The 288,358-nt window shown below is 46.3% G+C and overlaps 6 protein-coding genes and 2 long non-coding RNA genes across 16 annotated transcripts; 3 read left to right on the forward strand and 5 right to left on the reverse strand.

Annotated features, from left to right (window-relative positions):
* The first annotated feature begins 3,276 nt into the window (after positions 1–3,276).
* Positions 3,277–5,651, forward strand: LOC142193541 (leucine-rich repeats and immunoglobulin-like domains protein 1). Its single transcript, XM_075262513.1, has 5 exons — positions 3,277–3,318; positions 3,883–4,215; positions 4,330–4,593; positions 5,423–5,490; positions 5,595–5,651. Exons 1-5 carry the CDS (start codon positions 3,282–3,284, stop codon positions 5,649–5,651), a joined length of 759 nt encoding a protein of 252 aa, XP_075118614.1. The 5' UTR covers positions 3,277–3,281.
* A 6,844-nt stretch (positions 5,652–12,495) lies between these two features.
* LOC142193543 (uncharacterized) lies at positions 12,496–20,409 on the forward strand. The gene is made up of 6 exons (XM_075262514.1): positions 12,496–12,531; positions 13,865–13,925; positions 16,186–16,518; positions 16,633–16,896; positions 18,356–18,431; positions 20,379–20,409. The coding sequence occupies exons 2-6, from the start codon at positions 13,865–13,867 to the stop codon at positions 20,407–20,409; spliced, it is 765 nt and encodes a 254-aa protein (XP_075118615.1). The 5' UTR covers positions 12,496–12,531.
* Positions 20,410–28,575: 8,166 nt separating this feature from the next.
* Positions 28,576–37,053, reverse strand: FBXO40 (F-box protein 40). Its single transcript, XM_075263336.1, has 4 exons — positions 36,972–37,053; positions 34,779–34,828; positions 32,593–34,488; positions 28,576–29,176 (listed from the first exon to the last, which is right to left on the reverse strand). Exons 2-4 carry the CDS (start codon positions 34,779–34,781, stop codon positions 28,967–28,969), a joined length of 2,109 nt encoding a protein of 702 aa, XP_075119437.1. The 5' UTR covers positions 34,782–34,828; positions 36,972–37,053; the 3' UTR covers positions 28,576–28,966.
* Positions 37,054–37,994: 941 nt separating this feature from the next.
* Positions 37,995–40,414, reverse strand: LOC142194296 (uncharacterized). The gene is made up of 9 exons (XM_075263337.1): positions 40,301–40,414; positions 40,107–40,209; positions 39,476–39,553; positions 39,204–39,291; positions 39,049–39,122; positions 38,831–38,975; positions 38,552–38,712; positions 38,358–38,468; positions 37,995–38,091 (listed from the first exon to the last, which is right to left on the reverse strand). Exons 1-9 carry the CDS (start codon positions 40,357–40,359, stop codon positions 38,005–38,007), a joined length of 906 nt encoding a protein of 301 aa, XP_075119438.1. The 5' UTR covers positions 40,360–40,414; the 3' UTR covers positions 37,995–38,004.
* A 3,278-nt stretch (positions 40,415–43,692) lies between these two features.
* POLQ (DNA polymerase theta) lies at positions 43,693–72,789 on the forward strand. The gene is made up of 30 exons (XM_075263335.1): positions 43,693–44,173; positions 44,261–44,443; positions 44,857–44,987; positions 45,502–45,658; positions 45,749–45,857; positions 45,955–46,171; positions 46,330–46,489; positions 46,916–47,062; positions 47,147–47,359; positions 47,460–47,602; positions 48,287–48,482; positions 48,639–48,781; positions 48,863–49,056; positions 49,236–49,360; positions 49,541–49,784; positions 62,848–65,363; positions 65,512–65,655; positions 65,761–65,951; positions 67,847–68,087; positions 68,164–68,357; positions 68,603–68,740; positions 68,833–69,007; positions 69,095–69,209; positions 69,498–69,604; positions 69,689–69,873; positions 70,190–70,301; positions 70,705–70,829; positions 71,156–71,303; positions 72,457–72,566; positions 72,646–72,789. Exons 1-30 carry the CDS (start codon positions 43,693–43,695, stop codon positions 72,757–72,759), a joined length of 7,458 nt encoding a protein of 2,485 aa, XP_075119436.1. The 3' UTR covers positions 72,760–72,789.
* Positions 72,790–76,284: 3,495 nt separating this feature from the next.
* STXBP5L (syntaxin binding protein 5L) lies at positions 76,285–237,045 on the reverse strand. 9 transcript variants are annotated; one of them, XM_075263338.1, is made up of 30 exons: positions 236,778–237,045; positions 235,743–236,556; positions 213,461–213,558; positions 166,979–167,060; positions 165,303–165,403; positions 152,859–152,993; positions 149,614–149,677; positions 146,902–146,985; positions 146,697–146,820; positions 146,362–146,440; positions 141,463–141,611; positions 140,616–140,688; positions 135,096–135,243; positions 132,175–132,242; positions 131,525–131,565; positions 128,685–128,902; positions 125,515–125,693; positions 124,242–124,367; positions 122,313–122,464; positions 112,640–112,711; positions 105,778–105,843; positions 97,703–97,753; positions 86,095–86,265; positions 79,876–79,980; positions 79,142–79,381; positions 78,705–79,065; positions 78,439–78,604; positions 78,195–78,306; positions 77,560–77,780; positions 76,285–77,139 (listed from the first exon to the last, which is right to left on the reverse strand). In XM_075263338.1, exons 2-30 carry the CDS (start codon positions 235,923–235,925, stop codon positions 77,098–77,100), a joined length of 3,711 nt encoding a protein of 1,236 aa, XP_075119439.1. In that variant the 5' UTR covers positions 235,926–236,556; positions 236,778–237,045; the 3' UTR covers positions 76,285–77,097. The 9 variants fall into 9 exon arrangements, with proteins under 9 accessions (XP_075119439.1, XP_075119443.1, XP_075119444.1 ...); XM_075263342.1 differs by lacking the exon at positions 112,640–112,711; XM_075263343.1 differs by lacking the exon at positions 79,876–79,980.
* On the reverse strand, positions 80,234–81,004 carry LOC142194298 (uncharacterized). Its single transcript, XR_012715019.1, has 5 exons — positions 80,952–81,004; positions 80,796–80,848; positions 80,562–80,617; positions 80,441–80,469; positions 80,234–80,326 (listed from the first exon to the last, which is right to left on the reverse strand). It is a non-coding gene; the product is annotated as an uncharacterized LOC142194298 (long non-coding RNA).
* On the reverse strand, positions 81,220–81,703 carry LOC142194299 (uncharacterized). The gene is made up of 3 exons (XR_012715020.1): positions 81,626–81,703; positions 81,342–81,397; positions 81,220–81,238 (listed from the first exon to the last, which is right to left on the reverse strand). It is a non-coding gene; the product is annotated as an uncharacterized LOC142194299 (long non-coding RNA).
* Positions 237,046–288,358: the final 51,313 nt, after the last annotated feature.

Below are 288,358 nucleotides of genomic sequence, written 5' to 3' on the forward strand. Positions count from 1 at the left end.
GGTGGTTTGAGGTGGTACAGTTGTCTTCTGATGGCGTAGAAGGTTCTGCAGGCTTTTGCTTTCAGGATTTCTATTGCTGCTTTGAAGCTTCCTGATTGGCTGAGCTCCAGCCCCAGGTAGGTGTAGTTGTTGGTTTTCTCCAGTGTGGAGCCGTTCAGTGTGAATTGTGGGGTGGTGGAGGCTTTATTGTGTTTACTGTGTGCAGGGGCTACTATGGGCATACCTCCCAGCTTTTGAAGAACTGAAAGAGGGACAAAATGTGCGGCATGCGTAGCGCGCCGTGGCAAATTTAGCCCCTCCACTTTTGTGTTGACTCCGCCCACTCATTAATTTTTAATGTGCCCGCACACAGTATAATCCTCCTACAGTCACCCGTACATTATATGTCCCCCCTCTATCTCTCCCCCAGTTTCATATACACCCTTCATCTGCCCCCAGTTTCATGTCCCCCTTCCATCTCTGCCCCCAGATTCATGTCCCCACATCTCTGCCCCCAGTTTCATGTTCCCTCCATCTCTGCCCCCAGATTCATGTCCCTCCATCTCTGCCACCAGATTCATGTCCCCCCATCTCTGCCCCCAGATTCATGGCCCCCCATCTCTGCCCCCAGTTTCATGTCCCCTCCATCTCTGCCCTCAGATTCATGTCCCCTCCATCTCTGCCCCCAGATTCATGTCCCCCCATCTCTGCCCCCAGATTCATGTCCCCTCCATCTCTGCCCTCAGATTCATGTCACCCATCTCTGCTCCCAGATTCATGTCCCCACATCTCTGCCCCCAGATTCATGTCCCCCCATCTCTGCCCCCAGATTCATGTCCCCCCATCTCTGCCCCCAGATTCATGTCCCCCCATCTCTGCCCCCAGATTCATGTCCCCCCATCTCTGCCCCCAGATTCATGTCCCCCCTCCATCTCTGCCCTCAGATTCATGTCCCCCATCTCTGCCCCCAGATTCATGTCCCTCCATCTCTGCCCCAGATTCATGTCCCCCATCTCTTCCCCCAGATTCATGTCCTCTCCATCTCTGCCCCCAGATTCATGTCCTCTCCATCTCTGCCCCCAGATTCATGTCCCCCCATCTCTGCCCCCAGATTCATGTCCCCCCATCTCTGCCCCCAGATTCATGTCCCCCCATCTCTGCCCCCAGATTCATGTCCCCCCATCTCTGCCCCCAGATTCATGTCCCCCCTCCATCTCTGCCCTCAGATTCATGTCCCCCATCTCTGCCCCCAGATTCATGTCCCTCCATCTCTGCCCCAGATTCATGTCCCCCATCTCTGCCCCCAGATTCATGTCCTCTCCATCTCTGCCCCCAGATTCATGTCCCCCCATCTCTGCCCCCAGATTCATGTCCCCCCATCTCTGCCCCCAGATTCATGTCCCCCCTCCATCTCTGCCCTCAGATTCATGTCCCCCATCTCTGCCCCAGATTCATGTCCCTCCATCTCTGCCCCAGATTCATGTCCCCCATCTCTGCCCCCAGATTCATGTCCTCTCCATCTCTGCCCCCAGATTCATGTCCTCTCCATCTCTGCCCCCAGATTCATGTCCCCACATCTCTGCCCCCAGTGTCATGCTGTCCTCTCCATCTCTGCCCCCAGTGTCATGCCGTCCTCTCCATCTCTGCCCCCAGTGTCATGCTGTCCTCTCCATCTCTGCCCCCAGTGTCATGCCGTCCTCTCCTTCATCTGCCCCCAGTTTCACGTTCCACCTCCGCATTACACTTACCTTCTCCTCCGCTCCCTCGCAGCTCTCAGCACGCCTCTCTCACTGACACATATGCGGCTGAAGCGAGGAGCTGACCTGTGTCAGCTCCTCGCTTCGCCGCTGCCGCCGGCTACTGGCTTGTAGACGCGATCATCACTTCGCGCGCCGCACATTTTGTCCCTCTTTCGGTTCTTCAAAAGTTGGGAGGTATGCAGTATGGGACATAATACTGTATGCAGGGGCCACTATGGGGCATAATACTGTGTGCAGGGGCCACCATGGGACATAATACTGTGTGCAGGGGACACTATGGGACATAATACTGTGTACAGGGGCCACTATGGGACATAATACTATATACAGGGGCCATTATGGGGGATAATACAGTGTGCAGGGGCCACTATGGAGCATAATACTGTGTGCAGGGGACACTATGGGGCATAATACTGTGTGCAGGGGCCACTATGGGACATAATACTGTATACAGGGGCCACTATGGGGCATAATACTGTGTGCAGGGGCCACTATGGGGCATAATACTGTGTGCAGGGGCCACTATGGGGGATAATAGAAAGCACAGGAATGCGCGGGGGAGGGGGGGGGCATGTCAAAAGTTCACCACGGGGGCCCGCTGTTCCTAGTTATGCCACTGCCCTGTATACTCTGCCCTGTATCCTCTCCTATATACTCTTCCACACCCTCCCTGTATATTGTGACTTATCCTCTCCTGTATCCTCTGCGGTACCCTTCCTTGTATACTCTGCCATACTCTCCCTGGTATATCTTGCCCTCCCCTCCCCTGTATACTCTTTGCTGTGGCAGATTATTTTCGTTTTCTGTATCTGATATGAATACAATAATGTAATTAAACAACAAACACAATAACGTATTAATAAATCCTGTAAAATCTTTTCCATCATCATATTTCATTAGCTGTAACTTTCTCCTGTTCCTGCCTCTACGTCTCCCTGGCAGGGCAGAGAACTTGTATTTGTTATTCAAAAATAGAAAAAGTTTTTCGCTCACCTTTATATGTAGGAATATCGACTTATAACAATGAGTTCGGGGTGCACGGCACGCTCTATTCCATGAGCGTAGCAGGATCAGATAGAAAAAGAGAATTACGCCGGCAGCTCTCCGTGGATAAAATATAACTTTTATTGACAACACATCTTAAAATGACGAAAAATAGATGCAAGTCATGAATTGAAAAAAGAAGAAAAGAATCCCCCTAAAAAACGCAGACGCGTTTCGGAACGTCTGTTCCTTCCTCAGAGCAGACGTTCCGAAACGCGTCTGCGTTTTTTAGGGGGATTCTTTTCTTCTTTTTTCAATTCATGACTTGCATCTATTTTTCGTCATTTTAAGATGTGTTGTCAATAAACGTTATATTTTATCCACGGAGAGCTGCCGGCGTAATTCTCTTTTTCTATCTGAACTTGTATTTGTTGTGTGATCTTATTGTCCTTTCATTAAGCTTACATATTATACTTCTATATTCTGACTCCGATCACTTATGTATTATGAGTTCTTATTATTTTCTGGCACAGATGACCTTTTTTGCGCAGCCGGAGGATGAAGGCGACCGAGCCCCCGAGCAGGACTTACCCAGGTAACCTCATCTTCTGCTCTGTACATAACACTATAGAGAAGGGATAGAAAATATACAACAATAACGTCCTCTCCGGTATAATAAGATTGTATTAGCTGCTCCTTGTAGTGTCTTATCTCACTGGACACATAAGAAGTGATGCTTGTTACATTGTATTGGGGGAATTTGTGTTTGTTCTGCCCTCCCATGTGACTGTTACATCTGGTTCCCATAAGGATGACTGGTATGATGAATGGAGGTGACAGAGCAGGACAGACAATCCAGTAAGTGCGGGAGTAGGATGAAGGACGGGAGCATCTGCACGGTCATGGCAATGGCACTTGTAGCTTTGAGTCCATGATGTGTGGGCTCTGCTCCGAGGCTGAGGGTCTATGTCCCCAAACTCTTGTGGTGATTTCTCAACGTTCTTGGTTGTTCGTAAAATCCTATATGCTTTACCAGTCCATGGGGCAGAACAAAGCTCCAGCAATTTGGTGTGTCGTTTTGCTGCCCTGTTCTCCAGCTTCAATGTGTGATCCGTCTTATCCATTATTAACCCGTCATCCTCCTCTTATGTCTCCACAGGTGTCCTCATCCTCCTGACCGCACTATCACTCCCATCAGGCGCAGTCTATGTGCGGAGAGGATCAGACATCACTGACTGCAGCATGAAATGTCCTCATACACAAAGTGTCCTCACACTGTACAGAGTCTGTGGGGATGATGAGCGTCCCCTACTGGAGCTGTGGTGTGATAGTAAATATAATACCACATATTATCAGCCCAGACTGCACCTGAACACAAGCAGCGGGTGCTGGACCCTGACAGATGCCGGGAAGAACGACTCCTGTGTGTATAATACTGTGTATCACAGTAATGGAGGAAATTCCCGGCGCTCCATACACATCACTGTACTAGGTAAGAGCTGATGATACTGACAGCAGAGCTAGCACTCTATCCCCAGCCCCAGGATTCATGTCCATACTGATGTCACATGACTGATGGTGACCGATCTTCTCCTGATACTTCCAGATCCAGTTTTCGCCTCCAACATCACCAGTAACTCCAGCCGGCTGGGTCAGGACATTGCTGTGAGCGTCCAGTTCTCTGGAGAGGAGGCGGCTGTGACCTGGGAGGTGGACGGGGGGCCTGTCCCTGACCGATACCGGCTGATAGATGACAATAGGACCATGATCATCCCAAGTGTCCAGATAGACGATGCCGGGAGGAGACTCCATGTCCGTATCACAAACCCAATCAGTGAGGAGACCCGAGAATACCAGCTGGAGATTACAGGTAAGAGGGGTATTACTGGGGTATTATACACACCTCACACCTTCTATATCCCATGTACTGGAGATTACAGGTAAGAGGGGTATTACTGGGGTATTATACACCCCTCACACCTTCTATACCCCATGTACTGTAAATTACAGGTAAAAGGGGTATTATACACACCTCACACCTTCTATACCCCATGTACTGGAGATTACAGGTAAGAGGGGTATTACTGGGGTATTATACACCCCTCACACCTTCAACACCCCATGTACTGGAGATTACAGGTAAGAGGGGTATTACTGAGGTAATATACACTCCTCACACCTTCTATACCCCATGTACTGTAAATTACAGGTAAGAGGGGTATTATACACACCTCACACCTTCTATACCCCGTGTACTGGAGATTACAGGTAAGAGGGGTATTACTGGGGTATTATACACACCTCACACCTTCTATACCTTATGTACTGAAGATTACAGGTAAGAGGGGTATTATACACACCTTACTCCTGACCGCTGCCCCCTAGAACTTTTATTATGACAGCATCCTGGAAAAACCTTCATCTTTTGTCCCCAAACCTGACCTTTTGCCCTAGTAGCATCAGGATTCAGTTTGGGCGCTGTAGATGAAGTTTTTTCCTGGATGCTGTTAATGTTAGTTATGTGTTTATGTACCAACATGTAATTATACTGTGGGAGGGGGCTTAGTAATAGGACATTTTCTTGATTGCGGTCCCCGGTCAGTTTACGAAATATAGTTGAGTACCCCTGTGCTAAAGATGGGGTCACTGACTTCTTCAGGCCTTGCTCTCTTTGGCATGTGATTTTTGTCTTCTGACAGCTCCTCACAGATCTCGGGTTCTTCTCGTTGCTTCTCTGCTTGTGGTTCTCTCTGTTGGGATCTCTCTGGTAAGTTCTGATTTTGTGGGGGATCTAAATATAAGGAAAACTCCATGATAGATAACTCTGGGAGACGTGTGATCTACTCGATCTGTAATCTGTTATCTTATTAGTACTGGAAGCTGAAGAAGCCACAGCCTAACAATAAGGATAACACTGCGGGAAAATAATGAACCACAAGACATCCCCTGAGGAGTTGAACATTGAGGTTCATTCAGGACTTTACTGTGACGTATAGGAAAAAACTGTGTAATAGATTGTGTTTCACCAGTTTTACAGATCTCCTCGGCCATCGTCAAGTGTCCTGCAGAGTATCCTGGAGAAAAGACGGAGGTGATTTATGTGGTGCACACAGTGGCGGGTGTATAATATTCTGTGGCTCCAGAACATGGAGTGTAATTGTATAGAACTGAATCGGAATAGGCTGATTTATATAGAAATATAAAAGCTAAGGCAGCCATGGGGGGTGACATGGCTGCCTGGCTCCGGTGTTGGGTAAACTGGAAGTGCAAAATTCTGTTTTCTGTCCACAGTGGATGATCCATTGGCTTTAGGGTGCCTTCACATGGAGTTACGCTCCGTGCTTTTTGTCCATTTTACACGTGTAAAATGTAGTTAGCCATTGAGTTCAATGGCTTTTTTTTTAACGCGCGTCTTTTTGCGCGCGCAAAAAGACGTGCATTAAAAAAAAGCCATTGAACTCAATGGCTAACTACATTTCACACGTGTAAAATTGACAAAAAGCACGGAGCGTAACTCCATGTGAAGGTACCCTTAGAGGAGAACATCACCCTGGTTGTTTTGGTCTTTATCCACAATGGAACGCTCTGCATTGCTGATTTCAACCTCTGCTGACACCTGGACAGTTGTGTTAGTCGTGTATATGTCTGCTTGTGTGTCTACATATCTATCTATCTATCTATCTATCTATCTATCTATCTATCTATCTATCTATCATATATATGTGTGTATATGTATCTGTGTGGGTCTTTATATATGTATAATTCGCATTGCATATTGAGTTACAGCTTCAGTAACATAATTCAGCAGAGGTAAAGACTAGACCAGAGCCCGCCGTGCAGAGTTGTCCTGTAACATGGATTAGAACATAACTTAATATGTGATATTGTTCTTCATAGGTTGTGATGTTTAGTGTGTTTGTTACCGGCAATGTATGAAACGATTTGTCATTTCACACATTGCCTAGGCATTCTATACAATGCCGAATGAGAAGCCGGCAAAGTATGAAATAATAGGCAAGCTACCTTCATTCTCGCTTCGCTTCTAGCATACGAAGCCGCTGCCGCGCAATACAATCGACGGTCTCTCTCTCTCTGCCTCAGGCGCTTACACTTTGTTCAGTAGCAGCATCTCCGATGATCTTTCTGTCTCACTCTCTCTCGCGCGCACTTTGCGATACCCGACAGTCCTCTCTGCTCAGGTGTTTTAGTTCGGTCGGTTTTGTTTGTGAAGGAAAATGTGGGAACGGGAGGAGGAGGAGGAGCAAGCTGGAGGGTCAGAGAAAGACATGAAACAACAATTCGACGAGTGGCAGTGGCCAAGGATTTGTGAAATGTATGTGTAAAACAAAGTGCCCAAACTTGAGACGTCTTTGCATGAAAAATGCCATGAAATGTAATTCAAAATGTCATTCAAGCCGACCATGGTGCAACAAGTAGGTTCATTTCAATTTCTTGGTTTTTTTGGTGGAAAGTTTAGTTTCCCTTAATAAGAAAGGCAACAATTTGGCCCTTAATAAATTTTTGGTTTTGTACAACTTTCATTGTCATTTGAAGAAATGTTTTTGGAAATGGCTTTCTGATTCTATTTCGCCTTCTCCTACTTTGCCTAAATAGCATTCGGCATCCTATGGCATGTCTAGGCCGAGTACGTAGCGATTCTCTCATTCCATACATTGCCTAGAAATGCCGGGTATTCTATAGAACGCCTGCATTTCATACATTGCCTGTAACATGTATACGGTGCTATGATGACATTGGTACACGAGAGACGATTATGTCTCATATACCTAATTCTGAGCACCTTATTGATGTGGTTAATGCTTTCCTTCTGTCTATCCGGTGACAGGGACGTAACCTCAGGGGCTGAAAGCAAAGAATTCACCAAGGAATATAATCCTGCCACAGCCCAAGTGTTACATGCGTGTGCCCCATAAGTGGCAACCAACTGCTCAGAACGAGGAGATTTTATACTTTGCTTAGATGATGGTCCTAAGTATTATCTGATTGTGGAAACTTATTCTCAGGATTGTATTTCCCATCAGCCTTTACATTATTGGTTTGGTACTTTCTTTATGCAACCTTATTGAACAAGCAGCCATATTCTTTTCTTTGATACAGAGGTTTTTACTCAGTTACATGAGGAACCAATACAGTAGATTCACAAGAGGGTCCGAAAAGAGGAGGAGAAGATGTTGGTATGAAAAATGGGATTTATTCAATAGGCCGTTGTATCAATCCCATTACTGTAATGTGTATGTCTCGTGTAAGTGACGATGGTGGACAACTGTTATGTAAAAGGTTCAATCATGTCGATTTGCTGATGTTATAGTTCTGGGACTTGTAGTACCTTGCACTAGTTATACAGCTGCTAATGGTAGTGATGAGTGTGTGTATCTGTTGTTGTAAAGGGGAATCATCGCACTATATATACGACCCCATACATATATATTCAGCCTCTATTGTTAATGAAGACTGTGTTTGTTTTTTATGTTTTTTTACATATATGCACACAAACTGAGGGGAAGAAGAGCAGACCAGTCCTATCCTCCATGTCGACACAGGAGGTGGAGTTGAAGGCAGAAGGTACTGTAGGATGGTGCAGGCACCGGACCCCCTTTAGGGAGGGGACTGGCTGGTATAGTTGGTATAACGTCCCTGTTTCCTCCCCTCCCCCTCCTGTTTTCTTATCCCCTGGTATGTCTCCTCAGTGCTGCTAATAAAGTTGGCTCAATAAAGGTTTCTTCCAGCATCATCCAACCCCCCAGGTTTAGGGGCATTACCAGTCTTGGTACGTTCCTCCCCTTTATAGTCCGCTGTGACGGCAGCCATAGTCGTTTCGGCTGCCATCATTATTAGTGTTTTCTGCCCTTTTAACAGAGATCTTGTTCCTATTTAAAATAAATACCGTATATACTCGAGTATAAGCCGACCCGAATATAAGCCGAGGCCCCTAATTTTACCACAAAAAACTGGGAAAACTTATTGATTCGAGTATAAGCCGAGGGGGGAAATGCAGCAGCTACTGGAAAATATCAAAAATTAAAATGGTCAGAGTTTTTGGGTCCTGGGGATGGGGAGGGGGTGTTTTGGTTGTCTATCTGCCCCTTCCCCCTGGGCTGCCCCTGGGCTTAAACCTCCAGTTTGTGTTAATTTTGTTGAAGTTATGCATTGACGTCAGAATTAATAAAAGCTGTGGCCGACCTACCGCCCACATAAAACATTAAATTTGTGTCTGTTCCTTAATTTTGGGAAAGGGGGGGAATTTAGTCTTTAAGTTCCATGCATATATATCCAGACAGTCTCTAGGGACTGTGGGTGCGGTGATGTGAGGGGTCTGGGCTTACTAACACCTCCTGATGGCTACATCCTATAGACCAGAGGTCCCAACCACCAGGCCACAGCCCAATACTGGGTCATGAATCACCTAGTACTGGGCCGCAGGTTCCCTCAGACAATCTTCCCCGTGCTATGCAATGTACTGTTATTGTATTTACAGAGTAGTGATGGGGTGGCAGGGCCTCGTCTTGCACAAGGCTAGTGCACATTTTCTATTTTCTTCCCAGTGGTACCATAGAATATGAGTCAAAGTTTGGGAGGAAAGTAGAAGATATGCACAAGTTGTGTGCAGGAGGAGTCCCCGCCGCACCATCACTGCTATGTAAGTGCACTATAACTTGGTGGCATAAGTGCCATGATAGCAGCTGTAGTGGGTATCACAGGGCCCTGGACCTCAGGGGCCCTGATGTTTTTTTTTTTTTTTTTATAGGCCATTACCTGCTGCAGTAACCCCAGCAGATTACAGGCCCTATTTACTTACTGATCCGGACACACATAAGCACACCTCCCAACTGTCCCGATTTCCGCGGGACATTCACGATTTCGGTGACGTGTCCCGCGGTCCCGGTTGGAGGGAGGCATGTCCCAATTTAAACTCTGAGTTGAATACATACGCGACTAAAGCAAGGAGCTGTCACAGCTCAGCACCTTGCTTTGCCGCTGCATTCTGGCTAGTGGCTGTGTATACGCGATGTGATGATGTCACATCGCGCCTACAACAGTATTAGCGAGACTGCGGAGAGAGCGGCGGGGGAGCGAGGAAAAGGTGAGTTTAATGTATGTACACACTGAGGTGGAACATGAAACTGGGGCAGATGAAGGAGAGGATGGCATGACACTGGGGGCAGAGATGGCGGGGACATAAATCTGGGGGCAGAGATGGTGGACATGAATCTGGGGGTAGAGATGAGGGACATGAATCTGGGGGCAGAGATGGAGGGGACATGAATCTGGGGGCAGAGATGGGGGACATGAATCTGGGGGAAGAGATGGGGGACATGAATCTGGGGGAAGAGATGGGGGGACATGAATCTGGGGGCAGAGATGGGGGACATGAAACTGGGGGCAGAGATGTGGGGACATGAATCTGGGGGCAGAGATGGGGGGGACATGAATCTGGGGGCAGAGATGGGGGGGACATGAATCTGGGGGCAGAGTTGGAGGGGGAACATGAAACTGGGGGAGAGATAGAGGGGGGACATATAATTTACGAGTGACTGTAGGAGGATTTTACTGTGTGGGAGCACGTGAAAAATGAATGAGAATGGGCGGAGTCAACATAAAAGTGGGCGGAGCCAAATTTGCCGCGGTGTGCGCAGCGCGCCACACATTTTGTCCCTCTTTCTACTTTTCAAAAGTTGGGAGGTATGCATAAGCTGAGAAGAGAAGATATACTAGGAGTCCATAGCTGCTGAGGAACAGAAGAAGAAAGAAGGAAGACTTCATAGTCATAATCATTAGTTTTCTGTGCGGAGTGTCTTCGCTTGGTCTGATGTAGATTATACAGCCTGGTCGTGGTTGGAAGGAAGGACCTGCGATAGCTCCTTCTCACACTTGCGGTGAAGCAGACGGTCACTTACAGTGCTGCCAAGTCCCATCAGGGTCCCATACATGGGGTGGGATTTGTTCTCACGCATGGAGGTCACCATGGACAGTATCCTTCTGTCACCCACCACCTGTACTGGGTCCAGGGGGCTCCCCAGGACAGAGCTGGCCCTTCTGATCAGCCGGTCAAGTCTATTTCTGTCCCTGGTTGATATACTGCTGCCCCAGCAGGCCACACCGAAAAAGATGGCTGAGGCAACCAAAGAGTTGAAGAAGGCCCTAAGAAGTGGCCCCTGGACTCCGAAGGCCCTCAGCCTCCTGAGCAGGTAGAGTCTGCTGTGACCCTTTCTGTGCAGCGCCTCCAGGTGATCAGCCCAGTCTAGTTTATTATTGAGGATCACGCCCAGGTACTTATAGGTCCTGACTATCTCAATACATGTCCCTTGGATCTCCAGCGGGGTCGGAGCTCCTCTCCGTTTACTAAAGTCCATCACCATCTCCTTGGTCTTCCCAGCATTAATCCTGAGCTGGTTCTGCTGGCACCATTCAACAAAGTCCCGGTTTAAGTCTCTGTATTCTCTATGGTCACCACCAGTGATAAGGCCGACTATAGGAGAGTCATCGGAGGACTTCTGTAAGTAACAGCTGGAGGAGTTGTGCCTAAAGTCAGCAGTGTACAGTGTGAAGAGAAATGGGGCAAGAACTAGACCTTGTGGTGCCCCCGTACTACAGATCACAGTGTCAGACACACAGTCCTGGGCTCTCACATACTGAGGGCGGGTTGTCAGGTAGTCTAAGATCCAGTAGGACAGGTGATGGAACATTACAGTATACTGCAGGGGTCAGCAACCTTTGGCTCTCCAGCTGCTGTGAAACTACAACTCCCAACATGCTCCATTCACTTCCATAGGTGTTCCAAGAACAGCCGAGTAAGTATGCATGCTGGGAGTTGTAGTTTTACAATAGCTAGAGTGTTGAAAGGTTGCCTGCCCCTGTTATGCTGTGTGGAGGGGCTGCTATGGGACATTATATAGTGAGAAGTGGCCACTATGGGACATTATAGTGTGTGTAAGTGGGGTGTTATACTGTGTGGGAGCAAGGAAAAGGGGCGCTATGTTTTGGGGACGCCATATCAAAAGTTTGCTGGGAGGCAACAGAACATTAAATGGTATGTGGGGGAGGGGGACTATCATCTATTAGGGGGCATTCTCCCAGCTCATCTCTCCTTCTCGCCCTATAACCGGCACTAGTGACCCCATTCCATCACACCTCGTACGGTCTCTCCCTGGTTGTCACCCGTCTATTCCCTCTGGTATTTTTGTCCTCTCTTTTATGCTGTCATTTCCTTCCTTCCTGTTTATATTGAGTACAAAAAACAACATGGTGGTATCGTATAATCGCACTCAAGTTATAGGCACGGTATACAGGTTATTGCTCCTCTTCACTTCTTGCTGTTGAGGTTCCTCAGACAAAATTCTACCTTGTGGCACAGGGGGAAAGGTAAGCATAAGATATATCTAGAGGTGAGTGTTCGGTAAGTGTACCTCTAGTCTTATCTTATGCTCACCTCTCCCCCATGTCACATAGTTTCAGTTCAGTTCATGGTTCGGTAACCTGACGCGGTTACAGAGAGGCCCAGGCACGGCCGCCATACATTCATATGCAGCATCTTTTGAATCTGGAGAACATTGTATGTCACTAATAAAATTGCTTGAGGAAGTGAAGCAAGATTACAAGAGAAGGTGAGCAGGTCGGCGGCCGCACCTCCACCTGAGGGTGTTACCTGAGTAAGAGTAGAGCACATTCAGTCATACACGTATAGTGGGAGCGGCGTCTATTGGATACTCGTGTATGTGCGGGTGGGGTTAGTAATACAAATGTAAGAGCGGGTAACAGGTATTATAGACATCGTGTCTGCAGCGTGCAGGTTGGTGTATACTCTGCTGTATCCTCTCCTATATACTCTGCTGTATCCTCTGCAGTACCCCCCCTGTATACTCTGCCGTACGCTCTCCTGTATACTCTGCCGTATCCTCCCCTTGTATATTCTGCTTAGGTCTCGTTCACATCTGCGTTCTCCTCTCCGTACTGCAGGTTTCCGTTTCTTGCATAAAACAGAGCAGGAGACGGAAACCTGCAGGACTCTTTCATTTGAATGTGTGAGAAATCTGTCCGGCCGTGAGCGGCGGTGACCGTTTTATGCTCTCTGCCGCGAAACCGGGTTTTTTAATCCGGACACAGAGTCGGACATGCAGTACTCTGTGTCCGGATTTTAAAAAAACGGTTTCGCGGCGGAGAGCATAAAACGCTCACCGCTGCTCATGGCCGGACCCGATCTGTGCTTTCCGTCTTCTTCCACGCAGAAGACGGAAAGCACAGAACGGAGTGCTGAACGCAGGTGTGAACCTAGCGTTAGTGTGTGCATCAGCCTGTTTTAAAGTCTCAAACTGAATTCAAACAGATTGATGGCATACTGATGTGTGAACCAAGCATTATATGGTTGAGTTCATCTTTGCACAGCGCCTGTTATCCTCACAATGTTCTGTGCACTGCGCCAGATCATCTCTCTGGTGCGATGGATTATTTTTATTTTGTGCATATCTGAGATCTTTATAAAAGTTATTAAAATTATTCCTGATTGACTGAAAACCTGCAAAAGAAGAAACACAATTATTTATTTATTTATTAAATCTCGCTTAGGGCTCGTTCACATCTGCGCCCGGTCTCCATTCTGCAGGTTTCCGTTTCCTGCACAAAACAGGGGCAGGAGATGGAAACCTGCAGGGCTCTTTCATTTGAATGGGTTTGAAAGATGTACAGCCGTGAGTGGCAGTGAGCGTTTTATGCTCTCCACCGCGAAACCGGTTTTTAAAATCGGACACAGAGTCGGACATGCAGTACTCTGTGTCTGATTTAAAAAAAAACGGTTTCGCGGTGGAGAGCATAACACGCTCACCACCGCTCACGGCCGGACCCGGTCTGACAGCTTTCCGTCTTCTGCATGCAGAAGATGTTAACCTTAGAACGGAGATCGAACGCTAGTGTGAACCCAGCGTAAATGTCACAAGGTTTTCCCTTTTCCATCACCGTATTTCAAGAAACATATCCTTTGATTTTCCTGCTTACCTAGGGGGGCTTTGTGTTATTTTATTTAACGTTTATTACAGTTTTTGTGAAAGGAAAAAAACAAACAAACATTACATTCTGACTCCGATCACTTACGTGTTGTGAATTTTTATTGCTATTATTTTCTGGCACAGATGACTTTTTTGCGCAGCCGGAGGATGAAGGCGACCGAGCCCCCGAGCAGGACTTACCCAGGTAACTTCATCTTCTGCTCTGTACATAACACTATAGAGAAGGGATAGAAAATATACAACAATAATGTCATCTCTGGTAGGATAAGATCTGTATTAGCTGCTCCTCGTAGTGTCTTATCTCATTGTAGATCCTGGTTCAAAGTTCACAACTGTGAGCATGAATATTCTCCTTGTTCCCTTGTATTGGGGTAATTTGTGTTTGTTCTGCCCTCCCTGCCGCCTGCTGTCCTAGTGTTATGCAGAATACAGGACTGTTCAGGAATGACTGGTATATATATATATATATACAGATCACCAGGGTTTCAGATATACAGGTGGTACGGAAAGTATTTAAAGGAAGACCCCTTTAAATCTTTCACTCTTTGTTTCATTGCAGCCATTTGCTAAAATCAAAAAAAGTTCTTTTTATTTCTCATTAATAGACACTCAGCCACATATTGACAGAAAAAAAAAAACTGAAATGTAGATATTTTTGCAAATTTATTAAAAAAAGAAAAGCTGAAATCTCCCCCGGTCTTAAGTATTCGGAGCCTTTGCTGTGAAACTCATATATAACTCACATGCTGTCCATTTCCTTCTGATCCTCCTTGAGATGCTTCTTCTCCTTCATTGGACTCCGGCTGTGTTTAATTAAACTGATTGGACTTGATTAGTAAAGGCGCAGACCTGTCTATATAAGACCTCACAGCTCACAGCGCAGGTCACAGCAAAGGAGAATCAGGAGGTCAAAGGAACTGCCCAAGGAGCTCAGAGACAGGATTGTGGCAAGACACAGATCTGGCCAAGGGTATAAAAGAATTTCTGCAGCACTCAAGGTTCCTAAAAGCACAGCGGCCTCCATGTTCCTTACATGGAAGAAGTTTGGGACGACCAGAACTCTTCCTAGACCTGGCCGTCCACCCAAACTGAGCAATCATGGGAGAAGAGCCTTGGTGAGAGAGGTAAAGAAGAAACCAAAGATGACTGTGGCCGAGCTCCAGAGATACAGTATGGAGATGGGAGAGAGTCCCACAAAGTCACTATCACTGCGGCCTCCACCAGTTGGGGCTTTATGGCAGAGGGGTCCGAAGGAAACCGCTCCTCAGTGCAAGACATAGGAAAGCCAAAAGACAGAAGAAGAACTCCCAGACTATGAGAAATAAGATTCTCTGGTCTGATGAGACAAAGATTGAACTTTTTGGTGTTAATTCTAAGTGGTATGTGCGGAGAAAACCAGGCCCTGCTCATCACCTGCCCAATACAACCCAAGAGTGAGACATGGCGGTGGCAGCATCAGGCTATGGGACAGGGACAGGACGACTGGTTGTAATGGAAGGAAAGATGAATGTGGCCAAGTACAGAGATCTCCTGGAAGAAAACCTCTCCCAGAGCGCTCTGGACCTCAGACTGGGCCGAAGGTTCACCTTCTAACAAGACGATGACCCTCAGCACACAGCTAAAATAACAAAGGAGCCGCTTCAGAACAACTCTGTGACCATTCCTGACTGGCCCAGCCGGAGCCCCGACCTCAACCCAATGGAGCATCTCTGGAGAGACCTGAAAATGGCTCCACCAACATTCACCATCCAACCTGACGGAACTGGAGAAGATCTGCAAAGAAGAATGGCCGAGGATCCCCAAATCTTGTTACATCAAGAAGACTCCGGGCTGTACTAACTCAAAAGGGGCAAATACTCAAAACTGAGCAAAGGGGCAGAATGCTTATGGCCGGGGAAGATTTCAGCTTTTCTTTTTTAGAAATTTGCAAAAATATCTACATTTCTGGGTGGGTTTTCTGTCAAGATGGGGCTGAGTGCACATTAATGAGAAATACAATGAACTTTTTTGATTTTAGCAAATGGCTGCAATGAAACAAAGAGTGAAAAATTTAAAGGGGTCTGAATACCTTCTGTACCCACTGTAATGAATGACTGGTATGATGAATGGAGGTGACGGAGCAGGACGGACAATCCAGTAAGTGCGGGAGTAGGATGAAGGACAGGAGCACCTGCACGGTCATGGCAATGGCACTTGTAAGTTTCGAGTCCATGATGTGTGAGCTCTGCTCCACTACATACTGAACGGGAGGCCGAGGGTTCATGTCCCCAAACTCATGTGGTGATTTTAGTTCTTTCTTGGTTGTCCATAAAACTTATATGTCCATGTGGCAGAACGAAGCTCCAGCAATTTGGTGTGTAGTTTTGCTGCACTGTTTTCCAGCTTCAATGTGTGATCCGTCTTATCCATTATTAACCCATCATCCTCCTCTTATGTCTCCACAGGTCTCCTCATCCTCCTGACCGCACTATCACTCTCATCAGGCGCAGACTATGTACAGAGAGGATCAGACATCACTGACTGCAGCATGAAATGTCCTCATACAGAAAGTGTCCTGGAGGTGTACAGAGTCTGTGGGGGTGATGAGAGTAATCTCCTGGAGCTGTGGTGTGATAGTATGTGGTATCGTAACCACTTAGAGTCCAGACTGCACCTGAACACAAGCAGCGGGTGCTGGACCCTGACAGATGCCGGGAAGGACGACTCCTGTGTGTATAATACTGTGTATCACAGTAATGGAGGAAGTTCCCGGCGCTCCGTACACATCACTGTACTAGGTAAGAGCTGATGATAGTGACAGCAGAGCTAGCACTCTATCCCCAGCCCCTAGATTCATGTCCATACTGATGTCACATGACTGATGGTGACCGACCTTCTCCTGATATTTCCAGATCCAGTTCTCGTCTCCAACATCACCAGTAACTCCAGCAGGCTGGGTCAGGACATTGCTGTGAGCGTCCAGTTCTCTGGAGAGGAGGCGGCTGTGACCTGGGAGGTGGACGAGGGGCCTGTCCCTGACCGATACCGGCTGATAGATGACAATAGGACCATGATCATCCCAAGTGCCTGGATAGACGATGCCAGGAGGAGACTCCATGTCCGTATCACAAACCCAGTCAGTGAGGAGACCCGAAAATACCAGCTGAAGATTACAGGTAAGAGGGGTATTACTGGGGTATTATATACACCTCACACCTACTATACCCCGTGTACTGGAGATTACAGGTAAGAGGGGTATTACTGGGGTATTATATACACCTCACACCTACTATACCCTGTGTACTGGAGATTACAGGTAAGAGGGGTATTACTGGGGTATTATACACCCCTCACACCTTCTATACCCCGTGTACTGGAGATTACAGGTAAGAGGGGTATTACTGGGGTATTATACACCCCTCACACCTTCTATACCCCGTGTACTGGAGATTACAGGTAGGAGGGGTATTACTGGGGTATTATACACCCCTCACACCTTCTATACCCCGTGTACTGGAGATTACAGGTAAGAGGGGTATTACTGGTGTATTATACACCCCTCATACCTTCTATACCCCGTGTACTGGAGATTACAGGTAAGAGGGGTATTCTACACCCCTCACACCTTCTATACCCCATGTCCTGGAGATTACAGGTAAGAGGGGTATTACTGGGGTATTATACACCCCTCACACCTTCTATACCCCATGTACTAGAGATTAGAGGTAAGAGGGGTATTACTGGGGTATTATACACCCCTCATACCTTCTATACCCCGTGTACTGGAGATTACAGGTAAGAGGGGTATTATACACCCCTCACACCTTCTATACCCCGTGTACTGGAGATTACAGGTAAGAGGGGTATTACTGGAGTATTATACACCCCTCACACCTTCTCTACCCCGTATACTGGAGATTACAGGTGAGATGGGTATTACTGGGGTATTATACACCCCTCACACTTTCTATACCCCATGTACTGAGATTACAGGTAAGAGGGGTATTATTGGGGTATTATACACCCCTCACACCTTCTATACCCCGTGTACTGGAGATTACAGGTGAGATGGGTATTACTGGGGTATTATACACACCTCACACCTTCTATACAACATGTACTGGGGATTACAGGTAAGAGGAGTATTACTGGGGTATTATAGGGGTATTATAGCTGTTTATAGCCTTCTCTGTATCATTGTGTGATGTCACCCAGTTTATAACATGATGTCATTTCTCCACATGCTGTCACGTACAGATGTAATACAGGTCAGTATTTTCCTTTCTGGACGTCTCCGTTATCACATGGTTAGCTCATGAAACTCACACACGTTATTATATAGATTGTATATTATGGAATAATCATGTCTATCTATGTAAATACACACATATATGCTAGAGATGGGGTCACTGACATCTCCAGGCCTCGCTTTCTCTGATATGTGACTTTTCTCCTCTGTCAGATCTCGGGTTCCTCTCGTTGCTCCTCCGCTTGTGGTTCTCTCTGTTGGGATTTTTCTGGTAAGTTCTGGTTCTGTGATGGATTTTCGCTTCTACATCTAAATATAAGGTAAATCCATGACAGAGAACTGAGAGATGTGCGATCTACTAGATCTGTAATCTGTTGTCTTATTAGTACCGGACGATGACTGTCAGAGAGAATGGGTGAAGGAAATGAACAACAGACGTCCCCTGAGGAGTCGATCATTGAGGTTCTGTATTACTAGGGGCTTTACTGTGACGTATAGTGCGGGGCTATGACTAATAGATAATGTGTGTCACCAGTTTTACAGATCTCTTCGGCCAAGGTACGCTGCAGAGTATCCAGGAGAGAAGACAGAGGTGATATCTGTGGTGTACACTCTGGCGGGTGTATAATGTATTGGTAGAGGTCACCGGAGTTATGAGGGCCCTGCTCTTCAAACTAGATGAAACCTAGAAGAACGCCCTCTCTGGTAGATACTGTATGTCATGTAACACATTATATGATCAGCAGATATTCTGCTCAGTTATCTTCATATTGGGCTCGGTAACGTAGAATGGGTTATACATTCGGGGTCTCTTTAAGGACAGTGAGGGTCGGTGATATCTGGTGTTGGGTCAGTGTTTAGGGACAGATACAGGGAGATAGGGTCGGATCAATTGTTTCTTTGTTTCTGACCATCTGTTTGCTCTATTCCTGGACTATTACCACCATCATCCATTGGAGGCACCATCTGTTATCCTTTCCATTCGGTCTAATGATGAGAGCCAATTTTCTGTTGTTCCTTGTTACTTACTGTTCTGATACTTGCTTTGTATTTGTCCTCTCTTGTCTTTCCTGCTGTTGCTCCATTTGGCCATTCTGTAAATCATGGGGGTATCTGCGTACCGGAAGATGCAGTGTACATGGGAAAGCAACTACTATGGGTGAAGTCCAGTGATGTCATAACTGTAGTAACCACAATCTCAGTATAGACCTAACTGTGATGTCAGCATAGACCTGGCCGTGATGTCAGAGTAGACCTGGCCGTGATCTCAGCGTAGACCTGGCTGTGATCTCAGCGTAGACCTGGCTGTGATCTCAGCGTAGACCTGGCTGTGATGTCAGCGTAGACCTGACTGTGATGTCAGCGTAGACCTGGCTGTGATGTCAGCGTAGACCTGGCTGTGATGTCAGCGTAGACCTGGCTGTGATGTCAGCGTAGACCTGGCTGTGATCTCAGCGTAGACCTGGCTGTGATCTCAGCATAGACCTGGCTGTGATCTCAGCGTAGACCTGGCTGTGATCTCAGCGTAGACCTGGCTGTGATCTCAGCGTAGACCTGGCTGTGATCTCAGCGTAGACCTGGCTGTGATCTCAGCGTAGACCTGGCTGTGATCTCAGCGTAGACCTGGCTGTGATGTCAGCGTAGACCTGGCTGTGATGTCAGTGTAGACCCAACTGTGATGTCAGCGTAGACCTGGCCGTGATGTCAGAGTAGACCTGGCTGTGATCTCAGCGTAGACCTGGCTGTGATCTCAGCGTAGACCTGGCTGTGATGTCAGTGTAGACCCAACTGTGATGTCAGGGTAGACCCGGCTGTGATGTCAGGGTAGATCCGGCTGTGATGTCAGTGTAGACCCAACTGTGATGTCAGGGTAGACCCGGCTGTGATGTGATGTCAATGTAGACCTGACTGTGATGTCAGCATAGACCTGGCTGTGATGTGATGTCAGCGTAGACCTGGCTGTGATGTCAGCATAGACCTGGCTGTGATGTGATGTCAGCGTAGACCTGGCTGTGATGTCAGCATAGACCTGGCTGCCCCCCCCCCCCCCCAGCCTGGATTGTAAAAGAAATATTTTACTTTTAGGGATTGTATCATTAGAAAGGCTATTCTTCTCTTACCTTCCTTATTCTGATCCGCCCCACCATTCCTTAGAAATATCCTCTTTCTTCTTCATGTAAATGAGTTTTCTCGCAGCTTTGGGGGCCTCCTCAGTGCTACTTGAAAACTCTCCAGCGTAGCCTCTGTCTTTTTTCCGCCTTCTCTTCGCGTGATCCTCTTCTCTGGGTCCAAAAGCGCCGACTTCGCAAGTCCATCGGCCATTTTCCTGTGGGCCGAACAGGACTGATGATCAGTGTGGATCTGATAAGGCTTTCTCAGGATATTTGTGGTGTGTTTTTTGCCTTTCAGTGAGTGCGGCCAGCTGAGGACGACGTTCTAGGTTCAATAGGATCGCAAACAGGTTAAAGAGGACCAGGAGGAGAATCTGTGTGGTTCACTGGACGGCATCTGGGCTACAAGAGGTAAATACTGCTTTACTAAATCATATAAACTCCAGCAGGCTTGGTCCGGTCCGTCCTGGTGCGGTGGACAGTTTATGGTCGTGTGTAGTCTGGTAGTTTGGAGTTGTCTCCATTTCCATGCGGTTGATGGAGCGTAGACCGCCGGAATTACTTATTCTGATGAGCCCAAAGAACTCAAATTTGTCCGTGCTGATGTCCGGCTGCCGCACGTCCTATAGTTCACAGACATGTTCAGCAGAATTATAGGCCCTCTGAAAATAATGGAGAAGGTCTCAGGAGCTGGTACAAAAAATGTGAGGGGCAGAAATCTATCAAAAGCAGGGAGTCGATAAAGTGGAAAAGTCCAGAAAATCTATCATGACCCTAGAAGACCCTAAATCCAACATAGGATATAGCGCCCATAGCAGGTAGCAGGAAAAGTCAAAGTTGTGTTTTGCATATGGGGAAGACAGGTGAGTATGATTTTTTTTGTTTTTTTTTTTTTTTGTTAATGTTTTACCTTCCCAGACTTCTGAAATTCCTCTTTGAAGGGGATGTCCAGGATAAACTGTTTTTGGCAAGGTGAAAAAAACCAGTTGCAGAAGGAGAACTTTATGTAGGTGAGGACAATGTGGATCAGGTGCCTGAAAAAGTGAAGAGTCAAATATATCTGTGCTATACAGAGACAAGTCACAGCTGGTCATGGCGGTCCAGAGGGAAGAGACGAGACATGTGAAGGATTAGTCAGAAACATCACATGTAAGTCACAAAATGTAACTGCCCTGTATTCACCTAAATGGTCTGTAGAGCTGATGTATACCACTACATGGTCACTGTGATAATATCGGTATAACTGCTTTTGAGGCCTACTTGGATATGTTCCCCCCCCCCCCCTTCGCCTTTTGCCGAACTCCCAGCTACGCCTCTGTGAGGTAGAGAAGGTTTGTGATATTTGTGGAAATGATGTGTGCGTCCTGGATATGGGGTTGATCTTCATATATCTTCTAGATGGAGCATCGTGAGCGCTAGTAATGGGGCAGGACACCATCCATGATGTGACATGAACCTTAGAAGGATTCAACGATGGCTATGAGGAGGACATCACACAAAGGATCAAAGGACCCTGAAGACTCTGCGACCGTGAAGACTCTGCGACCCTGAAGACTCGCTGGCCATGTGGACAATATGATGATGGACATATTCTTTCTTTTTGTGTTTTTGTTCTTACGTTTTTCTCTCTATGGTTAGGAGGTTTTTTCCTACTGTGCGCCCAGAACACAGGAGGTTTTTTTCATCTCCTCCATAGACTGAGAGTTAGGCCTTATGCTGGGTTCACACCAGCGTCTGGACACTGTTTTCAGGTTTCCGTCTTCTGCATGCAGAAACCTGTCTTGCCGAGTCCGGCCGTGAGCGCCGGTGAGTGTTTTGAGCTCTCCGCGGCAAAACCGTTTTTTAAAACCGGACACAGAGTACTGCATATCCGACTCTGTGTCCGGTTTAAAAAAAACGGTTTCGCCGTGGAGAGCATAAAACGCTCACTGGCGCTCACGGCCGGATGAAAGAGTCCTGCAGGTTTCCGTCTCCTGCCTCTGTTTTGTGCAGGAAACGGAAACCTACAGAACGGAGACCGGCGCAGATGTGAACGAGCCCTTATTCAGACGACGGTTCTCTCCAGCACTCACCTGCCCTATATTTATTTATTTGTTTGTTTGTCTATGGCAAAAAAAATAATTATGTACGTATTGTATCTCATTGTGGTTAATGAAGATGTATTTTATATGTTACCTGTGAGGGATGCCTTGTCTGTGCAGTCTCCCGGTGGACGCTGCTTATATGTTTTTATTTTATTTTCTGTTGTTCTGTGTCACTGCTTGTGTATATTGTTTTGTAATTATATTTTATGTGTTTTCCACTATATCTTGTGTGTTTGCAGCTTCCCTTATGTTATGTTCTCCATGGTATAACCCACTTTTTGGCTAACCCTTGGTGTGAGAAGGCTTGGTACAGCCCTGGTCTATCACAAGCCACTAGCTGGGGGCAGAGACTCCAGAGGTCTCCGGGTCTGTCCAGTGTGAGCTGCCATTGTGACTGGACCTCTGATTGAGTCCTCGGCAGCCCCTGAGGGAGAAGTAACCGCTGACAGCCATGATCTACCCAAGACAGCCCCAAGACAGGACAGACATAGCTGTCGACACCAAAGAGACAACAAGTGTGCCGGAGAGGAGTCATGCTTCTCAAGAAGCCATTACCCTATTTACATCCACGTATCTGGGCCCCTGGGACTTTGGTTTATTCAGCCCCCACACTTAACAGTGGGTGAGGCGGAGGGTCAAATATTATTTGGAGTGGAGTAAAGGCAGCATATTATCACCATACATTGGGCGTTCCACATCCCAAGCCTCGGAATAGTCAAACATGTGGTCTGTGATAGAGTGGACCCCTGTCCAACTAGAATTGCCCCAGGGAACATCTACCACCGCCATCAGGTACCATACAGGCCCCCCTCATCAGTGTCCAGCCTGGGAGGTGGGCTGGAGGAGTTTGGTTGAGAAGTACTTGGCCTACCCTGTGACATCTCCACTGCCACTACTACTCCCATCCATAGTGTATCAGGGTATAAACTACGGTCAGAGGATCGTCTGCTCCTGGACTGTCCTCATTGTCCTCCCACAATGGGTGAAGTAAGAATGGTGACCAAAATTTACAATGGTCTCTCATCTATGAGAGATTCTTACTTATTGCTTACAATATTCGTGTCACTGTCTTCATCCCTGAACCATCTAGTCCTGGGTGTCTGTACTTACGAATATTCACAAGGATTGTCCGAAAGATTTGTATGGTCTGAACCGTAAATGCTGTTATTGTACCCTGGAGTCTGTTTGGACCCCGTAGTATAATAATCAGAGGTCCCGGGAAGATGCAGAGAAGAAATACAGTCATATTCACCTCTCCTGGGTTCTGTCCCGGGTTTGGTGTGATTTTTGTTTGGCGTGTTCTGTTATGATTTTGATCACGGAGTCTCAATCACACGTATCAATGGTGACCTTAAGCTGGAGATGTCAGTGAGAAGGTCAGAAGACTCCAGGAATAGAAGAGTGGATGCCATGCAGGAGCTCAAGAAAGGTTAGTCTAAGGTTAGTCTTAAGTATTTCTTCTTCTTCTTCGGAAGATGAAGGGGGTGGGGAGAGAACGGCATGAAACTGGGGACAGAGATGGAGGGGGCCCAATGAAACTGGGGGGGCAAATGAAGGGGAGGGGGGGGACGGCATGACACTGGGGCAGATGGGGGGGGTGGAACAGCATGACACTGGGGCAAAGAAGGGGGAAATGAAACTGTGGGCAGATGAAGGGGGAGAGCGTGATGAAACTGGGGACAGAGGAAGGGTGTATATGAAACTGGGGGAGAGATGGAGGGGGGTATATAATTTACGGGTGACTGTAGGAGGATTATACTGTGTGGGAGCACATGATAAATTAATGAGAATGGGCGGAGTCAACATAAAAGTGGGTGGAGCCAAACTTGCCCCTCTTTCTACTCTTTAAAAATTGGGAGGTATGGCGTTGGTGACGCCACATTCCTGCATGACGTCACTCGCTTCATCTGCGACACAGTGTCTCGACTCCCCCGCCTCCTTTACAAGGGGGCCCACTGAGGCTCTGTCGCCCAAGGGCCCATAAAAACCTGGAGCCGGCCCTGACTGGGGCCACTAGGGGGATAATACTGTGTGCAGGGGCCACTAGGGGGATAATACTGTGTGCAGGAGCCACTATGGGGATATAATACTGTGTGCAGGGGCCACTAGGGGGATAATACTGTGTGCAGGGGCCACTATGGGGATAATACTGTGTGCAGGGGCCACTATGGGGATATAATACTGTGTGCAGGGGCCACTAGGGGGATAATACTGTGTGCAGGGGCCACTATGGGGATATAATACTGTGTGCAGGGGCCACTAGGGGGATAATACTGTGTGCAGGGGCCACTAGGGGGATAATACTGTGTGCAGGGGCCACTATGGGGATATAATACTGTGTGCAGGGGCCACTAGGGGGATAATACTGTGTGCAGGGGCCACTATGGGGATATAATACTGTGTGCAGGGGCCACTAGGGGGATAATACTGTGTGCAGGGGCCACTAGGGGGATAATACTGTGTACTGGGGCCACTATGCGGTATTGATTTCATTGGTGATGTGATGTTGTAACTACATTGCCCTCTGGTGGTTAAAAGAATTATTGGCTCATTGAAATCAGCAATTGCTGTGAGATTAATGGACAAGATCTCTGCATACCTTTATTCATTCATAATCTTTCTTTATGTATCCATCTAATAGAATATATTTCATATACATTAATAACATTTGAATGTATCATCCACCTTTGTGTCGATCCTTTGGGAAATTTATTTATGTGTACCCATGCTTTTTAATGTATTTCAATATTTATTTATTTTCTTATATTTTTCTATATATATATATATATATATATATATATATATATATATATATATATGTTGAGTGCTGTGTTTTCCTCATTCTTTGCGCTTTCTATTTGCGGTTCTTCATGGAGGTAACGGCACGAACCTGAAAGGGGTATAGGCTGTGTACATGGGGGACCATTCACTTTTTGTAGGTATTTCCCCCAGCCGTGCTATGTTTTTGCTTTTCATATACGTTGTATTCTTTAGTACCTTCTCTCTTCCTTTGTACTTGTGCCTAGTAATTCCTGACACAGACAATACACTAAAAGACTAGAGGGTATTACACAGTAATTGCATAACAGAACTTCCATGTAGCAGTAACTTGGCCTCTTTATAAGGCCAGAGCCACATGGTCCATGATCGCAGCCGGTTAGTAGCCGTAGTCGCCTGTGGCGAGACCATTACATACGTTCCAGTAGTAGCGTGCGGGTGACATGTGCTCATATCTCATCCACATGAAAAATGATCTGTGCAAAGTGACCTGCACGGAGGGTTTGTAACGCTAGGTTCACACTAGTGTTTGGCTTTCCTTCTTTCATAACATGGTGACCTGAAAGACGGAAACCCTGTCCGCTTAAAAAGCATCTACAAGCGGAAACCTGTGGACCCCATAGACTATAATGGAGTCCGCCCAGTTTCTGCCTATTTGATACTGAAACCGTAATCTTCCTTACAGGACTTCTCTCTGCTGATTTGAAGTGGAATCTGCGGCAAAGTCTCGTCCGGAGACTTCAATGCAGTCCCAATACATGAGTCCCCCTGCGAACTTCCGGTTGACGCATGTGCAATGGAAGGGCGGCAAGAAAACTTCCGGTTCCTTAGTGAATTAACCAGGGTTGGGTATGTACTTCAGGGTATGGTCCTCGGGTTACGACGAGCCTGCTGCAGAACCTCATTTTCTGAATGCTATACAGTGTATAGCATTCGGCAAATGAAGGCTGATTGTGTAGCAGGCTCGTCCTTGCTACGAGCAGGTAAGTATGCTGTTAGCAGTTGACTTTTTCTCATTGAAATGAATAGACCAGCGTTGATTGGCCAGTGGCCAGTGATTTGGCCAATCAACGCTGGTTCTGCCAGAGGCTCGTCTGAGGAGGCGGAGTCTAACATCGGACTATTCATTCCAATGAGAAAAACTCTTGCCTGCCCGTAGCAAGGACGTGCCTGCTGCAGAATCAGTGTTCATTTGCCGAATGCTATACATATATATATAGCATTTGGCAAATGAATATATATACTGTATAGCATTCAGCAAATGAGGTTCTGCAGCAGGCTCGTCGTAACCACGAAACAGTATGCCTATACCCCTGCTAGACATGGCAAACTCTCAAAACCGGAAAGAGATCTTTGACCGGAAATAGGAAGGGCGGGACATAATCCTTTGTTATTGTTGTCAAAGGGGGACTCATGTATATGGCAGAGTTATCTTCAACCATAAGGATTCCTGTATACATATGTGCCCAGCAGTGGCGTAACTACCACCATAGCAGCGGTAGCAGCTGCCACAGGGCCCGGGACATTAGGGGCCCGGTGACAGCTGCTACCGCTGCTATCATTATTCTCGGAGGTCTTTTCGGACCCCCGAGTATAATGATCGGGGCCCCCTGTTGGTGGAATACTTTCCACCAACAGGGGGCCCCGAAGCTGCAGCAACGGCTGAGACACAGGAGCTGCAGCTCTGGCTCCTGTCAGCTCTTCAGGACGCTCCCCCTCTCCCCCCCCTCCCTTTCTCTGCTGTCCTCTGCCCACCAATGAGAGGAGGAGGCGGGGCTTATCCCTGCCGTCCAGCACAGAAGAGAAGAGGAAGAAGCTGCTCCAGGAAAATGAAACTGAAGCTACACAGGTACGTACTGGGGTTACTTATTAATGTCAGGCATTTGGGGGGATTACTTGTGTTTTAGTAACTCCATGTGCCTCATAGTAATAGCAGTTAACCCCATCATCTCCCTGACATTAACCCCTGTTTGCCTCACCATAAGAGTTACTGATATGTGAGACATTTGGGGGTAATAGTAATGAAGATACTTTATTATTACCTCCATGTCTCTCACATATCAGTAACTCTTATGGTGAGGCACACAGGGGTTAATGTGAGGGAGATGATGGGGTTAACTGCTATTAATATGAGGCACATGGAGTTACTAAATTGTAATGCACAGGACCAGATTTTTTTTTATCCACAATTTGTCCTGGTATAGCGGTCAGTGGGTGACAGTATTTAGTCCTGTAGGGGCCACTAAGGGACATAATACTGTGTGCAGGGGGCCACTATTGGGTATAATACTGTGTGCAGGGGCCACTAAGGGACATAATACTGTGTGCAGGGGCCACTATGGGACATAATACTGTGTGCAGGGGCCACTATTGGGTATAATACTGTGTGCAGGGGCCACTAAGGGACATAATACTGTGTGCAGGGGCCACTATGGGACATAATACTGTGTGCAGGGGCCACTATGGGACATAATACTGTGTGCAGGGGCCACTATTGGGTATAATACTGTGTGCAGGGGCCACTAAGGGACATAATACTGTGTGCAGGGGGCCACTATTGGGTATAATACTGTGTGCAGGGGCCACTAAGGGACATAATACTGTGTGCAGGGGCCACTATGGGACATAATAGAGCGCGCAGGAATGCGTAGGAGGGACTCGGTCGAGATCTTCGGTGTCGGGGGGGCCCCATGTCAAAAGTTCGCCACGGGGCCCCGCCATTCCTAGTTACGCCACTGGTGCCCAGGCTACAGATTACACATCTACTTGGCATCTATTCACACAACTAGTAGAGGTGCAGCCTGGCAATGAGTGGTATTGTACATGCGATTACTGTGACACAGGCGCAATGTATACAGGTATCACTGAATAATAATTATTATTACAATTGCTCAGAAACAAGGGAATCTTGATGATATTTGGGAAGTGCAAAAGGACTCACAATGGAGGAGCATATACATTGGGCAGCCTCCTGTATACCCCCTTCTGGCTGACTAAGACTAAGACCCCATAAAACTTAGTGCATTGCGTTTTTTTTCCACAACATTTTTCTTTGCATGTTTGCAGACTTTTCCTCTGCAGACTTTAAGCCCTTATTTCAACTATACAGAAAATGCCGCTATACCGCTATAAATGACATGTTGGGTTTTTGAACACACGGCTCTTCTGCTGCAGATTTCTTCTGCAATGTGTAAATGGGTTTAACCATAATCTCATTCAATTTGCAGATGATGCATTTTTGCAATGTAGAACTTCAGCCTAAATGTGACTTTTTAGCTTTGGTGTAATAACTCACTATTTGGGGTTCCACTTTCAATTTTCAGTAGGGCCACATATTGTCTAAAACCGGCCCTGACTTCAGTCACTGATTTTGACTCCTCTCTGTGACATCTACTTTCTGACTGTTTCCGTCCTCTCTGTTATTCTGCACCCTGATTCTCACTGGAGTCCGGGGGGGCTCTTGTGTAATGCAGGGAAGCTGAGGCTGGAGGTCACTCCGAGCACTTATATCTCAGGCATTATGACAGAAGTTCTGGTGTCATCTCTCTAATAATGACGGTATCAGTATGACTGTCCAGTAAGAGCTAACAGAGGACTGATGTTCATGTGTACGACAATCACTGAGGTCACATATTAGAGATTTCACGCTGTGATTTTATTCATGTTACATAAGAGCTCCAGACCAGAGATCATATAATAGCAGCAGAGCAATGGAGCGACCTCCTGGAATATAAGACATTATTCACACGGCCAAGTGTGCAGTCTGAGGGGGTTCCGATTCTCCGTTCTATTCCAAGGATTATGGAGCATTACAAGATCCGTGACAATAGTACAGAACAGATTGGAACTGGCCATTGAAGTCGGTATAAGATGGAAGACACCGGGATCTCATCTGCCTTCCATTATAAATCAGAACCCCCTCGAGCTGCACACTTAGCCTTAGCCCATATTACACAAGGTGCAGGTGAATATGGCGGTTGCGTTCTTTTTTGCCTTGCAGTGGGGGTGAGGCCTGTGCCGCCATTCACGGTCGCAGCTTCTTCTTAAGGTTTAGTAGACTCTCCTTCTTCTTCTTCTCCTCCTTCTCAGGACCATACAGGCTGGGGAGCTGGAATCGGTCCTTCTTCTTCTCCTGGGTGTTAAAGGGACAAACCTTCAGGTGTTCAGACATGGAGGAGATGTCGTTGAGCGTCCACTGCTGCACCGGAGAGAAGAGGCTGCTGAAGTTCCAGACCTGGAAGACGAGGAGGGAAACAACGTCATGGCGGCTTCTACATGTGGAGAACAGCAGGGTGGATACAGGAGATAATGTCACTGCTCATTAGGGGGTGCTCCTAAAAATTCTAACCACCAACTCTTGGCAACTTTAGACTCTCGCCCCTCCATTCCTGAGTAATCAGTGCTGTTGGATTCAGCACCCAATGTTATAAATAGGCTCTATATAGTCAACTAATGGCAGAGCCGGAGCCGGTGCAACTCTGCAGCAAGGAGCCACTGCCCAGCGATCCCCTAATAATAAGTCAGGGCTGGGGCCCACTGAAAGATCCTCCAAGGGCCCGTTCTGACACTGCTGGAGGGTCAGGCTTGCAGGACTTTTTCATTTGGTGATTTTCCAACAATCAACAAATGTGAACAAAGCCTTAGCTGAAAGGTGGGCCCTAAGAATGACTTCCTCTAGTGGGCCCTTGGTATTCTAGTCTGACCCTGGACAGGGGACCAGTGGGTCAGGGGGGCCTATAACTGCTCCTGCACGAGGGGCCCTCAGCTGTCTGTGTCCTGTCCTAGCAGAACACAAAGTGAGACCAGAGTCTGAGTCAGATGGTGATAAGTCTTTATTATACGGTAATATATGAAGTTATTACATGTTATTATCTTCCAGTAGAATGTGGAGCTGTCATATAGGTATAAGGTTAGAATACTGAAAGTGAAAGTAGAAGCTCTGACAAGTCTGCTGGGAAAATCTAATGTCAGATTCTGAAGATCAACCGGTGGAATTTACAAAATCAAATCCAGTTATAGATTTGGCAGCTGACACTGTATATGAACGGTTATGTGCAAAGGTTTTAGGCCGGTGTGTGAAAAATGCTGCAAATTATATTCAATGTTCTATTGAGTATTTTGCGCCTTCTCATCGGTTTTCTATGGTCTATTGTGTAGAAAATCTGGCTATAGGTGATTTCCAGATCATCCCATTCTTGTTTTCTTTAAATTATACAGAAAATTTTGGGGAATTGTGTGATGACCTGAATTGTAACCGCTGCTTTTTTTATTGCAAGTTACTAACATATCTGACTATAATCCATATAATGCTGCAATTATAGTGAAAACACCCAGTACTGATACTGCCATACAGTCCCAACAAGTATGTGTCCCGGGCACTATCCTGGGCACTGCAGGTGTTTTTTTTTTCCGTTGTTTCTTCCAATAGATAGCAGCCAATATTTTGCTCACCAGTCCACAATCCTGCACAGAGCGTCTCCCCAATCCTCCAGCGGACTCACATTACTTGCAGATGCTGGACAGTATTACAACCTCTCACCCTGCTGTTGTGCAGCATCAGGGTGTGATGTGTGGTGGCAGGATGGGAGACCAATGAGAAGAGGCCATTCATTATTGGCATAATCGTATAGGTAATGGCCTACTGTTACTGTGAGGGGGCTGGGAAAGGGAGCATTATACTGTCTGGGAGTTGGTAAAGGAAGCATTTTACTAAGGGGGCATTATACTTTATGAGCAGGGAATGCTAGGACAGCATTATCCTACAGTCCCTGACAAAAGTTCTGTCGCTTCTCCATGCTGTGGAATCAAAAGCTTGCAACCTGACTTTAAATTCATCTATTGGTTTAAGAAATATGAAAGCTTTAACCCTCTGGCGAAATATTGATCATTTAATGAACACAGAAAGGTCAGATTTTGGCAAGACAAAAGTTTTGTCGCCTTGTCAAATAATGCCCCCAATCCTAGTGTACAGCCTCGCCAGTGCTCACTAATTGATCGGTTAATTAGTGGGGGTGTATAAAAAGAACTCCAGCACCCCAAACCTTCACTTGAACTGCAACTTCACCTCTGACAACATGCCAAAAATCAACCCTGCGACCAAAGCCTTGATTATCAAGAGGCTGAAGACCAGATCCACTGCAGAGGTGGCTGCACCTTTAATGTGTCTCAACGTCAAGTACAAAGAATTAAAAAAAATATTTGACCAGACTGGAGATGTTTTTGACAAGCCCAGGTCCGGCAGACCCCGCAAGACAACTGCTCAGGAGGAACGTTCTTCGCTATTCCTGATGACTTCATCAATAAATTGAATGAATCATTGTCGAAACGCATGGATGCCGTCCTGTAAGCTCATGGAAGTCACACAAAATATTAACTATGGCTCTAATAGCACCACAACGTCATTCACCAATGTTATGAAACATATCTTTGTATTTGAACTGAATTATTGGTTTGATTTTCACATTACTTTATGTGAGCGACAACACTTTTGTCTTGCCAAAATCTGACCTTTCTGTGTTCATTAAATGATCAATATTTCGCCAGTGAAGCCAATTTATTTTCTTAATAGCAAACACATTTGGGAGGTTTCCGCTTTCATAGGAGTCATTTCTAAAACCAATAGATGAATTTAAAGTCCGGTTATAAGCTTTTGATTCCACAACATGGAGAAGCGACAGAACTTTTGTCAGGGACTGTACGTGGAGGCCTTTAAAGGTGGCATTATCCTATGTGGGAAGCCAGTAAAAGAGGCATTATACTTTGTGGGACTGGTAAAGTGAGCATTATATTGTGTGGGGGCATTATACAGATCTTTTGACCTGTCATCTACCTAAAAATTTTTGAGGTCCACTATATGATACTGATCCTTCCTTTCATGAAAATTGCATGGTAGCTCAGGGGTTAGCACTGTTGGGGGCTCAGGAGTTAGCACTGTCGGGGGCTCAGGGGTTAACACTTGGTGGCTCAGGCATTTGTAGTGTTGGGGACTCAGGGGTTAGCACTGTTGGTGGCTCAGGGGTGAGCACTGTTGGTGGTCCAGGGGTTAGCACTGTCGGTGGCTCAGGGGTTAGCACTGTTGGATTCTCAGGGGTTAGCACTGTTGGTGGCTCAGGGGTTAGCACTGTTGGTGGTCCAGCGGTTAGCACTGTCGGTGGCTCAGGGGTTAGCACTGTTGGATTCTCAGGGGTTAGCACTGTTGGTGGCTCAGGGGTTAGCACTGTTGGTGGTCCAAGGGTTAGCACTGTTGGTGGCTCAGGGGTTAGCACTGTCGGAGGCTCAGGGGTTAACACTTGGTGGCTCAGGGTTTAGCACTGTTGGTGGCTCAGGGGTTAACACTTGGTGGCTCAGTGGTTAGCACTGTTGGTGGCTCGGGGTTAGCACTGTTGGTGGCTCAGGCATTTGCAGTGTTGGGGGCTCAGGGGTTAGCACTGTTGGGAGCTAGGGAATTTACACTGTGAGACCTACTGGGGACAGTGATAGACAATATCTGTAACGTGCTGCGGAATATATTATAAAATAAATAAATACATTGGATATTCTGGGAGGCCACACCCACATTCCCTTAAAACTATTTTCAGATCTTGTCAACTATGTATTATCTATGGATATATCTAGATTCACCCCCAAACCCATAACTAAGGACATGCCAACCTTTTTCCGACATCTCCATGAAGATCCACCATGTGAATAAGTCTTCTTCTCCCAGTACAGGTGAACCATCCCCCTCTCCTGTAACAATGAGGCACAGATGTCTCTCATGAGGGAAGACACCTGTGAGAACTGACACAGGCTGAAGCTGTCAAGGAATCCGGCGATATGTTGAAGGACCTCCAACGGCAGGTTGCTCAGAGAGTCCTTGCTCTTCCCTCGATGGCTTCTAGACAGATTAGGTCTTACACCTTCATATAAAGTCTCATCAACCAGTGGTTTTATTGCAAATGTCTTCATGTGTTTGTTGTAGATGACCTGTGACCTTTGTCCCGCAGTCCCAAACCTTGTTTGAAGAAAGGTGCAACCCAAGTAGGAAAGTGGGCAACGCTGCTGGAACCAACCACTAAGGCAGGACTGTATGTCAGAGTGGACGTTCCTAAAATGTGAAGCAAACTCATCCCGGCGAAAGAAGAGGTCACAGGAGAACGTGAAGGAGGAGTTAGACTTGTTGTGCTTACTGCTCACACACTCACTCTCTACGTCCAAGCACAGGCCTAAACGCCTCATGTTCTTCTCGGCAAGAAGGTCTTGTAAAACTGTCTTGTTGGTGAATGGATCTACCCCAAAATCAAAGGTCTGGGTTCCAAACTCAATGAGCAAGCCATCAATGGCTTTCATCTGAGATACAACATGACCCCTCAGCTCCCTCTCGAGGGCCACCAGTAAAGTAGAGTAAATGGTATCAGTCAGCGGCAGCTTGTCTACTGGGACTCCAAGGTCAGACGTGTCCACCAGTTTCTGAGCTTTCTCTTTCTTGTGGCTCTCATCCGCAAGTCTGGCTCTCCTTCCGCCATAGCTTGTTGGTATTTTGAAGGTGTGCACAGTCTTCAGAGTCTGGGGCTCCAGCTGACCATAAACAAAGTCTTTATCTTTAGGGGTACAGGCAGCCATCTGTCCAAATCGTATCAGCATGCTGCCATGGTGCACCAGGTACATGTTGTAACTGCCACAATCCACCTCAGACTTCAGTCTTTCCAGAACGCCCTCTTGCCAAGGAGCAAACCCAGTCTTCTCCAGATTCACCATATCCAACTTTGCAATTTCTTCAGATTTTTTCCCATCAACTGGTCCTTGATTTTTCCCTTCTTCTTCTTTGGGTTTGTTGTCAGGTTGTTTGCTGGTGTCAGGTGGCTTGCTGCCACTGGCCTGTTCCGTAGCAGACTGAAGGACCTCGGCCGCTTTCATCTCTTTGCTAAACATAGCGTCCCACGATTTGAATTTATCACAATCTAAGCCATACAGTCCCCGAGCCAGGGCCTCTCGCTCAAACTGGGTCAGTCCACCAGGCTCCTCTTTGCGCACGTCTACGTTCGCAGGATCTGAGCCCCCTGTGGCACCACTATCCTGCTCCGCCTCTGATAGACCTGAGGTTATCGTGTCTTTTGGATCCTCTGAGAGCTCTGGATAAAGAGGAGCCATTTTCAAGGAGTTAAAGAGAATCTTCTGGTCTCTGAGTGTTAGAGCCACGTCCAGACTTTCAGCTTCTTCCTGCAGGAGGTTCTTATAAAGCGTCTTGTCTTTGTCGATGGTGGGCCACCGGTTCCAGTCCATGGAGCAGCAGACCACACTAGCTGGACAGACCTTCAGGTGCTTCGCCTGCTTGCATCGAGCCATGGAGAAGGGGCAGCCAAAGACAGAGTTCAGGCAGGGCACCCACTCATTGGGGCACAGAAGGTGATGTTCCTCCTCTTTGCACATGTGGAAGGTGGCGCCACAGTGGAGTTTGCAGCTGATCATTACACAGGAGGTGCCCGTGTTGACAGGGGCATTGCAGCGCTTGTTGAAGCAGTTCTGGCAGTGCCTGTGCTGCCCTGCGGGAGGCCGCTGGGTCCTTCCCTAAGGTCCATAAGAAAAAATATGATCAAAATTTGTAAAAAACATAATTTCCTATCACTATATAACACTAGGAGCTCATAAGATCCATTGACCTCTCCATTGTCTGCTCATCAGGTCATTTTTCTCCTCCATTCATTTCTGGAGCTGCATTATGTAAATACTGCAATGCATTATGGGAGCTCAGAAGACTAGGCGATCAGCTGCCACTAACCAGACTGCCCCCTAGAGGCCACCGGCATGATGGCAGTGTCATAGTGATAAGATGTAGGAGTGATCATCATGTTACTCACCATGGTCGTCGATCTGTCCTCTCTGTCAGAAATTATTCAGATGTCATCAGCTGTGAAGAGAGAAGTTTACAAGAACTGCTCAAGATCAGGGAAATGCCAAATACCCTGGCCAAGGACACAGCACAGAGGGATATACACTAGGAGGGGCACTGGGGTAATAAGACAGAGGGATATACACTATGAGGAGTACAGGGGGCATCAGGGTAATAACACAGAGGGATATACAGTATGAGGGGTACAGGGGCACCGGGGTAATAAGACAGAGGGATATACACTATGAGGGGTATAGGGGCACCAGGGTAATAACACAGAGGGATATACAGTATGAGGGGTACAGAGGCACCGGGGTAATAAGACAGAGGGATATACACTAGGAGGGGTACAGGGGCACCAGGGTAATAACACAGAGGGATATACACTATGAGGGGTATAGGGGCACCAGGGTAATAACAGAGGGATATACACTATGAGGGGTATAGGGGCACCAGGGTAATAACAGAGGGATATACACTATGAGGAGTACAGGGGGCATCAGGGTAATAACACAGAGGGATATACAGTATGAGGGGTACAGGGGCACCGGGGTAATAAGACAGAGGGATATACACTAGGAGGGGTACAGGGGTACTGGGGTAATAAGACAGAGGGATATACACTATGAGGGGTACAGGGGGCATCCGGGTAATAATACAGAGGGATATACACTAATGAGGAGTATAGGGGGCACTGGGGTAATAACACAGAGGGATATACACTATGAGGGGTACAGGGGCACCGGGGTAATAAGACCGAGGGATATACACTATGAGGGGTACAGGGGCACCAGGGTAATAACACAGAGGGATATACACTATGAGGGGTATAGGTGGCACTGGGGTTATAAGACAGAGGGATACACACTATGAGGAGTACAGGGGGCAGCGGGGTAATAAGACCGAGGGATATACACTATGAGGGGTACAGGGGCACCAGGGTAATAACACAGAGGGATATACACTATGAGGGGTATAGGGGCACCAGGGTAATAACAGAGGGATATACACTATGAGGGGTACAGGGGCACCAGGGTAATAACACAGAGAGATATACACTATGAGGGGTATAGGGGCACCAGGGTAATAACAGAGGGATATACACTATGAAGGGTGCAGGGGCACCGGGGTAATAACACAGAAATATACACTATGAGGGGTACAGGGGCACTGAGGTAATAACACAGAGGGATATACACTATGAGGGGTACAGGGGGCATTGGGGTAATAACACAGAGGGAAATACACTATGAGGGGTATAGGGGGCACCAGGGTAATAACAGAGTGATATACACTATGAGGGGTACAGGGGCACCAGGGTAATAACAGAGTGATATACACTATGAGGGGTACAGGGGCACCAGGGTAATAACAGAGGGATATACACTATGAAGGGTGCAGGGGCACTAGGGTAATAATCAGCCCATATTACCCACAGCCTAGGACTGTCTTACTGGTTCCAGAATGGGTGGGAGGTATGGATCATAGTATAGGAGGGGTCATGGTATAGGATGGGTCATAACATTGGAGGGGTCATGATATAGGATAGGGTCATAGTTTAAAAGTTTACTCACACTATAAGAGGGGTCATACTATAGGGGGCTCAGTATTGGAGAGGTTGCAGCAGTAAATACTGTGCACTTTAAGCAGTATATATTGCAGATTAGTATATATAGTGTATGTAATGTATATAATGCATTGTGTATATAGGGTATATAATGTAACTATTGAGCAGAAGTGCACAAGTCAGTGACTATACCTCCCTATGTAACATGACCCCAGCACCCGCTGTATACCTTCTACAATGTATATAATCACTGCTTTCTGCCTGTGTTGCCCCCTCCTAAATCTGTACTGTGCACCCACACCCCACGTGGATCTCACATTAGTCTCTATGCGGTGCGCCCTGTACCCCTCACAGTGTGTATAGCTCTGAGCCATGACCCTGGTGCCCCTGTATACCTTCTGTAGTATATATGGCTCAGGGACAGTGTGGCCCGCACCTCTTTTTGTCCTGTGTATCAGTCTTTATACTATGACCTCTGCGTCCCCCTCCTTTCCTGTCCTTGTATCTCTGCACCCTCAGACACTCTCTGTCCCCTCCCATCCTGGTATCTCTGCACCCCTCACCCTTTATAAGTCACTCTCGGGGTCTTCTCACCTGCAGATGGGGCCCGGTCACTTTTCTGCCTCTTTTGCCCTCATTGTCCTGGCTTGTGCAGCCGCTGGGTCATGTGGACATTTATAAATAGCTGTCCCTGGTCAGCATGTGCTCCTCGCCGATCTCCGCTTACACGGCTGCTGCCCCATTAACCCTCTCCTGACAGCGAGCTGATATCTCACAGGAGGGGCCACCAATGTGTCAGGGGTAGACTGGGCTTTATAACCCATGGAGCAGGAGTGTAATGTGGGGCCCCAGGGGATAGGTGTGTGGCCCTCAGCTCTGAGCGGTGGAGTCCAGGGGGATAGTCACATGGTGGCCACAGGGGGCGCTGCACCTCAGAACATGATCCATCAGGTGCAGGCTCAGAGAGGGAATCCTATGAATAGGAGTGTATACCACCATAGTGTCTGGATGCTTCAGTTCTGATGAAGATACATATGGGCGATATGAGTGACATGTGTGAACACTGCCCTTTATTTTCTTGTGTAGGTTTCAGCCACTGTTGGGTCAGACTTTTAGTCCCAAACATGGATTCTTATGCCTATTGTTTTGGTTTTTTTGCCCATTACACTTCTGTGGGCGCCTTCCTGCAACTTTGGAGTGAAGGACTGATGAATGAATGAATTAAGACTGATGTTAAGAATGGAGCGTCTTAAGGCCCCCCCCCCCCCCCTTGTGTTTACCCCAACGTTCTTTTGTTTCCCCCTCCATATGGAGCCACCACTAGGGGGAGCTCAGTGCGCAGTGTTTATACAGCTCCTGCTGATCTCTAGGCTACAAATCCTTGTGGTACGAGTCTCCCCCTAGAGGCAGAACTTATCACAACAAGGTAATTCCTGCCCCTGAGGGGCCGCCGCAGCTGCTGCTCACATCTTTAGTGCATTAACCCCCAAAATGGTTGGTGAGAAACTCCAGAACGAGATTTATGCGGTTAATAAATAACTTTATTACATATAACAATTACATTTGGAGATTCTCTTTTTATCTCAGAATACAGAAGAGATGATGATGATGGCGCTCCGAGTCCTCGCTATCTTGTACTTTGGCGCTGCTTTGATGTAAACTTGATGTCGCTCTCCATTTGGTTAATTTGCCGTGTTATTTGTTGTATGAGAACCTGGAGAGGAAATATGTGAAAGATCTCAGGTGGCAAATCCTAGAGACCTGGTTGCTGGAGGACTACAAGTCACAGCAGTACTCAAGAAAAACCTGTGAGGGTCTTCAGCCCACCAAGTGCCATTCACTGGCAGAAAGCAGAGATCTAATAAATTCCAAGACGTCAGAATAAAGATCACTGCGACAGTCTCCGGTCCTTTACTTATGTTTTATAGTAAATTGCACTGGCCCGTACCTTGCGCCGCCCCCCCCCCGCCGCATACTCACACTGACATGGCGCTGACAGGTCTGTAGCTCCTCCCTCTGGTGGACACCGACGCCACCTGCTGGATACTCACTGGCACTGCTGCGGACAGTTTCATTTGTTCTGTAAGATTCCTGAAGGGATGAGAAGATCTAAAGTGTAAGCGGTTCTGACCCAATATAGTTCAGGCCTATGCCAAGTTTATGGGTCTACATACAGGATGCTCGCTCCTCCCCGCCCGCCTGCTCTGCTGCCATGCTTCCCGCAGAATATCCTCATAATCCTCCAAGTCTTCAGCATCAGGACAAGAGGAGATCTGCTGGTCCACCAGAGTCTTCAGGGTAACGCTTCCTTGTTTAATGGCTTCTAGCTCCAGATCTGTGTCATAGAAGAACAATCATAAGACCAAGGTACGAGTAGTGGAGATATCAGACCTAGAGATGTATAGGACAGACAAAGGATGATGGGAGCGTAGTGCATGGTCGCCCTCACTTACTGGCTCTCTCCAGGTGTCTGGTGACATCTCGTGCCCGACGCTCCAGGCCGCTCAGTCGGGTCCCCATAGCCCGGAGATAGAGCTGATGAGTCTCCAAATCCTTCTTCAGAGAATTCTTCAGCTGCTGGATTGAGCCCAGAAGACCCTGGTGAGGGTAAAAGTGTCTGTTAGCACTCTGGACATCAGTGGGGTAGATGGGCAGTGCTGCTGCCACTCACCGGTTTCTGTCTCTGGTCAAATCGCTCTTCCTTCTCTGATAGGTCGCCAGTCTGCTCCAGATCACATACACAGTCTGCTGGAGACAGAACAGATCACTGCTGGGACCCCTGTATTCCTGACAAGGAGACCCCCAAGGTATCAGGCATATCCTCACCATGTAGGTCTATAGAGTGTCTGCGCTCCTCCAACCTCCGACGCACCGCCCGACGACTGCTGCATTTCTGCCTTTTGTCTGGAGACACCTGAGAAGGAACCAGGACATTTCAGCTTCAAATTTGGGGCATTAGAACAATAAATCTCAGATCCCATTATCTGGGCCCAGATTGGAGAAGAGGCTTCATACTGGGACACAGCCCAAAATGTACAATGAGGTGTCAGAACTATTAAAGAGCAAGCAACGCCAGTACAGAAGTGACCCCCACTGACCTCCGACTCCACCGCCTGGCACCCTCTGCAGGACAGGCACATGCTCTGCGGCCTCGGGACCAACACACTAGAGCACACCTGCAAGGGAAACTGTCAGTAAGGAGAGATTTCACCAGACATAAGAGGGTGCTGACCAGAGTGCTGATATTGGATTAACAGGAGCCTGGCACTGAGATCGTCAAGGGATTTTCTGAGAATAACGAAGGAAAAAAAAAAAAAACAAAACAAAACAACACACAAATTGGCCATCTGATGGGGACCTGTGATGCATCGGCAGTGACGTCACCTGAGACTCTGCACTGTGGCCCAGCCAGTGTTGAAGGCGGAAGGGGGGGGGGGTAGATGTGTGGCATTTAACTTTGTGACTCACCTGGAGCCCCTCCCCCTCCTCCCAGAAATCCCCTTTAATGCCCGCTAAACCCAACCCTCTCCAATGTAAAAAGAAAAGCAGAGTCAGACTGACGGATACCAACATGCTGATTTTTCTGGTCTTAGAAGTCCTACTGGTCCGAAGAGTCAGAAAACATGGCCGCTCAGCTGACAGCCAGGAGCAGTGTATGGACAGATTTGGGCTTTCCCTAGGGCAGCAGTCATGTGCCCATCATCTTTTTCCTTTGTAAAACACATTCACCTCTAGGAGATCCTGGAGCCGCGGCAGCACCGTCACCAACTTATTCCAGCAACGCATCATATCCAGCTGCAGGAACAGACCTCGTAACAGCTGGAAGGGAGATCTGTGTATGGGAAGATCAAGGTTAGCGAGATAATGGGGGCCACAAACTTAGTCGCATGATGAAGTACTACAGTGTTATCCATTATACTCACTCCAGGGCTGCTCTGTGCCTTTGCTCCTCCTCGTGACACCTGGCAAGTATCTGGAACATCGGGGAGAAAACCAGAGCCAGAGAGCAGGAATCCTGCAGAGAAGACGCCTGACATCTACAGGACAAGGGAGCCGCCCGCGCAGAGCCACAATCTGTAAGAAGCTGAGATACGGGATGTGGATGAACATGACATATACTGAAGGATCTGCAGCGTACAGGGAAGGAAATAAATATTTGATCCCTTGCTGATTTTGATGAGAAAACTTGAGCTCTTTGGCATTAACTCAACTCATTGTGTTTGGAAGAAGAGAAATGCTGCCTATGACCCAAAGAACACCGACCCCACTACCAAGCATGGAGGGGGGAAACATTAGGTTTTGGGGGTTTCTCTGCTAAGGGCACAGGACTACTTCACTGCATCAATGGGGAAATGGATAAGGCCATGTACCGTAAAATCCTGAGTGACAACCTCCTTAGCTCCGCCAGGACATTAAATATGGGCCATGGCTGGGTCTTCCAACAGGACAATGACCCAAAACATACAGCCAAGGCAACAAGGGAGTGGCTCAAAACGAAGCCCAGTAAGGTCATGGAGGGGCCTAGCCGGTGTCCAGACCCTAATCCCATAGAAAACTTATGGAGTTGCCAAGTGACAACCTCAAAATCTTAATGATTTAGGGATGATCTGCAAAGAGGAGCGGACCAAAATTCCTCCTGACGTGTCTGACATGTGCGCAAACCTCATCATCAACTACAAGAAACGTCTGACTGCTGAGCGCCAACAAGGGTTTTACCAACAAGAATTAAGTTTTGTTCGCCGGAGGGGTCACATACTTATTTCTCTCCGAAAAATGATAATAAATTTACAAAAAAAAAAAAAAAAAAAAAAACTTATACAATGTGATTTTCTGGATTTTATTTTTGATATTCTATCTCTCACTGTTAAAATTAACCTCCCCTTAAAATTATAAACTGTTCATGTCTTTGTCAGTGGGCAAATGTACAAAACTGGCATGGGAGCAAATACTTATTTCCTTCACTATAAATAAGTGGTCGCAAGGCCTCACCTCTTCCAGCAGCTTCACACAGTCATGGACGGGCGTTCTGTATGGAGAGTGGCCCAGTACCCGCTGCCTGGACATCCCCATCAGGTCACAGCAGTCGTGTCTGCAGAGAGGAGAACAGGGGTAAATCACTGCATACTAGTGCCTGGCAGAAAGATAAGATGGACACAGCAGCAGGGTGCGTTACTATACACCTGCATTGCACCAAGCCCTACAGCTGTGAGGCCAGAACACGACCAATCCACTGGGAGGAAACAAGGAAAGATCTTATAGTGTGACAGCAGAGATATATAGAGATCCTCCTATATGGAGCCGGAATATTCCTCTAGTTACCTGTAGTGCACCTTCTTTCTGTTGTCTTTGGGACTGGAGGGAAACCAAAAGTTCTCGTAGAATTTCTGCTCCATTGTTTATGCAGAAGGGACCGAACCTAAAGAGACTGGAAACCATCACCTTTATGAGAACTTCTGTACAGAATTAAGGAATATTAACAGAGGAGGGCTCAGTATACATTGTGTACCATCCTGAATTATACTCCAGAGCTGCACTCACTATGTACATACAGTAAAGGATAAGTAATGTATGTACACAGTGACTGCACCAGCAGAATAGTGAGCGCAGCTCTGGAGTATAATACAGGATAAGTAATGTAATGTATGTACACAGTGACTGTACCAGCAGAATAGTGAGCGCAGCTCTGGAGTATAATACAGGATAGGTAATGTAATGTATGTATACAGTGACTGTACCAGCAGAATAGTGAGCGCAGCTCTGGAGTATAATACAGGATAAGTAATGTATGTACACAGTAACTGTACCAGCAGAATAGTGAGCGCAGCTCTGGGGTATAATACAGGATAAGTAATGTAATGTATGTACACAGTGACTGTACCAGCAGAATAGTGAGCGCAGCTCTGGAGTATAATACAGGATAAGTAATGTAATGTATGTATACAGTGACTGTACCAGCAGAATAGTGAGCGCAGCTCTGGAGTATAATACAGGATAAGTAATGTAATATATGTACACAGTGACTGTACCAGCAGAATAGTGAGCGCAGCTCTGGAGTATAACCCAGATACTGCTGATGATCAGCTAATAGGTCACACTGCCGATAGGGGAACAGACAAGTACAGGACATAACCACAGACAGCCCACAGTTCAAAGGGGAGGGAACCGCTGACATACAAGAAGACACAGATGGCCTATACCCCTCAAACATGGACAAGATGCCAAGTCTCTCTCCATAGTGATAAGACTATACAGACACAATACCTATAATATCAGAGGGTGCCGGTTATGTTTTTGTCGTGTTGCTCCCCACATATAGGACAGATGTGCCAGGTTTTTTTCCCCCCTCCAATGTTTTGGTTCAGCCTCCACCCCAACCATAGGAAGGCCATCCATACTGACTGACTGACTGACTGACTGACAACTCTGCAGCCACCAGACCGCACACACTATCCGGTTGTCAGTGACCCCCTACCACTCACCTGAGCCCAGAACAGCTGACTGCTCCCTCACTCCCTACTGCCTGGTTATAACATAGGGATCAGCTGACCTCATTACAGGTTAACCCTTTGCAGGCTGATGAAGATTTAGTTAGTTCCCCCCTCCCCCCCTTTCTCCCGTTTTGTAGTTATTTCCCACATATTATGCCACATAAGGGATATACAATGACTATCAGAGGAGGTCTCATTAACCCTGTAGCTGCTGAGAAGGAAAACTCTCATGGAATGGGTTAATCAACCCACTGTATGAAGTTGCTGCCCACAACAAAGATGGCGGCGGCGCGGTCAGCGGGTCGCAGCGGTGATGACGTGTACCGGCGCGCGTAGTTCAAACCTGTCAGGGCTGCGGTTCCGGCCCGAGGAGTCTGATGCGGGGAAACGGGGAGAGGAGGAGGAAGAGGGGGTAAGAACCGGGGCAGACCATTGTATGCGGGAGGTGGAGGGAGCTGACTCAGTGAAGGTGGTTCAGTCCACTGATGACGTCACTACTACAGCAGTGGTAATACTACAAGTCCCAGCATGCCCTGACAGCCAGAGCCTGGGAGTTGTAGTTCTGCCACAGTTGGAGACCCCCAGGCTGCAGACCATTGCTATAGCGACTTGTCACTCCAAGATGGCGGCTATTCGCTCCGTATTCTCAAATCTTCTTGTGTTCTCCGCAGGTTCGGCCATGTCGGGGGTCGTGCGTCCTGATATTACGTCCTCCTCACACAAGGGGACTGAGTCTGAAGATGCGGCTTATAAACTGCAGTTTCCACAGTGATGTGAGAAGTAACCGCCCGCCATACGCTGCGCTAAGTGGATAATAAACCGTCACGATGCAGAAACCGCACCAAGCACCGACTACAAAGGCCAGCCTGGCCACCATCTTGTTTGGGGGAGTAACAGCTAAGGAAAATGATCCTAAGATGGCGGCGGCGGCGAGCACTAAAGGCGTCCTGGGACCCCACAACAGGCGCAAACGTGTCCGGCCGCGCTCCCTGTCCAGCCCGGGCTCCGAGGATTCTGCAAGTCCCTCGAGATCTAAGAAAGTCGCTCTCCATACACACCGCAAGCCCCGACCGCCGAACAGCAGGACTTCACCACGACTCCGGGGTACGGGGGGGTTGGCGGATACCAGCGCCGCCATGTCCAGCTCTAACAAGGACTACATCCTGTTCAGCCCCGGGCAGCAGGCGTCCATCCTGGAGAAGCGCAGCAGGCAGCAGCAAAGCGCCAGCGCCAACCTCTCCGTGTCAGTGCTGGCGCCCCCCTCTGGTCTGGAGCGCTCGCTGCTGGACGGCAGTCTGTCTGCCACAGGTGAATATGGTGGGACATTGATGGGGGAGGGGGTCACTTATTATAGATGATGTAAATGGACTTCTCACGTGTCTGACGTCCTCACAGGACAAGGACTCCACATGGCGGCGCCGGCTGAGCTGGCGGACAAGCTGCTGCTGGAGAGCTGGGGGCTGCCCAGGGCCGTCCTGGACAAGTACGCCAGCCTGGGGGTGCTGCAGATGTTTGAGTGGCAGGCGGAGTGTCTGATGCAGGGCCGGGTGCTGGGAGGGAAGAACCTGGTGTATTCTGGTAAGTGTAGTCCGCCATGTTGTAGGGGATTGTTCTGGATGTGGCGGCCATGTTATAGGGGATTGTTCTGGATGTGGCGGCCATGTTATAGGGGATTGTTCTGGATGTGGCGGCCATGTTATAGGGGATTGTTCTGGATGTGGCGGCCATGTTATAGGGGATTGTTCTGGATGTGGCGGCCATGTTATAGGGGATTGTTCTGGATGTGGCGGCCATGTTATAGGGGATTGTTCTGGATGTGGCGGCCATGTTATAGGGGATTGTTCTGGATGTGGCGGCCATGTTATAGGGGATTGTTCTGGATGTGGCGGCCATGTTATAGGGGATTGTTCTGGATGTGGCGGCCATGTTATAGGGGATTGCTATGTATGTGGCGGTCCCGCACAGGCCATTGACCTCACATTTCTCCTCAGCTCCAACAAGTGCCGGGAAGACTCTGGTGGCTGAATTGCTCATCCTGAAGAGAGTCCTGGAGACGCGCAAGAAAGCCATATTCATCCTGCCATTTGTCTCTGTAGCCAAAGAAAAGACCTTCTACCTGCAGGTAACAGGAGCAGACCATCGTCCTAAAGCCAGTATGCCCTCATAATACGAGGGTGTACTGCCCCCTAGAGGTTATAAGCAGCTGTACTGGGCCCCTAGAGATCAGGACGTGCCGGGTTATGCTGGGCCTCTACAGATCAGAAGGTGCTGTGCTATGCCGGATGCCAAAAAATCAGGAGGCGCCGGGCTATGCTGGATCCATAGAGATCAGGAAGTGTTGGGCTATGTCTGGGCCCCTACAGATCAGGAGGTGCTGGGCCCCTGAAGATGCCAAGCTATGTGCTGAGCCCCTACAGATCAGAAGATGCCAAGCTATGTGCTGGGCCCCTACAGATCAGAAGATGCCAAGCTATGTGCTGGGCCCCTACAGATCAGGAGGTGCTGGGCCCCTGAAGATCAGAAGGTGCCAGGCTATGTGGGCCCCTACAGATCAGGAGGTGCCAGGCTATGTGCTGGACCCCTACAGATCAGGAGGTGCTTTACTTCATGACTTTCTGTAACTTCTTGTCTTCCAGAACCTGTTCCAGGAGGTCGGTGTTCGGGTCGGCGGGTACATGGGCAGCTCCGCTCCGGCCGGGGGCTTCACCTCTCTGGATGTCGCTGTCTGCACCATCGAGAAAGCAAATGGTCTGGTGAACCGACTGATCGAAGAGAACAGGATCGATTTGCTTGGTGTGTACTGAGCTCTGCTACCTGAGGGGAAGGGGAATCTCACCTTGTACAGATGATGATGATGATGGGTGTTGTGGCCTCTTCCTGCAGGCATGATGGTGGTAGACGAGCTGCACATGTTGGGGGATTCGCACCGCGGTTATCTGCTGGAGCTTCTCCTCACCAAGATCCAGTATGTGACTCAGAAAACTGCGGCCAAGTGAGTGGTTTATTATCAGATGATCCCGGGGCGGAGAGCGCCTCCATGTTCTGTGTGGTCACTGCTGGTATTGAATACCATTCTAATCAATTTGTAGGAAGAAAGACTCCAGCGCCTCCCGGCACGAGGTGCAGATTGTGGGGATGAGCGCCACCCTGCCCAATCTCAGCCTGCTGGCATCTTGGCTCAGTGCTGAGCTCTACCACACCGACTTCCGTCCTGTCCCCCTCAAGGAACAAGTCAAAATCAGCAAAACTTTCTACGATTCCTCCATGACCCCGGTGCGGGAGTTTGAGCCCTTACTACATGTGAAGGTCAGAAATGGGGTGTAATATTGGGGAGTGGGTGACACATATTGTGTGGTGGGGGGTGTATATAATGTCGGGGAGGGGTGACACATGATGTGCACACTGTGCAGGGGGTGTTGGGGTGATCTTACATTGATTCTCACTCATGTCTCCTCTTCTGACAGGGGGATGACGACCATATTGTCAGCCTGTGCTATGAGACGGTCCAGGGCGGCCATTCCATCCTAATCTTCTGTCCATCCAAGAACTGGTGTGAGAAGTTGGCAGATACCATCGCCCGCGAGTTCTACAACCTGTATCAGCGGGCGATGCAGGAGGCAGCGGGTAAGACGAGGAGGTTCTCATCATAAATGGGGCACATATGAGGGCTGTTCTGTCTCACGTGGCATTACCCGCAGGTTATGTTACATTGTACCAGTCTACAGACTGATCTTCATAAAGGATTGTCTAGCCTGGATATATTGTAGCAAATCCTCAGCTGTGAGAAGTATTAGCTCAGGATGTTTACTGACAGCAGGCAAAGATGCGGTGCAGGAGGCTGAGTCCTTGGAGCTGTCATTCACAAAGTGTCCATTAGGTGGCACCATAATCCCATTCTTCAGAATTTAAATTGTGAAATTTAAGACGATTCTTTTTCTGAAATTTTCACCTATAAATCTACCAGTAATAAATGTTCCCTGTTGCCGTGCATTACTCTGTGTCCTGACTTATAGTTGTCAGTGTGTTCCTGAGTTGTCAGTGTTTCCTTAGATGGCAGATTGGATCCGAGCGTCGCCCCCGTGGTCCTGGACAAGGATGGCATACAGGACGTGATGGGTCAGCTGAAGCGATGTCCGGCTGGCCTGGACTCCATACTTGGGCGCACCGTTCCCTGGGGTGTGGCCTTTCATCATGCCGGTACTTCCCGTTGTTACTCCTGATTGGTTCTGGTCTTGCCCGTTTTCCTTCTTTCCTGTATATACGTCCTTTGTGTGTCTGCAGGGCTGACCTTTGATGAGCGCGATGTGATAGAAGGCGCCTTCCGGCAGGGCATTGTCCGTGTCCTCGCTGCAACCTCCACCTTGTCATCCGGGGTCAACCTCCCAGCTCGACGGGTCATCATTAGGACCCCTCTATTTAATGGCCGCCTCCTGGATATCCTGACCTATAAACAGATGGCGGGGAGAGCCGGCCGCAAAGGGGTCGACACGGAAGGTGAGTGACGGAAATAACAGAAGGATGTAATAATCTGCAGAGCGTCTCATTGCACACAGATAAGACAGGAAGGGCCGGTCTCCGCTTCTGTCCTCTGCAGGGGAAAGTATCCTCGTATGTAAGGCGGTGGAGAGGTCAAAGGGCATCAGTTTACTGCAGGGGTCTCTGAAGCCGGTGCAGAGCTGTCTCCTGCAAAAAGAAGGGGCCGGAGTGACGGGCAGCATGATCCGGGCGATACTGGAGGTGAGAAGTGATAATGTGGTGTGTACTGGGTAAAGTGTGACCCCCCCCCTATATTTACATGACCCTACATTACAGCCCGAAATTAATGCAGACCCCAGAAGTCTCCTAAATTAAAGGATTTCCCATCTGGCCAAGTGTTCCCTTGTTTGGGGAGTTTTGGTGCCCCGTACTAAATAGTGATTGGGCAGTGTGGACGTAGCTGAGCACTGCACCTTGGCTAAATGAATGGAGTGGAGCGAACTCTGCCCAATCGCCATTCACTCTGCCCAATCTCTGCGCTATTCACAACTGGGAACAAAAATCCCTGGCTCTCATGAGTGGTGGCACTGAGTGGTCGGACCCCCACTGATCTCCATGTCATACTCTATGATATATGGATTGGGGATAACTTGGCCAACCACCCATTAATTCAGACCCCAGAGCAGCCCCTGGATCAGCTTTTCGGGGGGACGTCTGGTCTGTGTACTATGCAGTGCAGGGCATTGGGGCAGGTGACTCCTGGCCCCGTATAATGCCTGAGCACCACTATTAGACACTAGTCTGCACCAGGATCCTGTGTGCCGGTCACCTTCTAGGCTCTGATATCCAGGATGATACACCCTATGGGCACCATATCGGACATTACCCCCAGAATGACAGGACAGAGAGGACGATGAGTAACGGCTGATTCTGGTTTGTACTTAGATCATAGTTGGCGGGGTGGCAGACACGCCCAGTGATGTCCAGATTTACGCCTCATGTACCCTGTTGGCTGCATCTCTGAGAGAAGACGATGGGGATCCGGAGCGGAGGGACCACGGGGCCATTGAGGCGTGTGTGGACTGGCTGCTGAGGAACGAGTTCATACAGATGGTGGAGGAGGAGCGGGACGAATGCAAAGGTAATGACTGTGGGGCCCCTGCTGGGGTGGGCACAGGACTTGATATGGACCAGGCTTTAGGGGTAAATGCCCTGCATGGAATCATTTTGGACCAGTGTGATAACACCAAAGCCCAGGTTCAGCTGATGGTTTCCTTTCTGTCGTCTCTCTTGACAGTCGAGGTTTATCGCCCCACAAAGCTCGGCTCCGCCACCCTGTCCTCCTCGCTGTCGCCCTCCGAGGCTCTGGGGATATTTGCAGATCTCCAGAGGGCGATGAAGGGCTTTGTCCTGGAGAACGACCTGCACATCCTTTATCTGGTAAGTGATCACATGACCCTGCAGAGAGCGTCCTGTCCATCCGCCATCTATTATTGACTCTGTGGTCTTGCGTCGGCTCAGGTCACCCCAGTATATGAGGAGTGGGCCACCATCGACTGGTACCAGTTCTTCTGTCTGTGGGAGAAGCTCTCTGTGTCCATGAAACGTGTGGCCGAGCTGGTGGGGATTGAGGAAGGTTTCCTGGCCCGGTCTGTAAAGGGGAAAATCATCGCTAGGAATGACCGACAGCATCGGCAGATCGCCATCCATAAGAGGTGAGGCTTCATTACAGACACACTGACTATCTGCTGTGCGGGAGCTGACTGGCACTGAGGACACCGCCGCTCCCTGGACGTGACAGTGTGTGGTGCGGCCCTCTCCTCCTCCTGCACGTTACCTGTCTTACTCTCTTCTAGACTCCTCCTTAGTTTGTTTGTGTGTTTTTTCCCCCCAGGTTCTACACCAGTCTGGTGCTGTTGGATTTAATCAGTGAAGTCCCATTGTCAGAATTATCCAAAAAGTATGGCTGCAGCCGCGGCCAGCTCCAGTCCCTGCAGCAGTCCGCCGCTACCTACGCAGGTGAGCTAGGAGCGAAAGAGACTGTCAGCGGTATAGTAAAGCAATTGTCATAGTGTACCATGTAGCAGAGCTGAATTTGTCCTGTTTGGGGCTGTCTGTATAGCATCCTATAAAATACTGTGATAATACTTATGACAGCTGTGCTTTGTTACAATGTGTCACCTGCATTGTGTCTTTCAGGTATGGTGACGGTTTTCAGTAATCGCTTGGGTTGGCACAATATGGAGCTTCTTCTATCTCAGTTCCAGAGCCGACTGACATTTGGTGTACAGCGAGAGCTGTGTGACCTGGTCCGCCTGGATCTGCTGAATGCTCAGAGGGCGAGAGCGCTGTACAATGCCGGATTCATTACTGTCAGCGAGCTAGCAAGAGGAAATGTCAGTGATGTGGAGACAGCCCTGAAGAACGCAGTGCCCTTTAAGAGGTGATAAACCCATCTGCTGAGTCAGTAGATAATCCTGGATACTATGTCATGTTCTATGTAACATTCTTCCCTGTATAGAAGAATATAACTACTATAATACTACTCCTATGTACAAGAATATAACTACAATAATACTACTCCTATGTACAAGAATATAACTACTATAATACTACTCCTATGTACAAGAATATAACTACTATAATACTACTCCTATGTACAAGAATATAACTACTATAATACTGCTCCTATGTACAAGAATATAACTATTATAATACTGCTCCTATGTACAAGAATATAACTACTATAATACTACCTCCTATGTATAAGAATATAACTACTATAATACTGCTCCTATGTACAAGAATATAACTACTATAATACTACTCCTATGTACAAGAATATAACTACTATAATACTACTCCTATCAGGGGTGAACCTTCCCCTTTCGCCGCCCGAGGCGAACGACAGAAAGCCACCAACCCCCGGGAGGAGGGGGCGGGGCTAAGTGAAGGGTGCGGGTTTAGCGGCGTTCGCAGGCAGAGAGCAGGCACGGAGATGACCTGCTCTCTGCCTCAGCGTGAGGGGAGGCTGCTGGAGCAGCGCTGCTCCAGTGGCCTCCCCAATCCACCGCTCGGTGCTAAGCCAGTCCAGGACAGCTTGTCCTGGACTGGATTAGGTAAGCAAAAATGCCGCCCTCCCTGGAGCCCTGACATAGCGCCGCCTGAAGCAGTCGCTTCATGGGAGGTGCGGCGCTGACTCCTATGTACAAGAATATAACTACTATAATACTACCTCCTATGTACAAGAGTATAACTACTATAATACTACCTCCTATGTACAAGAATATAACTTCTATAATACTACCTCCTATATACAAGAATATAACTACTATAATACTACCTCCTATATACAAGAATATAACTACTATAATACTGCTCCTATGTACAAGAATATAACTACTATAATACTACCTCCTATGTACAAGAATATAACTACTATACTGCTCCTATGTACAAGAATACTATAATACTGCTCCTATGTACAAGAATATAACTACTATAATACTACTCCTATGTACAAGAATATAACTACTATAATACTGCTCCTATGTACAAGAATATAACTACTATAATACTGCTCCTATGTACAAGAATATAACTACTATAATACTACCTCCTATGTACAAGAATATAACTACTATAATACTACCTCCTATGTACAAGAATATAACTACTATAATACTACCTCCTATGTACAAGAATATAACTACTATAATACTGCTCCTATGTACAAGAATATAACTACTATAATACTACCTCCTATGTACAAGAATATAACTACTATACTGCTCCTATGTACAAGAATACTATAATACTGCTCCTATGTACAAGAATATAACTACTATAATACTGCTCCTATGTACAAGAATATAACTACTATAATACTGCTCCTATGTACAAGAATATAACTACTATAATACTACCTCCTAGCTGTGAGGACGTGTTTTTGTAGCTCTCCTGAGGCTCCTGATGTCTGGAGATAGCCCAGGGCGGGGCCGCCCTGGGTGGGGAAGTTCCCCTGCCAAGGCCCAGGCTCCAAGGCCTTCTCTGGGAAGCAATTCCCAGACAACTAAAAAAATGGATGGAAATCCTAAAGTCCCCAGTAATGGGAATCGTGTCCAGTGTGTCAGCAGTCCTAGTGCAGCAAGCCAAGATGGGAAGAAAGTTGTAAAGGAAGAAGTAACGGAAGCAAGCAGTAGTACGGTGCAACAACCAAGCAAAATGGTTGAATGTAAGGAGCAAACTTTGCAGCCTGTGCAGACTCCATTGCAGGTTGCAGGTGTCCAGTCCACCCCACCCTCCTGCAGACAGAGGAGAACATCCCTGGAGAAGCAGACCATGCAGGAGAACATGCAGCAGTCTGTATTGGTACGGTCTGAGCGGACAAGATCTGGAAGCGGTAACTACAAAAATGTAGTGAAGGCAGTGGAGGAGATCAAAGGGAGACCAGCGGGGAAGCTTCAAGGTACCAGCAGTACAGTCACTGGAAATAAACTGGGACATAGTCCCCAGTCTGGACATTGTGGGCCCATGGCAGTGACAACAGCCGTAGCATGTCAGAAATCACAGGCTACACCAACCAGAAGCCATACTGGGGGTAACCAACCTGCAAAGCTTTCCAACAATGCACAGACTGTCACAGCTACTGAGCGAGCACCAGAACTGCGCCTGGCAGATGAGATACCAGCACTGGTCAAGCGACTGGAGACATTGAAGGCCAGTAAAATATATCTGCAGAGACAGATTGAATGTGCGTATAATCTAAAAAAGTCTGCCTGCCCTGAGAAACTGGTGTTACTGGACAGGAAGCTGAGCGCACTGGCGAAAGAGCTCGCCGAGAACGTACGGGAGACCGAGACTGTACTGGAGCAAATGGGACCGGTGGGAGAATCATACAGAAACCAGCAGCGGTTCCAGGAATACCAGAAGTCACCATCACCTTGTGCCAAAGCTGGGTCTGAACCCTCTCAAGGTGGCAGCCAGCAGTCCCATGTAAAACCAGTTCTGCAGCCAGCAAGTTTCCCTTTTAAGGAAGGGAATTTGTACGGGAAAGCGACCAGTGTTCAGCAACAGCAAAAACCTGCAGCAGTTCTCAGCAAGGCACCACAAGTCCCAGCAACCAGCACTTTGCAACCAGGTCATGGACCCCTGCCTAATGGTAATGAAGTAGCAGCTGTGCAGACACCACAAGTCCCAGGAGACAAGTCATTGCAGCAGGACTATGGACTCTTACCTGAAGGTACTGGGGGAGTAACATATTTGGGGTTACAGGTTGTGGACTCTGTTGTGCAGGACTCTGCTGCCGCTGACTGTAGTGGTAATATGGACTCTGCTGTGCAGGACTCTGCTGCCGCTGATTGTCTGACTAATGTGCCTGATATTATGGATATTCCTGTATGTGATAACGGCCCAGCAGGGGAAGGTGTTTCTGGGGGGGTTCCTTCACTATCTATGGCGTCAGACCCCTCTGCAGTCCAGTCTCTGGAGTCTGGTGATATTGCAGACATAGAGGTTGATGGTGGGGCGGACACAGGACAGTCCAGTGTGCAGGACTTTCCCCCTCTGGATACTCGCACAGTAGCAGAACCACATGGTACAGGTGCTCAGCAGCCCACACAGCGCCCACAAACATGCCAAGATGGCGGATCCGGCCGTACCTCCTCAGGGAATGCCTGGAGCCGCGGTGCTCCATCTTTTGCATCAAACTCCAATTATACAGGCCAGGCTTTCAGGAGGAGGAATGTAGTCAGGTTTAGGCACGGAGGTGCCAAGGAGGATCTGCCGGATAGGAGGTTTGTGGTCCGAGAGCTCCTATGTACCCAGATGGGCTTTGTGCCGACTGATATCCTGGCCGTCATAAACCTTCCTGACCGCCAGGGGTATGATGTTAGTTTTAAGCTGATGTCTGATCTGGACCGGTTCTGGGCCAATCTCACCAGGTTGAGAGATACGGAAGGTTGGGATAAGTTCAGTTTCATCCCCATCTCTAGGCCAGATACAGCCTCTGTCACAATTGTATTTTGGAATGAAGCCGTTCCCCCTCAGGACATAGTCATCTGGCTCAGGAGGCATTGTGACCTCATGTCCGATCTTAGTAAGAACAGGGATGAAGACGGGGTCTGGACCGGTGGGTGGAGGGTCCTGGTGAAGTTGCGTCAGCAGAACAACATAACCCAACATCTGCCCAATTCGTTCTTTATAGGCCGAGAAAAAGGGATCTGCTTCTATGCGGGTCAGCCTCGCCGGTGCTTCAAGTGTGGGAAGGCCGGCCATGTGGCCAGTGTATGCTCCATGGTAAAGTGTAGCCTATGTAATGAAATGGGCCACGTGAGTGCCACATGCCAAAACATTAGGTGTAACCTGTGCGGTCGGATCGGTCACCCCCACAGAGATTGTCCTGATGCCTGGCATAACATCTGTAAGGATAGCCCTGATGAGGACTTGCTGGCAGCGGATGATGACATACAGGAGGAGGAGGAGGCGCTATTGTCAGGGTCAGTAGTCACGGAGGCGGAGCCTCAACCACATACAGGTGATACCACCCAAGACCAGGCCGAGTCAGGTCCCATTGAGACGACCATGGAGGTTGTCGAGCAGGTTGTACAACCCTCAGTGGTCGTCTCTTCTCCTGCCCGATCATCCAACAATAATAAAAGGAGGAAGAAGGATAAAGCCAGCCGTAAGCCTGAGGGTGAGTGGACCACGGTAGAAAAGCCTACAAAGATGAGAGTAAGTAGTGCAGGCGAGGTCACTGCAACGGGGAATAGATTTAGTGTCCTATCAGAGTCAGACGGAGAAGCAGAACTAGACAGAGAACTCTCACGAATGATGGCGGAGTATGAGGAGGAGCCAGAGGGCGATCCTCCCAATAAGAGGAGACCCCACCGAGATGAGGGGCAGTCCGAATCAGACATGGAAACAGCTGGTCACCAGGACACCTCTGACTCTGATCTATGACAATGGGGCCCATCTCTCTGTTTCTCATATTCCTAGTTGTTCTGATGGCAGGTTTCTATCTTAAAGTTATCTCTAGTAATGTGAATAGCATCCGAGCAAGGAGGACAAGACACGCAGTGTATGAACATCTGAGATATCTTGATGCCGATGTCTATTTCTTACAAGAAACCCGTTTAAATACTTTAGGACTAATACGAGAAGCAGAGAGAGAATGGAAATCTGGCCCGTCCTTCTGGTCTCTGGCTGTGGAACCTTATGCCGGGGTTTCTATACTGTTTAACACCCCTGATGTCACCATACACAGATTCACTGAGGTTCTGATGGGGAGGTGCCTGGTTTTAGAAGTTACCATCCGAGGCAGAAGGCTCCGACTCATTAATATCTATGGTCCACCGCAGTCGGTGATGGAAAGGGCACGTCTGTTTGATGAAGTCAAGCAGTACTTGTTTACATCTGTTCCGGTAGTCATGGCAGGGGACTTCAATGCCACCATGTCATCCAGTGACAGACCTACTGGTCGGCCTCTCACCAGGGACTGCAAGGTCTTAAGCAGAATTATTTCACAGGCTGGTCTGTCTGATGTGTTTACTGAGGGTGGTAGGAAACCAAAATTCACTTACTCCTGCGCTGGTAGATGCAGTCGGATAGACTTAGCTCTGGTCAGTCCCGCTGAGCATGTTAGTGAGAAAAGTGAAAAGACAGTCCCTTATTCTGACCATCTGGCTTTGTATTTTTGCTTGGGCTCCACAAAACGCCCTGATATTGGGAGAGGCCTATGGAAGCTCAATTCCAGCCTCTTGGACGATGACTGTGTCCGGAGTTGTGTCCACTCTCTATTTCAGAACCAGCTTGAGAGAGTGGTGTTTTATGACAACATGGCAGACTGGTGGGAGGATGTCAAGGAGGAGATCAGATCCCTCTTAAGGAGACTGTCAGTTAAGAAGGGGAAGAGTAAGTATAGCCAGTATCTCAGGCTGCGGAAAGAATTAGAGTCACTCTATTCGGCGGGCGGGGATAACCAACAGAAGATTGACCGGCTGAAATCTGAGATCAGTCAGTATCAGTACCGCAGGTATACATCCCTGGTTCTTGAACGGGATTATGGGTCCTTAGGGGCTCCGGATCCTTTTGAGAATTGCAGGGAGCGGGTGGCAAATAAATCGGTCACAGGTCTCACTGACTCCCAGGGTGTGTTACAGGAGTCTCGGGAGGGTATCCTGGGGGTGGTGAGAACTTACTATGCTGACTTGTTTCAGAAGAAGGTTTTGGATAGAGAGAAGGTGGCTCAATTCTTGGAGGCAACTCCAGGTCCTGATACTAATGATTTGGACTTTTCTCCTTTGACAGCAGAGTTAACAGTGGAGGAGGTGAAAGAGGCCATAGATAAGTTACATCTGAAGAAGGCACCAGGTCCAGATGGGATTACAGCTGAGTTCTATAAGAAATTCCGAGACCTCTTGGCACCAATTCTCGTGGATGTATACAAAACTAGTGTAGAAAACCACCTGATGCCTCCATCCATGAGAGTGTCCTCCCTGATCCTGCTGTCTAAAGGTAAAGAGCCTAGTGACATCAAGAACTGGAGGCCGATTGCCCTCTTGAATGTCGATAGGAAGATTCTTGCAAAAATTCTGTTCTCTAGATTAGTTTGTTTGTCCCCGGCACTGTTGGCAGGCTCACAGTTTGGCACAGTTAAAGGGCGGAACATCTCTGGAGCAGTTATCTCGATAAGGGAGATGTTTGAGAGATGTAAAGCTCTGAGGTGTGGGAGATATGTTGTGAGTCTTGACCAGGCTAAGGCCTTTGACAGAGTAGACCATGAGTATCTATGGGCGACTTTGACAAAGTACGGTATTCCGGGACAATTTGTGGATTGGCTGAGAACTTTGTACCGTGAGGCGGAGAGCTTTCCTCTGATTAATGGTTGGCAGGGTGATGCTTTCAGGGTTGAGGCAGGGGTGAGACAAGGTTGCCCACTGAGTCCATTACTGTATGTGTTTGCCATAGACCCGTTTCTTAGGTCACTGCAGGAGTGTGATTTTCAGGGGGCGCCGGTCCCCCACTGCTTGCCCCTGAGAGTTGTTGCCTACGCGGATGATGTGACTGTGGTGATATCTGAGCCTCGTGAGGTGGAGATGTTGTCTGCAGCCATCAGAAGTTACTCAGAGGCCTCCGGGTCTCTTGTCAACCTTGAGAAGAGTCAAGCTCTCTGGACGGGTCATACTGGTCCTACATTTGATCTGCCGCAGTTTGCCCAGGCCTCCTCCTATATTAAGATCCTTGGGGTGAAATTCGGGAGGGATGATAATTGCAGACTAAATTGGGAAGAAAAGTTGGAATCCGGAAATGCAAAGGTTCAGCGATGGAAGAACTGGAGGCTGACCTATAGAGAAAGGGTTAAAATGTTGAAGACTTACCTGGTCCCTGTCTTCTTGTACGTCTCTGTTGTCTTTCCTTTGCCAGAATCTTTCTCCGCTAGGCTCTTTAGCCTGTTCTTCCAACTTTTGTGGGGGAACAGGTTGAACCCAGTAAAAAGAGGGATAACCTACCTACAGAGGAGAGAGGGTGGGCTGGATATGTTAAATCCAAGGGTGTTTTTTGACTCCATGTTTCTAAAAGTAAATTTTGGTTGCCTGGACTCAGATAACAGCTCCCTGTGGGTAAATAGTATCAGGAATTGGATATTGCCTTTTGCAGAATCCTGGGTGCGAGGCGGCAGCCTTAAGAGGGGTCGATCGACTCGTGACTACCTCCCCCAGTATCTGGACTATGGCATAAGGTGCCTGAAAAAATGGGGAATTGAAAAGACCTATCTGGTGAGTAAGACCAGGAGAGATCTATACACCAGGGTATGTAAGACCTTCTATTGTCTCCAGCCGGCATTGAGGGACTGTACATCTATAACCCTGCAGGATAGTCTGAGGCTCCTCACTGGTCTGAGGCTCCCTGCAAAGTTCTTTGACATTGCCTGGCTATCTCTGCATGGGAAACTTTTTGTAAGAGGCAACTTAAAGCATCTCAGTGTGACAGATCGGGCATGTCCATTAGGTTGTCAGCAGGAGGAGACCATGGCACATTTTATATCAGAGTGCGGGGGAGGGCGAAAGATCTGGCAGGAAATATCCCGGAGGCTGAAAATTCCCCGATTACAATCACTCAAATACCCCGAAATCATATATGGCATCCCAACTAATATAGGTGACATTAACCGGGAGACCCTGTATATTATTATTACTGTCATCAAATATTATCACTGGCATACGAGGACCCAGGTGTCCCTACACAGAGAGCCCTTCCGTCATATGACCGCTGTCACATATATCATGTCTGAACTGAGGTGGATAAAGTCTCTGGAGGTCAGAAAAAAGTCTGATAATGTAAAATTGTGGAGAAATGTATATATCGATTGCTGAATACTCTGATCACACTGCAAATAAGTCTGTTCATTTATTTATGGATTTTTTTTTTTTTCCCCCTCTTTATCCTGCCAGCAATGGACTCTTAAGTTAAAGTGATTCTCATTTTTGTTATCTGACAGACATGTCTGATTTATGTTATATTATTATTATTATTATTAATTAGTTATTAATTCTGCTGGAATGTAATGTATTTTTGTTTTGTTTTTACTAATAAAAATTACCTCCTATGTACAAGAATATAACTACTATAATACTACCTCCTATGTACAAGAATATAACTACTATAATACTGCCCCTATGTACAAGAATATAACTACTATAATACTACTCCTATGTACAAGAATATAACTACTATAATACTACCTCCTATGTACAAGAATATAACTACTATAATACTGCTCTATGTATAAGAATATAACTACTATAATACTACTCCTATGTACAAGAATATAACTACTATAATACGACCTCCTATGTACAAGAATATAACTACTATAATACTGCTCCTATATACAAGAATATAACTACTATAATACTGCACCTATGTACAAGAATATAACTACTATAATACTACTCCTATGTACAAGAATATAACTACTATAATACTACTCCTATGTACAAGAATATAACTACTATAATACTACCTCCTATGTATAAGAATATAACTACTATAATACTGCTCCTATGTACAAGAATATAACTACTATAATACTGCCCCTATGTACAAGAATATAACTACTATAATACTACTCCTATGTACAAGAATATAACTACTATAATACTACTCCTATCAGGGGTGAACCTTCCCCTTTCGCCGCCCGAGGCGAACGACAGAAAGCCACCACCCCCCAACCCCCGGGAGGAGGGGGCGGGGCTAAGTGAAGGGTGCGGGTTTAGCGGCGTTCGCAGGCAGAGAGCAGGCACGGAGATGACCTGCTCTCTGCCTCAGCGTGAGGGGAGGCTGCTGGAGCAGCGCTGCTCCAGTGGCCTCCCCAATCCACCGCTCGGTGCCAAGCCAGTCCAGGACAGCTTGTCCTGGACTGGATTAGGTAAGCAAAAATGCCGCCCTCCCTGGAGCCCTGACATAGCGCTGCCTGAAGCAGTCGCTTCATGGGAGGTGCGGCGCTGACTCCTATGTACAAGAATATAACTACTATAATACTACCTCCTATGTACAAGAGTATAACTACTATAATACTACCTCCTATGTACAAGAATATAACTTCTATAATACTACCTCCTATATACAAGAATATAACTACTATAATACTACCTCCTATATACAAGAATATAACTACTATAATACTGCTCCTATGTACAAGAATATAACTACTATAATACTACCTCCTATGTACAAGAATATAACTACTATACTGCTCCTATGTACAAGAATACTATAATACTGCTCCTATGTACAAGAATATAACTACTATAATACTACTCCTATGTACAAGAATATAACTACTATAATACTGCTCCTATGTACAAGAATATAACTACTATAATACTGCTCCTATGTACAAGAATATAACTACTATAATACTACTCTTATGTACAAGAATATAACTACTATAATACTGCTCCTATGTTCAAGAATATAACTACTATAATACTGCTCCTATGTACAAGAATATAACTACTATAATACTACTCTTATGTACAAGAATATAACTACTATAATACTGCTCCTATGTTCAAGAATATAACTACTATAATACTGCTCCTATGTACAAGAATATAACTACTATAATACTACTCCTATGTTCAAGAATATAACTACTATAATACTGCTCCTATGTACAAGAATATAACTACTATAATACTACCTCCTATGTACAAGAATATAACTACTATAATACTGCCCCTATGTACAAGAATATAACTACTATAATACTACCTCCTATGTACAAGAATATAACTACTATAATACTGCCCCTATGTACAAGAATATAACTACTATAATACTACTCCTATGTACAAGAATATAACTACTATAATACTACTCCTATGTACAAGAATATAACTACTATAATACTACTCCTATGTACAAGAATATAACTACTATAATACTACTCCTATGTACAAGAATATAACTACTATAATACTACTCCTATGTACAAGAATATAACTACTATAATACTACTCCTATGTACAAGAATATAACTACTATAATACTGCTCCTATGTACAAGAATATAACTACTATAATACTGCTCCTATGTACAAGAATATAACTACTATAATACTGCCCCTATGTACAAGAATATAACTACTATAATACTACCTCCTATGTACAAGGATATAACTACTATAATACTGCCTCCTATGTACAAGAATATAACTACTATAATACTACTCCTATGTACAAGAATATAACTACTATAATACTACCTCCTATGTACAAGAATATAACTACTATAATACTACCTCCTATGTACAAGAATATAACTACTATAATACTACCTCCTATGTACAAGAATATAACTACTATAATACTACCTCCTATGTACAAGAATATAACTACTATAATACTACCTCCTATGTACAAGAATATAACTACTATAATACTGCCTCCTATGTACAAGAATATAACTACTATAATACTACTCCTATGTACAAGAATATAACTACTATAATACTACCTCCTATGTACAAGAATATAACTACTATAATACTACCTCCTATGTACAAGAATATAACTACTATAATACTACTCCTATGTACAAGGATATAACTACTATAATACATTTTACTCCATCTGCAGAGTTGGGGTTTTATCTCCCCTATGATAAGACTTTTGGTTTCCTCTTGTCCTGTCTATGTCGGGGGCCGTTGATAATGTTCCGCCCTCCTCTCGCCCTCCCTGTTCTCTGCGCTCTGTCTCTCCGGAGTCCTCCAGCTGCTGTTCCTGGCAGTGTTAATTACAGTGACAGGGATGTGTATGGCGACAGCTTTATAATGGAGATAGTTTTGATGTGATTTGGTCTCTGTAGTTGATGCTACAGATGGTCAGCTGTAATAAAATCTTCCGATCCTGCGTCTCCGGTGACAGGGGCAGCTCCACGGCTCGGCTGGTAATTGTCAGGGGACTGCGGTTTGTACATTTCTGCACGTGCGGAATTATCCTCTAATCCAGATTAATCACAGAATTTCATTTTCATATTTTACAAAACACTTATGGGCTGGTGACATGAATTAGAAGCTGAACCGCCATATTGTTCCCTGTAGGTCAGCGCACCGCCTGCGCTTCTGCTTGGATCTGCTGAATAACCTTGTGAATCTCAGTTTAGTTCCTGTTTTATACTCCAGTCACCTACAAAGCTGCATTCTTGTGTGCATTCACTACATCTCCCACAATGCATCACAGCTGAGGATGTTTGTCTTGTCCAGAACATGGTTATATTTAGATTTTTCACAGTCGCCCCCTGGCGCTTGGGTGACAGCTTTACACACTCTTGGCACTCTCTCTGTCACCTTCATGAGGTTGTCACCTGTAATGGTTCTCCAACAGTCTTGAAGGAATTCCTTGAGGTGCTGAGACCTTGTGTGTGCTGACACCTAGTATAATGCTCCCCCATATGTCCTCACACCATGTAATGCTCCCCAGTGGCCTCCACATTAGTATATTGCTCCCCAGTGACCCGCCCCACACATGCATGGTATAATGTCCATCAGTGGCTTATTACACACAGTATAATGCTTTGTAGTGGCCCCATACACAATATAATGCCCCCCTATAGCTCACACATAGTATCATGCTCCCTGTTGGCTCTCACACAGTATAATGCTCCCCACTGGTGCTCACACAGTATAATGCTCCCCACTGGTGCTCACACAGTATAATGCTCCCCACTGGTGCTCATACAGTATAATGCTCCCCACTAGTGCTCACACAGTATAATGCTCCCCACTGGTGCTCACACAGTATAATGCTCCCCACTGGTGCGCACACAGTATAGTGCTCCTCACTGGTGCTTACACAATATAATGCTCCCCACTGGTGCATACACAATATAATGCTCCCCACTGGTGCTCACACAGTATAATGCTCCCCACTGGTGCGCACACAGTATAATGCTCCCCACTGGTGCGCACACAGTATAATGCTCCCCACTGGTGCATACACAATATAATGCTCCCCACTGGTGCTCACACAGTATAATGCTCCCCACTGGTGCTCACACAGTATAATACTACCCACTGGTGCTCACACAGTATAATGCTCCCCACTGGTGCTCACACAGTATAATACTACCCACTGGTGCTCACACAGTATAATGCTCCCCACTGGTGCTCACACAGTATAATGCTCCCCACTGGTGCTCACACAATATGGTTCTCACACAGTATAATGCTCTTCACTGGTGGTCACACAGTATAATGCTCCCCACTGGTTCTCACACAGTATAATGCTTCCCAATGGCTCACACAATATAATGTCACACACTGTATGACGCACCCGTCCGACCTCTGTATAAGTGATTATTAAGAAAGAAATCCCACAAAGTAACTCTTGACAAGGCCACAGATGTTAAATGGAAACCATTCCTGGTGACCACCTCATAAAGCTGATGGAGAGAAAGCCAAGAGGTGCAAAAGGGGGAAGAATCTAAAATATGAAAACCCCTTCTGGGTCCCATATTTGTGTCCTTCATAGTGGCCCCATATATTAGACCATTAGTCTCACCCAGGTGTCAGATTTTTAACCAGCTCTAAGAAAGGAGGACTTCTTTAACAGGAGGCCAGCAGGATTGTGAATGCAGCTTCGGGTGTGGCTAGAGTACAATTTGTGATTTTACAGTATTTCAGAGCTGTAACTACAGCTTTGGATGTGACTCCATATAGGACATTATATAACAGTGAGATTGTGAGTGCAGCTTTGGATGTGACTACAATATAATTCACAATGTAACAACAGAATTGTGACTGCAGCTTTGGATGTTAATGGAGTATAAGACAGGACGTAACTCAGCACCATAAATATAACAGATTGATTTGTAATTGTGAATAGTATTTCTCTATAGAGCGATGATCGGATGATAAACCAGCAGAAACTTATAGAATTTGGCAATTTTTGGATTGTATGCTTCTTGTCTTCCTCATCCTTTTCCTTCCCGTATTTCCTCAGTTCCCGCAGAGCTGTAGATGAAGACGAGGAGGCCGCGCAGGAGCGCCGAGCCGCACGATGCATCTGGATTTCTGGGAAGAAAGGACTGACTGAGCGGGAGGCGGCCGAGCTAATAGTGGAGGAGGCGCGGAGGCTGCTGAAGGAGGACCTGGCCATGATGGGGATCCGCTGGAATCCGGATACAAGTCTAGAGCCCAGCTCTCCTCTCGACACCAGCTCTGAATCCACGTCTGAGCCGCGAGAGAAGTCGGGGACCTCTGCTGCGAAATGCTCACAGATTAACCCTTTACCCAACGCAGAGGATGAAGGGCGTGAAAATTTACCAAAGATTGATAGCAATGCAAAATCCCAGAGTAAAGGGGCAGCGGCACAGGCCTTGGGTTCAACGTGCGTCAGGCATCCGGAGCCGAGTACAGAAAGCATTGCACCAAAGGGTAAAGAGAATATTCTAGAAAACTCTTCTGATCGGGCTCCTGGGGCTGGAGAGGCCACCAGTAGTAATGGTAAGATTAGTCTGGACACCTCTGACAGCGGAGTATTGACCACGGGCAGTAAAAGGCAAGATGGCGGCCACCTTTCTGATGCTGCTTTTGGCGCTAATCAGCTGAAGTCTGACCAAGAAACGGGGGATGCTCAAGATGGCCCGCTCCTCACTGTAGAAGATCCACCATCCAAAGCCAAGACAACTGGAGCACCTGCCCCAAAAACAAAAGTGGTGCCCAGTAATGTACGGGGGGAAGGCTCTGACACGCACCTATTTAGAGCTCCAACCCTGCTGCCATCTCCCCGTGCCCTGGTGGTCGATCTCTCTCCAAAACGTGGTGATGACAATCCCTCAGCAGAGAGGAGCGATAGTCCCGAGGCGACTCATCTCAACACTACGACAAATCCCAAAAACACAGAAGCCTCTGCAGCAAGTCCCGACCCCACTGTGTGCACCCCGACCTCTCCCAGCGGCTGCCACTCTCCAGACTTGTATGTGGGGTCGAGGACTTTCGAGGACAGTTTCCAACTGGATACTCAGACTGAGAAGTTAATTCTCCAGCAGGTGACATGTGGACAGCAGAAAGTCTCAGATACAACAATGGCAGCTGCTTTATCCATCGATGGGCAGAACCCAACCACGACTGGACTTATCGGAGATGTGAAGACTGAGGACCAAGCACATCGGGAGATGGAAAACTCTGGAAAGGAATCTTTGGATCCACCCAACGAGAACCCAGAGACTAAAGGGACCCCAGAACGTCCATGGCTGAAGGGAAGTGACATGTCCCTCACCGACACACAACTCCAGGTCTTGTTCCAGTCCTGCCACACACAGGTGAAGAATGAAGAGAACAGTCCAGATCCGAACACTAATGTAGCATCTCCTCCGAAACAAGACCCCTCCGAAGCCAATGATCAGGGACATAATGAGGAGAGAGACACCAGTCTGAACATGAGCGACAGCTTCCTATTCGACAGCTTTAATGATGACCTTGGCTTTTGCTCGAAACTAGAAGAGCCCGATCCTCCTCCCCCTCCATCCGATGGCCTGAAGGAAGAAATGGAGCCTCCTCAGGAGAAGCCACCTGATTCCTTAAATATAATCCCAGATCCTCAGATCCAGCCTGTAAAATATGATGAAGGGTCGATCCTGTTCTCACAGCTGGATTCCTTCCAGATGGTTGAAGTTCTAGATCACGTAGAACAACCTCCCATATTGGAAGAACACACAAGTCCACACTCTCCAGGTCCAGACGTCAAGAACCAGGACAGTAAGGAAATGGTAGACAATGCAGAGATGGAGAAGATTGGGTCAGACTGGTGTGACCTCTCCTTTAGCTTGACCCAAGGAATGGAAGATCTCCTTGATCAGTGGCCAGATGTCACAAGAAATGTCAAATCTAGCGGTGACTCCCGAGCTGCCGATTCGAGGAGTACTGAGCAAGATATAAAACAACTATGCACAGAAAGACCATCTTGTCCACATCCTGAAGACGTTCTTCACACTCCTTCAGCCGACTGTCATGTAGATATGACCAACCGTAATTCTACCCCGATCCCTGCCTTGGAAAGTGACCGTCAACCTGGCTCCAGACCTGAGAGCAGAAGTGACCTCGTGCCCCCCACACCACCAAGTGCCAGCTCCTCAAGGATGTCCTCCATGAGATCTGCCATCAAGAAGCCAAGACTGGAATCTATGAGCAGCCTGAGTTTCTTGTCCCAGGATGCAGACGACTTATTTGGGTCACAAAGTGAAATTCCTGACGATAAGGAGGTGGCGGTGGTGGAAGATATGAGAGACGCCTCTATTATAGCCAAGGACTTCTCTTTGCAGTTGTCTCAGGAGTCCTCCTTACCTCCATCCAGCTCACAAGACTTCACTATCATCGATGTGGCCAGTGACCTGACCCTGTTCCAGACGTTTCTGAAGGAATGGAAGAACCAGAAGAAGTTCTCCCTGTCCTTGGCGTGTGAGCGGAGAACCCGGGCGTCGTCCTCCAGGTCCTGCATCGGTGGGAGGTTTAAGCAAGGTGAACGTTCCTAGTAGACGTTTAGTTTTTGAGGGTCTCCAATGAGTTTGTAATTGGGGCAGTCACAACTTGTACCAATGGGGAGAGGGGATTACTGCCTTGTGGTGTCCCGAATACCCATCTACTACCATCACCTTTCTCTCTTTAGTGCGGTCACCACAAGGACAAGCCAAGGACAATGACGGCCTCTCCATTCCCGGCTGGGACGACGTGCTGCTGGTGGGCCTGGCTGTGTGCTGGGGAGGGAAGGATGCCTATTACCTGTCCCTACAGCGAGAGCAGGACCAGTCAGGTATCGCCCATCACTTCTCGTGGCCGTGGTGCAGGCAGCCATATTGTTTATTGCACTGATGATGACAGTTTTCTCACAATAAACCTCTTGGTCTTCTCATTGCAGACATAAGCTCCAGCCTGGCCCCTCCACCGCTGGACCAGAACCTGTCCGTCAAGGAGCGTCTGTGGTATCTGCAGTCCACGCTCCAGCAGATGCCCCCCCTGGAGATCATCATGTATAACTTCATTGAGCAGTACAAGGCTCTGGTCCTGGGCTGTGGAGCCTCCATCACTGGGCACTTCCAGGACCCGAAGGTAACAGATGTGAATTGTCCATGATGTAATTGGCCTCTGGGTCTGCATCCTAGAACGGCCTCAGGGACTGCGCCAGGGACGGAGGCGGAGGGGACTGCGCCAGGGACGGAGGCGGAGGGGACTGCGCCAGGGACGGAGGCGGAGGGGACTGCGCCAGGGACGGAGGCGGAGGGGACTGCGCCAGGGACGGAGGCGGAGGGGACTGCGCCAGGGACGGAGGCGGAGGGGACTGCGCCAGGGACGGAGGCGGAGGGGACTGCGCCAGGGACGGAGGCGGAGGGGACTGCGCCAGGGACGGAGGCGGAGGGGACTGCGCCAGGGACGGAGGCGGAGGGGACTGCGCCAGGGACGGAGGCGGAGGGGACTGCGCCAGGGACGGAGGCGGAGGGGACGGCGCCAGGGACGGAGGCGGAGGGGACGGCGCCAGGGACGGAGGCGGAGGGGACTGCGCCAGGGACGGAGGCGGAGGGGACTGCGCCAGGGACGGAGGCGGAGGGGACTGCGCCAGGGACGGAGGCGGAGGGGACTGCGCCAGGGACGGAGGCGGAGGGGACGGCGCCAGGGACGGAGGCGGAGGGGACGGCGCCAGGGACGGAGGCGGAGGGGACTGCGCCAGGGACGGAGGCGGAGGGGAGTGCGCCAGGGACGGAGGCGGAGGGGACGGCGCCAGGGACGGAGGCGGAGGGGACGGCGCCAGGGACGGAGGCGGAGGGGACGGCGCCAGGGACGGAGGCGGAGGGGACTGCGCCAGGGACGGAGGCGGAGGGGACGGCGCCAGGGACGGAGGCGGAGGGGACTGCGCCAGGGACGGAGGTGGAGGGGACTGCGCCATGTCCCATAGGGGGACTATGCAGGAACTTCCCCGTGTCCTGGTCCCGCTCATTTCTGGGTATATTCTCGGCCTCTGTCATGTGACTGCCTTGTCCTCTTACTATGGACGCTGTGACATGATTGGCTGCCATTTATCTGACCTCTATTAGGTGTCACAGTCCCCACTACAACAGCGCCCCCTGCTGCCCCGGCCTTCCCGTATACGACAATACCTCGTATAAATTCTGTCTAGTCCCCGATCCAGCGCCGGCTTCTGTGACGTCTCCTGTAACCGCAGCGCCGGATTATCAGACCTTCTGGATTATTAGATTCCGATTTCTCTGCAGATCTTCCCGTGTTTGTGGCATCCTCGCCATCTTTGCTCTCTTACGGTTTCCGTATATTTCGTTGCTCCTTTTCCTCCTTTTCTTGCACCCATCACTATTCAGGGGTGTCGATACTTTTACATCCCCCTACTTTATAGCCCTGCTGATTCCTCGGCGCTGTGACCTCGCCCTGCCCCCGGGATTCCTGAGGACGAGCGGCGCCATCTCTACGGCTTCCTTTCAGGATTAGGCCTGAGCCACTTATCTGATTGGATTATCATTAGAGCCGCTGATCTGCCTGTAATTAACCGGCAGGACGATTAACTGGAAGCCGCGGCAGGTGGTGCGAATACCGGATATCAGTCTACTGGGGGTGAGAGGGTTAATCATCGGCCGCCATGATAGGGAGATCAGTGTCCTCTGGGGGGAGGGGCAGTTACAGCTAAGTGTTAATAATCTCTCAATATCCACAATGGATTCACAGCACAACTTTTTGAATAACTTCTACTCTAGTCACACCCAGAGCTGCATCAAAATCCTGCTGGTTGATCCAGGAAACAGACAGAGGATTACCTCCACCTCACTGTATAGTGAGAATGCAGCTCTGGATGTGATTGGAGTGTAACACAAGGTTATGTTAACCATTGATGACACGCCTTGGCTCTGATGGGGGCGCTGTCTGATGGGGGCGCTGTCTGATGGGGGCGCTGTCTGTTTGATCAGGTCACTATGTAATGACGGCACGGTTTCGTCTTACAGGTCGCTTGCTGGTTACTGGATCCAAGCTCCAAGGAGCGGACGCTGCACAACATGGTGGCCAACTTCCTCCCGCAAGAGCTCCCCCTGCTGGACGGGATTAGTAGCGGTCAGGGGGTGCAGAGCCTGGGCCTCAGCACCAGTAGTGACCAGTCTGGACGCTTTCGGGCAGCCATAGAGTCCGTCCTGGTCTTCAGTGTCATGGCCTCACTGCAGCGATTACTGGAGACCGAGAATCTGCAAGGTAAATGTGCGAGGTAGCGAGCGCTGCGACCACTGAGGGCGAGGGCCGACCGCCATCATATCCGCTCTGTCCACAGGGGTCTTCAGCGCGGTGGAGATGCCCACACATTACTGCCTGGCCCTGCTGGAGCTGAACGGCATCGGTTTCAGTACAGAAGAGTGCGAAACGCAGAAACACGTCATGGAGGCCAAGCTGAGCGAGATCGAGGCCCAGGCGTACCAGCTGGCCGGACACCGCTTCTCCCTCACCAGCCCGGACGATGTCGCCCAGGTAAAGTGACCGATGAACTGCAACCCATCCTGATCCTGATACACATCATATATTGTCCTCCAGTCACAGCCAGAGCTGCATTTACAATTCTGCTTCTAACCCTCCTGCTGCAGACACTTCCCCTCTCCTCTAGTTCTCTCCTTGCACTGCTGTGGTCATCAGAATTGTGATTGCAGCTCTGGAGGTGTCTGGAGTATAAGCCTTGTTGTAAGATTGGGTGATGTTCCGGTTTTCTCGCCCCTCAGGTTCTGTTCATTGAGCTTAAGCTGCCCCCTAATGGCGACCTGAAGGCTCCTGGAAACAAGAAGACCCTGGGCTACACCAGGAGGCCGGCGCTGAATGGGAACCGAGTCCGACTCAGCAAGCAGTTCAGCACCACAAAGGTATCGTCACCCTCCTCATCCTCGGTGTCTGGGTCACCCTGTACCCCATAATGTCTCATTCTGGCGGCCATCTTGTATCTGACTGTCCGCAGGATGTTCTGGAGAAGTTGAAGTCGTTGCACCCGCTGCCGGGGCTGATCCTGGAGTGGAAACGAATCACCAACGCCATGACCAAGGTGGTGTACCCGCTGCAGAGGGAGAAGGACTACAGCCCGCGCCTGGGCATGGAGCGCATCTACCCCGTGTCCCAGACCCACACCGCCACAGGTATCATGTAATGGGGGTGCTAGTAGTTCTGGGGGAGTCATAGTGCTGACCCCCCGGATGTGACCTCTCTCCATCTCCTCGCCCCAGGCAGGGTGAGCTTCACAGAGCCGAATATCCAGAATGTCCCCAAAGACTTTGAGATTGAAATGCCGCGCCTGGTGGTAGAGCGCCCCCCGTCAGAGGCAGCGAGCGCCAAGCAGCGGTGAGTGACAACTCATCATCCACACTGATACCTGGCCCTGCTCACACAGCTGAAGACTTGTTACAGTGTATCTGTCTGTACCGACACATTGTAACAAGCCCATCAGCTGTGTCAGCGCTCCCAGGCTTGGCTGGATTACGAGGTCACATGACCTATTTGGGGTGACCCTTCACTTCTCGGAGTCCTATCATCCTCTGCAGCTGGATGATGAGGGTGATAATCCTTTCCCAGTGCAGCTGTGTCCTGGGGTCCGGGATTTTGGGATCTAACTGGACGTTGCTGTTTTAGGGGTCAGAAGCCTCTCCCGCGAGCGTTGGTGCCGCTCGATCAGATCCCGCAGGATCGGGGGACCTCGTTCTTCGTCAGTATGCGTCACGCCTTCATCCCATTCTCAGGTAAATCTCATCAGCTGACCGGGGGGGGGGGGGATGGGTGAAGGGTCGGGGGTCGCTCTTACTGACCACACCTCACACTCGCAGGGGGGTTGATCCTGGCGGCGGACTACTCTCAGCTGGAGCTGCGGATTCTCGCTCACTTGTCCCGGGATCGGCGTCTCATCCAAGTATTAAACAGCGGCTCAGACGTCTTCAGGAGCATCGCAGCCGAGTGGAAGATGATGGAGCCAGACGCAGTGACGGACAGTATGAGGCAGCAAGCCAAGCAGGTGGGCGAGGGGGCGGAGCATGCAGGTCAGAGGTCAAGTGGATATCACTTCAGTGCGGGTGAAGGTTTGTTACAGTGTATCAGTGCACATAATCCTCTGAAGTCTCTAACAAACCCTCTGCTGTGTGAACAAGATGGAGGAGGGTCTTCAGCGTCTTGATGTAAACGATAGACAGCGAAGAGAAGTGAAGCCCAACGTAACGTCCCAGACCAGACCGTAGCGCTGCCACCGGAGGGCGCTGTGTCAGAATTGCGCAGGTTTGGTTTTATTTTCACCCCGTTCTGTCGTTGCTTATTTTTCTCTTTTCGTCCTTTAGATTTGTTATGGAATCATTTACGGGATGGGGGCGAAGTCCCTGGGGGAGCAGATGGGGGTGGAGGAGGAGGACGCCGCCTGCTACATCCAGTCCTTCAAGGCGCGCTACACAGGTGAGGCGGAGATCAGCGGTGCAGATGTGACACTTATCTCTATCCTTAGGGCAGTGACATGAGATTGTGGGGATCAGCCCTGGTTATAGAGGCCACAGAGGTTGGGGCGACACCACGAACTGTCCTCAGGAAGTGACATCACGTTCATTGGTCACATGGTACAGCGGCTGCTCAGTCCTATGCAAGGGAATGAGACTGACCTGCAATACCAAGAACAGCCACTATATAATGTACGGCACTGCAGTGATGACCTGAATGCGGCATCGTGGGGGTGTCAGTTGTCAGACCCCACCTATCTGATACCAGTGATCATGAGCTGTACATGAAGGCGGAGCCTGCTGGGTGTTTGGGGCTGTAGGTTCGGCTGATCGCTCTTATATGAGGTCGCGTTTCGTATTTCCAGGTATTCAGCGCTTTTTGAAGGAGACGGTAAAGAATTGCGCCGCCAACGGCTTTGTACAGACGCTCCTGGGGCGGCGCCGCTACCTGCCGGCCATCAAGGACACGAATCACCACGCGAAGGCTCATGTAAGTGTATGGAGTGCGCGGACAGCTGGGGCGTTACAATGTATCAGGGAAAACCCAGCAACAAAGATATGTCCTGCCCTAGACTGCAGGCGGACATTGTAGCTGTGTCTATCCAATCCCTGACAGCAAGCAGAGGTGTGAACAGTGACGAGGCATTAATATCGCCGCCTGTTCGGAGCCTCGTGCCGCTCTCCGCTCTTCCATTGCCGCAGCCGCTGATTTGCGGGTTTTGCTGCGTATCTCGTAAGGAGAAGCAAGAAGTGTTTGACTCTGCGGCACTGTAGTGTCAGGTGCCGGGTGTAACATGTCGCTATTCCTGTTGTCAGGCAGAACGCCAGGCCGTGAACACAACCGTGCAGGGATCGGCCGCCGACATCGTCAAAACTGCGACTGTGAACATCCAGAGACGGCTGGAGGACGCCTTCCCCTCCGCGCCCAAGTCCCACAGACACCGACTGCTGCCCCAGCGTACAGGTGAGTGATATTACACACTGATGTAGTGCTGGTTGCGTCTGCTCCATCTGCACACTGGGAAACTATAGATGTAGCAGAGCAGAGGCAGCACAGTGCGGTGCAGTCATATAACACACTGATGTAGTGCTGGTTGCGTCTGCTCCACCTGTGCACTGGGCAACTATAGATGTAGCAGAGGCGAGGCGGCGCAGTCATATAACACACTGATGTAGTGCTGGTTGCGTCTGCTCCACCTGTGCACTGGGCAACTATAGATGTAGCAGAGGCGAGGCGGCGCAGTCATATTAAACACTGATGTAGTGCTGGTTGCGTCTGCTCCGCCTGTGCACTGGACTCCAGTAGATGTAGCAGAGCAGAGGCGGCGCAGTCATATTAAACACTGATGTAGTGCTGGTTGCGTCTGCTCCACCTGCGCACTGGGCTCCTGTAGATGTAGCAGAGGCGAGGCGGCAGCAGTCAGATTACACACTGATGGAGCAGATGCAACCAGCACTAACTACGTCTGCACACTGGGCTGATGACTATGCTATAGATGTAGCAGAGCTGAGGCGGTGCAGTCATATTACACACTGATGTAGTGCTGGTTGCGTCTGCTCCACCTGTGCACTGGGCTGATGACTCTCCCATAGATGTAGCAGAGGCGAGGTGGCACAGTCCTATTACACACTGATGTAGTGCTGGTTGCGTCTGCTCCACTCTGCACTGTTGTCGTTTTTGCTGCTGGATTTAATGGGTTAAACCCTGGAGACAATGGGAATGACCTTGAGTGGTGACCTTGGGGGCGGGTCAGAGGGGGTCACATGTTTAGGGGCGGGGTCATTGCACGCTGTGTGTTTGCTGTCAGCACCAGCCACTATATTCATCACTGTCACCAATCCAGAGACCCCAAATATCTCTCCCCCCTTCCCCCCTAAATACCCCAGGACACAGATCATATTCTGGGTTCACAGTGTTTAGTCATCCTGAGCCTTCTGGTTCATGATTAGAATGCCAGAGCAGCAGTGAAGACTGTCACACAGCAGTAGGCTGGGGGCAGATATATACACCCCACTAGCTGACAACCTTTATTGTGCAATGGGAAAAAGGAGTCGGGGGAGGGGGTGTCAGGGATTTCTGGTGTGTGTTTTTTCTTTAACCCATTCCTGACTTCTAGGACATTGTGTAAGAAAGGCAAACCCTTCCCCTCCGAAGCGCGGGGCCTTCTTCATTCTGCAGCTGCACGACGAGCTCCTGTACGAGGTGGCGGAGGACGACGTCATTCAGGTACTGCTGCACTACATCCCGCTCCATATGTCCACCCGTCCTCGGAGGATCAATGTGCAATTCTTTGTTCCTCCTGCAGGTGGCGCAGATTATAAAGCGGGAGATGGAGAGCGCCGTGTCACTGTCTGTTACTCTGAAGGTCAAAGTGAAGTTTGGCCCCAGCTGGGGGGACCTGCAGGACTGTGACCTATAGACGAGACCCCCAAAGACCCCGAGCCGAGTCCTGGAAGGAAAATACTTGAAGAGTTTTTAAGATTTATAATATGAACTTTTTTGTGATTTTTGCACATGTGGGAGGAGCCAGAGATGGAATAGGAGGCGGAGCTATTCCCGATCTTCCTTCTTTTTTTTATTCCCCTGGAATTCCCTGTATGAAATAATAATAATAATTAATATTCTAATAGTGTGGTGATGACATCATCAGCCTGTCCGATTCACACCAGCAGCACAGAGTATTTCAGGAGAGCAGTGTGCTGATCTTATAGGGAGGTCACAGGGTGAGAGTTACATAGTGAAAGGAGCAGGGTCCCCAGCAGCACAGAGTATTTCAGGAGAGCAGTGTGCTGATCTTATAGAGGAGGGCACAGGGTGAGAGTTACATAGTGGAGGAGCAGGGTCCCCAGCAGCGCAGAGGGTTTCAGGAGAGATGTTTGTACTTGCTCTCAGCCCCTCATTATCTTTCCTCCTGCGGCTCCTCCTGTCACATCCAGTAATGACAGCGCCAGGACGGTGATATTAATAATCTGCCTATAAATAGTCTGCCCGATGCCAGCGGTGCGATGCTCTGCGTCTTCCTCCCCATCATCCTCTATTAGATGTGCTGTGAGTAATGTCATGAGCACCGGCAGCGCCTCGGCCCCGGACGCGTCTTGCTGTCACTATCATTACGGGGCTGCGTCTTGTGCGCTCCTGGCAGGGGCTCCTGATGAGGGTTACAATACGACATAATGAGCCTCATGGCTGACAGCAGAGAGCGCAGCAGATCTCACACCGCCCCGCCACCGTATGTGACCGCTCCTGATGAAGCCGCCATCCTGGTGGTGTCAGGACGAGGCGCTGCCAGCCCCATGGACGCCATTTCTGAGAACACGGGGTCGGGCAGTGTTCACATACCGCAGTGTTACCAACTTATACCAAAAACACAAAATGCTGCAGTTTTTTATGCAATGTTTGAATTTACACGTGAAATGTAAAATCAGAAAACCTCCTCCCAAAACTGCACCATGTGAATTCACCCTCACATGGTAAATTATATATATTCTCCCCAGTGAACCCGACACGTAGTATAACGCTCCCCAGTGCCTCCCACACACAGTATAACGCTCCCCAGTGACCCCCACATGTAGTATAATGCTCCCCAGTGACCCCCACATGTAGTATAATGCTCCCCACTGACTCCCACGCACAGTATAATGCTCTCCAGTGCCTCCCACACACAGTATAATGCTCCCCAGTGACTCCCACGCACAGTATAATGCTCCCCAGTGACTCCCACGCACATTATAATGCTCCCCAGTGACTCCCACGCACAGTATAACGCTCCCCAGTGCCTCCCATGCACAGTATAATGTTCCCCAGTGACTCCCACGCACAGTATAATGCTCCCCAGTGACTCCCACGCACAGTATAACGCTCCCCAGTGACTCCCACGCACAGTATAACGCTCCCCAGTGCCTCCCATGCACAGTATAATGTTCCCCAGTGACTCCCACGCACAGTATAATGCTCCCCAGTGACTCCCACGCACAGTATAATGCTCCCCAGTGACTCCCACGCACATTATAATGCTCCCCAGTGACTCCCACACACAGTTTAATGCTCCCCAGTGCCTCCCACGCACATTATAATGCTCCCCAGTGACTCCCACACACAGTTTAATGCTCCCCAGTGCCTCCCACGCACATTATAATGCTTCCCAGTGACTCCCACGCACATTATAATGCTCCCCAGTGACTCCCACACACAGTTTAATGCTCCCCAGTGCCTCCCACGCACATTATAATGCTTCCCAGTGACTCCCACGCACAGTATAATGCTCCCCAGTGCCTCCCACGCACAGTATAATGCTCCCCAGTGCCTCCCACGCACAGTATAATGCTCCCCAGTGCCTCCCACGCACATTATAATGCTCCCCAGTGACCCCCACGCACAGTATAATGCTCCCCAGTGACTCCCACGCACAGTATAATGCTCCCCAGTGACTCCCACGCACAGTATAATGCTCTCCAGTGACTCCCACGCACAGTATAATGCTCCCCAGTGACTCCCACGCACATTATAATGCTCCCCAGTGACTCCCACACACAGTATAACGCTCCCCAGTGACTCCCACGCACAGTATAACGCTCCCCAGTGCCTCCCATGCACAGTATAACGTTCCCCAGTGACTCCCACGCACAGTATAACGCTCCCCAGTGACTCCCACGCACAGTATAATGCTCCCCAGTGCCTCCCACGCACATTATAATGCTCCCCAGTGACTCCCACACACAGTTTAATGCTCCCCAGTGCCTCCCACGCACATTATAATGCTCCCCAGTGACTCCTACACACAGTATAACGCTCCCCAGTGACTCCCACACACAGTTTAATGCTCCCCAGTGCCTCCTACGCACATTATAATGCTTCCCAGTGACTCCCACGCACAGTATAATGCTCCCCAGTGACTCCCACGCACAGTATAATGCTCCCCAGTGACCCCCACGCACAGTATAATGCTCCCCAGTGACTCCCACGCACAGTATAATGCTCCCCAGTGACTCCCACGCACAGTATAATGCTCCCCAGTGACTCACACACAGTATAATGCTCCCCAGTAGATTCCACACGCTTTATAATGCTCTCCAATGGCCTCACACATTATTATGCTCTCTGTAGCCTCCACGCACACAGTATAACGCTCCCCAGTGCCTCCCATGCACAGTATAATGTTCCCCAGTGACTCCCACGCACAGTATAATGTTCCCCAGTGACTCCCACGCACAGTATAATGCTCCCCAGTGCCTCCCACGCACATTATAATGCTCCCCAGTGACTCCCACACACAGTATAACGCTCCCCAGTGACTCCCACACACATTATAATGCTCCCCAGTGACTCCCACACACAGTATAACGCTCCCCAGTGCCTCCCACGCACATTATAATGCTCCCCAGTGACTCCCACGCACAGTATAATGCTCCCCAGTGACCCCCACGCACAGTATAATGCTCCCCAGTGACTCCCACCCACAGTATAACGCTCCCCAGTGACCTCCACACACAGTATAATGCTTCCCAGTGACTCCCACACACTGTATAATGCTCTCCAATGGCCTCACACATTATTATGCTCTCTGTAGCCTCCACCCACATTATAATGCATTAATTTTTATAATAGAAAAAAAAAACTGTGATACTTACCAAGCCCTGTTCACATGGCACTCTTTGCTGCTCTCCTCAGATGTGTCAGGTCTGCACGGAGTTGCAGACATCACTAGCAGAGGCCTGAATGGTGGAGCAGGAAACTGAAGTCTTCCTGCTTCACCATTGTATTCCAGAGTACACAGATATGAGTGTAGACATGAGATGTATGTGGGGTTTGCTTATCTGGGTGGACATGACATACCTGGGAGGAAGAGCTGCAGAGATTACACGCATGTTACTGCTACATCCATGACCTCTGTGTAAGTGTCTACAACGAGTGAAATGAGGCACACGGCAGGCCGCCAGGATCGGGATGTCAAATTACACTTTAATTCAAACACATAACATTTTGCTTTCCAGTTGTAGAACTACTCTACTGAAAGAACTGGGGGCGCGCGACACCTTCCGCCTGTCCACCGCAGCCACTCACAGAAAACATTGGCCCCCAGGGGCCCCCAATCATTTACATAGGAAGTGTTTGGGTAGAGGATAGTGCAGCCCAGCGACACATAAGATAATTTCTCTCTTTATACATCTGTACAGCTCTGTGCACTGCTGCCGCTGATCCGCACTCGTGTCGTCCTCAGCCGGGGGAACATGGCAATTCTAAGTGCAGCGAAGACAAAGCTCTAAAATAAACAGCGAGAACGAGGCGCGCACGTGAAAAGACTCCGCCCTCTACGCCCCGGGTAACGTCCTTCTCCTTCCTGCTGCTCTATGATAAAACCCCTTTAGGATCCACGGCATGCGTCTCTTGTCATGCAATTTCGGATTGTACGTGTTCTGCGCAGAGTCGTCACCAGGAGTGCGGGGAATTACAGCCGAGATTTTACAGGACACAGATGTTTTTGTGTTTTTTTGTTTGTTTTTTTTGTTTTCAGAAAACACTTTAAAAAAAAAAATATTAGTCATGCCCTCTGGAGAATCTAGGAAGAGAAGTCTTTGTAGAGAGCTCCCCCATGTCCGCAAGGCGGCAGGAGAGGGAGGGGTGTCACTAAGGTATGGGTGCAGTCCCATGTGTCCGTTCAGTGGTCCCCCCACCACCAGAGTGCTGCACGCTGTGTTGCTGGAGAATGCTGGAGTTTAACCATCGATTGACTGTCCCGGATCGGCTGACGGCGCCGGCTCTAGAACTGGTACCACTTCTTATCCCTGTATTTCAGCATCAGCTGTAAAGAGACAGAACAGAGTCTGGGTCAGACAAGAGTATCCTGTAGGTATCACCTGGGTCAGGGATGTAGCAGAGCTGGATTGCTGCACAGCAAACAGCGCCCCACTTGCCAATGGGTTGTACCTGGTAGTGCGGTTTGTAGGGCTGAGCTGCAATACCACTCACAACCTTATATGTTGATCATGGACGTCATCACTCCACGCACTGACCTCCGGCTGAGCTTGTGCTTATACACAGCAGCCAATCAGACAAGCAGAGCTGCAGTGTAAAGCATGGGGCGGGACAGGGCAGTAACCTCTCTCTTATGTAATTAATCTAGGTGAAGGAGCAATGCAGTAGTGTAAAGCATAGTGACCTGTGATGAGACAGCAGGAGGTGCTGGATGCCCCCGAGGGCCCTGCCTGAGCTCAGTCCTTACCTCGTGTGCATGTTTAGAGAAAGCTTCAGCACTTGTCATCATGCGTTCCGTCTTATCTTCCAGCTCGCCCAGTCTTTGTCCTCTCTCATCCAGAGCTTGGCGGGCTCTGCTCAGATCTGCGGCCACTCCGGTGGCGGCTCCTTTAACCCCTTCCACGCTCCTCTGCCCCGGGATGTGTTCTGCAAGGTACTTGGATCCTATTCCTGCTGTTGCTTGGCCAACTGAAACCGAAAAAAGAGGATTCTATTAGTACATGGAGGACGGAGGAGAAGTCTCATGACTCCAGTCACAGCGAGAGCTGCACTCAGTGGTCACAGACTTAAGTCACAATGTAGCCTGCTGAACAGCATTGTGGGACATGTAGTTCTTTACTACATTAAATACCTGCAACAACTCATCACCACCATGCAAAACGCTCAGGAGGGAGCCGTGAGCCCAGGAATCCCGAGTAATAATGAGATTTTTTTTACATCTAAAAATGGGACATAGACCATAGTTGGCCCCTGAGCTTGCACCAGGATGACACTGGGCCCCCTTGTCTGGGAGACTCTGTATAGTCCGTGGTCCCTTGGCTGCTCCAGTTATTATGTTTGGCTGGCGCTATGATGGGGGCCCTGTCCCCTGACGATACCTACACAACTCCTCTCGGTCCAGAGTCTGTCCACTCCCCCCGAACAGTCCTTTCAGGAATCCTCTGTTCTGGGCCTCAGGAGTCTCCACCAGCGAGAAGAGGTCTCCGAGCATATCCTGGACGAAAGAGGCAGAAGAGAGATGAGACCCTGAGCTATGAGAGACCCCTACAAATCTAACTTGATATAATTTGGGCACTGCTAGTAGCCGTAGCTCCCAGATATCCTGTATAGATCAGGCCGTACTCACCTGCAGGTTCTCACACATCTCCTGACTGTACGTGATCCTCTGGATCTCACTCGGAGAACATAAGTACAGCGCCTGGCCATGGTGGGTGAAGCAGAACGTCCGCGCTATTCTCATGTCTGTAAGTGGCAGGTAGTTGATATCGAGCAGTGGCCGCAGGCTGGGGAGACTGCAACGACAAACCAGTGCATTAAGGATAGGATCCATAGAGCAGGAGAAGAGCGGTCTGACTGGAGGACTGTGCCCGCATCGGCTCCACCATCTCTTACCTTATGGTCATGATGTGACCGTTGGCACAGAAGCACGCCAGCAGGACGGTGTTGCACATGGTGACCACATCCGCCCGCAGCAGGAAGGAGGTCTCGGTGATGTTGTGCACATACAGACAGGTCTGGGACGGCAGCGAGAACACTTTGGCTTGCTTCTCTGAGCAGACGACAGCGTACTGGTGATCTCCCATGTCCTGCGAGGAGGACGGAGAGAAGGTCACCAGTTTCCTTTTCCTCGTCTTCTCGTTCTCCTCTCCACTGTTCAGGTCCCTCCAGACTTCATACGAGGGGTGAATTAGGGAGCCCATGCAATCCAGGCAGGAGAAGGTCAGCACTGCGCCTTTCATAGTCAGTACGGTGCCTGCAGACAAAGATCAGAGGTAACATATGGGCCTAATATGGCACTCATAGTGGGGCGCTCCAGTTGACTCACTCACCACTGGGTGACACCTGCACTGGCTCGCTCTGCCTCTGTTCTTCAGTGGTAGGTACATTCAGGGATATGATCAGCACCATGCCCAGACTGGTGCCCACCCAAAGACACGGTGAAGGAGCTAGGTCATTCTTCCGGGCAAAGGTCTCCATGAAGTACAAAGCAGTGATGGCCTCTTTAGACTCCTTATCGATGCTGGACACACTAGAACTGCGCGAGCGGCTGAACGAGCTCTCCCGACTTTCTATAGGTAGAGAGAGAACTGGAGCATTAGTGGAAAAACCTGGAGACATCGAGAACCCTATCACATGCCCTACAAGCAGTATCCGCCTGTGACATCGGATCACTCTGCATACTAACCTAACACAGGGAGCTGAGATATAGGGCGCTGTTAGTCATCGTCCATACAAAGCACCCTAAAGGGGAAGAAGACATCGGGGGCCACTAGCTATTTGTAGGGAGGACCCCCACTGGATAATCCCCTATTTTTCCAAAAATGTATTTGGGAATGAGGATCGAGAAGTTGAGATTATTCACCATGATCCTACTCGAATGTACAGGTTTGGACCTAACACTTATAGAGAACTGTGTAGATCAATCCCACAGTGATATGGCAGCATTATACCATATAGCACATCCTTGGCCTGGTACATACAATACATGTACTACGCTACTACACAGTGGACAGACATGACTAGGACAGCGCACAGGACGCACAGTGCTACACACGGGTCTTACCTTTCTCTGCCCACGAGTTGGATGAATAGTGGTATTCGTCATTGGAGTATGTACTGACTCCGTGTAACTGCTGGAGCATTGCCCGTCTGGATATGTAACCTACTGCTACAGGAGCCGTGTGGTGCAAGAGGACAGCGACAATTGAAGCAACGAATATATGACACAGGCAAAAACAAAGCACCAAGTATATCCCCATCTCCCACTTTACACCAAAGACTCAACTCCCATCAGCTCATCAACAAGTACTCCAAATGTAATCACTACATAGACGGCAAAACGTTCCTACAAGACATGTCCACCAACCTCTCACTACTGAATAACCTTACAATCCATTACAACCGAGCAACATACCCCAGAAGTACAGCCGGCACCTCCTGTGAAATCCCTCACAAACACAGACAACATCTTAACTACAGCTATCATCAAACTACAACTACCATCAAACTACAGCCTCCCTACAACTAACAAACTACAACCATTCTACAATTACCAAACTACAACTGCCCTACAACTAACAAAATACAACCATCCTACAACTACCAAACTACAACCGCCCTACAACTACCAAACTACAACCGTCCTACAACTACCAAACTACAACCGCCCTACAACTACCACACAACTACAACCGCCCTACAACTACCAAACTACAACTGCCACACAACTACAAACGCCCTACAACTAACAAACTACAACCATCCTACAACTACCATCAAACTACAACCGCCCTACAACTACCGAACTACAACCGCCCTACAACTACCACCAAACTACAACCGCCCTACAACTACCAAACTACAACTGCCCTACAACTACCCTCAAACTACAGCCGCCCTACAACTAACAAACTACAACCATCCTACAATTATCAAACTACAACCGCCCTACAACTACCAAGCTACAACCACCCTACAACTAACAAAATACAACCGTCCTACAACTACCAAACTACAACCGTCCTACAACTACCAAACTACAACCGCCCTACAACTACCACACAACTACAACCGCCCTACAACTACCAAACTACAACCGCCCTACAACTGCCACACAACTACAAACGCCCTACAACTAACAAACTACAACCATCCTACAACTACCATCAAACTACAACCGCCCTACAACTACCGAACTACAACCGCCCTACAACTACCACCAAACTACAACCGCCCTACAACTACCAAACTACAACTGCCCTACAACTACCCTCAAACTACAGCCGCCCTACAACTAACAAACTACAACCATCCTACAATTATCAAACTACAACCGCCCTACAACTACCAAGCTACAACCACCCTACAACTAACAAAATACAACCGTCCTACAACTACCAAACTACAACCGTCCTACAACTACCAAACTACAACCGCCCTACAACTACCACACAACTACAACCGCCCTACAACTACCAAACTACAACCGCCCTACAACTGCCACACAACTACAAACGCCCTACAACTAACAAACTACAACCATCCTACAACTACCATCAAACTACAACCGCCCTACAACTACCGAACTACAACCGCCCTACAACTACCACCAAACTACAACCGCCCTACAACTACCAAACTACAACTGCCCTACAACTACCCTCAAACTACAGCCGCCCTACAACTAACAAACTACAACCATCCTACAATTATCAAACTACAACCGCCCTACAACTACCAAGCTACAACCACCCTACAACTAACAAAATACAACCATCCTACAATTACCAAACTACAACCACCCTACAACTAACAAACTACAACCATCCTACAACTACCATCAAACTACAACCGCCCTACAACTACCAAACTACAACCGCCCTACAACTACCACCAAACTATAACTGCCCTGAAACTAACAAACTACAACCATCCTACTATTACCAAACTACAACCATCCTACAACTACCATCAAACTACAACCACCCTACAACTACCACACAACTACAACTGCCCTACAACTACCAAACTACAACCGCCCTACAACTACCATCAAACTACAGGCGCCCTACAACTACCACCAAACTACAGCCGCCCTACAACTACCAAACTACAACCGCCCTACAACTACCATTACAGTACTATCTCAAGTGTCTTCGATTACTGCCCAACAACTACAGCCCTACATTTACAGTCCTACATCTACCCTCCTGTCCCACATCCACCAACCTACAATATTTGTGCTATAACTTCTATGTCTGACATGTCCTCTGTGTATTAGGCCGAGCCTCCAGTCCAATCTCCCTGACTACCCATTGCTTCCGCCTGTGCCCCCTCTTCTAACTCCGCCGCTCTCTCGTCCTTCCTGAATTATTTCATCACCTTGTACAATTCCCACCACCATGCAGATAACTAGACTATGGCAGGAGACCTCAGAGAAGATCTGCATACAAACTCCATCCGTGTTTATAAAATGTGACGAGACGTGTCCACATGACAACACTTCCTGTACTCAGAGAACACGCTTGATTTTTTTCACATTTATAAACCACCACAGAAGGTCTTTTATATGGATCTCCTGGGGGCCTCCTTTGAAGCAAAGATTAGGAACCCACATTTGATCTGTACTGGGCATAGTTTGGGCACAGCAAGTGAAATGTGCTCCATCCCATGTGGCGTGTCCATTCTGCGTGTGCCGTGTAGTGGTCATTCCTCAGCAGGACATTTCCAGTCCATTAGTGGTCACTGCGGGGTCACTGTCTGCCAAGCAGGATGATCTATGTGACCTCCGTCTATGGCACTCACTTCCGTATAAAGATAATTCTCTCTTTTAGGATCACTGCTTGCTGTCAGTGAAGGGAAATATCCCTGTTTATAGCGATTGACATCTCCATGTAAAATACTGGGCCATTATTATGGGGTGCGGGCAGCACACGGCCCTGTGACTGGGGTAGATTAATGGGATTTAGAGGCCGCGGCTTGTAGATTGGATGAAACTTCTCAGTTATCTAATCCAGTACGTGCCGGCCATCCGGATACAGCCCAGAGGACATGGAGGGGTAGAGTCCTGCAGAAGGAGGTGACCAGTACAAGACATGAGCGGAGAACCGGCCCATTTACCATCAGATGAGGAGGACGGAACGTCACCAAAGGAGGAAGGTGGGGAACACTACAGGGGGTGAGGGTCACTACAGGGGGATTGTACGGGGACTACAGGGGAATGGTGGGGGACACTACAGGGGGTGAGGGTCACTACAGGGGGATTGTATGGGGACTACAGGGGAATGGTGGGGGACACTACAGAGGCTGAGGGTCACTACAGGGGGATTGTACGCGGACTACATGGGGATGGTGGGGGACACTACAGAAGGGGAGGGTCACTACAGAGGGTGAGGGTCACTGCAGGGGGATGGTGGGGGACACTACATAGGCTGAGGGTCACTACAGGGGCTGAGGGTCACTACAAGGGCTGAGGATCACTAAAGGGAGATTGTATGGGGACTACAGGGGAATGGTGGGGGCTACTACACAGGGTGAGGGTCACTGCAGGGGGATGGTGGGGGATACTACAGAGGGTGAGGGTCACTACAGGGGAATGGTGGGGGACACTACAGAAGGTGAGGGTCACTACAGGGGGATCGTGGGGGACACTACACAGGGTGAGGGTCACTGCAGGGGGATGGTGGGGGCTACTACACAGGGTGAGGGTCACTACAGGGGGATGGTGGAGGTCACTATTACTGGTACTACAGTACACTATGGGATAACAAGTTCTAGTCACAGACAGCACAGAACCTGGCAGCTGGGGCCCCGGGGTAGTAATGATTTACTGGGCCCCTCAATAAAGTCTCCATGAATTGTGAATGCAGCTCTGGGTGTTACTAGAGTATAGTGTATGAGATAGCAGCTGGTTCGATGTTGGGGGAAATCAGAATCGGACAGGGTTGTGGCTCTGACAATGGTGAGGGGACTGGTGTCACAGTCAGATGTTGGCTAGGCCTGAGGCTGCACTTTGACTATGGTCGGGCTCAGAATTAGGTGTCGGATGGGTATAAATACAGACTCTGGGGAATAAGCCAAGCACACACTGTGGAGCGCTGCCTGCGGCTGGTCTCACATGTGTAATGCAGCTCTGGCTGTAACTGGAGCATTAGATAGAAAGTGAACCTATATACACGGAAAAGTAACGTGACTGAAGTACAGTGGGGCAAAAAAGTATTTAGTCAGTCACCAGTAGTGCAAGTTCCACCACTTAAAAAGATGAGAGGCGTCTGTAATTTACATCATAGGTAGACCTCAACTATGAGAGACAAAATGAGAAAACAAATCCAGAAAATCACATTGTCTGATTTTGTAAGAATTTATTTGCAAATTATGGTGGAAAATAAGTATTTGGTCATCTACAAAATCAAGATTTCTGTCTCTCACAGACCTGTAACTTCTTCTTTAAGAGTCTCCTCTTTCCTCCACTCATTACCTGTAGTAATGGCACCTGTTTAAACTTGTTATCACTATAAAAAGACACCTGTGCACACCCTCAAACAGTCAGACTCCAAACTCCACTATGGTGAAGACCAAAAAGCTGTCAAAGGACACCAGAAACAAAATTGTAGCCCTGCACCAGGCTCGGAAGACTGAATCTGCAATAGGCAACCAGCTTGGATTGAAGAAATCAACTGTGGGAGCAATAATTAGAAAATGGAAGACATACAAGACCACTGATAATCTCCCTCGCTCTGGGGCTCCACGCAAAATCTCACCCCGTGGGGTCAAAATGATCACAAGAACGGTGAGCAAAAATCCCAGAACCACGCGGGGGGACCTAGTGAATGAACTGCAGAGAGCTGGGACCAATGTAACAAAGCCTACCATCAGTAACACACTACGCCGCCAGGGACTCAGATCCTGCAGTGCCAGACGTGTCCCACTGCTTAAGCCAGTACATGTCCGGGCCCGTCTGAAGTTTGCTAGAGAGCATTTGGATGATCCAGAAGAGTATTGGGAGAATGTCCTATGGTCTGATGAAACCAAACTAGAACTGTTTGGTAGAAACACAACTTTACGTGTTTGGAGGAAAAAGAATACTGAGTTGCATCCATCAAACACCATACCTACTGTAAAGCATGGGGGTGGAAACATCATGCTTTGGGGCTGTTTCTCTGCAAAGGGGCCAGGACGACTGATCCGGGTACATGAAAGAATGAATGGGGCCATGTATCGTGAGATTTCGAGTGCAAACCTCCTTCCATCAGCAAGGGCATTGAAGATGAAACGTGGCTGGGTCTTTCAACATGACAATGATCCAAAGCACACCGCCAGGGCAACGAAGGAGTGGCTTTGTAAGAAGCATTTCAAGGTCCTGGAGTGGCCTAGCCAGTCTCCAGATCTCAACCCTATAGAAAACCTTTGGAGGGAGTTGAAAGTCCGTGTTGCCAAACGACAGCCCCAAAACATCACTGCTGTAGAGGAGATCTGCATGGAGGAATGGGCCGACATACCAACAACAGTGTGTGCCAACCTTGTGAAGACTTACAGAAAACGTTTGACCTCTGTCATTGCCAACAAAGGATATATAACAAAGTATTTAGATGACATTTTGTTACTGACCAAATACTTATTTTCCACCACAATTTGCAAATAAATTCTTACAAAATCAGACAATGTGATTTTCTGGATTTGTTTTCTCATTTTGTCTCTCATAGTTGAGGTCTACCTATGATGTAAATTACAGACGCCTCTCATCTTTGTAAGTGGTGGAACTTGCACTATTGGTGACTGACTAAATACTTTTTTGCCCCACTGTATGTGCTAATCCCTAGAAACCTCGCCCAGGTTCTGGATCTGTCTTAGGGCTACGTGCACACTGTACTTGGCTAGATCCTGGGGCAGGGAAGGGCCACCAGTAGTGGGTTTGGTAGTGCCCACTGGATGACTCTACACCCATGTCCTGGGTACGCTCTTCAGACAAGTCTCTACAGGATTTAGCAGAGGCGACAACCATTGCTGCACAGATAATACCAGTGTGCACACAGCCCTACATAGAAGTGACTGTGTACATGGTGATGCGGGTCATGCCACTACTGTGTACCCACCACACGGGTCATGCCATCTATCTCTAGGCACTGGTAACACGGGGGTCATGCCAGCTACGTATAGACACCACTAGACCCCAGGAGCCATTGTCATGGAAAGGGATGGATACAGATGTGACTGGTGACCCTGCAGTCTGGGCACAGGCCACCTCTGTATGAAGGCTTACTGGGGGACAGCCATGCAGACTCACCTTCAGTAGTGACGGGCAGGGAGATCTCCATACACGCGGCGGACTGGGCTTTTCTGAACGGCGGTCTGCCCGGACCTCTCCTGTTGGACTTGGTGCCGTCAGCACTGGAAAGCCGCTTTCCTGAGCTGCAGGACTGTGACGTGGGACTGGTACAGTGACCATTCACATGATCTACAAGACAGATGAAGCCGTCAGTGAGCTGTGTCATAGGGCAGAGCTATAATTCAATACCATACAGATACATAGCACCAGTGCCTACGCCCCCTACTGGTCTGAGATGTGACATAATGCATGAAGAGAGGCGCAGACGTCACCGGTTTGCAGCTATTAGGGTACCGCTTATGCAGCCACAGCTTAGTGACCCGGGCGGTGGTAGTTCTCGATCACACTCCCCCTGGTGGTCACTCTTGCTCATACTCCCCCTGGTGGTCGCTCTCGATCACACTCCCCCTGTTGGTCACTCCCTCATTCACGTTGGTGATCATACACAAGAAATGCACCATTTATCCTACCATGGACCACCAGACAACCGAGCCTCAGTGCCAGTGGTGTCCGTCAGGGATCTGCCCAGTACATGTGGCTCTGTCTGTAATTCTCAGTTTTCCCTGACCTGGTGTCTGGAGACTGTATTGCTATGATGTCCACCACAGACTGCACACAGAGGAGAGATCCTACTCCCCTCACACAACAGTACGGAGCATTACAGAGCAGCTGTGAGTCAGCAGTGGGGGGGCGCAGAACACTTACTAGGAGCTGCAGCAGCGTCTCAGTGTGTCTGGGTCTCTCTTGACGAGGCTGCTCCCACCTTTTACCCCAATCTATAACCTGATCTCTCAAGAAAGATTTCAGCAGTGAACTAAGAGAAGTTTATTGCTGGCATCTGTTCCCCTCTTAGCACCATGTTACTGTTCACACACAGAACTAATCTACATAAGCAGAGTCAGTCTAACAGATCACCTCTCTATTACCCGGCCTGATAGGGCAATTATCAGGAATGGGCAATGCCAGGGGCACTCCTTCTCAAAGACTGCCCTGTAATAGTCTGTGTCCTAATACTGCGGCTTATGGACAATACCCCATGGCATGTAAAGCAGAAGGACAACCTAAGGATTTCTGCAACTACTGCCACATGCACCAGCCACGTCAGAGAACACAGACTATTTCTATACTCTTCTAGTATTATTCTGTACTATTTCTCCTGTACTGATCCTGAGTTACATCCTGTATTATACTCCAGAGCTGCGCTCACTATTCTGCTGGTACAGTCACTGTGTACATACATTACATCACTTATCCTGTATTATACTCCAGAGCTGCGCTCACTATTCTGCTGGTACAGTCACTGTGTACATACATTACATTACTTATCCTATATTATACTCCAGAGCTGTGCTCACTATTCTGCTGGTGCAGTCACTGTGTACATACATTACATTACTTATCCTGTATTATACTCCAGAGCTGCGCTCACTATTCTGCTGGTGCAGTCACTGTGTACATACATTACATCACTTATCCTGTATTATACTCCAGAGCTGCGCTCTCTATTCTGCTGGTACAGTCACTGTGTACATACATTACATTACTTATCCTGTATTGTACTCCAGAGCTGCGCTCACTATTCTGCTGGTGCAGTCACTGTGTACATACATTACATTACTTATCCTGTATTGTACTCCAGAGCTGCGCTCACTATTCTGCTGGTGCAGTCACTATATACATACATTACATTACTTATCCTGTATTATACTCCAGAGCTGCACTCACTATTCTGCTGGTACAGTCACTGTGTACATACATTACATCACTTATCCTGTATTATACTCCAGAGCTGCGCTCACTATTCTGCTGGTACAGTCACTGTGTACGTACATTACATCACTTATCCTGTATTATACTCCAGAGCTGCGCTCTCTATTCTGCTGGTACAGTCACTGTGTACATACATTACATTACTTATCCTGTATTGTACTCCAGAGCTGCGCTCACTATTCTGCTGGTGCAGTCACTGTGTACATACATTACATTACTTATCCTGTATTGTACTCCAGAGCTGCGCTCACTATTCTGCTGGTGCAGTCACAGTGTACGTACATTACATTACTTATCCTGTATTATACTCCAGAGCTGCGCTCACTATTCTGCTGGTACAGTCACTGTGTACATACATTACATTACTTATCCTGTATTATACTCCAGAGCTGCGCTCACTATTCTGCTGGTGCAGTCACTGTGTACATACATTACAGTACTTATCCTGTATTATACTCCAGAGCTGCACTCACTATTCTGCTGGTACAGTCACTCACTGTGTACATACATTACAGTACTTATCCTGTATTATACCCCAGAGCTGCACTCACTATTCTGCTGGTGCAGTCACTATGTACATACATTACATTACTTATCCTGTATTATACTCCAGAGCTGCACTCACTATTCTGCTGGTGCAGTCACTGTGTACATACATTACATTACTTATCCTGTATTATACCCCAGAGCTGCACTCACTATTCTGCTGGTGCAGTCACTGTGTACATACATTACATTACTTATCCTGTATTATACTCCAGAGCTGCGCTCACTATTCTGCTGGTACAGTCACTGTGTCCATACATTACATTACTTATCCTGTACTATACTCCAGAGCTGCACTCACTATTCTGCTGGTGCAGTCACTGTGTACATACATTACATTACTTATCCTGTATTATACTCCAGAGCTGCACTCACTATTCTGCTGGTGCAGTCACTGTGTACATACATTACATTACTTATCCTGTATTATACTCCAGAGCTGCACTCACTATTCTGCTGGTACAGTCACGGTGTACATACATTACATTACTTATCCTGAATTATAATCTAGAGCTGCACTCACTATTCTGCTGGTACAGTCACTGTGTACATACATTACATTACTTATCCGGTATTATACTCCAGAGCTGCGCTCACTATTCTGCTGGTGTAGTCACTGTACATACATTACATTACTTATCCTGTACTCATCCTGAGATACATCCTGTATTATACTCCAGAGCTGTGCTCACTATTCTGCTGGTGCAGTCATTGTGTACATACATTACATTGATTATCCTGTATTATACTCCAGAGCTGCGCTCACAATTCTGCTGGTACAGTCACTGTGTACATACATTACATTACTTATCCTGTATTATACTCCAGAGCTGCACTCACTATTCTGCTGGTGCAGTCACTGTGTACATACATTACATTACTTATCCTGTATTATACTCCAGAGCTGTGCTCACTATTCTGCTGGTGCAGTCACTGTGTACATACATTACATTACTTATCCTGTATTGTACTCCAGAGCTGCGCTCTCTATTCTGCTGGTACAGTCACTGTGTACATACATTACATTACTTATTCTGTATTCTACTCCAGAGCTGCGCTCACTATTCTGCTGGTACAGTCACTGTGTACATACATTACATTACTTATTCTGTATTCTACTCCAGAGCTGCGCTCACTATTCTGCTGGTGCAGTCACTGTGTACATACATTACATTACTTATCCTGTATTGTACTCCAGAGCTGCGCTCTCTATTCTGCTGGTACAGTCACTGTGTACATACATTACATTACTTATTCTGTATTCTACTCCAGAGCTGCGCTCACTATTCTGCTGGTACAGTCACTGTGTACATACATTACATTACTTATTCTGTATTCTACTCCAGAGCTGCGCTCACTATTCTGCTGGTGCAGTCACTGTGTACATACATTACATTACTTATCCTGTATTATACTCCAGAGCTGCGCTCTCTATTCTGCTGGTACAGTCACTGTGTACATACATTACATTACTTATCCTGTATTGTACTCCAGAGCTGCGCTCACTATTCTGCTGGTGCAGTCACTGTGTACATACATTACATTACTTATCCTGTATTATACTCCAGAGCTGCGCTCTCTATTCTGCTGGTACAGTCACTGTGTACATACATTACTTATCCTGTATTATACTCCAGAGCTGCGCTCACTATTCTGCTGGTACAGTCACTGTGTACATACATTACTTATCCTGTATTATACTCCAGAGCTGCACTCACTATTCTGCTGGTGCAGTCACTGTGTACATACATTACATTACTTATCCTGTATTATACCCCAGAGCTGCACTCACTATTCTGCTGGTGCAGTCACTGTGTACATACATTACATTACTTATCCTGTATTATACCCCAGAGCTGCACTCACTATTCTGCTGGTGCAGGCACTGTGTACATACATTACATTACTTATCCTGTATTATATCCCAGAGCTGCACTCACTATTCTGCTGGTACAGTCACTGTGTACATACATTACATTACTTATCCTGTATTATACCCCAGAGCTGCACTCACTATTCTGCTGGTACAGTCACTGTGTACATACATTACAGTACTTACCCTGTATTATACCCCAGAGATGCGCTCACTATTCTGCTGGTGCAGTCACTGTGTACATACATTACATTACTTATCCTGTATTATACCCCAGAGCTGCACTCACTATTCTGCTGGTACAGTCACTGTGTACATACATTACATTACTTATCCTGTATTATACCCCAGAGCTGCACTCACTATTCTGCTGGTGCAGTCACTGTGTACATACATTACATTACTTATCCTGAATTATACTCCAGAGCTGCACTCACTATTCTGCTGGTACAGTCACTGTGTACATACATACATTACTTATCCTGTATTATACTCCAGAGCTGCGCTCACTATTCTGCTGGTACAGTCACTGTGTACATACATTACATTACTTATTCTGTATTATACTCCAGAGCTGCACTCACTATTCTGCTGGTGCAGTCACTGTGTACATACATTACATTACTTATCCTGTATTCTACTCCAGAGCTGCACTCACTATTCTGCTGGTACAGTCACTGTGTACATACATTACATTACTTATCCTGTATTATACCCCAGAGCTGCGCTCACTATTCTGCTGGTACAGTCACTGTGTACATACATTACATTACTTATCCTGAATTATACTCCAGAGCTGCACTCACTATTCTGCTGGTGTAGTCACTATGTACATACATTATATTACTTATCCCGAATTATACCGCAGAGCTGCGTTCACTATTCTGCTGGTACAGTCACTGTGTACATACATTACATTACTTATCCTGTATTATACCCCAGAGCTGCGCTCACTATTCTGCTGGTACAGTCACTGTGTACATACATTACATTACTTATCCTGCATTATACTCCAGAGCTGCGCTCACTATTCTGCTGGTACAGTCACTGTGTACATACATTACAGTACTTACCCTGTATTATACTCCAGAGCTGTGCTCACTATTCTGCTGGTGCAGTCACTGTGTACATACATTACATTACTTATCCTGTATTGTACTCCAGAGCTGCGCTCACTATTCTGCTGGTGCAGTCACTGTGTACGTACATTACATTACTTATCCTGTATTATACTCCAGAGCTGCGCTCACTATTCTGCTGGTACAGTCACTGTGTACATACATTACATTACTTATCCTGTATTATACTCCAGAGCTGTGCTCACTATTCTGCTGGTGCAGTCACTGTGTACATACATTACATTACTTATCCTGTATTGTACTCCAGAGCTGCGCTCACTATTCTGCTGGTGCAGTCACTGTGTACGTACATTACATTACTTATCCTGTATTATACTCCAGAGCTGCGCTCACTATTCTGCTGGTACAGTCACTGTGTACATACATTACATTACTTATCCTGTATTATACTCCAGAGCTGCGCTCATTATTCTGCTGGTGCAGTCACTGTGTACATACATTACATTACTTATCCTGTATTGTACTCCAGAGCTGCGCTCACTATTCTGCTGGTGCAGTCACTGTGTACATACATTACATTACTTATCCTGTATTATACCCCAGAGCTGCACTCACTATTCTGCTGGTGCAGTCACTGTGTACATACATTACATTACTTATCCTGTATTATATCCCAGAGCTGCACTCACTATTCTGCTGGTACAGTCACTGTGTACATACATTACATTACTTATCCTGTATTATACCCCAGAGCTGCACTCACTATTCTGCTGGTACAGTCACTGTGTACATACATTACAGTACTTACCCTGTATTATACCCCAGAGATGCGCTCACTATTCTGCTGGTGCAGTCACTGTGTACATACATTACATTACTTATCCTGTATTATACCCCAGAGCTGCACTCACTATTCTGCTGGTACAGTCACTGTGTACATACATTACATTACTTATCCTGTATTATACCCCAGAGCTGCACTCACTATTCTGCTGGTACAGTCACTGTGTACATACATTACAGTACTTACCCTGTATTATACTCCAGAGATGCGCTCACTATTCTGCTGGTGCAGTCACTGTGTACATACATTACATTACTTATCCTGTATTATACTCCAGAGCAGCGCTCACTATTCTGCTGGTGCAGTCACTGTGTACATACATTACATTACTTATCCTGTATTATACTCCAGAGCTGCACTCACTGTTCTGCTGGTACAGTCACGGTGTACATACATTACATTACTTATCCTGTACTATACTCCAGAGCTGCACTCACTATTCTGCTGGTGCAGTCACTGTGTACATACATTACATTACTTATCCTGAATTATACTCCAGAGCTGCACTCACTATTCTGCTGGTACAGTCACTGTGTACATACATACATTACTTATCCTGTATTATACTCCAGAGCTGCACTCACTATTCTGCTGGTGCAGTCACTGTGTACATACATTACATTACTTATCCTGTATTCTACTCCAGAGCTGCACTCACTATTCTGCTGGTACAGTCACTGTGTACATACATTACATTACTTATCCTGTATTATACCCCAGAGCTGCGCTCACTATTCTGCTGGTACAGTCACTGTGTACATACATTACATTACTTATCCTGAATTATACTCCAGAGCTGCACTCACTATTCTGCTGGTGCAGTCACTATGTACATACATTATATTACTTATCCCGAATTATACCGCAGAGCTGCGTTCACTATTCTGCTGGTACAGTCACTGTGTACATACATTACATTACTTATCCTGTATTATACCCCAGAGCTGCGCTCACTATTCTGCTGGTACAGTCACTGTGTACATACATTACATTACTTATCCTGCATTATACTCCAGAGCTGCGCTCACTATTCTGCTGGTACAGTCACTGTGTACATACATTACAGTACTTACCCTGTATTATACTCCAGAGCTGTGCTCACTATTCTGCTGGTGCAGTCACTGTGTACATACATTACATTACTTATCCTGTATTGTACTCCAGAGCTGCGCTCACTATTCTGCTGGTGCAGTCACTGTGTACGTACATTACATTACTTATCCTGTATTATACTCCAGAGCTGCGCTCACTATTCTGCTGGTACAGTCACTGTGTACATACATTACATTACTTATCCTGTATTATACTCCAGAGCTGTGCTCACTATTCTGCTGGTGCAGTCACTGTGTACATACATTACATTACTTATCCTGTATTGTACTCCAGAGCTGCGCTCACTATTCTGCTGGTGCAGTCACTGTGTACGTACATTACATTACTTATCCTGTATTATACTCCAGAGCTGCGCTCACTATTCTGCTGGTACAGTCACTGTGTACATACATTACATTACTTATCCTGTATTATACTCCAGAGCTGCGCTCATTATTCTGCTGGTGCAGTCACTGTGTACATACATTACATTACTTATCCTGTATTGTACTCCAGAGCTGCGCTCACTATTCTGCTGGTGCAGTCACTGTGTACATACATTACATTACTTATCCTGTATTATACTCCAGAGCTGCGCTCTCTATTCTGCTGGTACAGTCACTGTGTACATACATTACATTACTTATTCTGTATTCTACTCCAGAGCTGTGCTCACTATTCTGCTGGTACAGTCACTGTGTACATACATTACTTATCCTGTATTATACTCCAGAGATGCGCTCACTATACTGCTGGTACAGTCACTCACTGTGTACATACATTACAGTACTTATCCTGTATTATACTCCAGAGCTGCACTCACTATTCTGCTGGTACAGTCACTCACTGTGTACATACATTACAGTACTTATCCTGTATTATACCCCAGAGCTGCACTCACTATTCTGCTGGTGCAGTCACTGTGTACATACATTACATTACTTATCCTGTATTATACCCCAGAGCTGCACTCACTATTCTGCTGGTGCAGTCACTGTGTACATACATTACATTACTTATCCTGTATTATACTCCAGAGCTGCACTCACTATTCTGCTGGTACAGTCACTCACTGTGTACATACATTACAGTACTTATCCTGTATTATACCCCAGAGCTGCACTCACTATTCTGCTGGTGCAGTCACTGTGTACATACATTACATTACTTATCCTGTATTATACCCCAGAGCTGCACTCACTATTCTGCTGGTGCAGTCACTGTGTACATACATTACATTACTTATCCTGTATTATACTCCAGGGCTGCACTCACTATTCTGCTGGTACAGTCACGGTGTACATACATTACATTACTTATCCTGTACTTTACTCTAGAGCTGCACTCACTATTCTGCTGGTGCAGTCACTGTGTACATACATTACATTACTTATCCTGAATTATACTCCAGAGCTGCACTCACTATTCTGCTGGTACAGTCACTGTGTACATACATACATTACTTTTCCTGTATTATACTCCAGAGCTGCGCTCACTATTCTGCTGGTACAGTCACTGTGTACATACATTACATTACTTATTCTGTATTATACTCCAGAGCTGCACTCACTATTCTGCTGGTGCAGTCACTGTGTACATACATTACATTACTTATCCTGTATTCTACTCCAGAGCTGCACTCACTATTCTGCTGGTGCAGTCACTGTGTACATACATTACATTACTTATCCTGTATTATACTCCAGAGCTGCGCTCACTATTCTGCTGGTGCAGTCACTGTGTACATACATTACATTACTTATCCTGTATTGTACTCCAGAGCTGCGCTCACTATTCTGCTGGTGCAGTCACTGTGTACATACATTACATTACTTATCCTGTATTATACTCCAGAGCTGCGCTCTCTATTCTGCTGGTACAGTCACTGTGTACATACATTACATTACTTATTCTGTATTCTACTCCAGAGCTGTGCTCACTATTCTGCTGGTACAGTCACTGTGTACATACATTACTTATCCTGTATTATACTCCAGAGATGCGCTCACTATACTGCTGGTACAGTCACTCACTGTGTACATACATTACAGTACTTATCCTGTATTATACTCCAGAGCTGCACTCACTATTCTGCTGGTACAGTCACTCACTGTGTACATACATTACAGTACTTATCCTGTATTATACCCCAGAGCTGCACTCACTATTCTCCTGGTGCAGTCACTGTGTACATACATTACATTACTTATCCTGTATTATACCCCAGAGCTGCACTCACTATTCTGCTGGTGCAGTCACTGTGTACATACATTACATTACTTATCCTGTATTATACTCCAGAGCTGCACTCACTATTCTGCTGGTACAGTCACGGTGTACATACATTACATTACTTATCCTGTACTTTACTCCAGAGCTGCACTCACTATTCTGCTGGTGCAGTCACTGTGTACATACATTACATTACTTATCCTGAATTATACTCCAGAGCTGCACTCACTATTCTGCTGGTACAGTCACTGTGTACATACATACATTACTTTTCCTGTATTATACTCCAGAGCTGCGCTCACTATTCTGCTGGTACAGTCACTGTGTACATACATTACATTACTTATTCTGTATTATACTCCAGAGCTGCACTCACTATTCTGCTGGTGCAGTCACTGTGTACATACATTACATTACTTATCCTGTATTCTACTCCAGAGCTGCACTCACTATTCTCCTGGTGCAGTCACTGTGTACATACATTACATTACTTATCCTGAATTATACTCCAGAGCTGCACTCACTATTCTGCTGGTACAGTCACTGTGTACATACATACATTACTTATTCTGTATTATACTCCAGAGCTGCACTCACTATTCTGCTGGTGCAGTCACTATGTACATACATTATATTACTTATCCCGAATTATACCGCAGAGCTGCGTTCACTATTCTGCTGGTACAGTCACTGTGTACATACATTACATTACTTATCCTGTATTATACCCCAGAGCTGCGCTCACTATTCTGCTGGTACAGTCACTGTGTCCATACATTACATTACTTATCCTGTATTATACTCCAGAGCTGTGCTCACTATTCTGCTGGTACAGTCACTGTGTACATACATTACATTACTTATCCTGTATTATACTCCAGAGCTGCGCTCACTATTCTGCTGGTACAGTCACTGTGTACATACATTACATTACTTATCCTGTATTAGGCTCTATTCACACAGAGTAACGCCAGGTGTCATTTGTGTGTAATTTGTGTTTCTTTTACGGCCGTCTTTTCCTATAGAACTCTATGTAAACGTTTTATGATGGCCGTAAAAGACACACAAATTACACACAAATGACGCCTGGAGTTACTCTGTGTGAATAGAGCCTTATACTCCAGAGCTGCGCTCACTATTCTGCTGGGCAGTCACTGTGTACATACATTACATTACTTATCCTGTATTATACTCCAGAGCTGCGCTCACTATTCTGCTGGGCAGTCACTGTGTACATACATTACATTACTTATCCTGTATTATACTCCAGAGCTGCGCTCACTATTCTGCTGGGCAGTCACTGTGTACATACATTACATTACTTATCCTGTATTATACTCCAGAGCTGTACTCGCTATTCTGCTGGTACAGTCACTGTGTACATACATTACATTACTTATCCTATACTGATCCAGAGCTGCGCTCACTATTCTGCCATCGCAGGATCTGCGCAAAGACTGTCATGTGATCAGACTAATAAAACATTTGTATGTAGAGCTTTTAAACCCCTTCATACCTATGACACAATGTTCATACACTTGATACTTTCCTCTATTGTAGCGCCCCCTACAGTGCATCAGCAAGAGGACAAAGGACCCTACAGCTGCAGCTACAATCCCCTGGATGAGGCTGGATAGGACTTGATAGTATATGGTGGTACACCGTGATGCCCATAGTAACTACTTGGACTCTACCCGCCCTGCTGAGTGTCCAGGATATTTCCAGAACAAACAGAATGAAGCAAGGTCAGACATTGATAGTGCAGTGGATCCTGTATACACTGTATAGATTATAGCACCACTATATATTCTCACATATGACATCTTGTGGGGTTACGGGGTTAGTCGGTGAAGAGCGTTTACTGAGATGGTGATGAGCATGTGGCCATCGGACTGGTTTCTCCCAATGTGTGTCTGCTCGGAAATGGTTTACAGAATGTGGGCACAGAAATGAGGGTTATAGAGAAGCGGGAATGCTGAAGATGCTGCCAACAGGAGGACTGCATGGATAGGGAGAGAAGCCTCGGCCAAGCCAAGCATTGAAGGAAGACCTTGAGATCTCATGAGACTGGTTGGTTTGCCAAATGAGAGTGAGGAAGCTTTAAAAACTGTTGGCTTTCGCCTACCGTACCAAGATCAGTCTTAAGATCTGTTGGCAGACTTAACTTTCTCGATCCTTTAACTGAAACAACAGAAAAAGGAGAAAGGTCGTTATTAAATGGCAAACCAAAAAGAACAAAAAGATGTCAATGTGTGGAGGAAGGGTGGCACGACACACAGAGGGGCAACCAGGACCAAGAAGATGGCTACCAAGGAGCAGAGAACAACAGATGGGCAATTAGCTTCCTATATGGAGGGCCTATTGAGTTCATGGTTATGGGGGACACTTACTTACTCCATGGGTGTATGGTCACCCCACTCCACGGTGATCACAAAAGGTAGGAATAATGGGATGGGATTGGTGCTGACTAGGATGAAGGGCTTTGGTGGCCTCTAACTATGGACTGGATGAATGATGATACAGTGATGATACAGATGTGTCCACCCTTACCTTATCTCCAAGCTGGCGAAGGACTCGTGAAACCAATTTAATACAATAACACAGGCTGCAACGTACAACATAAGCCATGGTGGCCACAAACAGACACATATAGGAGAGACACCTTGTGGAATTGTGTGTTTTCTAAAAGCTGGTCATCTTTCATCACATCTTGGAAACGTAAGGAAGGACACATCTGTACTCTCCCCAACATGACACACTCTCCTTGTCGCTCCGTTGTATTTTCCATCTTGGTCAGAAGGAAATGATGATAGACCACCAATGGCCGCTTCTGTGTATATTGTCTGCTCGAGACTTGGACAAATTACAGAGATGTGACTCTATGCGAGTCTCTTAGGTTATGGCTAGGGTTGAGCCGATCTTGAGATTTCAGGATCGTTTTTAAAATCAATTTTTTGATCATTTTCCAGCCGATCCCGATCGTGAAATTTACTCGATTGCTGATCGGGATCTGATCTTTCCCGATCCCGTTCGCTCAACCCTATTAATGATATATACATCAATGGGGTTGAGCTGATCTTGAGATTTCAGGATCGTTTTTAAAATCTGATTTTTGATCATTTTCCAGCCTATCTCGATCGCGAACGTGAAATTTGCTTGATCACCGATTAGGATCCGATCTTTCCCGATCGCTTAACCCTAGTTATAACACCATTACTTGCCTCATTAGATACGTCAAGTTTCATAGTGAAAACCGTGGACAGTAAGGGTGCATTCACACGATGTAACGTGCAGCGTGATCTGGCACGTATACGGCATGTCAGAGTTTGCGCACCATAAAAGCTCCCATTCATTTCAATGGGAGTTAGGATCGTATACGCCGCGTTATTTTGCGGCCGTAAAATGCACCCTAACATGGAGTAGGGAAATAGAGGCAGGAGGGAATGGGGCAATTAATGGGGAGATGTCGTCATGTGAGTCCTTGTACTGTCCCATAAAGCAACTACTATGTCACAGGGAAGCAGAGGCCTAGTCCATAAGTGCGGTGCGGAGCGTTACCTATAGACCAGGAGTGATCCCCGGCTGGCTCATATAAGGTCTAGGTCTACCTATGATCTAAATCAGTTGTTTTGCTTCTGGTAAAATAGAACATTTGGTGATTTTCTTCCTGACACGACTCCATTGTCCCACCAGAGGTTCTGGTCAGCAGGTCTACAGCCAGCCAGTATACGACACCATTACCTTATAGCCATGGGCCCCCTAAGCAGAGAGGACACATTCGCTAGGCGCCCGTTACTCTCTACGCCCACATGTCTACGGCTCGCTGGTGGTGAAGGCCTCTCTATAAGTTCATGTTGAGTATTTCTAACCCAGATTTGTAGGGGATTTGAGCAGATTCCTTTATCGTAGTCACTGGAGAGGCTTTTCCCTCCCGCCGTGTAGATAGTGCGTCTCCTGGATATGATAAATACGTTTTCATCCGGTCTTATCTGGCGGTAATATGGCCTATCTGCTCTTCTGCATGCACGGCTCCTCGCTCAGATTATCTACCTTAGCAGTTTCCCGGCATTTCCTTTCATCTGTCATTTAGCATTTACCGCCTCGACCTTCTGCGCTCATTACATTTGCTGAGGCGTACCGCGCTGCCTCCCACATATCTGTTTCCGCCATCGTTCTGCGCCCTCATCAATAATTTTTTTTCGTCTATAATTCTGCATTCAATTAACCAGCGCGTTTCTGGGAACTCAATGGCGTGGGAGCATTTCGGAAGGTAAATCAATCGGAGAAAATATATGTTAATTGTGTTAATAAATTCCTGTCATAAGGCAGCGGATGGCGAGCACGGGATGTATGGAGGGCGTCTAATGACTTGGAGCGCGCTCTGTTTACATTAGTGACACGAGGAGCTCATTAGCCGACCTACAAGTGGCCTGACCACCAGGACCGGAATTAATGGTCAGCACTTCAGACTCGCCATCCTGTACGTTGGTCGGAGTAATAATATTAATTATGGCTGAAAATTGCTCTTCCCATTAATGTGACGTGGAGAGGCCAAACACTTCATCGGGGGATGATTAACGACGCTCAGACGCTGCCCCCGGGTGGGGAGACGTCTCATGGACGAGAGGAATTTACAGCATTGGATGGAGGATTAAAGTAATGGTAATGGATCCGGCGGAGACCACAGCGACTCATTAAATAAAGACATCCCCCCGGGGTGATAGACAGCATGCACAATGGTGTAAGGCTCCGCACGTCACACACGGCAGTCTATATACCTCCATGCACCCTCATCCAGGAACACGAGTCTGACCACTAAAGCTTTAGCACTCCTCTGTGACTCAGGCCTTGGCCCCTGCCTTAGGGGAGTCTAATATTCTTACATGAGGGGTCTATGGGCATAACAGCACCACTATCCCTCCCAATGTTAGTTTATGCACTCTAATCCCATTGCATAACCCATAAAGACAAGAATACTCCTTTAAGTGACAAGCAGTCTAGCCACCACGAATCCTGGCATGGCAACTACCTTTTCTAAAGTCCTAGAAACCAAAATATGCAGACACGAAACAAGCAGGGTATGCCGGGACATGTGAGCATGCTCTATGCAGACACTAAACAAGCAGGGTATGCCGGGACATGTGAGCATGCTCTGTGCAGACACTAAAAAAGCAGGGTATGTCGGGACATGTGAGCATGCTCTGTGCAGACACTAAACAAGCAGGGTATGCCGGGACATGTGAGCATGCTCTGTGCAGACACTGAACAAGCAGGGTGTGCCGGGACATGTGAGCATGCTCTATGCAGACACTAAAAAAGCAGGGTATGTCGGGACATGTGAGCATGCTCTGTGCAGACACTAAACAAGCAGGGTATGCCGGGACATGTGAGCATGCTCTATGCAGACACTAAACAAGCAGGGTATGTCGGGACATGTGAGCATGCTCTGTGCAGACACTAAACAAGCAGGGTATGCTGGGACATGTGAGCATGCTCTGTGCAGACACTAAACAAGCAGGGTATGCTGGGACATGTGAGCATGCTCTGTGCAGACACTAAACAAGCAGGGTATGCCAGGACATGTGAGCATGCTCTGTGCAGACACTACACAAGCAAGGTATGCTGGTAAATGTGAGCATGCTCTGTGCAGACACTGAACAAGCAGGGTATGCCAGGACATGTGAATAGGGGCTGTACAGACAGTAAGTAAACAGAAAATTCCGGGAGATGTGAGCATGCTCTGTGCAGACTCTAAAGAAGCAGGGTATGCTTGTGAGCATGATCTATAAAGACAATAAACAAGCAGGGGACACCAGGAGATATGAGCAGGCTCTGTGCAGTCACTATACACGCAGGGGACACCGGGAGATATGAGCAGGCTCTGTGCAGGCGCTATACACACAGGGGACACCAGGAGATATGAGCAGGCTCTGTGCAGGCGCTATACACGCAGGGGACACCAGGAGATATGAGCAGGCTCTGTGCAGTCACTATACACGCAGGGGACACCAGGAGATATGAGCAGGCTCTGTGCAGTCACTATACACGCAGGGGACACCGGGAGATATGAGCAGGCTCTGTGCAGTCACTATACACGCAGGGGACACCGGGAGATATGAGCAGGCTCTGTGCAGGCGCTATACACGCAGGGGACACCAGGAGATATGAGCAGGCTCTGTGCAGGCGCTAAACAAGCAGGAGATGATGGGAGATGTGAATTTGTGCAGTAAAACTTGCAGAAATTGTGGCTGCAGCTCTGTGTGTTACAGTATGTGGAGGTTTTTCCTATTAAACTCCATAGTACGTTGCAGAGCGCAGTTTCCACTGTTTCCAGGTCATGTCACTGACCTTATATAGGGAATACAACCCCTGCACATGGAACATACACAGAGATCACAACCCCCATCATTGGCATTATTCCACCTAGAAGGGGGAACGCACAGGCAGCCTCCGCCAAACAGCAACCTAGATAAACCTAATATATGTAAGGAATCCAACCGCCAGCTATCACCCCCCCTCCTTCCCAGGCACCCCTATATATGTATAATTCCTGCATAAATGTATATTAACTTGCAGAAAATAAATGCAGGTGCAGTCCCCTTTAAGGCAGACTGCTCACTTCTGTAGATTGCTATCCCCAGTATCTCCCACCGCCAGGTACATAGCTAGTTCACACCTAAGTGGTCGCTGATCTCCCCGGAGTGCGGTGTGCAGGACGCAGGGTCTCAGTAATTGCCGACCTCACCCTCTTGTTGGCCTCATATTGATCTGCCAGAATCTGACCCTCCTCCACATGTCTGCACTGGCAATGGGACTGATGAGTGCAGGACCTGGAGCTGTCGTATCTCAGCTCCCCAGGCAGGACTGTGATGTCCCATGTGTACACAGACGCCACCTGCGATTCATGTCTCTCACTTTCCTTATGACAGAGATGAGCGGCGTCACTTCATGTTCTCAGAGATCATCCCTGACAAGTAGTTTCCACTGATCCCGGAGCCTTGTCACTGACTGATGGCAGAATAAATGGCAGTGGTGACAAATACAACAAGGAATCGCCCTGAGGCCAGAGAAGATCACAAAAGACCTTCATGTATTTACAGAAGAAAAGTGATGTCACTCCTGATCTCCATTATGCAGTGCAGATATATACAGATAAATCCTACATACATCATATTATTTATCCTGTATTACACTCCAGAGCTGCACTCACTATTCTGCTAATCTCACTTATCCTGTACTGAGCCTGAGTTACATCCTGTATTATACTCCAGAGCTGCGCTCACTATTCTGCTGGTGCAGTCACTGTGTACATACATTACATTACTCATCCTGTATTATACTCCAGAGCTGCGCTCACTATTCTGCTGGTGCAGTCACTATGTACAAACATTACATTACTTATCCTGTATTATACTCCAGAGCTGCGCTCACTATTCTGCTGGTACAGTCACTGTGTACATACATTACATTACTTATCCTGTATTATACTCCAGAGCTGCGCTCACTATTCTGCTGGTGCAGTCACTATGTACAAACATTACATTACTTATCCTGTATTATTCTCCAGAGCTGCGCTCACTATTCTGCTGGTACAGTCACTGTGTACATACATTACATTACTTATCCTGTATTATACTCCAGAGCTGCGCTCACTATTCTGCTGGTGCAGTCACTATGTACAAACATTACATTACTTATCCTGTATTATACTCCAGAGCTGCGCTCACTATTCTGCTGGTACAGTCACTGTGTACATACATTACATTACTTATCCTTTACTGATCCAGAGCTGCGCTCACTATTCTGCTGGTACAGTCACTGTGTACATACATTAGATGACTTATCCTGTATTATACTCCAGAGCTGCGCTCACTATTCTGCTGGTGCAGTCACTGTGTACATACATTATATTACTTATCCTGTATTATACTTCAGAGCTGCGCTCACTATTCTGCTGGTACAGTCACTGTGTACATACATTACATTACTTATCCTGTATTATACTCCAGAGCTGCGCTCACTATTCTGCTGGTGCAGTCACTATGTACAAACATTACATTACTTATCCTGTATTATTCTCCAGAGCTGCGCTCACTATTCTGCTGGTACAGTCACTGTGTACATACATTACATTACTTATCCTGTATTATACTCCAGAGCTGCGCTCACTATTCTGCTGGTGCAGTCACTATGTACAAACATTACATTACTTATCCTGTATTATTCTCCAGAGCTGCGCTCACTATTCTGCTGGTACAGTCACTGTGTACATACATTACATTACTTATCCTGTATTATACTCCAGAGCTGCGCTCACTATTCTGCTGGTGCAGTCACTATGTACAAACATTACATTACTTATCCTGTATTATACTCCAGAGCTGCGCTCACTATTCTGCTGGTGCAGTCACTGTGTACATACATTACATTACTTATCCTGTATTATACTCCAGAGCTGCGCTTACTATTCTGCTGGTGCAGTCACTGCGTACATACATTACATTACTTATCCTGTATTATACTCCAGAGCTGCACTCACTATTCTGCTGGTGCAGTTACTGTGTACATACATTACATTACTTATCCTGTATTATACTCCAGAGCTGCGCTCACTATTCTGCTGGTGCAGTTACTGTGTACATACAGTACATTACATTACTTATCCTGTATTATACTCCAGAGCTGCGCTTACTATTCTGCTGGTGCAGTCACTGCGTACATACATTACATTACTTATCCTGTATTATACTCCAGAGCTGCACTCACTATTCTGCTGGTGCAGTTACTGTGTACATACAGTACATTACATTACTTATCCTGTATTATACTCCAGAGCTGCACTCACTATTCTGCTGGTGCAGTTACTGTGTACATACATTACATTACTTATCCTGTATTATACTCCAGAGCTGCGCTCACTATTCTGCTGGTGCAGTCACTGTGTACATACATTACATTACTTATCCTGTATTATACTCCAGAGCTGCGCTCACTATTCTGCTGGTACAGTCACTGTGTACATACATTACATTACTTATCCTGTATTATACTCCAGAGCTGCGCTCACTATTCTGCTGGTGCAGTCACTGTGTACATACATTACATTACGTATCCTGTATTATACTCCAGAGCTGCGCTCACTATTCTGCTGGTGCAGTCACTGTGTACATACATTACATTACTTATCCTGTATTATACTCCAGAGCTGTGCTCACTATTCTGCTGGTGCAGTCACTGTGTACATACATTACATTACGTATCCTGTATTATACTCCAGAGCTGCGCTCACTATTCTGCTGGTGCAGTCACTGTGTACATACATTACATTACTTATCCTGTATTATACTCCAGAGCTGTGCTCACTATTCTGCTGGTGCAGTCACTGTGTACATACATTACATTACGTATCCTGTACTATACTCCAGAGCTGCGCTCTCTATTCTGCTGGTGCAGTCACTGTGTACATACATTACGTATCCTGTATTATACTCCAGAGCTGCACTCACTATTCTGCTGGTGCAGTCACTGTGTACATACATTACATTACGTATCCTGTATTATACTCCAGAGCTGCGCTCACTATTCTGCTGGTGCAGTCACTGTGTACATACATTACATTACTTATCCTGTATTATACTCCAGAGCTGCGCTCACTATTCTGCTGGTGCAGTCACTGTGTACATACATTACATTACTTATCCCTTATTATACTCCGGAGCTGCGCTCACTATTCTGCTGGTACAGTCACTGTGTACATACATTACATTACTTATCCTGTATTATACTCCAGAGCTGCGCTCACTATTTTGATGGTACAGTCACTGTGCACAAAGATTACATTACCACTGCAACCTTTAAAGCTACATGACTACCTAGTCACTCAGCCATGCATACATCATCACTATATCCAACATAAAACTTACATATTATCAGTATATCCTTCATTACATCAACACACAACATCATTATATTCAACATAATATCCACACACATCATCAATATAATATCTGCACAAATCATCAGTGTAGCCTACATAATATGCACTCACATGATCTCTATATCCTACATAATATCCACATACATCATCAATATATCTTACATAATATTCACACACATCAATATTTCCTCCATAACATATGCACACATCTTCTCTATATCCTCCAGCTTAGACCAGATACCTATTGTAGGGAGCTTATACCCCGTACCTGATGTGGGAGACTTGCAGCGATCCAGCTCCAGGGATACGGGACTGTCGGTGAGTTCTGTCAGACCTACAAGGAAAACACTAACATTAATGTAATGACAATGAGTATCAGAACTGTGAGGAGCCCCCTGAGGACCCTCCTACATAGAGAGCTCTTATCACTCACCTCTCCCCTGAGGACCCTCCTACATAGAGAGCTCTTATCACTCACCTCTCCCCTGAGGACCCTCCTACATAGAGAGCTCTTATCACTCACCTCTCCCCTGAGGACCCTCCTACATAGAGAGCTCTTATAACTCATCTCTCCCCTGAGGAACCTCCTGCAGAGAGAGTTCTTATAACTCACCTCTCCCCTGAGGACCCTCCTACATAGAGAGCTCTTATCACTCACCTCTCCCCTGAGGACCCTCCTACATAGAGAGCTCTTATAACTCACCTCTCCCCTGAGGAACCTCCTACATAGAGAGCTCTTATAACTCACCTCTCCCCTGAGGAACCTCCTGCAGAGAGAGCTCTTATAACTCACCTCTCCCCTGAGGACCCTCCTACATAGAGAGCTCTTATAACTCACCTCTCCCCTGAGGAACCTCCTACATAGAGAGCTCTTATCACTCACCTCTCCCCTGAGGAACCTCCTGCAGAGAGAGTTCTTATAACTCACCTCTCCCCTGAGGACCCTCCTACATAGAGAGCTCTTATCACTCACCTCTCCCCTGAGGACCCTCCTACATAGAGAGCTCTTATAACTCACCTCTCCCCTGAGGACCCTCCTACATAGAGAGCTCTTATAACTCACCTCTCCCCTGAGGAACCTCCTGCAGAGAGAGCTCTTATAACTCAACTCTCCCCGAGGACCCCCCCTGTATAGAGAGCTCTTATATTTTACCTTTCCCATGAACCCTCCTGCATACAGAGCTCTTATAATTCTCCTCTCCCCCGAGGACCCTCCTTCATAGAGAGTTCTTATAATTCTCCCCCCTCCCCCAAGTAGGACCCTTCTACATAGAGAGCTCTTATAACTCACCTCTCCCCTGAGGACCCTCCTGCACAAAAATTCACCTCTCCCCAAGGACCTTCCTACATAGAGAGCTCTTATATTTCACCTCTCCCCCGAGGACCCCCCTGTATAGAGAGCTCTTATAGGTCACCTTTGCCCCGAGGACCCCCCTGTATAGAGAGCTCTTATAGGTCACCTTTGCCCCGAGGACCCCCCTGTATAGAGAGCTCTTATAGGTCACCTCTCTAACTTCATGTGAACACAAACCATTCCCAGCTTTATAAACGTTTGCAGGACATAAAGCAATGTTCGGGACCTGATCACAATCTATGGCCAGCAGGCGGTGCAGGATCTCTGCTGCTGGAACTTACGACACAGAGGAAGCAAAAGAACTGACCATGGGGCAGCACTATGGCAGTAATGAAATGGCAGCAACACCGCAGCTTATCTATCAATCTGCTGACTACAAAAAATCCACCAGTATACAGGTATATATGACAAATACAACCAGTGCACCCCAAAATACCGCTGGGACAGTGACGCTGTAGTATGTGTACCTGCAGAGAGACAGACGGGAAAGCAGTACCTGCACCAGACATAAATGTGCCTACATCACTGACAAAGACTGGGGGGCAGATATGGAGAAAAAGAAAGGTAGAACAACCCCTGTTAGTAGTTACTGGAAGAGACAGGGAGGCAGTACTATCTGCGCTTACACCATTCACAAAGCAAGACTGGGAGCCAAGGAGGCAGTACTATAATAATAATAATAATAATAATAATAAAATTTCTATAGCGCCACCATATTCCGCAGCGCTGTACAGTGTGTACGGTTCAAGTGCAGACAGAAAGATACATTACAGGAAATAGTCATTTCACACAATAGGACTGAGGGCCCTGCTCGCAAGAGCTTACAATCTCTGAGGTAGAGGGGGTGACACAAGAGGTAGCAGGGGCGGCATTACTTATACAGTGTACTATCTTTACTTATATGTAATTGGAGAGACAGGGAGGCAGTACTATCTTTACTTATATCGACTGGAAAGCCAGGGAGGCAGTACTATCTTTACTTATATGTAATGGAGAGACATGGAGGCAGTACTATCTTTACTTATATGTAATGGAGAGACAGGGACGCAGTACTACCTTTACTTATATGGAATGGAGAGACAGGGAGGCAGTACTACCTTTACTTATATGTAATGGAGAAACAGGGAGGCAGTACTATCTTTACTTCTATAGAATGCAGAGACAGGGAGGCAGTATTATCTTTACTTATATGTAATAAAGAGACAGGGAGGCAGTACTATCTTTGCTTATATGTAATGAAGAGACAGGGAGGCAGTACTATCTTTACTTATATGTAATGGAGAGACAGGGAGGCAGTACTATCTTTACTTATATGGAATGCAGAGACAGGGAGGCAGTACTATCTTTACTTATATGTAATGGAGAAACAGGGAGGCAGTACTATCTTTACTTATATGGAATGCAGAGAAAGGGAGGCAGTACTATCTTTACTTATATGTAATGGAGAGCCAGGGAGGCAGTACTATCTTTACTTATATGGAATGCAGAGACAGGGAGGCAGTACTATCTTTACTTATATGTAATGGAGAAACAGGGAGGCAGTACTATCTTTACTTATATGGAATGCAGAGACAGGGAGGCAGTACTATCTTTACTTATATGTAATGGAGAGACAGGGAGACAGTATTACCTTTACTTATATGGAATGGAGACACAGGGAGGTAGTACTATCTTTACTTATATCGACTGGAGAGCCAGGGAGGCAGTACTATATTTACTTATATGTAATGAAAAGACAGGGAGACAGTATTACCTTTACTTATATGGAATGCACAGACAGGGAGGCAGTACTATCTTTACTTATATCAACTGGAGAGCCAGGGAGACAGTATTACCTTTACTTATGGAATGCAGAGACAGGGAGGCAGTACTATCTTTACTTATATGGAATGCAGAGGCAGGGAGGCAGTACTATCTTTACTTATATCAACTGGAGAGCCAGGGAGACAGTACTATCTTTACTTATATGGAATGCAGAGTCAGGGAGGCAGTACTATCTTTACTTATATGTAATGGAGAGACAGGGAGGCAGTACTATCTTTACTTATATGTAATGGAGAGACAGGGAGGCAGTACTATCTTTACTTATATGTAATGGAGAGCCAGGGAAGCAGTACTATCTTTACTTATATCAATTGGAGAGCTAGGGAGACAGTACTATCTTTACTTATATGGAATTCAGAGACAGGGAGGCAGTACTATCTTTACTTATATGGAATTCAGAGACAGGGAAGCAGTACTATCTTCACTTATATGTAATGGAGAGCCAGGGAGGCAGTACTATCTTCACTTACTTGTAATGGAGAGACAGGGAGGCAGTACTATCTTTGCTTATATGTAATGAAGAGACAGGGAGACAGTACTATCTTTACTTATATGGAATGGAGAGACAAGGAAGCAGTACTATCTTTACTTATATGTAATGGAGAGACAGGGAGGCAGTACTATCTTTACTTACTTGTAATGGAGAGACAGGGAGGCAGTACTATCTTTTCTTATATGTAATGAAGAGACAGGGAGGCAGTACTATCTTTACTTATATGGAATGGAGAGACAGGGAAGCAGTACTAACTTTCCTTATATATAATGGAGAGACAGGGAGGCAGTACTATCTTTACCTATATCATTGGAAGAGACCATGAGGCAGTAATGACTGTACTTACATCATTTACAAGGAAAGAAAGGAAGGTAGTATTATCTGTATCACTTACAAGGAGAAACAGGGAGGCAGTACTATCCTACTATACAAGAAAACTCAATCAAAAGTCATTGAAAATGTTTTTCCAATGACTTTTTATTGTTTTGTTTTTTTTGCTGTCTTTTGTGATAAGATATCTCGCTGCAGCAGTTTATCCAATTTCAGGAGTTGAGGTTAACTCTGCTACGTCTGTATAGCTCCATAACTAACAGGAGGTGTAGTGGTGAGCAGCACAGGCCGGGGGCGCTATCTTGTGTTATACTGGATGAGGTTCAGATGAAGCTGATTCTCTGTGACCTCACCACATGTTCACCCGCAGAATTTCTCTTCCTATCTGGATACATAACAATCATAGAGCGCCCCCAGCAGTACAGGACACTGCTCTGACACAGATCCCTGCTAAAGACGGAGGTTACATTAATACTATGTGAAGCCTTCATGTACAAAGTATAGGAAGAATAGAAGAGACGGGATCCCCAAAATAACACAAGAACATCCAGTAGAAACAGAGCACAGAAAGTGGATAATCTGACAACTCCAAACTATAATCCAACAACTCCAAACTATAATCTGACAGATCTACACCATAATCTGACCAGCGGCTCTCACACGCTGGAACTTCCCAGACCTGTAGATGAGTAATGGCTGTGATATGACAAGGGCAGGCACATTACAGTTCTCTCCATAAGACCCCATGCACATGACTGAGTGTACATCTAATGTGGGGCCGAGTGTGCAGCAGAATGATAAATTATATAGGTACAGATAGTGCTGACTCCCTGTCTCTACTTTTAAATGACATAGGTACAGCTTGTACTACCTCACCTTCTCCCTGTAAAAGTGATGTATGTACAGATAGTGCTGGCTCCCTGTAAATCATGTAGGTACAGACAATACTGCTCCTCGTAACTCATAAAGGCACAGATAGTACTGCCTCCTGTAACTGATATATTTACAGATAGTACTGCCTCCATGTCTCTCATGTAGATAAAGACAGTGCTACTTCTCTGTCTATCCCAGCAAATGATATAGGTAGAGTAGTACTGCCTTTCTGAAAATAATGTAGGTACTGTCTCTCCTGCTAAATGATATAGGTACAGATAGTATCAATTCCCTGTCTCTGTCTGTAAATGATGTAGGTAAAGACTGTACTGCCTCTCTGTCTATCCCTACAAATGAAATAAATATAGATAGTACTGCCTCCTTGTAGATAATATAGGTTTAGTCAGTACTGCATTCCTGTCACTCCCTCTAAATGATATAGGAACAGATAGTACTGCCTCCTTGTAGATAATATAGGTTTAGTCAGTACTGCATTCCTGTCTCTCCCTTTAGATTATATAGGTACAGATAGTACTGCTTCCCTGTCTCTCCCTTTAGATTATATAGGTACAGATAGTTCTGCTTCCCTGTCTCTCCCTTTAGATTATATAGGTACAGATAGTACTACTTCCCTGTCTCTCCCTTTAGATTATATAGGTACAGATAGTACTACTTCCCTGTCTCTCCCTTTAGATTATATAGGTACAGATAGTTCTGCTTCCCCGTCTCTCCCTTTAGATTATATAGGTACAGATAGTTCTGCTTCCCTGTCTCTCCCTTTAGATTATATAGGTACAGATAGTACTACTTCCCTGTCTCTCCCTTTAGATTATATAGGTACAGATAGTACTACTTCCCTGTCTCTCCCTTTAGAGTATATAGGTACAGATAGCACTGCTTCCCTGTCTCTCCCTTTAGATTATGTAGGAACAGATAGTACTGCTTCCCTGTCTCCCCCTTTAGATTATATAGGTACAGATAGTACTGCTTCCCTGTCTCTCCCTTTAGATTATATAGGTACAGATAGCACTGCTTCCCTGTCTCTCCCTTTAGATTATATAGGTACAGATAGCACTGCTTCCCTGTCTCTCCCTTTAGATTATATAGGTACAGATAGCACTACTTCCCTGTCTCCCCCTTTAGATTATATAGGTACAGATAGCACTGCTTCCCTGTCTCTCCCTTTAGATTATATAGGTACAGATAGCACTGCTTCCCTGTCTCTCCCTTTAGATTATATAGGTACAGATAGTACTGCTTCCCTGTCTCTCCCTTTAGATTATATAGGAACAGATAGTACTGCTTCCCTGTCTCTCCCTTCAGATTATATAGGAACAGATAGTACTGCTTCCCTGTCTCTCCCTTTAGATTATATAGGTACAAATAGTACTGCTTCCCTGTCTCTCCCTTTAGATTATATAGGAACAGATAGTACTGCTTCCCTGTCTCTCCCTTTAGATTATATAGGTACAGATAGTACTGCTTCCCTGTCTCTCCCTTTAGATTATATAGGAACAGATAGTACTGCCTTTCTGTAAATTATATGGTTACAAATGTTAAAGCTGACTTCTGCTCTACCCCTCTACCACTATTACTTGTACCACTTCACTCCCCCCCTCCTGTTGTCAGACCCTGTCCTCTATCTTATTAAATGTACAGGAGTCATCACTGATTTTTAGAATGTGTTGCAATGAATGACTGCAGGCGACCGCGACCGCTATGTCTATTGTGTCGCATCACTGACAGCCGGGGAGGAGGGTAAACAAGGCGGAAGAGGTAATGGTGTCAGGGTTACGAGGGTCGGTCCAGTCTGCTGCACATAAAGCTTCATCCTGGTAGACTGAAAACTTCCCATTTCAATCCCTTTTCACAACCTCTGCTTATGTCAGTGAATATAGATTATAAAAGCATGTTCAGACCTGCTGCATCCAATCTAGGAAATCCCCTGTAAGCCTAACACCATCAGTCTGGGGTCAAGGCTGTGAAGCTCACAGAGGATTGTCTAATCTACTGTAACAAAACCTTCAGCTGCGAGAAGAAGGCGATCTGGGCGGCTTCCAACCTGTGGTTTCCATTCATTGAATGCAGCAGAAATGTCAGAGTATAGAAAGAATGGAGAATTCTACAAATCTACAGCATCAAGAATGAAATAAAACCGTCATGCAGGTGTAATGTGTTCATGGCAACACATTGTGCAAAACCAAAGACAGAGGAACGAAAGACAAGCTCCACACCCGCAGCCCTCGGGGAACTTACTCTGGTAAGAAGTACGGATCCGTTTCGTTATATCTGGGTAAAAATTAGACAGGCCACGCATGCAAAAGTTGTCTGTGGAACATGCCAGCGCATCAGCAGATCAGCAGCAGCAGGCGGAAAAAAGAAAGGAAAGAAGTCTACGGTGAAAGAAAGTGATAATCATGGTGGCCGGGGCGGAAATACCACCTCCTCCACAGCAACCAACCAGGAAAGAGAGTGGAGAAAGCAGAAAGGTGAAAAATTATACCGTATACCAGATCCTCTGCAAGGGAGTAACGGGAAGGATACCCAAGAAAACCGAGTGCAGCCTGGCAGTGCCAGAAAAAACAACTCAGGACATGAAGATGGCGGGGGAGGGCAGAGGTAACAAGGGGTATATGTATGACACCAAGAAGGAGACCAAGCACAAAGGGAAGGAGCCGAGCGGGAGTCTACAGAGAAAATAACCATCATCTATGTAAAGAACTGAGCTACTTCTTCAAAACATTACTTTACTTATCCTGCAGTATACTCCAGAGCTGCGCTCACTATTCTGCTGGTGCAGTCACTGTGTACATACATTACATTACTTATCCTGTAGTATACTCCAGAGTTGCGCTCACTATTCTGCTGGTGCAGTCACTGTGTACATACATTACATTACTTATCCTGTAGTATACTCCAGAGCTGCGCTCACTATTCTGCTGGTACAGTCACTGTGTACATACATTACATTACTGATCCTGTATTATACTCCAGAGCTGCGCTCACTATTCTGCTGGTACAGTCACTGTGTACATACATTACATTACTTATCCTGTATTATACTCCAGAGCTGCGCTCACTATTCTGCTGGTGCAGTCACTGTGTACATACATTACATTACTTATCCTGTATCATACTCCAGAGCTATGCTCACTATTCTGCTGGTACAATCACTGTGTACATACATTACATTACAAATCCTGTATTATACTCCAGAGCTGCGCTCACTATTCTGCTGGTGCAGTCACTGTGTACATACATTACATTACTTATCCTGTATCATACTCCAGAGCTATGCTCACTATTCTGCTGGTACAATCACTGTGTACATACATTACATTACAAATCCTGTATTATACTCCAGAGCTGCACTCACTATTCTGCTGGTGCAGTCACTGTGTACATAAATTACATTACTTATCCTGTACTCATCCTGAGTTACATCCTGTATTATACTCCAGAGCTACACTCACTATTCTGCTGGTACAGTCACTATGTACATACATTACATTACTTATTATACTCCAGAGCTGCGCTCACTATTCTGCTGGTGCAGTCACTGTGTACATACATTAGATTACTTATGCTGTATTATACTCCAGAGCTGCACTCACTATTCTGCTGGTGCAGTCACTGTGTACATAAATTACATTACTTATCCTGTACTCATCCTGAGTTACATCCTGTATTATACTCCAGAGCTACACTCACTATTCTGCTGGTACAGTCACTGTGTACATACATTACATTACTTATCCTGTATTATACCCCAGAGCTGCGCTCACTATTCTGCTGGTACAATCACTGTGTACATACATTACATTACTTATCCTGTATTATACTCCAGAGCTGCGCTCACTATTCTGCTGGTACAGTCACTGTGTACATACATCACATTACTTATCCTGTATTATACTCCAGAGCTGCGCTCACTATTCTGCTGCTACGGTCACTGTGTACATACATTACATTACTTATCCTGAATTATACTCCAGAGCTGCGCTGACTATTCTGCTGGTACAGTCACTGTGTACATACATTACATTACTTATCCTGTATTATACTCCAGAGCTGCGCTCACTATGATGCTGGTACAGTCACTGTGTACATACATTACATTACTTATCCTGTATTATACTCCAGAGCTGCGCTCACTATTCTGCTGGTACAGTCACTGTGTACATACATTACATTACTTATCCTGTATTATACTCCAGAGCTGCGCTCACTATTCTGCTGGTACAGTCACTGTGTATATACATTACATTACTTATCCTGTAGTATACTCCAGAGCTGCGCTCATTGTTCTGCTGGTACAGTCACTGTGTACATACATTACATTACTTATCCTGTATTATACTCCAGAGCTGCGTTTACTATTCTGCTGGTACAGTCACTGTGTACATACATTACATTACTTATCCTGTAGTATACTCCAGAGCTGCACTCACTATTCTGCTGGTACAGTCACTGTGTACATACATTACATTACTTATCCTACAGTATACTCCAGAGCTGCACTCACTATTCTGCTGGTGCAGTCACTGTGTACATACATTACATTACTTATCCTGTATTATACTCCAGAGCTACACTCACTATTCTGCTGGTACAGTCACTGTGTACATACATTACATTACTTATCCTGTATTATACCCCAGAGCTGCGCTCACTATTCTGCTGGTACAGTCACTGTGTACATACATTACATTACTTATCCTGTAGTATACTTCAGAGCTGCGCTCACTATTCTGCTGGTGCAGTCACTGTGTACATACATTACATTACTTATCCTGTATTATACTCCAGAACTGCACTCACTATTCTGCTGGTACAGTCAATGTGTACATACATTACATTACTTATCCTGTATTATACTCCAGAGCTGCACTCACTATTCTGCTGGTACAGTCACTGTGTACATACATTACATTACTTATCCTGTATTATACTCCAGAGCTGCACTCACTATTCTGCTGGTGCAGTCACTGTGTACATACATTACATTACTTATCCTGTATTATACTCCAGAGCTGCACTCACTATTCTGCTGGTGCAGTCACTGTGTACATAAATTACATTACTTATCCTGTACTCATCCTGAGTTACATCCTGTATTATACTCCAGAGCTACACTCACTATTCTGCTGGTACAGTCACTGTGTACATACATTACATTACTTATCCTGTACTCATCCTGAGTTACATCCTGTATTATACTCCAGAGCTGCGCTCACTATTCTGCTGGTACAGTCACTGTGTACATAAATTACATTACTTATCCTGTACTCATCCTGAGTTACATCCTGTATTATACTCCAGAGCTACACTCACTATTCTGCTGGTACAGTCACTGTGTACATACATTACATTACTTATCCTGTATTATACTCCAGAGCTGCGCTCACTATTCTGCTGGTGCAGTCACTGTGTACATACATTACATTACTTATCCTGTACTCATCCTGAGTTACATCCTGTATTATACTCCAGAGCTACACTCACTATTCTGCTGGTACAGTCACTGTGTACATACATTACATTACTTATCCTGTATTATACTCCAGAGCTGCGCTCACTATTCTGCTGGTACAGTCACTGTGTACATAAATTACATTACTTATCCTGTACTCATCCTGAGTTACATCCTGTATTATACTCCAGAGCTACACTCACTATTCTGCTGGTACAGTCACTGTGTACATACATTACATTACTTATCCTGTATTATACTCCAGAGCTGCGCTCACTATTCTGCTGGTGCAGTCACTGTGTACATACATTACATTACTTATCCTGTATTATACTCCAGAGCTGCGCTCACTATTCTGTTGGTACAGTCACTGTGCACGTACATTACATTACTTATCCTGTGTTATACTCCAGAGCTGCGCTCACTATTCTGCTGGTACAGTCACTGTGTACGTACATTACATTGCTTATCCTGTGTTATACTCCAGAGCTGCGCTCACTATTCTGCTGGTACAGTCACTGTGTATATACATTACATTACTTATCCTGTACTATACTCCAGAGCTGCGCTCACTATTCTGCTAGTACAGTCACTGTGTACATACATTACATTACTTATCCTGTATTATACTCCAGAGCTGCGCTCACTATTCCGCTAGTACAGCCACTGTGTACATACATTACATTACTTATCTTGTATTATACTTCGGAGCTGCGCTCACTATTCTGCTGGTGCAGTCACTGTGTACATACATTACATTACTTATCCTGTATTATACTCCAGAGCTGCGCTCACTATTCCGCTAGTACAGCCACTGTGTACATACATTACATTACTTATCTTGTATTATACTTCGGAGCTGCGCTCACTATTCTGCTGGTGCAGTCACTGTGTACATACATTACATTACTTATCCTGTACTGATCCTGACTTATATCCTGTATCATACTCCAGAGCTACGCTCACTATTCTGCTGGTACAGTCACTGTGTACATACATTACATTACTTATCCTGTATTATACTCCAGAGCTGTGCTCACTCTCTCCAGTTCTTATTTCTACATCTTTATTCTTTAGGACCATAGTGAATCACATAAAGCAGTCAGTATAGACATGTGGACAGCTGTGCAGTGTGCTCCGGATATACATGTGCCGGTGACAACAGCACGGACAGCTCCCTGTACTGTCTAGATCTCCGGCTGGCACATCCCAGATATGACTGGTCGCCGACTTTCCAGGGTATGTGATGGCAGATGGTGAGATGAAGAGGAGGATCCAACTCTGCCACAGTAACTAACAATTCATCTGTCGCTATTCTACTGTACACATAGCTCAGTGTATAGAGCTCAGCACGTATAGCTTAGTGTATACTGCTCAGTACATTAGCTCAGTGAATACAGCTCAATACGTATAACGTAGTGTATACTGCTCAGTACATTAGCTCAGTGTACAGCGCTGAGTACATATAGATCACTCCTACCATACAGTCCCTTCTCATTCAGTACGTATAGGTTAGTGTGTATAGCTGAGTATATATGGTTCTGTGTATATGGCTGAATACATATACCTCAGTCTATACTGCTCAGTACTGCTTAGAGTATACAGCTCAGTACGTTTAGCTTTGTTTATACCGCTGAGTACATATAGCTCAGTGTATCGTGCTGAGTACATATAGATCGGTGTATACCGCTGAGTACATATACAGTGCTGGCCAAAAGTATTGGCCCCCCTGCAATTCTGTCAGATAATACTCGGTGCACAAACTCTTTGGTAATATCTTCATTTATTTTGCTTGCAATGAAAAAACACAAAAGAGAATGAAAAAAAAGTCACATCATTGATCATTTTACACAAAACTCCAAAACTGGTGCGGACAGAAGTATTGGCGCCCTCAGCCTAATACTTGGTCGCACAACCTTTAGACACAATAACTGCGCACAACCGCTCCCGCTAACCAGCAATGAGTTTCTTACAAGGCTCTGCTGGAATCTTAGACCCTTCTTCTTTGGCACCTGCTCGCGGTCCCCCCTGAGATGTGAAGGGGGCCTTCTCCAAACTGCCACCAAGAGATCTCTCCCCCTCCCCCACAGGTGTTCTATGGGATTCAGGGCTGGACTCATTGCTGCCACTTTACAAGTCTCCAGGGCTTTCTCTCACCACCATTTTCTAGTGCTGACCTGAAGTGTGTTTTGGGTCCTTGTCCTGCTGGAAGACCCCTGACCTCTGAGGGAGACCCAGCTTTCTCACACTGGGCCCTACATGATGCTGCACAATGTGTTGGTCGTCTTCAGACTTCATAATGCCATGCACACGGTCAAGCAGTCCAGTGCCAGAGGCAGCAAAGCAACCCCAAACCATCAGGGCCCCTCCGCCATGTCTGACTGTAGGGGGCGTCTTCTTCTCTTTGAAGGCCTCTTTTTTCCCTGTAATCTCTATGTTGAGGCCTTTTCCTACTTTTGTCTCCTCTGACCAGAGAACATTCTTCCAGAACGGTTTTGGCTTTCTCAGGTAAGTTTTGGCAAACTCCAGCCTGGCTTCTGTCTCTGGGTAAGAAGTGGGGTCTTCCTGGGTCTCCTACCATACAGTCCCTTCTCATTCAGACGCTGACACTGGATAGTATGGGGTGACACTGTTGTACCCTCGGACTGCAGGGCAGCTTGGACTTGTTTGGATGTTAGTCGAGGTTCTTTATCCGCCATCCGCACAATCTTGCGGTGAAATCTCTGGTCAATGTTTCTTTTCCGTCCACATCTAGGGAGGTTAGCCACAGTGCCATGGGCTTTACACTTCTTGATGACACTGCGCACGGTAGACACAGGAACATTCAGGTCTTTGGAGATGGACTTGTAGCCTTGAGATTGCTCAGGCTTCCTCACAATTTTGCTTCTCAAGTCCTCAGACAGTTCTTTGGTCTTCTTTCTTTTCTCCATGCTCAATGTGGTCACACAAGGACACAGGACAGAGGTGGAGTCAACTTTAATCCAACTGGCTGCACATGTGATTTTGTAATTGCCACCACCTGTTAGGTGCCTCAGTTAAGTAACAGGTGCTGTTAATTACACAAATTACAGAAGCATCACATGATTTTTCAAACAGTGCCAATACTTTTGTCCACCCCCTTTTTATGTTTGGTGTTGAATTATATCCAATTTGGCTTTTTGACAATTTTTTTTGTGGTTTTCCATTGAAGACAAATTAAATGAAGATAATAATACCAGAGAATTTGTGATTGCAATCATTATCTGGAAGAAAATGAGTATTATCTGACAGAATTGCAAGGGTGCCAATACTTTTGGCCAACACTGTAATCAGTGTATAGCGCTGAGTACATATAGCTCTGTTTATACCGCTGAGTACATATAGCTCAGTGTATAGCTAGTCTGCTGTAGACGCTATATCTTGCAGCAGTACATGGTGCTCCTCCTGGGCCCCCGGTCTGCAGTCAGTTCCTGCTGTATGTCATGTACGCCCGGCCTCTGGTATCTGCGCACATCTGACAGCCAAATGAAGTCATCAGAGGATCTGCTTCCTGCTCTGTGTCATATTTGGGGTGATGTTTCCTGACACTGCGGAGTTAATGAGGCTCCTGCTTGAGATTGTCGGAGTGCCCGGGGTGTGACTGATGGCCCTGTCCCTGTTCCGTACACTGCGCTCTATTACCTGACATGTGATGGGTCATTTTTGATAATTCTCGTTCAAAGCTGGAGACATAAGTGAGGTTGGAGTGACAGGATGCGCCCCCTGTAGGCACATGTATGTGTATGTGCAGGGGAGAGCTCCAGAACCTCAACATATGTAATGTATGTACACAGTGACTGCACCAGCAGAATAGTGAGCACAGCTCTGGAGTATAATACAGGATAAGTAATGTATGTACACAGTGACTGCACCAGCAGAATAGTGAGCGCAGCTCTGGAGTATAATACAGGATAAGTAATGTAATGTATGTACACAGTGACTGTACCAGCAGAATAGTGAGCGCAGCTCTGGAGTATAATACAGGATAAGTAATGTAATGTATGTACACAGTGACTGTACCAGCAGAATAGTGAGCGCAGCTCTGGAGTATAATACAGGATAAGTAATGTAATGTATGTACACAGTGACTGCACCAGCAGAATAGTGAGCACAGCTCTGGAGTATAATATAGGATAAGTAATGTAATGTATGTACACAGTGACTGTACCAGCAGAATAGTGAGCGCAGCTCTGGAGTATAATACAGGATAAGTAATGTAATGTATGTACACAGTGACTATACCAGCAGAATAGTGAGTGCAGCTCTGGAGTATAATACAGGATAAGTAATGTAATGTATGTACACAGTGACTGCACCAGCAGAATAGTGAGCGCAGCTCTGGAGTATAATACAGGATAAGTAATGTAATGTATGTACACAGTGACTGCACCAGCAGAATAGTGAGCGCAGCTCTGGAGTATAATACAGGATAAGTAATGTAATGTATGTACACAGTGACTGCACCGGCAGAATAGTGAGCGCAGCTCTGGAGTATAATACAGGATAAGTAATGTAATGTATATACACAGTGACCAGCCGAATAGTGAGTGCAGCTCTCAAGTGTAATACAGGATAGTTAATGTAGCTGTTATTTCTAAGGAACAAGCTGAACATACAGTCCTATGAAAAAGTTTGGGCACCCCTATTAATCTTAATCATTTTTAGTTCTAAATATTTTGGTGTTTATAACAGCCATTTCAGTTTGATATATCTAATAACTGATGGACACAGTAATATTTCAGGATTGAAATGAGGTTTATTGTACTAACAGAAAATGTGCAATATGCATTAAACCAAAATTTGACCGGTGCAAAAGTATGGGCACCTCAACAGAAAAGTGACATTAATATTTAGTAGATCCTCCTTTTGCAAAGATAACGGCCTCTAGTCGCTTCCTGTAGCTTTTAATCAGTTCCTGGATCCTGGATAAAGGTATTTTGGACAAACAATTCAAGTTCAGTTAAGTTAGATGGTCGCCGAGCATGGACAGCCCGCTTCAAATCATCCCACAGATGTTCAATGATATTCAGGTCTGGGGACTGGGATGGCCATTCCAGAACATTGTAATTGTTCCTCTGCATGAATGCCTGAGGATTTGGAGCGGTGTTTTGGATCATTGTCTTGCTGAAATATCCATCCCCGGCGTAACTTCAACTTCGTCACTGATTCTTGAACATTATTCTCAAGAATCTGCTGATACTGAGTGGAATCCATGCGACTCTCAACTTTAACAAGATTCCCGATGCCGGCATTGGCCACACAGCCCCAAAGCATGATGGAACCTCCACCAAATTTTACAGTGGGTAGCATGTGTTTTTCTTGGAATGCTGTTTCTTTTTGGACGCCATGCATAACGCCTTTTTTTATAACCAAACAACTCAATTTTTGTTTCCAAAATGAAGCTGCCTTGTCCAAATGTGCTTTTTCATACCTCAGGCAACTCTATTTGTGGCGTACGTGCAGAAACGGCTTCTTTCTCATCACTCTCCCATACAGCTTATCCTTGTGCAAAGTGCGCTGTATAGTTGACCGATGCACAGTGACACCATCTGCAGCAAGATGATGCTGCAGCTCTTTGGAGGTGGTCTGTGGATTGTCCTTGACTGTTCTCACCATTCTTCTTCTCTGTCTTTCTGATATTTTTCTTGGCCTGCCACTTCTGGGCTTAACAAGAACTGTCCCTGTGGTCTTCCATTTCCTTACTATGTTCCTCACAGTGGAAACTGACAGGTTAAATCTCTGAGACAACTTTTTGTATCCTTCCCCTGAACAACTATGTTGAACAATCTTTGTTTTCAGATCATTTGAGAGTTGTTTTGAGTAGCCCATGATGCCACTCTTCAGAGGAGATTCAAATAGGAGATCAACTTGCAATTGGCCACCTTAAATACCTTTTCTTATGATTGGATACATCTGGCTATGAAGTTCAAAGCTCACTGAGGTTACAAAACCAATTTTGTGCTTCAGTAAGTCAGTAAAAAGTAGTTAGGGGAATTCAAATCAATAAAATGATAAGGGTGCCCATACTTTTGCACCGGTCAAATTTTGGTTTAATGCATATTGCACATTTTCTGTTAGTACAATAAACCTCATTTCAATCCTGAAATATTACTGTGTCCATCAGTTATTAGATATATCAAACTGAAATGGCTGTTGCAAACACCAAAATATTTAGAACAAAAAATGATTAAGATTAATAGGGGTGCCCAAACTTTTTCATAGGACTGTACGTGGGATATGGAGTACAGGATGATGATGATGTTTGTTGGGGTCATAGATTAGACATATAGACATGCAGAGATCCTGGAGGAGACATGGACAACTATGAGACGAGACTACACATAAGTAAGTGTTGGTGAGCGCAGTGGGAGGAACACGCGGTTCACATGCAGCTGTATAACGTCATGCAGGATGTACATAGACTTCTGCACCACATACCTGCAGGGAACTGCTTACTCTTGCGGGGAGAGCGGGGCTGTCTCTGGTACGGGTCGCTGGCTCCATATAAATAGGCTGTCCCCATGCTGAGCAGGATGGTTTTCTGTATGTAATCCACCACAACCAGGCCGTTACAATTTCCAAAGGCAATTCTGAAACAACGCAGAGGTTACAGCACCGGTCATCACCCAGGAGAGACAGAAATATTCACAGCATCAGGACAGGGCGTGACGTTCACAGCGCTGACCCTTCCTCAGCATCAATAGCTTCATGCGCGTTTAGGTGTGTGTGAATATACATATGTGCCTGCATGTGTTTATGTGTGTTTTTACATTTGTATATTTATGATTGTATGTATACAGTACAGTATATATATATGTGCATGCATATTTATGTGTACCTATGTATATTTACATGCATATGTGTGTATATATATATATATATATATATATATATATATATAACGAGCCTTCATTGTGTTAAAGCGACCGGAATCCATATCTAGATAACACAAGGCATCTGCACTCAATAAACGCTCAATCTCGACTGACATGGAAGCCAGGAATCAGATGCCACGTGCAACTAAGACAGGTTGAAACCTGCATAAAAGTGACATTTATCATACTAACCAGAGGGTGCAGGATATTATTCATAACACGTTAATGTGATTAATCCTTTAAAATATTAAATATTTATTACATTAACCACCTTGATTGGTTATTATGTATAATACCCAGCTGTTAGGCATACTACCCAAATTTATCAAAGTAACAGTAACGATATATATATATCTCCCAACTTTTGAAGAACTGAAAGAGGGACAAAGTGTGCAGCGCGCCGCTGCAAATTTAGCTCCACCCACTTTTATGTTGACCCCGCCCATTCTCATTCATTTTTCATGTGCCCCCACACAGTATAATCCTCCTACAGTCACCGGTAAATTATATGTCCTCCCTCTATCTCTCCCCCAGTTTCATGTCCCCCCCATCTCTGCTCTCAGTTTCATATCCCCCCCTCCATCTCTCCCCTAGTATCATGTCCCCCATCTCTGTCCACAGTTTCATGTCGCCCCATCTCTTCCCCCAGATTCATGTCCCCCCATCTCTGCCCCCAGTTTCATGTCCCCTCATCTCTGCCCCCAGAATCCTGTCCCATCTCTGCCCCCAGATTCATGTCCCCCCATCTCTGCCCCCAGAATCCTGTCCCATCTCTGCCCCCAGATTCATGTCCCCCCATCTCTGCCCCCAGAATCCTGTCTCTTCTCTTCCCCCAGATTCATGTCCCCCCATCTCTGCCCCAGAATCATGCCCCCCCCCCATCTCTGCCCCCAGGTTCATGTCCCATCTCTGCCCACAGTTTCATGTCCCCTCATCTCTGCCCCCAGAAATATGTCCCCCCACTTCTTCCCCCAGATTCATTTCCCCCCATCTCTGCCCCCAGATTCATGCCCCCCCATCTCTGCCCCCAGATTCATGCCCCCCTTCATTATGTTCCACCTCAATGTTTAACACAAAAAAACACTTATACTCACCTTCCAACGCTCCCCTGCCACTCTCTCCGTAGTCTCACTAACAGAGTCATCACATCGCGCCTACACAGCCACTAGCCGGAGCGCCGCGGCAAAGCAAGGAGCCGAGCTGTGACAGCTTCTTACTTTAGTCGCGTATGTATTCAACTCAGATCTGCATCTGGAGGACACAGATCTGAGTTGAAATCGGGACATACCTCCCGCCGACCGGGACCGCGGGACAGGACACCGAAATCGTGAATGTCCCGTGGAAATCGGGACGGTTGGGAGGTATATATATATATATATATATATATATATATATATATATATATATATACATACATACATACACACACACACATGTATATTTATGTGTACCAATGTATGTTCACATATGTAGGAATGTAATGTGTACTCACAGGCCATAGGCAGAGCTGAGCGCCAGGCTGGTGATCTGCTGTGGAGGTTCTCCATCGGTCCATACGAGCTGTACTACAAGTTCTGTCTGATATCCGGGGGGCATCCGCACAGGCCGACTCTTCACACTGAGCAGGAGGAGAACACATGAACAGTATGTGCTATGACCCTACCTATGGTGCCTATAGTTACTATAGGATGTTATACAGCTTCTCATATACTTTGTGCTTCCATCTGTTCTCATTTTCGAGATCACTGCTTGCTGTCAGTAAATAGAATTGTTCTAGTTGATCTACAGAGGCTAGAAGAAGAAGCTCTGATATACTGTGACAATGCACGGCCCTGTGTGAGCAGGACTAGTCTGCCCCCTATGCAGTGCAGGTATATCACAGGTGTCCCCTCCCTCGGCACAACGCCGTATCACTTCTTTCTGGAATAATTGGTGAACAAACAGATTTATAGAGAAAATCAACAGAAGAGAAACCTAAAATTACAGAAAATGATTTGTTGTTTCAACAAATGGAGGAACGTTGAATGCGGTTAATTGTGACGCCGCCGAGGCTTTTGTACGCGCCGCTCTCTGAATAATCCAGTAATTGCTCTTAAATTACAGCTTTCAAGGCTCGTTCGCTGCCAGTGCGCTGCGGTTATTAGGCCACTCTGTGCCGCCTCCTGTGCGCGTCGCTAATGACTGTAATCTCCGCGTATTAGATCCTGTATGTGCAATCTCTGCCCGTGTAATCGCAGACACAAAACATCAACCACACACAAGGAATCTGAACCGTGCCGGGGACACCGGCAAGAACTGACCCCTGAGACTTCAACATAGTGACCGGTCAGAGGGTGAAATCACGTCAGTCATCCCTAATAGGCCACTATCCTCATATATGTTATTAATACAGGGGTCTAGTGTGGGGGCCGACACAGGATTGGTCATCAGTATCTTATCAGCAGGGGCCGACACGCGGTCACGTCCCAGTGTTGGATGTTACCAGCTGCAGTGGGTGCCTCAGCTCCGTGTCTATTACATGAATAGTAGTAGAGATGACTCTGGTGCCTGGAAGCAGAATGGTCAGATATTCAGTGTGGGCTCCAAATACTGCACCTCCACCGATCAGATACTGAAAGCCTAGCTGGACCCGCTCTGGGGTCTAAAATGAATATGGGGGTCTGAATGTATGTAGCAATCATCAGCACAGGAAGGATTCTTTACAGTGAATCCACACAGCAGAGACAATATCACGAGCCTATAGCGCTGTGTCCATGTGTACAAACCTCAGACAAGGTATACTGTCCTTCAAGGGCCCCTCGGTTGTCACAGTGTTGGCGCTACCCGCCAGGTTTCTGCTCTTTGAGGACAGGGGTTGACTTGTAGGCTCAGGAAATGGAGGGATACTGTCCGGGTCAGGGGTCATGATGTCCTCTATCTCATATGGCAGCCGAACTTCTAGGGACTTACAGGAAACAAAAAGATTAATAATAGCAGAGTGAAACACAAGGAGCAGGTCAGTACGTTGTAACAATGGCCGACAGAGGGGCCCCTACCATAGGGCCCAACAAGTCATGTCTATGGAGATAGAAGGTGTATATAGTCTTGATTATACATGACGGAAGACAAGGTGGAAACTGAATGCGGCCATAGTCTTACTATAAAGCCCTGCGGCTACCTGAGAGTGTGATCTCTGCTCTGCAGCTTTACTTTGGGCCATGGCTACATTACTTATGCAATGGGACATTATAAAGAGAACACATGACATCATTATATATTTCATTATTTGTATTCTAAGATGTCACATCATAGGGGATGACTTATGTGTGTGTTATTTTTCTGTTATGTGTATGATATGTGTGTGACATCACTGTGTGTATTATCTCTGTACTGTGACATCACTGTGTGTATTATCTCTGTACTGTGACATCACTGTGTGTATTATCTCTGTACTGTGACATCACTGTGTGTATTATCCTGTACTGTGACATCACTATGTGTATTATCTCTGTACTGTGACATCACTGTGTGTATTATCTCTGTACTGTGACATCACTGTGTGTATTATCTCTGTACTGTGACATCACTGTGTGTATTATCCCTGTACTGTGACATCACTGTGTGTATTATCCTGTACTGTGACATCACTGTGTGTATTATCTCTGTACTGTGACATCACTGTGTGTATTATCTCTGTACTGTGACATCACTGTGTGTATTATCTCTGTACTGTGACATCACTGTGTGTATTATCCTGTACTGTGACATCACTGTGTGTATTATCTCTGTACTGTGACAGCACTGTGTGTATTATCCTGTACTGTGACATCACTGTGTGTATTATCTCTGTACTGTGACATCACTGTGTGTATTATCCTGTACTGTGACATCACTGTGTGTATTATCCTGTACTGTGACATCACTGTGTGTATTATCCTGTACTGTGACATCACTGTGTGTATTATCCCTGTACTGTGACATCACTGTGTGTATTATCCTGTACTGTGACATCACTGTATTATCTCTGTACTGTGACATCACTGTGTGTATTATCCTGTACTGTGACATCACTGTGTGTATTATCCTGTACTGTGACATCACTGTGTGTATTATCCTGTACTGTGACATCACTGTGTGTATTATCTCTGTACTGTGACATCACTGTGTGTATTATCCTGTACTGTGACATCACTGTGTGTATTATCCTGTACTGTGACATCACTGTGTGTATTATCCCTGTACTGTGACATCACTGTGTGTATTATCTCTGTACTGTGACATCACTGTGTGTATTATCCTGTACTGTGACATCACTGTGTGTATTATCCTGTACTGTGACATCACTGTGTGTATTATCCCTGTACTGTGACATCACTGTGTGTATTATCTCTGTACTGTGACATCACTGTGTGTATTATCCCTGTACTGTGACATCACTGTGTGTATTATCCTGTACTGTGACATCACTGTGTGTATTATCCTGTACTGTGACATCACTGTGTGTATTATCTCTGTACTGTGACATCACTGTGTGTATTATCTCTGTACTGTGACATCACTGTGTGTATTATCCTGTACTGTGACATCACTGTGTGTATTATCTCTGTACTGTGACATCACTGTGTGTATTATCCCTGTACTGTGACATCACTGTGTGTATTATCCTGTACTGTGACATCACTGTGTGTATTATCCCTGTACTGTGACATCACTGTGTGTATTATCCCTGTACTGTGACATCACTGTGTGTATTATCCTGTACTGTGACATCACTGTGTGTATTATCTCTGTACTGTGACAGCACTGTGTGTATTATCCTGTACTGTGACATCACTGTGTGTATTATCCTGTACTGTGACACCACTGTGTGTATTATCTCTGTACTGTGACATCACTGTGTGTATTATCCTGTACTGTGACATCACTGTGTGTATTATCCCTGTACTGTGACATCACTGTATTATCTCTGTACTGTGACATCACTGTGTGTATTATCCCTGTACTGTGACATCACTTTGTGTATTATCTCTGTACTGTGACATCACCGTGTGTATTATTCTGTACTGTGACATCACCGTGTGTATTATTCTGTACTGTGACATCACTGTGTATTATCCTGTACTGTGACATTACTGTGTGTATTATCCTGTACTGTGACATCACCGTGTGTATTATCCTGTACTGTGACATCACTGTGTATTATCCTGTACTGTGACATCACTGTGTGTATTATCCTGTACTGTGACATCACTGTGTGTATTATCCTGTACTGTGACATCACTGTGTGTATTATCCTGTACTGTGACATCACTGTGTGTATTATCTCTGTACTGTGACATCACTGTGTGTATTATCTCTGTACTGTGACATCACTGTGTGTATTATCTCTGTACTGTGACATCACTGTGTGTATTATCCCTGTACTGTGACATCACTGTGTGTATTATCCTGTACTGTGACATCACTGTGTGTATTATCCTGTACTGTGACATCACTGTGTGTATTATCCCTGTACTGTGACATCACTGTGTGTATTATCCCTGTACTGTGACATCACTGTGTGTATTATCCTGTACTGTGACATCACTGTGTGTATTATCCCCATGCATAACCTAGAACACAGTATTAACAAGCTTGTCTCATGTGTCCCCTATTCCCTACTAATATACCACACGTATGCTAGGAAGGAATAAGGGGCAGATGGTGGAGAGTATGACGGTAGGATCGGACTACACTGGGTTTGTTTGTTGTCTTTTACCATGGAGACACATAACTCTTAGGCATCAGCTGTATACATATAAGTGGTTATACTACATTCGGGCTCTGTTATAATTATGAGGCCCAATGGTCACTTGTTCTGCCCCTGATTGGGATTAACAAACTCAATTTTTTGCAGAATAGGAAATCTCCAAGGAACAAGCTTGTACATGTGGGCCCCAGTATTGTGGACACTTACCACTATCTCCGTTACCACCTCATGTTTGCTGAACCTATAGAGTATAACGTAGGCTGACACTCCCGCTACACAGAAAATTCTACTTTCCGGACACCAAGACATCATCTGGATGGCGAAGGGGTCGTCTTCCACTATTTCCGCTGTCTGCTTGCCTTCCCCTGTTTTCTGCTTCTCAAACACCTTGGATGTCTTCAGCTTGTACAGCATCTGCAGACTGGCTGTAAGACATTACATAAAACCACAGGGCTGATGCCTGCACCAGGACACCATCGTGAAGACAATACCTGGTCAGTGACACCGACAGCACATGGATCTAACAATGACATGAAGACAAATCAAGACTTGAATGAGACCCAAAAAAAGTGACCTGACTGACTTAGTGTATGAGATAACAAGGGGAAACGTAGCTCAGTGTGGTCCGGAGAGATACAGAGAAGACTATAGAGGGATCTGGAGACGGAAAGAAGAGTCTGGATGGGGGACAGAAGGGTCTGCGGGGGGACATAGGAGTCTATAGAGGGGTCTGAAGGAGGGCGCAGTAGTCTGAAAGGGGAAAAGGGGGCCTGGAGGGTGACAAAAGAGTCTGGAGTGGCCAGAGGGTACTGTTGGGTGAGAGAGGAGTCTGGAGGAGGACAGAGGAGTCTGGAGGGAGGAAGAGGGGCCTGGAGTAAACACAGGGATCTGGTGAGAACAGAGGGGTCTGGAAGAGGACAGAGGGGTATGGAGAGGGACAGAGGGGTCTGGAGAGAGATAATGGAGTCTGGAGGAGGACAGAGGGGTCTGGAAAGAGACAGAGGGGTCTGGAGGAGGACAGAGGGGTATGGAGGGGAACAGAGGAGTCTGCAGGAGGACAGAGGAGTCTGCAGGAGGACAGAGGTGCTGGAGAGAGACAAAGGGGTCTGGAGGAGGACAGAGGGGTATGGAGGGGAACAGAGGAGTCTGCAGGAGGACAGAGGTGCTGGAGAGAGACAAAGGGGTCTGGAGGAGGACAGAGGTGAACACAATGTTTGGTTCTAATGGTGTAAAAGTGTAATTTTTAGTTAGAAGGAATGATTCCTATTTCTCTGCAGCTGGGGGGTGTGTGTGTGTGTGTCAGATCTCAGCGGTTTCTTGCATGTATATGTTGCCGATATTCGGAGGGGCCGTCCTGCGCTCTCCGTGATGTGCAGGCAGCTCAGTTACTCCATCAGTTCTCTTCTCTGTACAGACATGTAAAGTATTCTGTGAACCGAGAAGATTTAATTCCCGCAAACAATGGAATAAATGATGCGAGGAGCGCGATGTGGGTGAGCGGGGCGAGCAGCGTTTACAGGGAGGCAAGGAGAGGTCTGTGACATTTGTCACCTCTGCTGAGTTTATTTTTGGAGCTGTGGATCAGCGGAAAGTTCATTGTGTGGAAGCGATTGCCGCTACGAGGAGCTGCTCCAGCTGCGGCCAAATGAAGTGGAGTCAACATCTCCAGGCACAAGCTGGAACCTAACCGAGGGAGATAAGTGGCTGCTCGCTCCGCTCACGTGGAAGAATCGCTCCAGACTCTTTCCTTCAGTCATTTTCTGTTTACAGAAGATCAAGTAAAATTTAATCAGTAACAGATGTGGAAATGTGAGCAGAGACCATGACAAAAGGAGAGAAATACAATAGGAGGAGGAGGAGGGTACGACCAGCGGCATCACCAAGCTGAGCGGTGCCACCGAGATCAGCGGCAGTCTGAGAGGGACAATGAAAGGCACTATAGAAATTGTACATGGTGGGGTTTAGATGCTACAATGTCTCCCTGATCTTAAGCAGTATATATGTATATATAGTCCTCAGTCAGTCTCCTTCCCTCTCTGGTAGCTGTATATATATAGTCCTCAGTCAGTCTCCTTCCCTCTCTGGTAGCTGTATATATAGTCCTCAGTCAGTCTCCGTCCCTCTCTGGTAGCTGTATATATATAGTCCTCAGTCAGTCTCCTTCCCTCTCTGGTAGCTGTATATATATAGCCCTCAGTCAGTCTCCTTCTCTAGTAGCTGTATATATAGTCCTCAGTCAGTCTCCTTCCCTCTCTGGTAGCTGTACATATATAGTCCTCAGTCAGTCTCCTTCCCTCTCTGGTAGCTGTACATATATAGTCCTCAGTCAGTCTCCTTCCCTCTCTGGTAGCTGTATATATATAGTCCTCAGTCAGTCTCCTTCCCTCTCTGGTAGCTGTATATATATAGCCCTCAGTCAGTCTCCTTCCCTCTCTGGTAGCTGTATATATATATATAGTCCTCAGTCAGTCTCCTTCCCTCTCTGGTAGCTGTATATATAGTCCTCAGTCAGTCTCCTTCCCTCTCTGGTAGCTGTACATATATAGTCCTCAGTCAGTCTCCTTCCCTCTCTGGTAGCTGTATATATATAGTCCTCAGTCAGTCTCCGTCCCTCTCTGGTAGCTGTATATATATAGCCCTCAGTCAGTCTCCTTCCCTCTCTGGTAGCTGTATATATATAGTCCTCAGTCAGTCTCCGTCCCTCTCTGGTAGCTGTATATATAGTCCTCAGTCAGTCTCCTTCCCTCTCTGGTAGCTGTACATATATAATCCTCAGTCAGTCTCCTTCCCTCTCTGGTAGCTGTATATATATATATATAGTCCTCAGTCAGTCTCCTTCCCTCTCTGGTAGCTGTACATATATAGTCCTCAGTCAGTCTCCTTCCCTCTCTGGTAGCTGTACATATATAGTCCTCAGTTATTCTCCTTCCCTCTCTGGTAGCTGTATATATAGTCCTCAGTCAATTGATTGCAAGCACCCCGAGGTCTAAGGAGGTCAGGGGGTACAGGTCACATGACATTTATCTGTGGTATGATAGGGTACTTACTGGCTGAGGCATCCCAGAATTTAACAGAGCCATCTGCATGTCTGTGAAGATAAAGGAGGAGATGTAAGTCAGTGATAGGGCAAGAGAGGGCGCTGCTGCCTGGACTGGAGGACAAATACAGAAGCAAAAAGTCACCAGCACCATAGAGAGGACGAGCGTCCAGTCCAGCTGTGGGTGAAGACACATGATCATGATGTAAGGACAGCTCTGCTATGTCACCAGCTGAAGTAAGTGGAATATTCTCACTGCTGAGGGTTTGTTACAGTTTTGTCCAGTCTAGACAATCATTTATAGATGCTAGTCTGATACATGTTACCTGCACTGACACACTGTAACAGCTATCAGGACAGGAGGGATGTGCTTTAGCTCACAGAGCGTTGTCTAAATACAGGTGTAATGAATCTTCAGCTTTGAGAAGTATTAAGACAGCGAAACCTTGCTATGGTGCATTAGAGGATATGCTTGTACTGAATGTGAGAATCACCACAAACAGCGTGCAGTGACTGCAGGTGTGTACAGTGCTTTACGTCATGCAGTTCCTCAGTACATACAGATGATCTCCTATGCGATGGATTGCGTCCACTGAAAAAATCCTGATTATTGATGAGAGTATTTACAAGAAACCTTGTCAGTGCTGGGGAGATTCTTACCCAGTAACGATGATCTCTGGGTACGCAGTGGTGCCAAGATTCCAGATACCGCCTGTGATAGGCCATTCCTGCACAAACACAAGGGGTGCAGCAAGTCACTAAACACTGCACCTCTTCACCCCCTCACCACACTGCACATCTCCGCCCCCTGACCACACTGCACATCTCCACCCCCTGACCACACTGCACATCTCCACCCCCTGACCACACTGCACATCTCCGCCCCCTGACCACACTGCACATCTCCGCCCCCTGACCACACTGCACATCTCCGCCCCCTGACCACACTGCACATCTCCGCCCCCTGAGCACACTGCACATCTCCACCCCCTGACCACACCGCACATCTCCGCCCCCTGACCACACTGCACATCTCCACCCCCTGACCACACTGCACATCTCCATCCCCTGACCACACTGCACATCTCCGCCCCCTGAGCACACTGCACATCTCCATCCCCTGACCACACTGCACATCTCCGCCCCTGACTACACTGCACATCTCCACCCCCTGACCACACTGCACATCTCCACCCCCTGACTACACTGCACATCTCCTGACCACACTGCACATCTCCACCCCGACTACACTGCACATCTCCACCCCCTGACTACACTGCATATCTCCACCCCCTGACTACACTGCATATCTCCACCCCCTGACCACACTGCACATCTCCGCCCCGACTACACTGCACATCTCCACCCCCTGACTACACTGCATATCTCCACCCCCTGACTACACTGCATATCTCCACCCCCTGACCACACTGCACATCTCCGCCCCTGACTACACTGCACATCTCCACCCCCTGACCACACCGCACATCTCTACCCCCTGACTACACTGCACATCTCTACCCCCTGACCACACTGCACCTCTCCACCCCCTGACCACACTGCACATCTCTGCCCCCTGACCACACTGCCATCTCTGCCCCCTGACTACACTGCATCTCTCCACCCCCTGACCACACTGCACATCTCCTGATCATTGCACATTCCTGAACACTGCACATCTCCAACCCCCGACCACACTGCACATCTCCTGACCACACTGCACATCTCCGCCCCCTGACCACACTGCACATCTCTGCCCCCTGACCACACTGCACATCTCCTGAGCAGACTGCACATCTCTGCCCCTGCCTACACTGCACATCTTCGCCCCCTGACCACACCGTACATCTCAAGAACACTGCACATTCCTGAACACTGCACATCTCGGCCCCCTGACTACACTGCACATCTTCCCCTGACCACACTGCATATCTCCACCCCCTGACCACACTGCACATCTCCGCCCCTGACTACACTGCACATCTCCACCCCCTGACCACACTGCACATCTCCACCCCCTGACTACACTGCACATCTCCTGACCACACTGCACATCTCCACCCCGACTACACTGCACATCTCCACCCCCTGACTACACTGCATATCTCCACCCCCTGACTACACTGCATATCTCCACCCCCTGACCACACTGCACATCTCCGCCCCGACTACACTGCACATCTCCACCCCCTGACTACACTGCATATCTCCACCCCCTGACTACACTGCATATCTCCACCCCCTGACCACACTGCACATCTCCGCCCCTGACTACACTGCACATCTCCACCCCCTGACCACACCGCACATCTCTACCCCCTGACTACACTGCACATCTCTACCCCCTGACCACACTGCACCTCTCCACCCCCTGACCACACTGCACATCTCTGCCCCCTGACCACACTGCCATCTCTGCCCCCTGACTACACTGCATCTCTCCACCCCCTGACCACACTGCACATCTCCTGATCACTGCACATTCCTGAACACTGCACATCTCCAACCCCCGACCACACTGCACATCTCCTGACCACACTGCACATCTCCGCCCCCTGACCACACTGCACATCTCTGCCCCCTGACCACACTGCACATCTCCTGAGCAGACTGCACATCTCTGCCCCTGCCTACACTGCACATCTTCGCCCCCTGACCACACCGTACATCTCAAGAACACTGCACATTCCTGAACACTGCACATCTCGGCCCCCTGACTACACTGCACATCTTCCCCTGACCACACTGCATATCTCCACCCCCTGACCACACTGCACATCTCCGCCCCTGACTACACTGCACATCTCCACCCCCTGACCACACCGCACATCTCTACCCCCTGACTACACTGCACATCTCTACCCCCTGACCACACTGCACCTCTCCACCCCCTGACCACACTGCACATCTCTGCCCCCTGACTACACTGCACATCTCCAACCCCCGACCACACTGCACATCTCCTGACCACACTGCACATCTCCGCCCCCTGACCACACTGCACCTCTCCACCCCCTGACTACACTGCACATCTCCTGATCACTGCACATCTCCACCCCCTGACCACACTGCACATCTCCTGAGCAGACTGCACATCTCTGCCCCCTGATCACACTGCACCTCTCCACCCCCTGACTACACTGCACATCTCCTGATCACTGCACATCTCCACCCCCTGACCACACTGCACATCTCCTGAGCAGACTGCACATCTCTGCCCCTGCCTACACTGCACCTCTCCACCCCCTGACTACACTGCACATCTCCTGATCACTGCACATCTCCACCCCCTGACCACACTGCACATCTCCTGAGCAGACTGCACATCTCTGCCCCTGCCTACACTGCACATCTTCGCCCCCTGACCACACCGCACATCTCAAGAACACTGCACACTCCTGAACACTGCACATCTCGGCCCCCTGACTACACTGCACATCTCCCCCTGACCACACTGCACATCTCCACCCCTGACCACACTACACATCTCCTGATCACATTGCACATCTCCCCCCTGACCAGACTACGCATCTCCCCCTGACCATACTGCCGCTCAGTTTCTCTGTATCTGTAGGATTTACCTTGTTGCTGTATCCTTGTTTTTTGTGCTTCGCTCCCAGAGCATAGAGAACTAGAATAAACTCATGAGGACAGTCTGCAAAATACTCCGTACACGTCACCGGGGACTCGTGGATATCCATGGAATAGGGGTTCTCGAAGATTGGGAAACTTGAAGAGAGAAAAAGAGGGGAGTGGAGCAGAGCGGGGATTTATCAGATAGATGTCATATGTATCCTTATAGGCAGGGCTATGCCATACAAGTCAACAGACCTATCACTGTACAGGGAGCGGGCACTCACTGAGCCAGGCTGGAGTAAAGTATTAGGCTCCATGTATCTCATCACAGTCTCAGGGTACTTTGTTCTCTTCCCTATGCTTTACACTGCAGCTCCATCTATGACTAGTCAAGGTGAGAATATAAAAAACAGTGATCGCCACATTCACTGCCACATCTGAAATACAACCAACTTGGGGTAGAAATGGTCAGATGGATGCACCTGGGACAGTGACTGGCACATTAGGGGATATCCTTGTACGGGGGCAGTGACTGGCACATTAGGGGGTATCTTTGTACGGGGGCAGTGACTGGCACATTAGGGGGTATCTTTGTACTGGGGCAGTGACTGGCACATTAGGGGATAATCTGTGAGCAGTGCCTCGTATTCCAGCTGCATGGTGTACAGCAGAATACATATGTGTTTCCATGATAACATTACACAATACAGGTTTATTGTCACTGGTATCAGTGTCAGGCAATTAATATTATTATGTAAACAGGCGAGGAAATGGCTCCAACCCCCGGCTGCAGCGCCCCCTCCACATACACTGACAATTAGCACAGTCTCTACATCGCCCTGCGTGTTTACTGAGTCACTCATAACCCTGTCACTTCCAGCAGCGACTGTCATAAACACTGCAACACAAAAGACACAGACACTGCACCACAAGAGATACAAACACTGCAACACAAGAGAGACAAACACTGCAACACAAGAGATACAGACACTGCAACACAAGAAATACATAAACTGTAACACGAGATACAAACATTGCAACACAAGAGATACAAACACTGCAACACAAGAGATACAAACACTGCAACACAAGAGATACAAACACTGCAACACAAGAGATACAGACACTGCAACACAGGAGAAGCAAACACTGCAACACAAGAGATACAAAAACTGCAACACAAGAGATACAAACACTGCAACACAAGAGATACAGACACTGCAACACAAGAGATACAGACACTGCAACACAAGAGATACAAACACTGCAACACAAGAGATACATAAACTGCAACACAAGAGATACAAACACTGCAACACAAGAGACAAAGACACTGCAAAACAAGAGATACAGACACTGCAACACAAGAGATACAAACATTGCAACACAAAAGACAGACACTGCACCACAAGAGATACAAACACTGCAACACAAGATACACAGACACTGCAACACAAGAGATACAAACACTGCAACACAAGAGATACAAACACTGCAACACAAGAGATACAAACACTGCAACACAAGAGAGACAAAAACTGTAACACAAGAGATACAAACACTACAGCACAAGATATACAAACACTGCAACACAAGAGATACAGACACTGCAAAACAAGAGATACAAACACTGCAACACAAGAGATAGAGACACTGCAACACAAGAGACACAGACACTGCAACACAAGAGATACAGACACTGCAACACAAGAGATACAAACACTGCAACACAAGAGATACAAACACTGCAACACAAGAGATACAGACACTGCAACACAAGATATACAAACATTGCAACACAAGAGATACAGACACTGCAACACAAGAGATACAAACACTGCAACACAAGAGACACAGACACTGCAACACAAGAGATACAGACACTGCAACACAAGAGATACAAACACTGTAACACAAGAGATACAAACATTGCAACACGAGATACAGACACTGTAACACAGGAGAAGCAAACACTGCAACACAAGAGATACAGACACTGTAACACAAGAGATACAAAAACTGTAACACAAGAGATACAGACACCGCAACACAAGAGATACAAAAACTGTAACACAAGAGATACAGACACTGCAACACAAGAGATACAAACACTGCAACACAAGAGATACATAAACTGCAACACAAGAGATACAAACACTGCAACACAAGAGACAAAGACACTGCAAAACAAGAGATACAGACACTGCAACACAAGAGATACAAACATTGCAACACAAAAGACAGACACTGCACCACAAGAGATACAAACACTGCAACACAAGATACACAGACACTGCAACACAAGAGATACAAACACTGCAACACAAGAGATACAAACACTGCAACACAAGAGATACAGACACTGCAACACAGGAGAAGCAAACACTGCAACACAAGAGATACAGACACTGCAACACAAGAGATACAAACACTGCAACACAAGAGATACATAAACTGCAACACAAGAGATACAAACACTGCAACACAAGAGATACAAACACTGCAACACAAGAGATACAAACATTGCAACACAAGAGATACAAACACTGCAACACAAGAGATACATAAACTGTAACACAAGAGATACAAACACTGCAACACAAGAGATACAAACACTGCAACACAAGAGATACAAACGCTGCAACACAAGAGATACATAAACTGTACCACAAGAGATACAAACACTGCAACACAAGAGATACAAACACTGCAACACAAGAGATACAAACACTGCAACACAAGAGATACAAACACTGCAACACAAGAGATACAAACACTGCAACACAAGAGATACAAACACTGCAACACAAGAGACACAAACACTGCAACACAAGAGACACAGACACTGCAAAACAAGAGATACAGACACTGCAACACAAGAGATACAAACACTGCAACACAAGAGATACAAACACTGCAACACAAGAGATACAAACACTGCAACACAAGAGACACAGACACTGCAACACAAGAGATACAGACACTGCAACACAAGATATACAAACATTGCAACACAAGAGATACAGACACTGCAACACAACAGATACAAACACTGCAACACAAGAGACACAAACACTGCAACACAAGAGACACAGACACTGCAACACAAGAGATACAAACACTGCAACACAAGAGATACAAACACTGCAACACAAGAGATACAGACACTGCAACACAAGAGATACAGACACTGCAACACAAGAGTTACAAAAACTGTAACACAAGAGATACAAACACTGCAACACAAGAGATACAAACACTGCAACACAAGAGACACAAACACTGCAACACAAGAGACACAAACACTGCAACACAAGAGACACAGACACTGCAAAACAAGAGATACAGACACTGCAACACAAGAGATACAAACACTGCAACACAAGAGATACAAACACTGCAACACAAGAGATACAAACACTGCAACACAAGAGACACAGACACTGCAACACAAGAGATACAGACACTGCAACACAAGATATACAAACATTGCAACACAAGAGATACAGACACTGCAACACAACAGATACAAACACTGCAACACAAGAGACACAAACACTGCAACACAAGAGACACAGACACTGCAACACAAGAGATACAAACACTGCAACACAAGAGATACAAACACTGCAACACAAGAGATACAGACACTGCAACACAAGAGATACAGACACTGCAACACAAGAGTTACAAAAACTGTAACACAAGAGATACAAACACTGCAACACAAGAGATACAGACACTGCAACACAGGAGAAGCAAACACTGCAACACAAGAGATACAGACACTGCAACACAAGAGATACAAACACTGCAACACAAGAGATAAAGACACTGCAACACAAGAGATACAAACACTGCAACACAAGAGATACATAAACTGCAACACAAGAGATACAAACACTGCAACACAAGAGATACAAACACTGCAACACAAGAGATACAGACACTGCAACACAAGAGATACAAACACTGCAACACAAGAGATACAAACACTGCAACACAAGAGATACAAACACTGCAACACAAGAGATACAAACACTGCAACACAAGAGATACAAACACTGCAACACAAGAGATACAAACACTGCAACACAGGAGATACAAACACTGCAACACAAGAGATACAAACACTGCAACACAAGAGACACAGACACTGCAACACAAGAGATACAGACACTGCAACACAAGATATACAAACATTGCAACACAAGAGATACAGACACTGCAACACAAGAGACACAAACACTGCAACACAAGAGATAAAGACACTGCAACACAAGAGATACAGACACTGCAACACAAGAGATACAAACACTGCAACACAAGAGACACAGACACTGCAACACAAGAGATACAAACACTGCAACACAAGAGATACAAACACTGCAACACAAGAGATACAGACACTGCAACACAAGAGATACAGACACTGCAACACAAGAGTTACAAAAACTGCAACACAAGAGATACAAACACTGCAACACAAGAGATACAGACACTGCAACACAGGAGAAGCAAACACTGCAACACAAGAGATACAGACACTGCAACACAAGAGATACAAACACTGCAACACAAGAGATACATAAACTGCAACACAAGAGATACAAACACTGCAACACAAGAGATACAAACACTGCAACACAAGAGATACAGACACTGCAACACAAGAGATACATAAACTGTAACACAAGAGATACAAACACTGCAACACAAGAGATACAAACACTGCAACACAAGAGATACAAACACTGCAACACAAGAGATACATAAACTGTAACACAAGAGATACAAACACTGCAACACAAGAGAGACAAACACTGCAACACAAGAGAGACAAACACTGCACTGAAGATACACAAACACTGCAATACAAGAGAAAAACATTGCAAAGCTAGGGTGACACAAGCAATACAATACCTGAAAGTGATACAAACACTATAGTACAGAAAAAATCACTGTAACACAAGAAACAAAGATACTGCAAAACAAGAGAAACAAATACTGCAATACAAGAGACAGACACTGCAAAACCAAGGTGACACAAGCAACATAATACAAGATTACCAGAGAGTGACACAGTCACTGTAGTACAAGAGACCATGCAAAACAAGAGACACAAACATTGGAATACAAGAGGCACAGACACTGCAACACAAAAGACAAACACTGCAACACATGAAACAAAGACACTGCAATACAAGAGAGACAAACATTGCAACATAATAGACACCAAAACTGCAAAACCAAAGTGCCACAAACACTGTAATACAAGAGAATGACACCAGGAAAAGTATTAGAGGGTAAGGCTTCCTGTTTCCATGCCTGACAGAGCTGCTGGGTAGTCACTAACGTCTACATTAGTGTGTTGTGATGGGTTTAGTGTTAGATTTAGAGACCGTTCACTGTCATGAATCTGCCACATCAGGAGCAAATACTTTTTACAGCAATAAGTCAGCTGATCGCTAAGGGTTTGGTTTTGGCCCCCTAGTGGTCAGTCCCTGCATCTCCCGCTGTCTTACTTGCTCTGGGTAAGATCCACCACGATAACGTCCCGCTCCATCAGCACCGCCACAGCGTACGGCTCCTGGAATTCTAGGAGGGAAACATGGATAATCTCCATTAAAACTGAAATCAGAGTAAAGGAAAGGATTGTAAGTCTCCTTACTGCCAGAGGGAGGCGCTGTATGCACTGACTATGGTAACACAGGGCTATAAGAAGGTGTCACATCTCAGGGCTTGAGAGCTTCCTCTGACATCATGAAGAGGACTCATAAACCCAGCAGGATTAAGGATTTAAAGGGGTTCTCCGGGATTTACATACTGATGATCTATCGTCAAAATAAGTGATCAATATCAATTAGATGGGGGTCGGACACCTGAAACTTTACCAATCAGTTGATATTGGGAGCCACAGCCGCCAGAAACAGCACAGCGTATGGAAATGGAAACAGACGGCTCTGTATACTATGTAGTGGCCAGTTCGTGTAGATATTGTGCTTGCTCTGGAGTTGTCATGGTAGCCTCAGTCGCCTACAGCATTCTGTCATGTGACCTTATAAATGTGTGATAGTCACATGACAAGTCACATGATAGTCACATGACAAGAACTCCTTATTAAGTCAGCTGAAGGTACTATGGAAACCCCAGAGCAAGCACAAATTCACTATGCAAACCCCAGAGCAAGCACAAAGTCACTATGGAAACCCCAGAGCAAGCACAAAGTCACTATGGAAACCCCAGAGCAAGCACAATAAGACTGCAGCAATAAAAACCAAGGTGGTCGTCACAATTAGCTCTCCTCAGTACACAGCACAGACATTGGGAAAATGTGTCAGGTTTAGTGGCTGACGCTGATTCCTCTCGTACCATTTGGATAAGGTGTCTCACAAAGTGTTAAAAAGTCCACGATGGGGTGATCCATCTCCAGCACGGTGATCGCCTTGCCATGCATGATGGTCAGACTTGGTCTCCTGCTGTCGTAGGATAATCCACCCGAGAAGATGATGAAGGGCTCACTAAAGGGAGAGGTGAAGACATAAGTACTGGTTATTCACCTAGGAAGGGGGGTTGGAGGAAACCTGCAGGGACCCTGAGCAGCCTATAGGGGGCCTCCAGCACTGGTGCACTGGAAGGACATTGGGGGTAGGGGGGGATCTGTGCGTCTGAGAGGGGATCCTGTTCTGTGATGTCTCTGGTCACTACTGGAGATGTGCGGAGAATATATTGATCTGTCTCTTGGTCACTCCGATGACATCACCGACACTGTTTCCATGTTGGCCGTAAGGCAGCGTTCACTACAAGACATCTCATCTCCGTAATAAAGTTTTTCCTGGTATTGTAGTCCCAGTTTTCTGATACTGCACATAAATGGAGGCTCAACCATCAAGCGTGAGATGGCGTGATATGATTATATTCATGGTGATGGATGGCGGCTGCTCGGCTCTGCTACATATTAATAACTACATCATCATCATCATCAGCGTCACAATCCTGACAGTATTTATCTCGAGGCATGGTTCGCACTAACCAATCTATCATGAATTTGTCAGTAACCAGGCTTTGTGTGCCTTTATTTAACTTGCACTTCTAATCTCTTCTGAGACAATATTTTCCATCTGGCTCTTGGAGAAGAAGTCATTATAGTAAAAGTGTTGTCCTCCACCAAATGCTTGAGAAGAAACTTTGGACCATTCCTTCGTGCCAATTTGTTTCAATCTATCAGTGATGTTTATTATACTTTATCCCTGTAGAACAAGATCAGACTAATGAATTACCAATGACTGATCTCGCCAGGACACGGACTCAGCGCTGAATGGCCACCATTTGAAGACCATTCATCTCACCATAGATGACTGTACACCCAGGGCTTTATAAGACGTCTTTAGTTGTTTACATCGTGGCATGGTTCACACTAATCAGTCTATCTAGATTTGTCAGTAACCAGGCTTTGTGTGACTTTATTCAATGGTCAAAGCTCCTGTAAAATCTTCACTTCTAATCTCATCTCTTTCTCTGAAACAATCATTTCCATTTAGTTTTGGAAGAATTTAGTTCTTAGGAGGGGTTCGACTCCTAAAAATTAAATAAGGCTTCCTACGGTGATGTTTCTGTGTAACTGTAGCCGCCATTTTATCCGTCACTGTGAATGGTTCACTTACTTTATCTTGCCACTGTATATATAAGGACACCTCTAGTAGCATTGGTGTCATGTAGGAGTCGCTGGATTAGTGTATAAGTCACTGTATGACTAGCTGGATTAGTATGTGTCATGTATGATCTGGGGTTAGTTTGGCGCCTCTGATGATAAACCGTTTTTGGGCGCAGTGTGACTGGCAGGCGGAGGTGAGGATCGGCTTCTGAAGCTTTACACAACAAAGGGATTTCTGGGATTGAAGAAAGGCTTCAGTGTGTTTGATCCTCGGAGCGAGGCCTGTTTTAACTCTTTTGAAGTGCACTACAAATACTACACAGCGCGGCCACTTCACCTCATCTATGATACAAGACATTCACTTTAAGAAGAGGAGATGTGAACGCCGAGGGTCAGAGCTGAGCCCCATACATCAGAGCGAGATAGAAATAACGTCTTATGTAACTGCAGCTACCGCACAGACTGTCAGCACTGGCCGCATGCTACAGCTCGCATTCACTCACATGGGCTCAGTCATTTATAAAGCGTGTATACTGCTGCAACCATCTTCTTCATTGCTCTCATGCAAATCTGCAAATTGTCTTATTTGAAAAGCTCTTCCTGGTAGATGTATATGGCTCCTAAGAAAATCTATGTCTTGCCATGAATACAGACTACAAACCTTGTGTAGTCTGATTCTGCAGTCAGCAATTTCCATAACAGAGCTTGGCAGCAGCGGGATCCCTGCCATTGCAAGACATAATGCAAGCATCCTGCAAACAGCAGTAGAAATCTCAGTTTCCAAGGGTAGAGAAAGGCAGGTTGTGGTGTGACATTATGGCGACACTTTGTACCACATAGTTCATTTTCAGAGGTAAAAAGAATAGTTCAGAAGGAGGGGAAATAGTTCCATAGTGATGGATGCGGAGGGGGCCTAGGGCGGGAGATGATCCCCACACACTGTATAATGCCCCCTTAGTGCTCCATGCACAGTATATTGTATCCTAATTGTCCCCACACAGTATAATATCCTGAGATCCCACACTGTATAATGTCCCCAGGTCCCACACTGTATAATGTCCTCAGGTCCCACACTGTATAATGTCCTCAGGTCCCACACTGTATAATGTCCCCAGGTCCCACACTGTATAATGTCCTCAGGTCCCACACTGTATAATGTCCTCAGGTCCCACACTGTATAATGTCCTCAGGTCCCACACTGTATAATGTCCTCAGGTCCCACACTGTATAATGTCCTCAGGTCCCACACTGTATAATGTCCCCAGGTCCCACACTGTATAATGTCCTCAGGTCCCACACTGTATAATGTCCCCAGGTCCCACACTGTATAATGTCCCCAGGTCCCACACTGTATAATGTCCTCAGGTCCCACACTGTATAATGTCCCCAGGTCCAACACTGTATAATTTCCCTAGGTCCCACATTGTATAATGTCCCCAGGTCCCACACTGTATAATGTCCCCAGGTCCCACACTGTATAATTTCCCAGGTCCCCACACTGTATAATGTCCCCAGGTCCCACACAGTATAATGTCCTCAGGTCCCACACTGTATAATGTCCCCAGGTCCCACACTGTATAATGTCCTCAGGTCCCACACTGTATAATGTCCCCAGGTCCCACACTGTATAATGTCCACAAGTCCCACACTGTATAATGTCCTCAGGTCCCACACTGTATAATGTCCTCAGGTCCCACACTGTATAATGTCCTCAGGTCCCACACTGTATAATGTCCCCAGGTCCCACACTGTATAATGTCCTCAGGTCCCACGCAGTATAATGTCCCCAGGTCCCACGCAGTATAATGTCCTCAGGTCCCACACTGTATAATGTCCTCAAGTCCCAGACTGTATAATGGCCCCAGGTCCCACACTGTATAATGTCCTCAGGTCCCACATTGTATAATGTCCCCAGGTCCCAAATCGTATAATGTCCTCAGGTCCCACACTGTATAATGTCCTCAGGTCCCACACTGTATAATGTCCCCAGGTCCCACACTGTATAATGTCCTCAGGTCCCACAAAGTATAATGTCCTCAAGTCCCACACTGTATAATGGCCCCAGGTCCCACACTGTATAATTTCCCTAGGTCCCACATTGTATAATGTCCCCAAGTCCCAAATCGTATAATGTCCCCAGGTCCCACACTGTATAATGTCCTCAGGTCCCACACTGTATAATGTCCCCAGGTCCCACACTGTATAATGTCCTCAGGTCCCACACTGTATAATGTCCCCAGGTCCCACACTGTATAATGTCCTCAGGTCCCACACTGTATAATGTCCCCAGGTCCCACACTGTATAATGTCCCCAGGTCCCACACTGTATAATGTCCTCAGGTCCCACACTGTATAATGTCCCCAGGTCCCACACTGTATAATGTCCTCAGGTCCCACACTGTATAATGTCCTCAAGTCCCACACTGTATAATGTCCTCAGGTCCCACACTGTATAATGTCCTCAGGTCCCACACTGTATAATGTCCTCAGGTCCCACACTGTATAATGTCCCCAGGTCCCACACTGTATAATGTCCTCAGGTCCCACACTGTATAATGTCCTCAAGTCCCACACTGTATAATGTCCCCAGGTCCCACACTGTATAATGTCCTCAGGTCCCACACTGTATAATGTCCTCAGGTCCCACACTGTATAATGTCCCCAGGTCCCACACTGTATAATGTCCTCAGGTCCCACACTGTATAATGTCCTCAGGTCCGACACTGTATAATGTCCCCAGGTCCCACACTGTATAATGTCCTCAGGTCCCACACTGTATAATGTCCTCAAGTCCCACACTGTATAATGGCCCCAGGTCCCATACTGTATAATTTCCCTAGGTCCCACATTGTATAATGTCCCCAGGTCCCACACAGTATAATGTCCTCAGGTCCCACACTGTATAATGTCCCCAGGTCCCACACTGTATAATGTCCTCAGGTCCCACACTGTATAATGTCCTCAAGTCCCACACTGTATAATGGCCCCAGGTCCCACACTGTATAATGTCCCCAGGTCCCACACTGTATAATGTCCCCAGGTCCCACACTGTATAACGTCCCCAGGTCCCACACAGTATAACGTCCCCAGGTCCCACACTGTATAATGTCCCCAGGTCCCACACAGTATAACGTCCCCAGGTCCCACACTGTATAACGTTCCCAGGTCCCACGCAGTATAATGTCCCCAGGTTCACAACATATAATGTCTCCAAGTCCCACATAGTATGATGTCTCCAGGTCTCATGCCGTAAAATGTCCCCAGATCCCACACAGTATAATGTCCCCAGATCCCACACAGTATAATGTCCCTAGATTCCACACCATATAATGTCCTCAGGTCTCACACTGTAAAATGATTGTCAATACTATAATAATATTATAATAATGTAGTGTTGTTAGCACTCCCCGCTCCTTCTCTGGTCCTGGTACCTACATCAGAGTCATGCCAGTGATGTGATACTGATGGGAGTGATCATTGGGTATCAGGCCATTGCTCTCCTCTATCATCATTCAAAAGAGCATATGCTGCCAAGGATCAACAAGGGGGCAATTCTAAGCATGAACCTGCCCCCTTGTACACTCCTGGGGGTGATGATGCCCCCTGCTGCTGCTTACCTGTTTTTACATGTCCTGTACTCCACTTTTAATATAGGTTTACATGATTCGTGTTTCCTTCCGTCTCGTTGACTTTTCCCTAGGAGACAACAGACACAATCCAAATATCAAATCAATACGGACCCATTAAAACCATATAGTATGAAGGAATAAAGGATAAGGTTTCCAGACCCCTCCACCTGAGAACAGCTCATTCAGGACAGTGACACACATGGGGTCAATCCTGACCGATGCGATCTTTCTGATTTCCATATCCCAGCCTACCCTGACAACCTCATGTCTTGAAGTTTCACATCCGTTGGTGTAGAGGATCTGGGCGCTTGGTGGCATCTTACCATGGGGGATGGTGACTTGGAAGGGTTTGGCCGGGTTCTTTAAGTTCCACACAGTGAGACTGCCATCTGAATGGCTGCACATGAACTGCCGTCCCTCGTGGTGCCAGCCTATAGAGTGAATGGCCTGAGAATGTAACACATAGGAATTACTGATGGTCCACAGCACCCAGAGAGCTGCAGGTGAGGGCCCCGCAGGGACACCCACCTCGTCATAGTAGAATCGGATATCGGCTCTTTTAGATCTCAGGTCCCACAGGACGATTGTGCCGCTTTCATATCCTATAAGTAACTGAAAGACAAACAAGACGGTTACAGAATGGGGAGATCCCAGGCAACATACTGTATAGAGGATCCCCCAAAATTCATGGGCAGCTGATCTGCAACCTCATAACCCTGATTTGTGTATCCATCTCCAGTGCAGACCAATGTGTCTAGATGGTGTCAGACTGTGCAGATTGTCTCGTCTATCTCTCACCTACTGTAGGATAACCAAAGAGGATATAACGGCAAGGCAAATGAGGGAAAGTCAACGATCAATGACCCCTGGGACAGAGGAGAAGCTGAGATTATCAGCACAATGTCAGTCATCTGGCCCGGGGTACAGCAGAGATTATCAGCACAATGTGAGTCATCTGGCCCGGGGTACAGCAGAGATTATCAGCACAATGTCAGTCACCTGGCCCGGGGTACAGCAGAGATTATCAGCACAATGTGAGTCATCTGGCCCGGGGTACAGCAGAGATTATCAGCACAATGTCAGTCATCTGGCCCGGGGTACAGCAGAGATTATCAGCACAATGTCAGTCATCTGGCCCGGGGTACAGCAGAGATTATCAGCACAATGTGAGTCATCTGGCCCGGGGTACAGCAGAGATTATCAGCACAATGTGAGTCACCTGGCCCGGGGTACAGCAGAGATTATCAGCACAATGTCAGTCATCTGGCCCAGAGTACAGCAGAGATTATCAGCACAATGTCAGTCATCTGGCCCAGAGTACAGCAGAGATTATCAGCACAATGTCAGTCATCTGGCCCGGGGTACAGCAGAGATTATCAGCACAATGTCAGTCATCTGGCCCAGAGTACAGCAGAGATTATCAGCACAATGTCAGTCACCTGGCCCGGGGTACAGCAGAGATTATCAGCACAATGTCAGTCATCTGGCCCCGGGGTACAGCAGAGATTATCAGCACAATGTGAGTCATCTGGCCCGGGGTACAGCAGAGATTATCAGCACAATGTCAGTCACCTGGCCCGGGGTACAGCAGAGATTATCAGCACAATGTCAGTCATCTGGCCCCGGGGTACAGCAGAGATTATCAGCACAATGTGAGTCATCTGGCCCGGGGTACAGCAGAGATTATCAGCACAATGTCAGTCACCTGGCCCGGGGTACAGCAGAGATTATCAGCACAATGTCAATCATCTGGCCCAGGGTACAGCAGAGATTATCAGCACAATGTCAGTCATCTGGCCTGGGATAGAGCAGAGATTATCAGCACAATGTGAGTCATCTGGCCCAGGGTACAGCAGAGATTATCAGCACAATGTCAGTCATCTGGCCCGGGGTACAGCAGAGATTATCAGCACAATGTCAGTCACCTGGCCCGGGGTACAGCAGAGATTATCAGCACAATGTCAGTCATCTGGCCCAGAGTACAGCAGAGATTATCAGCACAATGTCAGTCATCTGGCCCGGGGTACAGCAGAGATTATCAGCACAATGTCAGTCATCTGGCCCGGGATACAGCATATATTATCAGCACAATGTCAGTCATCTGGCCCGGGGTAGAGCAGAGATTATCAGCACAATGTCAGTCATCTGGCCCAGGGTACAGCAGAGATTATCAGCACAATGTCAGTCATCTGGCCCAGGGTACAGCAGAGATTATCAGCACAATGTCAGTCATCTGGCCCGGGGTACAGCAGAGATTATCAGCACAATGTCAGTCATCTGGCCCGGGGTACAGCAGAGATTATCAGCACAATGTCAGTCATCTGGCCCGGGGTACAGCAGAGATTATCAGCACAATGTGAGTCATCTGGCCCGGGGTACAGCAGAGATTATCAGCACAATGTGAATCATCTGGCCCGGGGTACAGCAGAGATTATCAGCACAATGTCAGTCATCTGGCCTGGGGTACAGCAGAGATTATCAGCACAATGTCAGTCATCTGGCCCCGGGGTAGAGCAGAGATTATCAGCACAATGTCAGTCATCTGGCCCGGGGTACAGCAGAGATTATCAGCACAATGTCAGTCATCTGGCCCGGGGTACAGCAGAAATTATCAGCACAATGTCAGTCACCTGGCCCGGGGTACAGCAGAGATTATCAGCACAATGTCAGTCATCTGGCCCGGGGTACAGCAGAAATTATCAGCACAATGTCAGTCATCTGGCCCGGGGTACAGCAGAGATTATCAGCACAATGTCAGTCATCTGGCCCGGGGTACAGCAGAAATTATCAGCACAATGTCAGTCATCTGGCCCGGGGTACAGCAGAGATTATCAGCACAATGACACTTGATATAATTGTCACTGTAAGGTTTTATCCTTTCTGTCGTTCTTACTGCATAAGCTCCGCCTCCTGCTCCCCTAGAGCCCCTCCCTATTGGCAGAGATATGCAGCTACTTCCTCCCTCATTTGCCTTGTTCTTGTCCCCATATCTATCCTCTCTGTTCGTTGCTGTACACACTGATCTCCTTGTGTATTATTTTCATTCTGATTCTCTTCCTGTTACAACTTTAAGAAGAATTACAATAAAATAAAAATAACAAAGCAGCAATTTATAACTAGGGATGGGCGAACCCTAGACCCAGGCGTTGTGATAGGTTCCTCATAGGTGGACAAATCCTTTAAGAAATGATAACAATGGTGATGAGTATAGAGGGCTCAGTGACACGTCACACCTCATACCTTGCCTTCATCTCTCGGGGTGTCACTTAAATGTACAACGGGCCCCGGGTGAGTCTTGGTTGATCTGAAAGGAAAGGACAGAGAAGAGACACAGGTGAGTGTGACCCCCACTGTATGAAGAACCATTTAATATGGACCCCAAATTATAGTATCCCTCTTAATATGGCCCCCCACTGTATAATGCGCCTCTTAATACGGTTCCCACATAAATATTTCCATGAACATGGCCCTATAGTATGATGTCCCCATTAATATGGCCCTATAGTATGATGGCCCTATTAATATGGCCCTATAGTATGATGGCCCCATTAATATGGCCCTATAGTATGATGTCCCCATTAATATGGCCCTATAGTATGATGTCCCCATTAATATGGCCCTATAGTATGATGTCCCCATTAATATGACCCTATAGTATGATGGCCCTATTAATATGGCCCTATAGTATGATGTCCCCATTAATATGGCCCTATAGTATGATGGCCCCATTAATATGGCCCTATAGTATGATGGCCCTATTAATATGGCCCTATAGTATGATGTCCCCATTAATATGGCCCTATAGTATGATGGCCCCATTAATATGGCCCTATAGTATGATGGCCCTATTAATATGGCCCTATAGTATGATGGCCCCATTAATATGGCCCTATAGTATGATGGCCCCATTAATATGGCCCTATAGTATGATGTCCCCATTAATATGGCTAACACACTATAATGTCTTCCTTAATATTAATATTGTTCATCCAAAATTGAAAATTTTTGCCACTTTTTGAAAGTGACATGACAAGAGGGCGAGGTGACAGCGAGGACGTGGGGCACGATTCGGTGGACTGGCACTCAACACACTGTGGCGAGCAATGAAAAGCCCCAAAACCATGTTCATTGTTCGCAGCAGCAAAATCAATGATCTGCCATCGGCTTTATAGGGAGAATCCACTTAGCCGAGCGATCAATGATTACAGTCAGCGGCTCCATTAGGGAGGGATACAGCGCCCTCCAGTGGATGATGGGGCCAAGAAAGAAGTGAAGTGCTCAGAGATACCACATAAAAGGAGCCATTCCTGAAAAGCATCAGACACAAAGGAGGAGAGGCAGCAGGGCACAGCATGGTGGACACTGGGAAGAGACATTACACTGCTCGACATGCCAGAACCGAGAATCACGTGAGCTACACTGGGCCTCAATATCATGTATAGCACACGTATGACAGATGTATATAATCCAGCACTGCACCACAGGTATGAATACACAAGTTGTAGAACGATAAGTAACCTGAATGCAGAATAGTGAGCGCAGCTCTGGAGTATAATACAGGATAAGTAATGTAGTGTATGTACACAGTGACTGTACCAGCAGAATAGTGAGTGCAGCTCTGGAGTATAATATAGGATAAGTAATGTAATATATGTTACACAGTGACTGTACCAGCAGAATAGTGAGCGCAGCTCTGGAGTATAATACAGGATAAGTAATGTAGTGTATGTACACAGTGACTGTACCAAGAGAATAGAGAGCGCAGCTCTGGAGTATAATACAGGATAAGTAATGTAATGTATGTACACAGTGACTGCACCAGCAGAATAGTGAGCGCAGCTCTGGAGTATAATACAGGATAAGTAATGTAATGTATGTACACAGTGACTGTACCAGCAGAATAGTGAGCGCAGCTCTGGAGTATAATACAGGATAAGTAATGTAATGTATGTACACAGTGACTGCACCAGCAGAATAGTGAGCGCAGCTCTGGAGTATAATACAGGATAAGTAATGTAATATATGTACACAGTGACTGTATCAGCAGAATAGTGAGTGCAGCTCTGAAGTATGTTGTATAAGGCTGTTTTCCTATCCTACATGACCTCTAGGGATTAATCTGGTGTTGGGTCCTTTATATCGCCTGGTTATATAAATTTACATGAAGTTTATGATGTAGGAAGACAGACCAAGTGTAAATAGACACATAGAATTCTCTAGACTATACACCAGTAATAAACTGCACCTAATACCGATGACATGTAAAGAGATGGCGGCTGCAGGACGGGGATAGTGGTACATAACAGAAGAATATGAGATTCTACAACAGACATACCATAAGATGTGAGTATACAAGATCAGGAGAAAACCAAGAGAGGGAATTATATAGATATAGGATATAAGGGAGCATGGAGTAACGCTGGAGCTCGGACTGGAGTCTGTATGGAAAGGTCACAAGTGATTTATGTCTTCTCCAATGTGGTGAAATATGTATGGCGGCATTATCTGCAGAGGCGGCAGATCTCTATTCATTTCCTAAATGCCACAACATAAAACAAGGCTGGTAAAGGCTGCAACATTTCACTTTAATGGGGTGCAGATTGGAGGGTGGGGGATGTGAAGATTGCACTCAGTTCATTACATCTGTTACAGATTGTATGCTGACAGTAACACAAAAAATATTATCACATGATGACAAATGACTCCAGTCCTGTCATAAGTGTGCATGATGGTGAATGTAATCTCTATGGAGGAGGACGAGGGATGCGCAGCTGCAGAATATCTAGGGACACACTGTCAGGAGCTGTACAATGTGTAGTCTCATGTATGAGTTTCATGACTAGAGATGAGTGCAGGTATCTGACCAACTCACCACAACAGAATGGGAATAGTGATAGGATTATGTGCTGTGATCCTCTCCTGATGTCCTCATGAGTCCTGCTCCCTCCACCACTCGTAGAGAAAGCCTGTGAGTCCTGCTTCCCCCACCTCTCATATAGAGAAAGCCTGTAAGTCCTGCTAACTTCCCCTCCCCCCCGCACTATGACTGGAGTTTAAGCAGGACTCACAGGCTTTCTCTATGAGTGTGAAGGGATATCAGGACTCACAAGCACATTAGTGATCGGAGGGGTGTAGCAGTGTCCCTCCATCCCTGCATTACTGCTCAGATGAACTCCCCGAGATGCTACTGATACAAATACCCCTGTAAAAGCCCTGAGATTTACAAAACTTGTATAACTGTGTAACTAGCTCCAGTGTAGGATGACTATTCAGACATGGATGTCAGGAGCTTTATAATGTGATCCCTGGAGACCTGCAGATGTGACTGCAGCCAGACGCATATACATATACATTCATCTCCTGACATCACAGATGTGACATCATATAATGGGGGCATAAAGAAAAAGCTCCACAGATTCACAAGCCTGGAAAGGAAGTGAAGGCCGAGCATGCAAGTCCATATTACATTGTAGAAGGATACTCACAGTTCTATTGCCTTGTTCCACATCACAACATATCCAGAAAGAACGAAGGATAATATATTTACAATGTGCGTGTTTCCTCTCTCTGTCCCGACATAGAGCCATTTACTCTGGAAAGGCAGATGGCAGCACGTAATCCTGAAAGATGGCAGAAAGTCACATGAAATCACAGCAGGTCCTGCACTACACGTATCACAGCTAATGAGACCCTCATACAGTTAGGCTCCATTCACATGGAGTAAACACGCGCTCATTCTGGCACAATACACGTGTAATAAATGTCATTGAAGTCAATGGGAGTCTTATTTTTGCACAAGTATTCTTTACACGTGTATTGTGCCAAAATGAGCGCGCGATTACTCCGTGTGAATGGAGCCTAATAGTCAGATCAACACCTGATACTCCAGAAACCTGATAATATGGCAGAGTAGAAAGTCGTCATACCTGAGAGCGACATCCACAAAGCTCAACATCAAGGACCCCAAAGGAGAAGCATATTAACTATGGCAGATACATCCTACACAAAGAGGAGTCACTGCAGAAATTCATTACACTACTTAATCTCCAGAGCTGCACTCACTATTCTGCTGGTACAGTCACTGTGTACATACATTACATTACTTATCCTGTATTATACTCCAGAGCTGCGCTCACTATTCTGCTGGTGCAGTCACTGTGTACATACATTACATTACTTATCCTGTATTATACTGCAGAGCTGCGCTCACTATTCTGCTGGTACAGTCACTGTGTACATACATTACATTACTTATCCTGTATTATACTCCAGAGCTGCGTTCACTATTCTGCTGGTACAGTCACTGTGTACATACATCACATTACTTACCCTGTATTATATCCCAGAGCTGCGCTCACTATTCTGCTGGTACAGTCACTGTGTACATACATTACATTACTTATCCTGTATTATACTCCAGAGCTGCGCTCACTATTCTGCTGGTGCAGTCACTGTGTACATACATTACATTACTTATCCTGTATTATACTCCAGAGCTGCGCTCACTATTCTGCTGGTACAGTCACTGTGTACATACATTACATTACTTATCCTGTATTATACCCCAGAGCTGCGCTCACTATTCTGCTGGTACAGTCACTGTGTACATACATTACATTACTTTTCCTGTATTATACCCCAGAGCTGCGCTCACTATTCTGCTGGTACAGTCACTGTGTACATACATTACATTACTTATCCTGTATTATACTCCAGAGCTGCGCTCACTATTCTGCTGGTACAGTCACTGTGTACATACATTACATTACTTATCCTGTATTATACTCCAGAGCTGCGCTCACTATTCTGCTGGTGCAGTCACTGTGTACATACATTACATTACTTATCCTGTATTATACTCCAGAGCTGCGCTCACTATTCTGCTGGTGCAGTCACTGTGTACATACATTACATTACTTATCCTGTATTATACTCCAGAGCTGCGCTCACTATTCTGCTGGTGCAGTCACTGTGTACATACATTACATTACTTATCCTGTATTATACTCCAGAGCTGCGCTCACTATTCTGCTGGTACAGTCACTGTGTACATACATTACATTACTTATCCTGTATTATACTCCAGAGCTGCGCTCACTATTCTGCTGGTACAGTCACTGTGTACATACATTACATTACTTATCCTGTATTATACTCCAGAGCTGCGCTCACTATTCTGCTGCTACAGTCACTGTGTACATACATTACATTACTTATCCTGTATTATACTCCAGAGCTGCGCTCACTATTCTGCTGGTGCAGTCATTGTGTACATACATTACTTATCCTGTATTATACTCCAGAGCTGAGCTCACTATTCTGCTGGTGCAGTCACTGTGTACGTACATTACATTACTTATCCTGTATTATACTCCAGAGCTGCGCTCACTATTCTGCTGGTACAGTCACTGTGTACATACATTACATTACTTATCCTGTATTATACTCCAGAGCTGCGCTCACTATTCTGCTGCTACAGTCACTGTGTACATACATTACATTACTTATCCTGTATTATATTCCAGAGCTGCGCTCACTATTCTGCTGGTGCAGTCATTGTGTACATACATTACTTATCCTGTATTATACTCCAGAGCTGAGCTCACTATTCTGCTGGTGCAGTCACTGTGTACGTACATTACATTACTTATCCTGTATTATACTCCAGAGCTGCGCTCACTATTCTGCTGGTACAGTCACTGTGTACATACATTACATTACTTATCCTGTATTATACTCCAGAGCTGCGCTCACTATTCTGCTGGTGCAGTCACTGTGTACATACATTACTTATCCTGTATTATACTCCAGAGCTGCGCTCACTATTCTGCTGGTGCAGTCATTGTGTACATACATTACTTATCCTGTATTATACTCCAGAGCTGAGCTCACTATTCTGCTGGTGCAGTCACTGTGTACGTACATTACATTACTTATCCTGTATTATACTCCAGAGCTGCGCTCACTATTCTGCTGGTACAGTCACTGTGTACATACATTACATTACTTATCCTGTATTATACTCCAGAGCTGCACTCACTATTCTGCTGGTACAGTCACTGTGTACATACATTACATTACTTATTCTGTACTATACTCCAGAGCTGCGCTCACTGTTCTGCTGGTGCAGTCACTGTGTACATACATTACATTACTTATCCTGTATTATACTCCAGAGCTGCACTCACTATTGTGCTGGTACAGTCACTGTGTACGTACATTACATTACATTACTTATCCTGTATTATGCCCCAGAGCTGCGTTCACTATTCTGCTGGTACAGTCACTGTGTACATACATTACATTACTTATCCTGTATTATACTCCAGAGCTGCGCTCACTATTCTGCTGGTACAGTCACTGTGTACATACATTACATTACTTATCCTGTATTATACTCCAGAGCTGCGCTCACTATTCTGCTGGTGCAGTCACTGTGTACATACATTACATTACTTATCCTGTATTATACTCCAGAGCTGCGCTCACTATTCTACTGCCATAGAGCGCCATACATGACTGGCGGGGACAGCTGGTACCTCTCCAGCATGCCGAGGGAGCACATGCCCAATGACAGGTTATACAGACCATTACATTAGTGCAGACGCAGATATAGTGAGTTAATCTTTCTCTGCACCAGTCGATATCTGTCATATTTAATATGAACAGATCAGGCCGCACACATTGCCGGGGAAGTGATAATGCACTGAGAATTTATAATCCTTCTCTTGTATTATCCACACAGGTCACCTCACCCTGGAGGATGGGACCACACGAAGCCAATAGAACTGCACTAAGTATAATTACTATAGAGCCGGATCACTGACAGGAAGTGTTGTCACAAGGACACTGTCCGGGGCCCCTCAGTTCTCCTTTTAGTCCTGGTAACTCTTTACAAGGAGTCTGATTTAGAACAAAACAAAAAGAAGCAAACAAGGAGCAGGAAATAACATAAAGGAAAGCGAAAGATGCCAAATCTCCTGGTCTGGATACGGATATGTCGCCTCTATTATTACTGTAGGCAGCCGGGTGTGCACAGTGACATAGGCCCAGAGCGGTGAGATTAACACTTTATAGTCCTACCGATAATAACATGAAAATCAAGAAATCTCAGGATATATTACTGTATAAAGAATATTCCACCAATAGTGAGTGCAGCTCTGGAGTATAATACAGGATAAGTAATGTAATGTATGTACACAGTGACTGTACCAGCAGAATAGTGAGCGCAGCTCTGGAGTATAATACAGGATAAGTAATGTAATGTATGTACACAGTGACTGTACCAGCAGAATAGTGAGCGCAGCTCTGGAGTATAATACAGGATAAGTAATGTAATGTACTGTATATACACAGTAACTGCACCAGCAGAATAGTGAGTGCAGCTCTGGAGTATAATACAGGATAAGAAATGTATGTACACAGTGACTGTACCGGCAGAATAGTGAGTGCAGCTCTGGAGTATAATACAGGATAAGTAATGTAATGTATGTACACAGTGACTGCACCAGCAGAATAGTGAGCGCAGCTCTGGAGTATAATACAGGATAAGTAATGTAATGTATGTACACAGTGACTGCACCAGCAGAATAGTGAGCGCAGCTCTGCAGTATAATACAGGATAAGTAATATAATGTATGTACACAGTGACTGCACCAGCAGAATAGTGAGCGCAGCTCTGGAGTATAATACAGGATAAGTAATGTAATGTATGTACACAGTGACTGTACCAGCAGAGTAGTGAGTGCAGCTCTGGAGTATAATACAGGACAAGTAATGTAATGTACGGTATGTACACAGTGACTGTACCAGCAGAATAGTGAGAGCAGCTCTGGAGTATAATACAGGATAAGTAATGTAATGTATGTACACAGTGACTGCACCAGAAGAATAGTGAGCGCAGCTCTGGAGTATAATACAGGATAAGTAATGTAATGTATGTACACAGTGACTGTACCAGCAGAATAGTGAGCACAGCTCTGCAGTATCATACAGAATAAGTAATGTAATGTATGTACACAGTGACTGTACCAGCAGAATAGTGAGCGCAGCTCTGGAGTATAATACAGAATAAGTAATGTAATGTATGTACACAGTGACTGTACCAGCAGAATAGTGAGCGCAGCTCTGGAGTATAATACAGGATAAATAATGTAATGTATGTACACAGTGACTGCACCAGCAGAATAGAGAGCGCAGCTCTGGAGTATAATACAGGATAAGTAATGTAATGTATGTACACAGTGACTGCACCAGCAGAATAGTGAGCGCAGCTCTGGAGTATAATACAGAATAAGTAATGTAATGTATGTACACAGTGACTGTACCAGCAGAATAGTGAGCCCAACTCTGGAGTATAATACAGGATAAGTAGTGTAATGTATGTACACAGTGACTGTACCAGCAGAATAGTGAGTGCAGCTCCGGAGTATAATACAGGATAAGTAATGTAATGTATGTACACAGTGACTGTACCAGCAGAATAGTGAGTGCAGCTCTGGAGTATAATACAGGATAAGTAATGTAATGTATGTACACAGTGACTGTACCAGCAGAATAGTGAGCCCAGCTCTGGAGTATAATACAGGATAAGTAATGTAATGTATGTACACAGTGACAGTACCAGCAGAATAGTGAGCGCAGCTCTGGAGTATAATACAGAATAAGTAATGTAATGTATGTACACAGTGACTGTACCAGCAGAATAGTGAGCGCAGCTCTGGAGTATAATACAGGATAAGTAATGTAATGTATGTACACAGTGACTGTACCAGCAGAATAGTGAGCGCAGCTCTGGAGTATAATACAGGATAAATAATGTAATGTATGTACACAGTGACTGCACCAGCAGAATAGTGAGCGCAGCTCTGGAGTATAATACAGAATAAGTAATGTAATGTATGTACACAGTGACTGTACCAGCAGAATAGTGAGCGCAGCTCTGGAGTATAATACAGGATAAGTAGTGTAATGTATGTACACAGTGACTGTACCAGCAGAATAGTGAGCCCAGCTCTGGAGTATAATACAGGATAAGTAATGTAATGTATGTACACAGTGACTGTACCAGCAGAATAGTGAGCGCAGCTCTGGAGTATAATACAGAATAAGTAATGTAATGTATGTACACAGTGACTGTACCAGCAGAATAGTGAGCCCAGCTCTGGAGTATAATACAGGATAAGTAGTGTAATGTATGTACACAGTGACTGTACCAGCAGAATAGTGAGCCCAGCTCTGGAGTATAATACAGGATAAGTAATGTAATGTATGTACACAGTGACTGTACCAGCAGAATAGTGAGCGCAGCTCTGGAGTATAATACAGAATAAGTAATGTAATGTATGTACACAGTGACTGTACCAGCAGAATAGTGAGCGCAGCTCTGGAGTATAATACAGGATAAGTAATGTAATGTATGTACACAGTGACTGTACCAGCAGAATAGTGAGCGCAGCTCTGGAGTATAATACAGGATAAGTAATGTAATGTATGTACACAGTGACTGTACCAGCAGAATAGTGAGCGCAGCTCTGGAGTATAATACAGGATGTAAATTATATATGTCACATCCAGGATTTGATCTACCATTTAATTGTAGCAAAAACCTTAGAGCATAAAGTGAGACCCCGCAGTACAAGCCTAAAAATAAGGACTTGTAAAACTGAGAGATTGTGCACTGAGCTGCCCATCACCTGCCCTGCATCTCCTCATCTGCTGTAGTGAGGTCTACCCTGTATATATGAGCGGTGCAGTGATGTCTACCCTGTATATATGGGGGAAAGTTAGGTATACCCTGTATATATGAGGGGTGCAGTGAGGTCTACCCTGTATATATGGGGGGGCAGTGAGGTCTACCGTGTATATATGAGGGGTGCAGTGTGGTCTACCGTGTATATATGAGGGGTGCAGTGAGGTCTACCGTGTATATATGAGGGGTGCAGTGTGGTCTACCGTGTATATATGAGGGGTGCAGTGAGGTCTACCCTGTATTTATAGGGGGGGGGGGTGCAGTGAAGTCTACCCTGTATATATGAGGGGTGCAGTGAGGTCTACCCTGTATTTATAGGGAGGGGGTGCAGTGAGGCCCCAGCCGCCTGTCTGCTATGGCACTCTGTTATCTGGCTGACTCTAGGCACGCTCCCTGCCACCCTGCAGTCTGTACAGAGATTGGAGCCAGTTCACTCAGTTTACTTGCTGTCACACTAAGATCTGGGCATATGGCCAGCAAATCAAAGTGGAGAGAGACAGGAGGTAATGGGAACGTGCCGATGACCTCATTATGCGGAACGGTGCAGCACATGAAAACAAGAGCATTAACATGAAGGAATCGGCACCACAAAGCTGTAAACTTGGGGCTCAGACAGCAGACCCTCCAAAAGCTGCAAGAAGTGACGTCCGGTGCCAGGTTGCAGCAGCACCGATGACAGTGGTATATGCAGAGTCATGGCCTGTGGAGACTATGGAGATATCGCCACCATGCACCACATGTCAGATGATGAGGGCTCTACTCCAGCTTCTGCCCCATGTGAATCTCTGCCAATGATGACCATGCAGTAGCGATGGGGGGGCCAGAGTGACGCACGATGCAGCTGTATAAACTGCAATTCATTAGAAATACTCCCCTTACAGTCAGTGTTGGGCCGTGTTCACACCAGAGATCAGGCATGGGGCTAGCCTATGTGTGCAGAATCTACAGTGATAATGGACAGGCTGTGCAGGAGGAAATCTGCTGAGTCTTCACAATTCTGCGCTGATTTTTATCATGAGCCTGTGAATGGGGTATAAAATACTGTGCACAGCAGCGTCATGTGAACAGGGCTCAGCGGCAGAGCACAAGTACCAGGCACAGCAGCGTCATGTGAACAGACCTAGGACAGTGTTGGCCAAAAGTATCTCCCCCCTGCAATTCTGTCAGATAATCCTCGTGTTCTTCCAGATAATGATTGCAAGCACAAACTCTTTCGTAATATCTTCAGTTATTTTGCTTGCAATGAAAAAACACAAAAGAGAATGAAAAAAAAGTCACATCATTGATCATTTTACACAAAACTCCAAACCTGGTGCGGACAGAAGTATTGGCGCCCTCAGCCTAATACTTGGCAGCGCAACCTTTAGACACAATAACTGCGCACAACCGCTTCCGCTAACCAGCAATGAGTTTCTTACAAGGCTCTGCTGGAATCTTAGACCCTTCTTCTTTGGCTCCTGCTCGCGGTCCCCCCTGAGATGTGAAGGGGGCCTTCTCCAAACTGCCACCAAGAGATCTCTCCCCCTCCCCCACAGGTGTTCTATGGGATTCAGGGCTGGACTCATTGCTGCCACTTTACAAGTCTCCAGGGCTTTCTCTCACCACCATTTTCTAGTGCTGACCTGAAGTGTGTTTTGGGTCCTTGTCCTGCTGGAAGAGCCCTGACCTCTGAGGGAGACCCCGCTTTCTCACACTGGGCCCTACATGATGCTGCACAATGTGTTGGTCGTCTTCAGACTTCATAATGCCATGCACACGGTCAAGCAGTCCAGTGCCAGAGGCAGCAAAGCAACCCCAAACCATCAGGGACCTCCGCCATGTCTGACTGTAGGGGGCGTCTTCTTCTCTGTGAAGGCCTCTTTTTTCCCTGTAATCTCTATGTTGAGGCCTTTTCCTACTTTTGTCTCCTCTGACCAGAGAACATTCTTCCAGAACGGTTTTGGCTTTCTCAGGTAAGTTTTGGCAAACTCCAGCCTGGCTTCTGTCTGTGGGTAAGAAGTGGGGTCTTCCTGGGTCTCCTACCATACAGTCCCTTCTCATTCAGACGCTGACGCTGGATAGTATGGGGTGACACTGTTGTACCCTCGGACTGCAGGGCAGCTTGGACTTGTTTGGATGTTAGTCGCGGTTCTTTATCCGCCATCCGCACAATCTTACACTGAAATCTCTGGTCAATGTTTCTTCTCCGTCCACATCTAGGGAGGTTAGCCACAGGGCCATGGGCTTTACACTTCTTGATGACACTGCGCACGGTAGACACAGGAACATTCAGGTCTTTGGAGATGGACTTGTAGCCTTGAGATTGCTCAGGCTTCCTCACAATTTTGCTTCTCAAGTCCTCAGACAGTTCTTTGGTCTTCTTTCTTTTCTCCATGCTCAATGTGGTCACACAAGGACACAGGACAGAGGTGGAGTCAACTTTAATCCATTTCAACTGGCTGCAAGTGTGATTTAGTTATTGCCACCACCTGTTAGGTGCCTCAGGTAAGTAACAGATGCTGTCAATTACACAAATTAGAGTAGCATCACATGATTTTTCAAACAGTGCCAATACTTTTGTCCACCCCCTTTTTATGTTTGCTGTGGAATTATATCCAGTTTGGCTTTTTGACAATTCTTTTTGTGGTTTTCCATTGAAGAATAATTAAATGAAGATAAAAATACCAAAAAATTTGGGATTGCAATCATTATCTGGAAGAACATGAGTATTATCTGACAGAATTGCAGGGTGCCAATACTTTTGGCCAACACTGTATCTGCAGGGCTGGAGTGATATGCTGGCTCTGGTGACAATAACCTACTGTATCTATCATGTCATATGAAGGTTGTCCCTATAGTCTGCCAGTGCTGGGATACACCCCCAACTGGTAACATCCAGATGTCAATTTGTTCACCCATTTCCAGGAGGAACAACAGAGACACAGCACAATTCTATGAAAAGTTGTGTCCGAATTGTCATATTAAGAAGACTATAAGTAGATACGTGAGCGGAGCGATGAGGAGAGGTGATGGCTGCTCTATAATGAGGTTTCTATCTCTCGTTCAGGTGATATTTCAGTCTCCATCCAGGTTCTGCCCCCAGGAGACGGCAGCAGAGACAGCAGAATGGGCGCATGATGAAACGCTCTCATTTCTGCCCCCAGGAAACGGGATGATTCCATTTGCCACTCTGCTGTTATATACGGCGGGTCCTTACTGAGCTGCCAGTGACTGCCATGTACAGGGCACTTCATCCTGTGATGGCGGCGCTCACCGCCCTGACAAGTGTTTGTGCCTCTCGCTTTATCTGTCATGTGTCGTGTAAGATCCAGACACGGGCAGCTCCTGCGGGAGGCGATACACAGCGCCCGGCAGCAGCGCTCCCCCGCTTTACCTGACATAATTACAGGGCAGGATACAAGTGTATATTGGCTCCGATACTTCTCGCTCATTCACTACTGAGTCATATCATGAAGAGTCTGAACACGGCCCTAAGGTCACAGAAGGAAGACTGAAGAGTTTATAGCAAGTGCTACATAAAGATGTGCCGGGAATATGCCCAACCCCGAACAGTGGCAAAGGTGTCCCGAAAATGTCACCTTATATAACAGACGTTTAATGTACGTCCCATGTGAATGGCACATAAAACAGGACCCTTCAATGCTTATTAACCCCATAATGATCTCACTGATTGTGGTCCTAAAAACTGAAGGCACATCTCTATCCAATTCACTGAGTGACCAGTGGTGCAGCACAATAGTAAGAGGGCTAAGAGAGTTCTCAGGAGGTCCCACACACCAGAACTGAAGGCCCCGACACAGCCCAGAGTGATCCCTATCATGTATGTACACAGTGACTGCACCAGCAGAATAGTGAGCGCAGCTCTGGAGTATAATACAGGATAAGTAATGTAATGTATGTACACAGTGACTGCACCAGCAGACTAGTGAGCGCAGCTCTGGAGTATAATACAGGATAAGTAATGTAATGTATGTACACAGTGACTGTACCAGCAGAATAGTGATCGCAGCTCTGGAGTATAATACAGGATAAGTAATGTAATGTATGTACACAGTGACTGTACCAGCAGAATAGTGATCGCAGCTCTGGAGTATAATACAGGATAAGTAATGTAATGTATGTACACAGTGACTGTACCAGCAGAATAGTGAGCGCAGCTCTGGAGTATAATACAGGATAAGTAATGTAATGTATGTACACAGTGACTGCACCAGCAGAATAGTGAGCGCAGCTCTGGAGTATAATACAGGATAAGTAATGTAATGTATGTACACAGTGACTGTACCAGCAGAATAGTGAGCGCAGCTCTGGAGTATAATACAGGATAAGTAATGTAATGTATGTACACAGTGACTGTACCAGCAGAATAGTGAGCGCAGCTCTGAAGTATAATACAGGATAAGTAATGTATGTACACAGTGACTGCACCAGCAGAATAGTGAGTGCAGCTCTGGAGTATAATGCAGGATAAGTAATGTAATGTATGTACACAGTGACTGTACCAGCAGAATAGTGAGCGCAGCTCTGGAGTATAATACAGGATAAGTAATGTAATGTATGTACACAGTGACTGCACCAGCAGAATAGTGAGCGCAGCTCTGGAGTATAATACAGGATAAGTAATGTAATGTATGTACACAGGGACTGCACCAGCAGAATAGTGAGCGCAGCTCTGGAGTATAATACAGGATAAGTAATGTAATGTATGTACACAGTGACTGTACCAGCAGAATACTGAGTGCAGCTCTGGAGTATAATACAGGATAAGTAATGTAATGTATGTACACAGTGACTGTACCAGCAGAATAGTGAGCGCAGCTCTGGAGTATAATACAGGATAAGTAATGTAATGTATGTACACAGTGACTGCACCAGCAGAATAGTGAGCGCAGCTCTGGAGTATAATACAGGATAAGTAATGTAATGTATGTACACAGTGACTGTACCAGCAGAATAGTGAGTGCAGCTCTGGAGTATAATACAGGATAAGTAATGTAATGTATGTACACAGTGACTGTACCAGCAGAATAGTGAGTGCAGCTCTGGAGTATAATACAGGATAAGTAATGTAATGTATGTACACAGTGACTGCACCAGCAGAATAGTGAGCGCGGCTCTGGAGTATAATACAGGATAAGAAATGTATGTACACAGTGACTGTACCGGCAGAATAGTGAGTGCAGCTCTGGAGTATAATACAGGATAAGTAATGTAATCTCAGTACACAGAATATTGAGTGCAGCTCTGGAGTATACAGATGTATTTAAATAGACCCTTTATCTTTTTATTCTTTCTACCTATATAGGCTATAAACTGGTCTGTAATGCTGGACATGCCCTTTGAAAGACTAAACATCTGACATATTAAGTGAGAAATGTCAATCCAGGGAAATAACCAGCGGACATAGCCGGGATGCGGAGTTCCCAGTACACTGAGCATGTAGTTTTAGGCTTGACGTATAATATCGGGTATGTCAGAATAACATGTGCTTTCTATTATGTGCTATGATTATGTGTGTTATATTAGGGGTGCTGGTGTTGTCCTCTGAGTTTGGGTGATGTTTCCTGCTATTACTTCACACTTATTAAAGTGTCTTTTGTAGTGATTTACGTATTATTTGTGGACTTACTGAACATGCTGCCTTTAATGATACATACATATACACATATACATGGTACTATATAGATGCAGCTTTATCTCTTTTCCTTGCTATACATCCCCTGAGGTTACAGATACCGCCTTGCTGTGCTCTTATATAGTGTGCATATATATATATATATATATATATATATATATATATATATATATGACACTATTTATGCTGTGGACCATGACAGCCGCTTTTTTCTACACTGCTGGTCTTTGTCTATATACTGTATATTATATGAGATTTTTTTTTATTAATAAACATTTGATATATTTTGCTATAGTTGTGTAGTACTTTTTGTGTTTTGGCGTACATTATTTCTTTTTTCAGTTTTGTATCTATCTGTGATGGCAGACGTTGCAGACTCGGTTGCTGCCGGTGACTTTTTACCATCAGAGGTCCAGCTGAGTGCCCGCCATGCGGTCCTGGCTTTACTCTTTATCTACAGACCCGCAGCCCGGCCATCGCTCCCCCAGCACATCAGTGATATTAGTTCTCAGTATTATGTTTGTCGAGTTTTATTCTTCTTACCGTTCTTTGTTAAATCTAAGGGAATGGAGCACAGCTGGACGCTTCTGCCTCAGGCTCCACAAGTGAAGCGTCTCGTCGGCACATGCAGTGACCAAGGCACCCTGCGGACACAAAGAAAGACGTAACCGGCACTAGGATTACATTCACGGGGTGAAGAGTACGTGTCCAGGTGTGTCACCTATGGGACCACTAAAAGACGCAGCTAGGGAATCCCTACCTAGGTATCCTGTGAAGTATATTCAGGGGTGCCCATCTGTATACACCCTGGCATACTGGCATAGACCACGATCAGGGGTATTATGTGACTAGCCTCATGGTCCATCTGTACAGCCCTGGGCATTTACTGAATGATGAGCCTGGACAGGACAGATGCTGAGCAGACCTAATGACATGGCAGACTGTAAGACGCACGGCTGCAGATGGGCACACACCTTCTTGACACTGGCATCTGCCCATCCGTGAGCCCCATGTGCCCTCTGGTGGAGTCTCACAGATCTTGCAAACTATTACTATAGGAAGAGTAAGTTAGGTGTGTGGCCCAGGACCATGTATACACCAGTTATATGCCATGTGGGTAATATACAGGGAGCTATGTGCTGACAGCGCCATTGCTTCATACCAGGCAGCAGCTCTATAGGGGAAGATGCAACAACCCAGAAAATTCTAGCTGATATCTTACTTCACAGAAATACAAATGACACTGCCCCAGATTGCAGGTACCAATTCACACACTGCTGGGTGTAGGAGATGATATAGTCTCATGGGGTCACTCAGGTCACTGATTTATTGCACTTTTTGTACCTCTTTATATAATTTTTTAGTTACGTTTAAGTGAATGAGTCTGCAGTGTCGGCTTGTGTCTGAACAGGTCTAAGAGCCGGAGCTACAGTGAGGGCTCTGACCAATCACATTCAGCAGACTATGTCACATGACCAATCACATTCAGCAGACTGTCACATGACCAATCACATTCAGCAGACTATGTCACATGACCAATCACATTCAGCAGACTATGTCACATGGCATAACTGACCAATCATCACAAGTGGGTAGAACATGCCATGAATGTTCATCAGCAGCCATGATGTGAAGATATAGAGATACAAGTCACTGGATAAATAACCCTGACCACATTGTGAAGGATACACACTATATACAGTATATGTCTAGTATCCTGCTGACTGACGCTCTCTATACTGTAATGTAGTCACCCACATTGGGGGCGGTCAGAGGAGGCTCCAGATTCTGAATCTAATTAATAGATATAAATATATGAGCCGTCAGCTGTGCAGTCTTATAGAGGTGATGTCACATGTAGATGATGTCATGACCACTGCAACCTATGGGAGAAACTTAGATTACCTCTATAATTTATGGACACGGTTTTAGATTACCACAATAATGTATGGGCAGGGTTTAGGATTACCACAATTTATGGGCACAGTCTTAGATTATCACTATAATTTATGTCTCAGATTACCCCTCCACCCCATGGGCAGGGTGTTATACTCGCACTTTAACCTACTGCCTATGATGATAATCTCTACTGAGGGGTCACTGACTTTGTACATGACTTGTTCCCGACTGCACGTCACCCTTGGAGCCTTGCTATGTCTGTAGAGAAGAAGCAGCAGGATTATCCCGGTCAGCACTAGAAGGGTTAATGGGACACTTACCTCATTGATTAGAAACTGGAGATGCAGGACGGCCGCGCCACTTTCATGTTGGCAATGGCAATCAACCCCAGGTCGGCCCAGTCTGATGACGGATAGTTAAGGAGATTACCAGAAAGGAATTAGGAAGAAATAAATATGAGGAAACCCATAAGGAAGGAGAACAGAAGAGGGAGTATCAATATAACATGAGCACAAAGAAGAGGGAGTATCAATATAACATGAGCACAAGGAAGGGGGTCAGGGTTAACAATATAACATGAGCACACAGAAGAGGGGCCCGGGGGTAACAATATAACATAAGCACACAGAAGAGGGGCCCGGGGGTAACAATATAAGGTGGGCACACAGAAGAGGGGTCCGGAGGTAACAATATAACATGAGCACACAGAAGAGGGGTCCGGGGGTAACAATATAACATAAGCACACAGAGGAGATGATCCATCCATTAAGCATGGTGGGGAACAGGGCAGTATGAGCACAGGAGCATCAGGGCCCTGTAATGAGTCTACTGCCTCTTATGTGATTTAATAATATTTATACCCCTTTAACCTCTATCAGGACAAACCAGAACCTTTGAGATCACTGGATATCAGGAGTTAACGGACAATGTAAATGTATTTCCCATAAGCCCCAGAGGTGGTGTAATCCATCTGACCTCCCCTCATAGGGAGCAGTACTGGATGTATTCAGTGATGGGGCCCTCTAGTGATCAGCGGTGCCCTCGGCCTCCTTCATATCTCTCAGTACTACTAGCCCTTTAAGGTATTTTCAGGTTACGGTGAAGCACTTCAAACCCATCATTTCTTCTTCTTCTTCTTCTTCTTCTTGGAAATTTCAATTTGTATAAAACACATAAAAAAAAATAAAAAAAAACAAAGAAAAAGTTTCCATGGTGAAAGATGCGATAAAAGCTTTACAAGTGATCGCGCGGGGCCATTACACCATGATTATAGGCTTACACGGGGGAATGAATGTGACTCATCCATCTCAGTGACACTGTTCTCACTGCCTCAGGTACTGCCGCTGCCTGCGCCTCCTCAGAGGTTTCTGGGGTCTGCCAGGGCCTATCCGGTGTATAATGACCAACCAAGGTCCAGCTATGGCAAAACTACAACTCCCATCAAGTCTGTGACAAGCACTTTGTACGTCTGCCTCAGGAAGGGTTAAAGCGATGGAGTCGGCTGCTGTGTTTCCTGACATCCCGGCTCCTCCTGCTCGGTAAACATCTACTGTAAGCCTCCAATTTCCATATAAATGCAGAATAAACAATCATGATTACTGATGTCTCACAGTGGCTGCCAAGTAAAGAGAAGAGAGCGCCCCCCACAGGGGAGAGTCCATAATACACACCCTCCTCTGGCCTCCCCGTCTCATCTATCCTGACCTCACTTCTCTAAGACTTCTCCTGCGCTGCACTTCTTCTTTGTCAATGACCTCTGGATAAGGCGTTCCAAAACTGTACATAAAGGTTTGTAGGCAAAAGACGCCGCCCTGGTGGTCATCTGACTACTTAGGGTAAACTTCTGGGCATAAAGGCAACCACATGACACAATGTCCATGCCCTCTAATAGTATATATGGGACAAGGTGTCAGCTAAATTCACGGCCCTGTTGAGGACTGTATCAGACATTACAAGCTGACGGACTACAGACACCGATAAGCGGCTAGCAGATGTATGACAGGTGTGAAGGATGGCTACTAGATGTATGGCAGGTGTGAAGGATGGCTATTAGATGTATGACGGGTGTGAAGGATGGCTACTAGATGTATGACGGGTGTGAAGGATGGCTACTAGATGTATGGTGAGTGTAAAGGTTGGCTTGCAGATGTATGACAGGTGTGATGGATGGCTACTAGAAGTATGGCAGGTGTGAAGGATGGCTACTAGATGTATGATGGGTGTGAAGGATGGCTACTAGATGTATGACGGGTGTAAAGGATGGCTACTAGATGTATGGTGAATGTAAAGGAAGGCTAGCAGATGTATGACAGGTGTGAAGGATGGCTACTAGGTGTGTGACAGACGTAAAGGATGGCTACCAGATGTATAACGGATGTAAAGGATAGCTACCAGACATATGACGGATGTAAATGATGGCTACTAGATGTATGACAGGTGTGAAGGATGGCTACTAGATGTATGACGGAGGTAAAGGATGGCTAGCAGACATATGATGGATGTAAATGATGGCTACTAGATGTATGACAGGTGTGAAGGATGGCTAGTAGATGTATGACGGATGTAAAGGATGGCTAGCAGACATATGATGGATGTAAATGATGGCTACTAGATGTATGACAGGTGTGAAGGATGGCTAGTAGATGTATGACGGATGTAAAGGATGGCTAGCAGACATATGATGGATGTAAATGATGGCTACTAGATGTATGACAGGTGTGAAGGATGGCTAGTAGATGTATGACGGATGTAAAGGATGGCTAGCAGATGGTATGATGGGTGTGAAGGATAGCTAGTAGATGTAGGATTGGTGTGAAGGATGGCTAGTAGATGTACGTTGGGTGTGAAGGATGGCTAGTAGATGTAGGATGGGTGTGAAGAATGGCTAGTAGATGTATGTTGGGTGTGAAGGATAGCTACCAGATGTATAACGGATGTAAAGGATGGCTACCAGACATGATGAAAGTAAAGGATGGCTAGCAGATGTATGATGGGTGTGAAGGGTAACTAGCAGATGTATGACGGATGGTAATGGTGGTCTTACCTTATACTGTCCGCTATTTATACATAACATAGTACAATAGTAGTGTGTACCGGCCCTATGGAGAACATCAGCAGAAAACAGAAGAAGTTCTGCAGCCAGCATGTGATCTCAGGCAGACAAGCAAGGGTTAAAGCTATAAAAACCTCCACAGTGCGGATCCTGCGAGCTGTTTACTGTGCCCTAATATTTATCCTGCTCCTGATGCCCATAATGTTCACACCCAGGCTAATACTCAGCCAAAACCTGAGAGGCAAATCCTGTCTATCCACAAGTCTCCACACGGATACACCGCTCCCATGTGAGAGCAGACAGCCGCAGGCGCAGAAACACTACAGCTCCGGGCGACTGCCGGTCAGTCCAAGTATCCGGAAACTGCTGAAGTCTAAACCTTCACCATATAACTCACTGCACCCTATATGTACAGAAATACTATAATATTACCTGTCCTGTACTGAGCAGCATTATACTCCAGAGCTGCGCTCACTATTCTGCTGGTACAGTCACTGTGTACATACATTACATTACTTATCCTGTATTATACTCCAGAGCTGCGCTCACTATTCTGCTGGTACAGTCACCGTGTACATACATTACATTACTTATCCTGTATTATACTCCAGAGCTGCGCTCACTATTCTGCTGGTACAGTCACTGTGTACATACATTACATTACTTATCCTGTATTATACTCCAGAGCTGCGCTCACTATTCTGCTAGTGCAGTCACTGTGTACATACATTACATTACTTATCCTGTATTATACTCCAGAGCTGCGCTCACTATTCTGCTGGTGCAGTCACTGTGTACATACATTACATTACTTATCCTGTATTATACCCCAGAGCTGCGCTCACTATTCTGCTGGTGCAGTCACTGTGTACATACATTACATTACTTATCCTGTATTATACTCCAGAGCTGCGCTCACTATTCTGCTGGTACAGTCACTGTGTACATACATTACATTACTTATCCTGTATTATACCCCAGAGCTGCACTCACTATTCTGCTGGTACAGTCACTGTGTACATACATTACATTACTTATCCTGTATTATACTCCAGAGCTGCGCTCACTATTCTGCTGGTACAGTCACTGTGTACATACATTACATTACTTATCCTGTATTATACTCCAGAGCTGCGCTCACTATACTGCTGGTGCAGTCACTGTGTACATACATTACATTACTTATCCTGTATTATACTCCAGAGCTGCGCTCACTATTCTGCTGGTACAGTCACTGTGTACATACATTACATTACTTATCCTGTATTATACTCCAGAGCTGCACTCACTATTCTGCTGGTGCAGTCACTGTGTACATACATTACATTACTTATCCTGTATTATACTCCAGAGCTGCGCTCACTATTCTGCTGGTACAGTCACTGTGTACATACATCACATTACTTATCCTGTACTGGTTCTGAGTTACATCCTGTATTATACTCCAGAGCTGCACTCATTGTTCTGCTACTGCTGTATATAGTGGTTATGGTGCCAGCTGTATATTGTATCGCCCTGTATATAGTGGATATGTTGTCAGCTGTATACTGTATCGTCCTGTATATAGAAGTTATGGTACCAGCTGTGTACTGTATCGCCGTGTATACAGTGGTTATGGTGCCAGCTGTATATTGTATCACCCTGTATATAGTGGTTATGTTGTCAGCTGTATACTGTATCGCCCTGTATACAGTGGTTATGGTGCCGGCTGTATACTGTATCGCCCTGTATATAGCAGTTATGGTACCAGCTGTATACTGTACCCTCCTCCAGTACTATATGAAGTGCAGCATATGATGTATTCATCATCCCATGATATGTTCCAAATATAGGGCGTTGTGTAATGAGGGGAGATGGAGGGCGCCTCATTACCATGTCAATAGCGGCAGCTCCAGCGCCCGGAGTTGGCGAATAATCAGCAGCTTCTCGGATACGGTCCCTGACGCTTGGCGTTTGCTGAATGAAATGTCTGCATTATTGATCAGACACATTTTATACAGCAGACAAGTTAATGCAGGAGCGGATGCATATTTCATCGTGTTTGCTCCTCGCTGGCGCTCCGGCCGCACGTGTCTGTATTCGCCATCTGCACATAAGTGGCCGGGATTATAATCCCTCCTGTGACAGTGCTGGTACCGGCACCCAGGTCATACCATTCTCAGGAAGGACTGCAGGGATAGTGGAAAGCAGAATAGTCCATGTACACCCCACCACCACCACCCATGCACAGTGTCAGCTAGAGTGACTCCCAGGAACATTGTCAAAGTGCCACTATAAACAGTGTCAGTCAGAGTGCCCCCTATAAACAGTGTCAGTCAGAGTGCCCCTATAAACAGTGTTAGTCAGAGTGCCCCCTATAAACAGTATCAGTCAGAGTGCCCCTATAAACAGTGTCAGTCAGAGTGCCCCTATAAACAGCATCAACCAAAGTGCCCCCTATAAACAGTGTCAGTCAGAGTAACTCCCAGGGAGAGTGTCAGCCAGGGTGCCTTTATAAACTGTGCTAACCAGACTGTCCTCCAGGAGCATGTCAACCAGAGTGCCCACCAATAAGCCTTGTCAACTAGAGTGCCCATATAAATAGTGTCAACCAGAGTGCCTCCCAGGAAGAGTGTCAGCCAGGGTGCCCCCCTATAAGTAGTGTCAATTACAGTGATCCCTATAAACAGTGTTAACTAGAGTGCCCCACTATAAACAGCATCAACAAGATTGATCCCTAAAAACAGTGTCAACTAGTGTTACCCCAATAAATAGTGTCAGCCAGACTGCTCCATCTTCCAGTTTCCCAGATTGCAAGATTATAATCCCCCCATGACTGTGCTGGTAGCAGGACCCATAAGAGGTGGCCGACTGTAGGACAGGTGAGTACAATCTATTACTATCTGTTATCAGCCATGTCAGGAGAGGAGAGGCCGACTGTAGGACAGGGGAATACAATCTATTACTATCTGTTATCAGCCATGTCAGGAGAGGAGAGGCCAACTGTAGTACAGGGGAATACAATCTATTACTATCTGTTATCAGCCATGTCAGGAGAGGAGACGCTGACTGTAGGACAGGAGAATACAATCTATTACTATCTGTTATCAGCCATGTCAGGAGAGGAGAGGCCGACTGTAGGACAGGAGAATACAATCTATAACTATCTGTTATCAGCCATGTCAGGAGAGGAGAGGCCGACTGTAGGACAGGGGAATACAATCTATTACTATCTGTTATCAGCCATGTCAGGAGAGGAGAGGCCGACTGTAGGACAGGAGAATACAATCTATTACTATCTGTTATCAGCCATGTCAGGAGAGGAGAGGCCGACTGTAGGACAGGAGAATACAATCTATTACTATCTGTTATCAGCCATGTCAGGAGAGGAGAGGCCGACTGTAGGACAGGAGAATACAATCTATTACTATCTGTTATCAACCATGTCAGGAGAGGAGAGGCCGACTGTAGGACAGGGGAATACAATCTATTACTATCTGTTATCAGCCATGTCAGGAGAGGAGAGGCCGACTGTAGGAGAGGGGAATACAATCTATTACTATCTGGTATCAACCATGTCAGGAGAAGAGAGGCCGACTGTAGGACAGGAGAATACAATCTATTACTATCTGTTATCAGCCATGCCAGGAGAGGCCGACTGTAGGACAGGGGAATACAATCTATTACTATCTGTTATCAGCCATGCCAGGAGAGGCCGACTGTAGGACAGGGGAATACAATCTATTACTATCTGTTATCAGCCATGTCAGGAGAGGCCGACTGTAGGACAGGAGAATACAATCTATTACTATCTGTTATCAGCCATGTCAGGAGAGGAGAGGCCGACTGTAGGACAGGAGAATACAATCTATTACTATCTGTTATCAGCCATGTCAGGAGAAGAGAGGCCGACTGTAGGACAGGGGAATACAATCTATTACTATCTGTTATCAGCCATGTCAGGAGAGGAGAGGCCGACTGTAGGACAGGAGAATACAATCTATTACTATCTGTTATCAGCCATGTCAGGAGAGGACAGGCCGACTGTAGGACAGGAGAATACAATCTATTACTATCTGTTATCAGCCATGTCAGGAGAGGAGACGCTGACTGTAGGACAGGGGAATACAATCTATTACTATCTGTTATCAGCCATGTCAGGAGAGGAGAGGCCGACTGTAGGACAGGGGAATACAATCTATTACTATCTGTTATCAGCCATGTCAGGAGAGGAGAGGCCGACTGTAGGACAGGGGAATACAATCTATTACTATCTGTTATCAGCCATGTCAGGAGAGGAGAGGCCAACTGTAGGACAGGGGAATACAATCTATTACTCTCTGTTATCAGCCATGTCAAGAGAGGAGAGGCCGACTGTAGGACAGGAGAATACAATCTATTACTATCTGTTATCAGCCATGTCAGGAGAGGAGAGGCCGACTGTAGAACGGAGAATACAATCTATTACTATCTGTTATCAGCCATGTCAGGAGAAGAGAGGCCGACTGTAGGACAGGGAATACAATCTATTACTATCTGTTATCAGCCATGTCAGGAGAGGAGGGGCCGACTGTAGGACAGGGAATACAATCTACTGCTCTCTGTTATCAGCCATGTCAGGAGAGGCCGACTGTAGGACAGGAGAATACAATCTATTACTATCTGTTATCAGCCATGTCAGGAGAGGAGAGGCCGACTGTAGGACAGGGGAATACAATCTATTACTATCTGTTATCAGCCATGTCAGGAGAGGAGAGGCCGACTGTAGGACAGGGGAATACAATCTATTACTATCTGTTATCAGCCATGTCAGGAGAGGAGAGGCCGACTGTAGGACAGGGGAATACAATCTATTACTATCTGTTATCAGCCATGTCAGGAGAGGAGAGGCCGACTGTAGGACAGGAGAATACAATCTATTACTATCTGTTATCAGCCATGTCAGGAGAGGAGGGGCCGACTGTAGGACAGGGAATATAATCTACTGCTCTCTGTTATCAGCCATGTCAGGAGAAGCCGACTGTAGGACAGGAGAATACAATCTATTACTGTCTGTTATCAGCCATGTCAGGAGGGGAGAGGCCGACTGTAGGACAGGGGAATACAATCTATTACTGTCTGTTATCAGCCATGTCAGGAGGGGAGAGGCCGACTGTAGGACAGGCAATACAATCTATTTCTATCTGTTATCAGCCATGTCAGGAGAGGAGAGGCCGACTGTAGGACAGGGAATACAATCTATTACTATCTGTTATCAGCCATGTCAGGAGAGGAGAGGCCGACTGTAGGACAGGGGAATACAATCTATTACTGTCTGTTATCAGCCATGTCAGGAGGGGAGAGGCCGACTGTAGGACAGGCAATACAATCTATTTCTATCTGTTATCAGCCATGTCAGGAGAGGAGAGGCCGACTGTAGGACAGGGAATACAATCTATTACTATCTGTTATCAGCCATGTCAGGAGAGGAGAGGCCGACTGTAGGACAGGGGAATACAATCTATTACTATCTGTTATCAGCCATGTCAGGAGAGGAGAGGCCGACTGTAGGACAGGAGAATACAATCTATTACTATCTGTTATCAGCCATGTCAGGAGAGGAGAGGCCGACTGTAGGACAGGGGAATACAATCTATTACTATCTGTTATCAGCCATGTCAGGAGAGGAGAGGCCGACTGTAGGACAGGAGAATACAATCTATTACTACCTGTTATCAGCCATGTCAGGAGAGGCCGACTGTAGGACAGGGGAATACAATCTATTACTATCTGTTATCAGCCATGTCAGGAGAGGAGAGGCCGACTGTAGGACAGGGGAATATAATCTATTACTATCTGTTATCAGCCATGTCAGGAGAGGAGAGGCCGACTGTGTTCAGAGACGTTTCCATCATATTGTATATATGAGTGACATCAGTCGCTCCTCTTATACTGCTCCAGTGTTGGTGGTTGCACTATAGGACCAGGTTCCCCGGTCTTGATCAGACATAGAGAAGCCAAACAAGCCCACGGTGAACGGAAGCCGCAGCCGCCTGCTACTCCAGATGGACGGCCAGGACAACTCGCTCTGTTCTGCTCAGCAATCTGTCCCTGTTTCCTTTCCAAAACATTTCTCTTATATTAATTAAAAAGAAGAAAAAACAATAAGGCGACCAATAAAAACGTGTGAAATACAGAAAGCCAAAATGTAAGGAGTGGGAGTGTCACTGTCCACTGTGCCCACTAGCCAGCATGTTATACTGTATTCTATTCTATTTATATATACTGTATTTTATGTTATATTCTATGTATACAGTATTATTTTATATCCTATGTATACTATATTTGGTTACCGTATATACTCCAGTATAAGCCGAATTTTTCAGCACAGTTTTTGCGCTGAAAAAGCCCTCATCGGCTTATACTCGAGTCAAGCAAAAAAAAATTATTTTTTTTTTGGGAGGGGGGGTCTATGACCAGCCGCAATAGTAATGTATAGAATCTCCCATAAAATAGTGGGGGGAAAAAAGAAGCTTTAAATAAATATAACAAAAAAATACAGTAAATAAAAGTTGTAAATCCCTCCTTTCCCTAGAATACATATAAAAGTAGAGAATGACTGTGACACACAAACACATTAGGTCTCCCTGTGTTTGACAGTGCCCGGTCTACTGAATATAGAGTGTCTGCAGTGCTCCTGTTCCGTCGGGAAGGGGTTAATAGGAGCACTGCAGATTCCCTATATACAGCCAGGCTGAGTTCCAAGTGGGGAAAAAAAACAGTCCTCAAGTTAAGGGAAGGGGCAGACAGACAACCAAAACACCCCCTCCCCTTCCCCAGCAACTACTGCACCCAAAAACTCCGACCATTTTAATTTTTGATATTTTCCAGTAGCTGCTGCATCCCCCCCCCCCCCCCCGGCTTATACTTGAGTCAATAAGTTTTCCCAGTTTTTTGTGGTAAAATTAGGGGCCTCGGCTTATATTCGGGTCGGCTTATTCTCGAGTATATACAGTATATATTATATTCTATGTATTCTGTAGTATATTATATTACTTGGCTACTATATTATATATTATACTCTATGTATACTAGAATATATTCTATTTATACTGTATTATATTATATCCCATCCCATGTATACTATATTTGGTTATATATTATATGTATACTGTATTATATTCTATGTTATATATTAAATTCCATGTATATCGTATTATATTATGTATACTGTATTATATCTTAGCTATACTATATTTAAATTATAATATATTATATTCTATTCCATGTATACTAGATTATATTCTACTGTATATATAGTATATTATATTTTATGTATGTTGTTGAATTAAATGTATGTTATGTTGTAGATTATATTCTATGTATACTGTATTATATTATATCATATGTATACTATGTTATGTTACATATTATATGCATACTGTATATTATATCATGATATATTCTATGTATTCTGTATTATATTCTTTGTATACTATATGTTGTATGTCACGGAACAAAGGTATACGTCTTCCTCCGGATGGTCTTTTGAATCAACACGGACGCAAGAGGTCGGGAGACAACAGCAATTTATTGTAATCCACAAAGTTAGTAGCCGGCGGCGGTCACATCAACCGTAATAACAATAAGTCCACAGAAGTCACAATCCAATGATAACTTTGGTTCCTTGGTCCTGTAACTAAGTCCTGGCTCTCTGCAGAGCTGTGCACAGGCCGGCTAACACATACTAACTGCTAGCTATATACTATATAGTAAACTGTTACTTCCTCTATCTGTGGGTGGGAAGGGCTGAGTCACAGATCCTTCCCCCCTCACCTATACCAAGGAGAGCAGACTCCCTGTCTACTATGGACAATGCACCATCCAACATCTTCTTGGAGACACTGATCAGATTATCTCCACCCATTGTCCTCACTAGTTAGAGGTATTTGCATACAATGTGCTAACACACTAGACCCCAATCAGCCAACTACACATTGATGTATATAACAGGTTAGAGAATACATTCCACATGAAATATATATTACACATTGCCTATAGTATAGACTCTAACCATCCCGTGACAACCCCTCCCCCTCTCAAAACATGTGCATGACACAATTGGCCTACACAGGTAAATTGGGGAATGCACATCAGTCTCTATAGCTCATATGTCCTCCTGCCGGGATAACCCATCTGCGTTCTGGTGTTGGTTCCCTCGGCGGTACTGAATGGTAAAGTTGTAGAGTTGAAGGGCTGGCATCTGGCAAAAAATCCGGTCGATCCATGTTGGCGTCTCTCTGAGCTTGGCTTCGGGTCACTGCTCCCACAAAGTGGCACTGTAGATTTCCAACATCGTTGCCTAACAGAACATCGGCCGGCAGCCCGCTCATCACACCAATTGTGCATCGTTTTGGTCCATAACCATAGTCGAGTTCCACGGTAGCTTTAGGAATACGTTTCCGAGTACCTCCTGCCAACTCGATAGAAAGGCCAGGGCCCTCCTCTAGGGCCTCGGGTCGCACCACTCGGGGGTCCGCTACCGTTAGGAAAGCTCCCGAGTCCCGGAATCCAACAACTGTTCGGCCATCCAGTAGGACCTCCTGCAAGTGCTTCCGCTGAAGGTTTGCGGGATGTGTGGCGGAAGGCTGAATCCCATAGACCCCTGGAGGTGGAACAGATGGGTCATTCATGGAGTCATCTGGACATGGGGCCAAACTTTCTGTCCTAGGGGTGGTTCCCAGGTAGTGAATAGGCCGAGATGCCACGGTGGCCCGTGCCCCCATGTTAACAGGGCAACTAGCTTGCAAATGTCCAGGCCGCCCGCAACCAAAACATCTGCGCTCTAGCATTCTTCCAGTAGGTCGTTGTCTAGGGACAGGGTTGTTCATAGCTGGAGGCCGATGGGCTGGGGCAAGGGTAGAGGGGAAATTGTAATCCTGAGGCCGGGCACGAAAGGTGGGTGGCTGGCTGAAGGGTGTCTGGCGGACTGTGGTAGTTTTCCGCTCCTCTGCAAACAACCTCTTCCACTGCGGCTTGATGGTCAGGCCCTCATCTGCAAGAGAAGCAGCTTGCTCAACTGTGGCTGGGTTCCGTTCCAGCACCCACTCACGGATCTCAGCGGGGCACTGGGAAAAGAACTGTTCCTTAAGTATGACTTGGAGGATCTTATCGACTGTGACAGCCTCCTCTCCTTCTAGCCAGCGCTTGCATGCTTGCTTCAACTTGTGGGCGAACATGTGGAAGGAGCTTCCCCCATTGTAAGACAAAGAGCGGAACTGAACTCGGTAGGACTCTGGAGTGACTGCATAATACTTCTGCACCGCTCTTTTAATGGCCTCATAGTCCCGCTGATCACTAGGGTCCATAGCTCTGAGAGCTTCCGCAGCCCCATCTCGTAGGTGCCCCACCAGATACCGGACCCAATCCTTCTCTGGGACTTCCATCAGGCGGCACTGGTGTTCGAAGTCCTGAAAATATCCATCAACATCCCCAGCCGCTTCATCAAAGGTCTTGAAGTGTTTATGGGAGACATATGGTGGTTCTCTCACTGTTGGGCTGGGGGTCGACGTTTGATTATAATTCCGCGCAGTTATCTCAGCCATTCGCATTTCATGCGCCATTCTTTCCTTTTCATGCGCCATTCTCTGTTCCTCCTTCTCCGTTTCCTGAGCCCTCTGTAATGCTCTACTCCTTTGCTCTGCAGTTGCTCCTAGCCCCAGCACTGCCAATTCCTCCTCATACAAAACAACCCATCTGCTCTTTTGGGTCTGTACCTGCCACTCCCGTATCTCTACTGTCTCCTGGGGGCAGCCCTCCTCATGGTCGCTTTGCAGGGTCATCTCCTCCAGTGCCTCGATCAGTTGCTCTTTCGTTCTTCCCTGGTAACTCAGGTTTAGTTCCCGGGCCCTTACTTGTAGACTTGCCATAGTCCAGTTCCTGTATTCTGAGGTTGTGGCTCCATTAATCGCTGAGCTGCTGTAGTCCATCTCGCTGTCCGCTGTTGATCCCACCGCTGCCACCAGTTGTCACGGAGCAAAGGTATACGTCTTCCTCCGGATGGTCTTTTGAATCAACACGGACGCAAGAGGTCGGGAGACAACAGCAATTTATTGTAATCCACAAAGTTAGTAGCCGGCGGCGGTCACATCAACCGTAATAACAATAAGTCCACAGAAGTCACAATCCAATGATAACTTTGGTTCCTTGGTCCTGTAACTAAGTCCTGGCTCTCTGCAGAGCTGTGCACAGGCCGGCTAACACATACTAACTGCTAGCTATATACTATATAGTAAACTGTTACTTCCTCTATCTGTGGGTGGGAAGGGCTGAGTCACAGATCCTTCCCCCCTCACCTATACCAAGGAGAGCAGACTCCCTGTCTACTATGGACAATGCACCATCCAACATCTTCTTGGAGACACTGATCAGATTATCTCCACCCATTGTCCTCACTAGTTAGAGGTATTTGCATACAATGTGCTAACACACTAGACCCCAATCAGCCAACTACACATTGATGTATATAACAGGTTAGAGAATACATTCCACATGAAATATATATTACACATTGCCTATAGTATAGACTCTAACCATCCCGTGACATTGTATAATTATACTATATAATATATTGTGTATATTGTATTCTAATGCATGTATAAGATATTATGTTATATATTAAATTTATACTGTATCATATGTTATATATTTTATGTATACTGTACATTATATTCTACATATACTATAACGTACATAATATACTAGCCTCTGCCTGCGACTTCGTCTGCATGTTGTTGGCGTCAATGATCTGCCTATATTTAGCAAATTGCTATCGTCAATGGTTTGCCTGCTCCAGTGTTTCAGAAGCCCTCAAGCTGTCCTGCTGCTGAACTTGTTCCTCACACCGTGCCTGTGATTGTTCCGGCATCTCAGCAGCTCACTGGGACGCCATATAATGAGTGTTTTGTTGGCGTTGATGATCCCCCTGAGCTCCACTTGAGGAGAACTCTGTGACTTCTGGCTACCGTCATAACTCTTGTTGTTTTAGAATTAGAATAGACAAATTATTTATTCTTTTTTAACAGAAACATATCCCATGTTTAAAAATGGCAAACTGCCAATTTGGATTAAAGGTGTTTTCCCATCCAGTGTGTCAGCACTGCCTGGAGCAGATCAGATAATATGCAAATGCTTGTACAGAATGGACTGAGGGTTAGCTGAGTGTTTACATAGAGAGATAACAGAGCAGCTTTATCAGCAAAACAATTGACTGAGATAAGCTGCTGCCAAGAGTGTAATATAGTATATGAACATAAATTCATAACAGTTGTGAAGCCATGTTATTTACCGGGATAAAAAGTAGCCAATGTGTTAATCAAGGTTATAAACTATCTATGTGCCAAATTTAATCCAAATCCGTTTAGCCATTTTTGCGTGAAAGAGTAACAAACCCACAAACTTTCACATTTATAATATTAGTAGGATAGGATAGGAAGTAGGATAGGATAGGAAGGATGTATACTGTTATAGCATATTCTCTACATATTGAAAAAAAGCTTTCCCCACTTCCCTATAAAAAAAGGCTCTCAGAGGCTACTTTTGGGTAGTGTACCTCTTGGTAAGAAATCACTGAATACTAGACATGTCTCTATTATGAACTAGAAGACATATTGCCCAGTTGTCGGACTTTGAGATGGGGCTCATTATTGTACTGAGAGGAGCAGGAGGACATGCTCATCCTGACCTTTTTTTCTAGGAGGTTTTGGGTGCAGAAGTTATGTGAGAGCGCACACCAAATGGACAACAAGACCCAGACACATCACTAATAGAGGGTATTGTTTGATCCACTAACAGGCATGAGCAGATCCTGCAGTTCCTTGGTCCACCATCCAGACACAAGGGGCTGTGCTCCTGCCATCACACTCATAATCTACCTGTGTGGGTATCGGTTCTGCCCCCCCTTCTACAGTAATCCACTGTAATCCACCCTTGGACTCTGTAAGGTTCCCCCCCAGTAGGAGGGCGCGGCAAATATAATAGGTGGCTCAGTATTTGGAACGATACGTGCACTGGTGAAGCCTCCGGGGACGTCAGAGCTTTTACAGCAGCAATATATAATGAAGTGCCGGCAGTGACGGTGACAAATCTGGAGGTTTAATTCACTGACTATTTAATGAAGGATAATGGAGTCCTCTGTCTCCGGCATCTCACAGCGGAGCGTTCACAGTGGCTCCACAGGATTTCTACCCCAACCTTCTCCCCATTTATACCCCCCTCATAGCTGCCATGACTAGTGTCATGGACAAGCCAGCCCTGGACTACAAACAGGTGTACATTGTGCATATGAGGGACAAAATGTAGGCAGGCCATGGCAAATTTAGCTCCACACACTTCTAAATTGACTCTACCCGTTCCCATCCATTTCTCGTCGGGTAAACCCTGCACCCATACCCCCCCCCACCACCACCACAGTACACCCTGCACCCCACATCTCCCCCCACACAGTACACCCTGCACCCCACATCTCCCTCCACAGTACACCCTGCACCCCCATCTCTCCCCACACAGTACACCCTGCACCCATTCCCCCCACACACTACACCCTGCACCCCCATCTCTCCCCACACAGTACACCCTGCACCCATTCCCCCCACACACTACACCCTGCACCCCCATCTCTCCCCACACAGGACACCCTGCACCCCACATCTCTCCCCACACAGTACACCCTGCTCCCCACACAGTACACCCTGCACCCCACATCTCTCCCCACACAGTACACCCTGCACCCTCATCTCTCCCCACACAGTACACCCTGCACCACACATCTCTCCCCACACAGTACACCCTGCACCCCACATCTCTCCCCACACAGTACACCCTGCACCCACATCTCCCCCCACACAGTACACCCTGCACCCCCATCTCTCCCCACACAGTACACCCCGCACCCACATCTCTCCCCACACAGTACACCCTGCACCCACATCTCCCCCCACACAGTACACCCTGCACCCCCATCTCTCCCCACACAGTACACCCTGCACCCCACATTTCTTGCAAGGCCCTGAACTGGCTAAGGAGAGGGCTATGGACTGAGTGGCGGGAGGAGACCTTGCCATCTTTTGAATCTGGTGACGTTGTTTAAAAAAAATGAGGAGGGGGAACTAGAGTATGAAATACTGTGAGGGTCCGTAGGCTAGTGTTTTACCCTCAGCATCTGTGTGAAGAACACCCGCCCACGCTGCCCCTTTTTTTTGTTTTTTATCTCCCCTGGTGTTTTTTCTTTTTCTCGGTTTTCTTTCTTGTTCTTTCAGGTACCTTCCTGTTGGTGGGAGTCCATGCCCAAAGATGGAGGAAACTGAGGTCCTTCATGCCTGCTGATCCAGAGCGGGACATTCTGGTGGGAGCAAGAATGTCTACAGGAAGAGGGAATGGGCATGGCTTTGTGTGTTTTATGTTATGTTTTTTGCTAAATTGTTAAATAATATGTTGGTTAATAAAACTGTGGCCAACCCCACGTTTATCCACATTAAAGGGATCCTATCATTAAAACGCAATTTTTATGACTAACATGTAGGAATACCCTTAAGAAAGGCTATTCTTCTCCTACCTTTAGATGTCATCTCCGGGCCGCCGTTTGGTAGAATTCCCGTTTTTTGTTGGTATGCAAATGAGTTATCTCCAGAACTCCAGAAGAAAAATGGCCGCTGACACAGTAAGTAAGCAGCCATTTTCTTGTAGCCTGTGGGCATGCGCAGTCGGCTCTGCCCGAGGCCTAGAAGTTTGACCCCCAGCGCCGTAAGAAGATGCGTGAAGAGGCCGTTCCTGAAAAAGATGGAGGCGTCGCTGAAGAGTTCTCTGGCAGCATTGGGGACACCCTCAGTGCTGCAAGAGAACTCATTTACATAGTGACGAAAACCAGGATTTCTACTGAACGGCAGCCTGGAGAAGACATCTAAAGGTAGGAGAAGAATAGCCTTAATTAAGGGTATTCCTATGTGTTAGTCACAAAAAATTGCGTTTCAATGACAGGATCCCTTTAAGGTCTCTGTCTTTATTATTTGAGGTTTTTAAATTTGGGTTTTTTTCCACTTATAGTCATGTCACCAAGAGGTTAGTGGGGGTTGGAAGTCCACTCAGTCCCCCCACACACAGTACACCCTGCACCCCACATCCACAGTACCTTACACCCCACCTATCATCCCTATTACACAGGATACAAGTTTTCTTCTTATTCTTGTAAGCACAGACATGCGTACCCAGTCACGTGACTCTCTGATACCAGGCAGGTCCTTCTCAGTGATCGGGGAAAGTTAGTTAACAAGCAAAACACTTCAGGGGCATTGCAGGACAAACGGAAAACTGTCCGGGACAGAAGTCTAAAATCAGGACTGTCCTGCAGGATCCGGGACGGTTGGGAGCTCTGAATTGTGCTGCACTAATCTGTTAGACAGATGGTGGCGCTGTTACCCCCATTACCCCTGTCCACGTCTCTCCTTGATTTTGGGAAGTGACGAGTGAGCCCAAAAGTCAATAACTCAGTTGACTAGAAGGAAGTTCTTCAAAACAGGTTCTCCCTGTTATGGCATGGATCCAGTAGGTGGCGCTGCTTCGGTGCCAAATGTGTTAGTTTGGAAGGCGGAGCTAATCCAAGCTCCGCCTCAATTGTTGTTGTAGCATTATGGTCCAAACGGTAATTAAATATGCCTGTTGTAAATACAACCCTAACTGGCCTGATTGGATGTGGACATGGGGGTGGAGCCTAATAATAAGGGGGAGTGGACAGCAGCAGATATCGGTTAGTAAATTGTCTAGTCCAGTGTTTCCCAACTGTTATAATACTACAACTCTGGGCAGGTGGCCGAGACATGCTGGGAGTTGTAGTACTGCAACATCCAGAGAGCCACAGCTTGAGGTTGACAGGTTTAGGCTGTATTCACACAGAGTAACGCATGGCGTTTTTTGTGTGTTTTTTGCACATAGCGCCGCGTTAACGCCGCGTAGCGCTGCGTTAACGCCGCGTGTACTCTGCGTTAACGCGGTGCTATTTTGCGGTGGCGTTGCCTGGCGTTAACGCGGCGCTATGTGCAAAAAACACACAAAAAATGCCTGGCGTTACTCTGTGTGAATACAGCCTTAGGGTGCATGCACACTACGTAACGCCGGGCGTGTATGAGAGCCGTACACGCCGGCGTTACAGCAGGGCTGCCGAACACTTCCCATTCACTTCAATGGGAGCGCTCGTAAACGCCGCTGTTACGAGCGCTCCCATTGAAGTGAATGGGAAGTGTTCGGCAGTCTGCCGTAATGCCGGCGTGTATGGCTCTCATACACGCCCGGCGTTACGTAGTGTGCATGCACCCTTAGTCCAGGTTTCAGCTGCTGTGGAACTACAACTCCCAGCATGCTCCATTTACTTCTATGGGAGTTCCCCAAGAAATGATCGCTATCATTGGGCTGACTCTTCTTCCAAATTCTTAATATCTTCTTTATCTGCTTCTGGGAAAGTTGGGTGGCAGCCAGTATGAGCCATATTATTGCATATTCTAGATTCTATTCCTCCTGCAGATTCTACGCCACGTCTGACACATTTTAGGGCGACTACTTTTGTCTTTCTGGTGTGCCCGTTCCTCGTCTCCTATCAATAGATGATTTCAGGAGAATTGCGCCATTCCCGCGGTATAAAATGGTGGCGCCTGTGAGGTCCCTTTAATGAAATCCATGCTAGCCATTCTTCTTTCTGAAAACAAGTGTAAAGTGGAGCATCGGTCACCAGGGAACAAACATCTATCAGGCTGGCAGCGTGTAACCGCTTGCTCGGGCGCTATATTCAGAAAGTGATGTCACCGTGCATTTCATGTACTCCGGTCACACTGCAATCCATTTCAGCTGGTGGCAGGAGAGGCTCATGGGATACAATTACTGCAGATTCCTCTTTCCTCCTCGTGCCGCTCATCCTGTGTCTTCAGTCTGCAGAGACGCCTCACATCACAACCTCCAAGTCTCTCTCCGCTTTCGCCGCTTAGATACCGTTTTTCCTAATCATTGTGGGTTACCTGAGAGGTGTCTTACGTGGGGAGTCGCTACTTGTCAGCCATGTGCTGCGTCCCAGGTTATTCCAATGGCTGCAGTGCTGACAATGGTGGAGAACCCTTGACATCTGCCCATTTATCCTACAGTATTACGTGGAGTCCATCACGGACATGGCGGATACAATGGCTGACAACACTGGAGTGGATACAGGACACACAGATATGGCTGCTGCCTGACCATCCGTCTGCCATAAACTTATGTTCTAGTATGCCGCACAGCCCTGTCCTAAAGCTGCGGACCCCATAGACTATAAAGGGCAGAAAAGGGCAGAAAAGTGCAGAGAGAGAAGTCCTGCTTTTAAAGTGCAATGGGGAACGGAATCACAGAGACAGTCAGATACAGAAGGTTTCTCTGGGTTAGACAGTAGTATACAGAAGAGTCCCAGCTGCAGCTCCGCACTACATGTCTATATGACAAGAACCGGTTACAGAACCAGTTACTAAACCTATTTGCTCTTCACACATATCTCCAGGCGGCCGCTGAACAAGGACGCCCTAATCCTCCCCATCTGTCTCTGGGTTACCTGTGCACTGTGCTCTATAATCTGTGCGGTCTCTGGAGCTGGGGTCTGATACTGATCTCCTACCTGATATATGCTGGAGATCAATGGCCAGAATAACCTTCCTGTAGTGTACAGGTGATGGAGTATAATGGAGTATAATCCCTGTCCTAGTACCTGCAGTGTACAGGTGATGGAGTATAGTGGAGTATAATCCCCGTCCTAGTACCTGCAGTGTACAGGTGATGGAGTATAATGGAATATAATCCCCGTCCTAGTACCTGCAGTGTACAGGTGATGGAGTATAATGGAGTATAATCCCCGTCCTAGTACCTGCAGTGTACAGGTGATGGAGTATAATGGAGTATAATCCCCGTCCTAGTACCTGCAGTGTACAGGTGATGGAGTATAATGGAGTATAATCCCCGTCCTAGTACCTGCAGTGTACAGGTGATGGAGTATAGTGGAGTACAATCCCCGTCCTAGTACCTGCAGTGTACAGGTGATGGAGTATAATGGAGTATAATCCCCGTCCTAGTACCCGCAGTGTACAGGTGATGGAGTATAATGGAGTATAATCGCCGTCCTAGTACCTGCAGTGTACAGGTGATGGAGTATAATGGAGTATAATCCCCGTCCTAGTACCTGCAGTGTACAGGTGATGGAGTATAATGGAGTATAATCCCCGTCCTAGTACCTGCAGTGTACAGGTGATGGAGTATAATGGAGTGTAATCCCCGTCCTAGTACCTGCAGTGTACAGGTGATGGAGTATAATGGAGTATAATCCCCGTCCTAGTACCTGCAGTGTACAGGTGATGGAGTATAATGGAGTATAATCCCCGTCCTAGTACCTGCAGTGTACAGGTGATGGAGTATAATGGAGTATAATCCCCGTCCTAGTACCTGCAGTGTACAGGTGATGGAGTATAATGGAGTATAATCCCTGTCCTAGTACCTGCAGTGTACAGGTGATGGAGTATAATGGAGTATAATCCCTGTCCTAGTACCTGCAGTGTACAGGTGATGGAGTATAATCCCCGTCCTAGTACCTGCAGTGTACAGGTGATGGAGTATAATGGAGTATAATCCCCGTCCTAGTACCTGCAGTGTACAGGTGATGGAGTATAATACTGTATAATCCCCGTCCTAGTATCTGCAGTGTACAGGTGATGGCGTATAATCCCCGTCCTAGTACCTGCAGTGTACAGGTGATGGAGTATAATGGAGTATAATCCCCGTCCTAGTACCTGCAGTGTACAGGTGATGGAGTATAATGGAGTATAATCCCCGTCCTAGTACCTGCAGTGTACAGGTGATGGAGTATAATGGAGTATAATCCCCGTCCTAGTACCTGCAGTGTACAGGTGATGGAGTATAATGGAGTATAATCCCCGTCCTAGTACCTGCAGTGTACAGGTGATGGAGTATAATGGAGTATAATCCCCGTCCTAGTACCTGCAGTGTACAGGTGATGGAGTATAATGGAGTATAATCCCCGTCCTAGTACCTGCAGTGTACAGGTGATGGAGTATAATGGAGTATAATCGCCGTCCTAGTACCTGCAGTGTACAGGTGATGGAGTATAATAGAGTATAATCCCCGTCCTAGTACCTGCAGTGTACAGGTGATGGAGTATAATGGAGTATAATCCCCGTCCTAGTACCTGCAGTGTACAGGTGATGGAGTATAATGGAGTATAATCCCCGTCCTAGTACCTGCAGTGTACAGGTGATGGAGTATAATGGAGTATAATCCCCGTCCTAGTACCTGCAGTGTACAGGTGATGGAGTATAATGGAGTATAATCCCCGTCCTAGTACCCGCAGTGTACAGGTGATGGAGTATAGTGGAGTATAATCCCCGTCCTAGTATCTGCAGTGTACAGGTGATGGAGTATAATGGAGTATAATCCCTGTCCTAGTACCTGCAGTGTACAGGTGATGGAGTATAATCCCCGTCCTAGTACCTGCAGTGTACAGGTGATGGAGTATAATCCCCGTCCTAGTACCTGCAGTGTACAGGTGATGGAGTATAATGGAGTATAATCCCCGTCCTAGTACCTGCAGTGTACAGGTGATGGAGTATAATCCCTGTCCTAGTACCTGCAGTGTACAGGTGATGGAGTATAATCCCCGTCCTAGTACCTGCAGTGTACAGGTGATGGAGTATAATACTGTATAATCCCCGTCCTAGTATCTGCAGTGTACAGGTGATGGAGTATAATGGAGTATAATCCCCGTCCTAGTACCTGCAGTGTACAGGTGATGGAGTATAATGGAGTATAATCCCCGTCCTAGTACCTGCAGTGTACAGGTGATGGAGTATAATCCCCGTCCTAGTACCTGCAGTGTACAGGTGATGGAGTATAATCCCCGTCCTAGTACCTGCAGTGTACAGGTGATGGAGTATAATGGAGTATAATCCCCGTCCTAGTACCTGCAGTGTACAGGTGATGGAGTATAATGGAGTATAATCCCTGTCCTAGTACCTGCAGTGTACAGGTGATGGAGTATAATACTGTATAATCCCCGTCCTAGTATCTGCAGTGTACAGGTGATGGCGTATAATCCCCGTCCTAGTACCTGCAGTGTACAGGTGATGGAGTATAATGGAGTATAATCCCCATCCTAGTACCTGCAGTGTACAGGTGATGGAGTATAGTGGAGTATAATCCCCGTCCTAGTACCTGCAGTGTACAGGTGATGGAGTATAGTGGAGTATAATCCCCGTCTAAGTATCTGCAGTGTACAGGTGATGGAGTATAATGGAGTATAATCCCCGTCCTAGTATCTGCAGTGTACAGGTGATGGAGTATAATCCCCGTCCTAGTATCTGCAGTGTACAGGTGATGGAGTATAATGGAGTATAATCCCCGTCCTAGTACCTGCAGTGTACAGGTGATGGAGTATAGTGGAGTATAATCCCCGTCCTAGTACCTGCAGTGTACAGGTGATGGAGTACAGTGGAGTATAATCCCCGTCCTAGTACCTGCAGTGTACAGGTGATGGAGTATAATGGAGTATAATCCCCGTCCTAGTACCTGCAGTGTACAGGTGATGGAGTATAATGGAGTATAATCCCCGTCCTAGTACCTGCAGTGTACAGGTGATGGAGTATAATGGAGTATAATCCCCGTCCTAGTACCTGCAGTGTACAGGTGATGGAGTATAGTGGAGTATAATCCCCGTCCTAGTATCTGCAGTGTACAGGTAATGGAGTATAATCCCCGTCCTAGTACCTGCAGTGTACAGGTGATGGAGTGTAATCCCCGTCCTAGTACCTGCAGTGTACAGGTGATGGAGTATAATGGAGTATAATCCCTGTCCTAGTACCTGCAGTGTACAGGTGATGGAGGATATTGGAGTATAATCCCCATCCTAGTACCTGCAGTGTACAGGTGATGGAGTATAATGGAGTATAATCCCCGTCCTAGTACCTGCAGTGTACAGGTGATGGAGTATAATGGAGTATAATCCCCGTCCTAGTATCTGCAGTGTACAGGTGATGGAGTATAATCCCCGTCCTAGTACCTGCAGTGTACAGGTGATGGAGTATAATCCCCGTCCTAGTACATGCAGTGTACAGGTGATGGAGTATATAGGAGTATAATCCCCGTCCTAGTATCTGCAGTGTACAGGTGATGGAGTATAATGGAGTATAATCCCTGTCCTAGTACCTGCAGTGTACAGGTGATGGAGGATATTGGAGTATAATCCCCATCCTAGTACCTGCAGTGTACAGGTGATGGAGTATATTGGAGTATAATCCCCATCCTAGTACCTGCAGTGTACAGGTGATGGAGTATAATGGAGTATAATCGCCGTCCTAGTACCTGCAGTGTACAGGTGATGGAGTATAATAGAGTATAATCCCCGTCCTAGTACCTGCAGTGTACAGGTGATGGAGTATAATGGAGTATAATCCCCGTCCTAGTATCTGCAGTGTACAGGTGATGGAGTATAATCCCCGTCCTAGTACCTGCAGTGTACAGGTGATGGAGTATAATGGAGTATAATCGCCGTCCTAGTATCTGCAGTGTACAGGTGATGGAGTATAATGGAGTATAATCCCCGTCCTAGTACCTGCAGTGTACAGGTGATGGAGTATAATGGAGTATAATCCCCGTTCTAGTACCTGCAGTGTACAGGTGATGGAGTATAATGGAGTATAATCCCCGTCCTAGTACCCGCAGTGTACAGGTGATGGAGTATAGTGGAGTATAATCCCCGTCCTAGTACCTGCAGTGTACAGGTGATGGAGTATAATGGAGTATAATCCCCGTCCTAGTACCTGCAGTGTACAGGTGATGGAGTATAATGGAGTATAATCCCCGTCCTAGTACCTGCAGTGTACAGGTGATGGAGTATAATGGAGTATAATCCCCGTCCTAGTACCTGCAGTGTACAGGTGATGGAGTATAGTGGAGTACAATCCCCGTCCTAGTACCTGCAGTGTACAGGTGATGGAGTATAATAGAGTATAATCCCCGTCCTAGTATCTGCAGTGTACAGGTGATGGAGTATAATGGAGTATAATCCCCGTCCTAGTACCTGCAGTGTACAGGTGATGGAGTATAATGGAGTATAATCCCTGTCCTAGTACCTGCAGTGTACAGGTGATGGAGTATAATGGAGTATAATCCCCGTCCTAGTACCTGCAGTGTACAGGTGATGGAGTATAATGGAGTATAATCCCCGTCCTAGTACCTGCAGTGTACAGGTGATGGAGTATAATGGAGTATAATCCCTGTCCTAGTACCTGCAGTGTACAGGTGATGGAGTATAATGGAGTATAATCCCTGTCCTAGTACCTGCAGTGTACAGGTGATGGAGTATAATCCCCGTCCTAGTACCTGCAGTGTACAGGTGATGGAGTATAATGGAGTATAATCCCCGTCCTAGTACCTGCAGTGTACAGGTGATGGAGTATAATACTGTATAATCCCCGTCCTAGTATCTGCAGTGTACAGGTGATGGCGTATAATCCCCGTCCTAGTACCTGCAGTGTACAGGTGATGGAGTATAATGGAGTATAATCCCCGTCCTAGTACCTGCAGTGTACAGGTGATGGAGTATAATCCCCGTCCTAGTACCTGCAGTGTACAGGTGATGGAGTATAATGGAGTATAATCCCCGTCCTAGTACCTGCAGTGTACAGGTGATGGAGTATAATGGAGTATAATCCCTGTCCTAGTACCTGCAGTGTACAGGTGATGGAGTATAATACTGTATAATCCCCGTCCTAGTATCTGCAGTGTACAGGTGATGGCGTATAATCCCCGTCCTAGTACCTGCAGTGTACAGGTGATGGAGTATAATGGAGTATAATCCCCGTCCTAGTACCTGCAGTGTACAGGTGATGGAGTATAATGGAGTATAATCGCCGTCCTAGTACCTGCAGTGTACAGGTGATGGAGTATAATAGAGTATAATCCCCGTCCTAGTACCTGCAGTGTACAGGTGATGGAGTATAGTGGAGTATAATCCCCGTCCTAGTACCTGCAGTGTACAGGTGATGGAGTATAGTGGAGTATAATCCCCGTCTAAGTATCTGCAGTGTACAGGTGATGGAGTATAATGGAGTATAATCCCCGTCCTAGTATCTGCAGTGTACAGGTGATGGAGTATAATCCCCGTCCTAGTATCTGCAGTGTACAGGTGATGGAGTATAATGGAGTATAATCCCCGTCCTAGTACCTGCAGTGTACAGGTGATGGAGTATAGTGGAGTATAATCCCCGTCCTAGTACCTGCAGTGTACAGGTGATGGAGTACAGTGGAGTATAATCCCCGTCCTAGTACCTGCAGTGTACAGGTGATGGAGTATAATGGAGTATAATCCCCGTCCTAGTACCTGCAGTGTACAGGTGATGGAGTATAATGGAGTATAATCCCCGTCCTAGTACCTGCAGTGTACAGGTGATGGAGTATAATGGAGTATAATCCCCGTCCTAGTACCTGCAGTGTACAGGTGATGGAGTATAGTGGAGTATAATCCCCGTCCTAGTATCTGCAGTGTACAGGTAATGGAGTATAATCCCCGTCCTAGTACCTGCAGTGTACAGGTGATGGAGTGTAATCCCCGTCCTAGTACCTGCAGTGTACAGGTGATGGAGTATAATGGAGTATAATCCCTGTCCTAGTACCTGCAGTGTACAGGTGATGGAGGATATTGGAGTATAATCCCCATCCTAGTACCTGCAGTGTACAGGTGATGGAGTATAATGGAGTATAATCCCCGTCCTAGTACCTGCAGTGTACAGGTGATGGAGTATAATGGAGTATAATCCCCGTCCTAGTATCTGCAGTGTACAGGTGATGGAGTATAATCCCCGTCCTAGTACCTGCAGTGTACAGGTGATGGAGTATAATCCCCGTCCTAGTACATGCAGTGTACAGGTGATGGAGTATATAGGAGTATAATCCCCGTCCTAGTATCTGCAGTGTACAGGTGATGGAGTATAATGGAGTATAATCCCTGTCCTAGTACCTGCAGTGTACAGGTGATGGAGGATATTGGAGTATAATCCCCATCCTAGTACCTGCAGTGTACAGGTGATGGAGTATATTGGAGTATAATCCCCATCCTAGTACCTGCAGTGTACAGGTGATGGAGTATAATGGAGTATAATCGCCGTCCTAGTACCTGCAGTGTACAGGTGATGGAGTATAATAGAGTATAATCCCCGTCCTAGTACCTGCAGTGTACAGGTGATGGAGTATAATGGAGTATAATCCCCGTCCTAGTATCTGCAGTGTACAGGTGATGGAGTATAATCCCCGTCCTAGTACCTGCAGTGTACAGGTGATGGAGTATAATGGAGTATAATCGCCGTCCTAGTATCTGCAGTGTACAGGTGATGGAGTATAATGGAGTATAATCCCCGTCCTAGTACCTGCAGTGTACAGGTGATGGAGTATAATGGAGTATAATCCCCGTTCTAGTACCTGCAGTGTACAGGTGATGGAGTATAATGGAGTATAATCCCCGTCCTAGTACCCGCAGTGTACAGGTGATGGAGTATAGTGGAGTATAATCCCCGTCCTAGTACCTGCAGTGTACAGGTGATGGAGTATAATGGAGTATAATCCCCGTCCTAGTACCTGCAGTGTACAGGTGATGGAGTATAATGGAGTATAATCCCCGTCCTAGTACCTGCAGTGTACAGGTGATGGAGTATAATGGAGTATAATCCCCGTCCTAGTACCTGCAGTGTACAGGTGATGGAGTATAGTGGAGTACAATCCCCGTCCTAGTACCTGCAGTGTACAGGTGATGGAGTATAATAGAGTATAATCCCCGTCCTAGTATCTGCAGTGTACAGGTGATGGAGTATAATGGAGTATAATCCCCGTCCTAGTACCTGCAGTGTACAGGTGATGGAGTATAATGGAGTATAATCCCTGTCCTAGTACCTGCAGTGTACAGGTGATGGAGTATAATGGAGTATAATCCCCGTCCTAGTACCTGCAGTGTACAGGTGATGGAGTATAATGGAGTATAATCCCCGTCCTAGTACCTGCAGTGTACAGGTGATGGAGTATAATGGAGTATAATCCCTGTCCTAGTACCTGCAGTGTACAGGTGATGGAGTATAATGGAGTATAATCCCTGTCCTAGTACCTGCAGTGTACAGGTGATGGAGTATAATCCCCGTCCTAGTACCTGCAGTGTACAGGTGATGGAGTATAATGGAGTATAATCCCCGTCCTAGTACCTGCAGTGTACAGGTGATGGAGTATAATACTGTATAATCCCCGTCCTAGTATCTGCAGTGTACAGGTGATGGCGTATAATCCCCGTCCTAGTACCTGCAGTGTACAGGTGATGGAGTATAATGGAGTATAATCCCCGTCCTAGTACCTGCAGTGTACAGGTGATGGAGTATAATCCCCGTCCTAGTACCTGCAGTGTACAGGTGATGGAGTATAATGGAGTATAATCCCCGTCCTAGTACCTGCAGTGTACAGGTGATGGAGTATAATGGAGTATAATCCCTGTCCTAGTACCTGCAGTGTACAGGTGATGGAGTATAATACTGTATAATCCCCGTCCTAGTATCTGCAGTGTACAGGTGATGGCGTATAATCCCCGTCCTAGTACCTGCAGTGTACAGGTGATGGAGTATAATGGAGTATAATCCCCGTCCTAGTACCTGCAGTGTACAGGTGATGGAGTATAATGGAGTATAATCGCCGTCCTAGTACCTGCAGTGTACAGGTGATGGAGTATAATAGAGTATAATCCCCGTCCTAGTACCTGCAGTGTACAGGTGATGGAGTATAATGGAGTATAATCCCCGTCCTAGTACCTGCAGTGTACAGATGATGGAGTATAATGGAGTATAATCCCCGTCCTAGTACCTGCAGTGTACAGGTGATGGAGTATAATGGAGTATAATCCCCGTCCTAGTACCTGCAGTGTACAGGTGATGGAGTATAATGGAGTATAATCCCCGTCCTAGTACCCGCAGTGTACAGGTGATGGAGTATAGTGGAGTATAATCCCCGTCCTAGTATCTGCAGTGTACAGGTGATGGAGTATAATGGAGTATAATCCCTGTCCTAGTACCTGCAGTGTACAGGTGATGGAGTATAATCCCCGTCCTAGTACCTGCAGTGTACAGGTGATGGAGTATAATCCCCGTCCTAGTACCTGCAGTGTACAGGTGATGGAGTATAATGGAGTATAATCCCCGTCCTAGTACCTGCAGTGTACAGGTGATGGAGTATAATGGAGTATAATCCCCGTCCTAGTACCTGCAGTGTACAGGTGATGGAGTATAATGGAGTATAATCCCCGTCCTAGTACCTGCAGTGTACAGGTGATGGAGTATAATCCCCGTCCTAGTACCTGCAGTGTACAGGTGATGGAGTATAATCCCCGTCCTAGTACCTGCAGTGTACAGGTGATGGAGTATAATACTGTATAATCCCCGTCCTAGTATCTGCAGTGTACAGGTGATGGAGTATAATGGAGTATAATCCCCGTCCTAGTACCTGCAGTGTACAGGTGATGGAGTATAATGGAGTATAATCCCCGTCCTAGTACCTGCAGTGTACAGGTGATGGAGTATAATCCCCGTCCTAGTACCTGCAGTGTACAGGTGATGGAGTATAATCCCCGTCCTAGTACCTGCAGTGTACAGGTGATGGAGTATAATGGAGTATAATCCCCGTCCTAGTACCTGCAGTGTACAGGTGATGGAGTATAATACTGTATAATCCCCATCCTAGTATCTGCAGTGTACAGGTGATGGCGTATAATCCCCGTCCTAGTACCTGCAGTGTACAGGTGATGGAGTATAGTGGAGTATAATCCCCGTCCTAGTACCTGCAGTGTACAGGTGATGGAGTATAGTGGAGTATAATCCCCGTCCTAGTACCTGCAGTGTACAGGTGATGGAGTATAATGGAGTATAATCCCCGTCCTAGTACCTGCAGTGTACAGGTGATGGAGTATAATGGAGTATAATCCCCGTCCTAGTACCTGCAGTGTACAGGTGATGGAGTATAATGGAGTATAATCCCCGTCCTAGTACCTGCAGTGTACAGGTGATGGAGTATAGTGGAGTATAATCCCCGTCCTAGTATCTGCAGTGTACAGGTAATGGAGTATAATCCCCGTCCTAGTACCTGCAGTGTACAGGTGATGGAGTATAATCCCCGTCCTAGTACCTGCAGTGTACAGGTGATGGAGTATAATGGAGTATAATCCCTGTCCTAGTACCTGCAGTGTACAGGTGATGGAGGATATTGGAGTATAATCCCCATCCTAGTACCTGCAGTGTACAGGTGATGGAGTATAATGGAGTATAATCCCCGTCCTAGTACCTGCAGTGTACAGGTGATGGAGTATAATGGAGTATAATCCCCGTCCTAGTATCTGCAGTGTACAGGTGATGGAGTATAATCCCCGTCCTAGTACCTGCAGTGTACAGGTGATGGAGTATAATCCCCGTCCTAGTACATGCAGTGTACAGGTGATGGAGTATATAGGAGTATAATCCCCGTCCTAGTATCTGCAGTGTACAGGTGATGGAGTATAATGGAGTATAATCCCTGTCCTAGTACCTGCAGTGTACAGGTGATGGAGGATATTGGAGTATAATCCCCATCCTAGTACCTGCAGTGTACAGGTGATGGAGTATATTGGAGTATAATCCCCATCCTAGTACCTGCAGTGTACAGGTGATGGAGTATAATGGAGTATAATCGCCGTCCTAGTACCTGCAGTGTACAGGTGATGGAGTATAATAGAGTATAATCCCCGTCCTAGTACCTGCAGTGTACAGGTGATGGAGTATAATGGAGTATAATCCCCGTCCTAGTATCTGCAGTGTACAGGTGATGGAGTATAATCCCCGTCCTAGTACCTGCAGTGTACAGGTGATGGAGTATAATGGAGTATAATCGCCGTCCTAGTATCTGCAGTGTACAGGTGATGGAGTATAATGGAGTATAATCCCCGTCCTAGTACCTGCAGTGTACAGGTGATGGAGTATAATGGAGTATAATCCCCGTTCTAGTACCTGCAGTGTACAGGTGATGGAGTATAATACTGTATAATCCCCGTCCTAGTACCTGCAGTGTACAGGTGATGGAGTATAATGGAGTATAATCGCCGTCCTAGTATCTGCAGTGTACAGGTGATGGAGTATAATGGAGTATAATCCCCGTTCTAGTACCTGCAGTGTACAGGTGATGGAGTATAATGGAGTATAATCCCCGTCCTAGTACCCGCAGTGTACAGGTGATGGAGTATAGTGGAGTATAATCCCCGTCCTAGTACCTGCAGTGTACAGGTGATGGAGTATAATGGAGTATAATCCCCGTCCTAGTACCTGCAGTGTACAGGTGATGGAGTATAATGGAGTATAATCCCCGTCCTAGTACCTGCAGTGTACAGGTGATGGAGTATAATGGAGTATAATCCCCGTCCTAGTACCTGCAGTGTACAGGTGATGGAGTATAGTGGAGTACAATCCCCGTCCTAGTACCTGCAGTGTACAGGTGATGGAGTATAATGGAGTATAATCCCCGTCCTAGTACCTGCAGTGTACAGGTGATGGAGTATAATGGAGTATAATCCCCGTCCTAGTACCTGCAGTGTACAGGTGATGGAGTATAATGGAGTATAATCCCCGTCCTAGTACCTGCAGTGTACAGGTGATGGAGTATAATGGAGTATAATCCCCGTCCTAGTACCTGCAGTGTACAGGTGATGGAGTATATTGGAGTATAATCCCCGTCCTAGTACCTGCAGTGTACAGGTGATGGAGTATAATGGAGTATAATCGCCGTCCTAGTACCTGCAGTGTACAGGTGATGGAGTATAATGGAGTATAATCCCCGTCCTAGTACCCGCAGTGTACAGGTGATGGAGTATAATGGAGTATAATCGCCGTCCTAGTACCTGCAGTGTACAGGTGATGGAGTATAGTGGAGTATAATCGCCGTCCTAGTACCTGCAGTGATACCTTGCACCTACATATAATATTTAGTAGAAGATTCATAGATTGATGAAAAGACTCTTGTGAGTGATTTGTGAAATAACCGGATTATGTTGGCGGTGGCGGCGGTACGTGTGGCTGCAGGGCGTCGCTAACCAGGATCCTCATCTATATAAAGGAATTGTTCTGTCAGAGTCTCCACAATGGAGATGAATGGAGGAAAATATAAAGCACCGGTATCACACGGCCCATGAAGAGGGATGTCCTGCTTGGTGACCCTTATACACAGCTCTAGCCACTGCCCAGGGAAAGAACACCGCACCCCATCCCAGAGAGGTGATGTACCGTACACCTACCCCTGCTCCATCCCATCTACCCCCCGCCTGCCAACTCTATGATAAGCGCAAAAAGACATCAGTATCTGTAATGCCATAGACAACCAGGGGTCCTAAAACTAACCCCTTCACTGCCCTAGAACTCCACGGATCCTCCCATGATCCCCTTCACTGCCACAGACCACTAGGTATCCTGACATTAACCCTTTCACTACCTTAGGTTACCAGGCATTGGCCACTAACAACTGACATCAGAGGTCCAGTCTATATGAGGGGTAATTCCTGTCTGATGTATGGCAGTGTATAGACACCTGCGCTATATGTCAGCCTCGGTGCACAATGCTGCAGACTCTTACACTCTCTCATACACTACACTAGGGGTAGGGAACGTACAGCTCTCCAGCTGTTGCAAAACTACAACTCCCAGCATGCATACTGGCTCTGCTGTTCTGGGAACTCCCATGGAAGTGAATGGAGCATGCTGGGAGTTGTAGTTTCACAGCAGCTGGAGAGCCAAAGGTTCCCTACCCCTGCACTACACCCATACATGCCGACAGGACACATCGTGGTATACATACCTCTCAACTTTTGAAGAACCGAAAGAGGGACAAAATGTGCGGCGTGCGTAGCGCGCCGCGGCAAATTTAGCCCCACCCACTTTTGTGTTGACTCCGCCCACTCGTTAATTTTTCATGTGCCCGCACACAGTATAATCCTCCTACAGTCACCCGTAAATTATATGTCCCCCCTCTATCTCTCCCCCAGTTTCATATACACCCTTCATCTGCCCCCAGTTTCATGTCCCTCTTCCATCTCTGCCCTCAGATTCATGTCCCTCCATCTCTGCCCCCAGATTCATGTCCCACATCTCTGCCCCAGATTCATGTCCCTCCATCTCTGCCCCCAGATTCATGTCCCCTCCATCTCTGCCCCCAGATTCATGTCCCTCCATCTCTGCCCCCAGATTCATGTCCCTCCATCTCTGCCCCCAGATTCATGTCCCCCCATCTCTGCCCCCAGATTCATGTCCCACATCTCTGCCCCCAGATTCCTGTCCCTCCATCTCTGCCCCCAGATTCATGTCCCTCCATCTCTGCCCCCAGATTCATGTCCCACATCTCTGCCCCCAGATTCCTGTCCCTCCATCTCTGCCCCTAGATTCATGTCCCTCCATCTCTGCCCCCAGATTCATGTCCTCTCCATCTCTGCCCCCAGATTCATGTCCCCACATCTCTGCCCCCAGATTCATGTCCCACATCTCTGCCCCCAGATTCATGTCCCCACATCTCTGCCCCCAGATTCATGTCCCACATCTCTGCCCCCAGATTCATGTCCCACATCTCTGCCCCCAGATTCATGTCCCTCCATCTCTGCCCCCAGATTCATGTCCCTCCATCTCTGCCCCCAAATTCATGTCCTCTCCATCTCTGCCCCCAGATTCATGTCCCCCATCTCTGCCCCCAAATTCATGTCCTCTCCATCTCTGCCCCCAGATTCATGTCCCCCATCTCTGCCCCCAGATTCATGTCCCCACATCTCTGCCCCCAGATTCATGTCCCCTCCATCTCTGCCCCCAGATTCATGTCCCACATCTCTGCCCCCAGATTCATGTCCCTCCATCTCTGCCCCCAGATTCATGTCCTCTCCATCTCTGCCCCCAGATTCATGTCCCCCATCTCTGCCCCCAGATTCATGTCCCACATCTCTGCCCCCAGATTCATGTCCCACATCTCTGCCCCCAGATTCATGTCCCTCCATCTCTGCCCCCAGATTCATGTCCCTCCATCTCTGCCCCCAAATTCATGTCCTCTCCATCTCTGCCCCCAGATTCATGTCCCCCATCTCTGCCCCCAGATTCATGTCCCCCATCTCTGCCCTCAGATTCATGTCCTCTCCATCTCTGCCCCCAGATTCATGTCCCCCATCTCTGCCCCAATGTCATGCCGTCCTCTCCTTCATCTGCCCCCAGATTCACGTTCCACCTCCACATTAAACTTACCTTCTCCTCCGCTCCCTCGCCGCCTCTCTCCCTGACACACGCGGCTGAAGCTGCTCGCGTGCTCGCTTCGCCGCTGCGTCTCTCTCTCGCTGACACATGCGGCTGAAGCGAGGAGCTGACCTGTGTCAGCTCCTCGCTTCGCTGCTGCCGCCGGCTCCTGGCGTGTACATCGCGTCTACAAGCCAGGAGCCGGCGGCAGCAGCGAAGCGAGGAGCTGACACAGGTCAGCTCCTCGCTTCAGCCGCATGTGTCAGCGAGAGAGAGATGCAGCGGCGAAGCGAGCACGCGAGCAGCTTCAGCCGCGTGTGTCAGGGAGAGAGGCGGGCAGCGGCGAAGCGAGGAGCTGACCTGTGTCAGCTCCTTCCTTCAGCCGCATGTGTGTTCAACTCAGATCTGCGTCCTCTGGACGCAGATCTGAGTTGAAATCGGGACATACCTCCCTCCAACCGGGACCGCGGGACATGTCACCCAAATCGGGACGGTTGGGAGGTATGGGTATATACTGGGCCGATGGTGCTCTAGGAATACATATACTGGGCCGATGGTGCTCTAGGAATACATATATAGCTTTCATTGCTTATGCCCTGAACGTAGTGTACAAATGTGATATGAATTTACTATAACTGGAAAATTTCTGGGGTCTCGGACCACCCCGCTCACTGGCAGCAGAAGCTTGGTGGGAACAAGCAGGTCCTACATATTAGATTTTTGTGATCTCCAGGCCTGGCACATATGGGAAACAAGGTTTTTATAGGCTAGTGTGTGAATGTAAGCTTAAGAAATCCAACCGTGCAGGCCGACAACTGACAAGTGATCTGACTCCATGATTAGGTTTAGAAGTTAAAATGTATCAAGTGACCCCTGGAAACGTTACTGTACGGCGGAGCAGAGCGAAGGGGGTCGTGAAATCTACCACTACCTGATACCGATGGCAGAATAAAAGAGAAGCTAATGACCCCTTCCAGAAACAGGAACAAGTGGCACAAAGAGAAGGACGAGGCTGCGGGCATGGAAGAGCCTCATGTCATACCAAGCTGCCAGATGGCATCTCAGCGGGCACACGGCCCTCTCAAAATGTATCCCACCCTCCTAGCTGTAACCGATCCTGGAAGACTGGCCCCAGATCTGCAATAGCCATTCTGTTCATGCAGCAGGAGGCTCAGGATGAGCACCTCTATAGGTCCTGCCCACTCTGTATTGTGGGGTAAACTGGCATGAATGGGTTAGTAAGTTGTCACCGATATCCCCGCTCCTCACTATTGTGCAGAGCTCTTACTGTCAGGGAATGACAACGCGCTTGGTTACATTTGGGGGGATTTACTAAAACTGGTGCTCTGTAAAACCTTACCCTATTACCCCACTGACACTAACTGCGCCCTTTTGGCTCCAGTCACTCCTATGGCAGTCACAAACCTGCATAGATTGTCAATATAACTTACACCAGTTTTCTGAAGCACAAGGTAGCACATCTTTGGCACAAGTTAGGGCCAAGGCCAACGATTTACTCCAGAGAACTGAGGTACAGAATATAGGAAGGTAATCCCCCCCCCTCCCCCAGGAAGCCCCGAACACAGCGGAGAAGTGTCCAGTCTAGACATTGCTCTAAGAGCTCAACATCCAGGACTGATCCAGACTGATACATTGTAACAACCAGCAGACACATCTGTGATCAATAAGCTTGATCGACCTGCAGTATAATTAAGTTTTGGTGATAAGTAGAACTGCACATGCTGCAAACCTGACGGAAGCCTGGTGTGAACAGAGCCGATACAATGGATCACAGGCCCTGCCAGGTGTCTATATAAGAATCTGCAGGAACATGAGAGGACGGAGGGAAGAAATATCAGGGGTGACAAGTACAGTATGTGCGGCACAGAGGAAACACTGAGACATCCATCATCATCATCCTCCTCGTCATATAAGAGAATGTGACTGCTCCAAAGCCTGAAAAAAGGCCTTGAAATCCTCTGTGCTGCTGGGGATCTCCCTATAAGATCAACACACTCCTCTCCTGAAATCCTCTGTGCTGCTGGGGACCCTGCTCCTCCCACTATGTCCCTAAGGAAGCTCAGCTACATGAAACACTCAGACATCTTTCTTCCTCAGGATATATCCAGACACTTTCCCCCTGAGGGATATATAATTTTTATGACACTACACCCTGTATACTACAACCTATATATCACACCTTGTATATCACACACTGTACATCACATGCTGTATACTACACTCTGTATATCACACCTTATATATCATACCATGTATAGTACATCCTGGTCTATCATATCTTGTATATCACACCCTGTATATCACATCTTGTCTCTCTATATTATAAAAATGAATTCTTGTCTGTCCGTCTGTCTGTCTGTCTGTCTGTTCTCTAATGCGAACCAAACGACTGGACCGATCTTCACCAAATTTGGTACAGAGATACTTCAGGTGTCCGGGAAGGTTTAAGACGAGACTCCAACTCGCTCGGACGTACCGTTGCTGAGATACAGCATTCCAAACACAATGCCCCCCCCCCTTAGCCAATACTAATCTGCAAGTCTTTCACTCATATTCCAACTGCAATACACACGGTCACTCCACATGTACAATACAACACTGATATCCAAACTGAGATACACACATCAGAGGATTAGATACACAGATCAGCACACAGTATCACACGCCAGAGGATTAAATACGCACTTCTGCACACAGTTCCACACACTGAAGCATTAGATACACGCGTCTGCACACAGTACCGCACTCCTGGGGATTGGATACATGCGTCTGCACACGGTTCCACATGCCAAAGGATTGGATACACGCGTCTGCGCACAGTACCACACGCCTGGGGATTGGATACACGCATCTGCACACAGTACCACAAACCAGAGCATAAGATATGCACGTCTGCACACAGTACCACATGCCGCAGGATTAGATACGCTTGTCTACACAAACTTCCACACTCCAGACGATTAAATACATGCATCTGCACAAAGTGGTACATGCCATAGGATTAGAGACACGCGTCTGCACACAGTGGTACATGCCATAGGATTAGATACACGCGTCTGCACACAGTACCACATGCCATAGGATTAGATACGCGCATCTATACATAGTTCCACACGCTGTAGAATTAGATACGCGCATCTTCACACAATACCACACAGGGGAGGATTAGATACGCGTGTCTGCACACAGTACCACACTTTGGAGGATTAGATACATGCCTCTGCACACAGTACCAAAAGCCAGAGAATTAGATACCCATCTCAGCACACAGTACCACACGGGGGAGGATTAGATACGTGCGTCTGCACACAGTACCACACACCAGAGGATTAGATATGCGCGTCCACACACAGTTCCACATGTCGTACGATTAGATGCGCGCCTCTTCACACAATACCACACAGGGGAGGATTAGATACGTGCGTCTGCACACAGTTTTACATGACCGAGGGTTAGATATGCGCATCTGCACACAGTTCCACACGCTGAAGGATTAGATACGTGTGTCTGCACAAAGTACCACATGGGGGAGGATTAGATACGCACTTCTACACACAATACTACACAGGGGAGAATTAGTTACGCACATCTGCACACAGTTCAACACGCCGGAGGATTAGATACGCATGTCTTCACATAGTACCACCTCCAGAGGATTAGATACGCGCATCTACACACAGTACCACACGGGGGAGGATTAAATACGCGCATCTGCACACAGTTCCACATGCCAGAGGATTAGAAACGCACGTCTGCACACAGTACCACATGGCATAGGATTAGATACGCGCGTCTGCACACAGTTTCACATGCTGGAAGATTAGATACGCACGTCTGCACATAGTTGTACACTCCATAGGATTAGATACACACATCTGCACACAGTACCACATGCCGTAGGATTGGATACGCGTATCTGCACACAGTTCCACACACCAGAGGATTAGATAAGCACGTCTGCACACAGTATCACATGCCGTAGGATTAGATACGCGTGTCTGCTTACAGTTTCACATGCCAGAGGATTAGATACGCACGTCTGCACACAGTTGTACACACCATAGGATTAGATACACGCATCTGCACACAGTACCACATGCCGTAGGATTAGATATGCACCTCTTCACACAATACCACACTCCAGAGAATTAGATACGCGTCTCAGCACACAGTACCACACAGGGGAGGATTAGATAGTGTGGGAGGATTAGATACGCACATCTGTACACAGTGCCACACGCCAGAAGCTTAGATACGCGCATCTGCACACAGTTCTACATGCCAGAGAATCAGATACGTTCATCTTCACACAATACCACACACTAGAGGATTAGTACATGCCACAGCACACAATACTACATGGGGGAGGATTAGATATGTGCCTCTGCACACAATATCACATGCCGTAGTATTAGATACGCGCGTCTACACACAGTACCACATGGGGCAGGATTAGATACATGCCTCTGCAAACAATACCACACGCCAGAGAATTACTTACGCATCTCAGCACACAGTACCACACGCCAGAGGATTAGATACGTGCATCTGCACACAGTACCACATGCCGTAAAATTAGATACGCACGTCTGCACACAGTTTCACTTGCCGTAGGATTAGATACGCGCCTCTTCACACAATACCACACGCCGGAGGATTAGATATGTGCATCTGCACACAGTACCACATCAAAAAGGATTAGATACTTGCGTCTAAACACAGTACTACACGGGGAAGGATTAGATACAGCTTTACTCCAGGTATGCATAACAACGGATCACAGGATTTTCATGAGATACACATAATCACATGATGCTTATGGACATACACACAAACCACATACAAAATACACCAGTGCAAAACTGGACAATTCTTATGGGGCCACTACACAAACATAAAATGTAATATACCCGTGCGAAGCAGGGTACTCCTGCTAGTATACTATAAGTTGCATATCACACGCTGCATACTACACCATGTATATTATATTCTGTATATTACATCCTGTACACTCACCGGCCACTTTATTAGGTACACCATGCTAGTAACGGGTTGGACCCCCTTTTGCCTTCAGAACTGCCTCAATTCTTCATGGCATAGATTCAACAAGGTGCTGGAAGCATTCCTCAGAGATTTTGGTCCATATTGACATGATGGCATCACACAGTTGCCGCAGATTTGTCGGCTGCACATCCATGATGCGAATCTCCCGTTCCACCACATCCCAAAGATGCTCTATTGAATTGAGATCTGGTGACTGTGGAGGCCATTGGAGTACAGTGAACTCATTGTCATGTTCAAGAAGCCAGTCTGAGATGATTCCAGCTTTATGACATGGCATTGCATTATCCTGCTGAAAGTAGCCATCAGATGTTGGGTACATTGTGGTCATAAAGGGATGGACATGGTCAGCAACAATACTCAGGTAGGCTTTGGCGTTGCAACGATGCTCAATTGGTACCAAGGGGCCCAAAGAGTGCCAAGAAAATATTCCCCACACCATGACACCACCACCACCAGCCTGAACCGTTGATACAAGGCAGGATGGATCCATGCTTTCATGTTGTTGACGCCAAATTCTGACCCTACCATCCGAATGTCGCAGCAGAAATCGAGACTCATCAGACCAGGCAACGTTTTTCCAATCTTCAATTGTCCAATTTCGATGAGCTTGTGCAAATTGTAGCCTCAGTTTCCTGTTCTTAGCTGAAAGGAGTGGCCCCCGGTGTGGTCTTCTGCTGCTGTAGCCCATCTGTAGCCTCAAAGTTGGACGTACTGTGCGTTCAGAGATGCTCTTCTGGCTACCTTGGTTGTAACGGGTGGCTATTTGAGTCACTGTTGCCTTTCTATCAGCTCGAACCAGTCTGGCCATTCTCCTCTGACCTCTGGCATCAACAACGCATTTCCGCCCACAGAACTGCTGCTCACTGGATGTTTTTTCTTTTTCGGACCATTCTCTGTAAACCCTAGAAATGGTTGTGCGTGAAAATCCCAGTAGATCAGCAGTTTCTGAAATACTCAGACCAGCCCTTCTGGCACCAACAACCATGCCACGTTCAAAGGCACTCAAATCACCTTTCTTCCCCATACTGATGCTCGGTTTGAACTGCAGGAGATTGTCTTGACCATGTCTACATGCCTAAATGCACTGAGTTGCCGCCATGTGATTGGCTGATTAGAAATTAAGTGTTAACGAGCAGTTGGACAAGTGTACCTAATAAAGTGGCCGGTGAGTGTATATCACATCTTGTATATTATAACCTGTATATCACACCAATATATTACACCCTGGAATATCATATGCTATATATCAAACCTTGTATATTACACCTTGCATATCATACCCTGTATATCACACTTTGCATACTACTCCTTATATATCACACCATGTATACTACACTCTGTATATTCCATCTAGGGCTCCTGGAGGAAGGTGCTCACTTAGAGGTGATACAAGAAAAAAATCATTATTGCGGGATGAGGTAGGAGGGAATGGGGATCTGCAGTGCACCCAGAGCGTGATGTGACTACTAATAGCCAGACACGGCTGCAGCGCTCCCTCCTGTACACTGCAGAGCACAGGCCGAGCACAGTCACAGCAGATGCTACACAGGCACATACGGTACACAGGCACATACGGTACACAGCTACATACAGTACACAGGCGCATATAGTACACAGCCGCATACAGTACACAGGCGCATACAGTACACAGGCGCATACAGTACACAGCTACATACAGTACACAGGCGCATACAGTACACAGGCGCATACAGTACACAGCTACATACAGTACACAGCCACATACAGTACACAGGCGCATACAGTACACAGCTACATACAGTACACAGCCACATACAGTACACAGGCGCATACAGTACACAAGCACATACAGTACACAGCCACATACAGTACACAGGCACATACAGTACACAGGCGCATACAGTACACAAGCACATACAGTACACAGGTACAAACAGTATACAGCCACATACGGTACACAGGCGCATGCAGTACACAGGCGCATACAGTACACAGCCACATACAGTACACAGGCGCATACAGTACACTAGCACATACAGTACACAGCCACATACAGTACACAGGCACATACAGTACACAGGCGCATACAGTACACAAGCACATACAGTACACAGGTACAAACAGTATACAGCCACATACGGTACACAGACTCATACAGTACACAAGTGCATACACTACACAGGCGCATACAGTACACAGGCGCATACAGTACACAGCCGCATACAGTACACAGGCGCATACAGTACACAGCCGCATACAGTACACAGCCGCATACACTACACAGGCGCATACACTACACAGGCGCATACACTACACAGGCACATACAGTACACAGGCACATACAGTACACACGTACATACAGTACACAGCCACATACAGTACACAGGCACATACACTGCAGAGCCACATACACAGCACAGGCACATACAATACACAGGCACATACAGTACACAGGCACATACATTACACAGGCACATACATTACACAGGCACATACATTACACAGGCACATACACTACACAGCCGCATACAGTACACAGGCAAATACAGTACACAGGCACATACAGTACACAGGCGCATACAGTACACGGGCGCATACAGTACACAGCCACATACAGTACACAGGTACATACAGTACACGGGCACATACGTACACAGCCACATACAGTACACAGCCACATACAGTACACAGGCACATACAGTACACAGGCGCATACAGTATACAGGGACATACAGTACACGGGCACATACACTACACAGGCGCATACAGTACACAGGCGCATACAGTACAGAGGCGCATACAGTACACAGGCACATACAGTACACAGCCGCATATAGTATACAGGGACATACAGTACACAGCCGCATACAGTACACAGGCAAATACAGTACACAAGCACATACAGTACACAAGCACATACAGTACACAGGCACATACAGTACACAGGCACATACACTACACAGGCGCATACAGTATACAGGGACATACAGTACACAAGCACATACAGTACACAGGCGCATACAGTACACAAGCACATACAGTACACAAGCACATACAGTACACAGCCGCATACAGTATACAGGGACATACAGTACACAGCCGCATACAGTACACAAGCACATACAGTACACAGGCACATACAGTACACAGGCACATACACTACACAGGCGCATACAGTATACAGGGACATACAGTACACAGCCGCATACAGTACACAGGCAAATACAGTACACAGGCACATACAGTACACAGGCACATACAGTACACAGCCACATACAGTACACAGGTACATACAGTACACAGCCGCATACAGTACACAGGCACATACAGTACACAGCCGCATACAGTATACAGGCACATACAGTACACAGGCACATACACTACACAGGCACATACAGTACACAGGCACATACAGTACACAGGCACATACAGTACACAGGTACATACAGTACACAGCCACATACAGTACACAGGCACATACAGTACACAGCCGCATACAGTATACAGGGACATACAGTACACAGCCGCATACAGTACACAGGCAAATACAGTACACAAGCACATACAGTACACAGGCACATACAGTATACAGGGACATACAGTACACAAGCACATACAGTACACAGGCGCATACAGTACAGAGGCGCATACAGTACACAGGCACATACAGTACACAGCCGCATACAGTATACAGGGACATACAGTACACAGCCGCATACAGTACACAGGCAAATACAGTACACAAGCACATATAGTACACAGGCACATACAGTACACAGGCACATACACTACACAGGCGTATACAGTATACAGGGACATACAGTACACAGCCGCATACAGTACACAGGCAAATACAGTACACAGGCACATACAGTACACAGCCACATACAGTAAACAGCCGCATACAGTACACAGCCACATACAGTACACAGGGACATACAGTACACAGCCGCATACAGTACACAGGCAAATACAGTACACAGGCACATACACTACACAGGCACATACAGTACACAGGCACATACACTACACAGGCACATACAGTACACAGGCACATACAGTACACAGGCACATACAGTACACAGGTACATACAGTACACAGCCACATACAGTACACAGGTGCATACAGTACACAGGCGCATACACTACACAGGCGCATACACTACACAGGTACATACAGTACAGAGGCACATACATGTTTTTGCGTCCGAGTGTCTGGGCCGAATTGAAGAGCTGCAAATTATGGAGCAGGTCCTATAGCTGTCCTATATCTAGAGCTTTCATGGCCTGATAGATGAGTGGTATTATATACCACTAGAAGGATGCAGTGCACTGAATTCACTGCGCTGCCAGCTTTCACGGTATGTGCTCCTGTGCTGGAGATATCGGTGCTATAAATTTCGGCAGCAATATCTCTCTGAGAACATGAAGGGTTCTCTTTAAATACGCATCACCTGCATTAGTTCTCTGGTTGTCCAGGACCATTGTCCAACCTGCAGAGGTGCGGTGTCTGTCATTGTAAGTCGCCAGCACTCACTAGTGAGGAGTACATGGCTCCTAGGAGAACCTGCTTACTGCAGCGTCCTATTACAGTGCAGGGCAGGAAGAGGTTAATTGCTGGCTGACATTATGAGGGGGAATCTGCAAATAAAAGGGGGCCGGTTATGTTCTTCATATGAGGAAGGGAGGAAACTGATAGTCGTCAAGCGGTCAGCGGGTGATGTGACAGTATTTAGTCCTGGTATAGCGGTCAGCGGGTGATGTGACAGTATTTAGTCCTGGTATAGCGGTCAGTGGGTGATGTGACAGTATTTAGTCCTGGTATAGCGGTCAGTGGGTGATGTGACAGTATTTAGTCCTGGTATAGCGGTCAGTGGGTGATGTGACAGTATTTAGCCCTGGTATAGCGGTCAGTGTGTGATGTGACAGTATTTAGTCCTGGTATAGAGGTCAGTGGGTGATGTGACAGTATTTAGTCTTGGTATAGCGGTCAGTGGGTGATGTGACAGTATTTAGTCCTGGTATAGCGGTCAGTGGGTGATGTGACAGTATTTAGTCCTGGTATAGCGGTCAGTGTGTGATGTGACAGTATTAGTCCTGGTATAGCGGTCAGTGGGTGATGTGACAGTATTTAGTCCTGGTATAGCGGTCAGCGGGTGATGTGACAGTATTTAGTCCTGGTATAGCGGTCAGTGGGTGATGTGACAGTATTTAGTCCTGGTATAGCGGTCAGTGGGTGATGTGACAGTATTTAGTCCTGGTATAGCGGTCAGTGGGTGATGTGACAGTATTTAGCCCTGGTATAGCGGTCAGTGTGTGATGTGACAGTATTTAGTCCTGGTATAGAGGTCAGTGGGTGATGTGACAGTATTTAGTCTTGGTATAGCGGTCAGTGGGTGATGTGACAGTATTTAGTCCTGGTATAGCGGTCAGTGGGTGATGTGACAGTATTTAGTCCTGGTATAGCGGTCAGTGGGTGATGTGACAGTATTTAGTCCTGGTATAGCGGTCAGCGGGTGATGTGACAGTATTTAGTCCTGGTATAGCGGTCAGTGTGTGATGTGACAGTATTAGTCCTGGTATAGCGGTCAGTGGGTGATGTGACAGTATTTAGTCCTGGTATAGCGGTCAGTGTCTGATGTGACAGTATTTAGTCTTGGTATAGTGGTCTGCGGGTGATGTGACAGTATTTAGTCCTTGTATAGCGGTCAGTGGGTGATGTGACAGTATTTAGTCCTGGTATAGCGGTCAGTGGGTGATGTGACAGTATTTAGTCCTGGTATAGCGGTCAGTGGGTGATGTGACAGTATTTAGTCCTGGTATAGCGGTCAGTGGGTGATGTGACAGTATTTAGTCCTGGTATAGAGGTCAGTGGGTGATGTGACAGTATTTAGTCTTGGTATAGTGGTCTGCGGGTGATGTGACAGTATTTAGTCCTGGTATAGCGGTCAGTGGGTGATGTGACAGTATTAGTCCTGGTATAGCGGTCAGTGTGTGATGTGACAGTATTTAGTCCTGGTATAGCGGTCAGTGGGTGATGTGACAGTATTTAGTCCTGGTATAGAGGTCAGTGGGTGATGTGACAGTATTTAGTCCTTGTATAGCGGTCAGTGGGTGATGTGACAGTATTTAGTCCTGGTATAGCGGTCAGTGGGTGATGTGACAGTATTTAGTCTTGGTATAGCGGTCAGTGGGTGATGTGACAGTATTAGTCCTGGTATAGCGGTCAGTGGGTGATGTGACAGTATTAGTCCTGGTATAGCGGTCAGTGGGTGATGTGACAGTATTAGTCCTGGTATAGCGGTCAGTGTGTGATGTGACAGTATTAGTCCTGGTATAGCGGTCAGTGTGTGATGTGACAGTATTAGTCCTGGTATAGCGGTCAGTGGGTGATGTGACAGTATTTAGTCCTGGTATAGCGGTCAGTGTGTGATGTGACAGTATTAGTCCTGGTATAGCGGTCAGTGGGTGATGTGACAGTATTTAGTCCTGGTATAGTGGTCAGTGGGTGATGTGACAGTATTAGTCCTGGTATAGCGGTCAGTGTGTGATGTGACAGTATTAGTCCTGGTATAGCGGTCAGTGTGTGATGTGACAGTATTTAGTCCTGGTATAGCGGTCAGTGGGTGATGTGACAGTATTAGTCCTGGTATAGCGGTCAGTGTGTGATGTGACAGTATTAGTCCTGGTATAGCGGTCAGTGTGTGATGTGACAGTATTTAGTCCTGGTATAGCGGTCAGTGGGTGATGTGACAGTATTAGTCCTGGTATAGCGGTCAGCGGGTGATGTGACAGTATTAGTCCTGGTATAGCGGTCAGTGGGTGATGTGACAGTATTAGTCCTGGTATAGCGGTCAGTGGGTGATGTGACAGTATTTAGTCCTGGTATAGCGGTCAGTGTGTGATGTGACAGTATTTAGTCTTGGTATAGTGGTCTGCGGGTGATGTGACAGTATTTAGTCCTTGTATAGCGGTCAGTGGGTGATGTGACAGTATTTAGTCCTGGTATAGCGGTCAGTGGGTGATGTGACAGTATTTAGTCCTGGTATAGCGGTCAGTGGGTGATGTGACAGTATTTAGTCCTGGTATAGCGGTCAGTGGGTGATGTGACAGTATTAGTCCTGGTATAGTGGTCAGCGGGTGATGTGACAGTATTTAGTCCTGGTATAGCGGTCAGTGTGTGATGTGACAGTATTAGTCCTGGTATAGCGGTCAGTGTGTGATGTGACAGTATTAGTCCTGGTATAGCGGTCAGTGTGTGATGTGACAGTATTAGTCCTGGTATAGAGGTCAGTGGGTGATGTGACAGTATTTAGTCCTGGTATAGCGGTCAGTGTGTGATGTGACAGTATTAGTCCTGGTATAGCGGTCAGTGTGTGATGTGACAGTATTAGTCCTGGTATAGCGGTCAGTGTGTGATGTGACAGTATTTAGTCCTGGTATAGCGGTCAGTGGGTGATGTGACAGTATTTAGTCCTGGTATAGCGGTCAGTGGGTGATGTGACAGTATTTAGTCCTGGTATAGCGGTCAGTGTGTGATGTGACAGTATTTAGTCCTGGTATAGCGGTCAGTGGGTGATGTGACAGTATTAGTCCTGGTATAGCGGTCAGTGTGTGATGTGACAGTATTAGTCCTGGTATAGCGGTCAGTGGGTGATGTGACAGTATTTAGTCCTGGTATAGCGGTCAGTGGGTGATGTGACAGTATTAGTCCTGGTATAGCGGTCAGTGGGTGATGTGACAGTATTAGTCCTGGTATAGCGGTCAGTGGGTGATGTGACAGTATTAGTCCTGGTATAGCGGTCAGTGGGTGATGTGACAGTATTTAGTCTTGGTATAGCGGTCAGTGGGTGATGTGACAGTATTTAGTCCTGGTATAGCGGTCAGTGGGTGATGTGACAGTATTTAGTCCTGGTATAGCGGTCAGTGGGTGATGTGACAGTATTTAGTCCTGGTATAGCGGTCAGTGGGTGATGTGACAGTATTTAGTCCTGGTATAGAGGTCAGTGGGTGATGTGACAGTATTTAGTCCTGGTATAGCGGTCAGTGGGTGATGTGACAGTATTAGTCCTGGTATAGCGGTCTGCTTCTGCACCTGATCTTTAAAGCAACTAGTTTGCCTAGGCAAAAAAAAAACTTACAAATTTACCAACAACCACTTAGGAGACATTAAGAACACCCCTGAAAGTACCAGTGATAGGCCTGCGGCACATTGCATTAACAGAATGTGACTATGTTGTATGTGCAAGTGGGGCACAACTTTGTCCAGGGCCCCATTTTGTCTAAAACCGGCCCTTGGTCATATCAATGTGTATTACGATCCTCTTTACCTTAGACAGACGCATCAAGTAAAAGGATACATGCGCACACTGCCACCCCGTGTACCGATCGCCAGAATCTTCTGCACCGGGTCAAATGCTAATGCAGTGGGTTGATAGGGGAAACCATGTCGAACAGTCTGTAAAACAGAGAGGCAGATGACACCGGGGGGGGTTAATAACATGTACATCATCAGAATATATTATTATACATGTAATGTCATGTGACTGCTCCAGCCAATCACTGGCCTGCTTTTTATACATCACAACGCCATGTAATATACGGAGACAGAAAGTATTGTACGATCCAAACAAATTAGATTCATGAACTTCCTCAAGAGCGATCCATTGGTGATGCAGTGGAGTGTGCGAGGCATTGGTGGCTCTGCCATCACCATCCAGACCTCATCACTAGGATCCTTCCTATGAGCCACAGGCAGGTTTTATGACCCCACAGCCTGGTCTTTGCAGCCATTTTTGTGTCATCTTCCACGTTACAGTCGCCTTTCCACTACATCGGCCCTCAGGAGAGCTGGGGGGTTGGTCAAGCTCACCAAAGCCACTAAGCGCACAACCATCCCCAATTACTACTCCCAACCTCCCTCCTGCCTTCCTCTACTGAGTGGCTGCAAACCATTGAAAGATATGGAGTATTAGCAAGAACTGAGGCACCTCGTGCTCTGGAGGACCAAGTACAGTATCACATGTTCAGTGGACACAGTATATATGTATGTATGCATATATGGACACCAGTAATAATGACAGAAGGTATGACAAGTGAGACACCCCTCCCCACTACCATATACACCATACCCATTACCATCACCCACCACTGACACAGAGATAACCCCCAACATTGCCACAATACAGAGATGATAATACTGAGAGGACAGCCAGATACAGCTACACACTGTACGGAGAGCCGCAGGGGCCATACAGAGAACATAGGACACACCGACCACAGAGACAAAGGTAACAGAGAGTGACAGCCAAGTGCAAGGTGTGAAGAATGAAAGACGTGGAGCACTGAACAAGTGAGCAGGGGGGGATGGGGGGGGGGGAGTCACATGATGGGAGATGTAGTATTACAGCAACTGGGGATGCACATTGTGGGGGGAGGGGGGATTATATGGAACCAAAGGGAGCATGATCACTATAGTGAGCGCAGCTCTGGAGTATAATACAGGATAAGTAATGTAATGTATGAACACAGTGACTGTACCAGCAGAATAGTGAGCGCAGCTCTGGAGTATAATACAGGATAAGTAATGTAATGTATGTACACAGTGACTGCACCAGCAGAATAGTGAGTGCAGCTCTGGAGTATAATACAGGATAAGTAATGTAATGTATGTACACAGTGACTGTACCAGCAGAATAGTGAGCGCAGCTCTGGAGTATAATACAGGATAAGTAATGTAATGTATGTACACAGTGACTGTACCAGCAGAATAGTGAGCGCAGCTCTGGAGTCTAATACAGGATAAGTAATGTATGTACACAGTGACTGTACCAGCAGAATAGTGAGCGCAGCTCTGGAGTATAATACAGGATAAGTAATGTAATGTACGTACACAGTGACTGCAGCAGCAGAATAGTGAGCGCAGCTCTGGAGTATAATACAGGATAAGTAATGTAATGTATGTACACAGTGACTGTACCAGCAGAATAGTGAGCGCAGCTCTGGAGTATAATACAGGATAAGTAATGTAATGTATGTACACAGTGACTGCAGCAGCAGAATAGTGAGCGCAGCTCTGGAGTATAATACAGGATAAGTAATGTAATGTATGTACACAGTGACTGTACCAGCAGAATAGTGAGCGCAGCTCTGGAGTCTAATACAGGATAAGTAATGTATGTACACAGTGACTGTACCAGCAGAATAGTGAGCGCAGCTCTGGAGTATAATACAGGATAAGTAATGTAATGTATGTACACAGTGACTGCACCAGCAGAATAGTGAGCGCAGCTCTGGAGTATAATACAGGATAAGTAATGTAATGTATGTACACAGTGACTGTACCAGCAGAATAGTGAGCACAGCTCTGGAGTATAATACAGGATAAGTAATGTAATGTATGTACACAGTGACTGCACCAGCAGAATAGTGAGCAGAGCTCTGGAGTATAATACAGGAAAAGTAATGTAATGTATGTACACCGTGACTGCACCAGCAGAATAGTGAGCGCAGCTCTGGAGTATAATACAGGATAAGTAATGTAATGTATGTACACAGTGACTGTACCAGCAGAATAGTGAGCGCAGCTCTGGAGTATAATACAGGATAAGTAATGTAATGTATGTACACAGTGACTGCAGCAGCAGAATAGTGAGCGCAGCTCTGGAGTATAATACAGGATAAGTAATGTAATGTATGTACACAGTGACTGTACCAGCAGAATAGTGAGCGCAGCTCTGGAGTCTAATACAGGATAAGTAATGTATGTACACAGTGACTGTACCAGCAGAATAGTGAGCGCAGCTCTGGAGTATAATACAGGATAAGTAATGTAATGTATGTACACAGTGACTGCACCAGCAGAATAGTGAGTGCAGCTCTGGAGTATAATACAGGATAAGTAATGTAATGTATGTACACAGTGACTGTACCAGCAGAATAGTGAGCACAGCTCTGGAGTATAATACACGATAAGTAATGTAATGTATGTACACAGTGACTGCACCAGCAGAATAGTGAGCAGAGCTCTGGAGTATAATACAGGATAAGTAATGTAATGTATGTACACAGTGACTGTACCAGCAGAATAGTGAGCGCTGCTCTGGAGTATAATACAGGATATGTAATGTAATGTATGTACACAGTGACTGCACCAGCAGAATAGTGAGTGCAGCTCTGGAGTATAATACAGGATAAATAATGTAATGTATGTACACAGTGACTGCACCAGCAGAATAGTGAGCGAAGCTCTGGAGTATAATACAGGATAAGTAATGTAATGTATGTACACAGTGACTGTACCAGCAGAATAGTGAGCGCAGCTCTGGAGTATAATACAGAATAAGTAATGTAATGTATGTACACAGTGACTGCACCAGCAGAATAGTGAGCGAAGCTCTGGAGTATAATACAGGATAAGTAATGTAATGTATGTACACAGTGACTGCACCATCAGAATAGTGAGCGCAGCTGTGGAGTATAATACAGGATAAGTAATGTAATGTATGTACACAGTGACTGTACCAGCAGAATAGTGAGCGCAGCTCTGGAGTATAGTACAGGATAAGTAATGTAATGTATGTACACAGTGATTGTACCATCAGAATAGTGAGTGCAGCTCTGGAGTATAATACAGGATAAGTAATGTAATGTATGTACACAGTGACTGTACCAGCAGAATAGTGAGCGCAGCTCTGGAGTATAATACAGGATAAGTAATGTAATGTATGTACACAGTGACTGCACCAGCAGAATAGTGAGTGCAGCTCTGGGGTATAATACAGGATAAGTAATGTAATGTATGTACACAGTGACTGCACCAGCAGAATAGTGAGCGCAGCTCTGAAGTATAATACAGGATGTAACCAAGGATCAGTACAGGATAAGTGATGTAATGTATGTACACAGTGATTTATGCCATAAAGACAATCACTTGAGCTAAGAGGTCGACAATTATTAGAGTCCGTTGTTCTCATCCATTGTACCAGTTCGTTCAGCATTAATATATAGAACATGACTGAAGCTTTCTTCTGTATACACAAATTTTCTTCCGTCAGAAAAGTAATCCTGTTATAAAACTTCCGTCATGTTTTGTACAATAGAGTGAATGGGAACAGACACCAGACGGAGTGGAAGGGGGCCGGGGGTCTCCATCTTTATCCATCACTCTATTGATGTTAATGTCCACTGCTCCAATGACAGTGTGAACTTACCCTAAGAGACAATGCTACAATCTGGTCCTATGTCATAACACTGACTCCCGTCTGAGGTTTTTGGCACGCACTTTCCTCAGTCTCCGGTGTCAGGACGGATCTGAACAGACATTTTATAAGAAAATCTAATTATCTGTCTAAATTATTTCAGCTTTTTCTACAACTGGGAATCCGTGTCAGTGTGGTGAGGATGAGACGATAGCGAGGCGGTGAGTGGGGCCGCCATGACCACCCATACATCCAGACATTAATAATCCATCTCCTGCCACTTAAAGGGAATGATTTGCATTTAAATAACTGAAAAATTGAAAAGTGTACGAGGCGCAGAACGCTCCGGCGTGATTTATGTGCCGCTGAATTAATTCCTTATTGATTTATCACAATGATTCTGATTACTATTCTTCAATAAGGGCCTCGCGGCGCTCATACAGAATACACGCGGTTAAGAGGTGAAGACACTTGACATTCATCATTATCTTCAAGTCTGAAAATCTTGATCTTCGGAGCACAACCGCCTTACAAGCTACAATGTCATGCAGAAGGTTTGCACCCCCGAGGGGGCAGGGATGTAGCAGCAGGTGGTTCCTGATAGGGGGCGCCACTAGGACTCACCACTAGTATCTGACTGACCTCTGGGACCCCCTTTCTGGTGTCCTGACTAGAGTTGCCCCTTCAGATGTTCTATTAGACAGCACCAAGTATGAGGAGCAGTCTTGTTGTGTCTGAAGGAGGCGCCACTGTGTCAGCCCTCGTTACAAGCAATGGCGGAGGACCCAGAGTCCAGACCAAGCAGCAAGGCCTGCAGGGCTGAAACACATTTACATGGACACTGTAAAACAAATTGCCGAGTCTTTGCCCCATGTTGTGGGAACGCAGAGATTTTTGTTGCAAATTTTGTTTTGTTGTTTTTTGTTTTTTTTAGCTAAAGTCAAGAATGGCTTGAAAAGAATGAAACTTATAAAGGAACCATTTACTCTTCTTAGACTTATCATATTTCTTATACTTCTTATACTTTCTATACTTCTAACACTTCTACTTCTTACATATTTACACTTCTTATACTTTCTATATTTCTTGTACTTCCTATTCTTCTTTTTATTCTTCTTAGACTTATCATATTTCTTATACTTCTTATACTTTCTATACTTCTAAGACTTCTACTTATATATTTACACTTCTTATACTTCCTAGACTTCTTATATTCTTATACTTTCTATTCTTCTTTTTACACTTCTTAGACTTCTTATACATTCTATACTTCTTAAACTTTGTATACGTCTTAGACTTCTCATACGTTCTATGCTTCTTAGACTTGTTATACTTCTCTCTTCTACTAAATTCACTCCTGGAAGTGACTCAAAAAAATCACTGCAAAATTTGCAATAAAAACACAGTTGGAACCTCAGCCTAAAAGTCACTCAAACCCCTAAATGGAATCCATAAAACCCATGTCTTGCCCCTCCCGAAAAAGGCACCTTACACAGATCCATACACAGAAATACACATTACGTTATCACAATATGGCGCCACAATTTCTGGTATATTTTATTTTAAATATGTATTAAGACATAAAAAACAATGTCAATTTGGTATTGCTGCATCTGAAAATGTCCAGACTATTAAAATATGAACTATTAGGCCCATACGGGGCAACACTTGCTATGACTGAGGGCCACATAGTGCTATCCCATATACAGTCCTATGAAAAAGTTTGGGCACCCCTATTAATCTTAATCATTTTTTGTTCTAAATATTTTGGTGTTTGCAACAGCCATTTCAGTTTGATATATCTAATAACTGATGGACACAGTAATATTTCAGGATTGAAATGAGGTTTATTGTACTAACAGAAAATGCGCAATATGCATTAAACCAAAATTTGACCGGTGCAAAAGTATGGGCACCCTTATCATTTTATTGATTTGAATACTCCTAACTACTTTTTACTGACTTACTGAAGCACAAAATTGGTTTTGTAACCTCAGTGAGCTTTGAACTTCATAGCCAGGTGTATCCAATCATGAGAAAAGGTATTTAAGGTGGCCAATTGCAAGTTGTTCTACTATTTGAATCTCCTCTGAAGAGTGGCATCATGGGCTACTCAAAACAACTCTCAAATGATCTGAAAACAAAGATTGTTCAACATAGTTGTTCAGGGGAAGGATACAAAAAGTTGTCTCAGAGATTTAACCTGTCAGTTTCCACTGTGAGGAACATAGTAAGGAAATGGAAGACCACAGGGACAGTTCTTGTTAAGCCCAGAAGTGGCAGGCCAAGAAAAATATCAGAAAGGCAGAGAAGAAGAATGGTGAGAACAGTCAAGGACAATCCACAGACCACCTCCAAAGAGCTGCAGCATCATCTTGCTGCAGATGGTGTCACTGTGCATCGGTCAACTATACAGCGCACTTTGCACAAATAGAAGCTGTATGGGAGAGTGATGAGAAAGAAGCCGTTTCTGCACGTACGCCACAAATAGAGTTGCCTGAGGTATGAAAAAGCACATTTGGACAAGGCAGCTTCATTTTGGAAACAAAAATTGAGTTGTTTGGTTATAAAAAAAGGCGTTATGCATGGCGTCCAAAAAGAAACAGCATTCCAAGAAAAACACATGCTACCCACTGTAAAATTTGGTGGAGGTTCCATCATGCTTTGGGGCTGTGTGGCCAATGCCGGCATTGGGAATCTTGTTAAAGTTGAGGGTCGCATGGATTCCACTCAGTATCAGCAGATTCTTGAGAATAATGTTCAAGAATCAGTGACGAAGTTGAAGTTACGCCGGGGATGGATATTTCAGCAAGACAATGATCCAAAACACCGCTCCAAATCCTCAGGCATTCATGCAGAGGAACAATTACAATGTTCTGGAATGGCCATCCCAGTCCCCAGACCTGAATATCATTGAACATCTGTGGGATGATTTGAAGCGGGCTGTCCATGCTCGGCGACCATCTAACTTAACTGAACTTGAATTGTTTGTCCAAAATACCTTTATCCAGGATCCAGGAACTGATTAAAAGCTACAGGAAGCGACTAGAGGCTGTTATCTTTGCAAAAGGAGGATCTACTAAATATTAATGTCACTTTTCTGTTGAGGTGCCCATACTTTTGCACCGGTCAAATTTTGGTTTAATGCATATTGCGCATTTTCTGTTAGTACAATAAACCTCATTTCAATCCTGAAATATTACTGTGTCCATCAGTTATTAGATATATCAAACTGAAATGGCTGTTGCAAATACCAAAATATTTAGAACTAAAAATGATTAAGATTAATAGGGGTGCCCAAACTTTTTCATAGGACTGTATTTGCTTATCTAATCTATCACACACCATAACTCGGAAGCGATAAGATGGCGGCCACATGGCACTCCACCTGGGTACAAGTTGGCGCCTGCGACATGACAGGTCCCTCCTAAAAAGCATAAACAGAATGTGGCAGCAGGACCTACTAGGACCATGGTGTGAAGACGAGGCAGGACATTGCAGGACATTGCCCCTGGGATGTGATCCTCTTACATAAAGGATCCTCTGTTGTAAATGGAACCACAACATGTTAAATTCCAGCTCAGGAGACGCCTCAGACTGATGGTCAGAAGCCCCGTCGTAAATTTACAGCATTACCGGACTAAAAATAGCCGGCGCTGGGAACGGGCTTTCAGCAGATCTGGTGGAGGGAGCAGCACAGGATAAAGCCGCGCTGCCTGACTAATGGCTTATATATATTCATGAGCGTAAAGACGCTGCACACCTCGTCCTAAATGCCACAGACCGGCTCCAGACACTGATTTAGGGGCGCAGTCATGAGAGATCTACAAGGGTTTCTGCTTTTATAGATTTATTTAATAAAGCAGGGAATGGCGGTACGGTGACATGGGGTAACTGCGAAAGCCTGCCCTCTCCAAACCACAAAACTGTGATCAATTTCCCTGCAGAGCCCCAACAGGTGAAACAAAGCATTACACAGTTCCCTCAGGAACCAATGGACTGTCCATGAAATGTGTGGACATGTCGGGTCCTCCAAGATCTTTATATCTGCTCTGATGAACAGATGAGGGTCCTGAACCAAATATTCTGTAAGAACTAAGAACAAAATCACTCATACACTATATGTGCAATTCAGGGGTCTCCATCCACGGGTCCCTGGGAAGGGGTGGAGGCAATATGGCACGCATGAGGCCAGTTCTACTCTTCTTTTCCACTGTGGTCAATGCAACACTTCTCAGTCCAGCCCTTGCGGAGCCGCCACCTGTAGGCTCCACCCAGTGCAAGTGACCAGCAAAGAATAGAATCAGCGGCTCATGCAAAGGATTCATAGCAGGTCGCAGTAAGGACAACTCTCTCAAGCGCAGGACCCCATGCTCCCACTCACCAGGAGCTCACAAAGGTAGGCTGATTTGCTGAACCAACCTGACATTTTAGTATAAGCGTACCTATCCTAGCTGATAGCAGGTTGTCCAACTCACTAGTTATTGCCCCCTCCAAGTGACCCTCAAACATCAGGGTGACCTCTGCTCCTATGAGCTGCTTACAGAGCGTGAGAGAACCCCTTATATAGGAAGCCAGACACTTCTGTACCCTCCAGATGCCTCTTGTCAGTAGCTTATCTGCACCGCAGTCCAAATTATTATACAAATGATATTTTCTCAGATTTTCCTAAAAGCCCGTCAGTCTCATGGTCAGATCTTCCCCCCTTACAGGATACATCACATTTATTGCACAAACCTCCCAATGACATTTTTTTCCCTGTTCTAAATTATTCTGCACAACAAAAATTATAAACATTTTATAGGTTGTAAAAAACTAAAAATGGTGATTTGTAGAATCTGCAGCATTAACAGACCTGTCTACCTACATGAGCCTTGTGTGATGTCACCGGATAACACAGGAGCCTTCTGTGATGTCACCAGATAACAGAGGAGCCTTCTGTGATGTCACTGGATAACATAGGAGCCTTCTGTGATGTCATCAGATAACAGAGGAGTCTTCTGTGATGTCACCGGATAACAGAGGAGTCTTCTGTGATGTCACCGGATAACAGAGGAGCCTTCTGTGATGTCACCGGATAACAGAGGAGCCTTCTGTGATGTCACTGGATAACATAGGAGCCTTCTGTGATGTCATCAGATAACAGAGGAGTCTTCTGTGATGTCACCGGATAACAGAGGAGTCTTCTGTGATGTCACCGGATAACAGAGGAGCCTTCTGTGATGTCACCGGATAACAGAGAAGTCTTTTGTGATGTCACTAGATAACAGAGGAGCCTTCTGTGATGTCACCGGATAACAGAGAAGTCTTATGTGATGTCACCAGATAACAGAGGAGCCTTCTGTGATGTCACCAGATAACAGAGGAGCCTTCTGTGATGTCACCGGATAACAGAGGAGCCTTCTGTGATGTCACCGGATAACAGAGGAGCCTTCTGTGATGTCATCAGATAACAGAGGAGTCTTCTGTGATGTCACCGGATAACAGAGGAGCCTTCTGTGATGTCACCGGATAACAGAGGAGCCTTCTGTGATGTCATCAGATAACAGAGGAGCCTTCTGTGATGTCACCGGATAACAGAGAAGTCTTCTGTGATGTCACCAGATAACAGAGGAGTCTTCTGTGATGTCACCGGATAACAGAGGAGTCTTGTGAGAACTTATTGGATAATTTCTGCTTGATTTTCTTTGCAGGTTGTCAGAATGGCCTCTAGAGCTGCTCTTCTGATGTCTCCTGCCTCCCACCCTCAGATCTTTTTCTTGTGGCTACTCCAAAGGTTCTCCATAGGGTTGAGGTCAGGGCAGGATGGCCGTCACACCTGGAGTTTTTCTCCTTTCATGCCCATATCAGTCAATGACTCCGAGGTCTTCTTTGCTGCATGAGATGGTTCATTCTCCTACATGAAGATGATTTTGCTACAGAAGGTTCTTCTTTATGTATCATGGAAGAAAGTTGTCAGTCAGAGACTCTATATATTGTGCAGAGGCCATCTTCACACCTTCAGGAACCCTAAAGGGGCTCACCAGCTCTCCCCATGATTTCAACCCTAACATGACTCCGCCTCCTCCTTACTGACGGGACAACCTTGTTGGGACATGGCAGTCATCCACCAACCATCCACTACTCCATCCATATGGACCATCCAGGGTTGCCCGGCACTCAGCAGTAAACATCATGTATATCTGGGCCCACGGCAACTGTTTCTGCAGCCACTCTCTTAATCTGATGAATCTGTCTGGCAGAAACCTTCCTCACTCTGCCTTTATCTGCACAAACCCATCTGTGCTCTGGATCAGCCACAAATCTCTTCACAGTACGATGATGACACTTAGGTTGTCATGACATATCTAATGTTTTCATCCCTTGTCACAGGCGTTGTACTATTTGAGTCTTTTCGGCCGCAGAGAGATGCTTTTTCTTTCCAATACTGATTAAATTTGTGGCTGCCTAATAATGCGGAACGTCCTTCTTAGGTAGTTTCCTTTAATTGGGCTCACCTGGCAAACTAATGATCACAGGTGATTGAGATTGATCCAAAGAGCCCCAATACACAAAACCAGGCATGAGTTTAATGAAAAAACAACAAATGACATCTTTATGACACTTCCATCTAATTGGCATAATAATTTGGAACGTGGTGTAGAGAACAATTCTCTAGAACTGACAGGCTCCCATACACATGATTGTTTGTCATTTTCCCCTTCAGCAATTCTATATTTTCCCCCAATTTTTATGCTACTAATGGACTGCAGTGCCAAAATGGAGCGTTATAACATACACCGAAAAATACAACGGCGCCTAAGAGAAGCGATCCAGTAATGGCAGAAAACAGGACTGTAAATGTGAGATACAAATCTAAAGCCCCCACACCCCACTTTATAGGGGGCATATTAATATAGTGTAGCAGCTGCCGTATGCATCAATATGTCGCAGCAGTCCCCGCTTTTTGGATGCACGCCACACACGTTACAAGGATGACAAGATGTCGGGTACTTGATAAATCATACAAATAAAAAGACAACCAAGAACGCCACAAGTGAACTGAAAGGTAAAGGAATTCTATTACTATTAGAAATTACAAGACTGACAAGGCCTCAATATCAGACTGCTTCAGCTCCGACTCCCGCCTCATCAATCAATGGATTGGTGACCTTCCAGAATTTACAGCCTCCCCTCTAATATTTACCAGGTATTTCCGGTGGGCAGCTATGCCTACTGCAATTGAATGGTTCTGAGCTGTAATACCAGGTATAACCACTACTAAGTGGATGGCGCTGTGCTTGGTAAGCAATGAAGGCAAAAAGAAACCTAAAGTCAATAACCTGTATGTACTAAGCTGCTCTGCTGGTCAGTAACAGAGGAAAATCCTCCAGTACTGAAGAGGTTACAGTGACCACACGCCTGCATTCACGTTACATACATGTACATGACATGGAGGCGGGGAGTGTAAGGGAACTCCGCACCAGTGTATACTGCTTAGTAAGGTTTGCAAAGACAATCCAGAAAATGGTCATTCCCAGAAGGAGGCACAAAAATGATCACCATTAATGTGATAAGTAATAAGTCATCAAAAAACTCCTTTAATCCCAATAGGGGGTCATATCATTAACCCCTTTACTGCCCTAGCCCAACATGGGTATTATTATTAGCCCCTTTACTTCCCAAGCCCGACAGGGGTATTATCATTAACCCCTTTACAGTCACAGACCACCAGGGTGTTATCATCAGCCACGTTACTGCCCCAGACCACTGAGGTTGTTATTATTAGTGCTAGACCATAGGCGTTAACATTAGCCCCTTTACTGCCCCAGACCACTGAGGTTGTTATTATTAGTGCTAGACCATAGGGGTTACCATTAGCCTCTTTACTGCTATAAATGGACAATCACTTTGTATAAGAGGATGCGAGGTGCTGACAGAAGGGGCAAGAGGGCACCTGACACCACATAATATCACTAATATCACAGCATTATTGGCTCCAGGTGTACCAAGGTAGGAGAAGTGGCAAAGTCACTGGGACCCAAATCCAGGGCTAATGACACACTGCACGAAACATGAGAGAATACTGGCACAGTGTGAATGGTACCAAGAATTACAGCAAGGCCTGTCATCCCTTTCATGAGGAGACCAGCGGATCTGGGAGGGAGTTTAGACATATACATAAAGCTTAAGTTCCCTTATACACTGATGCTGCCAAAGTTCAGCATGGACGCTCTGACCGGTCAGTGACTACTCCATATACACAAGCTGTGATGTCCTGTATATATTGAACCTTATATCATAGTCAGGGGTCAGCATGGAGGCTGTGACCAGTCAGTGACTACCCCATATACACAAGCTGTGATGTCCTGTGTGTACTGACCCTTATATCATAGTCAGGGGTCAGCATGGACGCTGTGACCGGTCAGTGACTACTCCATATACACAAGCTGTGATGTCCTGTGTGTACTACCCTTATATCATAGTCAGGGGTCAGCATGGACGCTGTGGTGCTCATTACCTGTCAGCCTTCATCGGGTGTCCATCCTTTGAACACTTTTGGTACAGTAACCACTACATACTGGGAACACCCCGCTGAGACCTGCTGTATGACCTGTCAGCACTGTTACTCTTCGAAAACATGTATATATATGACAGTCCTCCGTGTGCCATGGGTAGACTCTCAGTAGTGCATCAGGATAACAAGAGGATGCACAAGCTTTCTGATAGCGCAGGCACGACCAGGTGTCATATAGTATCCAGCTGCCCAAACATCTCATGGTGCTTTCTACCATTTAGACATCTCCCCACTTCTGCTCTTTCTCCCCTCTCACAGCGATTATTCTCATAGAAGGAAGCTGCAGCTCCATCCTCCTCCTCCATGTTTACTGCAAACTGATTTTTGAGAATGAAGAGGTTTCATTTCATGAGGGGGGTGCACAGCCTATCTTGTGGGCTGACGCTACCTCCAATTACTAATTCAGCAGTAGTGATCGAAGGAACACCCTGTGAGATATAAAGAACAGACGTCTCTGGAGAGATGAACAAGGCAGCTGTATTCCCACAATGACCTCAGCAATATCATTAAGAAAAGAGAAAGAAACAGAGAGAAGACACCGAGAGACTAGAACATTCTAAGCAACTAATATTTGGGGCTGGTCAGTATGAGGTCAAGAGAAGATACTGGAAGATATCAGGTCTAGGTGTGTCATGTATGAGGTATAGGCCGCTGTATATATGGGGTCTAGGTGTGTCATGTGTGAGGCATAGGCCGCTGTATATATCAGGTCTAGGTGTGTCATGTGTGAGGCGTAGGCCGCTGTATATATGGGGTCTAGGTGTGTCATGTGTGAGGCGTAGGCCGCTGTATATATGGGGTCTAGGTGTGTCATGTGTGAGGCGTAGGCCGCTGTATATATGGGGTCTAGGTGTGTCATGTGTGAGGCGTAGGCCGCTGTATATATGGGGTCTAGGTGTGTCATGTGTGAGGCGTAGGCCGCTGTATATATGGGGTCTAGGTGTGTCATGTGTGAGGCGTAGGCCGCTGTATATATGGGGTCTAGGTGTGTCATGTGTGAGGCGTAGGCCGCTGTATATATGGGGTCTAGGTGTGTCATGTGTGAGGCGTAGGCCGCTGTATGTATGGGGTCTAGGTGTGTCATGTGTGAGGCGTAGGCCGCTGTATGTATGGGGTCTAGGTGTGTCATGTGTGAGGCGTAGGCCGCTGTATGTATGGGGTCTAGGTGTGTCATGTGTGAGGCGTAGGCCGCTGTATGTATGGGGTCTAGGTGTGTCATGTGTGAGGCGTAGGCCGCTGTATGTATGGGGTCTAGGTGTGTCATGTGTGAGGCGTAGGCCGCTGTATGTATGGGGTCTAGGTGTGTCATGTGTGAGGCGTAGGCCGCTGTATGTATGGGGTCTAGGTGTGTCATGTGTGAGGCGTAGGCCGCTGTATGTATGGGGTCTAGGTGTGTCATGTGTGAGGCGTAGGCCGCTGTATGTATGGGGTCTAGGTGTGTCATGTGTGAGGCGTAGGCCGCTGTATGTATGGGGTCTAGGTGTGTCATGTGTGAGGCGTAGGCCGCTGTATGTATGGGGTCTAGGTGTGTCATGTGTGAGGCGTAGGCCGCTGTATGTATGGGGTCTAGGTGTGTCATGTGTGAGGCGTAGGCCGCTGTATGTATGGGGTCTAGGTGTGTCATGTGTGAGGCGTAGGCCGCTGTATGTATGGGGTCTAGGTGTGTCATGTGTGAGGCGTAGGCCGCTGTATGTATGGGGTCTAGGTGTGTCATGTGTGAGGCGTAGGCCGCTGTATGTATGGGGTCTAGGTGTGTCATGTGTGAGGCGTAGGCCGCTGTATGTATGGGGTCTAGGTGTGTCATGTGTGAGGCGTAGGCCGCTGTATGTATGGGGTCTAGGTGTGTCATGTGTGAGGCGTAGGCCGCTGTATGTATGGGGTCTAGGTGTGTCATGTGTGAGGCGTAGGCCGCTGTATGTATGGGGTCTAGGTGTGTCATGTGTGAGGCGTAGGCCGCTGTATGTATGGGGTCTAGGTGTGTCATGTGTGAGGCGTAGGCCGCTGTATGTATGGGGTCTAGGTGTGTCATGTGTGAGGCGTAGGCCGCTGTATATATGGGGTCTAGGTGTGTCATGTGTGAGGCGTAGGCCGCTGTATATATGGGGTCTAGGTGTGTCATGTGTGAGGCGTAGGCCGCTGTATATATGGGGTCTAGGTGTGTCATGTGTGAGGCGTAGGCCGCTGTATATATGGGGTCTAGGTGTGTCATGTGTGAGGCGTAGGCCGCTGTATATATGGGGTCTAGGTGTGTCATGTGTGAGGCGTAGGCCGCTGTATATATGGGGTCTAGGTGTGTCATGTGTGAGGCGTAGGCCGCTGTATATATGGGGTCTAGGTGTGTCATGTGTGAGGCGTAGGCCGCTGTATATATGGGGTCTAGGTGTGTCATGTGTGAGGCGTAGGCCGCTGTATATATGGGGTCTAGGTGTGTCATGTGTGAGGCGTAGGCCGCTGTATATATGGGGTCTAGGTGTGTCATGTGTGAGGCGTAGGCCGCTGTATATATGGGGTCTAGGTGTGTCATGTGTGAGGCGTAGGCCGCTGTATATATGGGGTCTAGGTGTGTCATGTGTGAGGCGTAGGCCGCTGTATATATGGGGTCTAGGTGTGTCATGTGTGAGGCGTAGGCCGCTGTATATATGGGGTCTAGGTGTGTCATGTGTGAGGCGTAGGCCGCTGTATATATGGGGTCTAGGTGTGTCATGTGTGAGGCGTAGGCCGCTGTATATATGGGGTCTAGGTGTGTCATGTGTGAGGCACAGGCCGCTGTATATATGGGGTCTAGGTGTGTCATGTGTGAGGCATAGGCCGCTGTATATATGGGGTCTAGATGTGTCATGTGTGAGGTATAGGCCGCTGTATACAGTATATCAGGTCTAGGTGTGTCATGTATGAGGCATAGGCCGCTATATAGATCGGGTCTAGGTGTGCCATGTGTGAGGCATAGGCCGCTGTATATATGGGGTCTAGGTGTGCCATGTATGAGGCATAGGCCGCTGTATATATGGGGTCTAGGTGTGCCATGTGTGAGGCATAGGCCGCTGTATATATGGGGTCTAGGTGTGTCATGTATGAGGCATAGGCCGCTGTATATATGGGGTCTAGGTGTATCATGTGTGAGGCATAGGCCGCTGTATAGATCGGGTCTAGGTGTGTCATGTATGAGGCATAGGCCGCTGTATATATGGGGTCTAGATGTGTCATGTGTGAGGTATAGGCCGCTGTATACAGTATATCAGGTCTAGGTGTGTCATGTATGAGGTATAGGCCGCTGTATATATGGGGTCTAGATGTGTCATGTGTGAGGTATAGGCCGCTGTATACAGTATATCAGGTCTAGGTGTGTCATGTATGAGGTATAGGCCGCTGTATATATCGGGTCTTTCCGCCATGATGAAGCATTCACTACAGATACAGAACTCCTGCAATCCCTGATTTGTGAGGTCTGAGGTTATGAGACAGATCTCTATGTACCGTATTAAGAATAAGTTACCCGGAGCGCCCCCCTTCCCCCCGTAGTTATATCCTGGTCAGTATACAGTACAGCGGACAAGCTTGAGGCAGATTTAGATTTTTGGAACATTTAGTGTCATGTGGTGGCTTGTGCTGCATCCTCTGGAGGTTGAATCCATCACACTCAATAATTCTATCTATGACATCATAATAACCTAAGAGACTCCTGGTCACAGCTGAGGAGTTGTTACAATGTATCACTGCAGGCAGGAGCTGTACGCAGCTTACAGAAGATTGACATGACATTTAAGGGGTTCACCAGGACTAGGACCTTAGGATAGGTCATCAATATCAGATCACTGGGACGCCAATACTCTAAACCCCCCACAAATCAGCTGAATATAGGGGCTGCAGTATTTGGCCAAGTGCATAACACAGCGCCGTACATTGTATAGTGGCTGTACTTGGTATTGCAGCTCAGCCCATTCATTTGTCCAATGGACATGACGTAGAAGTGGAGCCCACCCAAGCACCACAAGCTCATCAAACAGTTGATAGGCGGGATCCAGGGTCAGACTTTACCAGTCTAAGGCTTGGTCATTGATATCATAGTGTTGGAATACCCTGTAGACTGCAGTGGGAGCTGAGCTGCAGTATGGGGTATATGGGGGTATATGGGGCATGGCACCAAGTACTTACAGCTTTGTGCAGTGAAGAACCCCCGAAGAGCTGATCCCTGCAAGGGTCAGCCCCTAAAAATCTGATCTTTATGATCTATCCTTAGCACAGGTCAGAAATTAAAAGTCTTGCACAAGCCTTTAACCATTTGTCAGCTGTATGAGCAGGATGTCAGTGATTGTGAAGATGATGAGACCCCCATTATAACAGAGCTATAATACAGGGCGCTATTACAGGTACAGACGTCAGATTTCATATTAGACATGGCAGCCTCCGCCCTCCCGGGGTTACACTTTATAATACAGCAAGAACAAATATAAAACTTGTGCTGTTTGCTCAGCCGGGGCCCTGTCTGCAGCAGCTGCTTACACAGCCCCAGGCTTATTAAAGGGGAAGGCACCGGCCTTTCGAAACACTTAGGGCATGTTCACATGAGAAATAACAGTAGGTACAGTAGAATGGACGCTTCATGCACAAAGAGCCTCGCACTGACTTCACTGACGCCTGGAGCTTCAGCTGGGGACCTGTCTCAGAGCCTTAGGAGCGCCGTCTCCCATTGATGTCATCGCCCGGCTGACCAATATCCATCACATCCGCTCGGTCTGACTGTGCTGGCTATTTGGAGTTTCTTTCAGTGTGTTTTACAGCCTATTTCACCCACAGCCACTTGCTGCCTGTTCTGCGCTTTACAGGCGATTACACAGCAGAAAATGCCGCAGCTGCAGAAAATGAATACGCCAAAAAGCCCGGATACATCTTCAGCTCCATATCACTGAATGAACATCCCCCTACACCGTAACTGCACAGGCAGACACCATATCAGACACCCGGCATTACTGGAACAGTATGGACTGACACTGGATGAGGGGGCACTAACCATGGACTGACACTGGAGGAGGGGGCACTAACCATGGACTGACACTGGAGGAGGGGGCACTAACCATGGACTGACACTGGAGGAGGGGGCACTAACCATGGACTGACACTGGAGGAGGGGGCACTAACCATGGACTGACACTGGAGGAGGGGGCACTAACCATGGACTGACACTGGAGGAGGGGGCACTAACCATGGACTGACACTGGAGGAGGGGGCACTGATCATGGACTGACACTGGAGGAGGGGGCACTAACCATGGACTGACACTGGAGGAGGGGGCACTAACCATGGACTGACACTGGAGGGGGGGGGGCACTAACCATGGACTGACACTGGAGGAGGGGGCACTAACCATGGACTGACATTGGAGGAGGGGGCACTGACCATGTCACATCACAAGCTTATACTGGGGCAGTATGGACTGACACTGGAGAAGAGCAGATTCAGACAGGTTCACATTATACAGGTTCAGCAATAATGGCTGACACTTCACAGATTGCACAGATTGGCACTGTAATGATATAGGATGACAATGGAGCAGTATGGGCTGACACAGAAGTAGTAAAAAGTAACAGGTGGACACTGTAACAGTACAACCTGACAATGGAAAACATTACAGTCTGAAACGGGCAAATATTACAGGCTGACACCAGGAAAAAGGTACAGGATGACACCGAAGTAGTTGGAAGCAAAACAGGTGGACACCGTAACAGTACAGTCTGACACTGAGAAACGGTACAGGATGGTTGACACAGAGGCAGTACTATCTGACACTGAATCAGTACTAGCTGACAATGGATCAGTACTGGCTGACACTGGAGCAGTACTAGCTGACACTGGAGCAGTACTAGCTGACACTGGATCAGTACTGGCTGACACTGGATCAGTACTAGCTGACACTGGATCAGTACTGGCTGACACTGGATCAGTACTGGTTGACACTGGATCAGTACTGGCTGACACTGGATTAGTACTGGCTGACACTGGATCAGTACTGGTTGACACTGGATCAGTACTAGCTGACAATGGATCAGTACTGGTTGACACTGAATCAGTACTAGCTGACACTGGATCAGTACTAGCTGACACTAAATCAGTACTAGCTGACACTGGATCAGTACTGGCTGACAATGGATCAGTACTGGCTGACACTGGATCAGTACTGGCTGACACTGGATCATTACTAGCTGACACTGGATCAGTACTGGCTGACACTGGATCAGTACTGGCTGACAATGGATCAGTACTGGCTGACAATGGATCAGTACTGGTTGACACTGGATCAGTACTGGCTGACACTGGATCAGTACTAGCTGACAATGGATCAGTACTGGCTGACACTGGAGCAGTACTAGCTGACACTGGAGCAGTACTAGCTGACACTGGATCAGTACTGGTTGACACTGAATCAGTACTGGTTGACACTGAATCAGTACTGGTTGACACTGGATCAGTACTGGCTGACACTGGATCAGTACTAGTTGACACTGGATCAGTACTGGCTGACACTGGATCAGTACTAGCTGACACTGGATCAGTACTGGCTGACACTGGATCAGTACTAGCTGACACTGGATCAGTACTGGCTGACACTGGATCAGTACTGGCTGACACTGGATCAGTACTAGCTGACACTGGATCAGTACTAGCTGACACTAGATCAGTACTGGTTGACACTGGATCAGTACTAGCTGACACTGGATCAGTACTGGCTGACACTGGATCAGTAGTGGCTGACACTGGATCAGTACTGGTTGACACTGGATCAGTACTAGCTGACAATGGACCAGTACTGGCTGACACTGGATCAGTACTGGCTGACACTGGATCAGTACTGGCTGACACTGGATCAGTACTGGTTGACACTGGATCAGTACTAGCTGACAATGGACCAGTACTGGCTGACACTGGATCAGTACTGGCTGACACTGGATCAGTACTGGCTGACACTGGATCAGTACTGGTTGACACTGGATCAGTACTGGCTGACACTGGATCAGTACTGGCTGACACTGGATCAGTACTGGTTGACACTGGATTAGTACTAGCTGACAATGGATCAGTACTGGTTGACACTGAATCAGTACTAGCTGACACTGGATCAGTACTAGCTGACACTGGATCAGTACTAGCTGACACTAAATCAGTACTAGCTGACACTGGATCAGTACTAGCTGACACTGGATCAGTACTGGCTGACAATGGATCAGTACTAGCTGACACTGGATCAGTACTGGCTGACACTGGATCAGTACTGGCTGACAATGGATCAGTACTGGCTGACAATGGATCAGTACTAGCTGACACTGGATCAGTACTGGCTGACACTGGATCAGTACTGGCTGACACTGGATCAGTACTGGTTGACACTGGATCAGTACTGGCTGACACTGGATCAGTACTAGCTGACACTGGATCAGTACTGGCTGACACTGGATCAGTACTGGCTGACAATGGATCAGTACTGGCTGACAATGGATCAGTACTAGCTGACACTGGATCAGTACTGGCTGACACTGGATCAGTACTGGCTGACACTGGATCAGTACTGGTTGACACTGGATCAGTACTGGCTGACACTGGATTAGTACTGGCTGACACTGGATCAGTACTGGTTGACACTGGATCAGTACTAGCTGACAATGGATCAGTACTGGTTGACACTGAATCAGTACTAGCTGACACTGGATCAGTACTAGCTGACACTAAATCAGTACTAGCTGACACTGGATCAGTACTGGCTGACAATGGATCAGTACTGGCTGACACTGGATCAGTACTGGCTGACACTGGATCATTACTAGCTGACACTGGATCAGTACTGGCTGACACTGGATCAGTACTGGCTGACAATGGATCAGTACTGGCTGACAATGGATCAGTACTAGCTGACACTGGATCAGTACTGGCTGACACTGGATCAGTACTGGCTGACACTGGATCAGTACTGGCTGACACTGGATCGGTACTTGCTGACAATGGATCAGTACTGGCTGACACTGGATCAGTACTAGCTGACACTGGATCAGTACTGTCTGACAATGGATCGGTATTGTGTGTTTGTTTTTGTAACAAACGGAATCTTTATTAATTTTGAACGATAGTCAAAACATTGCAAGTAGAGTTGAATGTAACACCCTGCAAGGTGCCAATAAACAATGCACAAGGTGCGAACAAAATCAGATCAAATATGTCAATGAGGAGTTGTGTAATCAGCAAAAGGCGAGGGGACAGAAGATGTCCGTCACTGGATATGTATTGTATGAGACTGAATCAGAACCATCTGACACCGAAGTAGTACGGGCCAGCAGGTCTGACACCACAAGAATACTGGCTGGTGCAATGTAACAATGCAAAGGGACAATGTGACAGTACAAGCGGACAATGTAACAGTACAGGGGACAACGTAACATTACAGGGGACAATGTAACAGTACGGGGACAACGTAACATTACAGGGGACAATGGAACAGTACGGGGACAACGTAACATTACAGGGGACAATGTAACAGTACAGGCGGACAATGTAACAGTACAGGGGACAACGTAACATTACAGGGGACAATGTAACAGTACAGGCGAACAATGTAACAGTAGAGGCGGACAATGTAACAGTACGGGGACAACGTAACATTACAGGGGACAATGTAACAGTACAGGCGAACAATGTAACAGTACAGGCGGACAATGTAACAGTACAGGGGACAACGTAACATTACAGGGGACAATGTAACAGTACAGGGACAACATAACATTACAGGGGACAATGTAACAGTACAGGGACAACATAACATTACAGGGGACAATGTAACAGTACAGACGGACAATGTAATAATGCAAGGGAGCAATGTAACAGTACAGACAGACAATGTAATTGTACAGGATGATACCATTGCACTCTGTTATGACACTATGAAACAGTACAGTCTGACACTGTAACAGTATGGCCTGACAATGTAACAGTACCGGCTCACACTGGAGAAGCACTGTCTCAAACTGTAACAGTTTAGGATGACACTGTAGCAGCACTGGTTGACACTGTAACAGTAAGACCTGACAGTGGAGCAGCACTGGTTGACACTGTAACAGTTTCGGCTGACACTGTAGCAGCACTGGCTGACACTGTAACCGTTTTAGCTGACACTGTAGCAGCACTGGCTGACACTGTAACAGTCTGGGCTGACAATGGAGCAGCACTGGTTGACACTATAATAGTTTCGACTGACCCGGTAGAAGCACTGGCTGACTCTGTAACAGTTTGGGCTGACACTGTAAGAGTATGGACACTGACACTGGAGCAGTAGGCACATCTGACAGTACAGTTTTACAGCCACATTGCCATTCTCCTCTGATTCTGCTGGACCAAAGACTGACATCAAAAATCTGCAGCTATCCAGGGCACAATATCAGCAGGTAACCCGGCGCGATGACTTTATCAGTCAGGTGTGTGATAGCAATGTCTTATCCTGCCCCAGTCCATGACCCGCACTGGTCACCCTGGGGCTGCTGGTGACCTGAGCAATACTACAAAGTACAGGGATGGAGGTGAGCGTCAGCAGCTCAGAGCCCAATGTCAGCTCTCATGGGGGGGGGGGGATGAGAATAAACTAATAATAAACATAGAAATACATCCAATATGGTTTTTTCCTCCTCCACATCGACCCCCTGCACTGACAAGCCATCAGCCTCCAAGAAGGATGAATTATCTACAACCATCTCTGGCCAAAAATTATCATCTACATTAGGCTGAAGATCTGTCCTGACAATAACCTCGGCCTCGTACTAGGAGGTCTGCTCTACACAACCTGCTCCACCTGTGGCCCCCTCGGCTCTGCAATGTGGAGGACTCTGTCATACATGGAGCGGGTTAGATTACCTTGCACACTTGGAACTGTTCGGAGGTAAGGCTCTCCTGGATTTCCGATTCTCGGGGCGACACCACAGCTCCTGGCTGCCCGGATGGATAAACTGAACAGCTGCCACCTGTTCCACCACCGACTCCTGCCCCAACCGGGGTTGAAGCAGTTAAGCCGTCCAAAACTTTCCGGATAGTCTTCATCCTCGGACACCTCTATGAGGTCAGGGGAGCCCCAATGTTCATCCCCCAAATAAATGGAGTTAGGTCCAGATTCTGTGGGAAGGCACAAGGAGCGAGGCTGACGGACAACTAGGTGTAATTGTACCAGGACATGATGGAGAAGAGTCCGGGGAGATAGAAGAAAACGCAAATAACCTGTCCAGTAATGGAGAAGATCCGGATGATAAATCCTCTGCTGCAACGTCCAAACAAAGGGGAGACCTATCAGAACAGCATCCCGGAGCGCCCCGCTCAGTACTAGGGACACTCCTCTCTATTGGGGGTTCCGGATAAAGTCCATTGAGCAATCCCTAATACAGCTAATTCATGTTGTGATCTCCCCCCCGTCCACCAGCTGCAAAACATGTCCTGCAGCAGGATCGGCCCGCTACTCCCTACTGTTTGATCCTGTCAGTCCCTACAGAGATAGATCCGGCGTCGGGACTAGAAAATCCCCTTATATGTCCTCAGCCCTTCTATCAGCTCCTCTGCATCTCTGATCTGGGCTGAGGCTTCCTGTCAGGATCCTGCGGCCTACACGTGACCTGAACACAGACCAGACCACACAGTCTACTCCACCTGTACCCAGCCTCGATCAATATCACCACCAGATCTGCCCTACAGACAACCAGATTTCCCAATCTCCTCTGCAGACAACCAGATCCCTCAATATCTTTATATATAACCGATTCCCTCAACTTCTTGCCAGATTCTCCACTTGGGACAACCAGATCTCTCACAATTGTTCTGTATGTAATGGCGATCCCTAAAGCAAACCAAACACTACAAGCTTTATATAAAGCCCAGATCAACTTGCTCTATAATAAACCAGACTGCCCAATCTACACTAGATCACTGCAACGACTCCTGTAACAAAGCAGATCCCTACTCTAAAATGAATCAGATCCACAATGTACTATGGTAATAATAACAGACCAGATTCTCAGTCCTCCTGATCTCTGAATATTTCTTACAACATACCAGATCTCTCAGTATATACTACAAGAAATCCCCTAGACCTTGTAACAGATTCCCTTATCTACTAGTAACAGGCCAGATCTCTCAGCCTATACTAGATCCCCAATATACTGTATAACAGACCAGATCTCTCAGCCTATACTAGATCCCCAATATACTGTATAACAGATCAGATCTCTTAGCTTATACTAGATCCCCAATATACTGTATAACAGACCAGATCTCTCAGCTTATACTAGACCCTCAATATACTGTATAACAGACCAGGTCTCTGTCTACACTAGATCTTCCAATCTACCACAGATCAGATCTCAGTTTATCCTAGATCCCTTGGATCCCCTAGAAGTAACAGACCAGATCTCTCAGTCTGCGTTAGATCCACCACTTACCATCTAATAGAGCAGATCTGTCTATAGTAAACTCTCCAATCTGCTGTGACAGAGCAGATCTCTCATAGTATACCAGATCCCTCAGTCTATACTAGATCCCTCACTATACTGTACAGCAGAACAGATCCCTCAGTCTTTACTAGATCCCTCACTATACTGTACAGCAGAACAGATCCCTCAGTCTATACTAGATCCTCCAATCTACCGTGTAGCAGATCAGATTTCTCTGTCTATACTAGATCCCTCAGTCTAGCAGATCTCTCAGCCTGGTAAGATCCCCTGGACTCGATCTAGTCGCTCTCGCCTCCTCCACAGGGGTCCGGCATCCACTCCTGCCCAGAGCCCTGCGTCTCCTCCCCGGCTCCTGCAGACAGGACGAGGCTCCGGCTCCTCCACAGGTTCCGCACCTGCCTCCTCCCCACCAGAGCCGGCCGAGCCGCCGAGCACTGCGGTGATTTACAAGGTAGCCTCGGCTGCAGAATGACAGGGATGAGGGATGGAGCTGTCAGCAGGGACGCGGCGGTGGAAGCGCTCCGCAGGCAGCAGCAGCCTCCTCCTCCTCGCTAGCTCTCTCCGGCTGGGTGGACTGGAGCTAAGCAGGTGCGGCCGCCGCTGGAGCCCGGTCCGTAGCCTCGGCTGTCACAGCGCTGCTGCTGTCCGTGGTGCTGAGGGGAATGGGCGGGAACTGGAGGGCGGGAAAGAGGCGGGCCGCCTCAGGGCCATAAATAATTCACAACCCGCTGACGTTAGCTCCACCTCACGCCACCTAGGACACGCCCCCACATGTGACTCACTATGCCCTACCCCCTGTGCTCTTTTATCCAATCATGTAGCTCATTTCTCAGCAGTGATTCACCGCCCCCTAGTCACTGGCCAATCAACAGATACATACTCCGGGTACTGCACGATAACCACGCCCATACTGCGTTCCGTCAGCTGCAGCAAAGGAAGGCGGTACTTTTCAAGGGGGACAACGCCTACCGCCTGACAGCCAATGATTGGCCCGCTGGATAATGATTGAATACTCAGACAGCCAATGAGGAACGAGCGCTCGAGTATTGCATGAGGGGTGTGGCCAGACTGATATATAAGGATATTTATTGAGCCGTGTGAGGGGAGAAGTGTGTGGTGATGAAGCCGAATATCACATCATGTTCGGAGTCAGATTGTGTGCCCAGTGTGTCTGCAGGGCTCCATTCACCAGACTAGGGCAGTGTAGGGGAGTTTTCTGTCAGGAGGTCTCTCACAGGCGACTTGTAAGTCATCTCAGATAACACGTATATTATGCCAGGTTATCGATGACATCTGCCATGGCCGGCTCCAGGTTTATGTGGGGTGGAATGTGAGGGGTCTAGGCTATAGGGACAGGCCCCGGAGCTGTAGGGGGGCCCATAAGGTGTCACTTCTCAATGTGAGGAGACCAGTACTATTAATGACATGTAGTTGGGGGCCCCCGCATAGATTTTACATTGGGGCCCAGGAGCTCCATATAACACGGCTGGTTCTAGAGGCTCAGGGGCCCCCTAGGCCTCGCCATCTTACACACTGCAGGATACTATAGTGACTTCAGGACTTGTATTATCCTTTATTATGGGGCAAATTCAGGGAAACTTCAACATCACCATTTATATTTACGCCATTCACAGATCACTGTCTAAAACATGTTTTCTGTACTATACAGATTATTATTGGATCTGTATTATGTGCTGACAATCAGGCATGTGTCTGTATATACTAGTACATGTGTGTATCTACCAGTACATATGTGTTTTTATATGCCAGTACATGTCTGTATATACCATTACTTGTGTCTGTATATACCAGTACATGTGTCTGTATATTCCAGTACATGTGTCTGTATATTCCAGTACATGTGTCTGTATATACCAGTACATGTGTGTGTCTATTCCAGTACATGTGTGTGTCTATTCCAGTACATGTGTCTGTATATACCAGTACATGTGTCTGTATATACCAGTACATGTGTGTGTCTATTCCAGTACATGTATCTGTATATACTAGTACATGTGTGTGTCTATTCCAGTACATGTATCTGTATATATCAGTACATGTGTCTGTATATACCAGTACATGTGTGTGTCTATTCCAGTACATGTATCTGTATATATCAGTACATGTGTCTGTATATACCAGTACATGTGTGTCTATTCCAGTAAATGTATCTGTATAAACCAGTACATGTGTCTGTATATTCCTTTACTTATGTCTGTATATACCAGTACTAGCCTCTGCCCCTGACTTCGTCTGGGGGTTGTTGGAGTGGATGATCCACCTATGTTTAGCAAATTGCTGCCGTCGATGGTTTGCGGCGTTTTGGTAGCTCTTAAGCTGTCCTGCTGCTGAACTTGTTCCTCACAGCGTGCCTGTGATTGTTCCAGTATCTCAGCAGCTTGCTGGGACGCCATATAATGAGTGTATTGTTGGTGTTGATGAACCGCCTGCTCCGACGTTTCGACAGCAGTCAAGCTGGCCTGTCGCTGAACGTGTTCCTTGTGCTGTGCCCGTGATTGTTCCGGCATCTCAGCAGCTCACTGGGCAGCCATATAATGATCATGTTGTTGGCGTTGATGATCCGCATGCTCTGGCCTTTCGGCAACTCTCAAGCTAGCCTGCCGCTGAACTCATTCCTCGCGCTGTGCCTGTGATTGTTGCGGCATCTCAGCAGCTCGTTGGGACACCATATAATGAGCATGTTGTTGACGTTGATGATCCACCTGCTCCGGCGTTTTGGCAGCTCTCAAGTTGGCCTGGCACTGAAGTTGTTCTTCACACTGTGCCTGTAATTGTTTCGGCATCTCAGCAGCTCGCTGGGAAGCCATATAATGAGCATGTAGTTGGCGTCGATGATCCCCTTCAGCTCCGCTTGAGGAGAACTCTGTGACTTCTGGCCACCTTTATAACTTTCGTTGTTTACAACAAATTAGATTTTCTTTTTCCAGGCATGTTTAAAATTAGCAAACTGCCACGTACAATATAGTATGTGAACATAAATTGATAACAGTCATGAAGCCATGTCATTTACCGGGATAAAAAGTAACCGATATTTTAATTGAGGTTACAATCTATCTATGTGCCAAATTTCATTCAAATCTGTTCAGCCATTTTTGTGTGATTTCACATTTATATTAGGATAGGATAGGAGGATATATTAGTAGGAGGATATGTGTCTGTATATTCTAGTACGTGTCTGTATATACCAGTACACCAATAAGGTATTAAACTGTATAGAGGGTACTAAGGGGGCATTATACTGAGGGCACTAAGGAGGCTTTATCAGTGTTTCTTACACACAAGAGGGCACTATTACTGTATCGGGGCACAAAGGGACTGGTTGGAGTCAAAGGTGTATGGGTGTGACTGGGCGGAGTTAGAGGTGTTTTAACATATGTAATACTGGACACATTCACCTATAGTGGACCTAGGTCAGTGAACCTTTACTAAAAGTAGTTTATGGGAGGAATATGCAAATCTGTCTCCCAAGATGTAAATAGGGAGACAGTGCCTCTGTTATGCTGCCCTCTATAGGAAGCACCCTGAACATCATGCCTGACTTTCCCAGAAGCCTTTACTGCATGATGTGGGATTTTTACCAAGTAAGGGAGCCTTCACACGTTGCAAAATACACGTGTAAAAATAAGACTCCCATTGACTTCAATGATATTTTTTTACCAAGTCAGTTTCTCAGCACATTATGCAGTAAAGGCTTCTGGGAAAGTCAAGCATGATGGTTCAGGGTGCTTCCTATAGAGGGCAGCATAACAGAGGCACTGTCTCCCTATTTACATCTTGGGAGACAGATTTGCATATTCCTCCCATGATCCCTTACTGTGGAGCGACTATGGCTGTATAAGTCTCCACACACCTAATAGGTGGGCTCTCCTTAAGGACTGACATTATTCCCATAATCTAAAAGTAGTTTAGTACCCCTGGTCTAGACTGATACATTGTAACAAACCCTCAGCCGTGAGATGTGCGCATGTCAGTCTCTGGTCTACAAGCCTGTTATCCTTCACTGACAGCAAGCAGAGGTTTTAAAAATGGAGAAGAACTGAAACCCCGAGTACAGGAGAAGGCTGCAGCATGTCTGTTTTTCACATGTGACATACATAAAGCTAAACTGTCCCTTTAAGTGCACTCAGATGTATGTAGCAGAGCCATGTGGTCCTCCCCTGTGTACATGAGGATGTCTCCGGCCCCTCCTCGCTATGTTTTTAGCACTCGGTTAGGAGGTAGAACAGTCGCCCCAGGGGCCCATTACATTCAATTTGAGGAGTTCTCCGCCCAGGAGGCAGCACTTCACATTGTGGCCTCAGTAAATACGTGTCAGATAAGCGCCAGTGGCAGACACGAGCGCCGCACACCTCGCACGCAGGAGCGCTCCCTTGTTACACGTCTGGATACATTGTTCCAGTCCAGATAAGAGATTCCTTACAAGACGGTATGAAAGGCAGCGGCTCTGCGGAGGGAAGGAGAAGAGCCGGGGTATTAACCCTGTCATCAGGCAGAATGAGGGCCAAGTATACAATCATACCCCTCACAAACTGCCCCATCAGTCATTAATATCCCCACACACAAGCCCTCCGCATCAGTGCTACTATAGGGTTAGTTATATCATGACTACAGTCACTGGGAAGTCCATATTGACTCATATGTAAGGGACCCATAGCTTCCAAGGTCATGAAGAGAAGTGCAGTGAATACTGACACAGAGGGAGCAATAGACTGTATCACAATGCAAATTTATATGGTGCGTATGCGGTGTGATACAGTCTGCTGAACTGTGCATCTAATCCTATCATGTGTGACACTGCGTATCTAATGCTACCAGGTATCTAAACTTTTCACTACATATCGTGATGGTTTCACACCCAGCACAATTATTAAAGAGACGTGTGCTAATGTGCACTGTAACAAACCTGCAGCTGTGTTAGCTGGACCAGGAAAGCACTTATGGGGAAATATTTAACTAGTCTATGGGGTATCTATGGCACTAGAGGGGCATCTGCAGCCTAGTTCTGTGGCATCACCCTTACTACTGTCCACATGAATTGACCACCGTCATACCATGCACTACTCTTTCCTTGACCACATACCCCCCAACCCCTGCCATCTTATACCTTCACACTGCAGCTTTCATCAATCATTTCCTGCCACCCACCCGCTGACCCCTGCTCTTCTTCATCTTTTGCCCTTCACCCCTCCTTTAGGAGCCATGTTGTATGATGACATGGCCACAGGTGTTTGACCACCGCCATCATGCTCCATCTACAGCAAATCAATACCTTTATCGTTTGTCTTGTGGATCCCATTGGCAGAGCCTCGGGGGTGGTGAGAAGGGGAGAATATTCTGCTGATAGCCCACATTCATACGGTGTACGGAGAGGAGCGGCAGTTTTCACTGGACTTGTGGCATTCTATTCATGAACCAGGAAGCTCAGGATGATCAGTGTTATAGCAGCAGAGATTGTAGGTAACAAATAATAAGACAAATCCATGACGGAAAGTTACCCTTATATCAGCCTCTGCAGCTGGGAATCTATGGGGGAGGGGGAATCTAGAACATCTTGTTATTTCCCTTGTAATATACATTGCGGCTATGTCAGTGCAGGTGAGTGGTCATGGAATATGGTGAGGGCGCAGCACAGACAAAATAGTGACGAATGAGATGAGCGGCGCCCATGAACTGAGCAGGAAGTGAGTGCACAGCGCGGGGTAATAATCAGACGTGTCTCATTCTGTGGATTGTTTGGCCTTGAAAAATTATTAATGCACAAAAAAATGTATTGATGTGATCAAGTTATATAAGAGGAAGTGACTGCAGTGGGGAGAAGAAGACGTGACATACCAGTAAACATGTAAGATCCAGCAACAGGAAGCAGAAGACATAAGATACCTGTAAACATGTGAGATCCAGCAACAGGGAGTAGAAGATGTGCTGTAGCTGTAAACATGCAAGATCTAGCAACAGAGAGGAGAAGATGTGATATACCTGTAAAGATATAAGATCTAGCAAGAGAGATGAGCAGACGTGCTGTACCTGAAAACATGTAAGATCCAGCAACAGGAAAGAGAAGACATAAGATACCTGTAAACATGTAAGATCCAGCCATAAGGAGGAGAAAATGTGATATACATGTAAACATGTAAGATCCAGCAACAGGGAGTAGAAGATGTGCTGTGGCCGTAAACATGTAAGATTTAGCAACAGAGAGGAGAAGATGTGATATACCTGTAAACATGTAAGATCCAGCAACAGGAAGGAGAAGACATAAGATACCTGTAAACATTTAAGATCCAGCAACAGGGAGGAGAAGACATAAGATACCTGTAAACATGTAAGATCCAGCAACAGGAAGGAGAAGACATAAGATACCTGTAAACATTTAAGATCCAGCAACAGGGAGGAGAAGACATAAGATACCTGTAAATATGTAAGGTCCAGCAACAGGGAGGAGATGATGTAATATACCTGTAAACATATAAGATCTAGCAAGAGAGAGGAGAAGATATAAGATACCTGTAAACATGTAAGATCCAGCCATAAGGAGGAGAAAATGTGATATACATGTAAACATGTAAGATCCAGCAACAGGGAGGAGAAGACGTAAGATACCTGTAACCATGTAAGATCCAGCAACAGGAAGGAGAAGACATAAAATACCTGTAAACATGTAAGATCCAGCAACAGGGAGGAGAAGATGTAATATATCGCTAAATATGTAAGATCCAGAAACAGGAAGGAGAAGTCGTGTCATACCTGTAAATATGTAGGATCCAACAACAGGGAGAAGACTTGACATACCTGTAAACATTTAAGATCCAGCAACAGGTAGTAGACGTGATATATCTGGAAAGACAAAGCCTAGCTACAAGGAAAGTGAATCGATATGATGTACCTGCAAACATGAAGATCGAGCAACTGTAAGGAGAAGACGTGACCTCGAAGTTGATGTGTTGGAAACAGATAATATGGCCCCTCCTCATTTTGACCCCTGCCCTGTCCTCTGAATACATCTGTGTTTTATTCTTGGTTGGCACTTTCTGCTTCTTCTCCTGTTTGTGTCTCCTGACTTTGTTTCTGGATTTGGCTCATCTTTTGCTCTAGACATTCTGATACTAGGTTCACACTAGCGTTAGCTGTCTATAGTTCTGGTTCTCCAGTGGGTGTCTGTTGTTTTTTAAACTGAAAATGGATGATAAAAAAGTTGTGTGTCCACCGATTTCAGGAAGGCACTACAATGAAGACTCCGATGCTGATGTGAATGTAGCCTTAACAGTAGGGTTGTCACAGATCAGTGCCACCTAGAAATCCAATCGAGAAGGTATATACTGCCTTCTAGGGGCTAAGAGTGAAGGATTGGGAAATCTATAGAAATATATAGACTAAATAAAATATTATAATGAGACAATAAATATCCTGCTAATATTATAAATGTGAAAGTTTGGATGTTTGTGGGTTTGGATGTTTGTTCCTCAATCACGCCTAAACGGCCGAATGGATTTACATGACATTTTGCACATACCTATCTTGAGTCCCAGATTGAAACATAGGCCACTTTGTATCCACGTACACCCCCAGACTTTGCGGTTGTTACCGATGATGTTAGTTTCTGCAGCCGTTGAAGGACCTCAGATTATGTCATCTCAGGCCCTGCAGCCATTCCCCCGATTGGCTCACACTACTGTGTGGGTGGAGCTATCAGCCGGGCTGCAAGCAGAAGAACATGGCATCTTTCACTCGCGCAAGAGAGGACACCAGATGCAGCATAGGATTACAGCCGTGCGACCGTTGTGTCAGCTGTGGGTTTGCGGTGAGTACGACTGTATGTGTGGGGTTCCGCTGGGCCGGGGTTTGTCGCAGGATTGTTGGACGGGGGTGCGGGGGGGCCACGAGTACAGTGGGATTGTGCGCGGGGGTGCTGCCCGGTCGGGGTTTGCCGTGGGAACGGGGACCACGGGGGGTGCCGCAGGAACTAGGCCTTTGGTGCCGCGGGAACAGGGGCCATGCGGGGCAGCGCTTGCTGCAATGTACGCAGCTCCGCGCCAACACCAACCGTTTGTGAGTTTGGATGTTTGTGTGTTTGGATGTTCGGATGTTTGGATGTTTGTTCCTCAATCACGCAAAAACCGCTCGACCGATTTGGCTGAAAGTTTCCACAAACATAGTTAATACACCCGATTGCGCAATAGGCTACTTTTCGTCACAATAGCGCACATACGTTTGTGCCAGGACCCCCACAAAACCCAAACTCACACCACCATCTCTGCAATCTCACACACTTTGGACCATAGCAAGCCACAAAATTCCTATTGCCCTCTGCAGCCTCGCCCCTAACCCCACACAATCACATATACATATACTTTATCACTTTGCCCCTCACCTTAGCGATACTCCAGGAGGCTCTCTATAACGCTAGCGAGCAGCCATGTTTGCCGACCCCCACCGCTCTGACAATCCGCGACACCGCCCACCCATGTCAATACCCCTAGGAGGTCTAATAAATAGAGATGAGCGAACACTAAAATGTTCGAGGTTCGAAATTCGATTCGAACAGCCGCTCAATGTTCGTGTGTTCGAACGGGTTTCGAACCCCATTATAGTCTATGGGGAACAGATACTCGTTAAGGGGGAAACCCAAATCCGTGTCTGGAGGGTCACCAAGTCCACTATGACACCCCAGGAAATGATGCCAACACCTCTGGAATGACACTGGGACAGCAGGGGAAGCATGTCTGGGGGCATCTAACACACCAAAGACCCTCTATTACCCCAACATCACAGCCTAACAACTACACACTTTACACACTCAATACCACCTCTCTGACAGTAGGAAAACACCTTGAAACATGTGTATTTGGCACTTGCAGTGAGGAGAGCTTGTCACCAGCAGTGAATTTGGCCCTTGTAGTAAGTTGAGGTTGGCACCAACATTTGTTTTGAAAATCAGGGTGGATTGAGCCTCTAACCAGCAGAGTTTGGGCAAATTCATGGTGGAGGGAGCCTCTAAAAACCCCAGTTTGGACCAATTCATGGTGGAGGGAGCCTCTAACCAGCCCAGTTTGGGCAAATTCATGGTGGAGGGAGCCTCTAAAAAACCCAGTTTGGACCAATTCATGGTGGAGGGAGCCTCTAACCAGCCCAGTTTGGGCAAATTCATGGTGGAGGGAGCCTCTAACCAGCCCAGTTTGGACCAATTAATGGTGGAGGGAGCCTCTAACCAGCCCAGTTTGGACCAATTAATGGTGGAGGGAGCCTCTAACCACCCCAGTTTGGACCAATTCATGGTGGAGGGAGCCTCTAAACAGCCCAGTTTGGGCAAATTCATGGTGGAGGGAGCCTCTAAAAAACCCAGTTTGGACCAATTCATGGTGGAGGGAGCCTCTAACCAGCCCAGTTTGGACCAATTAATGGTGGAGGGAGCCTCTAAACAGCCAAGTTTGGACCAATTCATGGTGGAGGGAGCCTCTAAAAACCCCAGTTTGGACCAATTCATGGTGGAGGGAGCCTCTAACCAGCCCAGTTTGGGCAAATTCATGGTGGAGGGAGCCTCTAAACAGCCCAGTTTGGGCAAATTCATGGTGGAGGGAGCCTCTAACCAGCCCAGTTTGGACCAATTAATGGTGGAGGGAGCCTCTAACCAGCCCAGTTTGGACCAATTAATGGTGGAGGGAGCCTCTAACCACCCCAGTTTGGACCAATTCATGGTGGAGGGAGCCTCTAACCAGCCCAGTTTGGACCAATTCATGGTGGAGGGAGCCTCTAAAAAACCCAGTTTGGACCAATTCATGGTGGAGGGAGCCTCTAAACAGCCCAGTTTGGGCAAATTCATGGTGGAGGGAGCCTCTAAAAACCCCAGTTTGGACCAATTCATGGTGGAGGGAGCCTCTAACCAGCCCAGTTTGGGCAAATTCATGGTGGAGGGAGCCTCTAAAAAACCCAGTTTGGACCAATTCATGGTGGAGGGAGCCTCTAAACAGCCCAGTTTGGGCAAATTCATGGTGGAGGGAGCCTCTAACCAGCCCAGTTTGGACCAATTAATGGTGGAGGGAGCCTCTAACCAGCCCAGTTTGGACCAATTAATGGTGGAGGGAGCCTCTAACCACCCCAGTTTGGACCAATTCATGGTGAAGGGAGCCTCTAAAAACCCGTTTGGACCAATTCATGGTGGAGGGAGCCTCTAACCAGCCCAGTTTGGGCAAATTCATGGTGGAGGGAGCCTCTAAACAGCCCAGTTTGGGCAAATTCATGGTGGAGGGAGCCTCTAACCAGCCCAGTTTGGACCAATTAATGGTGGAGGGAGCCTCTAACCAGCCCAGTTTGGACCAATTAATGGTGGAGGGAGCCTCTAACCAGCCCAGTTTGGACCAATTAATGGTGGAGGGAGCCTCTAACCACCCCAGTTTGGACCAATTCATGGTGGAGGGAGCCTCTAAACAGCCCAGTTTGGGCAAATTCATGGTGGATGGAGCCTCTAAAAAACCCAGTTTGGACCAATTCATGGTGGAGGGAGCCTCTAACCAGCCCAGTTTGGACCAATTAATGGTGGAGGGAGCCTCTAAACAGCCAAGTTTGGACCAATTCATGGTGGAGGGAGCCTCTAAAAACCCCAGTTTGGACCAATTCATGGTGGAGGGAGCCTCTAACCAGCCCAGTTTGGGCAAATTCATGGTGGAGGGAGCCTCTAAACAGCCCAGTTTGGGCAAATTCATGGTGGAGGGAGCCTCTAACCAGCCCAGTTTGGACCAATTAATGGTGGAGGGAGCCTCTAACCAGCCCAGTTTGGACCAATTCATGGTGGAGGGAGCCTCTAACCAGCCCAGTTTGGACCAATTAATGGTGGAGGGAGCCTCTAACCACCCCAGTTTGGACCAATTCATGGTGGAGGGAGCCTCTAACCAGCCCAGTTTGGACCAATTCATGGTGGAGGGAGCCTCTAAAAAACCCAGTTTGGACCAATTCATGGTGGAGGGAGCCTCTAAACAGCCCAGTTTGGGCAAATTCATGGTGGAGGGAGCCTCTAAAAAACCCAGTTTGGACCAATTCATGGTGGAGGGAGCCTCTAACCAGCCCAGTTTGGACCAATTAATGGTGGAGGGAGCCTCTAAACAGCCAAGTTTGGACCAATTCATGGTGGAGGGAGCCTCTAAAAACCCCAGTTTGGACCAATTCATGGTGGAGGGAGCCTCTAACCAGCCCAGTTTGGACCAATTAATGGTGGAGGGAGCCTCTAACCAGCCCAGTTTGGACCAATTAATGGTGGAGGGAGCCTCTAACCACCCCAGTTTGGACCAATTCATGGTGGAGGGAGCCTCTAAACAGCCAAGTTTGGACCAATTCATGGTGAAGGGAGCCTCTAAAAACCCGTTTGGACCAATTCATGGTGGAGGGAGCCTCTAACCAGCCCAGTTTGGGCAAATTCATGGTGGAGGGAGCCTCTAAACAGCCCAGTTTGGGCAAATTCATGGTGGAGGGAGCCTCTAACCAGCCCAGTTTGGACCAATTAATGGTGGAGGGAGCCTCTAACCAGCCCAGTTTGGACCAATTAATGGTGGAGGGAGCCTCTAACCACCCCAGTTTGGATCAATTCATGGTGGAGGGAGCCTCTAACCAGCCCAGTTTGGACCAATTCATGGTGGAGGGAGCCTCTAAAAAACCCAGTTTGGACCAATTCATGGTGGAGGGAGCCTCTAAACAGCCCAGTTTGGGCAAATTCATGGTGGAGGGAGCCTCTAAACAGCCCAGTTTGGGCAAATTCATGGTGGAGGGAGCCTCTAACCAGCCCAGTTTGGACCAATTAATGGTGGAGGGAGCCTCTAACCAGCCCAGTTTGGACCAATTCATGGTGGAGGGAGCCTCTAAACAGCCCAGTTTTGGCAAATTCATGGTGGAAGGAGCCTCTAACCAGCAGAGTTGTGGGAAAGCAGGGTGGAGGGAGCCTCTAACCAGCAGAGTTGGTGGAAATCAGGGTGGAGGGAGCCTCTAACCAGCAGAGTTGGGGGAAATCATGTTGGAGGGAGCCTAGTATTAGCAGAATTGTGCAACGCTTATGGTGGATGAGTATGAGGATGCGGAGGAATTGGAGAGGTTGAGTACAGACATGGAGTTTCATGTTGGGGTGCTTTACACAGGTGGGCACAAAAATGAAGGCTCTATCCAGTGGTGGTTCATTTTTATCAAAGTGAGCCGGTCGGCACTCTCAGCTGACAGACGGGTGCGCTTGTCAGTGATGATGCCACCGGCTGCACTGAACACCCTCTCAGATAGGACGCTGGCGGCAGGACAGGACAGCACCTCCAAGGCATATAGGGCAAGTTCAAGCCACAGGTCCAACTTCGACACCCAATACGTGTAGGGCGCAGAGGGGTCGGAGAGGACAGGGCTGTGGTCGGAAAGGTATTCCCGCAACATGCGCCTATACTTCTCACGCCTGGTGACACTAGGACCCTCCGTGGCGGCACTTTGGCGAGGGGGTGCCATCAAGGTGTCCCAGACCTTAGACAGTGTGCCCCTCGTTTGTGTGGACCGGTGAGAACTTGGTTGCCTACTGGAGGAACTGCCCTCCCTGCCGCCAACGTCACATGCTGGAAACATCTCCATCATATTCTGCACCAATTGCCTGTGGCAAGCATTGATGCGATTGGCCCTCCCCTCTACCGGAATAAAAGACGAGATGTTGTTTTTATACCGGGGGTCAAGGATAGCAAAGATCCAGTACTGGTTGTCCTCCATGATTTTGACAATACGCTTGTCGGTTGTAAAGCACCCCAACATGAACTCAGCCATGTCTGCCACAGTGTTAGTTGGCATGACTCCTCTGGCCCCACCGGAAAGTTCAATCTCCATTTCCTCCTCATCCTCCATGTCTACCCATCCGCGCTGCAACAATGGGACGATTCGAAGTTGCCCGGAAGCCTCCTGTATCACCATCACATCATCGGACAACTCTTCTTCCTCCTCCTCCTCCTCCTCCTCCTCCATTAAACGCAGTGAAGCGGACAGATGTGTGGACCTACTCTCCAGCTGTGACGGATCGGATGCTATCCCTAACTCCTCTGTGTGATCTGAGTTATCCCTGATGTCAATCAGGGATTCTCTCAGAACACACAAGAGCGGGATTGTAAGGCTCACCATCGCATCCTCAGAGCTCACCCTCCTTGTGGACTCCTCAAAGACCCGTAGGATGTCACAAAGGTCTCTCATCCATGGCCACTCATGGATGTGAAACTGAGGCAGCTGACTTTGTGGCACCCTAGGGTTTTGTAGCTGGTATTCCATCAAAGGTCTCTGCTGCTCAACCACTCTATTCAACATCTGAAACGTTGAGTTCCAGCGTGTGGGGACGTCGCACAAAAGCCGGTGTTGTGGCACATGCAGGCGTTGCTGGAGAGATTTTAAGCTAGCAGCGGCTACTGTCGACTTGCGAAAGTGGGCGCACATGCGCCGCACTTTCACCAGTAGCTCTGGAACATTGGGGTAGCTCTTTAGGAAACGTTGCACCACTAGGTTGAAGACGTGGGCCAGGCATGGAACATGTTGGAGTCCGGCAAGCTCCAGAGCTGCTACCAGGTTCCGGCCGTTATCACAAACGACCATGCCTGGGCCCAGGTGCAGCGGCTCAAACCATATTGCCGTCTCATCGAGGAGGGCATCCCTCACCTCGGAGGCAGTGTGCTGTCTGTCCCCCAAGCTGATCAGCTTCAGCACAGCCTGCTGACGTCTACCAACGCCAGTGCTGCAACGTTTCCAACTCGTAGCTGGGGTCAATCTAACAGCGGAGGAGGAGGCGGTGGCGGAGGAGGAGGCGGTGGCGGAGGAGGAGGCGGTAGAGGAGGAGGAGGAGGGGGGTGTTCTTCTCGTGTCCCTGCCAGGAATGTTAGGCGGGGAGACGAGGTACACCGGGCCAGTTTGGGAAGCAGTCCCAGCCTCAACTACATTCACCCAGTGTGCCGTCAGTGAAATGTAGCGTCCCTGTCCGCATGCACTTGTCCACGCGTCGGTGGTCAAGTGGACCTTTGTGCAAAGCGCGGAACTAAGGGCCCGCCTGATGTTGAGTGACACGTGCTGGTGCAAGGCGGGGACGGCACACCGGGAGAAGTAGTGACGGCTAGGGACGGCATAGCGAGGTGCCGCAGTTGCCATCAGGTCCAGGAAGGCGGGAGTTTCAACAAGCCGGAACGCCAACATCTCCTGGGCCAGCAGTTTAGCGATGTTGGCGTTCAAGGCTTGCGCGTGTGGGTGGTTAGCAGTGTATTTCTGCCGCCGCTCCAATGTCTGAGAGATGGTGGGTTGTTGTAAAGAAACGCCTGATGGTGCCTTTGATGGTGCAGGAGAAGGAGATAAGACAGGACCAGGGGAGGATGAGGTAGAAGTCAACAAAGTGGCGGAGGCAGATGAAGTGGTGTCCTGGCTCGTCCTCTGGAGTGCATCGCCAGCACAGTCAGCAGTGGCAGTGGCAGAGGCAGAGGCAGTGGCAGAGACAGTGGCAGTGGCGTGAACGGCAGGCGGCCTTTGTCCTGCCGTTGCTGCCTGCCACTGATTCCAGTGCTTGGATTCCAAATGACGGCGCATTGAAGTGGTGGACAGGTTGCTCTTCTCAGAGCCCCTAATCAATTTCGAGAGGCAAATTGTGCAGACAACACTATATCTGTCCTCGGCGCATTCCTTGAAAAAACTCCACACCTTCGAGAAACGTGCCCTCGAGGTGGGAGTTTTTCGGGGCTGGGTACGAACTGGAACATCTTGGGAGATTCCGGGTGTGGCCTGGCTTCGCCTAAGCTGCTGACCTCTGCCTCTGCCTCTAGCTACCCTTTTTGGTGCTGCACCTGCCTCAACATCCACACTACTTTCCCCGCTTGACATCCCCCCTGTCCAGGTCGGGTCAGTGTCCTCATCATCCACCACTTCCTCTTCCAACTCCTGTCTCATCTCCTCCTCCCGCACAATGCGCCGGTCAACTGGATGCCCTGACGGCAACTGCGTCACATCATCGTCGATGAGGGTGGGTTGCTGGTCATCCACCACCAAATCGAACGGAGATGGAGGAGACTCTAGTGTTTGAGCATCTGGACACAGATGCTCCTCTGTTAGGTTCGTGGAATCGTGACGTGGAGAGGCAGGTTGAGGGACAATGAAAGGAGCGGAGAACAGCTCTGGGGAGCAGGGACAGTTTGGGTTATTGTTCTGTAAAGCTTCGGAATTTTGGGAGGAAGGAAGACAAGACTGTTGGGTAATAGGAGGAGAGGAGGCAGAGTCTGACTGGCTGCTGGACAATGTGCTGTAAGCGTTCTCTGACAGCCATTGCAAGACCTGTTCCTGGTTCTCGGGCCTACTAAGGTTTGTACCCTGCAGTTTAGTTAATGTGGCAAGCAACCCTGGCACTGTGGAGTGGCGCAATGCTTGCTGCCCCACAGGAGTAGGCACGGGACGCCCTGTGGCTTCACTGCTACCTTGCTCCCCAGAACCATTCCCCCGACCTCGCCCACGGCCTCGTCCACGTCCCTTTCCGGGAGCCTTGCGCATTTTGAATTCCTAGTTAGAAATTGGCACTGTATACCAGTAGTAAAAATTGTGGGTGCACGTAACCCCAATATATTCTTTGAATTACCAGTCAGAAACTGGCACTATATGGCAGTAGCAAGAAATGAGGGTATTTATAACCCCAATATATTCTTTGAATTCCCAGTCAGACAATGGCACTGTATACCAGTAGTAAAAATTGTGGGTGCACGTAACCCCAATATATTCTTTGAATTCCCAGTCAGAAACTGGCACTATATGGCAGTAGCAAGAAATGAGGGTATTTGTATTCCCAATATACTCTTTAAATTCCCAGTCAGACAATGGCACTGTATACCAGTAGTAAAAATTGTGGGTGCACGTAACCCCAATATATTCTTTGAATTCCCAGTCAGACACTGGCACTATATGGCAGTAGCAAGAAATGAGGGTATTTGTATTCCCAATATACTCTTTAAATTCCCAGTCAGACAATGGCACTGTATACCAGTAGTAAAAATTGTGGGTGCACGTAACCCCAATATATTCTTTGAATTCCCAGTCAGAAACTGGCACTATATGGCAGTAGCAAGAAATGAGGGTATTTGTATTCCCAATATACTCTTTGAATTCCCAGTCAGACAATGGCACTGTATACCAGTAGTAAAAATTGTGGGTGCACGTAACCCCAATATATTCTTTGAATTCCCAGTCAGAAACTGGCACTATATGGCAGTAGCAAGAAATGAGGGTATTTGTATTCCCAATATACTCTTTGAATTCCCAGTCAGACAATGGCACTGTATACCAGTAGTAAAAATTGTGGGTGCACGTAACCCCAATATATTCTTTGAATTACCAGTCAGAAACTGGCACTATATGGCAGTAGCAAGAAATGAGGGTATTTATAACCCCAATATATTCTTTGAATTCCCAGTCAGACAATGGCACTGTATACCAGTAGTAAAAATTGTGGGTGCACGTAACCCCAATATATTCTTTGAATTCCCAGTCAGAAACTGGCACTATATGGCAGTAGCAAGAAATGAGGGTATTTGTATTCCCAATATACTCTTTGAATTCCCAGTCAGACAATGGCACTGTATACCAGTAGTAAAAATTGTGGGTGCACGTAACCCCAATATATTCTTTGAATTACCAGTCAGAAACTGGCACTATATGGCAGTAGCAAGAAATGAGGGTATTTATAACCCCAATATATTCTTTGAATTCCCAGTCAGACAATGGCACTGTATACCAGTAGTAAAAATTGTGGGTGCACGTAACCCCAATATATTCTTTGAATTCCCAGTCAGAAACTGGCACTATATGGCAGTAGCAAGAAATGAGGGTATTTGTATTCCCAATATACTCTTTGAATTCCCAGTCAGACAATGGCACTGTATACCAGTAGTAAAAATTGTGGGTGCACGTAACCCCAATATATTCTTTGAATTACCAGTCAGAAACTGGCACTATATGGCAGTAGCAAGAAATGAGGGTATTTATAACCCCAATATATTCTTTGAATTCCCAGTCAGACAATGGCACTGTATACCAGTAGTAAAAATTGTGGGTGCACGTAACCCCAATATATTCTTTGAATTCCCAGTCAGAAACTGGCACTATATGGCAGTAGCAAGAAATGAGGGTATTTGTATTCCCAATATACTCTTTGAATTCCCAGTCAGACAATGGCACTGTATACCAGTAGTAAAAATTGTGGGTGCACGTAACCCCAATATATTCTTTGAATTACCAGTCAGAAACTGGCACTATATGGCAGTAGCAAGAAATGAGGGTATTTATAACCCCAATATATTCTTTGAATTCCCAGTCAGACAATGGCACTGTATACCAGTAGTAAAAATTGTGGGTGCACGTAACCCCAATATATTCTTTGAATTCCCAGTCAGAATCTGGCACTATATGGCAGTAGCAAGAAATGAGGGTATTTGTATTCCCAATATATTCTTTGAATTCCCAGTCAGACAATGGCACTGTATACCAGTAGTAAAAATTGTGGGTGCACGTAACCCCAATATATTCTTTGAATTACCAGTCAGAAACTGGCACTATATGGCAGTAGCAAGAAATGAGGGTATTTGTATTCCCAATATACTCTTTGAATTCCCAGTCAGACAATGGCACTGTATACCAGTAGTAAAAATTGTGGGTGCACGTAACCCCAATATATTCTTTGAATTACCAGTCAGAAACTGGCACTATATGGCAGTAGCAAGAAATGAGGGTATTTATAACCCCAATATATTCTTTGAATTCCCAGTCAGACAATGGCACTGTATACCAGTAGTAAAAATTGTGGGTGCACGTAACCCCAATATATTCTTTGAATTCCCAGTCAGAATCTGGCACTATATGGCAGTAGCAAGAAATGAGGGTATTTGTATTCCCAATATATTCTTTGAATTCCCAGTCAGACAATGGCACTGTATACCAGTAGTAAAAATTGTGGGTGCACGTAACCCCAATATATTCTTTGAATTACCAGTCAGAAACTGGCACTATATGGCAGTAGCAAGAAATGAGGGTATTTGTATTCCCAATATACTCTTTGAATTCCCAGTCAGACAATGGCACTGTATACCAGTAGTAAAAATTGTGGGTGCACGTAACCCCAATATATTCTTTGAATTACCAGTCAGAAACTGGCACTATATGGCAGTAGCAAGAAATGAGGGTATTTATAACCCCAATATATTCTTTGAATTCCCAGTCAGACAATGGCACTGTATACCAGTAGTAAAAATTGTGGGTGCACGTAACCCCAATATATTCTTTGAATTCCCAGTCAGACACTGGCACTATATGGCAGTAGCAAGAAATGAGGGTATTTGTATTCCCAATATATTCTTTGAATTCCCAGTCAGACAATGGCACTGTATACCAGTAGTAAAAATTGTGGGTGCACGTAACCCCAATATATTCTTTGAATTCCCAGTCAGACACTGGCACTATATGGCAGTAGCAAGAAATGAGGGTATTTGTATTCCCAATATATTCTTTGAATTCCCAGTCAGACAATGGCACTGTATACCAGTAGTAAAAATTGTGGGTGCACGTAACCCCAATATATTCTTTGAATTACCAGTCAGAAACTGGCACTATATGGCAGTAGCAAGAAATGAGGGTATTTGTATTCCCAATATATTCTTTGAATTCCCAGTCAGACAATGGCACTGTATACCAGTAGTAAAAATTGTGGGTGCACGTAACCCCAATATATTCTTTGAATTCCCAGTCAGACACTGGCACTATATGGCAGTAGCAAGAAATGAGGGTATTTGTATTCCCAATATATTCTTTGAATTCCCAGTCAGACAATGGCACTGTATACCAGTAGTAAAAATTGTGGGTGTATATAGCCCCAATTCTATTGCTAGGGGACTTGCAGGGTATTTCTGGGGTGAAGGTGGGGGGGCACACCGTTGGAACGGGTATCGGGGTATATATCGGGTATACGGGAATACACTGACAGTGTATTCCATTCAGGATCCTGGGAAAGCTGGGTTGCGGCGATTGAGCCCGTCAGTGCCACGTTACACTGACAAGCTTCTCCCTGGAATTTAGCTCTTACAAGAGCTGTTGGTTGTCTTCTCCTTCCTATCCTAGCCTGTCCCTGCCTACCCAGAATCTAAGCCCTAGCTAGCTGGACGGAAACCTCCGTCCTCGGTGAATTGCAAGCTCAGAATGACGCGAACCTGGGCGGCGCTGTTCTTTTAAATTAGAGGTCACATGTATTCGGCAGCCAATGGGTTTTGCCTACTTTTTTCAACGTCACCGGTGTCGTAGTTCCTGTCCCACCTACCCTGCGCTGTTATTGGAGCAAAAAAGGCGCCAGGGAAGGTGGGAGGGGAATCGAGTAATGGCGCACTTTACCACGCGGTGTTCGATTCGATTCGAACATGCCGAACAGCCTAATATCCGATCGAACATGAGTTCGATAGAACACTGTTCGCTCATCTCTACTAATAAATGAAAAAAAAAAAAGTTTAAAAAAAAGTTAAAAAATATAAAAACAAATAAAAAGGATTAAAAATTCAAATCACCCCCCTTTCCCTAGAACATATATAAAAGTAGTTAAAAACTGTGACACACATACATGTTAGGTATCGCCGCGTCCGAAATCGCCCGCTCTACAAAGTTATACAAATATTTTTCCTGTTCGGTAAACGCCGTAGCGGGAAAAATGGTCAAAAGTGCCAAACCGCCGTTTTTTCACTGTTTTGATTCTGATAAAAATTTGAATAAAAAGTGATCAAAGCAATAACATTTCCCAAAAATGGTAGAAATACAAAGTACACCTGGTCCCGCAAAAAAAGACGCCCTATACATCCCCGTACACGCACCTATAAAAAAGTTAAGGCTGTTGGAATATGGCGACTTTTCAAAAAAAAAAAAAATTTTAACACAGTTTTGCCTTTTTTTAAGGGGTCAAAATGTAAATAAAACTATATAAATTTGGCATCCCCGGAATCGAACCGAAACACAGAATACAGGGGACAGGTCATTTTGGTTGCACAGTGAACGCCGTAAAACCAAAGCCCATAAGAAAGTCGCAGAACTGCATTTTTTCTTCAAATCCACCCCATTCTGAATTTTTTCCCTGCTTCATTTACATTATACAGAATAAATAATGGTGACATCATGAAGAAAAATTTGTCCCAGGAAAAATTAAGACCTCATATGACTCTGGGAGCGGAGAAATAAAAAAGTTATGGGGTTTAGAAGGAGGGGAGTCAAAAACGAAAAACGAAAATCAAAAAATGCCATCGGCGGGAAAGGGTTAACTTCAAATACTTCTGTCCCAAAGTCACTATGTAAAGTTTCTCACAACACCGTATATATAGCAGCTCAAATACAAAGTAACTTCAACACAAAAGTCTCACGTATTCTCTGAATTATAGCAAAAACAAGATGCAAAGTTACATTTCATATCCCATACCTTATACACAGTACGACAACCTTACCCGCCCCTGTATATACCCACTGCTACAATCACCGCAGACGAAGTCGCAGGTACCAGCTAGTATTATATATATATATTAGCATTACGCATGACTTCGTCCGCGCAGGCCCCACTCCCTGCGCCAATCACCTCTTACACGCACCCATCCGTCTTCCCCACGCATGCGCGGCATTGCCGAGCCAGTTTCCTCGCTGTGCCGCACCCATGCCCGCCACTCTCATCCACGGCCAGCATCTGGTACCCAGCCGCGGTACACCACAACGTCCCCCGTCAGTGCTACACATACCAACTCCCCGGATGGCCTCACTACCTATTCCCTCACACCACCCCCATCCCCCCTAACGCCCCCTCTCAAAGCTCCCCCCCGGACCACTTGCCTAACCCACACCCCCAGAAACCGCCCAAACCACCTCAAACCGCCCAAACCGCATATGTGCGCTATTGTGACAAAAAGTAGCCTTTTGCGCAATCCAGTGTAGTAGCTATGTTTGTGGAAAGTTTGATTCCACAAACATAGTTCAAATCGGTGGAGCAGGTTTTGCGTGATTGAGGAACAAACATCACAAACATCCAAACTCACAAACTTTCACCCTTATAATATTAATAGGATATGGAAAATGTTTGTCTTTGTACCGTGTATACTGTATATATATACACACACACAGGTCTCAGAAGCAGTTTGATGACATCACACCATAGAATGTTCCAGTTGCATAGGAACGTAAACAATGACAGAAGCTGATGACATCATAAAGACAAGTGACATCACCAGGTGACCTATTCCGGTGCACAGGTAGCCATCTTTGCATTCCTTCGCTACTGCTCAGTAGAGTTACATGTGAGTGCTCGCTGCTGCTGCAGCTGCTGCAGAAATCTTTGGATTTATCGTCTTTGCATTTCTTGTCTTTGGATTTGTCTTTCTAATAAAAACAATGAAGGCAAACAAGAAGACAAAACATTTACAGAAAGAAGGTGAAAAGGATGAAACAGTAAAGGAGATCAGAAAGAAGAACGCTGGAGAAGATGGCCAGGAGCGGACAAATACAACTAAGGAACCAGGAGAAATTTGGTTCTTGGCGCGTCTGCAAAAAACCTGGTCCCGGATGTCTGGGTGTGAGAGGAGGAAGACTTCTAAGAAAGAAGAGAGAAGTCCAGATGAACTCCCAGGACCCAGCAAGAGTCATGTGATGGACGGGACAGGTAGGACGCCATGTAATAAGGAGAATTCTCTATCATCTGTACATTATCATTCTTACCTCTGAGCTCCATGGAATGGCCAGTTGTCTGTAATGATAAAGGAGCTTCACTTCTCAATATGCAAATGCGCTATTTGTAGCCATGAGGGAGGTGACATTTACCTCCTTGGATCAATGGTAACACCCTCATTGCCCCAAAAAGTGCATTTGCCATTGAGACAAAGGTCATATCTTGACAATATAGAGGTTACAATTCCGAAGGGGAAATCACCCGGGGTGATATGCTGGTTCTGGTGATGGACTACCTAAAAATACCAGTAACATCATCATTGAATCCAAGTCCTTAGGTTGTCTCTTCTGATAAGTTCTTAGAAATTCTACTCGTTCCTTAATTCATCTGCCATTATGTCTGATAGTGGCGGGGTCAGAATTCAGGCCTGTTTATATGGCCCCGATACATATATGGGATAGACCTGACATCATATTATTCCCTGGTTTTCTTTTTACAATCAGTGGTCCCAGTGCCTGAGAAGAGTGCCGGAGAAACCCAAGATCAAGAAGAACAACAGAAGAAGGAGGTGAAAGCTAAGAAAGGACAAACGTTCTTAGCCTGTCTGCGGAAACCCTTGGAATGGATCACTGATCTAAAATGGAGAGGGTCATATAAGATCCGAGAAAGTTGTGGTATCCCAGGACCCAGTCACATGGTGGACAGCAGAGGTAGGAAATCTTAGAAGAACTTTATTGTATATGTTTCATTCCATACATGGTATATACACACACAAACGTTATATGACTGTAGCCAATACACAAACCAGACAACATTCCAGGAACAGAAACAGTGTGACACATGTTGTATATGATGACATATGCTGGGTGCAAGTGTGTTATGTTAGAAGCAAATCCACTCAATCCTCTTGGATCAGAAGGTGGACTATGTCCCTGTGAGGAGGCGTCACCTCGCAGAATGATGTCATAGAGACTTATGGCAGATAGAAAAACACTGACTGCCCCATGCAGAATTGGACATGGAATTTGGAAATTCCTCAATGGACGCCTTAGCAGATTCTGCTGCAGAATTCTTGACCAAGTAGAAGATTTCTTCTTCTGAATTCCTGAACCTTAACCTTTATTTCCCGCTATAATATGCCATATCCCATTCCACTGACATTATATTCTTCTTTTTCTCTGCAGTCAATATATCAAGTAAAGGAAAAGAAATGGAAGATGATGAGGGGAAAGAAAACATCACAAACACCAGTGAAGAGATGATGGAAAATTCTAGATCTGTGAAGGACTTCAACTCTATTGTCCAAAACACAGCTCTGGAGCTCAGCTGCCACAAGGAGACATCTAACAAAAGTGACTTCTCCTTGGAACAACCTGGCAGCTCTATGGCATCATCACCTGGTACATTGCCCCTATCATTGGATGCCTTTACGTTCCACCGTGCACTGGGTGCAGGAGGCTTTGGTCAAGTCTTCTCGGCAACAGACATCATCCGCAAAGAATGCGTTGCCATAAAAGTAGAAGAAAAAAGAGACTTTATACAACTCGGATACAATTTTGTGGAACGCCAAATCCTTCAAGGCTCTCATGAAAGTCCGTACTTAATCCATGGCCTGGCCGCCTTCCACACACCGAACTTTGTTTACTATGTGATGGAATTGGCCACCAGAGGGGACCTGCAGGATTTCATCCAAGACTACTTTCCTTTTGATACCGCCACCGTGAAATTCATCACAGCAGAAGTGATCTGTGGCACAGAGTTCCTGCACAGAAAAGATATTCTTCATCGGGATCTGAAGCCAAGAAATATCCTTCTGACCACAGACGGCCACGTAAAAATAACAGATTTTGGCCTTGCTGTTACAGGTGTGCATAAGAGAACCAAGGAAGTGTGTCCCAGTACACCGGGCTATGCAGCCCCAGAAATCGTGAGACGTCAGGAACATGGGAGAGCAGTAGATTTTTTCTCTATTGGCGTGATCCTGTACCGACTGCACCTCTTCATGTCTCCTTTTGATGGGAGAGATCCTATAGATATTCAATATTCTGTCCTCTTCCGTACTCCACACTACCCTGAGTCTTTAACTCCTGACACAGTCAGCATCATAAAAGGACTGCTGTGTAAAAATCAGTTCCAGCGGCTAGGAGTCAACGGCGAGATTAGAAACCATCCATTCTTTTCAGAGGTCAATTGGGAAGATGTGGAAGCCAGGAGAATGGCACCACCAGCGACCCTGATGGCAGGTTCTTTGGACCCAAATATTACAGAAAATCTGGACTACGCTGAACCACCAAACAAAGTCAAGTTTAACCCTCAGAAGAAGTTTAATGAGTTCAGCTTTGTGTGTCCCGAGTGGTCAAAACAATATCACCCTGTCATCATCCAGAACAAGAATTGGATGCTCAAAATTCTCACCAAGATGAATCCGCAAAGTAAAGACTCCTAGTACCTCCATAACCACCGGAGACTATGAAACAGCTCCTGCAGCTTCACCCAACGGCCATGGACCTTCAGATGGTTGCGTCTTGCACCTTCTCCCATCAGCCATGGACCACAAGAAGGTAGCGCCTTGCACCTTCACCCATCGGCCCTGGATCGCTTGAAGGTAGCGTCTTGCGCCTTCAGCCACCAGTTATGGACCGCTAGAAGGTAGCGTCTTACGCCTTCTCCCACCCTCCAGAAGGTAGCGTCTTGTGCCTTCTCCCCCCCTCCAGAAGGTAGCGTCTTGCGCCTTCTCCCACCCTCCAGAAGGTAGCGTCTTGCTCCTTCTCCCACCCTCCAGAAGGTAGCGTCTTGCGCCTTCTCCCCCCCCCCCCCCTCCGGAAGGTAGCGTCTTGCGCCTTCTCCCACCCTCCAGAAGGTAGCGTCTTGCGCCTTCTCCCCCCCCCTCCAGAAGGTAGCGTCTTGCGCCTTCTCCCACCCTCCAGAAGGTAGCGTCTTGCGCCTTCTCCCCCATTTACTAATAAAATTTTAAAAACTATCTGTAGATTTCAGCGACATTATTTCTGTATGTGGAACTTATTCATTATTACAACAACACAATATACGATTCCCCAATATAATGAGGGAAGACTCATCAGATTGTTACATAGGGAAGACCATAGAACATTTCTAGGTTGTGATTATTTTTGACCAATTCCCCCTAATAATAGATGTAAAGTTTAGTAGACCAATAACCTGTTGACCCAATTGTAGGGCGGAGTCTACTCCGATCATTTGCAGTCATTGTAACGTACAGCCATAGACATAGATGATCCAATGGATAACAGGGTCTCCCAATGTTCTCTTGGCAGCAGATCTCTGGGGAATACAAGTGTCAGGCATGTTGTATCTTTAGCTGCCTGACCCCATTGTTCTCACAGGAGATCAGTCACCGCAGGACATTACGCCCCACTTTCTATTAAGAACACATGTATGTGAATGCTGGAGTGTGGAGGAGCAGCTGAGGGCTCTCTAAAGTCTAGATCCACCTTTGGCTTACTCAATAATCATTTACCTTACTGGCTTTTACCTGGAGTTGGAGACTTTTTAAATGCTATTTGGGGAATAATTGTTGCGCTGCCTACGCTACTTTCCTTGAAGGGGACGTGGTGAGAGGCGAAGCATCGGGTGGGGTGGGAGCTGGTGTAGACTTCACTAAAAGAGCTGGACCTGAGTAGAGATGAGCGATCAGTAAAATATTCGATATTTGATATTCATTTCGAATAGCCCCTTAATATTCGACTATTCGAACGAATATGGAATCCCATTATAGTCTATGGGGAAAAATGCTTGTGTAATATAAATAGAAGATTGTAATGAGATACATACAATGAAGAAATACAATAAATACGTTAGCTGTAGTTACCAAGTAAGTAATATCAAACCAATTCTATCATTATAAATGTACATTTTTGATTTATCCTATTAATATTATAAATTTGTGGGTTTGTGTGTTTGGATGTTTGTTCCTCAATCACAGCCAAACGGCTGAATGGATTTTGGGGAAATTTCACACACACCTACATATTTCCCACGAAAGTGCAATAGGCTACTTTAAATGTGGGTCACTCACCCCAAATCGCCACCGTCACCCTCCAAACACCCCTCCGGGCTAGGCTGTAGAAGCTGGCATTCTGCTCTGTCCACGCTCCTCCTATTGGTGCATGGCAGGCTGTGGGCGGGCTATAGAGCCAGGACTGCGGCACCATAGGTTGGGGGCTGAATGTGGGCGTGCCGATTCACCAGGGACACAGTGAGGAAGACCCACAGGGTCCCGGAGCCGCAGCTATACCACGCTGCCTACACACATCGCGGAGGAGGCTGCTGCACCCCACACTACACATACAGGTCAGGGCAGCGGGGGGAGGGGGTGTCCCGTGGGGGGTGTTCTGGGGGGGGGTGTCCCAGGGATGAGGGGGGTGTCCCCAGGTCGGTGTCCCCAGGTCCCCAGCTTCAGTTCCCCCCGCTGCTGTCTGTGTCCTGTATGAAGCACAGCGAGCTCCGGCGTCAGGTTGCTATGATGCCGGGCCTGCTCTGCTACATAAACGCCACAGGGAGCAGCATGAGAAGTGTGTGCAGGCAGCCAGCAGAGGGAGCAGAGGAGAGAGACAAAGGTGAGAGCTACACGGGGGAAGATGTAGGGGGTGGGGGCAGGGATGGGGGAACATGAGACTGGGGGGGCAAGACACTGGGGGCACATGAAGTGAACTGGGGGCAGAGAAGGGGGGACATGAGGCTGGGGACAGAGATGTGGTGAAGAACCTGGGAGCAGAGATGGGGGGGAGACAAGATACTGGGGGCAGAGATGGGGGAGACAAGATACTGGGGACAGAGATGGGAGGACAAGATACTGGGGGCAGAGATGGGGGGGACAAGATACTGGGAGCAGAGATGGGGGGGACAAGATACTGGGAGCAGAGATGGGGGGAGGACAAGATACTGGGGGCAGAGATGGGGGGAGGACAAGATACTGGGGGCAGAGATGGGGGGGACAAGATACTGGGAGCAGAGATGGGGGGAGGACAAGATACTGGGGGCAGAGATGGGGGGGACAAGATACTGGGGACAGAGATGGGGAGGACAAGATACTGGGGGCAGAGATGGGGGGAGGACAAGATACTGGGGGCAGAGATGGGGGGGAGGACAAGATACTGGGGGCAGAGATGGGGGGACAAGATACTGGGAGCAGAGATGGGGGGACAAGATACTGGGGGCAGAGATGGGGGGAGGACAAGATACTGGGGGCAGAGATGGGGGGAGGACAAGATACTGGGGGCAGAGATGGGGGGAGGACAAGATACTGGGGGCAGAGATGGGGGAGGACAAGATACTGGGGGCAGAGATGGGGGGGACAAGATACTGGGGCAGAGATGGAGGAGGACAAGATACTGGGGGCAGAGATGGGGGGGACAAGATACTGGGGCAGAGATGGGGGGACATGAATCTGGGGGCAGAGATGGGGGGGACAAGATACTGGGGGCAGAGATGGGGGGGACAAGATAATGGGGGCAGAGATGGGGGGGAGACAAGATACTGGGGGCAGAGATGGGGGGGAGACAAGATACTGGGGCAGAGATGGGGGGAGGACAAGATACTGGGGCAGAGATGGGGGGGACGACAAGATACTGGGGGCAGAGATGGGGGGACAAGATACTGGGGACAGAGATGGGGGGACATGAATCTGGGGACAGAGATGGGGGGAGATGAATCTATGAATCTGGGGGTAGAAATAGGGGGACATGAAGCTGGGGGCAGAGATGGGGGACAAGATACTGGGGGCCGAGATGGGGGGGGGACAAGATACTGGGGGCAGGCCCGCTCTGGCCACAAGTAGAGGGGCGTTGGGGCCAACGGCCCGCGCTGCAGGTGGTTTGCGCAGGCATCAGGGGGCCGCCGAAGAAAGTCGCAGGTTATAGCTAGTAGTGTATATATATGTACATTGGCGTAACTACCGTCATAGCAGCAGAGGCAGCTGCCACAGGGCTCGGGACATTAGGGGCCCGGTGACAGCCGCTACCGCTGCTATCATTATACTTGGGAGTCTTTTCGGACCCCCGAGTATAATGATTGGTGGACTGGGAGAGGTAAGAAACATAAAAAAAACATGTTACTTACCTCTCCACGATCCTGCCAGGAATCCTTCCTGACGTCCTTTCTGACGTCTCTGACGTCACATGAACCCGGCTTGCGTCCCAGGTCATGTGATGTCCGACGTCATTGAAGCAGGACGACAGCGGAGGCTGACAGCGTAGGAGCCAGGGGACAGGTAAGAAACAGTAGTTTTTTATGTTTTTATTCCCCCGGGTCTCCGATTATTATACTCTGGTGTCTGAGAAGACCCCAGAGTATAATAATTGTTTATGGGTGTCCACAGTGGGACATAATACTGTGTGCAGGGGCCACTATGGGGTATAATACTGTGTGCAGGGGCCACTATGGGGTATAATACTGTGTGCAGGGGCCACTATGGGGTATAATACTGTGTGCAGGGGCCACTATGGGGTATAATACTGTGTGCAGGGGCCACTATGGGGGATAATACTGTGTGCAGGGGCCACTATGGGGGATAATACTGTGTGCAGGGGCCACTATGGGGTATAATACTGTGTGCAGGGGCCACTATGGGGTATAATACTGTGTGCAGGGGCCACTATGGGACATAATACTGTGTGCAGGGGCCACTATGGGGATAATACTGGGTGCAGGGGCCACTATGGGACATAATACTGTGTGCAGGGACCACTATGGGGTATAATACTGTGTGCAGGGGCCACTATGGGAGATAATACTGTGTGCAGGGGCCACTATGGGGGATAATACTGTGTGCGGGAGCCACTATCGGGGATAATACTGTGTGCAGGGGACACTATTGGGCATAATACTGTGTGCAGGGGCCACTATGGGGGATAATACTGTGTGCAGGGGCCACTATGGGGTATAATACTGTGTGCAGGGGCCACTATGGGGGATAATACTGTGTGCAGGGGCCACTATGGGGGATAATACTGTGTGCAGGGACCACTATGGGGATAATACTGGGTGCAGGGGCCACTATGGGACATAATACTGTGTGCAGGGACCACTATGGGGTATAATACTGTGTGCAGGGGCCACTATGGGAGATAATACTGTGTGCAGGGGCCACTATGGGGGATAATACTGTGTGCGGGAGCCACTATCGGGGATAATACTGTGTGCAGGGGACACTATTGGGCATAATACTGTGTGCAGGGGCCACTATGGGGGATAATACTGTGTGCAGGGGCCACTATGGGGTATAATACTGTGTGCAGGGGCCACTATGGGGGATAATACTGTGTGCAGGGGCCACTATGGGGGATAATACTGTGTGCAGGGACCACTATGGGGGATAATACTGTGTGCAGGGGCCACTATGGGGGATAATACTGTGTGCAGGGGCCACTATGGGGGATAATACTGTGTGAAGGGGCCACTATGGGGCATAATAGAACGCACAGGAATGCGTAGGAGGGGGTCGGTCGAGGTCTTCGTCATCGGTCAGTGGGGGAGCCCATGTCAAAAGTTCGCTACGGGGCCCCGCCATTCCTAGTTACGCCACTGTATATGTATCCTCATTTACTGCCTATAACAGAAGATTCTGAAGGAGCAGATATTTGGATGGGATCTGATAATGTATACATATCTTCTATGAGGTCTGTATGGTGTATAGCACTGTCCTACAGTTATGGCCTCTGCACCCCTGTGGGCTTGCTCTCTGCTAAATACGTGAACGATATGTGATAGATGATAGATGTGTAGTCTGGATAAAGCACTCGCCTCCATGTCTAATGGCTCATATGGGACCTTCCAAGTACAAAAGGTTCTCCTGTATCGTGGCCCTATAAAGGACATCTATAAGGAAGAGTCTCCTCATATTCACTGCTGGATGGGAAAAACAAGGCTTTAGCCAATGCTCCGAACACTTCCCCATGAGGAGCTGACTCACTTTCCATGATGCCTGCAGGCAGAGAGGAGAGAGACAGCTTGATATGACAAGTGGTTTCATAGCAGCAGGTAGCAGATAACACGCACCTATTGTACGGCCTGTATAATGAGCCGATTCCAGGGATTCTCTCTGTGCCTACATATGTTCCTACTATTAACTGAGAATTCCACCTTCGGCTGGGACCCTACGTTGCGAAAACTCCACAGCAAAAAATACTGCGTTTTACAGAACCTGCAAAGTGAATGGAATTCTGTATAATCCCACACATTGCGGAAAAAAAAATCCGACAAAGTTGTGATTTCAAGAACACACACATTTTGTAAAATTGCTGCATGTCAATAATACCTACGGAAGTGCTGGCGTTTTCGATATAACATATAAGTGTAATAGGGGCAGATAGTCCAAAGAGGAAAACCCTGCAGAGTTTCTGTGAAAAATGCAACAGAAAAAAATGTGGTGCGTCTCCTGTCCTTGCGGCATTAAAACATGGCCCGATATAGGCTACTTAAAGATGGCCGCTAATATGGGAAGTACCTTTGAATGCTGGGAACAGTGTATTTTCTATATAAGGGTGAATTCACACTGAGTAAACGCTAGCTTATTCTGAACGTAAAACACGTTCAGAATAAGCGGCGTCTAAAGCAGCTCCATTCATTTCTATGGGAGCGGGGATACGAGCGCTCCCCATAGAAATGAATGGGCTGCTTCTTTCACTCCGTGCAGTCCCATTGAAGTGAATGGGGAGTGCCGGCGTGTACGCTCCGGCATGAGCAGAGCTTGCCGTATACGCCGGCACTCCCCATTCACTTCAATGGGACTGCACGGAGTGAAAGAAGCAGCCCATTCATTTCTATGGGGAGCGCTCGTATCCCCGCTCCCATAGAAATGAATGGAGCTGCTTTAGACGCCGCTTATTCTGAACGTGTTTTACGTTCAGAATAAGCTAGCGTTTACTCAGTGTGAATGCACCCTAAGGCTGCATTCACACGGAGTAACGCCAGGCGTTTTTTGTGTGTATTTTGTGTGTATTTTTACAGCCGTAAAAAGCAGTCTCCATTGAGTTCTATAGTAAAATACGCCTGTATTTTTACGTCCGTAATTTTACGGACGTAAAATTACGGACGTAAAATTACGGACGTAAAAAAACGCCAGCATTTTACTATAGAACTCAATGGAGACTGCTTTTTACGGCTGTAAAAATACACACAAAATACACACAAAAAACGCCTGGCGTTACTCCGTGTGAATGCAGCCTAAGATGGCACTGAGGGCCTCACAAATATCACTGTCCCACATGCTGATTCTAGTTCCTAAAGGTAAATGCAGGGTTAACTGGGCAATAAGATATGGGTAGGTCTTTTGCACATGGATATGGAGATCGTTATGACTTGAGTTTATTATAGAAATATATATTCTTTGATAAAATTATGTCATAACGCTTTATTTATTTATTGTATTGTTTCTATCTATAGGGACCTACCTTCACTGATCTATTTGGATGGCTTGGGACCCTTCCCCTTCCAGCTTCATTCAGTGGTACGTACCTGTGGCTGTTACATAAATATTTGCACTTTGTGCTTTATTGCATATTTATTATTTTCATGTTACTGATGTCCCCAAAGGGTTTTAGTGGTCTATTTGTGTATACGGTAGTATATAGTGTATAGTGTAATTATGTATGGTCTGGGGTGCGTATTAGTTTAGGAGTCTGGTCTGGGGTCTGTATTAGTTTAGGGGTCTGGTCTGGGGTCTGTATTAGTTTAGGGGTCTGGTCTGGGGTCTGTATTAGTTTAGGGGTCTGGTCTGGGGTCTGTATTAGTTTAGGGGTCTGGTCTGGGGTCTGTATTAGTTTAGGGGTCTGGTCTGGGGTCTGTATTAGTTTAGGGGTCTGGTCTGGGGTCTGTATTAGTTTAGGGGTCTGGTCTGGGGTCTGTATTAGTTTAGGGGTCTGGTCTGGGGTCTGTATTAGTTTAGGGGTCTGGTCTGGGGTCTGTATTAGTTTAGGGGTCTGGTCTGGGGTCTGTATTAGTTTAGGGGTCTGGTCTGGGGTCTGTATTAGTTCAGGGGTCTGGTCTGGGGTGTGTATTAGTTTAGGGGTCTGGTCTGGGGTCTGTATTAGTTTAGAGGTCTGGTCTGGGGTCTGTATTAGTTTAGAGGTCTGGCCTGGGGTCTGTATTAGTTTAGGGGTCTGGTCTGGGGTCTGTATTAGTTTAGGGGTCTGGGGGTCTGTATTAGTTTAGGGGACTGGTCTGGGGTCTGTATTAGTTTAGGGGTCTGGTCTGGGGTCTGTATTAGTTTAGGGGTCTGGCCTGGGGTCTGTATTAGTTTAGGAGTCTGGTCTGGGGTCTGTATTAGTTTAGGAGTCTGGTCTGGGGTCTGTATTAGTTTAGGGGTCTGGTCTGGGGTCTGTATTAGTTTAGGGGTCTGGGGGTCTGTATTAGTTTAGAGGTCTGGCCTGGGGTCTGTATTAGTTTAGGGGTCTGGTCTGGGGTCTGTATTAGTTTAGGGGTCTGGTCTGGGGTCTGTATTAGTTTAGGGGTCTGGTCTGGGGTCTGTATTAGTTTAGGAGTCTGGTCTGGGGTCTGTATTAGTTTAGGGGTCTGGTCTGGGGTCTGTATTAGTTTAGGGGTCTGGTCTGGGGTCTGTATTAGTTTAGGGGTCTGGTCTGGGGTCTGTATTAGTTTAGGGGTCTGGTTTGGGGTCTGTATTAGTTTAGGGGTCTGGTTTGGTGTCTGTATTAGTTTAGGGGTCTGGTTAATTTTCCATATAGATATTAAGTACTGCACATATACAGGTATATAGCGTATACATCAGGACATGGCTATTGCAACACATACGCTGTGAATATCTGGAGCATTGCATAAAAGACTGTGCACCATCAACCTGAGGGGAAGGGGCAATAGTTCTTTTCTATGCGCTGCCCTGGGCTTGCACCTCGGCTACATGCACCCTCATTCACAAATCTAGAGCACGAAAACTGCAAATAGTTAATTTTCTAGGTCTAGTCTGAGTTTGAGTAAGTTTAGGTGTCTGATCTGGGGTTTGATTGAATTTAGGGAACTGGAGTTTAATTATTTATGGGGGTCTGATCTGTGGTCACATTCATTTTAGGGGCTGGTCAAGGGTCTGAATAAGTTTTGAGGTCCAGTTCGGCTTTCTTCCTATAATAATAAATTTTAAAGTAACTTGTAATAATTTAAGATAAACTATGTAGGACATATAAGAAGGTGCAGAGCAGCAGTGAGGACCCTCCTGCCCTCAGTGGGCCCCCCACCTGCTTAACCATGCTGCTTTCCTTAAAGAACCCGCGGGAGAACCAGCTGGAGCATACCATGGTCAGGATGCCGCATATGAATGATAAATATGACTGACAAAAATATTACCACCAAATGTGCAAATAATATGGATATACAGTGCCAAGATAAGCATAAGAGCATTTCTATAATATGACCATATTGTGGCCAAATAATACCACCATACAGAATTTATATAATACCATCATACAGAACATATATAATATGACCAAACAGAGCTTATATAGTACTACTAGCCTCTGCCCATGCGACTTCATCTGCGTGTTTTTGGTGTTGATGATCCGCCTATATTCAGCAAATTGCTGCCGTCAATGGTTCGCCGCCTGCTCCAGTGTTTCAGCAGCTCTCAAGCTGTCCTGCCACTGAACTTGTTCCTCGTGCTGTGCCAGTGATTGTTCCGGCATCTCGGCAGTTCGCTAGGACACCATATGACTGTGTTGTTGGCGTCGATGATCCACCTGCTCTGTCATGTTGGCTGTTGTAAGAGCCGTTTGATGCCTAGTTTGCTCAATCCCCCTGAAGTACGCTTGAGGAGAACTCTGTTGACTTCTGGCTACCTTTTGCGACAAATTAGATTTTCTTTTTCCCAACAGGTTTAAAATTCGGAAACTGCCAATTAGGATTAAAGGGGTTTTCCCATTTGAGTGTGTCAGTCTGGAGCAGACCAGATAATATGCAAATGCTTGTACACAATGGAGTCAGTGTTATCTGTGTGTTTACATATGCAGATAACAGACCAGGCTTTATCAACAAACTCCTATTAGCTGAGAGAGTCCTGCTGGCAAGAGCAGTTTAATATAGTATATGAACATAAATTCATAACAGTCTTGAAGCCATGTCACTTACCGGAATAAAAAGTAACCTGTTTGTTAATCGAGGTTACAAACTATCTATGTGCCAAATTTCATTCAAATCTATTCAGCTATTTTTGCGTGATTGAGGAACAAACATACAAACTTTCACATTTATAATATTAGTAAGATAGTAAGATAAGATAAGATAAGAAGAAAATTAAGATAAGATAAGATCATACAGAGCCTACATAACACCACCATACAGAACTTATATAATACCATCATACAGAGCTTATATAACACCACCATAATGAACTCATATAATACCATCATACAGAGCATATATAACACCACCATAAAATAACACCATACAAGCGTATATAATACCACTGTACAAAGCTTATATAATACCACCATACAATACCGAAATAATACCACTATGCATAACCTTTATAATACCACCACAGAACTTTTGTAATATCACCATAAAGTGCCCAAATAATACCATACAGAGCTTATATAATGCCACCATATAATACCCAAATAATACCACCATACATACCCGATATAATACCATCATACGGAGCTTTGAGGTTTGAAGTCTTCGACAGATCAGGATCTGTAAAACTACCAATATGTGATAGAAAATGTGAACAAGCGCTTATCCCTCTGCAGATTCTGCTCCCCAAGATCAGTGGTGTATATGTAGTAGTGCAGCTGACAATCATATTGTCAAATACTAGGTGGTTTTGATGGTGACGGGATCTGCTGTCAGCCTGGTGAAACATTATTGACAAAGTGTTGTTTACTATTGTTCCTATTCCCCCTCTCATAGCAGGAAATCCCAGCATAATCTTAATGAATAGGTCCAGCCATTCATATGAATTTGAAGAATACTTCTCAAGGTCCAACTATCACCCCCAACATGACACAAGATCATTCGATCACAAAAATCTAAGAGGGAGGGGTTCCAAAAATAGTTAATGACATCCTGGTTATGGTTATTATAAAGACATCAATTTTCTGTTTACAACCCTAAATGAATGGGCTGAGCTGTGATACCAAAGACAACCAGTACACAGAGGTGGCACTGTTTCTGGGAAAAACAAACAAGAGTTGTTTTGTAATCCTGGATATCCCTTTAAGAGAGGTTGTAAGAGCGACGGTAGTAATCCTTGTCAGTGTGACAGTATAGTGTGAATAGGGATGTGTTTTATGGATGGAGATGATGTGAGTGATTGTCAGGGATTGCCAGTGCTGGGTGGCATATACAAATCTGTTACTATCTCCCTATCATTACCCCCACACGAATCCTCTGTGACTCACTGCACACGGCTCGGGTTCGCCCCCAGCAATTCTCCACATGGAACACAAAGGAATCCACACAAAATGTTCTTGAATTCTTCAACTTCTTCCTGAACTTCTTATTTGCGGTCCCAGGCTTTCCAGCTGTTGTAGGACTACTACTCCCAGCATATAGTGTCATACATTATAGCTCACTACTCTGAACCATGCAACCAAACAAAACCGAGTCACAATTAGTAATAGTGTCATAAGAAAGATGTGACCGGACGACTTCCAAACGTCTCCTCATCCTGTGCACAGTGTAGACCAAAACCTTCCAGACATGCTGAAATGTAAGAAAACAACCCGATATTAAGGAGAAATGTCCAAATCATATCACCATACAAAGCCAAGATAAGTGAAAGATCATTTCTATAATATGATCATACTGTGCCCAGATAATACCACCATACACAGCTTATATAATACCACCATACAGAGCTATATATAATACCGCCATACAGAGCTTATATAATACCGCCATACAGAGCTTATATAATACCACCATACAGAGGTTATATAATACCATCATACAGAGGTTATATAATACCACCATACAGAGTCAAGATAAGTGTAAGAGCATTTCTATAATATGATCATACTGTGCCCAGATAATACCACCATACAGAGCTTATATAATACCACCATACAGCGGTTATATAATACCGCCATACAGAGCTTATATAATACCACCATACAGAGGTTATATAATACCACCATACAGAGCTTTTATAATACCACCATACAGCGGTTATATAATACCGCCATACAGAGGTTATATAATACTACCACACAGAGCTTATATAATACCAGAGAGAGGAAAAAGGTATTTTATAAATAATCTCACCCTTTCCTACTTCATATGTCTACTTCCCTAATAGTCAAAAGGAGCAATGGACAAACCCCATATGACTTAGATATTATACCATACACCTATAAAATTTATGGATCACCGGTATCACACCCCCCTCCGAGGATACTGGCCTAACGCCACACCAACAGAGGTAAGGGTGGGAAACAAATGCTCCTAGGTGTCAGTAAGATAGCCACAATGTGTGTTCCATAAACCACTCCACTAGAGACTGTTCAACAATATAACCGTACGCGTTTCATCATTAGGGAATCCTCAGGGGCTAACAGATGTTCATATTAAGCAGTAAAAACTGCTAAAACAATACATAATTATAGCGGTAAGGCGTCTGCCGCCGGCAGGACCGCTCTATTGTCAGCCCAATTATTACCACGGTACAGAGCTTATATAACACCACCATATAATACCCAAATATTACCACCACACAGAGTTTATATAATACCAGCACGCTTATATAATACCATTTTACAAAGCTTATATAATATCACCATTTGGCCACCAAGTGGCCAAATAATACACCATACTGAACTTATATAATGCTACCTTGCAATACTCAAATGATGTCACCATACAATGCCCACATAATACAACCACACAGAGCATATATAATAGCACCATACAATACCCAAATAATACCACCATACAGAGTTTATATAATGCCACATGCGGTACCCAAATAATACACAAATAATATACCATACAGAACCTATATCATACCATCATACAGAGCTTTTATAATATCCTAAATAATACCCTCATACAGAATTATATAATGCCAGCATACAGTGCACACATATTACCATGATACAGAGCATATATAATGCCCAAATAATACCACCACATACAGCTGATAAAATACCATTATACAGAGCTTATATAATAGCACTGTACAATACCCAAATAATACCACCGCACAGTTTATATAATACCATCATACAAAGCTTATATAATATCACCATGAAGTGGCCAAATAATACACCATACAGGGCTTATATAATGCCACCATGCAATACCCAAATAATACCATCACGCAGAACTTATAAAATACTATCATACAGAACTTATATAATATCACCATAAAGTGCCTAAATATTACAAGAATACAGAGCTTATATAATGCCACCACACAATGCCCAAATAATTTCACCATACAATACACAAATAATACAACCACACAGAGCTTATATAATAGCACCACACAATTCCTAAATAACACCATCATACAGAACCTATACAATATCATCATAGAGAGCTTATATAATAGCACCATACAGAATTAATGTAATGACCCCATACAAAACCCAAATAATACCACCATACAGAATTTATGCAATGCCATCATAGAATACCAAGATTTTACCACCATACAGAATTTATGTAATGCCACCATATAATATCCAAATAATTCCTCCATACAAAACTTATATAATACCAACAAATAATATCCAAATAATACCACCATACAATGTCCAAAGAATGCCATCATGCAGAGCTTATATAATATCACCATATAGAGTTTATATAATACCACTATACTATGCCCAAATAATAACACCACAGAGTGCATTAAAAAATTATACAGTGTCAAAATGATACAACCATGCATTTCTTAACCACTTCCGGACCGCCCATAGACTTTATATGTCCGGGAAGTGGTTGCCTTGTTCTGACAGGACGTGCCGATACATCCAATCAGAACACAGCAGCTGCACGGAGATTCCTACAGGACCCAGTTCAGCTCTGTAAGTGTAAAGAATAGCGTGCAGGAGGCTGGATTCCTCTTACAACTGAGGATAAATGTAGCAGGCTCAGTTATAGGGTAAATCAGCCTCCCTAACAAAAAAAAAGTGATCAGATGTCCCCAAAGGTTTCTTTTTTTTTTTTTTTTTTATTAAATGTAGATTGTGAGCCCCACATAGGGCTCACAATGTACATTTTTCCCTATCAGTATGTCTTTGGAGTATGGGATGGAGAGCCATGCGGGCACGGGGAGAGCATGCAGGCTCCTTGCAGATGGGTTTTTGCCCTTGGTGGGATTTGAGCACCAGGGCTCCGGCGCTGCAGGGCTGCAGTGCTAACCACTGAGCCACCGTGTGGCCCCAATCCCCAAAGGTTTCTTATGACCTTATGGGGACACAATCTGAAAAAAATTAAATAAAATATAATAAAAAAAAAAAATTAAAATAAAATAATTTAAAAAAATAAAATAATTCTGTTATGGAATTGCTAGGACAGCTAGCTGTTGAAAACCCTGGGGCAGGACACAAGAGACATTGAGCCCTAAGCTGAAGCTCCCCACTGACCCTTCCTATTGTCAGGCCCTATCCTATGTAATAGGTGGCAACCACGAAGACAGTCCCTCCCTGTATAGGTGAGACGCAAAATGCAGACAAGATGGACAACAACAAAGAGAGGTCAGCTAGCCAAGGATCAGTAACAGTCAAGCGATGCAGTGCCAAATCGGAGTCCAGAGAATAGTCAGTAGGGAAAGTCAGAGGTCAAGGATAAGAATGCAAGCAAAAATAGTGACAGCAAAAAGCAAGTATGCACAAGGCAATAGCAAGCACTGGTGTGAATGCGAGCCAAGCTAAAATAGGGAGGAAGAACCCGCCCTGAAGTTAATGGGTAGACAGGCTGTCAATCACACGAATTAACCACTTCATGAACAGAGGCAAACAAGGGCAGAAGACTGGTGTGGTGGAAATTCAATCACAGAACTAGAGCCGTGTTCAGGGGCCACACGGTGGCTCAGTGGTTAGCACTGCAGCCTTGCAGCGCTGGAGTCCTGGTGTTCAAATCCCGCCAAGGACAAAAAAACCATCTGCAAGGAGTTTGTATGTTCTCCCCGTGTTTGCATAGATTTCCATCCCATATTCCGAAAAAGACATACTGATAGGGAAAAATGTACATTGTGAGCTCTATATGGGGCTCACAATCTACATTAAAAAAAAAACAAAAAAAAACTAGAGCCGTGTTCACACAATGCGACCAAAAACTGTAAGCAAAGAATCAAACTGCACACACCTCCTGCACCGCCGCATGCGAGCAGAGGGTGGCGCAGTGACCCGAACAGGCAGAGATGTTACAAATACGCTAATAAAATGCCATTATTAAAGGTTATAGCCCCACCCCCAACAACACCATACAAAATAAAAATTACCATAATGGAGAGGAAAAACTATTTTATAAAGTTTTTCAGTAGCACTTTGTGTTATTAAATAAAAAAATAATAATAATAAAGTGAAAACCAGACACAATTTCCCTCCTATTATGTTTATATTTCCCGGATATAAAAAAAAATAAATAAAACACATATGAAAAATAAAACAACATAAAAATAAAGCCCTATGTGTCCCCGAAAAAAGACGCAAAAATTAGTTGAATGAGACATACAAGAAAAATGTTACAGCCCTCAAAACTGCACATACAAAAAAAACCAAAAATGTGTCTGCTCCTGGACCACAAATGGGTCCGGTACTGAAGTGGTTAAATAACACCATCAAACAGTGCCCAAATGATACCTTTCTACAGTGCCTAAATAATACCACCATACAGTGGTTATATAATACCACCAACATACTACCACTATATAGAGCATAGATAATACCACCATCCAGTGCTTATATAATACCACCAATATAATACCACTATATAGAGCATAGATAATACCACCATCCAGTGCTTATATAATACCACCAATATAATACCACTATATACAGCATAGATAATACCACTATATAGTGCTTATATAATACCACCAATATAATACCACTATATAGAGCATAGATAATACCACTATATAGTGCTTGTATAATACCACCAATATAATATCACTATATAGAGCATAGATAATACCACTATATAGTGCTTGTATAATACCACCAACATAATACCACTATATAGAGCATAAATAATACCACCATGCAGTGCTTATATAATATAGCCAGTGCCATAGCTTACAGCATCTACCAGCAAAGACTTTTAGTGCTGGTCATCCATGTTTGGGCCACATTAGTGGAGGACCAGGTGTATTTGCCCCTTTTGCCCTTGTGTGTAAGGTAAGGCAATGCATTCTGGGAAGACTTCATGAATATTAATAACACCCTGCAGTAATACAGGAGCGCTGGAAGGAGGGGATGGGACGGAGACATGGGGGAGGGGGCACCCCAATGATTTACAGCCTATGTGTATACAGTCTGGGAGTGAGTGGGAAGAGGACAGGAGTGAGTCAATGATGGAGGGATGGAAGGGATGAGTCAGACGAGGGAGATGACAGACAAAGAGGAATCTGTCAGCGAGTAGTCAGCAGCGCCCGCAGGAGACATGGCGGCTTCATTAACCCCCGCTGGATCATTAGCACAATCAATAATCTCTTATTTATGAAGCCTTTGACAATTCCACATGACAGGCAGAAGGGCGGCCATTATATAACACACAGGAGATAATATCCACCATAGTCACCAGGCACCTCACTTCTCTAGTTACATCCAAAGCTGCATTCACAATTGTTCTGATACATAATGTCTTATATCACAGTCACATCCAAAGCTGCATTCATAACCATGGTTATATAATGCCTATATTTCAGTCACATCCAGAGCTGCATTCACAATTCTGCTGATACATAATGCCATACATTACAGTCACATCCCTAGCTACAATCAGAATTCTTCAGTTGCAGCCTGTCCTATAATCCAGTTGCACCCAGAGCTGCCTTCACAATTCTGCTTAATGTCTTAATAAATCTGCTGTCACATCCAGAGCTGCATTTACACTTGTGCTTACATAATACCTCATGTTCCAAATATATCCAGTGTTATAATCACAAATCTCCTGTTACAACATGTCTTATACTCCAGTTGCCTCCAGAGCTGAATCCCCAGTTCTGCTATTACATAATGTCTTATGGCCCATTCACATTTAGCACTCCATTGGCTCTGACTACTTGTGTTACATTGTGTACATAGATTCGCTGTAGTCACACTTGTGTTGCTGCATTAGTTCTTATGCTCTAGTCTCTTCCAGAGCTGCATTCATTTACATGTCTTCAGAGTTTTCTTCTTGTTTAGTGTCTGCGCGACGTAATGATTCATATTATGGATTCATCGTATTGTGAAAGCAAAGCCTTGGGAAGTTATCTCTCAGCAGACTGTTGACTGTTTCCAATAGAAACCATCATAATGGTGAAAGCAGAGTAAAAACAGGAGTGTGAATATGAGATCAGTATGTGCGGAGTCCGGGAGCTGTCCAGCAGATCCAGCAGCTGAACTTCTTCACCTCCACGTAGGAAGCAAATGTCCATGTCTCTTAAAGAGTCACCACCACCTAGATCTGAAGAATGTACACTCACCGGCCACTTTATTAGGTACACCATGCTAGTAACGGGTTGGACCCCCTTTTGCCTTCAGAACTGCCTCAATTCTTCGTGGCATAGATACAACAAGGTGCTGGAAGCATTCCTCAGAGATTTTGGTCCATATTGACATGATGGCATCACACAGTTGCCGCAGATTTGTCGGCTGCACATCCATGATGCGAATCTCCCGTTCCACCACATCCCAAAGATGCTCCTCTATTGGATTGAGATCTGGTGACTGTGGAGGCCATTGGAGTACAGTGAACTCATTGTCATGTTCAAGAAACCAGTCTGAGATGATTCCAGCTTTATGACATGGCAATGCATTATCCTGCTGAAAGTAGCCATCAGATGTTGGGTACATTGTGGTCATAAAGGGATGGACATGGTCAGCAACAATACTCAGGTAGGCTTTGGTGTTGCAACGATGCTCAATTGGTACCAAGGGGCCCAAAGAGTGCCAAGAAAATATTCCCCACACCATGACACCACCACCACCAGCCTGAACCGTTACCGATACAAGGCAGGATGGATCCATGCTTTCATGTTGTTGACGCCAAATTCTGACCCTACCATCCGAATGTCGCAGCAGAAATCGAGACTCATCAGACCAGGCAACGTTTTTCCAATCTTCAATTGTCCAATTTCGATGAGCTTGTGCAAATTGTAGCCTCAGTTTCCTGTTCTTAGCTGAAAGGAGTGGCACCCGGTGTGGTCTTCTGCTGCTGTAGCCCATCTGTAGCCTCAAAGTTGGACGTACTGTGCGGCGTTCAGAGATGCTCTTCTGGCTACCTTGGTTGTAACGGGTGGCTATTTGAGTCACTGTTGCCTTTCTATCAGCTCGAACCAGTCTGGCCATTCTCCTCTGACCTCTGGCATCAACAACGCATTTCCGCCCACAGAACTGCCGCTCACTGGATATTTTTTCTTTTTTGGACCATTCTCTGTAAACCCGAGAGATGATTGTGCGTGAAAATCCCAGTAGATCAGCAGTTTCTGAAATACTCAGACCAGCCCTTCTGGCACCAACAACCATGCCACGTTCAAAGGCACTCAAATCACCTTTCTTCCCCATACTGATGCTCGGTTTGAACTGCAGGAGATTGTCTTGACCATGTCTACATGCCTAAATGCACTGAGTTGCCGCCATGTGATTGGCTGATTAGAAATTAAGTGTTAACGAGCAGTTGGACAGGTGTACCTAATAAAGTGGCCGGTGAATGTATATCCTGAAACACTTTTGAAGGATCCCTTTAAGAACATGCAGTACTGTGAGTTAGGAAAGAGTTAATACAACCATATACTGCCTGCGACTAGTCTGAGAATCTCAGAAAATAAAGGAGACAAATCAAAGATTTCACTCTCCAGGGAAACGGAGGAATCAGAAATTCCCCGATACACTGTGACGCTGCCAGGAAGAAGAAGCTGCAAACATGGAGGCAACGTCTGTATCCTGCAGGCCGTAAGGAGAAAACTGCTGCAAATTCTTATTACAATATAAAGATTATAAATATAACATAAAGCTTTTCTCTTTGTATTACCCTGAACCAGAGCACCAAATCCTCTGCACTGATATTGTCACAGGATAGAAGACTGACAGCCACCACTAGGTGGAGCTCATATCATACATACCATGAACTCAAAAATAACATTTTATACAGAAATCTTATAAGCTCCCCCTTGTGGCGGGTGAATATTGTCAGCATTATATTTATAAAGTTACAGTTTTAGAGTGACATTGACAGATGAAGTTGTAGATCAGGGGTCTCAAACTCAATTTACGCGGGGGCCACTGGAGGTAGAGTCTGGGTGAGGGTGGGCCGCATCAGGTTTTCCACAAGCTATGCTCGCCGCAGCAAATTTAGATCCGCCTAATTTTATGATGTCTCCGCCCATTCTTATTCATTTTTCATGTGCCCCCAAACAGTATAATCCTCCTACAGTCACCCGTACATTATATGTCCCCACATTATAATGTTCCCTTCCAACTGTCCCACAGTATCAAGTCCCTCTCCTGGTGCCCCGGTTTAAACTGGGGGAAACTAGAGGGGACATGAAACTGGGGCAGCTGGAGGGGGACATAAAACAGTGGGGGTAGTTGGAGGGGGGCAATAAATTAATGGCAGCTGAAGTGGGACATTAAACTGGGGGTAACTAGAGGGGGGACATTAAACTCGGGAGGCTAGAAACAGACATTAAACCATAGAGGTAGCTGGACGGTGACAATAAACTGGGGACAACTAGAGGCAGACAGGTCCCCCTCCAGCTACTCCCATGGTTTACTGCCCCCTCCAGTTGTCCCCAGTAATAGTGCCCCCCTTCATCTACCCCCAGTTTCATCTCCCCCACCATTTCTCCCCCAGTTTGACATCCCCCTTCATTTGCCCCATTTTATGTCCCCCCTCCATCTGTCCCCAGTTTTATGTCGTCCCTCCATCTGCCCCCAGTTTCATGTTCCCCTCCATCTGCCCCCAGTTTCATGTTCCCCTCCATCTGACCCAATTTCATATCCCCTTCATCTGCCCCTATTTTCATGTCCCCCCTCCATCTGCCCCCATTTTCATGTTTCCCTCCATCTGACCCAATTTCATATCCCCCTTCATCTGCCACCATTTTCATGTCCCCCCTCCATCTGCCCTATTTTCATGCTCCCCCTCATCTCGGCCACCAGTTCATGTAGTACTAGCTTTCCACCGATCACCCATCACTTGCTGTTATAAGAGCGGGGGAGTGATCGGAAGAAAGTTTAAGTAAAACACTAAAGGGACATAGCGGGACAGGCAGGGAGCTGCGCGGGGGCCGCAAACTATCGTCCCGAGGGCCGCAAGTTTGAGACCCCTGTTGTAGATGATCCAAACTCCCTCAGCGTCGGAGAATGTACAGTCCATATCTGCGTTCTATTCCATCTGCACTCTCATCATTGTTAATTTCTCTGATATTCCCCAGACATTCCTGTATAACTAGATGATGTACTACAGTCCTCTCAGTGTATATAATATGGGAGGTTACTATTTAGGAGGGACCCAGACCTGTTATTACCTCTCTGTACCTAGGACTAATATTACCCTCCTCATACCCACACCTATTATTACCCTCCCCATACTCACACCTGTTATTACCCTCCCCGTACCCAGACCTGTTACTATTACCCTCCCCATACCCACACCTATTATTACCCACCCAATACCCATATCTGTTATTACCCTCCTTGTACCCAGACCTGTTATTACCCTCCTGTACCCAGACCTGTTACTATTACCCTCCCCATACTCACACCTGTTATTACCCTCCCCGTATCCAGACCTGTTACTATTACCCTCCCCATAACCACACCTATTATTACCCTCCCAATACCCATATCTGTTATTACCTTCCTTGTACCCAGACCTGTTATTACCCTCCTGTGCCTAGACCTGTTATTACCCTCCTGTGCCCAGACCTGTTATTACCCTCCTGTGCCCAGACCTGTTATTACCCTCCTGTGCCCAGACCTGTTATTACCCTCCTGTACCCAGACCTGTTATTACCCTCCTGTACCCAGACCTGTTATTATCCTCCTGTACCCAGACCTGTTATTACCCTCCTGTGCCCAGACCTGTTATTACCCTCCTGTGCCCAGACCTGTTATTACCCTCCTGTGCCCAGACCTGTTATTACCCTCCTGTGCCCAGACCTGTTATTACCCTCCTGTACCCAGACCTGTTATTACCCTCCTGTACCCAGACCTGTTATTACCCTCCTGTACCCAGACCTGTTATTACCCTCCTGTACCCAGACCTGTTATTACCCTCCTGTACCCAGACGTATTATTACCCTCCTGTACCCAGACCTGTTATTACCCTCCTGTACCCAGACCTGTTATTACCCTCCTGTGCCCAGACCTGTTATTACCCTCCTGTACCCAGACCTGTTATTACCCTCCTGTACCCAGACCTGTTATTACCCTCCTGTACCCAGACCTGTTATTACCCTCCTGTACCCAGACGTATTATTACCCTCCTGTACCCAGACCTGGTATTATCCTCCCTGTATAATTTTTGCTCTCTCTGTTCTTTGATGTTATTTCGCTTCTGCAGATATTTGGGGTTGGGCATTGTCCGCATTCTGTTCTTCATTCTTCATTAATATTCCGCTGGATCCACCAGCTTTGATGTCTGTCCGGCTCTGATTGAATCCCACCAGGGAGGTAACAGGGTCGGGCCCCAGGATACAGCAGAATATATTATACCTCAGACTTGTTTTTTGTGATTGAACCCTCTGAGCAGACAGATCCTATGTGATATAAATGAGTCCATGCTGTTCATTAATATTAAATCATAGCAATGGCCCAAACTTCTCCTCAGCCAGAACTCGCTGCAGCTCTGGACAACTGGGCACTGACCGCTCAATGGAGGAGAAGCTGGAGAATGAAGTCACTGTAATGTTAGTAACTCGGCATGCTATAGCTCATACCTACATTTCATACTCTGCAACTCCTTGACTTTTAAAGTCTTACACTCCTGTCACATCCAAATCTGCCTCTAGAATACTTCTTTCATGTGAGCTATTGGGCTTCTCAAATATTACAGTCACACAATTCACTATAGATACAAGGAGAGGCTGTCATCTTACAGTCACTCTATTCACTATAGATACAAGGAGAGGCTGTCATCTTACAGTCACTCTATTCACTATACATACAAGGAGAGGCTGTCATCTTACAGTCACTATATACACTATAGATACAAGGAGAGGCTGTCATCTTACAGTCATTATATTCACTATAGATACAAGGAGAGGCTGTCATCTTACAGTCACTCTATTCACTATAGATACAAGGAGAGGCTGTCATCTTACAGTCATTATATTCACTATAGATACAAGGAGAGGCTGTCATCTTACAGTCACTCTATTCACTATAGGAGAGGCTGTCATCTTACAGTCATTATATTCACTATAGATACAAGGAGAGGCTGTCATCTTACAGTCACTCTATTCACTATAGATACAAGGAGAGACTGTCATCTTACAGTCACTCTATTCACTATACATACAAGGAGAGGCTGTCATCTTACAGTCACTCTATTCACTATACATACAAGGAGAGGCTGTCATCTTACAGTCATTATATTCACTATAGATACAAGGAGAGGCTGTCATCTTACAGTCACTCTATTCACTATAGATACAAGGAGAGGCTGTCATCTTACAGTCACTCTATTAACTATAGATACAAGGAGAGGCTGTCATCTTACAGTCACTCTATTCACTATAGATACAAGGAGAGGCTGTCATCTTACAGTCACTCTATTAACTATAGATACAAGGAGAGGCTGTCATCTTACAGTCACTCTATTCACTATAGATACAAGGAGAGGCTGTCATCTTACAGTCACTCTATTCACTATAGATACAAGGAGAGGCTGTCATCTTACAGTCACTCTATTCACTATAGATACAAGGAGAGGCTGTCATCTTACAGTCACTCTATTCACTATAGATACAAGGAGAGGCTGTCATCTTACAGTCACTCTATTCACTATAGATACAAGGAGAGGCTGTCATCTTACAGTCATTATATTCACTATAGATACAAGGAGAGGCTGTCATCTTACAGTCACTCTATTCACTATAGATACAAGGAGAGGCTGTCATCTTACAGTCATTATATTCACTATAGATACAAGGAGAGGCTGTCATCTTACAGTCACTCTATTCACTATAGATACAAGGACAGGCTGTCATCTTACAGTCACTCTATTAACTATAGATACAAGGAGAGGCTGTCATCTTACAGTCACTCTATTCACTATAGATACAAGGAGAGGCTGTCATCTTACAGTCACTCTATTCACTATAGATACAAGGAGAGGCTGTCATCTTACAGTCACTCTATTCACTATAGGAGAGGCTGTCATCTTACAGTCACTCTATTCACTATAGATACAAGGAGAGGCTGTCATCTTACAGTCATTATATTCACTATAGATACAAGGAGAGGCTGTCATCTTACAGTCACTCTATTCACTATAGATACAAGGAGAGGCTGTCATCTTACAGTCACTCTATTAACTATAGATACAAGGAGAGGCTGTCATCTTACAGTCACTCTATTCACTATAGATACAAGGAGAGGCTGTCATCTTACAGTCACTCTATTCACTATAGATACAAGGAGAGGCTGTCATCTTACAGTCACTCTATTCACTATAGATACAAGGAGAGGCTGTCATCTTACAGTCACTCTATTAACTATAGATACAAGGAGAGGCTGTCATCTTACAGTCACTCTATTCACTATAGATACAAGGAGAGGCTGTCATCTTACAGTCACTCTATTCACTATAGGAGAGGCTGTCATCTTACAGTCACTCTATTCACTATAGATACAAGGAGAGGCTGTCATCTTACAGTCACTCTATTAACTATAGATACAAGGAGAGGCTGTCATCTTACAGTCACTCTATTCACTATAGATACAAGGAGAGGCTGTCATCTTACAGTCACTCTATTCACTATAGATACAAGGAGAGGCTGTCATCTTACAGTCACTCTATTCACTATAGATACAAGGAGAGGCTGTCATATTACAGTCACTCTATTCACTATAGATACAAGGAGAGGCTGTCATCTTACAGTCACTCTATTCACTATAGATACAAGGAGAGGCTGTCATCTTACAGTCACTCTATTCACTATAGATACAAGGAGAGGCTGTCATCTTACAGTCACTCTATTCACTATAGATACAAGGAGAGGCTGTCATCTTACAGTCACTCTATTCACTATAGATACCAGGAGAGTTCATTCTATTCTCACTTTTTCTAGGAGTGATGGTGAAATCTTTTTTTGTGTATTATGTGTTACTCAGAAGGGATCATGTGGATCCATCATGGTTCACAAAGACTGTAGAAAAATATGGAGAAAGCAGAATGACACCAGATAAAGCAGTGTTCACATAAGTCAGTTTCTCCAAATACTGTCACTTTTTGTCTTTTTAGTACATTGTTAAAATGTTTATTTGCAATTTTGAAGTGAAAATGTATCTCTGCTGTGGTTGGAAAATGGCGCATGCAATAAATCTACAGAAACCGGAGAAGCAATTACACTATTCACACCAGGCTTACACTGACCTTTATGTCAGCTTTAGACTATGTTCACACCTAGTAACTTGGTTATATCTGTTGCCAGATTTTCAGCTTCTTTAGTTTCAGTTTGTGTCTTATTGTCACAAATTAAAGGGCCAGCGCAGTAAAAGACATTTAGCCCTAATAAGAAAGCTCCTCTCCTGCGGCTGCTCAGGACTTTGCGTCTGGTCCTAATTCTTCTCCTGCTGAAGTTAATACATTGCACTAATCTCTCTCCACACCAAACGCCTTCATGATTGTGATTAATTTGCTCTATTAGATATTCTGACCTTATCTACATATTATTTCTCATGAATTCGTTGTAAAAGAAAATGATTATGTAAAAACTCCTGAATCTCAGGCGCCTCACAGTGAACAAATTACCCCCCAGAGGCCTCCAGCTACAGCTCCGGGAGATTGCTTTACTAATCGGCAGAATGATCTGCTGGAGAATGGCATTAGGGTAAAGCGGAGCCTGAAATCTGGGCCTCACAGGGTCACAGAGCCCGATTACTACACATCAATATCCATTACATGAAGAATATGTCCAAGCAATGCCACAGTCTACTCCAACTGTAAGTGTGCTATAGATTGTAATGTAGTAAAATATAACTGCCATAATACCGCTCCTATGTACAAGAATATAACTACTATAATACTGCCCCCTATGTACAAGAATATAACTACTATAATACTACCTCCTATGTACAAGAATATAACTACTATAATACTACCTCCTATGTACAAGAATATAACTACTATAATACTGCCCCCTATGTATAAGAATATAACTACTATAATACTACTCCTATGTACAAGAATATAACTACTATAATACTACTCCTATGTACAAGAATATAACTACTATAATACTGCCCCCTATGTATAAGAATATAACTACTATAATACTACTCCTATGTACAAGAATATAACTACTATAACACTGCTCCTATGTACAAGAATATAACTACTATAATACTGCCCCCTATGTACAAGAATATAACTACTATAATACTACTCCTATGTACAAGAATATAACTACTATAATACTACTCCTATGTACAAGAATATAACTACTATAATACTACCTCCTATGTACAAGAATATAAGTACTATAATACTGCTCCTATGTACAAGAATATAACTACTATAATACTGCCCCCTATGTACAAGAATATAACTACTATAATACTACTACTATGTACAAGAATATAACTACTATAATACTACTCCTATGTACAAGAATATAACTACTATAATACTACTCCTATGTACAAGAATATAACTACTATAATACTACCTCCTATGTACAAGAATAGAACTACTATAATACTACTCCTATGTACAAGAATATAACTACTATAATACTACTCTTATGTACAAGAATATAACTACTATAATACTGCTCCTATGTACAAGAATATAACTACTATAATACTACTCCTATGTACAAGAATAAAACTACTATAATACTACTCCTATGTACAAGAATATAACTACTATAATACTACTCCTATGTACAAGAATATAACTACTATAATACTGCTCCTATGTACAAGAATATAACTACTATAATACTACCTCCTATGTACAAGAATATAACTACTATAATACTACTCCTATGTACAAGAATATAACTACTAAATCAAATCAAATCAAAAAAATGCTTTATTGGCACGTCCGAATAGGTATTTGGCATTGCCAAAGCTAGTAAAGTGGGTGGGTGGGGGGGGGGAGTTGGGTTGGGTGGGTGGTGGGTATGGGGGGGGGGTTCGGTTATAACAGTCCACGGAGTCTCATCTTCCTCTTCGTTGGTGACTGCTATATGGGGAGGTGGGGGTGGGGGTGGGTGGGGCGGGTGTTTTGGGATAAATATAACAGTCCATGGAGTCTCATCTTCCTCTTGTTTGGTGACAGCTGGACACGTATTGGGCAGCGATCTCCACAGTGGCCTCTTCTTCTCCCAGTAGGATGTAGAGTTTCCTCTTCTCGTCTGCAGATATGAAGTCTGGGATGTGGGCAGAGAGTCTTTGGTAGTAGACGGCCCTCATAGCTGAGTATTTGGTGCAGTGTAGCAGGAAGTGGGTCTCGTCTTCTAGGGCCCCCTGGTCACAGTGCTGGCACAGTCTCTTCTCCCGTGGCTTGTACGTCTGCCTGTATCGCCCCGTCTCTATCTCTAGGTTGTGGGCGCTCAGTCTGTACCGGCTCAGGGTCTGTCTGTGCTTGGGGTGGCGTATTCTCTCCAGGTAGGTGGCCATGGTGTAGTCCCTTTGTAGGGATTGGTACACGGTGAGTTTCTTGGAGTTATTTATTTCGTTTCTCCATTCTTCAATGTACCGCTCTCTGTTTGCCTCTGTGGTCGCCTTTATTTCGGCCTTGGTTATCATCTGTTGGAGTTTTTGGTTTGGTGGTTGGCTGCTGTTTGGTTGTTGAATGTCTGGTTTGCTCAGGTGGCTTAGCCATGCTTGGTGGTGGTAGGAGTCAGGCTTGCTCCCCTGGATGTGTGCCTGGAAAGCTAGCGCCCTCTTCTGTATGGTGAGCCATAGGGGGAGTCTGCCTAGCTCTGCCCTGCAGGCCATGTTGGTGGTGTTGCGATGGACATG

This window comes from Leptodactylus fuscus, chromosome 2 (genome assembly GCF_031893055.1).
Source record: "Leptodactylus fuscus isolate aLepFus1 chromosome 2, aLepFus1.hap2, whole genome shotgun sequence".
Lineage (NCBI taxonomy): Eukaryota > Metazoa > Chordata > Amphibia > Anura > Leptodactylidae > Leptodactylus > Leptodactylus fuscus.

What these genes read in the sequence shown, in the direction of transcription:
- LOC142193543 (XM_075262514.1), top strand. Translation starts at nt 13,865, where the DNA reads ATGACTTTTTTGCGCAGCCGGAGGATGAAGGCGACCGAGCCCCCGAGC. An exon ending in CCCGAGCAGGACTTACCCAG is followed by an intron (nt 13,926 to 16,185) that starts GTAACTTCATCT and finishes ATGTCTCCACAG; the next exon opens with GTCTCCTCATCCTCCTGACC. An exon ending in CTGAGGAGTCGATCATTGAG is followed by an intron (nt 18,432 to 20,378) that starts GTTCTGTATTAC and finishes TTTGCCTTTCAG; the next exon opens with TGAGTGCGGCCAGCTGAGGA.
- POLQ (XM_075263335.1), top strand. Translation starts at nt 43,693, where the DNA reads ATGCAGAAACCGCACCAAGCACCGACTACAAAGGCCAGCCTGGCCACC. An exon ending in CGGCAGTCTGTCTGCCACAG is followed by an intron (nt 44,174 to 44,260) that starts GTGAATATGGTG and finishes ACGTCCTCACAG; the next exon opens with GACAAGGACTCCACATGGCG. An exon ending in AACGCAGTGCCCTTTAAGAG is followed by an intron (nt 49,785 to 62,847) that starts GTGATAAACCCA and finishes GTATTTCCTCAG; the next exon opens with TTCCCGCAGAGCTGTAGATG.
- LOC142193541 (XM_075262513.1), top strand. Translation starts at nt 3,282, where the DNA reads ATGAAGGCGACCGAGCCCCCGAGCAGGACTTACCCAG. An exon ending in CCCGAGCAGGACTTACCCAG is followed by an intron (nt 3,319 to 3,882) that starts GTAACCTCATCT and finishes ATGTCTCCACAG; the next exon opens with GTGTCCTCATCCTCCTGACC. An exon ending in ATACCAGCTGGAGATTACAG is followed by an intron (nt 4,594 to 5,422) that starts GTAAGAGGGGTA and finishes GTCTTCTGACAG; the next exon opens with CTCCTCACAGATCTCGGGTT.
- LOC142194296 (XM_075263337.1), bottom strand. Translation starts at nt 40,359, where the DNA reads ATGTTCCAGATACTTGCCAGGTGTCACGAGGAGGAGCAAAGGCACAGA. An exon ending in GCCAGGCGGTGGAGTCGGAG is followed by an intron (nt 39,292 to 39,475) that starts GTCAGTGGGGGT and finishes GTTCCTTCTCAG; the next exon opens with GTGTCTCCAGACAAAAGGCA. An exon ending in ACACTCTATAGACCTACATG is followed by an intron (nt 39,123 to 39,203) that starts GTGAGGATATGC and finishes TGTCTCCAGCAG; the next exon opens with ACTGTGTATGTGATCTGGAG.
- FBXO40 (XM_075263336.1), bottom strand. An exon ending in CATGGAGATGTCGGAAAAAG is followed by an intron (nt 29,177 to 32,592) that starts GTTGGCATGTCC and finishes CTCGTCTTCCAG; the next exon opens with GTCTGGAACTTCAGCAGCCT.
- STXBP5L (XM_075263338.1), bottom strand. Translation starts at nt 235,925, where the DNA reads ATGAAGACTATCCGGAAAGTTTTGGACGGCTTAACTGCTTCAACCCCG. An exon ending in CGGGGTGGCAGTGTGCGCAT is followed by an intron (nt 167,061 to 213,460) that starts GTATCCTTTTAC and finishes ATCCGTCATCAG; the next exon opens with ACTGGGCCGACCTGGGGTTG. An exon ending in TCTCTAAACATGCACACGAG is followed by an intron (nt 77,140 to 77,559) that starts GTAAGGACTGAG and finishes GTCTCTTTACAG; the next exon opens with CTGATGCTGAAATACAGGGA.